Genomic DNA, 288,358 nt, shown 5'->3' with positions numbered 1-288,358 from the left:
TCAGAGATGCAATTATCTGGTTTTCAACCAGCAGGTAGCATGTGAAAATAGATACCTATAAATATAAGGCTGAAGAGCCAGTCTCAGGTTTAGTCCAGCTAGGTCCAACCCTGTTGAGGGCTTTCAAGCCAGTAATGGCAATTTAAAGTCAATTTGCCTCTTTATAGGTACCCAATGTAAAGAATAAAGGGTAGACATGATATAGGCATGATAGTTCAGAGCAATGAGCACTGCCCTGGCACCTAAAGTCCTACATGATGGAATTACAAAGATAGAGCCAGAAAGTCATGCAGTGTTATAACAAGATCATTCAAGACACAACCAGCACAAATGGGAACAAATAACCCTGTCATAGAATGGAAAGAATTTGTGCAAACAGACCCACAGATTCTTAACCTGCCTCCCTGGCTCCAATTGAAAACCTTCCAGCCCCATTGCTGGTACGTACACTCCCTGCCAATGTCTAATCAAACTGCTCTGAGCAGCTAGAGAAAATTCAGGGGAACGGTGCTGTGGGCCATGCCCACATCTCTCCCCATACTGATCATCAGTGACAGCTGGAGGAGCTAACCTCAGGTTGATCTGAATGCTTGCAGGCATAAGGAAACAATTATATAACAGCTGAGACTGGCAGGCTGAGCCGTGCATCACATGAAAAGGCCAGGAACAAATTAAGTGACCTGTAAAGCCAAACGTTTGTGTTGCTTTTATTGAAAGAGAGTAGGATCCTAATGGTCTTGAATGGAATACAATGCTTTGCCCAAAGTCACTGAAAAGTCAGCAGAGTTATCATTTATTGTTGTGGTCTACAACTCTGCGGAAAAAGAACAGGAGTACTTGTGGCACCTTAGAGACTAACAAATTTATTTGAGCATAAGCTTTCGTGGGCTAAAACCCACTTCATCGGATGCATGCAGTGGAAAATACAGTGCATCCAATGAAGTTGGATTTTAGCCCAAGAAAGCTTATGCTCAAATAAATTTGTTAGTCTCTAAGGTGGCACAAGTACTCCTGTTCTTTTTCCGCAGAGTTGTAGACCACAACAATAAATGATAACTCTGCTGACTTTTCAGTGACTTTGGGCAAAGCGTTGTATTCCATTCAAGACCATTAGGATCCTACACTCTTTCAGTAAAAGCAACACAAACGTTTGGCTTTACAGGTCACTTAATTTGTTCCTGGCCTTTTCATGTGAGGCACGGTTCTTTTTGCGGATACAGACTAATACGGCTGCTACCCTGAAACTCTGCGGAAGTGTCTCTGCATTTGTATGAGGTGACCCTGTGATCTTCTCAAATGGAACTACTTCAGGAATAAAGAGGTTAATTTGAAATAAAGAGAATGAACAATCATTCCTGAAAAGCAAAGGTGAACATAGAGCCTAGTTCAGGAAAGCATTCCTAATAAGTTCAGTGCTTAAATGCAAACTTGACTTTAAGTATCTGATTAAGTCCTGTCAAGGTTCCTCCCCCACTCTGAACTCTAGGGTACAGATGTGGGGACCTGCATGAAAAACCTCCTAAGCTTATCTTTACCAGCTTAGGTCAAAACTTCCCCAAGGTACAAAATATTCCACCCGTTGTCCTTGGACTGGCCGCTACCACCACCAAACTAATACTGGTTACTGGGGAAGAGCTGTTTGGACGCGTCCTTCCCCCCAAAATACTTCCCAAAACCTTGCACCCCACTTCCTGGACAAGGTTTGGTAAAAAGCCTCACCAATTTGCCTAGGTGACTACAGACCCAGACCCTTGGATCTTAAGAACAATGAACAATCCTCCCAACACTTGCACCCCCCCTTTCCTGGGAAATGTTGGATAAAAAGCCTCACCAATTTGCATAGGTGACCACAGACCCAAACCCTTGGATCTGAGAACAATGAAAAAGCATTCAGTTTCTTACAAGAAGACTTTTAATAAAAATAGAAGTAAATAGAAATGAAGAAATCCCCCCTGTAAAATCAGGATGGTAGATATCTTACAGGGTAATTAGATTATATTTATGACACGCCCCCCAAATCTCAGCTAGGGTGAAACACTGGCTGGGATTTCTTCCTGGAGCTCTAGGAAAAACAGAGTTAATAAGACACATGCATCTCTAAATATACTACCAAGTACATAAAGACTAACAATATTTTCCACATCTCAAGGACGATTTTAACCAGTTGATTCTGGGAAACTTTCACGGGAGAGTGCATCAGCCACTTTGTTAGAAGCTCCTGAGATGTGTTGGATGTCAAAATCAAAATCTTGGAGAGCTAAACTCCACCGAAGAAGTTTTTTGTTAGTTTCCTTGACGGTGTGAAGCCACTTCAGTGCAGCATGGTCGGTTTGCAGGTGGAAACGCCGTCCCCAAACATATGGGCGTAGCTTTTCCAGAGCGTAGACAATGGCATAACATTCTTTTTCAGTGACTGACCAGTTGCTTTCCCTCTCAGACAGTTTTTTGCTGAGAAACACTACAGGGTGGAATTCTTGATCAGGTCCTTTCTGCATTAAAACTGCTCCCACACCACGCTCGGATGCATCTGTGGTTACTAGGAACGGTTTGTCAAAGTCTGGGGCCCTTCGTACAGGGTCAGACATGAGTGTTGCTTTAAGCTTGTTAAAGGCCTTCTGACACTTTTCGGTCCACTGAACAGCATTTGGCTGTTTCTTTTTGGTTAGGTCTGTCAGTGGGGCGGCGATTTGGCTGTAGTGCGGTACAAATCGTCTGTAATAACCGGCCAAGCCTAAGAAGGATTGAACCTGTTTCTTTGACTTTGGGACAGGCCACTTTTGGATAGCATCCACTTTGGCCTGTAGGGGGCTGATAGTTCCTTGACCCACCTGGTGTCCAAGGTAAGTCACTCTGTTTAGGCCTATTTGACACTTCTTAGCCTTAACAGTTAGTCCTGCCTCCCTTATGCGCTCAAGGACTTTTTGTAGATGTTCCAGGTGGTCTGCCCAGGAATCCGAAAATATGGCCACATCGTCAAGGTAGGCGACTGCATATTCTCCTAATCCTGCTTGGAGACCATCTACAAGTCTTTGGAAAGTGGCGGGTGCATTTCGCAGCCCGAAAGGGAGTACATTAAATTCATACAGCCCGAGATGTGTGGTGAAGGCTGACCTTTCCTTGACAGATTCATCTAGCGGTACCTGCCAGTACCCCTTGGTTAAGTCCAAGGTAGAGATGAACTGGGCCTGTCCCAGTTTCTCTAATAGTTCATCTGTGCGTGGCATTGGATAGTTGTCTGGGCGAGTTACAGCATTTAGTTTACGGTAGTCCACGCAAAAACGTATTTCCCTATCTGGTTTGGGAACTAGAACCACTGGAGATGCCCATGCACTTTCAGAGGGGCGGATTACACCCATCTGTAACATATCCTGGATCTCCCGTTCTATAGCAGTTTTAGCTTGAGGAGACACCCGGTAAGGTTGGACCCTAATTGGGTGAGCATTACCTGTGTCAATGGAGTGGTTGCCCGTTCAGTCAGTCCTGGGGTGGCTGAGAACGTTGGCGCGTAGCTAGTGCACAGCTCCTGGATCTGCTGTTGCTGCATACGCCCAAGGGTCATGGAGAGGTTCACCTCTTCCACACCACCAGCACATTTCCCTTCGTAGTAGACACCTTCAGGCCACTCAGCGTCGTCTCCTCCCTCGGCTGTAAACTGACAAACCTTTAATTCTCTGGAATAAAAGGGCTTTAGAGAATTAATATGGTACACCTTAGGCTTTCGGTTGGAGGTGGGGAATGCTATGAGATAATTAACAGCTCCCAGGCGCTCCTGGACCGTGAATGGCCCTTCCCACGATGCTTCCATTTTATGGGCCTGGAGCGCCTTTAAGACCATGACCTGGTCTCCTACTTTGAAGGAACGCTCTCTGGTATGTTTATCATACCAGGCTTTTTGCTCTTTTTGAGCATCCTGTAAGTTTTCTCTAGCAAGGGCTAAAGAGGTTCGGAAGGTGTTTTGTAGGTTGGTTACAAAGTCCAGAATGTTAGTTCCTGGAGAAGGTGTAAATCCCTCCCATTGCTGCTTCACCAACTGCAATGGCCCCTTAACCTCACGGCCATATACAAGTTCAAATGGGGAAAACCCTAAACTGGGATGTGGTACAGCTCTGTAGGCAAAGAGCAATTGCTGCAACACTAGGTCCCAATCATTGGAGTGCTCATTTACGAATTTACGTATCATGGCCCCCAAAGTTCCATTAAACTTCTCCACCATGCCATTTGTTTGATGGTGGTAAGGAGTGGCAACCAAGTGATTTACCCCATGAGCTTCCCAAAGGTTTTTCATAGTTCCTGCCAGAAATTAGTCCCTGCATCTGTGAGGATGTCGGAGGGCCAACCTACCCTGGCAAAAATGTCTGCTAGTGCCTGGCACACACTTTTAGCCCTGGTGTTGCTTAGAGCTACTGCTTCCGGCCATCGGGTGGCAAAATCCATGAAAGTCAGTATGTACTGTTTTCCTCTGGGTGTCTTTTTCGGAAAAGGACCCAGAATATCCACAGCTACTCGCTGAAATGGAACTTCAATGATGGGGAGTGGCTGGAGAGGGGCTTTGACCTGGTCTTGGGGTTTTCCCACTCTTTGGCACACCTCACAAGACTGGACATAGGTAGAAACATCCTTGCCCATTCCCTCCCAGTGGAATGACCCCCCCAAACGGTCTTTGGTCCTGTTCACCCCAGCATGGCCACTAGGGTGATCGTGGGCTAAGCTCAAGAGCTTGGCCCGGTATTTAGTTGGGACTACCAACTGTCTCTGAGGATGCCAGTCTTCCTGGTGTCCCCCAGAAAGAGTTTCCTTGTATAAAAGTCCTCTTTCTACAACAAACCTGGATCGATTAGAAGAGCTGAGAGGCGGTGGGTTGCTCCGTGCCGCCGTCCAAGCTCTCTGGAGGCTTTCATCTGCTTCCTGTTTGGTCTGGAACTGTTCCCTTGATGCTGGAGACATCAGTCCCTCATTGGATTGTGGACCTAGGCTTGGTCCCTCTGGAAGCGATATAGGGGATGGAGCTGTTTCTGTTGACGGTGAACCGCTCTCCGCTGGTGCACTATGTTGGGATTCAGGCTCCGGCTGAGCCTCTTGTGTAGGGTTATTGGCTGCTGCCAGTTCAGGTTCGGTGGGGCCCTCTGGTGTTGAGGTTGCAAGTACTGGATTCAGTGCTGACACGGGGTCTGGTGTTGGTTGTTCGGCCGGTTCCGGTTCTGGGACTGGTTCCGTCTGGGTCTCTGGGACTGGATCCACTACTGCTGTTGCAGACATTGGCCTGGGGTCCGGGTCCATCACCTCTGACCGGGTCCTGATAGAAGTTTCCGGAACAGAGCTAGGCCTCACGGCTTGTTTAGCCTGGCTGCGGGTGACCGTTCCCACCCTCTTGGCCTGCTTCACATGATTGGCCAAGTCTTCCCCCAACAGCATGGGGATGGGATAATCATCATAGACTGCAAAAGTCCACATTCCTGACCAGCCCTTGTACTGGACAGGCAACTTGGCTGTAGGCAAATTGAAAGAGTTGGACTTGAAGGGTTGAATCGTCACTTGGATCTCTGGGTTGATTAAATTGGGGTCCACTAAGGAAGCATGGATAGCTGACACTTGTGCTCCGGTGTCCCTCCACGCGGTGACCTTCTTCCCGCCCACACTCACAGTTTCCCTCCGCTCCAAGGGTATCTGGGAGGTATCTGGGCCTGTGGACCTCTGGTGTGATTCCGGTGCAATGAACTGTAATCTGTTGGGGTTCTTGGGGCAGTTGGCCTTTACATGCCCCAGCTCATTACATTTAAAACATCGTCCAGCTGACGGGTCACTGGGGCGAGGAGGGTTGCTGGAGAACGGGGTGGCGGGACGGTAAGGGGTCTGGAGGGTTCTTTGGGAGGTAAGTGGGGCCTTGGGCGGCCCCCGGTAATAGGGTGTGGTCTGGGGTGGTCCCTTCTGGTCTCCGCTCCAACTGCGACCAGTTTTCTTCTTCTCTGCCACCTCCACCCATCTGGCTCCAATCTCTCCTGCCTCGATTACAGTTTTGGGCTTCCCATCTAGGATGTATCTTTCTATTTCCTCAGGAACACCCTCTAAGAATTGTTCCATTTGCATTAGGAAGGGCAAATTTTCTGGAGATTCAACACTTGCTCCTGATATCCAGGCATCCCAATGTTTCACAATGTGGTAGGCATGTCGGGTAAATGACATGTCTGGTTTCCACCTTAGGGCTCTGAACCTCCAACGAGAATGCTCGGGTGTTATCCCCATTCTGACTCTCGCCTTGGATTTAAACAGTTCATATTTGTTCATGTGTTCTTTAGGCATTTCAGCTGCCACCTCAGCTAAGGGTCCACTGAGCTGCGGCCTCAGCTCTACCATGTATTGGTCAGTAGAGATGTTGTACCCAAGGCAGGCCCTTTCGAAGTTTTCTAAGAAGGCCTCAGTATCATCACCTGCCTTGTAGGTGGGGAACTTTCTGGGATGGGAAGTGGTACCTGGAGAAGGATTGCTAGGGTTTGTTGGTATAGTCTGCCGGGCCTTTATCCTCTCCACCTTCTCCACATGCTTCCTCTCTTTTTCCTTCTCCTCCTCCACATGCTTCCTCTCTTCTTCCTTCTCCTCCTTCTTCAGCCGCATGAGTTCTGTCTTTCATGTTCCCTTTGTTTTTCCTCAGCCTGAAATTTGGCTAATTCCAGCTGTAGTCGAGCTGCGGATTTGGTCATTCTAACCTCTCTGTTTTTAACTAACTTTACACCCGAGGTTTAGAAATAAACAAACAAAACTTGGCTGTAAAATTTTGCTGTGCTGGAATAGAATACCTATTCTCTGATAGTGATTGTCAGCCTACAGAAAAAGACAATTCCCTTGTCTCTGCTCTGGGCCCAAATTAAAGCAAAAAACCTCCAACTACTTGGAAACCTGCTTACCCAGCCCAAAGAAAAAGCAAATGGGTAGAACACACACCCCCTATTTACTTTTAGGAAGAAAAGAAAAAAAAAACTCTGGGTTGGAAGACTGTGAATTTCCCTGCAGGAGTTAAGTACCCTGCCTCCAGGCAAAGAAAACCTGCAATTCACAAGATAATCCCCTTTTGTCTCTGCTTGGCCACAAAGCAGAGAAAAACAAGCTGCTTTCAGTTTCAGCTGCTTTCTGGACTTCCTTTCCAAAGGAAAAAAAATTCCTTTTTAAAATCTGTATTTCTAGTTCAAAAAATCTCAACTGGATCTCAAAATGATTTCAGGTTAATCCCACCACTATGCCACCATGTCAAGGTTCCTCCCCCACTCTGAACTCTAGGGTACAGATGTGGGGACCTGCATGAAAAACCTCCTAAGCTTATCTTTACCAGCTTAGGTCAAAACTTCCCCAAGGTACAAAATATTCCACCCGTTGTCCTTGGACTGGCCGCTACCACCACCAAACTAATACTGGTTACTGGGGAAGAGCTGTTTGGACGCATCCTTCCCCCCAAAATACTTCCCAAAACCTTGCACCCCACTTCCTGGACAAAGTTTGGTAAAAAGCCTCACCAATTTGCCTAGGTGACTACAGACCCAGACCCTTGGATCTTAAGAACAATGAACAATCCTCCCAACACTTGCACCCCCCCTTTCCTGGGAAATGTTGGATAAAAAGCCTCACCAATTTGCATAGGTGACCACAGACCCAAACCCTTGGATCTGAGAACAATGAAAAAGCATTCAGTTTCTTACAAGAAGACTTTTAATAAAAATAGAAGTAAATAGAAATGAAGAAATCCCCCCTGTAAAATCAGGATGGTAGATATTTTACAGGGTAATTAGATTCAAAAACATAGAGAACCCCTCTAGGCAAAACCTTAAGTTACAAAAAAGATACACAGACAGAAATAGTTATTCTATTCAGCACAATTCTTTTGTCAGCCATTTAAAGAAATCATAATCTAACACATACCTAGCTAGATTACTTACTAAAAGTTCTAAGACTCCATTCCTGGTCTATCCCCGACAAAGACCAGCATATAGACAGACACAGACCCTTTGTTTCTCTCCCTCCTCCCAGCTTTTGAAAGTATCTTGTCTCCTCATTTCAGAGTAACAGCCGTGTTAGTCTGTATTCGCAAAAAGAAAAGGAGTACTTGTGGCACCTTAGAGACTAACCAATTTATTTGAGCATGAGCTACAGCTCACTTCATCGGATGCATACCGTGGAAACTGCAGCAGACTTTATATACACACAGAGAATATGAAACAATACCTCCTCCCACCCCACTGTCCTGCTGGTAATAGCTTATCTAAAGTGATCATCAGGTTGGGCCATTTCCAGCACAAATCCAGGTTTTCTCACCCTCCACCCCCCCCACACAAATTTACTCTCCTGCTGGTGATAGCCCATCCAAAGTGACAACTCTTTACACAATGTGCATGATAATCAAGTTGGGCCATTTCCTGCACAAATCCAGGTTCTCTCACCCCCTCACCCCCCTCCCAAAAACCACACACACAAACTCACTATCCTGCTGGTAATAGCTCATCCAAAGTGACCACTCTCCCTACAATGTGCATGATAATCAAGGTGGGCCATTTCCAGCACAAATCCAGGTTTTCTCACACCCCCCCCCCACCCCATACACACACAAACTCACTCTCCTGCTGGTAATAGCTCATCCAAACTGACCACTCTCCAAGTTTAAATCCAAGTTAAACCAGAACATCGGGGGGGGGGGAGGGTAGGAAAAAACAAGGGGAAATAGTCTACCTTGCATAATGACTTAGCCACTCCCAGTCTCGATTTAAGCCTAAATTAATAGTATCCAATTTGCAAATGAATTCCAATTCAGCAGTTTCTCGCTGGAGTCTGGATTTGAAGTTTTTTTGTTTTAAGATAGCGACCTTCATGTCTGTGATTGCGTGACCAGAGAGATTGAAGTGTTCTCCGACTGGTTTATGAATGTTATAATTCTTGACATCTGATTTGTGTCCATTTATTCTTTTACGTAGAGACTGTCCAGTTTGACCAATGTACATGGCAGAGGGGCATTGCTGGCACATGATGGCATATATCACATTGGTGGATGTGCAGGTGAACGAGCCTCTGATAGTGTGGCTGATGTTATTAGGCCCTGTGATGGTGTCCCCTGAATAGATATGTGGGCACAATTGGCAACGGGCTTTGTTGCAAGGATAAGTTCCTGGGTTAGTGGTTCTGTTGTGTGGTATGTGGTTGTTGGTGAGTATTTGCTTCAGGTTGCGGGGCTGTCTGTAGGCAAGGACTGGCCTGTCTCCCAAGATTTGTGAGAGTGTTGGGTCATCCTTTATGATAGGTTGTAGATCCTTAATAATGCGTTGGAGGGGTTTTAGTTGGGGGCTGAAGGTGACGGCTAGTGGCGTTCTGTTATTTTCTTTGTTAGGCCTGTCCTGTAGTAGGTAACTTCTGGGAACTCTTATGGCTCTATCAATCTGTTTCTTTACTTCCGCAGGTGGGTATTTAGCTTCTTAACCCTTTACAGGTGAGAGGAGCCTTCCCCTGGCCAGGAGGGATTTCAAAGGGGTTTACCCTTCCCTTTATATTTATGACAAGTCCCATTGAAGCTGATGGAACTTAATCTTATGCTTAACTGTTGTCCTGAATAGGTCTGTATTTAAATGTGTGTTTGAGTGCAGTCCTGAATTAGGGTCTTGGTTAACAATAGTAGATGTTACATTTATCTTGACAAACTCCATTGCCAAACGGCAGGATCTCACCCAGAGCCCCAGATTCAGACACTCCTGTGCACTGGGACTGTTAGCAATCCAAACCTGATCCAAATCTGAATTTTGGGACATTCGCTTTTTCCTGAACCAGCGCCTCAGGCACTGTAAATTGGTGGAGCTGTGTTTATTTCAATGGAGCTAAAATGATTTACAGTAGCTGAATAACTAATTGTTAGTTCTGTCATGGTATCATACTGAACCATGTGTCTACTTTGACTGAATTATTGCACTAATCTCTAAAGTTGGTTAATTCTTCTTCTGAATTTATTTCTTAAATAATAAAGACCGATAATATGCAAGAGAGAAAACTTCACCTGTCGACGAAAAATGGACTGCAATTTTATACATATGTCCTCCACTCTCACAAATTTCGCACCTAGCAACTCTCCAGTTTGCATATATAAGTGGTATTTACTTGCACATTTTCAGTAATAATTACACCTCTAGCTGCTGATGTGCTTATGCAAGTCATGTTTGCCAGTGCAAATTTCTCCAGAGGAAAATATGGAGCCTCACTGGATATTTTACATGAAGAGACTGATTAGGGCCATACAGTTCATAAAAGTAGTATTCCTTGGCATTTGGAGATGTAAAGAGATAACTGCTGAGCATAATTTTGACTTTATGTAGAGCCCTGGAAGAACAAGACCATTATGTCTGTGTAGTTATTTATGCATGGGTCTACTCAGTTTGTGTAAAGTCATATCCTACAGGCATGTTCATAACAGCACTGACTTATTGTTCAAAAGGAAAAGTTGAACAAGGAAGTGTCATTCCAGATTGTACCACTGAGGGGAGCTGCTAATTGTGGGTTTCTCTTGCATACAGCAACATTGGTTTGGATGAGAGAAGGTGGGGCTGGAAGGCTGATCTGGAAAGAAAAAAGAAGGGAGTGGCAGAGGCTGGTGAGGTTGTAGGAGAGAGGACAGTTGTGCCATATGACTGGGCTTGGCAGAATTCTTTTTTTTTTTAAATAATTTCAGTGGATGACATCAGTGTTTATATTTAAGCATTTTTTTTATTTTGATCTATTGAAATTTTCACAGTTGCTGGAAATTTCGTGGTGTGTGACAGAGAATGGGAGGGGTCAGCCAACAATTCATGACAGCAGACGTTGAGAATCAAAAACTTAAAGTTTTATAACCATTAAACCACAAATTATCAGCATCACATGTCAAAATAGACAAAGTAAACGCCCTGGAATCAAACTCTATTAACCTCTCCAGCTCCATTTGTTTTTCTTGCTTTGCCGATCTGTAATATTCCATCATCATCGATGGAAATATTTTTTCAATCGTTTTGTGTGTACAGTGAAATCAACAGTTACCAATAAAAATCTAATCCTTCCAAGCCGTCATATGCCTACGATGAGAATGCTGGGATTGGGACTAACCATGGGAGAAGAAAGGGAAGCACTCTTGGTGGAGCCAGAAGCAGGAATATACGGAGTTATGGCTTCCAAAGTACCCTTATCTTTCCTTTGTGTGTTTCCTTTGTGTGCTGCAACACATCGACTTTCCCATCAGAGTAACCTAAACATAAGGCCGTTCTGTACATTTAGGTTGGGCAATTTGTTCTTAAAACACGCTGAGTCATGGTGGATGCAAGATTTCCAAACTAAGGGCCAAATCCCAAGTCCTTACTCACTTTTGACTCAGTCTTTGACTTGCACAGGAATTTGCCTTCGTAAGAACTGAACTGGGATCCAGATATGGACGCAAACCAGAATCCAAGCACTTCCCAAACTTTAGGAACGTTTATGTTCCAATCTGGTGTTCGTGGCTTAGGCTAAAATGAACCTAAGAAATCTTTGTGTTCAGAAGAGCAGATGTACCTATTTGTAAGTCTTAATAGCAGCTGTTTTAACCAGGGAGGACAGTCCTTGGAATAGAATCTATCTTACTGTGGGAACGATGAATGAATGTAAACCTTTTAGGGGGTCTAATTCAGGAAGCATGATTTATTTAACTCTTTTGGCACAGCTGAACCAGAATTTTCCTCTGGATTCACAAACCCACTACTGCAAACAATCGTTAAATGCTCATTTCACTCATGTAGGCTAAGCATATGCATGGCTGTATGTAAGGAGTCATCCAAGTTACATAAAAAAGTCACAGAACAGTATGTCAACATCTGGCCTAAACAAACTTTTTATATAAATACAGATGGTTTGTTTTAATAAAAAAAAGTGCAAATAACTATGTAAAGTTTTGATGACACATTAAGCCTGTTTTTGTTTCCAGGTTTTTTTCCCCATACTCAGTACATTGTGTTCCATTGCTATGGCATTTAATTACATTTATATAATAAACCATTATTGGGAAATGGAAATAGAATTTGAGATAGCTTTTGGTTTTGCAAAATTTCATTGCTTGAGTTTGCAAATGATCCAAAGCCCCAAAGTTGAGGAATTAAAAGAACTGGCTCTATTTCCAGCCCAGCTCGGATTAGAATTTATATATGACAAATGCTAATCCATACTGCTTAATATGCTTCTGGAAGATGCACAGATACTTGGGTGATGAGTTTGGACTAAGAACCTGAATACAATAGAATAGACTAGAATTCACCTACTGGTCAGATCCTGAACTCCTTTAACTCTGGGCTTGACTCTGCAGGGATGAACACCTGTTTTCAAGTGTTGAACATCACAGCTCCCATTTGCCTAGAGACTGATTTCTTTGTGTTGGACAGCTCTTCTCTCAAAACAAACAGTCCTGTGGATTTCAATGAGATTACTTGTGAGAGTAAGGGTCTACTCAGTGTGTATAAAGGTATTAGTAATGAGTCCTTAAATGAGAGTTGATATATACTGTACCTTGAAGGACGAGGCTGTCAGATTTTAAGATTTCTTACCCAGACAATGGGAATTTTGGCAGAATAAAACAGAGTGCCAGGTTCAGAACTGGCACAATAATATGGCATTCTCCACTTGAAAGTTCACACATTAGCAAGGGAGGTCAGAATTTTCTAAGAGAACTGAACAATACATTTTACATAAATGGCCCAAATTCTGTCAAATTCACGATGGCAATTTGGACCAACCTAATAGAGGCATCTCCAAGATTAACTGATGATTTGGGTTAAAAAAATAATCTACCAACACAGCTTATTTTGGCTGACAAAAACACAAAAAATGACTAGTTCTTCAGCATAACTTCAAGATGTCTGCATAATGTATCCCTCAAGCCTGACACTTGCAATGACTTTTGATCACACCCATCTTGCAAACATCCTATCATGAAAACTCCATGCTCCAGGGCTAATAATCCAATAAGCCCAGATCTTTGCATTGCTTCCTGTTTTGCTAGGCTTTTGCATCTCTCTCTCGCTCGCTCGCTCACTTTTCTTCTTTGTAAATAAATCAGAGGGATTCATTCGCCAGATGAAACACACCTTGTCAGAAAGCTCTTGGTGCCAACATCACTACAATACTCTAAATGAGAAAGTAATAAAAAGTATAGAAGCTAAATATGAAAAATAGAGTTATGCCCATTGTTATCTGGAGAGGCAGGGAAAAATACATTCCTTGGCTGGGAATTAACAGAATGTTTACAGCCGCGGAACAAATAGTGGGAATTAATTTCTTTGGTTTCCCTCTCGAAATAAGTCATGGACTGGGAAGATTATTATTTTGGTGTTAACTTTACCATGAAAGCAAAACTGAGCACTTCTTTAGTCTTCGACAATCAGCGTCAGCTATGCTTTGTTACGATTTTTTTCTTTAGATCACTTAACCTGAACTTTGCAGAAAATAGACCCGCTACTAATGTCCTAGCTCATTTCTGGGCAGCTTCAAGGAAATTTGCATTCATGTTATGCACCCAGAATGGTACGATGCCCATTTTGTACTTGGTCCAATGTAGCGATGATGCTTCCAGACCTGCAGCCTTTCCGCCATTGAGTGCACTGGTTTGGTGCTATCGGCGCAGTACCAGTGTTGCCCTATCCAGTGGGGCTTCTGTGCTGCCTTTTCGGGATGCTGCAGCAAAAAACTGCTACTACCTTTTCTCCAGTTGTACATTTTCTCTGAATAATTAGTTCCAGATACGATGGCACAATCAAGTTGTATCTCAAGGCCAAAACCGCTCTGTCTATTATGAGGATACAGAAATGAAGGATTTTGCTTTCCAACTTTCAGTTTGAGCTGCACACAAAGTGCTCACGCACTCTCTCCCCCTTTTCCTATATCATTTTTTCTACACTAACCTTAATGAATACAAACATAATTAAATAATCCTAAATAAGATTCAAACAGCACTAAACTAGCAACATAAAGTGCTCCCATTCGTCCATTGTGTAGGCTAATTTATTCTGACACCATCTCCTAGAGCATACGTACCAGTCTTATATGTTATGAAAGGAGACTATGAGCCTGATTGAGATCAATGGATTTGGCCTCCATGGTCCAGATCCCATATTTACTGTGTTGTGATAAAGGGTGGATGTCATTGCATTCCTCTCCCTGGGCACCCCCTAGAGGTAGGACAGGGTCTTTGTACTCAGCTAGCTGCTGGTCCATGACGTCCAAGAATCTTGTTCCCTGGAATTATCACCTGTTGAAATTAGAGATGGGTGAAAACAATAAGCTTGAATCTTAGCCCAGTCAGATCTTATTTTAGAGATGGGTTACTGGAGGTTTAAATCTGTATCCTTGGATCCAACCCCAACTGCTCTGAGGGTTTGGTTCTTTAGTCTAGTCCAGATACAGCTGACAGGTCATAAGGTCTATCTAAATAACCTGAAAGTGCAGTTCAGCTACTTCCTAGCTAGCTAATTATTAAGTTTTGGAAGACAGCAAAGGATATACCATAATGCAACACTGGTCTCTGGGGCTACTGACTCTCCAAATGAAACTAGCTGACTGATGCTAACAGGGTCTACTGCAGTATCTCTCTGTTTATTTTGATCTTTCTAATGAATCATAGAATATCAGGGTTGGAAGGGACCTCAGGAGATCATCTAGTCCAACCCCCTGCTCAAAGCAGGACCAATCCCCTGGGTTTAGCAGGCCAATGCTCAAACCACTGAGCTATCCTTTCCCCCCCCCCCCCCGCCCCCATCATCATAGTATCTGTGTCTTAATGTGCAGCTGCCATCTTGGCTGACTCAGGAGATTGAACTGGGGCCGCTTCTGAGATGAGAGCTAATGACATCTTGAGCTAAAGAGCCAGAGACTGTAGTTTGAGGCTGTACAGACTCACATCCTGCACAGATCAGGCACAGAAGGGTGTGTATAACACACAATGATCTGTGGCCTAAAGTAACAATCTGAAGCAGAGCAACCATCAGATGGCACTAATCTCATGAGACCGGATGATCATGTGAGAATTTAGTCCTTTTTGGCCAAAATTTCACAAAACCAGTTAATGAGATTTTTGATGCTGTGAAATGCAAACTTAAACTGATCCTGCTCCAGCCTTATTCTAACCCTGCTCTTGGTGGCTGATTCCTGCTCTGACCCTCAGCCCAACCACTACGTATGACCACCACTGCTCCAACTACAAGCCCTGACCAATGCTCCCTCAACCACTAGAGGCCTGACCATCCATGTCTCTGTTGACCACGCTGTACAAACACAGCTCACAAAGACGGTCCCTGCCCCAAAGAGCATATAATCTCTATATAAGGCAGGAGACAACAAACAGCTACGAAGAGTTGGGGGAGCACAAGGAAACAATATTGGTCAGCATGACAAGGCAGCAGCCTCTGCAAACCGGCAGCCTAAACATTGTCAAGGTGTTTGTAGGCATCACGCCACAGGAGAGATCCAAGGAGGGATTTGAAGGTGGACGATGAGATGGCTTTACAGATGTTTAGGAGGGGCCCCTCTGGGGCAGCATGGGAGACAAAGGTGTTCTTTGAAAACAAGTGGGCAGTGGAGTCTGGCGTGATGGGCCAGTTGGAGGTGAGTATTGACAGCACAATCACGATTGACAGCTGATGGTAGGGTGGGAATTTAAAATTCACCTTTGTGCAGATGGCATGCTGAGGCCTATGTTCCATTTAGATCCCACGTTAGCCCTCAGAATAGTGGGATTTGAGAATTTCAGGCCCTAAGACTGTTGATTCTGTCCTCCAAAGCTCCCGTACTTTGCAGGATCAGAATTCTTGTACCAGATGATACAAAGAGCAACTCTTATTAAGAAACAAGGAGAAAGGTATGCATTTGACATACAGAAAAAGTTTTTCAAGCTAAAAAATGTCGCCACATGTAGAACAGAAAAGATGAATAGTTAAATACTTAGGAAATAATTGCCCATGTCCAGGTTTTTAGTCAGATAATGACCAATTAGAAGACTTAAGGGTCTAAGGTGAAGATAAAGACGGAAAAATTGAATAAAATAAAAATCCTTCCATTTCTTTCTCCTCTCTATGCCACCACTTTCAAGTTTCCTTCCAATGTCTTCTCTGATTGCCGACTTTTTCTGTTGTGGAAATCTGATCTTTTAATGGTTTCTTGCAATTCTGCAGCACAAAAGTTGCCTTTAAAAATAGTAAAAAGAAATATTTTCCTCTTTGTTCTTTTGTAGACATTGCAAATGTAAGTTGTTTGTGTAACATCTATGCTGCTTTCTGAAAATGTACAAGCCAATTATAATGCACTGGTAACTAGGGAAGATCAGATAAATAAGAACTCAGCACAGACTAAAATAAAGTAAGTAACTTTTTCCCATACTTCTTATATTTTCCTGGGCCTCTTGCTGTTTTTTGCTTCTAGCTGGGGCAGGAAGTAGTGAAATACTTGTTTTTTCTTTTGATATTTTAAATCCAACTAGAGGCTGGAAGTACAGAAATCTCATGTAAAAGTTTGTTCTCTTGTAGGAAACAGATTGCAGCTCCCTTACTCACCTTGAGTAGCAGCCTATATTCTGCTAGTAGTTGTGTTGATTTCAATAGGATTGGTTGTGTAGCTACATACTATTCAAGGCGAGTCAAGGATTATTATTTGACATTTCACGCCAGACGAATTTTGTAGGCCTGAAAGTTAATAAAACCCATCCACAGTTTGGTGTTTTTCATTGAACGACTAAACCTCTTGAAATGACCCATTAATGAAGAACTCTGTTTGTTGAACAAGGCTGGACTTCTCCGGAATGCCTCATCCCTGGAGCAAACTCCAGAGTGGGGAATTTTATCAACAGTATCTGATGATAGGTAGAACTGAGCCTGCTAAATCTGTAAAGCCTGTCCTAAAATGAACATTTTGCATAGCATGATCCAGTGTGAGATGACCTAAAGGGGTGAGCTCCAATAGTTTTAGTTCATATTATACGTGCAGAGGAAAATTATTCATAACTGAGTTTTCCAATAATTCTATTTATAGAATTCACATATACCTGTTCATATACCTGAATGGAGTGAGTTTATATCTTCACGTATCACCTTATTGTTGGCATTCACTGTCTCAAATATTCAAACCCAGTACAAAGAGATTATCTGTCTCCCTATCTTTTTTTTATTGTTATATATTTTTTAAAATAGATATTTATTTATTACCAATTTTTAGAGACTGGATTGACAAATCAGAACATGTTGTATCTCTGAAATCTGTTCCAGTTATTATTTTGATGAGTGTGAGTGAGGCTGCACATTTTGTTACACTTATTTTTTTAAAAGTATCAACAAGTACGAATTCTTTTCTTTAACATTGCACAAGGGTAAGGGCAGTTTGTTATTGGACCAATTTTATTAAGCAACCCTGCTTTATTTGCTTAATTAGGAACAGGGTTGGGGTTGGTTTTTTTTTTCCTTGTTCTTCCCTTTGGTGTGTCAGTGGGTCTTTTGCTGAAATAGATTTACAAAATATTTGGTTTAAACTTTGCAAAGCGTGAAATATAGCAGAGGGCAAAGCACCAACTGGCATAAATTTGCTTCTTTTGGAATGTTGTCCCTTCTCTGACATTTCCAGACTAATGTTGTTGTATGTAGTGGAGTTGTAGCAGTGTCAGTCCCGGGATGCTAGAGAGTCAGGGTGGGTGAGGTAATACCTTTTATGGGACCAACTTCTGCTGGTGAGAGAGACGAGCTTTCAAGCCACACAGAGCTCTTCTTCAGGTATCTTTCCCAGACCTGGAGAAGAGCTCTGTGTGACTTGAAAGCTCATCTCTCTCACCAACAGAAGTTGGTCCAATAAAAGATATCACCTCACCCACCTTGTCTCTCTACTTTGTAAACTAAAGCAGACTCACTTGAAGGTCTGGTCATCAAGCAGTCTCAAACTGGTGCCTTACCTTATTCTAAGGGGTAGCATTGCTCCTTTCTGTTTGTTTTTGCAGGAGCTCTTCATGGGAATACTTTTGCCAGGAGCTCATAGGGTCTTTGAATTTCAGTTGCTTTGTGAGGTATTTGGCGGCATTAATAAGGGTGGTTGGGTGAGTGGTTGGACAACAACACTAACAATGGGCGTGATCCTCTTGTCAGGGGTTTATTTGTAGCAATTTATTAATTTTCTTTCACAACTTGGCATTAAAGCAAAACAAACACCATAAAAGTCCTCTTCAGTTGCATCCAATCGACCCATGGGTATCTGAGTAATGGGATAAACACATTTGTCCTGAAAATTTTGCCTATCTAGTTTTTTTACCATAGATCATACTCTGGGCAAGACCTTATAATTTCCTTATACAATAACAACCATCTCTTTTCAGTTTTATTACATTCCTGTATCAGTGCAACCAGCATCCTGTTTGCCTTCCTCATTGCAGCTGCACGTGGAGTTGAAAGCTTTTGGAACTTTTCCTACAATATCTCCTAGATTTCATGTCCAACTGGCTGGCTGCAGCACCTCCCATCTGGAACTAGGGATATCTTGCTTCAGGTAACATTGCCCCAGGCAGGTATGGGTTGTACAATGAAATCTTGACTATATGAATCCCATTTAACAGAAACTCGGCTATCCTAAGGTTGGGTATGACCCGCCCGGTTTGACAGAAGCTCCACAAGACCAAGCTTCTTGTACCCTGGGGGCAGAGTGTGGATGTTTGGCTGGCTGTTTGGGGAGGCACAGCCTCCCCTACCCACCGCCCATGAGTGTCTGGTCATGTATGTTTGAAAGAAAAGACACTGTGCTTCCAGCAGTTAGGTTCTATACTGGTGACCCTGACTACAAAGCATGGTAGTACGGCCTAGTGGCTGGAGTCAATAAAGTGGCCCTTCCTTACAAGGATGCATTGGTCTAATAGCCGGAGTCACTAAAGTCACCCTCCTCCATGGGGCTGTTGGCCAGAGTCCCCCTATTGGCCAAAGTCAATAAAGCTGCCCACCTCTGTGGGGCTGCACAGTCTTATTGGCCAGAGTCACTAAAGTTGCCCTCCTCCACGGGACTGTGAGGCTTATTGGCCCATCAGGGAAGTGGGACACCACCTGGGGGTGTGTGGCATCCAGGGAAGAGGGACTCTGACTCCCAGGACCCAAGAGCTCCAGCCCAGGACCCTGGCAGTGGTGAGGGGTGCTCACCACTGAGTCAGCAAAGATCCCCCCGAAATATGCTGACCTGTTCTCCGGTTCTACAACCAGAGCAATGTCTAAGTGCCCTAGAATGCTTCCTACCCAGCCTTCCACTGCAGTGGTCCACAGTTCCCGTGGGTCTCTGGCCAGGGCAGCTCCTGACAGCTCAGTCCCCTCTCTGGCAGCCTGGGATCCGTCTGGGGCTCGGCGCACCTTGGCTCTGTGGTCAGGGCCTGTAGCAGCTCCTGGGCAAGAGCTTGCAACCTGCACCCTTCCCCTTCAGCAGCCTGCCCAGGCTGATCTGGACTGGGTCCTTTTATATCCTGTCTCCAGGCTGAGCGTGCCAAGCAGGGGCGAAGGGGTATGGCTTCATCAGCCTGCAATGTGCACTTAACCCTTTCTGGGCCAGGGCATGGTAGGTACACTCCATCACACCCACCCACCTGAGGGAAAAAAAAATGGTGTCTCAGTTTTTCACAGTTGCTATCTGGTCACTTTAAACCACCACCTTCTCCATTTTCTTGTGATAAATAGCTTAGGCACCAATCTCCAAGAGAGGGTTCATGGCTGAGAATCCCATTGTGCTTCCCTTCAGCCCGGACTTGGGCACCTTTGAGAGGCAGGCTTAGGCCACACCCCTCCCCTTGGCATTTCCTACTGGCTAGCTTAGGTGGCTCCCTGCTCAGTGTGCTGGCTTTGAGGATCCCATTCTGAGGTGCCGAACTCTCCCTGTGCATTATACGTAAGGCCTAACTTGGGGCTGTGGATTCCATTGAGTGGCAAGGTGCCAAAAAATTAGGCCTTGCAATGCCTAAGTCCCTTCGTGGATCTAGCCCTGAGACCTGCCCCTCCCCCTCATCATGAAGCTCCATTGCTATTCCACTGCCTGGAGAGGTGTGGGGTTTGTAAGCGTAGGTAGGAGAGAAGGATTCTAGCATTATCTGCACCTCCAGACCTCCCCTGGATATAAACCATATCCTTGTGCTGGGATATGATGTGGCCCTATGGCCAACGGCTTAAAGTTAAGGATGTGCTTTTGCTGTGTATAGATCCAAGGGGCAGATGCACAAAGCATGGTACGTTTACACAAGCCTTATGAAATGTTTGCTCCATTGTACAATTGAACCATTACACACCAAGTTCCAGGAAAAAGCAACTGTTGGCATTTTACCACTGAAATAAGGCTGTATGTCTTCCCAGTTCTGTTTCTCATTCTCCAACCTAATTGTTATCCTTAATGTGATTATTCCCCCAAAGCCTGTTTTATAACAAAGTAGTTTGACCTTCGGATACCATTTATTGTGACCTTACTTGAATGGCTTATTCGGACTTAATTTATAAACATCTGTTTCTTGTGATCGGCCAATAACCCAGACCTGCAATAAATCATAAGCATCGTCCAGACATTAGCTTTATCAAATCATTATCAGCTTCTAAAAGCCCAGTCACTTTCAATTCTTCCTTGCATTCAGATGGTCATAACACTCCGTAAGACGAGTATAGCATAGCATGCCATAGACCAGCATAGCACGACAGCACCCAAATATATGATAGACGAGCTAGGCTATGGGAGAGAAAAACTCGGATGAGGAGACAACTTGAATGAAAAACAAGCCCAGAATCGAGTAGGTATGGTGTCTCAAACTCCAAGGGCTTGATCTTCCAATACACCAAAATCCTATTGACTTCAGGGAGAATTCCCCTCGTGGGACAAGGGAAGTAAGAGCATCACCACCTGAATCATCAGCAAACACCGGCTCTTCCAATCATGGAGAATCCTAAGGTTGGAGTCACTTAGATCAGCTTCACAGAGTACTTCCCACTCACGGAGACATATCTGCACTAGCTCTGAGCTGGCATGCTAAAATAGAATGTAGCTATGATGGTGCAAGTGGTGGGGAGGAGAAGGGGATGGCCAACCTGAGGAGTGCATCAGGGCCACAGCCTCTTTGACAAACACCCACCAGAACCTTATGAAATTGTCTCATGGAAGGCAGCTCGGGCTCACAAGATTACAGGCAGCTAATAACCTGTCCCCTATGTCTCTAAATATAAAAGATTGTTGTTTGTTCTGTAAAACACTTTGGGCCAAGTGCTTTGCTGATGGGAACTGCTGTGTCTCACCACTGAAGTGGAGGGTCTGGTCCCTTATGTTTGTCGATTTCCAGATATTTAGGCAAGCAGCCATTTCTGCCGAGCCACAGCTGAGAAGTGATGTGTACATAATGCCTTATATCCCGAGGCACTGAATACTCTATCCCTCCTGGAGTGAGTGGGAAGCATTCAACACCTTGAAAGGTCAACGCTTTAGGTTCAGCTTCTGCCACACACAATGAATTCACAGAGATTACCAGAGAAATATCGCACAACCGGACTTCCAAATCCTTGGATGTGCCATTGCTGAAAAAGCTGTTGCTCTTCAAACAACTTGGGTATCCTAGAATAAGAAAAACACGTAACAGAGAGGTCAGTTGGCGGCATTCCTTGGTTCATATTTCAAAGGGGAAATTAAAAACACTCTGAATGGGTGCAGCCATTTATCACGGGAAGGATGTTCTTATAAACAAACTAATGCAAAACATATTTGGGTCCTGCTGTTCTTGAGCTATTCCATATCTTCCAGCCTATCACTAACTAGTAAAACATCGGCATAAAGAGGGGAGTTTGGAGTGTTTTCCATTAAGTTTTGGAATTAAAAAAGAGAGAGAGAATGAAGAATAGCACTGCTGTAGCAGTTTTCCTTAGCTTTTCACATATAAGAGCAATGAGATGTGAAACAGACATTTCCCATCAGTAACAGGTGCTTAAGAGAGTCAATACAAAAACTATATCTAGTGGCATGACTGGAAATCTGATGAGCCAAGAAAAGATTATTTCATTTAATGGGCAATTAAATATTGATCATCTTTAAACCATCTTCATGGAAATTCAGCTCCAAAGATAGATTGTTAACAATAAAGTAGAAGTCATTTGTAACAATGCCAATATCTCCATTTTTCTTGTTAATTGCTGGCATCCTCATAATTTTTTACTTTGCTTAATATCATTAATATCACATTAATATCTCCATCCTCTGTTTACTGAGCACAGAATCTAAACAAACTTATGAGCCAGATTCTCCACTGTCTTATTCCAATTTTCAATGAGTGTCAAATTCGAGTAAGAGGTGAATAGGACCTGTTGTCTCCATTTTCCTAAGGGTCTTCCCTGGGTTTTGGATCAGACACTTAATTATTTTCGCTTAGAATCCGACTAAAGCAAAACTATCTAAACGTGAACTAAACAGGCTATTTCTGTTTCTGCTTTTGTTTAACCCTAGATGGAAATGAGTGCCCCACCCCCCACACTTCCAAAAGATAAGATAACAGGGCTCCTTGCCCATGTGTTTAAGAAACAAGATGGAGAGGGCATCTTAGGGGTCAGTAGAGTGGATCCAACATAGATGCAATAGACTGATGGGCTGGTGTACATGTTACAAAGAATATTAACTCCCAGCCTCAAAACTAAGGAACCATCAGGCACAGAAATGGAGATACCCCAGGGAATGACCACTCCAGTTCCTGTTGAGGACACATGGGTGGTAGGAATGGCCTGGACAAAGATCTCACTGTATCTGTTGAATTTGTTGTGTGTAGAACTTCAGACTCCAGAGTAGCCCATTCTGAAGCTTTCACAAACACTTATTCATTAAAAAAATGTATGCCCCAGCTCAATCACAGGTTATTGGGTTCAGTGCAGGAAATAAGAGATGAAATTCTATGGTCTCCTGTATGCATAAAGGCCCTTTCTGGCCTTAAAACCTATACATAAAAAATATCCAAATGCAAACTTCAGTACTCTTCTCCCTCTACCCCATAGAAGAATTTCAATGAGCAGAAGCTTGGATGGATTTTTCTTTACTGTAAGATAAGAGGTATTGGCTGGCTTTAAGAAAAGCTGTGCTATAGAAAAGAAGTGAGAAGCTTATTTATTTAAAATACCCAGAGACAAATTGTATTTTTATCACTTAACATCTGTACAACAGCTGGACTTATCCTGTGCTTCATCCACCCCCTGTATCATGTTACTGGACTGCCTGTTATTTGTAATAAGCATGATAACTAAAATCAAGAAAACAAATGGGGTTGGGGGGGAGGGAGATGTATTTGCTGACATTGATCTGTCCGTGATTTGGCCACCGTTATACTTTGCACCCCATGGGAGCCAAAAGGCAATTAGTAAAAGCCATTTCCTGGAGTTGCCATGTTAAGTTTATTTCTGTTTCCATTCCCATTAGATTCCATGCTGTAGAGACTTTGATGTGATTCTGGTTGCTTCTTCCCAGGCTTTCCAACTGGAACAGAAAAACATCCAACAAAATTTACATAATTCATGTTATTCCTCCAGGTTCGTGCACTGGACTCTACCTAGGGACAAGACAGCTTTTATTCTAACCACTCTCGGAAACAGGGTTTGGGTTGTTGTGCACAACATTCGACATCATCTTTTGTTAGTGCCTGCAATGTGTTTTTCAAGCACTCATGCTGGAGGAAAAACACTTGGGGCCAAATTCCCAGCTGAGGTAAACTGATGTAGGATCACTGACTTACAGGAAGCTACATCAATTTATCCCAGCTGAGAAGCTGGCCACATTTATTTACATTATTGTACAATAAAAATTTAGTATCCCATTCAAATGCTGAAAATTGCACTTATGTGTTTGATCACCTGGAAAATTTACAGAAATAAATCCTTTCTATAGAATGTATTCAGGTGATCCCCCAGCCAAAACATAATCTTATTAACTGTTTTTCAGCAGGAAAAATCCTATTAAGGTGAAGGTTTCATTTTAAATGGTTACCTCGCCAAGTTAGCTCAAGGACTACAATATTCCTGCCATTTTTACTTAACTGATCTACAGGACTAATTATACAGGTTCACCTAGACACTGAAACAAGACAAAAAAGTTCATAGGATCATCAGTGAGATCATGAAAAATAGTTATATACGTATACCTAGAATTATTATTCTCAAATCCTGAAAAAGCCTATGTGTGACCATTTTCAGAGTCCAGTGCAAGGCCCACCTCTTCTCAAAAGCCAGACTCCAATAACAACAGCTGAAGAACAGCTGACATCATTACTCCTAGATAAATCATGATGAAAAGGAGGGGGTAACAGGTACACGGGCAAAAGAGAAGAAAAAGGCTGAAATGAGAGCAGCTGAAACATATTGCGAAGAAGTGTAGAGTCCATGTTGGACAATTTCCATGCCATTCTTAATTTTGTGTCTGATGCTACGATAGTGTGGTGAGTGCATTAGAAATGACTGAAATAGATGAGACAAGAAAGAGGGAAAGAAAAAGACTGGAGCTGGCTGAAAAACTGAGGCATTTCCAGAGAAAATGTTGACGAAAAGTTATCGTCTTCATCAAAATTTTAATACCAAAAAAATGTGGAGAGGGGAGGTAGTGAATCATGGGAATTTTAGTCCAGCCAGGAAGCCCAGGTCATTGAGGAGAATGAGGTCATGAGGCAACTGACCGACAACTCCCATGCAACACTACCACTGCATTTCCAAATTGAAATATTTTGGTTTTCAGATGACATGTTCTGGGTTTTGATGTTCAGATTTTCTGATGGAAAAATCAAATTTGCCTTGAAAGCAGATACTTTTCACCTAAAACTTTTCCAGTAAAATGAATTTTAATCATCCTGTTGACAGAGTAGGCATAAAGGCCATACAAGGGATATCATATTTCTCAGTATTCCTTTATCTGTTGGATACTCCATGCTCTGCTGTATATTGACCAAACTTCAATTGTTTGCCTCAGGCTGATGGTTCATGTGCAGAAGAGAATCATAAGCTACATTTGCTTGGGCTGTGTAAGGGGGTGGTCCCAGCCTATCACATTTAAGGAAGTGTTAACAGGAAATTTGATCTTATTTCCTAAAATAGGAAGTACAATAGGTCAATACTGACTGATACTGTGTAACAAAACCCAATAGGAAAAAAATAGTATACAAAACAGTTAAGGTCAAATATGCAATACATAATTCTTTATCATTTTCATCACGTTGTATCTATGCACATGTTTTTGCCATCAGCTTACTTTTACAAAGTATGGAAAGTTTCAATCAGAACAAAGGAATTTAAAAGAAGAGCTTGAGAATCTGTCATGCTTGTTTGGTTATCAATGTAAGTGGTGGGTTAATTACGAAAGTGCTCTATCTCACACTCCTGACCAAGCTGTGATTCAAGATCCACTTCTTTGGCCCAGCTGGAGTTGAGCACAAGTCAAGTCAGTAAGAAGCGATGAACAGGGTCCAGGATTTGGCTGGCTTTCGCATGCACATTAAAGAATAGTTTGGTTTCTTTCTTTGACTAAAATTGCCCATATTTTAGGCTGGGCTCACACACATGTGAGGGACTCTGACTTTTTATTTGAAGGTATTGCCATCAGATGTCTCAGATCATGAAAACTGTGTTGGAGACAATGTAAAAGAAAATATTCTAACAATTTTCTTCACCCATCTTTCTTATGTTCCTCCTCCTGGATCTTTGCACCCACAACTTGAACTTGGCACACTTAGTTAAGAAACAGGAAATTTTTGTGTCTCTGCACTCAGGTTAGCACAGTCAGAGTAAGGACTTGCTATCTTTAACCCCCTTGCTTTCCTGTGAACAAGAAGCATCTGTAGAGTAATGCTAGTCCACACGGGCAGATGGCACTGCTAGGCAGTTTTCCGTGCAGCAATAAAGCTCAGTAGGCTTCTATAAACTCTTGAAAAGGCAAAAGTGTCATGAAATGCGGAGGTTGCAGTCCGTCTGTTTCTATGGCATGTTACTTTAATCAAATATGTTTTTCCGACACATATTCATTCTTTGTAAATAATCTCCTTATGCTCCCTTCTATTGTTACCCACAGTCCTCATCGTAGATATCTGTATACTTATATATCTCAACTACAGTCTCTGACCAGCACCTGCAGTGGAAATGGGCTAACACATTGTACTGTCTGGAGACTGTGCCAATGATCAGACTAGTTTGTTTTCATGCCTTATACCTAGCAGCCAAGTAACACTTCTTAGGTCATCCTATCATTCACTTTCAATCAGAGAACATCCCTCCCCCTATACCTCCATTCTTGATTCAGAGTAATAAATATCCAGCTGCTATTTCATGTAATGATCCAGGATACGTATGACACTGATGGTTAAAATGCTGAGAGATTTTTCATGGTATCCAGCTACTAAGCACCAGAATTTCTGCTTATGAAGCAGTCATATCACTCTGTTGACTCAGTTTCATGAGCCCAGATCCCTAACCACCTCACCATAGTCACAGCATGTGGATTTAGTTAGGAATTAATGCAATTAGAAGGAGGCACCAGTGTGGCCACATGGGAAGGATACATACTAGACATTCAGTCCAAATCCTGGGTGACTCAGGACCTGATTCTGTACCAGTTAAGTCAATGAGAGTTTTGTCAATGCCAGTAATGGAGAGGCTCAAATTGGAAACCCAGCCAAACCAGTGAGTACCTGAGAGCCAAAGATACTGAAGGTTTAGTAAGTGGCTACTATAAAGGTGGCATATAAATCACAAGAAGGAGATTTTTAAAGGCACAGTTATGAGTTAGAACTCCTATGGACTTTCAATACCATGTTACTGCCCTCTTCTAAGTCCTCCATTTGGGATGACTGTGACAATGGTGCTTAGTCAATTTCTCCCACTCCTTTTCTTTCCTTCCCTGCTTCTTCCGTACTGGAAATAAGTTATTCACACCCACACCATAGTCTTAATCCTGTAAACTGTTTAAGCATGCAAATGGTTTCCTGGACTTCCATTGCCTTGCTCCCTACAGGAAAAATGCCAGGAAGAACAACTGAAAAAATCAGTTAATTAATTAATTTAATTAATTAATTAAACATAGAACCCCAAACATGAGGTGGACACTAGTTCCACATCAAAATTCAGAAATGAAACCAGAACAGGCTCTGGAGTTAAACAGGATTAAAGGTGCCCCCTAAAGGACAGAGGAATGCAGAGTAGCAAGCAAAGCAGTTACAAGTGTGCTGGAAATTCTTGTTTCTAACCTATTGGGTGAAGTGGGGAGTCAAGTATGATATTGTCCGTACTAAGTAGTTGCTAACAAATATCGGTCACTTATCAAAGAGACCAGGTAAGAAAAACAAAAGAGTGGTCAGCTTGTAATGCCACCAAGGAAGCCCAGAGGACTGGCCCACTGGACTCCTGGGTATGTAAGGGGCACAGATTTTTTTTTCAAAAAAGTGCAAGTGATTCCAAAAACTGAACGTGATATGTTTAGATTTTCTAATATTTATGTGTATAAGGGACTCCCCCCATGCCACTCTCCTGTCCCCTCTAAAAGCTCCAGAATCCCAAGGATACCAAGACCCAGCAGTAGCCTGTACTGGGGAGGGAAGAAGCAACTATTTTTTGTAAGTTGTTCACCAATTTATTATTTGATTTTTCACATACCGGGTGAGAGACAATGTTTTGGGTCACACAAGGGGGTAGGGGGGCGAAGACTGAGGACTACGGGTTGGAGAAACCTAGCAGGTAACCATTACATATATGATCTCCAGACTTGATTTGACCTGTTACCAGCATACGCTTCAACTGCCCAAGGGACTGGAACAAGCAAGCCTTTTGGAAGGAATCCATTAATGGCAAAGTTAGCCACTATTTCAATTTCTCATTGGCTTCCCAGATATCTAGATCATTTTCACTTGCTAGGTCAGAAACTGTGAGGAGGAACCATAACATGGTTGTTCACCCCTGGGCTATGCTGCTCATACTTTAAACCATTTAATGCATGCTGATTGTGGTAGGGATCCCGCCTTGCTGGTAGTTCATTCCATACTCCCACCCATTGCCTTGGGGCAAAGATCACTCTTACAGACTTTGGGGAGGCAGAAATCGCTCCAACATCTTCACCTGTAACCAAACAATCAGCTTGCAGGGCACCTGCAATCCCAATCCACCATAGAATCTAAAACCGGCCAGGGCAGCTGCAAAAATAGACACAGCTGACCAGAGGAAGGGCATGGCCAGGTTGCCTGGATGATGCACTGAAGCAGGCATAACCCAGGTAGCCTCCTCTAGCTTCCTATGGCATCAAAGCCACACCTTTAAGCTTAAATGTCACCAGTAGGCAATGAATTCTTGCTGAGGTGCAACAACCTATTTTGTTACAGAAGATGAAAGTTGGCTCTCCCTGCTTCAACTGGGATGTATAAAGGCCATAGCGTTTGGGGGCTATTATTGTAGCATACTGTTACACAGCTTTATGGTGCCCTCTAAATGTTCAGCAATTTTGCACACTAGTTTTTTCAGGCACAAAACTTGGATTTGTGCTGGCAATTGCATTTGTGCATGAAAGCCAGGGTGTTAGGCATCTGGACTGCGGGAGCAAAAACTGAGCATGCAACCTTGGGGCACAAGTGTAAAGGTTGCCTTGAGGCAAGTTTGAAAATGTATCCCCATAAGATGGATCAATACTAAATCTTTACTGCATTTCTTTGCTAAGGGATAGATGTAGTTGTAACGTTTTCAGTTCTGATCCTGGGTTCAGCTGGGTTTGGTCACAGAAACCCCCTTTGGACTGCCAACTGAGACTACCTATGAGCCAGTTTTCCCTGGCAGCTTGGGACTTCAGAACCCTGCCTGGTTGTGCCAGACACGCTTGCCTGCTACAAACACAGCCCGAGGTCTGAACAACATCCCCACAAAAGCTGCAGGCTTAACTGAAAACAGCTTAAGAAGCGTTCCTGTCTCCAACACTCAGATGCCCAGCTCCCAGTGGGGTCCAAACCCCAAATAAATCCCTTTTACCCTATATAAAGCTTATACAGGGTAAGCTCATAAATTGTTCACCCTCTACAACACTGATAGAGAGATCTACACAGCTGTTTGCCTACCCCCCCCCCCACCAGGTATTAATACATACTCTGGGTTAATTAATAAGTAAAAAGTGATTGTATTAAATACAAAAGTAGGATTTAAGTGGTCTCAAGTAATAACAGACAGAACAAAATGAATTACCAAGCAAAATAAAATAAAACACACAAGTCTACACCTAATATAGTAAGAAAGTGATTACGATGAAATCTCACCCTCAGAGATATTCCGGTAAGCTTCTTTTACAGACTAGACTCCTTCTAGTCTGGGTCCAGCAATCACTCACACCCCTGTGGTTACTGTCCTTTGATCCAGTTTCTTCCAGGTATCCTTTGGGGGTGGACAGGCTATCTCTTGAGCCAGCTGAAGACAAAATGGAGGGGTCTCCCAGGGGCTTAAATAGACTTTCTCTTGTGGGTGGAGACCCCCTTCTCTCTCCTATGCAGAATCCAGCTCCAAGATGGAGTTTTGGTGTCACATGGGCAAGTCAAATGTCCATGCATGACTGAGTTCCTTATCAGCCAGGCCACATTCCCGGGAAAGTTTAGATGTGGATTGGCGTCTCCAAGTTCATTGCTAGCTTAAGTGTTCCTTGATTGGACACTTACTGAGAATAGTCTTTTCTCAGGAAGCTGACCAACTGCTTCACCGAGGCTACTTAAAATTAAACAAGAACATAGCCAATATGCATAACTTTGAATACAAAAATGATACATGCATAGAAATAGGATGAATATATCCAGTATATCATAACCTTTGCAGAGATATGTTACATGCCATATCTAGCCTAAAACATATTCCAGTTATGTCATATTTACTTTCATAAGCATATTTCCATAAAGCATTTTGGGGTGCAACGTCACACATGCATCAATCAGAACACCTGTGAGAAGCAATGGGACTTTTCAGTGCACTATGCACTCTCATTAAAGAAGAAAGCCAAGATTTTTGGTTTTTTGCTTCCTTCTCCCCTAGTTTTCCTGGAGCCCCATTCATCACTCTCTCTGGCAATCACATATTACATTTTCAGGTCATAGCAGAGATCACAAGAGACAAACATGTCAACAGCCTTCAGCTTCCCCACTAGAAGTAATTAAGGAAAAAAACCATTCCTGTACCCTATAATCTAGCATTGGGGTGGGGCGAAATGTGTATTCTTCGGGAATTACAGATTGGTTTGGAAGAAAAAAAAGAAAAGTTTTACTCTCCAGCAGGTAAACATAAAATTAAAGGAGAGAACCTACAAATTCATGCTGTCCCCTGCCTCCGCTGCAGAATCTATAAATGAATTCCTTGGGAATTAGAATGGAAGCAGATGGAGACAGCTGCTTTTAAACACAGATGTTTTTGTTTGACTCTTGTAAAGCAGTGGTGCCTGTAAGCATGACATGCCCCCGAGACAGCCTGCAAACACACTGGCAACAAAGTCTATTAATTTGTGAAAACCAGTTGATTACTGCTGTGCCGTTCTACACCCAGAGCCTGGTCACTACCATTCAGCTCAGGGTGGGGGGAGGATGCATGCAAAGCAGGAAGTGTGTAAGTTGGAAGTAGGGAGACCAGATAGCAAGTGTGAAAAATTGGGACTGGGGGTGGGGGGTAATAGGCACCTATATAAAACAAAGCCCCAACTATCAGGACTGTCCCTCTAAAATATGGACATCTGGTCATCCTAGTTGCAAGGCATCCACTGTTGTTTTTAATTAAAGGCCAAGATTACAAAAGGCTGGAAGGGCAGGTGGCATTAATAAGAAGGGAAGGAGGAATCATCATCCCAGAGTGTTTTTCAATTTCGCTCCTTGAGGCTTGGATGAAAACTCAGCATCTGCCGAGATTTTGGCGCCCCGAGGAGAGAGAATAGTTCTTGCCCTTCCTCCCTGCTACCCACCAGCAGCACCACCTCGGGACTTGCAGCCCATCTGTTTCATTTTGCGAGCAACTCCCACCAGCACTGCTCGGCTGTAGGCTTTCCAAGGCCTTTGTATATCAGAGAAACATCCCCATACGGATATGTTTGTCTCCTGCTGTGAAATAACCCATTTATGCAGAGCATGCAGAAAAGTCAGTGTAGCAGAGATGGTGCTCTCCTTTCTGTGCACGGCAGCTTGAAGGGTCAGGAGCTGCTCTGCTCAGCCGCTGGGTCGGTTTGGGAGTCCATGCAGGTGTGAGTAACCCACACTGTGCTCTCTCTCACTCACACATCAATGTATATCTTTTTTCTTTATTGTTGTTTTCCTGAACCTCAAATTAAAGCCAGCCAGCCAGCATGGACATTTTGCTCTTTGAATATGGAAATAAGAACAGTTTGCATTCCTTGGGGCAGGAGAGAAGCCCTGGTCCTTAGAAAGGGGGTTCTGACTCCCTCCCAGTCAGATGGAGATGTGGATTTGTTTCCCGTGACAGGAGGCATGAGCTTAAGAGCCCACCTGAACCTGGACAAGGAAGTATACACACATACACCACACACCCATGCAATTGACTATGTGCCCAATCCATTGGAGAGACTTCTCCAGGGAGGAATTGCCTTTGAATGCCCATTTCACTTGAGACCAGCAATAGGAAATTCACAGTTTATAGCAGATGATGTTCACGGTGAAAGGCAGGGTTGCCTCTAGCCCCTCTTTCTCATACTGTTTCAGGGAAGAAGAGTCAAGCTCTGCCTGGGGAGCCTCAGCTAATTCCCAGCATAAACAACATGCCCCCCCAGAGCCACAAAAGGAGAGCGGACAGAGTGGGTGTGGGAGAAGCAGCCTTAGGGCTTGTCTGCAGCCATAGGGGTGTAATTTCTGAAGTGCACGAATGTGTTGCTCATTAATTGCTCCATGTCGACCCTGCTCGTGAACACTAAAAGCTCCGTCGTGCACCTTTAACTCCGTGCTGTTTCAGCACTATACTAAAGCACACTAGTGAACTTTTAGTGCACCCATCAGAGTCTGCGAGGACCAACGTGCAACCCATCAGTGCGCTTTAGAAATCACGTCGCTGTACAGTGCTTTACCACAGGTGTAGACAAGCCCTTATTTTCCCCCTCCTTGAGATGCCCAGGTTCGGTGGTGTGAGAGCAGGTCAGCTCCATACACACTTGCTAGCATCCTGTGCCAACACAGCTCCTGGCTCTGTTAGGAATGAATATTTATCCTCGAGCTCACAGTATGGCTTTTCTCTGCACGCTGGAAAGAATCCAAAGACGGAAAGAAGAAATCTGTAGAGTGACTATCAATCCCCAGTTCCTGGAAAGAGGCCTCTACCTGACCTGCTTCTCTAAACCAAAAAATAAAATTCAAAGTTTCAGACCTAAAGCCTCGTATGCTAATTATTTAATCAAATGCTGGGAGCTAAATGTTTTCCCCTGCAAATGGAGGCCTCATTAACGCTTGGGTATGGCTGGAGGGATGAGGAGCAAGCTGGATAACAATGGACAAAAAGCAATATAGGACCAGTGAAGCAGCAGCAGGGAGTCCTGCTCCCTGCCTACTTCTGGCACGGTTAGATACTCAGCCAGCTAGAGAAAGAGAGGGAGAGATCTAAAGCCAGTAGTAAAGGGAGGAGTACAATAGCCCCTGGCGATGAGACTCAGTCTTTAATAACAGGGGGGAAGTAAAGGTCACTTCTCTTTGGGAGAAACTGGAAGTTGGGTTTCTGATGGGACAAAGCATCATGATCCATCCCTTTCCTCAAACAACCCCACTGGCTTTTGGGGACTGGCTTCCCCTTCATTTCAGTGTCCATTTCAATGTTTTCACAAACCTCCTTGGACTTACTCCAGCCTTCTTTATGATCTTCATTTCTCAGCGAGCCCAAGTTGCCTCTTTCATAGATTCTGGTCCCGCTGATACAAGAGTGTCTCCTCCACTGCTCTTGCTGCCTGGAATCATCTTCCTTTTTCACTGACTCTCCCCCTCCTCCTCCTTTCTAGTCCTAGCAGAAAACTTTTTCCCCTCCTTGCCTATACTGTACCCACTCCTCTGCCATTAATCATTATTTAGGTCTGACACTTAGAGCTGGTAATAGATATATTTTCCATGGGGCATTTCAAAAATTTTCCAATGTAAATTTTTCTGCATTTCCATTAAAATCTGAAAGCCAAAACATTTCACTTTTTGACAACTGCTTTGAGTAAAAATTAAAAGAAAAAAAATCAAAAACAAAACCTGGAAATGTTGACCAAACTGGGGGGAAAGTTGGTTGAAAAGCCATTTTTCATCCAACAAAAATGTTTTGATGGAATAATTAAGACCACCTGTCCTGTCAGTGTGTTACTTAACTCTGTAACAGTGCTATGGAGATCCAGGGTTTGCATGAAAACCTATAGTTGTGAAAAAGAAGGGGTCAGTTGCTCATCTATCTGCAGAGCAGTACATTGGGTTCCCAAGAGCGCCCCACCACTAACCTTCAAACTGACCTGGACTGACCAAGGCAAGTCGGCCTCCAGTCCTTGCTGCTCTGTGTACAATGCTTTTCTTTAGCAGAGCCGGCTTAGCTGTGCCAAAGTCAGCTGAATCTGACATAGTTTTCCTCCAGCGAAGACTGTTGTCCCCTAGGGACTGCATTGAGCCAAAGCAACTTATTTGACCTGAGACATCGGGTCAGATCCCCAACTCGAAATACTGGAACCTACAAGACAAAATGAGTGGAAGAAGGAACACATGTACCTCTCTGTATTATTGCATATGAAAAGACCGGCCTTAAAAATCCCACCAATATTTATATTTCCAGTATATGAATTACTAACATTTAGCTTTTGGAATCATGAATCTGTGACTCACTCATATTTACTTTAGAAAGTCTTTTTATAGAGTTTGTTCTCCCTGCTGGAGGAGCTAATGGAGACGCCTGTCATCAAAGAGCTAGGGAACCCTCCCTGAGCAAACTTTTTTGGTTACAATTTAAACTGGGCTGCTGGATTCTTTTATACCCCCTGAACCTCTAATGCTGCGGCCCTTAGACTGGCAAGATTCTCTCCCAATAGCTCTGCTGAGGCAACTAATTTTAAATCTGGCTCTCTGAGCAAATTTTTTTTTTTTTTTAAACTGGCAAATCTGTCAGAGCTACAGTCTGCATTCAGACCACAGGAGTAGACTGCAAATTGGACACACAATTTCTTTATTAGGGACTTAGCATTGATTTCACCTGAGCTCATATATTATCTAACATGTGGGTGTGCATGAATTTTGACCTTATCAATACAAAATGTTCTGATAATTTCTCATCAAAAATTTGACACAATCGACATGCTCTTGCAAAACAATTGGATTTGGTCACATCAGCGTTTCCAATAGAAAATGCTTCTGTTGGAAAATTTCCCACCAGTTCTACTTATAAATCACTTCTCTTTGGAATAGCCCATCTGTCCTACCAGACCCGTTTAGCCCAGCTTTATCTCACATTTTCATCTTGAAAGGAAAACACATCCTGGTTCCCCAGCTGGGTCTTTGATGCCAAGATTGTTTTATAACCCTGCTGAGGAGAAAATAGATCTCCCTGGTGTCTAGCAAAAGTTTGTCCTCAATTCCATTCGGACAGTGTTAACTTCCTGACGCGCTCAGCATCCTCTGCCAAGCTACAGACACCACATTCTTGGATGGCTGTGATTAATGCATAGGCGGACAGCTGTTAGAAAGTGGTCCCACCCAGAGGCATGTACCTCGTTCTGTGACATCTCTTACAATGATACCAGCCTACATTGCCCATTTGTTAACATTTCAAACAAGTAAACCTCAGGCTTCTTCCCAGGCTGCCCCCTCATGCATGGCAAGAGCTCCCTGGAACCATCCAAAACATCATGTTCCTCCTTAAAATTCTCCTTTGCCATGCCTACAATGGCTAGACCACTGGTGTGCAGAGATCACTGCTTCCCATATCGACTCGTTTCTTTGTGCTTCCCTTGTGTGTCCTCGTCTGTTGTCTCTCATCTCATACTTAGATTGTAAACTCTTTGGGGGGCAAGGACCATCTTTTTAGACTGTTTCTGTACAGAACCCAGCACACTGGGGTCCAGATCCATGACTGGGGCCCTTCGGTGTTACCAGAATACAAATAATAATTTTTTAATCTGGCTTCATCCCTCCTTTGGCACTTAACTAATAAGGACTCAATCCTTGCCCCACCCCTGTGAGGTGGGTATTCACCTTAGTTTACAAAGGTGAGCCAAAGAGATAGGCCACTTGCCCAAGGCCACAGGTTCGTCAATGTTAGAACTAGGAGGGTCCCTCAGGAATTTCTAGCTCTCTGCTCAGAGTGCACTTGCTCCCTCAGGGCCAGATTTTTGAAAGGGTGCCAGCTCTCACAATTGCTCTAAATGGAAATGCCTGGATGCTGAACTCTTTTGAAAATCTGCTCCTCTATCTTCTTGGTGTAGTATGCAAGTGGGGTGCGAGAGTAACACAGTAGTTCGCTTCGTTATCTTACGGTGTATCATGCTCACCAAGAGAAGGACTTATAGAAAGCTGCTGAAATAAGAACCTCAAGGTGCTTTAGGCCACCACTTCTCTTAGCAATATATTCTGAGTGTTTGTCTACTGTATTCTCACAGGGTGACTGATCTCCCACAGCTGTTTACAAGAGGGGTCCTCTAGGTCTATGATGGACTGTGCTTTCATGATATTTGCAAAGCATTCCTAAGGACTCAGTTGGTTTTGTGAGCTTGGACCTCGATCATCTTTAGCTCATAGCTATAATGTTCTTTGTGTACCCTGAGTTTGAACCCCACTGTAAATAGGCTTATATTTAAGTCTGACACTTAATAGCACTAAGATGTGCTTGGCTCTGAAGGAGCGGGGAGATGAGGGAAATTGCATACAGCATTTGACTGTACACACAGTACAGCTGGTGGTGAGTAAACGCTCCAGAAGGGGTTTGCATTAGGGATCCCTTGTCTGTTGATTCAACTCAGCAATCCTATTTTAACCACAGCCGGGAAGATATAGGGGCTGGTTTCCATTTACACTTTTGCACTGCTCCTGCTATACCCTAAAGTAGCACAAATGTAATTTAAGTGTCTTAAAGAGAGCCTTTAGCATAAATGAGACTCAGGCCCATAGCTGGCATAGGTGCCTGAAAACCTTGCCGAGCTGCATTTGACAAATCATGGCAGGGCTCAGAAAGAACGTGCCCACATACCAGGCATGGTGCTTTGTATTTATAGCCTCAGATTATTTCAACCCATTATTAAAAAGAATGTATGTGAGGAATTGTATGGCTCAGAGACACTGTAATGTGCCAGGGAGCCTTTTGCAGGTTCGCATCAAGCCCATGTGAGAAACATTTCTACCAAGGAGTCAGACTCCCTACGACTGCAACATAGTCAGAAATCTCAGGTGAAGAGATGTCCAGGTCAAAGAAAGAAAAGTATCCTCTTGCCCCACAGAAAGGGGTTGTGACATTTCACGGTGCAATCCCGACCAGTGAGGGATTATGTCCCTCCCTGTCCTGCAAATTTAGGTGCCTCACAATGCTTTGCTGTTTAACTTCCAACCTGACCCGCTTACAAATACTCTACCAGCCTGCAGGGCACACCTAAGTGTCTGTGTATAGCTTCAGCCCTGGTCCAGCAACTCTGACCCCAGCAGCCTGTCAGCAACATTAGCTTCCACCAGCCTGGGTTACTATTTGCAGGGTGACCCCAACACACTCCCAGTCCTCAATTTCACCCAAAAGGGGTGTTCTGCCCTGTCCAGCCCTTTCCTGCAAAGTGCAGCTATTAAAGGTCTGTTGCCCCTGTAAAGGGTCAATATTCAACAGTTTGCTACTTTAACTGGAGTTACCAAATAGTTCAGTTTAAACTCAGTGCTGGATTGGTTTAAGAATAAAAAATGAAACAAGTTTATTAACAAAAGAAGAAAGGATTTTAAGCGAATTCAAGTCTCAGTAATGGTTACAAGAGAAATTAAGATAAAACACTTTCTAGTAGCCAACACTTAACAAGCTAGACTTGGTTCATGGTAAAATCCTTACCCCATGTTCCCAATAACAGGGCTGACCAAATTCTCAGGTTGGGATCCCCCCCATTTCAAAAGGCTGGTTTCTTTGTTATATTAGGTGTGAGAGAGAGAACCTGGGGTATTTTCCCCAGGGCTGTAACCAGGGCAGAGCAAGCGGAAAAGGTGGAACCAAGGTGCAAAGCCAACAAGATGGAAAAATTGGGCTAAAAAACTGTAGAGGAGCACAAATATGCTTTTTCTTATTCTCTCCTATTTTTTTTTTGACCAATGGGTTTTGCCCTGGGCCTTTGCACATCTGGCTCATACTTACAGCCCTAATAGGCAATAGCAGTATAGGTTGCAGATAGCTCATGCTATGAATAGCTTTTGTGGGCAGGTGCATGGTAGAACATGTTGCTTAAGAAGAGATAAGACAAAGGGGCAGATGCTCTGCTGGTATCAGCTGTCATAGCTCCACTGAAGTTAATGGCAACTGACACCAGTGGAGGTTCTGGTCAGAGATATCAGTGAGAGAGTAATAAGACTGTGGACAAGGCCCTAGGTTCCCCCTCTGGCAAGCTAGACCTCAGTTTTGCAGCAAGGGCCCTGGGTGTTTTGCAGCACCCTGGTGCAGAAGACCAGAAATTCTACAGGAGTTTTGTTTAAGATGACACAGAGGGTTTTTAATTAATTAAATGTGGAAACGACTATTACAATCCACATGGCGGCCCCTGTGTATTTATTTTGCTATTACATTCAATTTATATGACCCTGCCCACATTTCCAATGGGCCACCGGTTTTTGCATTGATTGTGAGTTTGGGGAACTGAGTAGGGGGACTGTTAGGGGCTTTTGCATCTGGGAGGTGGAGGAGGCAGTTTGGGATTGTGGAATAAGCACATTAGCTACCAGAAGTGCTTTGCTAAAATAATGAGCAGTGAAATAGTTAATGCTGTTGCCATTTATGGGGGTCATCTTTTTTAATGTTAATAACCCATAAAGGTGATTGGGCAGTTCATACTCCTCAGAGCTATTGTGTCAGTCTGGCTGCAGGCTAAGAAGACAAACTTCACTATGGGATTGTCTACACAGGGCACTCAGGAAAAGTAATCCAAATTAACTAACAGTGTGAATTTAAAGTGGACTAGTTAAACTGCATTAAACCCCTGCGTGGAAGCTCTTTGGGTATGCCTACATTGCAGCAGCTAGAGGGGCTGTGTGTGACAGTAAGCATCCCACACATTACTGTAATCTTTGTACAAAATATACTGTGTAAAGTATCATTTGAAAACTAATAACTCACTGATCATTTATATTCCTGTGTGATGTATGTACACAGTGAGTATTAAGAGTTATAGATATAGGCTAAAACTCTGACTAAAGTTTGTTTAAACAAGGCATGTCCAGGGAAGTTGGTAAACAAGTCTGCCCTAGACAAAGGAATGTGTTTTTGATTCTCTGACCAACCTGATCTTCAGCCAAAAAATGGTCCATTTTTACATATTAGGTAAACAAAGCTATTAAGCTAGCAAGTGGGGGAAGAAACAGCATGGAGCTTCCTTTACCACCAGACTTCTTGTCACCTTCCCCACAGCTTGAACAGTAACCTTCAGACAAATCCATTGCAAAGCTTCACCAGTCTATAAAGACAGGGAATCTGAACCTCAAGTGATAAGCAATTGAATCAACTGATTGTATACAATACTACTGCATTATAAGAGTTAGGTATTTTCTGAAAGCTAATGAAACTGGTGATTAATATCATCATGAAATGTATGTGAGGAAATATGGATACTTAATGCTATTATGTTTTAAAGTCTATGGCCAAACAGGGAAAAATAGTTTCCCTCCCCGATAGGAGAGAAGACAGCTTTCTGGATGCTAGAATGCTAGATTGTTACCAGTCAGTAGGAAGTCATTTTGGAGTTGGAAAATCCAGAGGAGAAGCCATTGTCATGCAAGTGTGCAGGGGCATTAACTGTCTCCTGCTATGCAGGACTCTGACTCTCAGCAATGTACAGGACATAGTGGATGGCTTTGCAGCAATGGGGTTCCTGAACTGCGGTGGGGCAATAGACGGCACACATGTCCTACTTTGACACCAGCCCACCTTGCCACAGAGTACATCAGCAGGAAAGGGCTACTTTTCTACAGTTATGAAAGACTTGGTGGATCGCCAGAGACACTTCCCTGATATCAATGTGGACTTGTCAGGTAAAGGGCACAATGCTCAGATCTTTCAGAACACAGGACTGTTCAGAAAATTGCAGGCAGGGACATTCTGTTCTGACCAGCAGGTTACCATTGGCAATATCAAAATGCCTGTAGCGATTCCGAGGGACCCAGCCTACCCCTTGCTCCTGTGGCTCATGAAGCTGTACGCTTGTTATGTTGACAGGACCAAGGAAAGATTCAGGTACCAGCTCAGCAGATGCAGAATGACTGTCCAATGTGCTTTTGAAAGATTTAAGGGAAGCTAGCAGCGTTTACTCACTAGATTGGATCTCACTGAGAAAAATATCCCAATGGTTGTAGCTGCCTGTTGCGTCCCATATAATAGCTGTGAGGCAAAGGAAGAAAAGCTGCCCCCAGGGTGGACGACGGAGGTGGAGCGGCTGTCTGCTGACTCTGCACAGCTGGACACAAAGGCCATTGCAAAAGCTTGAAGAAGTCTGTGAAAGGCACTTTGACATTCAGCCACAGTAACGTTCTGTGCTGGGCTGTTCTCTCAGCCTGAAGTGTTGGGTGCTGTTAGGAATTGTGTAGCCCTCGCTGTACATTTATAAATACAGCTGGGTATTTTCTTGAACCCAGGAGGGCTTCCTTTGTTGCTCTACATTTACAAGTTACTGGGTGCTTTGAGTACCACTGTTCATTCTTCAATATGTGTTGTGAGCTATCATTTTATTTTCAAAAAATAGAAAGGTATTGAGTTGCAAAAACCTGTGCAGAAAAACAACGCCCAACTTTGCACTACAAACTTTTGACACAGATTAATGGGATGGGACTTTGAAAGTGGAAAGGCAGCAAAATTTCTGTCCATTTCAGTGCACATACATTGTCCATTGTGGCTCTCACAGGTCAGCGTCTCCCTGTCCTCAGCCCCGCAGCCGGAGAGCCAGCATGGCAGGCACAGCTGCTCCCAAGCAGCCAGAGGGGGCAGCAAGCTGCACAGGTCCCAGGCTGCTGTTGCTGATGCTCTGCCAGACCAGCAGGGTGCAGAAGTGTGCTGGCAAATGGTTACTGTCACAACGAGGGACGGCGCTCTGTACTGAGCCGCAGGAAACTGGAGTTCTTTTGGTTTTTATCTTAATTTTTATTAAAAGAATACGTATCTATCCGCCCAGGCCCTTTTAAATCGCCAGGCCCGTGGGCAATTAACCCCTTGGCCCCCTCTCCCATTGGCATGCCTGGATACAAGGGATATCCCTGTGTACATAAATGAACAGCTCTGCATGCCCAACAGCCAAACCCAACAGGGGAATGTAAAGCAGATAACAATTCTGCCTCCTCTTATAGGATGAGTAAAACAATGAAGAGTAGATACCTGTGTCATACCTTGGGGACAGGATGGGAGCCATCTTTAAATATAAACACTTTAAGGGAAAATGCACGCACACTATCAGCCGAGGTCCCTTCCCTTCATTGGGCTTGGCTTGCTAGACTGTGGAGGAGTCTCGAAAGGTCCTGCTCTGTGACTTGGCTGGACCCAACCCCCTTCTTCCCCACCTCCTCCTCCTCACGGTTCATGGCAGGGGTCTCTGTCTCAGGCACCTTTAAGGTGTTCACAGTGGTTTGTGGGGTGCTGGTGGGTCTCCATCAAGCATGGCATGCAGCTTGTGGTAAAAGAGACAGGTCTGCAGCTCAGCCTCAGATTGATTGTTGGCCTCCCTGGCCTCATGATATGCCTTCCACAGTTCCTTCACTTTCATGTGACACGGCTGCAGATCCCTGTCCTACTGCTTTGCCTGAGACTCCTGTGCAATCTTTCTGTAGATGTCCACATTTCTACAGCTGGTCCATAGCTGACCTTACACAGCCTTTTCTCTCCCATAGGATCACGCGAACCAATTCCTCCTGTCTACTCCAGGCATGAATGGGTCGAGCAAATGGAGCTCGCATGGTCTCTTGTGCAGAACAAGGGAGTGCGGCTCGGTGTGCTCCACCAAGGTAGGCAATCAGGAAAAGACATTTCCAAAACACTTGGGAGATTTTAAAGGAATTGTGTGGCTTCCAGTCTCCATAACTCATGAGTAGTGCGGTTTACAACTGTGGCCAGAGCAATCACTGTCACAGGGATTAGGACACTGTGGGACCTGAGCTGTTGGAGAACTGTTAGGGATGGCACAGGTCGTGCAGTGTCTACACTCACATTATGTTGACTTAGGTAGCTCGATGAGGGCTCCACACGGTTCGGGAAGGTGGTTTTACTGTGTCGTTGTAATGGGGCACTTATGTCAGATGGAGTGTAGACATGAGTCAACCTAATTTTGTAGGGTAGACCAGGCCTATATATAACCTACTGTTCAGTGTCTATTGTAGATTCATAGATTCCAAGGCCAGAATGGACCACTGTGATCTAGTTTGACCTCCTGTATATCATAGGCCATAGAACTTCCCCAAAATAATAGATTCCCCTCTGTGCCCGATCGACAGAAGATGTGAGTTTGTTACAACCCGAGCTACAGAGCTTGGCCTCTCAGTTAAAGATTTACGCTTTCAGCTTTGGAAGTCCCTGATTCAATCCGCGGTACGTCGGCCAAGATGGTAGCTGTCCCATTTGCACAGCACCGAGCACCTCGGGATCTTAATTGAGGTGCCCAGGTGCTAGTGTGCTATAAATAAATAAAAATAGGTAGCCCAGGCCAGCCTCCTAAATAAAGCCATTGAAAAATTAAACATTAAAAACAAGGGGTTGGCATCTGTTTTTGGTATGGGTTTTATTTCACAATTCAGAAAACAAAACAAAGATATTTAACAGTTTTGTATTTAGAAAAATTATTGTTTTATAAACAAAAAGACAGCCCCGTAAAGATCATGCAAAGGCAAAACCCATTTACACTAAACTTTTGTACACAGGAAGTAGTAAAAACAAAAAACCCGTTTTTCATAGAAAAAAAGCAAATACATAAACTGCAGGCTGAGGCAGCCTACGGTCAATAGCTATTCAACTCAATAGCTGCTTCAAAGCCAGGTAAGAGCAACAGAAATGCAGTTACTAGGGAGGGGTTTCAAATGATTTAATTCCCAACATCAATTGCCTTAAAATTTTAGTGTGACACTAAAATAAAAACCAAAGTGACTTCTTATATTTTAGTGGGGTTTTTCCCCTCTTTGCTGTTCTCCTGTATCCACACTCCGCATAATGAAAAAATCAAAATAGGAGCCAAATTCTGGCACACAAACTCCTGCTCAGTAGCACCTTACTGTGTTAATGGTCCCATTGACTTCAGGTACTCTGCCCTAGATTGCTTCCAATGCACATTAACTCCAGTGGGACTACTCGTGGGGCCCTGATTCAGGAAAGCACTGCAGTAACTCTGCAAAGTTTCCCAACGAAACTTGTTATGTTCTCTGGAAATCCAGCGTGTGGAACCAGATTCTTTTCAGTGGCAATTGTGTGACATGATGTTTCTGGTTGATTATATTGGTGTTGAAATGAAACTTACTCGCCAGCAATGAAAGCCTATGAGGCCTCAATTCAGCGAGGTGCTTAACTACTGGATCCCTTAGGCCCAGATTTTCCAAGGTATTTAGGTGCCTAATGCCTGTTGAGCTCAGTGGTAGGCACCTAAAGACCTTTAAAAATATGACCCCCTTGACATCAGTGAGGCTACTCACATGCCTAAAGTGAGGCACATTCTTAAGAACCTTGCTGAATCAGGGCATTTGATAATATAAAGACAAGGGGACACTGCCCCTAGAAACTCTATTGAAACATATTAGATTGAAAAATGCTTGGAAAGACGGATGTAAAATCAGTATATATTTGGCTAAAAACAGAGCCTGTTCCTCCTAAATATGGGCAGCTGGTATATACAATTGAACACAACTAAAGATATGCCTTAATAATGCCAGGCAGGATGTGACCCTTCCTAAATACGATAGAGATATTATTTAACTAATAGCACCCAGAACCTCAAAGAATGGTTGCTCCTCAAATTCCTGATTTATCTGTTGAACAGCACCTATAAAACTAACCAGAGACACAGACTTACGCTAATACCAGTTTCTGAAAATCCAAATTGTTTGGCTGTAGATAATTCAAGGTATAGAATGAGGATATCATTTATTTTATATTCACAACTTCACTTTTTATGTTTTTCACCTTCCTCTTTTGTAAGAAAGATAAATTCTTGGTCAATTGAATTTGTACATATGCTTCTTGGTGATTCTCAGATTTTCCTGTTATTCCAGTCCAGATTTCTTTCCCTCCTTCTACAAGATGACTGATTCTCACAGACAGGGTAATGGAGCAGTGATGTTCTACTTTGACTGGGATGTACAATAGAACTAAACATGAGCCCAATCCAACACCCATGAATTCAATGGAAAGGCTGCCACTGACTTCAGTGGACAATTGATTGATCCTTATTACATTTTTCCAGTTCTATCCTCAGCTATTGAAGGTGTAACTCCTATTTGGCCTGTGGAGGCCACAGATTCATACTTCAAAATGTGGTGGGATTAAACTAGCCTGTTTCCAATGTTATCATTCATAATAGGCAAAACAAGGAACCTGACTTAACTCACTGCCAAGATTTCAGTCATTTCCTAACAGGCACTTTTTAAAGACACATTCCAGCTATTTGTCACATAAATTTACCTTGAAAATGTAAATGGTTTTCCTTACTATAAAGCAAACACAACATACCTTAGAAGACCACATTAAATAAATAAAGACTAGGTGTTTACCAGAGCCATTCCAAAAATAGGTTTGCTGTGTGTAACTTCTCGAAAACGAGCAAACCTGCTCAGTTATGAAAGGTCTCTTTTTAAACTCAGATTTCACAAGGAAAGGAAACCTCAGTTATGAAACAAAGGGACTGACAAATGTAATTTCCGTGCTGATTTCATGGAGTTTAAAAATTAAATAAAATAAGTGCTTATCCATATAATGCTATTGGTCTACATTTTGGAATAGGTTTATAGCTGGTTTTCCTATCCCTCTTTAATTTAATTTAAACATAGCCTGGACATTGGAAGGCTATGGAAAGCCATGAAACATCTGCCAGATAGAGTGGCTAAATAATTGTAACAGTAAGTGAAATATTCCTCATATGTTACATACTAAAATCGAGTTACTGAGTGAAGGGATATCTTTTTACATCAACCAAAGAGATAAAGATTATGTTGCCTTGTAATGTAATGTAAGTTACTGTATGTCTGACCATTAAGGGAAAAATAGTTTTGTGCTTAGACCAATTCTAATAACCCCCTAAAAGTTGTGAACAAATTAGCTTCAGCCATAAATCACAAGATTGCTATCTTATCTTACAGGGCAGTTTCATACTAGGCTGATTTTGTGGCTAGTTTTAATTCCTTCTAAACCATTCTATGCAATGTATTTAAACAGCTGTTCGGAGCAGTGTGACTCAAATTATTAAATATAAATTCAATAGAAGACCTATAAGTTTTAAAAACACAACACTTTTGATTCCAGATGCTCTCAGACACAGAAATCATGTTGGAAGCTAAGATCACTATATGCTATCGATTGTATGCAAGCAAACAATCCAACCCCATGCCGTATATTTAAATCCTCAGAACTGTACAAAAAATCTTCATAAAGATAAAGTGAACATACTTTATATAGTTGCACCCATTTCTAACAAAAATAAGATTAACTTTTTATCACTGCTTAACTACTACAGACAAAACCAGCACTGCTGTATACAACAATAAATTGCATTTAACTGTAAATAAAAAAAAAACCGGTGTGTAGCATAATACAGAGATGTGCCAGGACAGGAGCGCTAATTCCACAACTTCTCATAGGAAACCCAAATTCCTAACTAACTGCTAATGTTTGGCCAGCAAACACCAACACCCCATTTTTGGTTGGCTGGGGTCCTTGTTTCTCAGGGGTGGGGATTGTCATCACCTTTTCTTATTTTCACCACATTTTTCAGACAACCTCATCTCCAAGAGTCCTTCAGGCAGCCACGGACATCCGACCTCATGTTACATCATGACACCACTTGACCTAATGCAATATGCCACAGATCTGACTCAACGTTTCCTATGCACATGTGAGCTGATTAGGTAAACACGAAGGTTTTGCTTTTAAAACAGAAAAGCCAACCCTGCCATACAAACAGTTCCAAAGAAGTCGTATGCCCCACCCCACAAAAGGAGCAGCTTTAAAACTATGTTTTAAAGGGCCCCCCATCCACACAATATTTCACTATGTATTCCACCTTGCCAACCATGTGTTGATACTTCCATTGGGGCAGGTACTTCAAGACCTAAAACACTATCTGTGGACCAGCCAGGGGTTCCGATGTTTGTTGTAAATGAATCCACACTCAAGCTGTTCAGCACACCGCTTTTGGAATTTGAAGTTACAACAGTCTGAATGCCCTAGAGTTTACAAAAAACAAAACGCTGAACTGGTGCAGATGTGACGTGGACAGTTGAGTCAGAATCTTTCTTCCCTGAAAGAAATCGGCAAGGAGAATGTGTTCAGAGCAGATGCCATCAAATGAACTTTGCTGTCCCTCAAGATCAGTGGATTGTTCTCCAGAAGAAACTTGCACCTTCCCGGGGAATTTACTGCTTCACGGAAAAAATTCGGAAAGCCATCCCTTCACTGGGACTCTTCAAGCTGAAAAAGAACAATCATTATGAACCTTAGGGAGATGCAGCAGCTCCCCACATAGTCACTTCAGTAAGGAGATCAGTGGCTTCAATTATTCATTTGATTTGAATGCATGTTTATTTGCACATCTGCATTCTGAATTTCTGAAGCACTTGAGCTTCCATTACTCCCAGTTCAGGAGTTTCCATTACCACACTGAGCCCTGAGGCATGTATTTTTCACAGAAAGGCACGCATTCATAGCTGGTGAAACTTAAGAGTGCACTGAAAAGCTGCTACCTACATGACCACCTCCCACAAGATTCAATACGGGAGACCGGTGAGCCGTCACCACGACAAGGGAGTCAGTGCAAGTGGCAAGGAGGCCATGAGTACCACACCAAAAGCAAAAGTGTAAAGGTTGAGGGCCATCCATAAGCACGGACTCCATGGGTGCTCAAGGGCTCAACCACCCATGGGAAAAAAATAAAGGGTGCTCAGCACCCACAAGCCACAGCTGTTTGGCAGCAGCGCCAATCAGCTGTTTGTAGGGGCCACCGATCAGCTGTTTGGATGCTGGCAGGAGATGCTCGGGTGAGAGCGGAGAGCAGTAAGCGGCAGGAGGGGGACCTCAGGGGATGGGGTGGAGTGGGGACGGGGCGAGGGCAGGGCCTTGGGGGGGGCGGAACGGGGGCAGGAAGAGATAGAGCAAGGGTGGGGCCTTGGGGGAAGGGACGGAGCCTCGGGGTGGGAGCGGAGCACCCACGGGAAAAAATAAAAGCAGCTGGGTCTCTGGAGACAGTCTCAGCTCTAGAGATCTCTCTTTTCACTAATTCCTGATGTAAACTGTCTTGGGAAATATTTCTCAGTCCAGCACCCCTGGGGGAAGTGAGGGCGAGAGAGAGAAAGAAAGAAATCTGGACACTGCGTTTCCTCCTAATCATTTCTGCTGACAGGACTGAGCAACAGACACTTCTCCTGCTGGACTGGTGGAATTAACCCAATAAATTCTTCCTTGTATGTTAATTACACTGTGTGTTCCAAGGAACTGTTAGGAAGAACATAACAGTGGCAGTTTCCAGTCCACTGCCAATTGCAATTTAAAAAAAAAAAGAGGGTTTTTTTCCTGGTAAATGCACTTTGCATCCCACACATACTAGTGATGGCAACCCTACAGATTTCCCATCAGCACAATTCCCAAACGCTACGGACTAACCACAGGCAGCTTCTCTGAGTCTCATTCTCCCCTCTCCTTGAGCCGAACTGTGACCGTTTTCACACTTTGCATTTAAGTGAGATTATTAAATCTGTTAGGTTGCATTTTCAGAGTGCTGCACGTGCAAAATGTGTGCCTAAATTCAAGTGTGTTTCACATACAACTGCACCAATGATACATTCCACAGACCGGCCAGGCACATAATTGGGCATTAAAGCCTGCACTTCCTTGCTCCATCAGAGTAAAAGGACAATGTAGGTCTGCAGAAAAGCAAGATCCGAAAATCTGGGCCTTTTTGAATCTAGTTCCTCTTTTGTGTGTTAAGGATTTAATGTATTCACCATTGACAAGTGGCTGAGCAAACATCTTGAGGGGGCGTGTTCATGTACAAACTGAAACAAACAAAACGTTTGCACAGTGTAACTGCAAAAAATTTGATGCAGAACAACAACTGTATCCAAACTGACCCCCGGATAGCTCACCGGCCTTGTTTTAAGAAGATGCCAGCTTTATTCCATGCATGTCCTCCACTACTCTGTAATAGATTTGAAGGCATGAACGTCTGCAGCATGGGCTAAAGGACCCATGGGTCTGACCCAGCATGGCCATTCTCATGTTCTTATGCTATTAAATATATTAGACTTCCCAGAACTCAGTAGTGGAATACCCAAGTGAAAGCCACAAAGCTGACTGTACGATGAAAGATGCAGACCACGTGTTTATCTTTTCAGTGGTGTTAATTTGCCAGAATGTTTGAGGATAAAACTCATGTGAAACTGCTCCCCCAACATTAATAATGACTTTGCTAAAAACCAGAGTAAATTTTAAAGTGCTGTATACCCAGTGAAATTTATTAACAGTGTATTCATATTTTGACTAGTTTAAACTAATTTGTAAACTAAGGAGACGCTTAATAGTATTACATCCTTAATATACGGAGTCCAAGAGTAATGCATTCAGCTGCAAAAGGCAAAGAAGGGATGACACACTGTTTTGTTCGTTTGCTTCTCTGAGTTTACACTGACATGTTAGAATCACTTACCTTGTATATTCAATTCCCATCAGCCACATTTTCACAAACTGATCGCAAAAAAGAAAAGTGACCCTACCTCTCAGATTGGATGCCATTCTTCAAGGAGCCAGTGTAATTTTTCTTCTTGTCCACAGGCATTACATCCACGTAACCGCCAATCTCATCTTTAACGACTCCAGCGTGCACGGCCGTTTTGCAGATACTGGAACTCTGAAAGATCATAAAGTAAATTAATTTAGCTGGGGTTCCAAGACCTTTTTCTGACGACTAGGAAAATAAGGAAGAACGAAGGGAGACTTATGGGAACGTTGTTTGTCTTCCAGCCTGAGCAGTGAGAAAGGACTCTACAGATCACAGAATCATAGAGACGTAGGGCTAGAAGGGACCTTGAGAAGTCATCTAGCCCAGCCTCCTGTGCTGAGGCAGGACCAAATAAACCTAGATGAGCTCTTGCAGATGACACATGGCCCCTGCTACTAATTGCAAAGGGTGAGAATTCAGCATGGCTGGCACAGGGAGGTGTAGTGACCGCCCTATGGAGGGTAAGCAGTATTTCTACTACTTCTCTCAACAGGCTGGTCAAACAGCCCATTGGTCTCAACAGGAACTCTGCTAAGGGGAGATTATCCAGAGAATGACAGGTTTCAGAGTAACAGCCGTGTTAGTCTGTATTCGCAAAAAGAAAAGGAGGACTTGTGGCACCTTAGAGACTAACCAATTTATTTGAGCATAAGCTTTCGTGAGCTACAGCATCCGATGAAGTGAGCTGTAGCTCACGAAAGCTTATGCTCAAATAAATTGGTTAGTCTCTAAGGTGCCACAAGTCCCCCTTTTCTTTCAGAGAATGACTGAATCAATGGATTTACCAGTCAGCTAGGCCCTGTCTACTAGTCCATGAGCCCTCTTTTGGGGCTGCAATGGCACTTCTTGACCTCTTCAACCCTGCCTTTGTCCACATGAGAGGGTGTGGCCACTTTGCATTGTCAGAGGTTTTGCAACTGTTTGCTGGTGTGAAACAGCAGAGATCCTTGGTGAATTTGGCCTAAAAAAATAACTTGAGAAGCGTTAGATCCCATCTTTAACTTGAGACGCGTTAGGTCCCATCTTCCCAAAAGCTAAAATGAGCTTTTCATCATTGTCTGGTTTTTAGAGGTGCTGAGAACCCACAGCTCCCACTGACTACACCAAGCATAGCAGGCAATCATGAAAATGAGGCCTGCAATCTCTGTATTGCACACTGCTTCTGTTTTTTATTTTATTTTGTTTTGTTTGCTGCAAGAACAGAACCTACCAGCAACTGATGACTAACCTACAAAAACATCCAGGAAATAGAGTGATAGCAGAGAAGGCTCACTATGAACTTGGACGTGAACCTTCTAAAAAGATTATACACTGCTAGGGAGCAGAACAAAAATCAGCTCTAGTACTGAGGATCGGAACAGGTGAAAATTCAAAATCCACAAACTTCTTGATCTTTAAAAATCAAACTTTCACTGCAGAACCTGCAAAGCAATATTCCAGCGGCATCTGCATACTATAGATCATGCTCGCTCGCTCTCCAAGGCCTTAAAAGGCAGGTTTGCCCTCATTCCCTATATATTTATCACTTTGGATTGCCTATCTCTTGGCAGCTTTCGCAGTTTTAATTGCCAGTTTGGTTTTGCTTCTATATATGGGCAAGACAGCACAGGAACACTTTGTTTGGAAGATATGCTTTGAATTTGCTCTAGTATGCAATGGGAAATCTGTAAATCTAAAATTGGCTCATTAAATTAAACTGTCCTGAATAAACTGTCCAAGGCGATTTGTAACACTCTCCACGGGGACACATCCTTAACGGTGTTCTTTCCAAGGCATTCCTTTCTTCCAGAACTTGCTGTTCCTCTGCTTGTTCATTCTTTGGCCATTCTGTTTTTTACATACCGCTTCCCCTATCAGCCAATTGGGTTCCTATCTTCTATCTTGCCAATGAGTCTTTATCTTAATGAGTTGTTGGAAAAGTGCTCTGAAGATGGGAAGCACTAGGAGGATGGAGGAGTTTTCTCCCAAAAGGAAGGGCACTGGGGCCTCAGGGATCGCACAGCAAAAGATACCACATAGCAGGTTCTCTGCTTCTGCCTCAGCCCCACTTTCTTGGGATGGATCCTAGTATCTCTGGAATCCTGCAGAATTGGGATCTCCGGGGAGCCCTGTCTGGCACCAGCTGCATCAAACTATTAGCAATGAACAGGCCTATGAACTAAGGCCTAGTCTACACTAAAAATGAGGTTGACCCAGCTAGGTCACTCAGGGGTGTGAAAAATCCACAGCCTGAGCAGCTTCGTTAAGCTGACCTGACCCCCACTGTAGACAGCGCTGGGGCAACGGAAGATTTCTTCTGTTGACTAGCTTCTGCCTCTCGGAGAGGTGGATTGCCTACGCCAACAGGAGAACCCATCCCACTGGCATAGGCAGTGTCTACACTGAAGTTGTGCCGCTGTAGCATCTCAAGAGTAGAGAAGCCGTAAGTCACCCATCAAGTCCCCATTTAGTGTGACTAGCCTGAAAACAAAGATGTCCTCCTCCTCGGGGGCTCGGCAACATGCTGTGGTTTCCACTGGTGATAAAAATCGGCCTCGTTATGCAGGCTTCCTTCTTAAGGAAATCTCTCCGCAGCTAATTGCCTCACAAATGAGACAGCTGGAGACTAAGCTACCTTTATCTCACAACAGCAGAGAGAGAGTCTCTCTCTCTCATCTCCTCAGGGTTCCTGAACATGAATGGGACACACATTTCCCTTTCAAGTGCAAGTCTCACCATGAACCAAGAAAGAAGGCTGCACGATTCGTTATGTATACATTTCCCAGTGCTCCTGTGTTTCATAAAAGCTTAAAAACTCTCACATAGCTTTGATAAAGATCCCTGCTTGATACACAGCCCACAGCCCCAGAGACATTCCTTTCGGCATTAGCAACCGTTGAATTTTTCTTCGCTGAATAAACGAAGGTGCAGACGGGAACAGGCCAACCTTTTATTTTAACCGCTACAAAGAACCAGGCCAACATTTTCAAACCTGGCTCTTACATTTAAGATCCAACAACCACATTTAGGTGCCTAAAACAGAAGCAACCTGATTTCCAGCACCACCAAGCACCTGTAGCTCTCATTAACTTCAGTGAGAAATGGCTGCCTGCAAAACCAGAAGTGAAACTGCAGATTTTTGTAAGGCAAAAACAAATAAGGGGAGGGAAAAATCCCTGTGGGGCCCCTTTATCTACCATAAAGAAACAAATCCCTCTTAAAAACAATCCTTTGCGGCTTCACCTTGCAACTTATGTATAGCATGTCCATCACCACAGAATATAGGCCAGCAATCTTTCCATTCTCCTCCACCACAGCTAGCATTAATATTACTCTCCTCTCTTTGTCCCTCCATACAGTCTAGCCAATCGTTAGTGCAAGAGCCTTCTCCCTTGCACATTCTGCTGCCTGGAACAGTCTGCTTCCCTCTGCCTCATTTCAGATCTCAGCTGAAACACCTCCCTTCTGTGCTGTATTGAAACCTGTGTTAAAATTACAAGCTATCACTTTAAGTTGTAAAGGGGTTCCTGGTTCTGCTTCCAGGCAAGGGGGCTGTGTCGGGAAGCCTGATATATGGCTCTTTCAGCAGTCAGTCTGAAAAAGAGCCAGCCTGGAGCAAGTGGGTTGAGTACTGCCTCTCTGCCTTAGGGGGCAGCCTGCTTTCTCTCTGTTTCTGGTTGTTGCTGTGTTAGGTTTCTGGATTCTAAGAAATAAAGTAGTGTTACCTTGCAAACCTCTAGGAACAGTATAAATGAAAGGGGGGGGGTTCCTAACTCTCTACGCATATGCCATGAACATAACACCCTCCTCTTTGGCTGTGCCAGTTCATTTCCTTCTCCCACCAATATTATTTATCTCTGCATTTCAACTGCCTAACTCCGCAAGGCCTTTCGGGGTACAGTTTGTTTGGAAGCCAGCCCCATTCAAAAAGGAAGCACCGATGGAAACTGGAACTAATTGGAATGGGAAATAAGTGACGTTATTGCTGATAAAGAATGAAAAATCATCCATATTTTGGTTGATTTGGCTAAACCAGTCAGAGAGTTTAAGGTCAGAAGGAACCACCAGATCATCTAGCCTGACCTCCTGTATATCAAGGCCACCAACCGCACTCAGCATCCGCACACTAAACCCAACAACCAAAAGTAGATCTCGGTATAGCAGCTTGCAGGTGCCCCTCACAGCAAAGTCATTTTGTGGGGCGCGGATGGAGGGCTAAGTTAGCTTCGGTAGAAACTGAGGCCATGTTTCTGTCTCAGCCCATAACAATCCCCGTCCTAAACTTTTAACAGCAAACTTGGCTACCCAATCCGGTTTTAATCCAAACAGTTATTTGGCTTCTCTCTAAGACGTGGAAAGAGTCAACGACATCCATTTATTCTATTTCACTGGACAGTGATGTGTGCATTTCACTTGTGATCTTTCCAAGATGAGAATGTGACCATTGCTTATCCCAGCTTCAGTATCCAAGATGCCCAGCCATATGCCCTCCAAAACAGCAAAACTGTTAGACACAGCAGAAACTGATGGATTTTTTGAAGCAATGCAAGATGGAGTTTGTTGGCCACATGGTTCCTGCCGAAAGGGTATTGGCAGTTGTTCCGCCATGTCCCGTGTATACCACTTGACTCTGGAAATCTAGTGTAAAGAAGCTCTGACTTTTCTTAACCCTTCTATTGCTTGGAAACGGGATTCTTTTGGAGATGGGCCTGAGCTGTGAAGTTTGGAGCCAGATCTAAACTTTTCCCTACAGCATGTGCTCTAATGCTCTGTCCACTTCGGTTTTAAATGTCCAAATATACTAAGGTTTCCATTTTATCTCTGGAGGAACCATTCCATCATTCTGCTGAATCACCATGAAGAATTTCACCCTGGTTTTGTTATTAACACAATGCTGGCTATTTACATGTAATCCACCAGAGATGGTCAGAAGATAGCACCATTGCTTTGTAAAATATGCCAGCCTTTACATCTGTCTTGCATTTGTGGGAGGCCCTCAATGGAAATTTTTTCCAAAGTCTGTAACGGGAGCCAGGATTGGTCCATCCAGGCTGCCTATTGCCCATAAAAGATAGGGGTGAGAGAGCTTGGTTACACCTCTGCGGAGCTAAATCTCTCATATTGGAAAGACCGAAACCAAACTTGCAAGTCTAACAAAATGCATTATTAAAGTTAATGATGGGGCCCTTACAAATGCACCTGTTCCTGCTTTTGGAGCTTCATCCATTTAATGCACATGGCCATGTAATAAGGTGCATCAATGCATGGGCCCAACAAATCATTTTATGCTTGAAGCCAGGGAGGGGAGAGTTGTGCATGTGCTTTCATTTGTCTGTTTTTAACCACAATCAGTGTCCTGCTTTCCTCAAGGTCATGGAACATCTTTTTCTACACTGGAAATAACTTTTAGCAGAACTGCAGAACATCTGGATTTGATGACCTGCATTTGCCGCCTCCTCCTCCTTACTGTTCGCTTCCACAATTTATTGTGCACGTTTTAAGGCTCTAGCAATTACACTTCAGCAACACATTAGAGGTCTTACTATTTTCTCATTGATCATGAGTACCTTGGCTTCTTTGTCCCTGGTTGGTTTCCAAAACGACATTGACCTCACTTCCTATAAACATATGTTTCCCAAGCCCTTGACATCACGCAACCTAAAATAGCATCCTTATTTCTATGAGAAGAAAACAGAATCTTCTTTAAAGCTGTTAAAATCCCATGCTGCAGAGGTTAGTTGCTCCTGGGGCTATGGACTAACCCAAGTAGAACCAAGTACAGCCAAAATCCTTTCTTCCTGATGCTGGAGCTTTGTTCTCTGTGGTAAAACAAACTTTCACATGCATCCTGGGATCATGTAAACATTGAAGCTCTCCAAGGCGGATCAGAAGGTTACAAGCTCATTGAATTGGATTCTGGTACCTACTTAGTAGTGACTTTATGATGCTAATGCCCACAGATTAGCAGGTTATTGCCCCGTTAACTCCTCTGCTGCCAAACCATTTTGCAGGTCAGGGTTTTGTGCTGCTGACATGACAGAGAGTGCGAGAGCACAAACTCAATGGGGAAAAATACTTTTTGTTTTCTTTAGTTAAGCTATTAAAAAGAACAGAGTCTGTGACATATATACACAAGTCCCAAGAAGGTGCCACTTTATGGATGGGAATCCACAGGGCCTATGAGAAGACTAGCATTTGTCTAGTTTTGTTTGTTGTCGGTTTTAATTTTTCTTCTGATTTGTGGCTTATGCTACGTCATTGCATGCCTTCTTGCAGAGCATTCCACACACACAGTACCCTCTGTGGGAAAGGCTTCGGACTAAATTCTCATTGCACTGAATGTTTGCTTATTTTGTCAGCCTTCCAGTCCTCGGATTTATTGTTAATGCAAAGAACTTTCCTATTTGTACCCCTCACTGTGCTTACAATCTTCTGCCACAGCTTCCTCAAGCCCCTTCTTCTCTATCAAGTCTACTCCTGTCTTTTCCTGCCATTCTGCTAACGCTCCTAAACTCTTCAACACATGCCTTGTTAGACCCATCATCTCTGACGCCCTGGCCATACTAGTTTAACGGAGATCTATCAAATCCTTGACAGAGCAGTATTTTTTCCCCCAAATCATATTCCATGCCCCCATTTATATAATCCCAAACTCAGAGATTCACAAGAAGTGGAGCTTGTGAACCAGGACACTAGTGCCTTTGAGTCAGTATAAATCATAAAATTATGCAGGACTGAGATGGTGGTATTTAATTAGTGCCTCAGGGACATCTTAGCAGCTATGGAGTTTTTTCAGATCAGATGCAAAATTGAGGTCTTGAGTGCTTGTCACCTTCAAAGATCTTATGATAGTCTTCACCACTCCTCCTGCTGCAGATCTAGTGTGGATAGCCACATTCTTCCCACTAGAATCATAGAATATTAGGATAGGAAGGGACCTCAGGAAGTCATCTAGTCCAAACCCCTGCTCAAAGCAGGACCAATCCCCAACTAAATCATCCCAACCAGGGCTTTGTCAAACCTGACCTTAAAAATCTCTAAGGAAGGAGATTCCACCACCTCACTAGGTAACCCATTCCAGTGCTTCACCGCCACTAAAACTTTCCCGGCTGTTTCTACTGGATAGTATTCTTCTCTACTTCCTGTGCTTATACAGTACACACACACAGAGCGCATGCTATGGTTCCCAGCAAGGGTGGCTGTTTTTCAGAGATATCTGAAATCTTTCCTGCGTATATATTTTGGAAAGAGCTTTGGGGGAAAGGCGTTCTAGAAACGTAACATTTTATTATCACAATTATATGCCAATTTTTGGCTTATTATGTATCTAAACAGGCAACGGAATCATTGCCCTAATAGATGATTAGAGTAAACAGAAAACTGGCATGTGATTATAATGCAACTTTATTCATATAGCTTTATAAAAATATCAACTGAAATAGTTGCATGAGGTTCTTCTGATCAGTTAATTACCTGATCATTTGCCCAATGAAATTGTTATTCTTGGGACCTTGCAGGGACAAACTTATTTAACCATGTGCCAGTTCTGAGGCCAAACCACAACTGGCACCAATTTCAAATTCCTCTGTGTTTTTCCTAATTCTGCCTGTGACTACAAAGGTAAAAAAGAAACAACTCCGCTAACTAACATCAACAAAACAACAGGCAATTCTCCACCAAGGCCCACAAACTCCAGAACAAATCTCTAATGCCCGTTTTCTTTCTTTATTGATCTGGACATCTATAACAAACAAAAATGGAACCAAGACCTGCCCTCCCTCTCCAATGGAGCACTCTTTTTCCAGGTGGAAGTTTAGGCAGAGTTGATTCAACCAAATATGGAATGGTTCCAGCAATACCAAGCGTATTATTTCGTATACTCCCATGATCCTGCTAGGAATATTTTCCAATATGTTTGCACCTCCCCCATGTGGAGATGATCCATAAGAGCAATGAGAAGCTATACTAAGCCTGTTTTGTCAGTGGATTTTAGACACATGCTCTCTCTAAGTGGTGACCAAAAAAAAATAAAATAAAAAGTTCCTTTGCATATCTGTCCATTTATTTTTTGCCATTTAACCTCTGTCCATCCACATCAACTCGACAGCTGTTCACAGAGCTACAAAAAAAAACCAAAACCCCACCCCCATACTTCATTTCCACAACAACTGCTCACAAATCATATTCTACTTACAGATAAGAAGGGGGGGAATCTATTTTTACAAGCTATGTCGAGTAATAATATAACGTTTGTACCAATCAAAGCTATTCGCTTTTCATCTGTACACCTCAAGAGACTTCACGATGGTGGACAAGCATCAACCCCATTTTACAGACAAAAACCCAGAGAGGTTAAGTGACTTTCCCAAGGCTGCAGAGCAAATCAGTGCCAGAAAAGGGAGTGCAACCCCTGACGCCCTATCCACTGCACTATAATGCTGACTCTGAAGTACAACACTAGATACATTTAATCAATGTGTCCAACTAATTCAAGGGACATTTCTATCCCATGTGCTGGCAGGGTATTTCCTTGTTGTTTATAGGGACTCTATGTAATTCTGACCTTTCTAATTCATGGAATGTGAATCTCTTAAATGACCATGGGGATCCACTCATTTCAATACAGTCACCTTGTTATTTGGAGAGACATAGGAAAGTGGAATACTCACATCTGCATAAACCTTGGTGCCAAAGACTGGTGCCCAGTATGCTGGCTCAGCTTTACAGTGGGCTGGACAGTAAGCCCTGAAAAACAATTTATTCATATTTATTCGCTACATCAAGGAGTAAGAGAAAAAACAGTTGTATTCTTGAGCTCTTGGAAGGAAGCCTTCAAGGGCCGGCATCTGGTTTGCAGGTGGCAGCAGCTGACTGGTTCTTTTTTCCCCCTTTCAGCTGAAACTCGATAGTGTCTACACAGCTGCAAATGAGACTCCTTTAGGCCAGTGAAACAGGAGATAATGAAGGCCATTGGGCCAAATTCTCCAAGCGTAGCTTCCGACCTTGTGCCTGGCCCCGCACACACAATTGTTTGCAGGTAGAGTTTTTTGCCCGTCGTCATTCATGCATGCACCTGATGGAATTTCCATGAGCAACGCTCGTTCGCATGCCAGCATCAAGAGGAAGAAGGTTTTGTGTGTGTACATTTTATCATTTGGGTGTACAAGTGATAGCGTCCCAAAACACCACATGCACGTGACTGAACAAAGTGTGCAAAGTTGTACATGCACATATTGAGGCCAATTTGAGGTGGTCTTCTATTCGGACCCTCTTATATTGCTGAAGCAGGTAAAAAACTCAGTAATAAACCCACAAAAATATGGATTTTAAATCCTGGAACTTGTTTGTATGCCAGCATTGAGAGTATGCTCAGATCACAAACATGTTTGTGAAAGCAGGCAATTTTATTCATATAGTATGTTGTTTTGGATATGGAAAAAGCTTCCTCGTTTAACCTTTACCCCAGTTAATCTGACATAATCTATATCTTTAATTTATCAGCTTCAAATCGGAAGAGTTCAATATCTCCATCCAATCCTTCAGCTTCTGTTTCCCTTACCCTAGTACAGGTCTAGCTTCAAAGGAAATAGCATCATATTTGAGATATGCAGCTTACCTTGGACAATGAGTTGCTGGCTTTTTGAAAGGACACAGTTCAGCTACGGTGGTGTAACAATCCAGTGTCTGCACTGTGGAAATCAATATAGAGAGATGAATTACAAAGCCAAATAGCTGGTGCTCCTGAAGTAAACAGAAGCATTAGTTATGCATCACATCTGACAGGATGCATGTCCAGCAGATGCAGCCAAAAGAATAATTTCAATGTCTTCATTAGAAACAGCTTCCATCGAAGAGATATTTTTATTAGGATTCATGCTGGAGATCTACTAAATTGCTAGAAAATCCTTCTCCAAGGACCATGGCTTTTTAAAGAAAAGAATATCTGAGAAATGGAGTAGTGTGATTTTGTTACAGATTTTTTTGAATACGGAGGGGGTTCCCGGGCAGGTTTTGGGTCTAATTCTGAGTCTAAATGACAGTGTTGCTTTTAACTTTCTAGTTGCCAGTGCCAGAGGCTTCACCCTAAAGCAGCTCAAGGTAACACGAGCCAAAATATTGGTTGTATTTAAGCTGAGCAGTAGGGTGACCATACGTCCTGTTTTGGCTGGGACTGTCCCTTTTTTAAGCCCTGTTCCAGCTGTCCCAACTTGTGTGGCAAAAGTGGGCATTTGTCCCATTTGCTCTTGCAACTTTTGATTAGTTGGCGAGAGCAAACGGGACAAATGCCCACTTTTGTCACAAAGTAGGGTGTAGAGGAACATGGGGGAAGGGGGTGTGAGTGAAAATGCCAGCTCTGCATGTGGGGAAGCGGGGGGTCCTCAGTAAAAGGAGGCTCGGGTGGGGGGGCAGGCAGGGCTTGGGCAAGCAGCAATGCAAGCCCCCACCTTTGGTAAATATGGTCACCCTAACGAGTATGTGCATCACTGCTCACTCGAGCCTTGCCTGAGGGAGAGCTCAGATGGGGGGGAAGGGGAGAGGGCGAGCGGCTTGGGCCAGCCCCCGCTGGGAGGATGGGGAGGACTCGGGCCAGCCCCATGCAGTGTCCCATTTTCCCTTTGGGAAATATGGTCACGCTAGGCCGAGGCATTATTCAAATGGGTTCTAAAATGGGGCAGGGGCAGGAAATGTTTTGAAAAATGCCACTTTTGTTTTTCCTGACATGCTCTAATCACAAATAGGAAGAGTCGCTTGACTACAAAGAGTTTTGCCCATTTAAGATTCATAAAAGAACATGGCTCTGGAATGATGATGTCAATATATTACAATAAACTCAAGCACCATTGATTTCTTCTCAACGTTATAATGACAAAAGGGGCATTTAAAAACTTACCTGTGACTTTGGAAACCATGAATGAATTTGAAGGTTTATATTTACTGCAAAGCAAAACAAGAAATGTGTGTACATATTTCATTGACCTTTAACAAATAAATGCACTACAGTTGCTTTAAGATCTACTCTCTGTTGCTTGTAAACAGTGACAAATGTGGAACGATTTATTGTACAAGTCATGGCCCTCCAGACGTAGAGATCTGGTTTCTGAGGGAAGCATTACCTTAAAGATTCAATGCCATTTCTTGTTGACTTGACAAAAAGGGGTGATCTCCCTTTCCTAGTGATGTCAACCAGACCTCCTTTATCATCTATGACGCCATAATGAATTGCAGCGCGACATATACTGGATGCCTGGAAATCACATCACAAATAGCATGTTAATACCAATGTTTCCTAAATAGTTCTAAGCCATTTAATAAACAAGTATGTAAAAGAAATACTTAAAGACCAGCTGAAGTTTACGCAGACTTTACATTTACTGAGCAAATGTTGCATCGTTTCAGCCTGCTGGATTTTACTGTTATAACACACATGCATTTATTTTTATTCGAAGACTTACTTGATTTAAGGACAAACATGGATTTTTTTAAATAAAAAATATAGTATTTAAATGTAAATTATAAGGAGAGCTGGTTGGAAAATGTTTCATTCCCCCCCCCAAAAGGAAAATTTTGAGCTTTCAACAAAAATGTCAAATCTGAAATATTTCAGCTGAAAACCCCTTGGTGAGGGGAGGTGGTGCATCATGGCAGCTGTCCAGCCATGATGCATCATGGGAGATGCAGTCTAGAGGGAAAACCAGCCCATAGAGAAGAACAGGAGCACAAAGCAACTGAACTACAACTCCCATGAGCCATCTGCAGCAGAATTTCAGCTTCAATATATTTGGGGCATTTTTTTTTTTAGTAATAAAATCAAAATTTTCATTGGAAAGCAGGCACATTTTGTAAAAACCAAATTGTTTAACCAAACCCCCAGTTTTCCATCAAAATCAGTCTTGACAGGAAATTGTTGACCTGCCCTAATTATAAACTATTTTGACAATTTAAGATTCAATGAGCCATCCTAAAAATAAAAATCCATCATCCTGTGAACCATCTTGAGAAGCAATTCTAATATAAAGTTTCTCTTCCATCCCAATAGCTCACTGCACTGAGGGATAGATCCTGAAAGATGCCATGCACTCCTGTGAAGTACAGGAGGGCACTCAACTTCTGTTGAACTTAGTGGGCCTAGAGGACACTCAGAACCAAAATCAAACCCTTAGTAGATACTCTTTTCAGCACTGATTTTATCATATAGATGAGGAAATGCAGATTACCTTTGTTATATAAGTTAATACAGTTTACAGTAAGACAGTTTACAGCACCAACATAGGAGGGCAGAAAATTTATGTTACATTAGAACTGCCAGCATTTTCCATTTCTATTACTACCATTAAAACCCCAATAAATGTCATCTATCAGCCATAACAAAGTACGTACAGTCTCATAATAGAATGTTCCAAAGATTTTTGCCTTGCTGTTAACGCAGCCAGCTGGGCACAGATACCTAGTTAAAGAGAGAGATATATATATCTGTGGTGAGTGTGAAATGTGAGTCAGACTTTTATTACAGTTAATTTAATAGTGATCCCATTAGTGTCATTTAACTACTCCATTTAAAACCAGCATTGCAAAACAGCCACATTTTCAAATACCTTTTCCCTTAAGAATGAGATCAATATTTAGATTCTGTGGGTTTGTTTTTTTCCAAGGAATAAACTTTAGTGTACCTTACTGGGATCTTAACCAGGGCTCCTAGGTGGGGACAAGCTCTGAATTGATGGTCTAACGTTGGATGGAAATGTAACACAAGAGGAGTGCAAAATGATTGTGCCAAGCTTTACTAAATGGGGCTGACCACCTGGGAGCTGTGGTTTATCATGGCCGTTCACCATTTCGAGCATGAAGTAAATTGAGTCACCTTACTGCTAAACTTGGCCAAACCATTTGTATTAAGAGGAATGAAAGACTTTTTTTCATAGGGATTTAGACAGCATTTGGATTCTAGTCACAATAAATAGAACCCAGCCTGCTCCATGTTTGCAAAAGCCAGCCAGGTTTAAGGTTGCCATTTCAATGACACTGGGGCAGAAGTCAATAAAACGCTACCTGTTGCATGTTGATCCTTTGCATTTGTCCCTCATTTTGGTGTCGCACTTAATGACCTGTGCTAGAAAAAAAAAGAGGAGGGGAGGGGGGCGGGAGGAAGACATAAGAGACAAGAATGCAAGGAAAAAATTGCCCAGAGATAAATGGTCGACAGCATTATAGTGATAACTCAGGTACATGACATGGTCTCCAGGAGATCTTCTGTGTGGGAAGATTGAATTCTTATCACAGAATAACTGGGCAGTAGTGAACTTCTAACTCAGAACAATAAGCCTGAAGCAGTTTTACATCAGTCACTTTATTGCCACTTTAGCCGTTCCTTTTATCACACAGGTGTCTTTGTAAATATTAACTTGGAGGAAACGCTTGACACCAGAAGACTTCAATTTATAGCCTAAAGACCCTGCTCAGCACTCCTATCATCCACTTAATTATAGGCTACCGACATTCCAGTAGATAGACTTGAGAAAGATATGCTCACTCCCCTCAGCTCACTTGCCGTAGATCACTCTTTAAATTACAGTGATTAGAAAAACCTTTAAAGAGATACTATCAATTCCATGAATATTTCAGCAGACCTTGCCAAGCAGAGCTGGACCCCCTTTTCCCTCTGGACAAAATCCAGAAAGGATGTCAAGGTGGTGAACACTGAGTTCAGAATAGTTCAAATGAGTAAAATAGTAAATCAAGGACAAATAAAATGCCTCCATATGAATATCATCGAGTGATCCTGGCCAAGATTTTCTAAAGGTGATCAGATATTATGACAACGAGTGTGATAGAAGAACCAGAATAGACTAGACTAGACCAACTAATGATTTTGAGTGCCCCAATTCTTGGGCATCCAGCCCAAGATGCTCTAAAAGGGCCTACTTTTCAGGGTTGTCTGAACAATCAGGCCTCAAGTTGGACACAAAATATTGCTTCCAAATAAATTGGCCAAAAAAAAAAAAAAATCCAATGATTTTAACTGGTCCTCAACACAGGTTTGCACTGGAGGCCTCTTGGCATCTCATTCCACATCCACACACACATGCACACACACTTCTACAGAGATATTTAAAAGTTTATAGGATGTGGAAGACAAAGAAGCTCTCTTACTCATGAAACTGTCCACGGTTGTGGTGATTTTCTTGATCTTGGTTGATTTGGTGGGTTTGGTCACCTGTTCTTGCACCCACACGTGTTTTTCCTCTATGATTTGTGGGACCTCCACTTCGTTAGTCTCATCCCGCTCAGGCTTTTGTGCGTAGTGGTCATCTTTTTGGGTGGGGAGAGGTAAAACAGTATCCTTGCATTAATAATAAAGTCACACAAGCTGCAGGAGGACTGATATTTCATGGAAGATTCTGTTTGGTTCGACAAAGATCTATTTCTAAACAGCTGGAAACTCAACAAAATGCAAGTTAAATACAGAATGGGCCAGACTCAAAGTACCAGGGAAAGAGGCCTGGGTTTATACCATTCATTTACTCAGCATCTAAAGCACTGTTTAAAGAACTACGGTGTACCTGGCTGAAGTGATCTGTCACTTCAAATGCTGATGCATGTGTGTGAATGTCTTACTATTATTTATCATGCTATTTACCAATACAGCTTTTACTCAGTAGAGGAAAAGGTCAGTCCTCTAAGATAGTCAGGCATATTCACTGGAGACTGTCAAGAAAGGATCCTAACCAGTTAAATGGTCAGGTGGCTAAGTTACACAGCATGCACTACTCATTTCTCCTTACTGTGCTGCAAAGTTAATGTTCTTGTGCCCTCTGAGGATAGATCTACACTGCAGGTAGATGCCCGCGGCTGGCCTGTGCCAGCTGACCCAGGCTTGTGGGGCTTGGGCTCTGGGAGGCTGTTTCACTGCAGTGCCAACTTCCGAGCCCAGGCTCTAGGAGGTGGGATGGTCCCAAAGTTTGGGCTATAGCCCAAGCCCGGAAGTCTACACCCCAATGAAACAGCCCCACAGCCCGAGCCCTGCAAGCTGCGGGTTTTTAACTGCAGTGTAGACATACCCCAAAGTCCATAGTTAGGGGGAAAAAGGCTCCAAAGTGGTGCTGGTTAAATCCACTTCCCTTCACTTGTCCTAGCTGAAACCTCACTTTGCTTACATCCCCAGCAATGGAGAGGGGAATGATACCAACAAACCGATGACTGATCTCGCAGAGGAATTTCTCCCCTCCAGCCAGTGGTCTCATTCCATTCTCTCTTTTCTCTTCCATATGGAAATACATTGCATACCTACACTGTGTTTGCTTCCTCATTGCTCAATCAATTTAGGTGCTCAGGCGACTAAAAATCAAGCACCTAAATTGATTTTGGCCCAAAATCTTTGCTTTGAACAAGTCTCCAGTGAGTTGGTCTGCATCTATGAAAACAGGCTCACTCCTTCACAGAGGAAAAGGCTTATGTAGGTAAAGAAAGAAGATACCATCAACACATAACTCCAGTGCATTCTCTATTTTAAATGATATGAGCAATTTCACTGATGGTTTCAGAATTAATAACTGTTTTCATTTACTAAACAGAGCACCATTTATAGAACAAACCAAATGAGGGTGGTGTTGCTTGTACCTACAAAACACACAAGCCTAAATTCACTGGGCCAAACTGATCTGTGTTACACCAGGGTAACACAGAGAAACTTCCTTGAACTAATGGAGTTGCTCTGGATTTATACCAGTGCCTACAAGCCAAATTTGATCTCTAGGTTTTAGTTACTTGGCATTTCTGCTTCAGACATTCTCATATAGTACTTGCTTCACCTTATTCTGTATGTTTCAGAGTTAACGGTGGGGAATTAAAAGCACACAAATCTGTAACTGCTTTTAATGAAAAGTTTCCAGAGACATTTCTTTTCCAGTTTCTCCATATCACACAGCAAGGACCTAGGTGAGATCATTTGCGTTTCCCCATGATGCATTGAGCTGAGAGAAATAGCTTATTGATCACCTACCTTTGTAACAGAGGTTGTTCTGGCAGCTTCCTCCATAGCTAGGTGGGCATTCAGAGCAGGGCCTGCCATTTTTATAAGGAGCTTCTCCAATCCAGTTCCCTCTGAAAAAAGCATGTGAGAAATGTTTTTCTGTTAAATAGCTTCTATACTACACTCACAATTCCATTACTTCGCTTTCAGGCCCTGTGCCCGAGTCCTGCAGCCCTGAGCCTCAAGGCACTGAGGAATTGTGGAAAAAGAATGTTTCCACTGTAATTCTATGTTGCTCGATTGCTGTAAATATGGGAAAGGACCGCCAGTCTCTGATCTTTCCATGAACATACAACTTGCAGCGTTCTCACGATCACTGAGCAAACTAAGTAAACGCAGCACAGTACAGTAGTTTCCCTTCTGCTTCACAACTGGTTAGTCAGAGACTGGTATTTGCCTTGAGCTCTCTCATGTGTGTTCATCGCGGTCATCAGAGCCACAAGTCTACCACCATTTCTTTGCTCTCCAGATCATTCCAGCAGCTACACAGGCCAGCCTGGAACGCAGCTCATCTCCATTTAAAAGCTGTTCCATTTTCCAACCTGATGTCAGATTTGTGTCCATTTATTCTTTTGTGTAGAGACTGTCCAGTTTGGCCAATGTACATGGCAGAGGGGCGTTGCTGGCACATGATGGCATATATCACATTGGTAGATCTGCAGGTGAACGAGCCCGATGGCGTGGCTAATGTGATTAGGTCTTATGATGGTGTCACTTGAATAAATATGTGGATGAGTTGGCTTCGGGCTTTGTTGCAAAGATAGGTTCCTGGGTTAGTGTTTTTGTTGTGTGGTGTGTGCTGATGTCTCTAGACAACTTGTCTGGGAACATTTATCCTTGCACCCCATTTTCTAATGACTCAAAACCCCCTCAGTTTTGCCTCTGACACCACAGCAGCATTCTCCACTGTTGTGGTAATCACTACAGACTGACTGAATGTTCGGCAGCTGTCTCACATAAACTTGAAAGGGTTGCCACTGCAAGCCTGTTACTTTCAGACAAAGGCTTCATCTCATTTCATTTCTAAAAGGCCTGTTTCAGAAGAGTGCATGCATGTATATATATTATAATATTACATTAAACTTTTACATTAAAATCCTACATAGATACTGCATTCATTCAGCATGCAAGCAGAAACTCCAGAAGAGCCTTATAATTTGAGTATTTGTCCATTCAGCAGTCCTGAACTGATGATATGCAAAGCAGTTCAACCTTCTCCTGAGAGGACACACATGGTACAATCCTGCATGACAACGAGTTTCCTCAAATTGCACTCCATTTTGTAGGAGCTAAAGGTGCTCAGTATCTCATGGGCAGGGAGGGCTTATTGTTGGATGATAAACCCATAAGATTCCCAACAGTTTTCATCACCACAAACTGTGATGACTGTGTTCCCCCCACCTTAACGCTCAGCAGAACTCAATGGCGTCTGCAATCAGAGTGCCTTCATGTATATATTGACTTCTTTCTCCAGATCTTTCAGTGTTGTGTTGCCTTTCTATAACTGTATTCTAAACAGGGGCAGCTTTGATATTTGTGTCTTTTGCTGCACAGGGCAGATTTCTAAGGCCTACTAATTAAATATGAAACAATATTAACATCAATATCAATTTGCAGTCCTTTTCAGAAGCTGGCTCTGTGACCCAGGCCAAATCCCTTACTCAAATCTTGCCACAGATGCATTCATTCGAAGATTTTAAATGCAACTTCCACTTCTAGAAGACGCCCAACCCAGGACTGGCTCAATCCTGAACGCTTGAGTTATGTAACTGTAAGCTCTCTGGGGCAGAGATTGTCACTTGCTACTTGTCTGTGTAGCACTTAGCACAACGGGACCCCAACTTTGTTGGCATTTATGTATTACCATAATTTAAATGTTTAAAAAACTGTAACCACCCACACCTGATTGAAATCTCTGCACCAGATTCTATATTTGTTAAGCAACTGACAGCATGCAGTTTTAAGAGTTGCGGGGGGTAGGAAGGGAGGGGGGAAGAAACCTATTGTGTCTTCCTTACTTGGGAGAATAGTTGCAGACCAGGTAGACGGCATTCTCCCAGATTTCTCCCCAAACACTCATTTGTTTGCAGACGTTTACAGCACAGCCAACCTTGGTTGTTGTGGCCCAAACGATCTGAAAGCATAACACAGGCATTTTAAAAAACAGAATGCCACAAAAGGCACATTCGTTCAAGTTTCCTGAGTATTTTCATAATGACTAGCATTTATATCTCCTCCCACCCCCACAGACAGGCTGGGATACAACTTTTATAATAAATTACGCTGATGCCACTATACTTAATGCATATTCAGCCGAGGTTTCTCCCTTCTTCCTTATTTGTATTTCCTCACCCTACTAATGTTGTATACTATAGATTAGTATATTAATTGTCTTAATTTATTATCATATACATCAATACATTGCCATGGCACTCTTGTGGTCAGACATCTGCAGAGGTTCTATCCAAAAGCTGGTGTTAGCTCACGTTCCTGTGGCTGGCTGGTGTCGTTATGGACAAAATTCCCCCAACACACACTATTTCCAATTCCCCGAAATGTAGGGGGTGACCGTTAGGTCGTTTATCTGTGCCAAAGAGCATAAGGCTTGAGGCCTGTGAAAACGGCTGAAGCCAACGTCATACAGGATGCAGGCCTGTAGGTGCCTTGCATTACTGCTGAATGAAATGAATGCTAATGTAATGCCAACAGACCCTGGTCGTCGGTGGGCGGGATCGAACCTGAGACCTCCAGGGCTAAATACATAAGCCTCTACTGCATGAGCTAAAAGCCATGCAGCTGTTAGCTAAGGCTGTAGAGCAAATGCAATCTCTCTAAGTGGTCTTGGTGGGTGGGACTAGATGGGACAGAACACCGCACCCATGAGGCGTGTGGGTTACACAGGCTCTATGGGCTACGCGGGGTATGAGGGAACGCACCAAGTTCAGACACAAGACTCCATGTTTCCTTCCTCTTCCTTACCTGGGTATAGTGTGTGCACATTGCTCCAGAGCATCTTTCTGGACACCAAGGGTCACATTCGTGGGGATATGGGTAAGTATAATCTTTAACTTCGTCGTACCAAGATTGGACATGGAAGGCTGGAGAACGATACCTGAAAGACCAAAGATACATGATGAGCTGGATCGCTAACTAGAATTGTGAGTTTTCAACCCAACCTCAGCACGCCCGGGTCCTCTTTTGTTAATATGAAATTCCCAATAATTCGGTACAGGATAATTGTAAAGTGAGTTCACAGTGCAACATGGTGTCATCTTGGTACGGACCTGCGACTTTAACAAATGGAGGGACCAGAGGAAATTGTAGAAAAAGCCACCATAATATTTTGACCAATGACAAATCTCTGGTGTTTTACACACGGGCAGGTATTAGGGACTGTTTCTTTAAAATCCATGACCCAATAGGAGATTCTGTAGTATTTATAGGTTTAACTTTCTCTTCAAAAGCCGTTGACCTGAAACGTCCCCTTGGCTTTTCCACTCAGTTACAAAAGACTTCTAGTTTGGCAGAAGGCTGTATTTTGAAAGTAAACATCAGCTAGAGGTTGCCAAACATATTAAACAGAAAGTCATGTACCTATTTTACCACTAGACAATTCGTTACATCTGGAAGTACACTCTTATCCTCAGCAGCCGGGCAGCAGGCACGTGCAGTATGTGGTTTGGGCATGCAGTGCACTTGTAAATGCTGTTTGTGGCACAGTTGTGCTGTGATCCGTGCTTCTGGAGTTGGAACGTGAATGTCAGCATAATCATCTAGACAGACACTCATACACACAGTGCATGCTGCACAGGATGGGCCCAGGTAGCCTTTCACCAACTGTAACTAGCAGTACATCAAGTTGAGATGTAGCAATCCACCCAGGATGTAAATGAGCAGATGACTAGAATCACAGATGTCACTATCAAGGATACTTTGCACTTCCATCGTAATCTTTGTCTGATTACCTCAACATGCTTTAAAACCATTAATGAATTCTGTGTCACAGTATGTCATGCGGTAGGTACTATTGGCCCCATTTTACAGATGAGGAAACTGAGGCAGAGGGTTTATGGACCCAATCCTTCATACACTGAAATCAATGGCAGTTTTCTCACTGATTTCAATGGGAGCAAGATTGGGACCTACAGTACATGATTAGCCCAAGGTCACTCAGGAAGTCTGTAGTGGAGCCAAGGTTAGAACTACAACAAAGAAACAGATTGCCATTTGATGCATCTCCTCAGTGGAAAGCACCAGCAGGGTTCTTCTCACCAGGAGCTGGCAAAGCAATCCATGTGGATGCAGAAACACCATTTCCAAAGCTCCAGGGTTTTTTCCGGGGAGTATAAAACAAACTGTTTGCTCACCTAGAATTACATGGCCATCTGCAAGCAAATACAAAGTGGTTGCAGTAAAGATAAAGTGGGAAGTGAAAAGGAAATGTGGTGCAACGCACTTAGAGGATTTTTAACAGTGTTCAGACCTAGTGGGAGTGGCCAAAAATGGTTCCTGAGAAACTTCTTTTCTGAATAAGAGAGAGCAAAGCTGCATGAAACAGGGGACTTGGGGGTCAGGGTCCTAGATTCTGATGCCAACTCTACCACTAAGACTCTGTGTGACCTTGAGCAAGTCCCTTCACCTCTCTGTGCCTCACAGGCAAACCCACCACACAGTGAGGCTTAGTTAACATTTCCTAAACATATTGGGAACTGCTGGCTAAAGGCCCAATAGATGGTATTGCTGTATCTGTTTCACAGAAGCAACAAGAAAACATTAAGCGCTCTCCCTTCCCCAGCTCCTTTTTTCCAGCTAGTCAAGTTCTTTTTACTAAATATTGACAAGACAAACCTCCCAAACTGCCGAACAGGGCGAGACCCACAATGTCACTGTCAACAGATATGATACATTAGACACTCAGCGTTCCATCTCTTACCTGCCCCAGTGAACAGCCAAATTCTGACCAATGGACATAATGAGGCTGGCAGGTCCATGATCCCAGATGCACTCATGGGCCCAAGCCTCAGCAGATCTTTCCAGCTCATCATCCCAGGTCTGCGTGAGAATCAAAGGAACAGATCCATTGACAAATACTCTCAGTGTGAAAACGTCTTACATTAGACTTAGGTCAAGCCTACGCTACACAGCTCTGGCCGCACGCAGGCTACATGTAGCTACGTGCCGCAGTGAAAAGAAATGATGTGTATGATGTGTAGCTACACGTATCCATGAAAGACTCCAGCAGTGGGACGCTACATTGCTAAAAACAGCAGTGTAGACAGGGAGGCATCGCTCAGATGAGTAGAGAGCCATGTAGGATATGTACTCGGGTACATACCCACCGCCTTCAGGTGTGTCTTTACTTGCCCCAGCCATGCCTCATGGTCTGCACTGCTATGTATACCCTCGTTGGGGGGCTACCCATGTCCGTATTCTCTATGCTGCTCAAAGAAGCATGCAGCGTAGACATACCTTAAGAACCAAGAGACGGGACCAGCAGAACCTATGAGAGTTAAGACTTAGACGTGGTCCCCAGCCCAGCCTTTCAGACCTAGTATTATGCAATGCAACGGGGCCCTGACCTGGGAGTGAATTCCCCATTTAATAAAATGGAAATGCATGGATGCAGCACAAAATAGTCCCACTTTTCAACGTCTGGCATTGCACTTCTTGGGAGATACCGCATATGATCATGTCTAGTTCTGAGCTCCTGATTCTTCGGTGAAATGGCGCAGATGTGGGATGAGTGTCCAAACTTAACGTCCGCGTATTCCTCTTAACTACCCTTTTGTGTGCAACTTCAATGTGGAGTGTGTTGTTCTCGGAGCTGATTGCAGTCTATCATGAACAAATCTGGAGACTTTTCTGAAAGATGGATTTTTGAACATAGTAGATAGTGGTGTGTCGATGAACTGCAATGCGTTTTTGTGTTTAATTATTGATAGCCCTACTGACCACAAAGGTACTGATGGGAAATTTTATTGGGATTGAAATGTTGCTGCATGTGTCCATAAATAAAATAAAGCATAGGATCCAGAGGCAGAAAAGACCTAGTAGTTCACACCTAGTCCACCCAGGCCAACATAAGATTGTTCCCTGTTGAACATTTACCATGTTTTGGACTGCACAGGCTATGAATGAAAACGTTACTTTTTCCCTAATGTACCAGGAAGAAGATGGAAGGATCTTCTATCTTCACCAAGACAGGCAGCCACTGGGCCCAAACCTGTGAGGTGCTTTGCTCCCACAACTCTTGCAAAGGTCTATGGAAGCTGAGGGCACTCAGGATCCAGCAGATACACAACTATGATGGCATATGAGCAACTGAACATTTAGGGGCAGAGTCTGGCAGTTACACTGAGGGCCATGAAGGGTCACACAATGCTGAGCATGAGAGAAATGCCATGTCTCCTGGAGCTTACCTCACATACAGAGGGAATATGACCACTATGCGCTCCCTATTCCAGCCATCCAGCTCCACTGGCCAATGAGGAGCGAGTAGGGGGCCATGGCCCTGGTAATCCCTGCCCCTTTTTGGGTGACTTGTTGACTCAGAGAAGAGACTACAACTATGGTTGGCCTTTGTACATGGACACAAGTCTCCTTGTGGTCTGCCACTTTGTGCACCATATAAACTCCAGCCATTATCTGACTCTCTTCAAATCCAGTCTAAAGCCACGGAAGCGCTCACAAGATCCTAATGTTCCTAGTATTTCAGAGCTTTCCACCAGAGCCCTCCAAAGTGCAGCCTCAAAGGCAGTTGCTTTCCAAGTCTCCTAATTTAATGCAGAGACCATATGACATGAGCAATAGACCACTACATGGAAATTGACATGAACATATGTGCTACATCTTCCACTGGTGTCTATGGATAAAACAAACCAATACAGGCAAGAGACACTCAATGACAGACTGGGAATGAGCTAGGGATTTGTGTGTGGATTCACGCTTGATTAGGAGATGCTTGGTTCTGCCGGCATCCCATTACAAAACCACGTTATTTAAATTAGAGCTTCCATTTGCTTCTCTTTCAACATATGAATGCCTTCAGGACACTGGAATGATTCCATATGCAATAAATATATCAGCAAAATAGATTTCAGACTGTCCTCTGCTCTCTGAAGACCCCTTAATGCCAAATACTCAAATCAATATCTAAAATCAACATTAAAGCCGGAACTGCAGTAACCACCTACGCTCACTTTGACTAATTTAAATTCACTCTTTGGCAATCTGGAAGCGCCTGAGTCTAGCAATTTGCAGGGCAAGATGCAAGTCACATTAATTCAGGGGTTCTCAAACTGGTAGTCGGGACCCCTAAGGGGGTCACATGGTTATTACACGGGTAGTTGCGAGCTGTCAGCCTCCACACCAAACCCCGCTTTGCCTCCAGCATTTATAATGGTGTTAAATACATAAAAAAGTGTTTTTAATTTATAAGTGGGGTCGCACTCAGAGACTCGCTATGTGAAAGGGGTCACCAGTACAAAAGTTTGAGAACCACTGCATTAATTGGTTTCAAGTGTCAGCTTAAATTGTTGGGTTTTTTTCTTGTGTTCAGATTGACTGTAACCTAACTGCCATAGCAATAGGTAGCTGTAACCCAGAGAAAGTAAATACATATCGTATATTGGCGAATGTGACTGCCCGAGTCTTCACTGTGGTGGATAATCTCCAGGAAACGATTTAAAACGTGCTGGCGGTGAACATGATTCAAAATGGTTTCGTACACGTTTTACTTCTGGAGACTTGGGATAGTTTTTGAATGAAGTTAAGGACATAATTATGTACACAAAACACATGCATAGTTTACACTAACAATAGGAGCATGCACAATTAGGCATGCATGTGCTCACCTGTCCGGTTGGTAAATGTGACACTCGGGTTGGAACGCTATTTTAAGCTCACACAAGTAATTGGCTAATCTCAACCAACTCCACTGCCGTGTCAGGACTGGCACTCTACTCTCATGAGTGGCGTGGAACTGGAAAAGCAGATATTCTACAAGGTGGATTGAGGTGCGTTGGCAGAACCTTGGACCAGCTTGCTTGTACCGCCAAGTAATATGATCCCCTCCACATCCATGATTAGTAATTTCACTACTTTTAATCACGTAGAGGAAGGACAGGTTAACTCCACATGCAAGGGAACCAAGATACTTTCCTTCTAGGAATATGTGTAGCCCATCAATCATTTGTAGCCTGTTAATTTGTTGGAAAAATCCATTGAGAACTGAGAGACAATACACAAGTCATCCAGACCCTCTGGGCAAGGTAAGGTTTTTGATGTTCATTGCTTCTGACTAAGCCAACCTAAAGGTCACTGGTCTCTTAGAAGTTGCTGCTTATTTTTCAAGGGTTATTATAAACATGGAGCTTGTTTTGTTTTGGCCGTAAGCCATCACCATTACTACTGTTCTATAATAAAAACATACAGTGAAAGTCTATGTACTAAAGTTGCAAGGTGGTTAGGGTAATTTTATTTCTGGCCAGCTTCATCTGGAAGAATGTACACTGTTCACATCTGGCCTAGAACAAAGCCTGCCAAAAGGGAGCCATGGAACTCATTTTCCATTAACACTGAATACCACTGCTAACCTTGAACTCCATTACCCTAACACAGTCAAGCAAAACAGCTTGCATTGCACTAGGTTACGGCTTTATTGAATTTCTATTCTCTCTCCACTCTACTGTTACCCCACCCTCAGACATTTTTTCCCTTTGCTTGAATCATTCTCTTGCTTCAGTTAGATGTATAACTGCTCTCAGACGATAAAGGGAATATGTTGTTCAGCATACATGTATGTTATTGAACTGGCTACATCATTTAGTTTTGGTATATGTTGGATAATAAGAGATAATGACACAGCAGATTAATATCTCCATTTCCTGGAAAACATTAGCTCTCTGTGCAGCTTTAGGTCATAGAATCATAGACTATCAGGGTTGGAAGGGACCTCAGGAGGTCATCTAGTCCAACCCCCTGCTCAAAGCAGGACCAATCCCCAATTTTTGCCCCAGAGCCCTAAATGGCCCCCTCAAGGATTGAACTCACAACCCTGGGTTTAGCAGGCCAATGCTCAAACCACTGAGAAGTGTTCTGTTAAAACAAAGGATTAAAGTTAACTTAGCATTCAGAATGCGTGCAAGGATTCCCGAGGAATATTAGGTAAACATGAACACATGAAAGGCTGATTATAGTCTTTCCAAGAAGCACCAATTTATACCCAGCTTCTTTCTTCACAGCATACAAGGCTCTTTCATTTGTATAAAGTCTCCCATAAAACCACTAGAAAAGCACACTGAGCTAAGACAAACATAAAACAGTAACCATCCTGGACGAGTAAATAGAAGTCAGCCAGTGAACACTACACAGTTGAAGCACTTTTAAATCCCCAAAGCCAATGAAAATACATTTGGCTTTCTTGCATTGCTTTGTGTTTACTTTCTTGGAATCAATCAAGCCACATCTTCCCTTGCAGTATCTTACAGGCAGCCCGCAGAATATCGCCGTCTTCTGAACAACAGTGATACAGTAAAACAATTCTTAGGAGGGACTGTAACTCTCTCTCACTGACAAAGCAGCAATGACTAATAGCAAGGAACCTGGCACTCTGAAGGCTTATCTAAAGAGCTGATGCAATATTACATCTGTCTTTACTTCTACCTCTTCTCCCTTACTCTTCCTCGCTGTTCTCTTAAGACAGAGTTTTACATTTTTGGCATCCAGTTAAATGGCAAAAGGTATTATTAATAAAAGATGCCTTTTATATCACATAAATCCTTTCTGTACACGGTCTCCATTACCAGCTCACTGAATCAATCCAGAGACCGACAGACTGTCAAATTGGTGCTATTTTTGCAGTAACAATATTTGCAGGAGAGATAAATGCACAAAAATTATTACCCTCTGTCGTTCTCTGATTCCACAATATTTTGAAGACACCCCAGAAATAGCCTGTATAGAAAGCTCTATGGTGAAAATGTAGTCATCTTAATTGCTGCTGCTGGTAAAGACACATGTAACACTTAGACTTTTCAAGGGCTCTCTCTGAAGTGAGAGTACACATTGACCAAAATTGTATTTTGGTTCCTTGAGCTCAGGGGGGAAAAAACCAACAAATACCACCAATCCATCTACCACTGACCTCAGTGGGAGTCTTTCTAAAGATTTTAACAGATTGGGCCTATATTGCAGATGGAGAAATCCTGATCCTCCCAAGGTGCTGAGCATCTTCAACTCCCACTGAAGTCAATGAGAATTGGCGGTGTTAGCATATCACCAGAGGCACTGGGACATAACTGCGGCAATCCAAAGAACCCCAGGCAAAGGCGTGATTCCTGTAGGTGAGTAAATGCTTCTCAGAGATGGCTGGTGTGGCTTCTCTGTGCAGACAGTGGCATCCCACAATGCCAGAGTCTTAATCGGCTGAAGCTTCAACCGGGAGAATGGAGGTTAAATGTAAGGGAAAATGGGGTACTTTGATGACATTTAAGTATGGAATAAGCTGCTAAGGGAGGTTGTGGAATTGCCATCAATGGAGGCATTCAGGGCTAGACTAGACAGTATTGAGGATGTTTTATGAATAATGAAATCAGTCCTGAAACTATGCAATGGGATGGACTAGCTGACTCACTAATGGACCCTTCAAACAAAAACAATTCAGTGGCATAAGATGGCACCAGGAAACCACTAGCAGAATTTGTTACCGTCCTCTGGCCAGAAAAACTGCAGTGGTCACACAAATTTCAGTACCAGTAGTTGAACTCACCATATATTCCATGTTGGAGGCTGAAGGGTAGACTTCACCTCTCAGCTTGTTATGAAGCATCAAAATCTCCTCTTTGTCTGACCTTGGAATGGCTCTCTTGGCTCTGGAGTGATATCTGCTCAAAATGCTCTCGAACTGCGTGCCATTGGGCAAGAAAAAGCCTTGCGCTTCGTGCATCAAAACCAGTAAACATCCAAGAGGGAGGAACAAAGACAGGGCAGGACTCATGGTCATTCTCTACTCAATGGAAGTCGAGATGAAGAAGATGGAAGCACTCTGGTTTTCTCAAAGGCAGCTCTACTGCTCCGTACAGATCTGAAATTCAGGCGGGAAACAAACAGTCACTTAACCTACCACTAAAGAAGATCGACATCCCATAGAATTTCCAAAGAGGCAAGAGGCCTTGGATTCTGGTTTTTGCACAATAAAGGAGCGATGTAAATTTGAAAGTTAAATGAATTATTTTCACTCCTACACAGCAGTGATGAACCTCAATGTTTACCACGTCACAGATAGGATGTTCTGTCCTATTTCCTTCTTAAATTAGGCATTATCTAGATCTCATGCTGAATACTCTCTTTTTCCACATCTATCCTCTTCCACATACCATTACTCAATTTGCACATACAATCATTGGGGTTATATGAACTAATTAGATATGCCGTTGCACATGAATTTTGCAAGGCCAATCTTTTTGCCTGCACCTACTTCCAGCATGCCCACCCTGGAGGGAAAAGAGAGTTGCACCAATGTTATGTGCTCATAACCTCTTTGCAGCCCATTCCACATGCAGAATCTAGAGGGACCCAATGTAGCTCCAAAAATGGGTGGGACTGTGTGGGGGCGGAGCATTGCCCGGACAGCCATGGAACGCCCATAAAGATGGGGAAAATTGAATTTTCCTTTGGAGTATATATAGATTCCCCTTTGAGCTGTAATTTGTATCCATCAGGGTGAATCAATCCCCAGGCCCTTAAACCATCACATAATCCAAACTGTGCCTTTTCACGTATGCAGGGTGAGCAATGACACATTATTTCTTCCAAGTGTCGTCCTTAAAGGAGAACAGATCCTAACAAAAGGGAAAGCAAACTTCCCCAGCAGCCAAGTCACAGAGGTCAGACATGAACTACAGCTATTTCAGAGGCCTCCGCCTGCCAATAGACTCAGGCAGAGCCAGCTGCCAGCTCCCAGAATCTCTGTATGTTTATGTGAAAATGTCATCGTAATATCAAAGCAATCAAAATTCCTGTCTGCAAGTGACGCACTGGGGTGTTCTCACTGACGCTGTTACTGCACTTAGCTGGAGACAGATGTGCAGCCAGTTATATGAATTATTACAGATTAGGAGAGGAGCTGGAGTAGATTTCCCTTCCTCCTCTTAAACAGGAACCACTTCTGCACTGCTCGGTTGCCATGAGTCAGCCTGCCTTTAATGGGGAGGGTTAACCAGAGAGGAATGGCTGGCCCTAAATTTAAATGTGCTGACTTGATGATGGTTTGAATCTCCAGCCTTAATCATCCATGTCCTCAATTGCAAGGCCCCCTCTCTGTCCCTTCCTTCAGACGCACCTGTAATCTTCAAGCAAATTCTCCACCCTGATTCTCCTCATTAATAGTCCACACTTACTCCCTCACCTGAGGGCCATTTATCTTGGCTTATATAGATACTATGCTGTCTCTTACTAGAGGTTTGTCCAGTTTGCTGTGATCTCAAGTGGGACCGGTAATAGCTACCATCATAGGAATAATACATAATAGGGTTTAAACATTCACACTGCACATCCAACAGTGGAACTATCCAGTCTCCTCTTCATAAAACCAAAGTGGTGAATAAAGGACTTCCAGTGTTATTCCATGAGGCTTGCAATCTGGGAACCACCATGCCAACGGGAACAACTGTATGTCAGGGCAGCTCTACAAAGAGGGAATATTCCAAGAGATGAGTCTTTCCCTCGTCAAAACTATCCCTAATGCTGTCATTTTAAACAGCCTTTTGTGTGATAGCAGTTAGAGCCCCTTCCTGAATAGGCCCGCAAATATTTTCTTTAAGTGACAGTTCTGCAGATTTTACTGTTTAAATTTACAGCATAGCAAATTACCGCTACATCTTCCCCCACTGGGTGTTCTGAAGCAGGGGCATTCATGGCTTGATAGCGTTAAATGTGTTTGGAAGAGGTGGTTCATTTTCTTTCTTGCAGAGTGTTATGTCTTTAAGGGGACAGCAGAACTGCTTTTAATGGTGGAAAAACATAAATCAGAGCATGCTCTATATTTAAATCTAGAAATATTTTGCTTCCAATCTAATGGAAATGCAGCCAGGTGTCAACAACAGCTTTTTAGGCAGGGGTGCAGACCCAGCACGCAATTATTTTGATGAGGACAATGCTCAGAATGCAAAACGTAAAGGGTTTAATTTTCTGAGGTGCTGAGCTCCCAAGACTCTAGTTGAAGTCAAGGGGAGCGTCAACCCCCTAAAAATCGAGCCCAGGGCCTATGTTGTCCCAGCATGTGTCTAGCGCAATGTAGCCCAAATCCCTGACTGAGTCTCCTAGGTGCTACTGTGGCACAAATAAACAACCAACCACTAATACTTTTTCCTAAGCAAAGTGTTAAGCAGTTGAGCTGGGCTTTCCTAAAGCAATGGCGATCACGATAATGCCATGCAAAGAAAATGTCTTAATTACTTCACTAGAATACTTCCTTGCTTTATAGAGGCAGTGTAACATGCAAGCGTCATCCCCATTCAGTGTTTCATTGGTTAAATAGAGGTTGAATTAGGCCAGTAAGATCCTTAAAGGCACACAATTTCCATTTTTTTAAAAGATAAATATTGTTTTAACCTCGTTCTCTTCTCGGCATTGTTTGCTGGCACAAACCCCTCCATAAATGAAGCCTAACTGGCTAGGTGGGAAATGAGCTGTTACTTTTGTAGACCATCTGGCCCAAGACAGGGAACAATTCCTACTTTCAGATACTTCCCTAAGAGGTTTTAAATAAAGATGATCTGCCGTGGCTATTTATTATGAGGAATTTTAAATGCAGCCTGCTTCTTAGGGTATGGCGGAGAGAAGCAGACAGCTGGCATAGCTATACCTACTGACCTAGATTTACTCCCTTTTCTAACCAGGGGCCCCGTCCGCCACACAGTGCAGGTACAAGAAATTGTAACTTGAGAATCAGCTGAATCATCTGACAGCCCAGAGACATACCAAACTTGTTACTACGTGATGAAGTCAACATGTCAAGTCCTCAACAGACCCTTGGCTACTTTGTTCAAGCCCTTCAGCTGCTAATCAACACAGTGTAACAGATGGTGCATTATTCTCTGAGTCCTCTCCTCTGCTTGTGAATTAACAGCATGATCCCTTCTCCCCAACTGGGCTGCCTTGAAACCTAGTTTTAATGTTCGTGGACTAAGTATTCAGTCCCTGCTTCAAGTACTTGACTTTCAGGTAGGGGGGAAGTATCATTTCCAGCACTCTGTGCTTTTAGACCAGACAAATCACCCATTGCATCCTCTGTGAATGTGCATCCATAGGATCACTGATTTCAATTAGAAATCAAGGAAAGGTTTGACATTAATTTCAATGGGGCTAGAACTTGGCCCAAAGACATTCAGTTGCACCAGTTTCCCAGGTGAAGGGAATTATCTGAACAAATAACTCTCCAGCATACCAAAGAGGGTATGGAACGATGAGTGAAATGGAGGGAGTGCCATTGGGTGGGGGGGAATAAACATGCCAGTATAGTAGGTAGTTACCCTATTTATAAGATGGCAAGGGTCCATCTTGTCTAGTAGCCTGTCACTGACAGCGACCAGATCACTGGCATCCCAATGGTGGAAACTCTTTGGACGCACGTGGTGTGCGAGTTGGAAGTTTGATAGCTTCCTCAACCACTGTCCCAGCTGACTAAACTTTGCTTTATTCAGGGGACGGGGAGAAAGCATTTCTATGACCTCTTTTCAAGCGCATCAGGCTCATGGTATCGATGCCATGGTAACATCTGGGACTGATCAGAAACCAGTGAATCGGCAGAAACTGTCTCCAGAACGTTCAGACGTGAAGGCATCTCACCGGCCAAATATACAGGAACTCCTCACTTAACGTTGTCCCGGTTAAGGTTGTTTTGTTGCTGATCTATTAGGGAACACGCTCGTTGAAAGTTGTGCCATGCTCCCTTATCACGTCCTTTGGCAGCCACCTGCTTTGTCCACTGTTTGTAGGATTCTCTGGAAGAGCAGCCCTTTCTTGTGGGGATTAGAACCAGGAGGGCCAGCAGCCCCCCTACCCCATCGGCTCCCCTAAATTCCCTGTAAGGTATGTGGCTCAGCAGCTGCTCATCAGCAGTTCAGGTGACCACGCAGCTCCTGCCCTGCCCTCTGCCTTGGAGCTTCTCCCTGGAGCTCCCTGCTTGCTGGGGGAAGGGGAGAAGAAGGGTGCTGATATCAGGATGTCCCCCTGCTCCATACCCCCTCTCCACAAAGAGGTGGAGGGGGACAGGGCTCGGGGACAGAAAGGAGGGAGCTTGCTGGAAGCTGTTGCTTCTTGTCTGAACTGGCTGATCTGCTTAAAAGGGCAACATACTTGAAGTGCAGTCAGCAGACTTAAAGGGGTAATGCACCTCTCTCTCTCACTCCAGCACTTTGGAAAGTCAGCACTTGTGCAGCCGTCCATGTGCCGTCAGGAGGAGGGAGTGGTGCACTCCAGCTGGATCACGTGGGCTTATTACCATGTCAGTTTTTGCAGGGAAGTGTTTGCAGTGACTGACCTGCATCTATTGTGTTTCCTCCCTCCTGCCTCAGTCCACGCTGCCTTGTAGAGTGTGAGGCTACATTAACAACAGTGTGTTAACCCTTGAGGGCTCAGCCAAGTGCTAGTTCATCATTTAGCAGCAAGGCATTCCCTGGGAAATATCCCACCCTCTGACTCCATCACCTCAACCAAGCTTCGCAATCATTCATTGCTGTGGACAGTATTAAATTGTTTAAAGCTTATACTATATATGTATACAATGTCTTTTCTCTGGTGAAAAAAAATTTCCCTGGAACCTAACCCCCCCACATTTACATTAATTCTTATGGGGAAATTGGATTCGCTTAACATCATTTTGCATAAAGTGGCATTTTTCAGGAACATAGTTACAATGTTAAGCAAGGAGTTACTGTATTTCAACTGGGGACAAAGGAAGAAGTATTTTCTGAGATCTGAAGAGGTCATATTTAAATGGGCTTTGAAAAGACCGTTGACAAAAAGTTACTTCCTAGACTAATGGATAGCTTGTGATCTCAGACAGTAGAAGCACGGGTAACCTCTAGAAGCTGCCATGCAAAACTCCCTACTCAACCCACAGGCAAACAGACAAAGTCAGCCTCAGTGTGGTGTCCTCACCAGACCTTAAAATGCTTTATTGTTATTGATCTCTAAAATGCCCCCTAGTTAAATATTAAAATGGTTGGATTATTCTCCTGATTATACATGCTATTACTGCAAATATTTGCAGTGCCACGGGATATTATACACAGAGAAGGCAGAGGAAATGGGCAAATGCAAGAGTTAACATAGGATGCCAGCAACAACTCAAAACCAGCAAAGCAGAGCCCGTGGTGGATCAGATTTTCACTCACATACATAAACTCAAGATTCAAGCACTATGCCCACTGTATATTTTGTGTATGCAGCCTTGTCTTTTTAGCCAACATGCACATATTTGAGGCTTTACAAAGTTGTTGGGTTTTTCTGCAAACATAATCCCAGCAGAATATTCAGAGTGAAATTACAAATGCTGTGACTTAGAACACGTTGTCATCTTTACCGCCTAAAACTGTAAAATCTATGTTTTCAAGGTCAGAGGTAAAATGTCTGGATCTACCATCATCCACTCTAGTGTAATACAAGAGGGTGAGTTTCTACCTGAAGCTATACTAAAAGTTGTTTTTTTTAAACTGTTAACAGAAGTTACCTCGTTCTACTAGTATTTGAAGGTTTAGTCACAGACCCAGTTTAGATTCATAAATGTAATAAATAACTTATATTTAATAGTTTATATAAATAGTTTATAAAAGTTTAAGAAACACTCAGTAGATGTTTTAATAAATGGTCAGTCAATTATTAGAGGTTATAGCATCCAACAGGTCTACTGGTTGATTACAATTATCAATGACACTTTCCACTTATGTGCTTAGAATGTCTATAACCCTAGTAATGCTATTTATGTAACAACATCTATTACTTTGTTAACCTCTTATGAACTATTTATAAATGGAACTTTACTATTAAAGTGCAATTTGGCATCACACACAATCTTTTGGAGACGTTATTAAACGTCTACGTCTGTAACACTGAGATTTTTGTTACACACAACCAAAGGTTTAAAACAAGTGTCAAAAATCTGGTGTTAAAATTTAACACTTACCTCTCAAAATCTGCAAGTCCACCAGAAGCCAAAACTCCTCAAAAACCTGCTTGTGGAAAATAAATTATATATTTTAAATATGAAAACAGGGAGGGAGGGAGGGAAGTGACAACTGTCTCTAGATGCAATGAATGCTAAGGTCTCAGCACAGCTGGTAGTGATGAATGCTGTTCTCACAGAACTTCGCCACCAATATTTATACTCTCCAGGGTTATGATCATTTCTTGGCCCTCTATGATCTTGGCAACTGCTCTTTATTTTCTGAGAAAAGGAAAAAATAGAGGGGTGTCATCAAATCTCTCAGGGCAGCCGGGAGATACCATCTAGCCCAAGAAAACTGAGAATCGCCCTACCAAATGGAGTAATATAACAGAGAGAGAGAGGAAAAAAAAAACCTGGGGGCGAGGGGAGGAGACAGAGACGGGGAGAGGAGGGACCAATAATTAAAACCAAATGATAATTTATAAGTTTTCCATGAAACCAGCTACACGGATGGGGCCAGAGAGACAGGGCTCTGGACTCAGATTTAATTCACCAGTGAAATCCAAAGAGATCACTTAGCTGCAGCCCTTGAAGTAAAAAAGAGCCCAAAAACAAAACCCCAAACCACTAACTCGTAATTTTCCAAGGATCAGTCGAGTCGAAGCTGCGGCTCCGCCTGTTCCGAAGTTTCTGGCTGCGAAGGAGAGATGGGAAATGCGATCCCCAGCTAAGCAAGAGCCTCCTGCCCGCAGCAGAAAAGGATGGGGGGGAGAGAAATCAAAGGAAAGGCTTTAACTGCAAAACAAACCAATTTAGATTCAAAGGCAGGGAGGAAAGGGGGGGGGGGGTGGTGCAGCGTAAAGCCCTGCAACCAAATTGCCTTATGAACCAAGCCAAACGAGAGACCGGCGAGGTGACAGCGTGTGCTTGGGAGGAAGGAGAGGTGGGGAACCGCTGCAAGAAGGAAAATCGCAATTCAATGGCTGCAAACGTCAGTTCATCTCCCAAGGCTTTGCTGTCACTTTGCAAAGCTTTCTTCTCTCCCCTCGCCATGCCGCTCGTCCGCGTGCTGAGAGGGACGCCAGGGGGCGCTGCTCCGCAGTTGCCGAGAAGCCATTGCCCGTCTGAACCTGACTCCTGGCGGGCGGGGCGGGTCAGCGTTCAGGGCAGGGGCGAGCGGAGCCGGACCGCGCTTGCAGACTGCAGCCGGGATGTTCCCGAATCGCCTGTGTACTTAGCTCCGCAGAGAGGCGCTGCCAGTCCCGGCTCCCTTTCATTAAAAACAGAAGAAACAACAAAATAACTGTGACTGATGGCTAAGAAGCCACCCTGTGGATTTTAGAGCAACGCATTGATTCCAACAGGGTTTTGGTGGCTGTCAAAGGGAGTGCTTTGGGCAGAAGAGAATTTGAATGTAAAAGGCTAGGGAAATAAACCAGTGAAACCAATACTCTGCAATCCATTGGTTGAATGAGAATCCCTTAGTTACTCTCTCTAGGGGCATTCAAGAAAGATGGAGGCAGAAATGTTGGTATGTGTACACACAAATACACACACGAGAAACCACCAAGGTCTTTTTAAAACAGTCTGGATCATTTTCTCTTTTAAACTGCTGCCCAATGTCTTTCCAACAGTCAATAGCTTATCCCATCAATCCTTGTCTGAAGACTGCGACTCTCAGAGTATTCTTCAAAGAAGGATATATTTAAAACACAGCAAAGCTTGCAAATCAAAAATAGATTTATCTTACTTGATTTACAGATTATTAGAAACACCATCTTCATTAAATAAGAAACAAGGCCCGCTCTCTCCAGTACAGTGGGCAATTTACCAGTGGGGGGAACCCCCTCTCTCAAATGTTGACCCCTATAGATGTCTTTGCTTAATCACTCTTGGCTTTTCACCATTTTTCAGAGCTAAGCTTTTTCTGAGAAGTGATATCTTGTTTTCAGAATCCAATCTGTCTGGATATCTGTTCTCCTTACAGAAATCCCCTAGCATGGCGTCCAGTCTGCACAGCTTTTTAAATAATTAGATCCACTGGCAAGTATTATCAATATCTTTCTTTAGAACAACATGAGTGCAAAACACCTAGTCTCCTTAAGAACAATCTAAGATGAAGATCACAATATATCTACAATATTATCCACTCTGTCAGGTCAATCCTTTTCTATTTGTATTTGGATGACATTTTGGTTTATTTTAAAGGAGTTCCACATGTGAAACAATGGCATATGGCCCGTTATCTGTAGCCCACAGCTCTACCTTGCTTATAGAAATTCAGTGGAATTTGCATATGTTAGCCTTAGCCCAAAATGAGTTGATGCTCTGATGCTGCGATGAACAGGACACTAGACAGACTGGAGTGGCAGATAGATAGCCATAGTTACTTTGAAGTCATAGATAGGACTGTATTTTTCTTGAATTAATTTTCTTGCTCCACAGTTTCTTCCAGGACTGATGGTTTTGCTAAATTCACAGACTAACCTTTTTTCCACCAACTCAACAGCATTAGGCCCATTGACCTCTTTTTAGTTCACCCCTCCAATGGCAATCACTGAGAATCATCCAAATCCAGAGACATGACAAGGCTCCAGTTCCCAAGACAGTCTGAGCACTAGTCTAAGTGGTACAAACCACACACTGCTCTGGCGCAGTGAATCATCTGCCTCTTAAAGATGCTGCATTAGTATTACCAGAAAGTCGATTAATTCATTTAACCACCATATACAAATTTCAAATAATTTCCAGATCCAGGGGGAATTTGTGATTTTGTAATTCCCACACATTCCTGCTGTGAATTAACCCTTTCCAGTGAGTCAGTCTGAACAGAATTACCCATCTCCCTATTATCATAGAATCATAGAATATCAGGGTTGGAAGGGACCCCAGAAGGTCATCTAGTCCAACCCCCTGCTCAAAGCAGGACCAATTCCCAGTTAAATCATCCCAGCCAGGGCTTTGTCAAGCCTGACCTTAAAAACCTCTAAGGAAGGTTTTTCCACCACCACCTCCCTAGGTAACGCATTCCAGTGTTTCACCACCCTCTTAGTGAAAAAGTTTTTCCTAATATCCAACCTAAACCTCCCCCACTGCAACTTGAGACCATTACTCCTCGTTCTGTCATCTGCTACCATTGAGAACAGCAGCTATCAAATCCCCCCTCATTCTTCTCTTCTGCAGGCTAAACAATCCCAGCTCCCTCAGCCTCTCCTCATAACTCATGTGTTCCAGTCCCCTAATCATTTTTGTTGCCCTTCGCTGGACTCTCTCCAATTTATCCACAATTTATTCTTGATGCTTTAAGGCAGTGATTCTCAAACTTTTATACTGGTGACCCCTTCCACATAGCAAGCCTCTAAGTCTGACCCCCCTTATAAATTAAAAACACTTAAATATATTTAACACCATTATAAATGCTGGAAGCAAAGCGGGGTTTGGGGTTGAGGCTGACAGCTCGTGAGCCCCCACATAGCCACCTCACGACCCCCAGTTTGAGAACCCCTGCTTTAAGGGATGTATTCCTTTGATATGTACATTAGCTCCATCACTCAAGCCCAGACACTGTATCCAGTTGTATTATGGACTAGGATGAGTCCGCTAAACTTCTCATCACTTGTGAGCTAGGGCTCATTTCAATTGAAGTATGAAGAGGTGGAACATTATGTTGTCTACATATTTTTACTACTTATCTCCACTGGGATTCTGTTGGATATTTTTGAGCTATACAAATTCAGTGGATGAAATTTGTCCCTGCTGTAAGCTCACTGAAGTCAATGGACTTAAATACATGAATTTGGTCCACTTTGTGTTTCCATGGAACTGGAACATGATAATACGTTTATTGTGAAGGATCAAAGAGAAGGCAGTTGCCTAGATTGCATCATGTTCTGCAAGTATTTTCCCAAGAGTCCAAAATATGCAAGTCTCTTTCATGGCTACTGTTAAACGACTAAAATAGGCTGGATTTCCATAATGTGGACAGATATTCAAACATATCTGATTCTGAAAACAAACGTGCCAGAAACAAGACTCTTCCTATCTGATGCAAATCTTGATTACTTTGTCCCATATGCTGTTGCTAAGCCTTGACTCACTTCAGAGTAATACGTAATTGTTGTGACCGTGGGAGGAGTTGGAAGCTACATGTTTTAGACAAAACCAACACTTCACATTACGTTTAAATTTTCATTTTGTCTTCATTCAGCTGTTTCAAGTCCTACATTCAGTCAATGCCAAAACAAATCAGAAGTTACTTTTAACCATTCACTTCATAGTTATTATGGTCTTGATTATAACTTCTCTGGTTCATATGTGGGAAAAGCCACATAAATGGATTGAATTTATAAGAAAAACCTTTTTATGTAACAGCCAACAAACAGAAACAAAGACAGATTTCAGTTATTTCACTATTTAACATGCAGACTGCATGCCTTGATTTTAGACAAACAGAATCACACTCCATTTCTAATCCAAATATATGCTCACGTAAGAGGCACATGTTAGTGTACCGAGACAGGTTATTGATTCAAGTCAGTCCATTTCTGTTATGACAGTGTGGCTAGGGACCCCAATCAGAAAATCAAGACCCCTTTGTGCTAAGTGCCGTACAAACAAAGACAATTCCTTCCTCATCAAGCTTATAATTTCTGGGCCACAATATATGTATTAAGCATTCTCAAACATAAATGGAGGTCCCAATATACTCTCCCCCTCTTCTGATCAATTTGGAAGACAGTGATCATGAGCAGAAATAGCATGGGGGATGCTTCTAAATCAGCGTAATCCCCTCTGGACTAACCTGCAAGAAAGCCTATTTTTGTGAATTTCCATTGCAAGTTTGCAGATGCAAGAAATTGGTAGAAGCTTCCCCGACTCTCTCTCTTTAGAGATTTTGCCCAAAGAAGGAAAAAAAGTTAATTATAAATTTGCTCTGATATAAACCACCATAATCTCCTTCTGCTGTCATCAATATCATAAAGCTAACAAAATAAAATGCACAATTACCCATAGATTTCTCTGCAACATATAATGCAAATAATTTTTTAAAAAGCGAGGTTCTATTGAAAATGAAAATAAGTGCTTAAGATTTCTTATGGCAAGAAGTTTGTGAGACCAGCTATTGTTTTCCAACAGTTAAGTGGATTAGAAATTTTCTGCAGTAGTTTAGAACTTTAGTAATAAATCGTTCAGTGTGTGTACCACTGCACTCTACTGGATAGACTCAGACCTTCACCGCTGTAAACCATGGGCCATATACTGCTTACTCGATAGACTCAGATCTACACCACTGTAAACCATGGGCCGTATACTACTAACAGCTGTTAGTAGTATACGGCCCATTGTCTCCAGAGGTATGCAATTTTGGAGCAGGAAGTTCTGTTCCAATAGTCTCCATGACATTCCAAATGGCCATGGTGTGTGAAGTCCTAGGTTGCAACAGTTTAATGAATGACACAGTGAAATGAACACAACCCAAATCCATTTAAAACTGCAGATGTTTGGCAACTGGAATAGGATTAGCCCACTTGGCTACAACTTCAGAGCTAGCACCCCTGCTCTTGAGAAGGGTGTCAAGGGATTTTTAATGGCCAGGAGTGGTTAAGGTCAGGCTTGGTGTTTTTGTTTTGTTTTTTTAAAATAGGAATGATCACTGCTTTAGCAACACAGTGTTCTTATTACCATGCTGAGGCATTGGTCAGGACAGATTCACATGGCCAACTCATCAGAACTACTTCAGCATCCTGGATTTCCCATGGTAGCCTCCCATTAGAGAAATGAAAAGGCCCAAACAAACCATGCTTAGCAAGAGTCTGAAGAGCATGAGCTATATGGTAAGGCAGAATCCATTCAAAATTGCTCTATATGAATATTTCTCTTAGGTCAATAAAAATCATTACCAGTAGTTTTCCATCAGTGATTTAAAAGGTTTTGCACAAATGGATTTACAACTGACAAATTACAAATTCAAGAGCAAATCTTCGAAACCAGCAGAAGGTTCTTTCAGTGAATTAACTAGGATGGAGGGGAAAGTATTTCCATTTGTTTCTGGTTTTCGAACTACAGGCTAATACCTGTGTACCCAAAGCAATATACTACTCACTGACTTTCTGCAGTTTCCATGGTACAAATCCCTTCCAACAATAAAAACATAAAATATTCACTATTGGTATTAGCTGTATGGATTAAAGAGAGAGTCACTTAACCTCTGCCCCTCTATCTGCAAATTGGGAGAGAACAGTAATGACAGACAGCAAAAGACCAGTCTGGAACTAAATTCATGAAAGACTAGCCTTGGATGGATGGCCCTATAGGAGAGTGAAATATTGTAATTAAAGCACAACCAAGATGCTGCCCAAAGACTGTCTGAAATAAAAAGACTTTCAAACATGCTTCATAAAAGGACTAATTCTGTGGTTTTCCATGGTGCTCCTCCAGTACCTTAAAAATCCTGGGCTGAGGCATAATGATATATTGGTAGCCAGCCTATGGGGGTGGCTAAGTATTTCACAAAGCAATGATACAATGAAATGCTATGTCAACTGTTATGAAAACACATACTTATCACATAGCGCTTATCTGAACTGTTCTTGATTTTCTTTAATCAATACTCTGATATGCTGGACTTTTTGACTAATTCACTAGGGGTGGAATTTTCCAAATGTGACAGTCTCCTGAAAAATCCCACCTTCCGTTTGTAGGTCACTATAGCTCTTCTGAAAAATCACCCCTGAGACAGCCTGTTTCAGTATGAACTTCTGGCATGCTCTGGTTGCTATACTTAGAGCAAGATTTTTCAAGTATAGGATTCAGGATCCCTATTTTCAGGCTTCTGTTTTTGAAAATCTTGGCTTTTTTTGCATTCAAGACAGTTTTTTCCTCAGGTTAAAATCTGCTTTAAGAACATCACTAAATAATTATAACACTTAGCTCTGATGCATTTGACATTATCAGTTACAGATAGAAATCAAGAACATACACACTTTGTACAAAAACAAGAAGAACAGGTTAACAGAAAATAAAAATTGTGGTTGTGTAATGACAGATGTTGCTACATGCTTTTCACTGACTTCTTTGAGTAACTCACTGCACTGGTTTCATCAACAATTGCATGTCCAACATCCTTAGTGCAAATTAAATTTTAAAAATCCCTACGCAACAGTTTATTTGGTACCAAAAGACATTGCAATACTTGTTTTTACACCTGAAATTAATCGCTGCCAGTTCCTAAAAAACAAACAAGAGACACTTCTACTGCATCTCTCATTTTAGTTTAGCAAGAAAATTATAAAGATGGCATGAAGATGCAGAATCATAGTGACTACTGTATTTCACTTTTACATTGTGCTTGTAATAGAATTTCCTCTTTCACAATATTTTCAAAACCATCATTATCACTTGACGTGGTCCCTAGTAAACCTAGCTAAAGGAGCTCATATTCTTTTGCAAGACTGATTTAGAGTGTAGTTTTTGTGAAAAGTCTCTTATGAGTAGCCATAGCCTTGGTTTTATATAATAGCCTACATTTACTAGAAACAGTCTATATATACATACAAAAAATATCAACTAGATATTTAAAGTAATAAGAATCCCTACTATCATCAGAAAAAGGAATGTAAACTTACATGTCTGTTTCACATTTCAACTTCCTATTTGACATAGGAAAAGCTCAGTGCAGGTTTGTGAGATTAAAGTGTATGTTAATTACAAGTGTGATTACAAAACATTTTTAGTGCTGGTAACATGGTCTAATCATGAACCATTGACATCAATGGGAATTATAACATCAATTTCAAAAGGAGGACGGGGAGGGACATAATGTGTGAAAGCTTATATATGTATTTAATGTTATAATGGATGGATTAATATGATGGTGGTATGCTGTTGTCTTTAAGCCTGTGAATAGTCTCTTTGCTTTGCTGGATCAGGTTTTAAGTGAAGAAATAAGATTATTTTCTCACTGTGTGTCCAGTTCTAATAACTCCACACTAGGATTACTAGTGTCGGCACAAGAAACTTTGTAATTGCAGAATTAATAGTTCAGCTTTTTTTTTTTAAATATCACTATAATTAACTTCTACAGAAACTATAAAGAGTAGAAATCTTAAAAAACTATGGAATATTTTGTTTCACAAAATCTGAAAGTCTCATCACATACAGAGAAGTCACATTTGCTAGTGACCATGGTTCAACAACTTAACAAGTGATTTTTGTTCAAAATTTGCAAATTTCTCCATCAAACAAGAATGTTCTCTGCCCATCTCTAGGAGCCTGGGCTCTGGGGCAGTCTGCCAGGTACATGAACTGGCAGGAAACCTACCTGGCAGGTCAGGTTCCACAAGAACCCTGCTTGGTTTTCAGTGGAATTTTGTCAAAATCAAACTGTCTTCACGAAGTGCTTAGGTTTTGATTCAGCAAATTCCGAAGGAAAAGTTTCATTGGAACTTTTCCAACCAGCTCTAACAAACATCTGTATAGCAACTTACATCCAAACCACACTCAGTGTATAATACAAACTATATAGAGGGACTGTTAAATGCCCCCACCTCTGGGATGGGAGACACCAGCAGTTGAACAATGCACAGCAATTCCTCCCAACAATTAAATGAAGTGAAGAATCCAACTAAAGCAAGAGTGCAAACTTCAGTAGGGAGAATGTGGTTGTCCAACTTGAATTTGGCCAAATCATGGGGAACATCGTTACTTCTTTCTTAAAATCTTAGTCAAGATTTGATTTTATAGCATCCAAAATAAGGTTTTCTTCCAGTTTCACTGAATAGTTATATAGCTAATGAAAGATTTGTAATAGACACTTGCAGCTAAGGAAGTATAATTTTTACTTCTTTTTAACGTTTTAATAGAAGAAATACATTAAAGACTGAGGATCACGGTTCAGCATACAATGTGTGTTCATTCTTTTTAAGTCACTTTCAATCTCTCCTATTCAACATCAGTTTTCTCAGTATCAGGGAGACTTAAATGAAGTTCTACTGAGAGAGGCAGCCAATATTTTCTCAAAGCTAAAGTGTAAAGTTTTACTGCTCCTCATTGAATGACTGTGTAGACATAAGGGCCTGATTAACTTCCATGAAAATTGAAGGTGCAGGGCACCTCTTCGGATCAGCCCTGGATGAAGAGATTCTGAAAGCTGAAGCTGTGGATTAACACTTTCCCACCACTCCTCCTTTATGGCGTGGTGACCAAAGCCCCTTCTTCTTCTTAACAACTTGTATTATTGTAGTGCATAGGAGCCCAGTCCTGGACCAGAACCACATTGCGTGAGGTGCTGTACAAATACACGGTTAATTGCCTTTTAACGAAAAAGCCAAACAGATAGCACAAAAAGGGTGACCAGATACTATATTAATAGGTGGGCTATGAACACCTTAGAGGTACTAAAAAGGCAAATTGTACAGTTCTTTCAACAAACAGTAAAAAGCAGCACAATCACAGAGAAGTTAGATGGAAAGAAACTGTCCTGCCTGTGCCAGACAAAGAGATAAAAAGTGAAGAGAGAGATCTAGGCAGCTTAAGGAAATGCTACAGAAATTTTCTGGAACATAAAGCAGCTACTTCATTTTGAAAACATGAAGGGAAAACAGTGGAGAAAATAACTTTTTCCTGCAATTTGCTTTTTTTTCTTTTTTTAAATGCAAAACTCATTTGACTTAGTAGGCATGGTTTTTTTAAAATCAGGTAATGATTATGCTTTCATGAGTATCATAGCACCCCTGAGGGGAGGGAGCCTGCACTTAAATCCTCAAAATAAGGCCTACATGATACATAGGTCTTCTGGTGCCCTCTGCACCAGGGTGAATTTTATCCTGCTAAATAGCATTATTTCAAATTAGAAAATGCATAGTAACTCTAGACTAGAGTTTCCACAACTGAAATTTACACTCAAAGTCAAAGAAACACAACCCCACAACTTTAAACCAACTTTGTGACTTTTATTGATGGGCGACAACTTTATACTCCTAGATATCACTAAACTGTGTACAATTAGGAACTCAACATTATAGGAGAGCAGACAGCAAAATTAAACAAAGCAGACTTAAAGAAATATCAATCTTCATTATTTTGCCCATTTTTTAAAATCTTGTGTACACAGAAGCATAAATGCAGTTTGAAATCTCTTAATAGCAATAAAGTTACAATCACCCATCTACATAGACTAACATTTTAACTCCAAATATTTGATCTGCAATGTGTACTTAAGCAGTTTCTCATCGCACAATTATTAAAATGTGGTTTTTTTCCTGTTAGGAACCAGCAACTCTGCATTTTGTACTTTTGTACATTGTTTTGAAGCACAGAACCATTGTCTCCTGATACACACTGGCTCATGTTTTATCATTTATCAAAAACTACTGGGGGAGTAGAGAGGGTTTTTTTTTTTTTTTTAGTTTTTTTTATTTAAGTAAAGATAAAACTTATTTTCACAGAAATCTACAAGTTTTGTTGCTGGTGCAGGGTTTTCTTCTACTATGCAATTAGAAAGTGGGAATCAAATGCAAACCCCCTTTATCATCTTAGGATTCAGCATTAACTCAGAAATATTTTATCTTTTTGTGATTCGTGAGACTGAGTCTTTCAACCTAATGACTTCATTCTGCAAAGTCAAGTCAACACACAAACCATGTTGTGCACAACCCCCAAGGTAGATTCCTTTTTCACTCTATCCCATAGTTGCAGGGGGAAAAAGGATTCACTCAAAAGAGCATTTAAAGGAGGAAAAAAGTTAGTGATAGTTGGCGTTCTACAAAGCAGGTATCTTGCACACACAGCATAAAGAGGGAAGTTTCACAGCAGGTCAACTCGGCGATAGTACAGGAGGTAGGCTGTGCGTTCAGCAGACGGCTTCACCACCTGGTACTGATTTATCACTTTGACTGCCTGGTCATCAATGCGTAACCAGCCATTAAGACCAATTTGGAAGACGTCTGTAGTGTAATGGCCACCAGTTGCACTGTTTCCATGATGATAGACAACTGCAAAGAGAAGTTAATGTTTATACTTCCACTGGAAACAAAACAGGAATAGAAATTTACTAAGATGTTCCTCTGTTTAAGTTCATAATTCAAACAAACTTCCCAACTCACATGAAATCAAGAACATATTTTTTAAAGAGTTTAACTACATGTTGACTGGCATGTTTACATGCTATCCTGTACTGAAGTTATGCTTATACAGTATTTGCCACTAAAACCTTTAGAAATGCCTTTGCAAATACTTAAAGTTATACCAGCATTATCTATACGATAGCAAATACTGTCATAATTTTATGCACTTACAAAGGAACAAACCTATTGTGATGCTAGTGATTTTTCACTGGCAGCACAAAAACTCAGGATTCTAAAGAAGTGAAAAATATATTCTTAAGATCAAGTGTCCCAAAGGTCTAAGATAGATATTTTTCATTTACTACACGGCTTTCAGGGAAGGATTACTTCACAGGAAAAGACCAATGGGATTGACAGACCATCTTCCTGCAACAATTCAACATAGCTTCAGAAAATTCAGTTAGTGCTGACAAACTTAGTAAATAGTTGAGAACAAACATAACTGCTTGAAATCTCCTACATGTCCAGTTTGTTGCTGTTTGTCATTTCAAGTCAAAACGATCTTCACCAAGTTAACTGTTCGCAGATCAAAGTAGGTATTTTACAATATTTAGTTTCAGACATCTCTGTGACTTAAACCAAAAGCCTGAGTCAACCTTCATTCATATCTAATCATAAAACCTCAAGTCTTCATGTACAAGAGAACATTATGAAACTTTACAATATCAGAACTCTCTGTTCAAAAGTCTTTATTACAAACATAAGATACTCCCCATCTAACCCATTTAATTTTGCTTAAATTATGGTTCCACCCTACAAAAGTGATTCCATAAGAATCACTCTATACTAAGCACTTGAATGTGCATAGTTTGTTTGTTAGTTTTGTGAGTGCCAATCCTGCAATCTCAACATGGAACCAAGTTTGATTCTTTACTTTGAGAATGTCACCACCTGTAATATGTTCTGCAGCAAAATTAGGTCCATTTGATCCTGTGCAAACTACACCTGGGGATTTTTACTGCCTTCACTGGGGTTGTACAGGTGTAACTGTTTGGAATTATACTGGTATATAATTTTGGTAATAATGCACAAGGAAGAACAGAATCCAGCTCATTCTGTTAGCTATGTTTCTCTCTGCAATGCTAAGAGGAGTAAACAAAGCAGTAAAAACAAGTAGCAGTAGGAAAGTGTCATTTTCACAGTCTACCTTTCAGAGCTGAACCACACTTTAAATTTACTCTGATTTTGTTTACACTTCTATGAAGACAAATACATATTATGAGTACTTTAAGTTAAACAAAGTAGACAGGCATGATTTATGGTACACAGTATACACATTCTAAATTATTGGTATATTTCAAGAGTTCTTTAGGATAGAAATTACCCTATAAGATTTTCTAGGATGCAGTTTGTATTTTATCTTACTGCAGAGTAATATTTAGGCAAACCTCTTGTTATATTTTTAATTAGAAATATCTTTAATTCTAAAAAACCCTCTTTTCAGACATTAAAATTTTGTACAAGTTGTGCATGCCGTGTGTGTAAAGTTCTGGACTAACAATAATGGACTGGAGACTGAAATGGTGTGTGTGTCTACAGAACAGTCACAAAAGATGAGGCAGTAGCAATGCAAATTTCCTCATACTGTTTTATCCAAGCTCTCCAACCCTGTCTTGGGAAGCTCACCCCAGAGGTGAGAATTGTTCCACTAAAGTAACTGCTGCCCTCCGCTGAGATTGCCAGTCTTGATGGTACCTTCTGTAACCTGGTTATACCACCTAAACAGAACTGGATCCAAACTACCTCATCACACAAGCCCACCAGGGCTGGAACTAAACTGGTGACCCAGAAGTGAAAAGCTCCAGCCCCCTGAGCTTTTTCTTCTGATGCTAATCCAAATAAGCAGGTGCAAATCTTACTAATCTATGTATAGTTTTTAAAAACTGTGGAAATTAATGTTTTGTTTATTAATAAAATGCTTCTGAATATTTACACCAGTTTCCATTCTTTAATACCAACAACAGTCTTTCATTTGCTACTTCAATATATTCCTACCATAAAAATGTCACTATGTAACAGTCAACTCAGTGGCACCTCCCTAGTCATACAATATGCTATTCATACACTGCAAGAAGAACTCATCTTGAAAGTGTTTAGAACGATGCAATGAATCAACATCAAACTGGCAATTTTAAAAGACATCTGAAAAGTTACCCTACAAATCAGTGGTATGTGTCAAATATAGCGAAATTAAAGTTGTAGATGTTCTTCTGGCTACACAAGATGTATTTACCATTCGAGTCGCATGTCACTAACACCAATTCATCATCAATAACAGTTATGCTCTACAATTTGTGTTAAGTGTCATCATAAATGAATAATACTCACGGAAGAGTAGATACTTAATATTTAACCTCATTGAGAAAAAATGAATATTGATGTACACCACTTGAGACAGAGCAGACCTATATGCATCTTAATAGAGGCTTTGCAGTCTGCATTCTTTCATTGAAAAGCAAGTATCTATATACCCTGTGCAGGATGGATCTGGTACAGAACTGTGATCCTATGTTACTTAGGCAGAAGCTGAAACAATGTGACAGGAATCACATAATCGGAATATTCAGTACTTATGCGTCACTTTACACTAGAACTTACTACCCCTGCAAGTTACATCACTAATTTAAAGTAAACATTTTATAATCCTAGTCAGCAGTAACTACAACATTTCCACAACCAGAATTCCTGTAAGTAATGCAATATTTTGGGATAGAGTGACATAAACGGCTAAATACCTGCAAAGAGCCGGTAGGTTCTTTGGCCTTTAAAAATCTTGCTTTTCACACCCGGAGATAGTAGCTCTGAAAAAGCAAAACCCAACACTTTTAACAAGATAAACACTTTTGTGTTAACTGATGTCGGGTGAACATTTACTTCCAAGTAAGAATCAAATAGTTTTTCATCTGAAGGTTCCTACATCAAAGAAATGGCTGAAACCTCAGCACGCTGACACTGTAGACACTGAAGTCTTTTCTGTGGTGGGAGACAAGGGGGTCAACTTCTAGTTTCTTATGGCCAGAGCACCAGCCTTTGCATATGGGATTTCAAGCAAGAGTAGCATTCAAAGCTACCCCAGGGATACAGAGGAGAGGCGGAAAAGGGCCAAGACATAGTTATCTCCCCTGCCATGCCTCTTGTGGGAGGATGAGAGGGCCAGCCTGTAAACTGCAGAGATTGTAAAGAATATAGCAGTTGCCTGTCTTGCTTGACCAAAGCAACCTGTAACACGTGCTTTACAGATTTCAACCTCCCCAGTATGTCTTAAAAACAAACAAACCCCAAGATCAAACTATACTATCTGGCAAAGTAAACACATCATTTATAATGTATCCCTACATAATTAGCCTTGCAATTTCCAGGTAGCTTGGAACATATTGCAGACAGCATAAAAATATTGGTCAATCTGAACTAATGGTTGACTGAACAGTCAATGTCAGAATAAAAAGATTCGATGCAGCAAGGTACATATATTATTCTGGTGTTTACATATAACACACACACTTTATAAAAAGGAATAGATCTTAAAATTTAAAAACTGAAGAAACTTTATAATGCATTAACACTTGAAATCTGACCTACCTATTTGATTGCTTTGATGTTTATAGTTTGGTCTTAAAAAAAGTTTCTCATTTCTCCTCTCCAGCCCGATCAATGGTTTTTATTATGGTGCTTTTACCACCTCTTTGGATGGATTCCAAGCTGAAGAATTTTTATTCATTATTTATACCTTGTCCAGGGTACTCTAATCAGTTGAGGGAGGGCACTGTACGAACACATGGTACACAGTCATCCCTCAGCCCTGAACAGCTTACAGTCTTAGGCCCCAATTCTACAAGTTCCACTCAGCTGGACGCTGGAACTGCATGAGCCCTCACTGAAGTCAATGGAGCCTGATAAATGTTCCAGGGTTTGCCTATGTGGAGTTCTTTGAAGGACTGAGATCTAAATTAAGACAGTACAGGCAGCAAGTGCTGTAAAATAAAGCCTGAGCACATCAGCTTGGAGCATCACTGGACTGGATTCCCCTAATCCACAGCTAGCACAGACACAAAATAAGGCACACGAGATAATAAAGATTTCATTTAGATTAGAAGAGTTTTCGCATGTATACAACCCAACAGAAAAAAATCAAGTCTCTCCTACACTGAGCTTGCAAAAATTCACTATTATCCTTTGGAAATCGTAGAACATTCTCTTTTCCTCAAAACAAAAAAAGTTTTATTTCAGAGCTTCACCTTTACTAATTTCCAGGTCAACGGGATACTCAATATTCTTGATAAGCTTCTGGCATCCACCAGTTTTCTCATATACAAATCTTTTGAGGTGTAACACAAGAACGGGAGGGAGCTCTTCTAGGGTCACCCTTCGACTGATCTCCACCTAATACAGAGAACACAAAAATGCTTTAAAATTAGATCTTAATTTTAGGATCAGTGTATCTTGAAGTTCACAACCCTTTTGAAAACAAAAAGCAAGGGAGCATGACTAATGTGTGTAGAACACGAATTTTACCTAAGTATGCCACTTGAAAGTACTGTGTTATTTTTATGTCTGTATTGTGTTAGTTTTATGACAAATATCCCATTGTTTGTGTACTTTAAGCCTCTAAAGCGCATTGGATTTTCCCACTGAAGTGTTACCTTCAAGCAAAAAGTATTACAATTTAATATAATGTCCATGTGTGGTTCTTTCAGTGGGGGTTCTTTAATCTAGGGACTAACTATATATTTATGAAACAGAAAAAAAAGCTGGTGGAAATGATGGAGTGCAACATTACGATTCAGAAATACATTTTTCCATGGATTAGTTTTGTTCTTGCAGGATTACTTAACACAGTGTGATTTAGTTGGGGATGGGTCCTGCTTTGAGCAGGGGGTTGGACTAGATGACCTCCTGAGGTCCCTTCCAACCCTGATATTCTATGATTCTATGAAGTGCTGGAAATACTGGTACCAATGTAAGTACATATCACACACAGACCAGTTGCATATTATGTCACAGCACTGTATGTAGATAAGCACACAAGGATCATGACTAATGGATGAAACCGGAGTCACTGATCTAGTCAAAGGAGGTCGGGACTGATGACTATAACATAATATAGGAACAGAAAAGCCACTGAACGTTTTTCTGGTGCCTCCTTTATGCTACAAGACTCTTACTTCAAAGTACCCAGCACTGACAAACAAGTTATGAACAGCTAGAATTTACAGATGGCAGACTTTGACTTTCATCATGACTACATGTTTAAGTATTACTATACTAGGATAACGTAAATACCTAGAAGCTCCGCAACACCCTAAACCAGTGGTTCTCAACCTATTTATACATATGTGGCCCACAAGGTGTTATGTGGGCCACATCCAATATTATCTGTATGGTCCTGAGGATGTAAAATGGCTGCAGCTCTGTGCTGATTGGGCCGCAAGCAGGCCGCGGGTTGAGAACCACTGCCCTAAACACAAAGGGCTTAGAGTAATATTTCAGTCTTCACTTTTTGTCTTTAATTTTGTTTTATTAATGGACACATCTTTTTCATACCTCAAAAATGGTTGTTTCTTCTTTTTTTTAAAGAAAGCCTTAGGCTGAGATTAAACACCAACATTTTAACTTCAAAGGGAAAAAAACTTTCGTGATTCTTAAGCGGAGTGAAAATAGGGAATCAGAAGGGCAAGCTATATTTACAGTGCCTGGTTATCACTCCTAAACCTGAGAAACCACAAAAAGTGTAGCTTAAAATCTTGAGAATCTGAGGCAGTTAATGATGCTCTCACATTAAAGTTAAAGATCATATTTCAACGCAGAATATTGCATAAAAATTTAAAACTAAACATAAAAAAGAAGAGCAACACCATTGTAGAATCTTTCAACCTGACAATTACTTTAGCATCCCCACCTGCTACAGAATGAGGACTAAAGCTTTACTTAGCTAATAATACTTTAAGTTTTTTGTTTTTTTTTTTTTGGGGGGGGGGGCCGCAATCCACGAAAAGTTATAAATATAGGACATGGATCCAAGAACTCTTGAGCACTAACTCTAACATTGATACTCTTTCTGGTGTTATTTAAATATCTTGGTTTTTTCCCATCTCAAATGTGTAGATGAAATACCTACCTGCCTTCTCCACAATGATGTTTTGAGAATTAACACACACTATAAACCACTAGGTATGCACTAAAAATTATTGAAGTTCAATATTTTCACAACATGTAATACAAAAACTGCTATTTTTTCCTGAATATCCTTTGAAAAAGAAAGATCTAAAAGGCGTTTTTGGATGCTTTTATTTCCACTCAAACACTAAACTAGACCAAATCACTAGCTCCTAAACTGAACACCCATTTCTTCCAAAACCCATAACTGAACACTGGGTTGTCCTTAAAGAGGTTAAAACCGTCTGCAGCAAAAACCAAAAAGAAGTGACTAGTAAAACAAAATCCTTGTGATAAATTATGATGAGCTTGCATTGCAAATGTTCCTTCCACATGGGAAGAAATCCCTAAAATATTTTCGCACTTCCACTCCTATTAGAGGACTGGATACATAATCCTGAAAAAAGATGTCTGTCTACCTATAACTTTTCAAGGAAAATAGTTTTCCATCCATTCTCCAGTCACAATTATATTCTGAATGTTTAGATAAACAGTGAGGTAGGTAAGATATATGGAAACAATGCCTTCTGTGAAGAATGACCATATGTTCAAAGGCCCCCTTTGCTTTCTTGTCTGTTTAAGGTAATTAAGAACACACTATACATGAGATTTTAATCTGAGCCCCTTCTGCTGACCAGGCACAGATGCGACTAGGTAGATTTTAATTCTTTACTGACACACAGTAAATAGACCATAAGATCAGCCAGCTAGAGAAAAAGATGAGAATAGTGTGAGGAAACTCAAAGCAAAATATAATATATCCCATCATTCAAGACCAGAAATTGCCAAACTGCAATGCACAGAGAGCTGGCTGGGTAAACAGTGCTTTCCCAAAATAGTTTTAGCATGAAAACAATTGTTGTAGTTTTCATATGGATATTATGCTATTGTAGTTAAATGAGGCCCATAGTACAAAAAGAAGTTTGAGAACTTCTCTTACGGATGGTCTCCACGCTGTTCCTTCTAACCCAAGAACAGAAAGCAACAGAGGTCAGTGTTCTGAGTCATGAGACTGTTATAAATATCTACTTCAAAAGCCAGGAAATACTCTGAACCCACCAACATTTTGAAGCACATCGGTCTTATTAGGAGTGTCTGGCAACGCCCAGGTCACCTGAGTTTCTGTGCTTTAAAATTAGGGAAAAATTATTTTCCTTATGACAGTACATACTACCACTTCTCAAACAGTGAATTTAATTTATATGCCTCTCTGTCCCCACCCACAAAATCCCAAACCAACTATTACACCAGTTCTGCAAATACACTGATTTACTGTCAATAATTTCATTTATCAGAATTAGTGTCTCATCTTGTTTGAGTGACCTTGACTGTACATGTTAAATACGTAGTACACTTATAGTATACCTTGCAATGTTAGCACCTCTTAACATGAGGTTTAATGTTCAAGCAACTAGTGAAAAACCAACAGCTGTATGAAAAGCGCTTAAAATTCAATGTTTGACTATAAAAAGGTCCAGCAGACAAGACCAGAACACACCTCCTGTTTGGTTTTTGTGGTGTAACCCTGGACAGACTCTCTTGCCACCAAGCTTTCCAATGCATCCTGGACTGTGCGTATCTTGTCAGACTGGATATCCAGTTGTAGAGTGAAAAATGGCTGCAGAGTGGCAGACTCCTTAGAACTCTGCTGGTAAACCACAGATCTACAGAAATAGGAGACAAAGTTGAATATTAGATTTACAGTAGAATCTCAGAGATACGAACACCAGAGTTATGTACTGGCTGGTCAACCAGACACCATGTGAAACCAGAAGTAACCAATCAGGTAGCAGCAGAGACCAAAAAAAAAAAAAAAAAAAGGCAAATATTGTAGGGTACCTACATTGCATCTTAAAGGTAAGCACATCTGGGCTGCCTGTCCCCACCCCCACCTGACACTTACAGCAAAATGCTGGGGCTGCCAGCCCAAGACAGCCAGAGCCAGCAGGGCAGAAGCAGTGCTGGGGTCTGCGCCACTTTCACCCCCACCCTCCACCAGGAGGGGGACATGCTGTTTACACACACACACACACACACCCCTCCACCCCACAGGGAGGGGAACAAGCTTGCAAACTCATGCCAGCACTGAGTAGGGCATTCAGCTGCTGCTGAAGCCTGGCCTGGAGTGTCTGGTGCTAGGCCCGTAGCCCAAACTGTGCTTTACTCAGAGTTATGGACAACCTCCATTCCCAAGATGTCCATAACTCTGAGGTTCTACTGTATTGTCATCCTTCAAAATTTAACAGTGGAAAAGCTACTAGTCAGGGTGACTAAAAATTGATTTTGGGGAAAAATAAAAGATTTTTCAAATTTAAATTTTTTTTAATTGTTATTTAAATCATATTAAGTTTTCCTTTTTAAAATCAATCCACCTGCTACTAGAAAGAGGACACTGAAATGCAGCTATGAATCCACCCACATGTTCTTTACCTTAGACCTTAGTCCATCCCTTGCTTTGCTGCACATTGGGCTACCAAAATCAATACGAATATCAAGGTTAAGCATCAATTTCAGTAACCTGATTTCACTTTAATGCAATTTCAAGTACAATTATTTTGTTTAATATTTGTTAACATGTATAATTGGTTAGCATATTTAAATGCGTGTATTTACGCATGGCTTATTTGGCAAGACATCATACACTTGGAGGAGCATATGATCACTCTGTTTTCATTTTTCTTTTAAAGAACTTCAGTTGGGGTTACTGTGATGCCAACAAAAGCCGGGGGTACTGTGGAATCATAGAATCATAAAATATCAGAGTTGGAAGGAACCTCAGGAGGTCATCTAGTCCAACCCTCTGCTCTAAGCAGGACCAATCCCCAATTTTTGCCCCAGATCTCTAAATGGCCCCCTCAAAGATTGAACTCAACCCTGGGTTTAGCAGGCCAATGCTCAAACCACTGAGCTATCCCTCCCCGCTAAATCATCCAATGTGATGGGGCGGGGGGGAATCTTTGACAACTAAGCAAAAAAGAAACTGATTTTGAAGTATTGTGTTTTACAATTAATTATGTTTAAATCTACTAATCTTCTGTTAGTTTGGGGTCTTCAAAATAATTAGTCATTTTTCTTTACAAATTTTGTAGTATATTCACCTACTTCTATCCACAGTGTAAGAGAGTAACAGCTTGATTTATCAAAAACCTCACACATTGGGGAACAGTTACGCAGAAAGTGAAATTTACATTGAAGATATAAGTACCTACAATACAAAATCAAGTCTGTCATATAGGTTTTTCCAACACTGTTTCCCAAGCTGTCTAATAGAAGCTTGAAAATAAAATTACATTATCTTCTCCACTTGGCAAATGTCATATCTTCGCTATGATGACAACTACAAAAGAGCCAAAATAGCTCAGTTTTGTTCGCTTCTGTGGAACATGGACAGTTCTGGGAAAGGTGTTTGGAAATTAATTGTTGCTGCAGAGAAGCATATGGTGCTCATGCAGAAACTCAAAATGGTAACATTAACATTTTAATTTCTCAATCATGATGCTGGATTTTTGAAACATTACATGTTTTAGAACAGATATTTAGAATTGACAAGTACTAACGGTTATCTAGTCATTTTGTAATGTTGCTGTGAAAATTAACTGAGTTCAGGTTCTCTAATCATAATATTTTAAAATTTAAAATCTTTACATGGTTTCTAACAATATATTCCAGAATTGCTTTACGATTTGTTTTTTCCCCACAGTCAGATTTTGCAGCCAGGCTTTGTTCACTTATTGGTTTGTCTTGAATAAAAACTGGAGTCTTTTAATCTTTATGTGTTAAAGTAACAGAACTAGCTTCCTATTTATATTTGGAAATTTAAATCCATTTCAGCCTTCATATGAAAACTGGAATATATGGTTTGATAATAGTTTAATTGTTTGCCAAAGACACTGTAACAAAAGGAGATTTTTTAACTGATTTTCAGCTGTCTTGAATCTTGGTTGCAAATATATCTAATCACCCTTTGTTTTGAAGATGGTACTTAAAAGCACAATCAGTAATGTCTTTACAGCTAAATAAGTTATTGTTTGGCATGTTACAGTCCTTCAGAAAACTTTGATACAGCAAGTCTTAAAATAAACTACAATTCAACTCACACTGTTGAACTCTCAGAATTGTCTGTTAAATATTAGCATAGAAGTTTAATGCTTGCACTGCAAGCTTGTATTAAAAACAGCTCCACTGATTCAGGCACAGGCCCGAAGCACCACAGAAGGTCAATCCATCTTTATATGGCTACGTATAGTCCTCAGAGTGAAAGGACTCTACCAAAGACAGTGGCATCTTTATTTCAGGTGACCATTGCCTTCATGGCTTATATTTAAGGACAAAACCTTCAACACATGTGAAGGTTGATGTTTTCAAAAAAACAGATTCTCCACTGTTGAGAGTTGTGCTGTTTTGAGACACCTTCCCGTTCCCCCGCTAACCTGATTATTTAATGTAATAATTTACTGCAAAATATTGCAAACAAAGTACAGTACACAAACGCCAACCAGTTAAAACCAACAAACAGAAGATGAGATTAATCTAAAAATAAAGCTAATATTCCAAAATTTAATTTCCAGTGATAAATTTTTTTTAAAAAACAGAATTAGAAATACAAGTATAGCATTTTTGCAAAAGTACATAAAAGTACTGCCTTTGATAGCAACAATATTGCTGGACTTTAGGTTTGCATAACATTTAATATACAGAGCATTTTCTTTTGCAGAAACTACAGCAAAAGTTAGTCACAAGGGAAAAATGCAGCATTTTAAACAAAATACAGGATTTTTCAACCATAAGTTATCGGAAGGAGTTGAACAATAGTATGATATAGACATTTCTCATAAAATTTCTTTTGAAAATGTGTGTTGTTCATAATTTCCTTGCTACTGTAGTAGCATTAACAGTGTTTACTGATACTAAGTGGATGCAGCTAGTGTATAAAAAACAGCTTTTAAATTTCTTCAAAGCAAAGCTCTTCCCATGCATAAGCACACACCTGATTTCTTCATCACAAAGTATCTGAGAGAAACGTCAGTGCATCTTGTGAGCAACATTTTTGCCAGGCCTCTGACTTACATGTAAGCCAAATTTGCATGAAAAATTGAAATTTGAACAAGTTATAAATGTAAAAGCACTCTGTCAATGCACAAAATCAGAAGCCTGATGAAAATGTGGACCTACAGATTTATGTTTAAGTGTTTATAGCCATCTACTTTTTTCTTCACAAAAAAATTATTTATAGAAATGATGCCTAAGTAGGAATGCAACAAATCAATTAAACAAATGTAGATGGCAGGCTAAAATCTATCTAAGCAGAATGGTGCCAATTCAACCATGTTTTCTTAGCGGTCTTTTCCATTTGATTTTTCTATTTCTGATGCTTTTATTTGGTGGACTACTACCGGCAATTTTGCCTTTAAATCCTCCCTATTTCCACCCTCAGCCTTAGCAGAGGAAGCTTTCCAACATCTCAAGATCGGATACTGTTTCTGCGGTCTACTGTGTGACCTAGTTTGTAGGCAGAATGAGATGGGTGGGGTGAAAGTAGACAACAGATGTGGAAATGGACGTTGTGGTTCTGCTGCTCAGTGCAAATTTATTCTCTTTTTAAGTAATCCCTCAAATTTCGTATTTTCTGTGGATTTCAACAGGGGACATAGTGTTCCCCCCAATATCCTTAATTTCATTTTAACTAATTTATGAAACAATCATACCGAGGTCTAAACTGCCCTGGCCATGACAAATACACACTTCCAATATATATATATAAGGGTATTTGACAAAGGATATGTGCACATGCCATCAACAGGGAAATTTTCCAGTAAGTACAGACATCTGTCTGCCAATTCTACGGAAAACGTCTTTTTATTTGCCAGCTGTCTGACTCAAATCTCTGAAGAATAATTTCAGTGTTTTGCATATGGAAGGAACCAACCAGCATTATTCTTATTTCTAGACTGCATACCTGGCAACACAAGGAGTGCAAAACTAGCAATTAAATGTCCGCCCTCCATTTTAAACATAATTCTTCATACTCGAACATTAGTTGTTTTGGAATATGTTTTCTTTAAGTATTTACTCTGCCTTTATATTCTAAACCATTTATTTTTAAATAATGCTTTTAAACGATTTTTTTCACATCCCCTTTTTGTCTTCCTGTACTCATATCTGGGCCTTTGCCCCACATCACTGCAAGCTGTTGCAGGAATTAATAATTGAATTCAAAAAAGATTTCTTTGGGTGTGACTTTTTTTTTTTTTTTTTTTTTTTATAAAAACCTAGCGTAAGGCTAGGGCTCCATTGGAGAGCTTACAGCCGTGCCGCGGTAGCACTGCTAATGCAGAGACGAAGCCGACGGGAGAAAGCTCTCCTGCTGGCTTCGTTACTCAGCCCCCATGAGCAGCCGGAGCAGCTCTCCCACAGACAAGCTCTACCCACACCGGCGCTTACGTTGGTGTGATTTACGTCACTCTGGAGGGTCGTTTATTCACAGTGACATAAGTTATGCTGACATAAACCGTAGCGCAGAAATAACCTTAGTCTTTCTTGCTTCTGGGAAGCAGTGTTGTCTAAAGAACTGACAGTCAGTGTTCCCTCTAATTTTTCCCAAGGATGCGTGGAATGAATTTTGTTATGTGCACCAATATGGAGGTGAGGTGACACACATCACCTCCATATTGGTGCACATAACAAAATTCATGTGGTGGGGGTGGGGCTCAGTGTGTGGGAGGGGTTCAAGGTGAGGCCGAGGGTTGGGGGGGGTGAGGATTCCAGCTGGGGGTGTGGGCTCTGGAGCAGGGCTGAGGGGTTTGGGTGCAGGCTGCCCCAGGTTACGGCAGGGAAAGAGGACTCCCACAGCTCTCCCCCCCGCAGCACCTGGGCTAGGAGGGAGAGGCGCTTCTCCCTGCTGCGGCAGGGCTGGGGCCGCGGGATAGGTGTCTCTCCCCTGGCCACAGCAAGACCAGGCCAGGGTTGAGTTGGGGCCATGGCAAAGGCACCTCTCCCCCCAGCCACGGAAGGTCTGGGGTTGGGCTGGGGCACCTCTCCTCTGGCTGTGGCAGGTCTGGGGCTGGGCTGGGGGAGGAGCACCTCTCCCCCTGGCCACGGCAGGTCCAGAGCTGGGAGAGAGGCATCTCACCTGCCACCCTAGAGCGTCTGCGCGGCACTTAATAAGCTGCTGCACACCTGCAAAGCTTAGACAGAATTTAGCTGACAGTCACGTCTTTTGAGTTCTATTCCCATTTTTCTCTACTCACTGGCTTTGTGAATTACACAAAACACTCACTATGTCTCAGTTAATCCATATATAAAAAGGGCTAGCATGTCACAAGACATCTCTAAACCTGAACTATTTAATTACTGTAAAGTCCTTCAGATCCTTGCATGAAAGTAACTATATATATGCAAAGTATATGTATTTTTTCATCTTCTTATTCATAAACAATTGTTGTAGGTATCTGTTCTTCAAGCCAACCTTTGCTCTGTAAAACATGTCACAAGATGCACCTATTATGTGACACGGATCACAAACTGATTTTTGGGAACTAACCTACACAACGACATGAAATCTTTTGAACCCTCTCTTCTGGAAGACTGTTTCATGATTAGGATGTTATGCTCCCCTAGCCTTTGTGGACTAGACACATTTCCTTTTTTAACCACAGAAAACTGGTCATGGAATAATTGTGCAGTCTCCGGTGGCTGTGTATCTTCTCAGTTGCAAAGCAATGGAAAAATTTATGGGGGAAGGCAATGCAGACCATGCCTCCACACAGCTGCAAAACAAGTATAATTTATTGTATTAAAAATAGACTAATAAAAGGTACCATACCTTATGTGACCACCAAAAATATCGGTAATAGGAGTCTGAACAAAGTCAGCCTGTCGAGTAACTGATGATTTGTTGCGGGGCCCTACTTGTTCCCATTCATCCTCACTACCTTCTCCTTGTTCATCCTGATCCTCCTCTTCGTTTATAGATTGCATCTCAGGACCATTGGAAACAAAGATTTCTTAAGGAGAAGAAGAAAAGTGTGTAGATATTGATTTATACAAATAATATAATCCCCAACTTTTCCTTAAAAGGGGGAGAGAGCTGGTAAACAACAGAATTATCTTTACTGATTAGTAATAGGTCCCTATAGGACATGTCTGGAGTTGCAATGAGAGGTATAGCTTTAAAAACACACTATCAAAAGTTTTGATTCAGAATTTATATGATGTCATTTCAAGTTTCTTATCCTCTTTATAGGAATAATAATCAGAAGATTAGACGGCTTTCATATTTTACTTAAAAAAAACTTGTGAAAAGTCAACTTTCAGACAATATTCTGCACCATTCCTTGAGCATTTTGCAACTGGGAATACTTAAGTGTTTAACAGAATGTAGTTTATCTACATAACTGCATACAAACCACACATGAAAAAACACATAAGTTCAATGTAACTTTAGATAATTAACCTTTGCGGCTGTACTTTAGAAAGTTAAGGGATGTTCTGGAAAATTAAAACCTTGGCTTCTCCAAGACACCGTTGTTACCTGGATATTTTACAGTGCACACAAAGTCTAGCAAATATTTGTATGGGTGCCAAACAAAGAAAGTTATGTACTTAATGTAGCTAGAGAATATGAAATGATAGTGCTACATCACAGAGAATTTACCCAGTTAAATAGATTGGATACCAAACCTTAAAAAAAAAAAAATTCATAATGACAAGACTGTACTACTGTAGTAGTAATGTTTTATTTTTAAATTGGGAAACCATCAAACACAAAAATAAAACAGTTGCCATAAGACAAAGCTCCATTTTTAAGTTCACTGTAAATCCTGTCAGTTCTTTCAGGCTAAGATGTGGAGTTTTCAGTTTGTATTTTTTGCACTTCAGCAACAAAGCATTAGTAAAACCAGTTAATATGTTCTCTTATAAATGGATACAAAATTATTAAAAATTCTTTGTCTAGGAAGCTTGCAGTGCAGAAAACAACAAGAGCTTAACCAACGGTTGATCAGAGGTCACTGACATAAACTACACAAGTGGTGGTGAACATGCGGGCCGCATGCAGCCCATCAGGGTAATCCGCTGGTGGGCCGCCAGACCGTTTGTTTACATTTATACTGCCGCCCGCAGCTCCCAGTGGCATCGGTTCGCCGTTCTCGGCCAATAGGAGTTGCGGGAAGCAGCGGGCCCTTGGGCCGCAGGTTGTCCACCGCTGCGCTACACTGTCTCAATCAGGTAGAAAAAGCAATTTTAAAACCATAATTTAGATACTGTGAATAGTTGGAAACCACAGCTATAACTGGTAGACAAAATCTGTTTTAAAGTAAATCATCCGGAGTTTTGATCATTCTCTCACTTGAGTTAGGTACACTTACAATACAGAAGCCAGCAGCTAAGGAAGGGAGTTCATACCTTCAACAAGAAGCTACTTTATTATCAGATCAAGTCCAATATGACTATATGACCAACCTAACTGGGGAAACACCTCATTTGTTCAGTAGCTTTCATTATAACACCTTGTATCTTTGCCCAAAAAAAAAAAAAAAAATGCTCTCCACAATTAAATTTGGCATGTATGGTCCCATTCTATCTATTTACTGATTTTCACAATGAAAACCTGTTAAAAAAAAAAAAAGCTATAGATTTCTGTCTTTTGTGTAAGCTCCCTCTGGAGCTATATCATAACTGGCATCTTCCCCACACGTTCAAACCACTCTCCTAGAGTTAACTCATCCTCCCTCCTTTCACCCTTCCAAAAAAGAAAACCATTTTTACAATAAGTATTTGAAAATGAATTCAGCTTGGTACAAAAGAGCTTACTTTCATTGTGTGGGGAAAGAAGTTTCTTTAGGGTCAGCATTTCCTCATGTAGCCCATTTAGGATAAATCCCAGATATTCTTCAGCATCTTCTTGTCTGCCCTGAATACAAGATTAATTTTTAAAATTATTATATCGCTGTATGGTGTCTACAATTTTAAGTAGATTCAGGACATTGTCTCCTTAATTTTCAGATACTTTAGTGAAACTGCAAGGTATTTTGTATCAAACAGCACTATCAGTTATGACAGAACTCAGAGCCTAGGAGGGAAAAACTAACTTTAACTGTGAAATATAGTTTTTGTGTGAAACACACAGGACTGATTTTATGGCTTTTATTTTGTTAAGAAAAATAATATTATGAATACTGGCTGCTTTGAAATGCAATTTACTTTATGTACACCGTTAGAGACACGCACTTTAAAGATTTTTAAACAGCACCTTTTCTGACAGGCTTGACTTGATAACTGTCAGGAGCCTATAGATGTATGTTGGTTCAAAGGCAGCTCCAGGCCGGATGTCTCTCGCAATTTTATCACCTAAAGCTGCAAGACAAATGGAATGACATAATATCAAAATAATCAATATTGAGAAAGCATGAAGTGGAAAGATTAAGAGGAAAGCTTGACTCACTGCTTCAACAAATAGTTATATGACCAAGCAGCTGAAATAAACCATACTCAAATGACATGTTATGAACTGTTTGACCAAAGGAAGACTGACTGTATTAAGATTTAATTTTTTATGTTTTCCAGAGAAACTATTAAAGTGTATTAATGACTAACAAGTTCAATGTCAAAAAATGTTTCAAGAACTTATATTTTCCCCCTTTATAAGAACATTCACCGCTCTAGCATAAATGCATTAATTTTACTCCACAAAACCTGCCCAAACAAAAAGAACATCTTCATCCTCTAACTTAACAAATGGTGTGTGGTGTTTATTTTTTTTAAACAGGCATATTTTAGTATAGCATTGTATTAGCTACTATCAGCATTCACATAAAGTGTCACCTGCATCTCTCACTATTTCATCCAGTTAGAGCACTTTATCTAACAGTGTTAAGAACTGTACCCCACATACCCTTTTTTCTGTTTTACGCCTGTTACACAGGCTTCAGAGATCTTAAGTGGTTTTGGAATCCAGAACTGATTTTAAAATAGTATTTTACCAACTAAGATTCTCTTAAGAATCTCTACAATATGGCCTTTTCTTCTGCAACTTTCCTTAAGCATCATGTGTCTACTTGAATATGTAGATGGTCCAGAAAAAGCTAACACCAAGTCAGTATTTTAAAAGATGTTAGTCTCTTACACTTTACCAAATGGAGCTGACCAGAACATATGAGAAAATGAATGAATTTACAATTCTGGAATTTGGGTTTTTTCCGTGTGTCTACGTTGTACTCATAGAAAAACCTATTCTTAAGTTTATGTTCCTATTACTAATGGGTCACTTGTTACATTATATATCAACTAAGGAAAAACCCATTTATTTATCTAGCATGTGCATAGTTGTGTAGCCAAGCGATGGCATCTTCACTGGCATGATGCAGTTCTTCTAGGCCACCGCTGAATCTAGTCAGCAGGCATTCATTGACAATGTGCGTCATCGTCTGCGTTGCACCGCAGCTGCACAAAAGGCTGTCACAAAGGCCCCAGCGATACTGGTTGGCTGCACAGAGACCTTGCCCGGTCCGGAACCTGTTCAACAGGGACCACTGGCAACGAGGCAGGTCAAAATCAGGCGGGCAAATTGTGGGGTTGGGAAAAACCCATAAAAATTATTGACACTGAATGTTCAAACTAATGAAGACATCTGGCCTCAGAAACTATGCTGACAAATTACCATGTGTCGTTAAAATGACCCCAAAAATTAATCACATAAGATTGATTTGTTTCACAGAGGCAAAAACTAAAAGACAAACCAAAGAAATGTCTCACCTGTTTGGAAATCATTGGAACTGATGACTCATTTCCGTAGTGTCTTTTTGTAGTAAGAAACACTACCATTAATTATCTAACCCAGAATAGTATAACAAATGCACATAAATTCCTCAAGTAAAACTATTTTTTTTGTAAATGCATAATACAATGGATTAGTCTGAGATAAAATGAAACCCATGAGACAGCTTAATTACAAAGAAAAATGCTCTTTCTTACCTTATGTATGTGATGGATCCTTTTCAGGTACAGCACAAGTCATATTTGGAAAATTATGTATATTGCAGTAGTGCTTATGAACTCCAAACCCATTATATCAGGCACTACCCAAAACACACAATAAGGAGAGGATCCTGCCCTCAAAGAGCTTATACCATTTGATGTTTAGCAATCTATTTTGAAGACTCTTTCCCCACTCACCTTGTTTTGCTTTAGGAGGTACTGGCATATTAGTGAACTCGTTCATGAGACGAACACTGAAATAGAAAGGAAACAACTGGGCATCACCAGCATGTTAACTAAATATTATTTATTAATACAGGATCGATTTCCATGCAAATCAGTTAAAATATTAGATCAAAGTGGGTCCTGGCAGGCCAAAATCAAGCTAAGAACATACTATAATAAAGTGAGTAATATTAGGTTCAAATATGTGAAAATTAACATGGTCACTGCTAAGGTAAAAATGGATAATTTAGGTCTTGGAGCTTTATTACAATCTACTGTTGCAGATTCACTGCACTTTGATATATCTAAAGTGATGTTCCTGAACTGTTCCTGAGCAAAGATTAAATAAATACTCTCCTCCCTTCACTGTCTACCATAATTAAAACCACAAGCTGACTACAAAAGCCAAGTGTCATTAAACAAACCAAAACCCATAGCCTACTGAATGTAATTATGTATCAAGTTTCGTCAACTGCAATACTACAATGGTTTGTTAGACCTCTGTGTTCAACTATTTAAAACTATGAAACTAAATACTAAGGTTTTCCAACAAATTACTTACAAACTGTCTATCATTGGTGTTGAGGTGCATGGCCGCTGTGATTTTGAATACACTGGAATTGACTTCATTAGGTGATACATCGGAGGGCAAGCAACCAAAGCCTGCAGTGTCTGTCCATTGTATTAAGGAGCTATTCAGAAAATATAGTATATACATTAAATATCCAAAGACAAACTTTGTGCAGTGCAGGAAGTAAAATCCTTTATGTGCATACAAAGGACCAATGCAACAATCACAATTAAATTAATGAAAGGATTTTCCCCATCCTGTTAAAAGATAATGCTCCTACTTTCAATTCACAAGAGTCACTTGAAAATAAACCTACAATATCGCATGATATAATTTAATTCTAGTCACATATTTTAACTAGGGCTGTCAAGCGATTAAAAAAATTAACTGCAATTAATCATGCTGTTAAACAATAATAGAATATTATTTGTATAAATTTATATAAATATTTTTGGATGTTTTCCACATTCTCAAATATATTGATTTCAATTACAACACAGAATAGAAAGTATACAGTGCTCACATTATATTTTTTTATTATAAATATTCTCGCTCTATTTTACAATTCACTTAATACAAGTACTGTAGTGCAATCTATCATGAAAGTTGAACTTACAAATGTTGAATTATGTACAAAAAATAATGGCATTCAAAAATAAAACAAAGTCCACTTAGTTCTACTTCTTGTTCATCCAATCACTCAGACAAACAAGTTTGTTTATATTTACGGGAGATAATGCTGCCCACTTCTCATTTACAATGTCACCTGAAAGTGAGAACAGGCGTTCACATGGCACTGTTGTAGCCGGTGTTGCAAGATATTTACGTGCCTGATGCACTAAAGATTCATTATGTCCCTCACGCTTCAACCAGCATTCCAAAGGACATGCATCCATGCTGATGGTGGGTTCTGCACGATAACGATCCAAAGCAGTGCAGACCCACGCATGTTCATCATCTGATTCATATGCCACCAGCAGAAGGTTGATTTTCTTTTTTGGCGGTTTGGGTTCTGTAGTTTCCGCACTAGCGCCTTGCTCCACACCCTATTCCAATCAGATTTTGGAAGGCACTTCAGATTCTTAAATCTTTGGTCGAGTGCCATAGCTATCTTTAGAAATCTCACATTGGTACCTTCTTTGGGTTTTGTTAAATCTGCAGTGAAAGTGTTCTTAAAACGAACAACATGCTGGTGATGGGTCATCGTCCGAGACCGCTATAACATAAAATATATGGCAGAATGCGGGTAAAACACAGAGCAGGAGGTATACAATTCTCCCTCAAGGAGTTCAGTCACAAATTTAATTAACACATTTTTTTAACATGCATCATCAGCATGGAAGCATATCCTCTGGAATGGTGGCCAAAGCATGAAGAGGCATATGAATGTTTAGCAGAGCTGGCATGTAAATATCTTGCAATGCCAGTTACAGAAGTCCCATGCGAACATCTGTTCTCACTTTCAGGTGACATGGTAAATAAGAAGTAGGCAGCAATATCTCCCGTAAATATAAACAAATTTGTTTCTCTTAGCAATTGGCTGAACAAGTAGTAGGACTGAGTGGACTTGCAGACTCTAAAGTTTTATATTGTTTTGTTTTTGAGTGCAATTACGTAAACTAATTTGTAAGTTGTGCTTTCACGGCAAAGAGATTGCACTATGGTACTTGTATGCGGTGAACTGAAAAAATACTATTTCGTTTATCATTTTTACAGTGCAAATATTTGTAATAAAAATAATATAAACTGAGGACTGTACACGTTGTATTGTGTTGTAATTGAAATCAATATATTTGAACATGTAGTAAAACATCCAAAATATTTAATACATTTCAATTGGTATTCTATTGTTTAACAGTACAATTAAAACCGTGATTAATCACAATTAATTTTTTAAATTGCAATTAATTTTTTTGAGTTAATCGTGTGAGTTAACTGTGATTGACAGCCCTAACTTTTAATTTTAACATTTCAAATAAAGGTAAGTGTGCTATATAGTTTAGGAAAAGGAGAGAACTTCCGTAAAACTTCCCTCTGACTGTTCCCAACAATATAAAACTACATGTGATAGTCTGAAAGATCCTATCTGAAAAACTATTGCAGAGAGAAGCCACAAGACAAAGCAAGATGGCATTTGTCTCTTGTTTGTCAGGCCTCACACAGTATGAAAAAATCCCAAATAAATGAACAAAAAATCCCATGTCAACAATAAAACCAAATACTCATATCTGAGTATGCCTATTTAATCATGTCTTAGGACAGATAGCTTCTCATGAATGAATGAATGGAATGAAGCAGACATATTTTTGAGGGTATGATATAGAAGACTAGTAAGTCTTGTATTTCTCTCTTTTTTTTTAGTTCACCTGAAAAGAGGTTACTCACCCTGTGCAGTAAATGAGGTTCTTCGAGATGGTGTCCTTGTGGGTGCTCAATTGCAGGTGTTGGTGCACCCCTGAGCCTTTGATTGGAGAATTTTAGCAGCAGTACTTGTCTGAGTTGCGCATGCACTCTCCCCGTCTCACACCATTGTTGGAGCCTATCAAGAACCATGCAACCAGACCACCCTCAGTTCCTTCTTCACCCCGAGTCCACAGATTGAACTCTGAAGTAGAGAGGAGAAGGGTGGGTAGTGGAGCACTCACAGGGACACCATCTCAAACGAACTTTTTATTTCAATTTCGGAACTATCTGAAGGTTCTGCCATTTCCAAGCAGAAGCTGTCCAAATGGATTTCTGGATACATTCACCTGTGCTACCAACAGCATGACATACAACCCCCACCGAAGACCTGAACCCACTCTGCCAGGCCATTATCAATCTTAGTAGCTTTTCTCAATAGCGTGCCAATCATGAACATATATAAAGCTGGGCATCCGTGCACACCTTTACAAAACACTATGCGATAGATCAGAGCTCAAGATTGGATGCATTGGTAGGACTTAAGAGTATTATCAATTACTCATACAACTCCAAAGCCCCTTCCATCCACCATGGGGCACTGTTCGACAGTCACCTGAAGTGGAGCACCCACAGGGACACTCCTCAAAGAAAAGAAGGTTACTCATCTTATGCAGTAACTGAGGTTTTAGTGACTTTCTGAAGGTCTTGCTTCTCTCAGGGTGGAACACTAAGGCGTGTGTGACATCCAGGGTGTGTAATATTGAGTCCCGTTTGCTCCCATAAGGTTTGGGGAAGAATGAGGGAAGATGGATTGGTTGGCTCAGGTGGAAAGAGAATGGCACTTTATGTAAAAATTTAGGGTGAGGTCTTAGGGTGACCTTATCTTTGAAGAAGATAGTATAAGATGGGTGTGCCATGAGGGCTCCTAACTCTGCCACTCATTGGCAGACGTAATAGTGACTAAGAATGCAGGCAACGTTGTCTATCATTACCCATATAGTCTCATTCCTCATCAATGGTAGAAAATGCAAGCACGAACTGTGAAGTGAGATTTATGTGTAACAGTGTTTACACAGGAAACCACCTGCCCTGAATTGTGTGACGTTGTAGGCGAGCCACCCAACCTGTGAGAATCAATGAAGGTGCAGTCTGTGTGAAAGGAACTCCCACGCACACACTGTTGGGTTATGTCCACCAGTGTAGTGAGTCTGACACTGAATGGCATTATGAGTCATCCGTTTAGGCTGTGTCTGTGTGATATGCAGACGGTTCTATCACAGCACTATCGTCCAGTTAGGGAAAAACCATCACTCCATCTGTGGAGTTTGTGGAGGTATGCCACCACTACCACGAGCACTTTGGCAAAAACCCAAAGTCTTGCTGACAGGCCAAATGGCAGAACTTTGTATTGATAACATTCTGTGTCCAGAGTAAACTTGAGGAACCTCCTGTGCGCGAGATATATGGTTACATGAAAATAGGCATCTTGGAAGTCGAGGGCTGAAAACCAGTCCCCCCCATTCCAGTGCTGGTATTATTGTTGCTAATGTGACCATCCTGAACCATTGGACCCTTACTAATTTGCTGAGTTTTCTGAAGTCTAAGCTAGGCCTCCATCTTCCGTTCTCTTGCTGGGTTAAGTAGTAGTGGGACTAAAAGCCCTTCCCCTTCTGTGTTGTGATGGTATGTGTTCCAGAGTACCCAGATGTAGGAAGTGGTTTACTTCTTACTGTAGAAAGTGTTCTTGAGAGAGGTCCCTGAAGAGGGATAAGGAGGGAGGATGGGTGGAGGAGATGGAGATGAATGGTATTGTATAGCCTGAATGGATTATCTCCAGAACCCATTTGTCCGCAGTGATGGATTGCCATGCTGGATAGAAAGGGATCAACCGGTATCCGAAATGGGGGATGGTTAATGATGGCATCAGCACAGAAGAATGGGGAAGATCTTTTAGGCCCTCAACCAAACCCTCAAAATTGTTGTTTTGCAGAGAGCTGGTGGGATGTCGATGATTGAGCTGGAGGTTGGTGATGCTTTGGACACTTCTGTCTTTGCCTTTACATATCATAGTGCCTCTGTAGTGAGGTGCATGGGACAGACCCTGCGTGCTGTATAGGGTAGTATTTACCCAGTTTTCTTTTTGACGTAGGGGGTGTATATACCCAGGGAGTGGAGCGTCACCCTTGAGTCTTTCAGGGTATGAAGTGACTCATCAGTTTTTGCCACCAACGGCTTCTGGCCATCCAATGGGAGGTCCTTGACAGTGGATTGTACCTCCCTTGGGAAGCCAGTCTGGTGGAGTCGTGAAACTTGATACATAACTATGGCAGTGGCCGTGGAACGCACTGCTGTACTGGCTGCATCTAAAGGCGGTTCTGGATAGGCGCTGGCCCTCTGAAATTATGGACTTAAACTGGGTCTCATTCTCCAGTATGACGTAAATAAATTCAGCAAGTTTGGAATAATTTGTGTGGTTGTATTTTGCCATCAGGGCAGCATAACTGGCAATCCAGAACTGATGAGTGGCATATGAATACGCCCTACAACCAAAAAGATCCAAACATTTCCACTCTTTGTTGTATGGAGTGGATCTAGGTTGCTGTTGTCTGTCTCGTTGGTTGACAGCATCAACCACTACTGAATTTGGTGTGGGCTGAGAAAATAAGAACCCTAGTCCTGTAGGGGAATGTAGTACTTCTTATCTAGTCACTTGCAGGTGGGCAGTATCATAGCTGGGATTTGCCATATGTTTTTGGCTGGCTCCATGAATGTGTCATTTATGGGAAGTGCAATTTTAGATGAGGAGGATATATGGAGAATGTCCAGTCATTTGTATCAGTGATTCTTTTAAAGAATTCTTGAAAGTGTTTAAGATCATCTGCAAATGTAGGCGGCAGCGGCATTATGGCCTCATCTGGGGACAAGGAAGAAATGTTGGTGATGTATCCTGTTCCCAGACTCTCTCCTGTTCTTCAACGCTTTCCTCAGGAGACTCTGAGGGTGCAGCAACTGAGGGTGGTGGGGGAGATCTAATCCTCTCCTGGTATCGACTTGGGAGTCTGGAGTACTGTCTCCCCTATGTGATCCAGGGTTCCCAGTAGGGCCATTGAGTGGGGAATGGCATAACCGGTGGCATCCATGGGTGGCCATACCTGAACGTCAGCCCTCTGATGAATTTTAAGATTGCACAGGTGGACCCAGAGCTGCAGTAGATTGAATGGGAGAGGAGCGCTGAGATGAGAAGGCACACTCCTCTTCAGTATCTACTTCCTCACTAGAGGATGGAGGAGCCAGCAGTGAAGTGGATATATAAATGGGGAAAAGAATATAAATGGGGGACAAGAGATAAGTAAACCTAACTAGGGTACTAAAAAGACTACTCTAAACTATTCTAAATTCTAAGTATAGCTATCAGTCTTAACACTGCTGGGAGCTCCATCTCAGGCCTAGGACGGTTGAGAAAGAACTGAGGAGGGTCAGGTCACATGGCACTAGATTGGTGCCGACAGCAGCACGAGATGGGGAAAGTGCATGTGCAACCCAGATGAGCACTGCTGCTGAAATTCTCCGATCAAAGGCAGGGGATGCACCAACACCCGCAATGGAGCACCCACAGGGACACTCCTCAAAGAAGAACCCACTATTTCTTTTGGTATACAACTGAAAGGACTTTTGAAACATAAAATAATCATTGCTGAAGTGTACAAATATTTTTTAATTGTATGCAAAACTGATAATTCAGACAGTTAATGCAGCTAATTAGAACCACTGTCAATCTAATGCTGCAGGTCTATTGTGTATTCTAGATAACACTGACAATTACCATACCATACAAATTAATGCATTTAAATTAGATTTCATTTCCCCAAGGTAAGGATACAGCGTTGATATAGCACCAGTTTCCTTTATTGATCAGCCCTCGTGGTTGCAAAGATACTGGTTTATGTATTAATTTTACATTCTCCAGTAATTCTGTAGAATTAAAAATAGTAAGTTTAGCATCAAAGAAATGTACAAGGTAACTAGCAAACACCAAGTTAATTCAACTATACAATGCAAGTCACTCCTCTAAATTCCTAACAACAAATTTTTCTGCCTCAAAGCCTGTTTTTGGCTAAATTTAAAGTACTGTTGCCCCTTTTTGATCCACACAGCCAGTCAAAGTTTAGGACCCTATGGATGTTCCAGTTGGATGTAGAAATTAATGGAGTCTGGTACTTTCTCAGATGCAATCTTGTTTATTTGCAAGTAATGTACATGTCCCGCTTCTCTGAATGCGGAATGAATGAAGAACAAAAGAAGCAGTTTCTTAGCTTACAGCTCCAATCCTCTTTAGCCAACAGACACAAAAGCTCTCTCTCAAGGATCACACTGTGCTCACCAGCTACTGCTTGGCTTTCTTGCTTTTTTTACCTTTGCCTTCCCTCACACACACACCAATACTCAAAAAAAGCCCTCCATCCACTTAATCCAAATTCCAGAGCAGGTTCACAAACCCCTTATCTCTTAGGTTGGTGGCTTCTGATTAATTCATTCTGAAAGTTATATTAATTAAAGGGTGTGTTCACATCCAGCCTCAAAGATGCAGTCCGCAGTACTCCTCAGCATATCAGATACATCCTTTTCAGTGAAAGATTATCTCCAATTTGGGTGAGGGTTAATATCAAATCTTTAATAATATTCCTACTCCTATGATCTTATAAAAACCATGACAAGACTGCGGTGTGCATAGGTTTTTTTTTTAAAAAAAATATAAATCTTCGTTAGTTGTAATCCCCTGCAACCAATTTTACTGAAAATTTAGCAAACTTCTCTCTTGGTTTGAATGGAACTGAAATTGACAGCTGTTTCAGTTTACACAATTTTGTATCCAAAATATCTTTGTGCACCAGCACGGACTGATGTTAACATAATGTATGTTAGTTACTGGCTGTTTCAGAGCAACAAAGGAAGCATAACTCACTGATTTACATAAATACCCATCTGTGTCTCTTGTCCCGTTTTAAAAATGTGGCCAAGATCTTCAAAAGTGCTTACCATCCATTGTTAGGGCAACCTTTCCAAAACTGCTCAGCTCCCATTTAGGCTTCAAAATAAGGCGATCAGATTTGCAAAAGTGAGAAAAACAGGGGATGAGCAGTTTTGTAAATATAGCCATTTATTTGAGAACCTACATAGGAACCATTAGATGTGGGGCTCGTTTCAAAATCTGATGAGATGTTTAGAACCTGCACAGCACTCCACAACACATTTACAAGATAGGTGAAATGTGGAGCTTAGGGAAATAGTGTACCTTTATAACAAGAGTGGATTATTATTACTACTTTTATTACAGTAGCATCTGGGCCCTAATGAGACGGGGCCACACTGTGCTAGGTTCTGTATAAACACAACAAGAGACTGACAGTTGTTTACACTTGAAATGCTGCAGCTGCGACACTGCAGAAGTTCAGAGCAGATGCTACCTAGGCCAATGGGAGAGGTTCTCCCGTTAGCATAGGTAATCTACCTCCACAAGAGGCAGTAGCTAGGTCAAAATTTTTCCATCAACCAAACGCTGTGTACAACAGGAACAATTATATCGCTATGGGTTGCGCATTTTTCACATCCCTGAGTGACATAGCTGAGTCGAACCTAACTTTTTAATGTAGATCAGACTTAACATGTTCACAGCAGGCATATCTAAATAGACGAGAGACACAAAACGGTGGGAGGAGAAATGAAAGCACAAAGAGGTGAAGTGACTTGCCCAAAATCACACAACAGGTAAGTGGCAGAACCACAAATAAAATAAAGTTTTGTTTGTTTTTCTTACAGTCAGATGTAAACTGAAGAAACAACCAGTAATGCTAGGATCTTTATCATCCTCTATCCTTTATCATCAGTCCATGGGGCCGGATGCGTTGCATCCGAGAGTGCTAAAGGAGTTGGCAGCTGTGATTGCAGAGCCATTGGCCATTATCTTTGAAAACTCATGGTGATCGGGGGAAGTCCCGGACGACTGGAAAAAGGCTAATGTAGTGCCCATCTTTAAAAAAGGGAAGGAGGATCCCGGGAGCTACAGGCCAGTCAACCTCATCTCAGTCCCTGGAAAAATCATGGAGCAGGTCCTCAAGGAATCAATCCTGAAGCACTTACATGAGAGGAAAGTGATCAGGAACAGTCAGCATGGATTCACCAAGGGAAGATCATGCCTGACTAATCTAATCGCCTTCTATGATGAGATTACTGGTTCTGTGGATGAAGGGAAAGCAGTGGATGTATTGTTTCTTGACTTTAGCAAAGCTTTTGACACTGTCTCCCACAGTATTCTTGCCAGCAAGTTAAAGAAGTATGGGCTGGATGAATGGACGATAAGGTGGGTAGAAAGTTGGCTAGATTGTCGGGCTCAATGGGTAGTGATCAATGGCTCCATGTCTAGTTGGCAGCTGGTATCAAGTGGAGAGCCCCAGGGGTCGATCCTGGGGCCGGTTTTGTTCAATATCTTCATAAATGATCTGGAGGATGGTGTGGATTGCACCCTCAGCAAATTTGCAGATGATACTAAACTAGGAAGAGCGTTGATATGGTGGCAGGTAGGGATAGGATACAGAGGGACCTAGACAAATTGGAGGATTGGGCCAAAAGAAATCTGATGAGGTTCAACAAGGATAAGTGCAGGGTCCTGCACTTAGGACGGAAGAATCCAATGCACCGCTACAGACTAGGGACCGAATGGCTAGGCAGCAGTTCTGCGGAAAAGGACCTAGGGGTGACAGTGGACGAGAAGCTGGATATGAGTCAACAGTGTGCCCTTGTTGCCAAGAAGGCCAATGGCATTTTGGGATATATAAGTAGGGGCACTGCCAGCAGATCGAGGGACGTGATTTTTCCCCTCTATTCGACATTGGTGAGGCCTCATCTGGAGTACTGTGTCCAGTTTTGGGCCCCACGTTACAAGAAGGATGTGGAAAAATTGGAGAGAGTCCAGCGAAAGGCAACAAAAATGATTAGGGGTCTGGAACACATGACTTATGAGGAGAGGCTGAGGGAACTGGGATTAGTTTAGTCTGCAGAAGAGAAGAATGAGAGGGGATTTGATAGCTGCTTTCAACTACCTGAGAGGTGGTTCCAAAGAGGATGGTTCTAGACTATTCTCAGTGGTAGAAGATGACAGGACAAGGAGTAATGGTCTCAAGTTGCAGTGCGGGAGGTTTAGGTTGGATATTAGGAAAAACTTTTTCACTAGGAGAGTGGCGAAACACTGGAATGCGTTACCTAGGGAGGTGGTAGAATCTCCTTCCTTAGAAGTTCTTAAGGTCAGGCTTGACAAAGCCCTGGCTGGGATGATTTAATTGGGGATTGGTCCTGCTTTGAGCAAGGGGTTGGACTAGATGATCTCCTGAGGTCCCTTCCAACCCTGATATTCTATGATTCTCTTGTGGCCACAAAGTTGGTTTGGGAAACAATGTTTAGATCTAAAACATCTCCAGGAAATGAGTTTTCAAAAACTTTTAAAAGCATTTTGTTTAATTTCATTTGACCTCACATTGTCATAACTTGTTTCCTGCAGTTATACAGATTCACTTAAAAGCTATTTCAATATAGTCATGCACATATAAACAATTAAAAAACACTCTGCTTTAGCCTGACGGAGATGGGGCCAGGGAGAAGTGGGTTTACAAACACTCTCTTCCCCTTTGTTTATGACTAAATAGGTGGGAGATTACTGACAATTTTTATGTTCTAACATAGGGTCATGGCATTAAAAAAATTGAGAACCACTGATCTAGACAAATACTCTCAAACACAAGTGTAATTTATGTTTTAAAAACATGTTGTTTTGAGGATCTTTTTATGATTTCAATCCAATTGCTGGAAAATTTATCAATTCTCCCTAATCAATACCATCCTTTAAATAAGAGGTCAAGTTCAAAGCTTAACATACTAGTAAAAGAGAAGAAATAGACACTTTCAGAGTGGATATCCTCTATCCATCCAAAACAAGTTAATAGACCCTACCTAGTTAGAGTTAGCATTCCATTTTTAAATTTTAAAAAACATACTAAATATTGATTTTACAACATCTCCTTATGATTAACTATAACCCTGAGCTGAAGAACATTGAAAGTTTCAATGGCAAATACTATTGAGGTGGACAGGCAAACATTAAGAGTCCTAGCAGGACCGCAATCATGAGCAACCCTAAAATTAAACCAGTGTCTACAAGGTATGGTGTGATAAGAAAACACATTTCAATTTCATATTTCCAAGGCATCCCAATGACCTAACTCTGCCATGCTTCATTTCTAGTTCTGAGTCTTGTGTCCCTAGGCTGGCAGTAGCTGTGTCCGTGTCAGCCCTTGGAGCAAAATTCATTACTTCACTCAACAAGCGGCATGTTTGAGCTTTACAGAACGTTCTTCTAGAAGGCAGAGGGTTAAAATCACAAAGGTCCTAAAAGATTATGCAATTATTCTTTGGCACTACTACAGCACCTTCTATCTGAGGTACAAATACTTTACAAACTTTAAGTTAGACCTCACAGGTAACTTGTGAGGTTAAGTCCCCATTTAACAGTTGGTGAAACTGAGGCACAAAAAAGTGATCTGACCAAGGTCACACACGTATCTAGGATAATGTCAGAAACAGAACCCACATTTCCTCATTCCTAGTCCTATGTTTGAACCACAAGATGGGAGGAGGAGGGTGTTTTCAGAGCTTCCTGGGGAACTCGGACAACAAGACAGAAATAAACGTTTGACAGAATGAGTATACAGTTATGGTCCACCTAGGGAGAAGAGAATCAGGACCTGAAATGGAGCACAGCAGAGTTAGGCAAAGGGGATGAATTCAAAACAATAAAATGAAATTCTTTTCATATTTTACACACATTTGTATGTACTTATACAACCCCCCTACCAGCACCTTAATGTATTTCACATCCAAAGTTTTTAAATGTTTTCTGGCACTTACAGCCAATGATCAATATTAGTACTTATCTTTTCCCATAAGATCAGAAAACCACAGTGATTACAAGTTTTAATGGGGTATTTAGATTCTCAGTTGAATGGCCAGTATTCACACACAAGCTCTCTATATTGCAACAATCACTTTATTACAAGTAAGCCAGCTGTTACTAAAGGCAGTCTCCTTTTGACTGGAGAATGATTTCTACTGTGAACTCTTCCCTTTGAAAACCAGTTATCAAAATCCAAGCTGCTAAAGAAAACTGAGTATAATCATATTGTTATTTTGTTATATTACAAACACCTCCATTATGAAATGTGTCTCTGCTCCCACCTGGTGGAAGAATAGTAGTACAGATTTATTAAAAATCTTCTTGCAGTAATTTTGAACAAAAATGAAATAATTTTTGGATAATTTAAGAATGGGGATTTTAGTCTCACAATGCCTATAAATAAACTATTATAACAGTATTCTAATGATATTCAGTCTGCATTAAGCTAGATTTTAATGTAAGTTCACTTATGATACAGCAATATAAGTTATTTGACTTAGCTGTTTTGGTCAAGAAAATAAATCTTGCCAAAAGTAATGGAATGAAAGTTTTGACAGAAAATTAACCTACAAGTCTATGTTCCCACATTTCTTCTGATATCAGGAAAGGTGGTAAGAGGCCAGTCAGAAGATAAAGGCGTCTGTGGAAGAACTGATCCCCAAGGAGCACAATAACCATACCTATTACGTGTTCATTAAGACCATTACCAGCTTGAGACCAACATATTTTGTTGATGTAAGCAACAGAGGTGCTGGAAGTTAAAAGTGACTGGTAAGACAACAACTGGTAATGCCTTTTATCTAGGGCTGTCAAGAGATAGAAAAAATTAATCACGATTAGAATACCATATATTTAAATAATTTTGGATGCTTTCTACATTTTCAAATATATTGATTTATATTACAACAAAGACTACAAAGTGTACAGTGCTCACTTTATATTTATTTTTGATTGCAAGTATATGCACTGTAAAAAACAAAAGAAATGGTATTTTTCAATTCATCTAATACAAGTACTGTAGTACAATCTCTTTATCATGAAAGTTGAACTTACAAATGTAGAATTATGTACAAAAAAACTGCATTCAAAAATAAAACAATGTACAATGTTAGAGCTTGCAAGTCCACTCTGTCCTACTTCTTGTCCAGCTAATCACTAAGACAAACAAGTTTGTTTACATTTACAGGAGATAATGCTGCCCTGTTCTTATTTACAATGTCACCAGCAAGTGAGAACAGGCATTTGCATGGCAGTTATGTAATAACAACAACAATCTACATTTGTAAGTTGCACTTTCATGACAAAGAGTGCTTCTATGAGGTGAATTGAAAAATACTATTTCGTTTAACATTTTTACAGTGCAAATACTTGTAATAAAAAATATTATACACTTTGATTTCAATTACAACAAAGAATACAATATATATGAAAATGTAGAAGAACATCCAAAATATTTAATAAATTTCAATTGGTATTCTGTTGTTTAGCTGCGATTAATCGCGATTAATTTTTTTGAGTTAATCACGTAAATTAACTGCAAATAATCAACAGCCCTTGTTCTAACTGATACAAAATGGCTTAATAGCTAATTATTCACTATTGCATGATGGACAAGACACTAGGTGGCTCGTGTACACATGCATGGCACAATTTGACTAATATTATATGAACCGAGTTGGTTATACACAACTAAGCCATCACTGCATGCACATATGATGTGGATCCAATCAACACAGAGACTGAACTATCCTCTCTCCTCTCAACATAGTCCCTCCAGATTAGGGTTGATACTGAGAGACATAAGATCAACACACCAAGTTGCAGTCAGTCATACATTTTATAAGAAGTCTCGTGATTTTAAATTACTTTTAAAATACTATTAAATGATTCCTACTCTCCACTCTATGCAATATCCCCTCAAAAGAAAAAAAGATATGTTTGCCTATTAATTTTGGGTGGGTTATTTAAAAATGTTTGTTCCAGAGACGACGACGAGAGAGAGAGAGAAAGAGAGAGAGAGTGTGTGTGTGTGTACGTATGTACGTACGTACTATCATTGATAAAAGGATTTTTAGAAAGTTTTTTTTTTTTTAAAACAGAACAATGCATTGTTTTGATAATAGGTATATAGAATCTAATGTAAATTCCCTATGGTACGATAATTTTAAAGTCAGTCAGATTTTTCGTTAAATTGCACAACGCTGCTACTTGAAATCACTTAAAATGTAACATGCCAAAACGCTAACGGGCCCAATTGGATGAAGTGATAAGCTGATAAATGCTCTTACCTTCCCATAAAGCCAGAACTCACCACCATGCCAGACTGGACCAAAACCATTAAAGCCTAATACAAATATTAGAATCGAATGATAACCACTAAGCTCAAAGCATGTGAAGTACTCTGTTAGTTTTAGAATGCTTGCATGACAGATTTAAAGGTATGCTATCAGATCAATTTAGGCCCCAAATTCAGATTTATGTTTTTAAAACATTAGAGACCCTAAAAATCAATAGAAAATTTAGTATTTTAACATTAAAAATATTTAATTTTTTAGTGACATTAGGTTTTTTAAAGTTTTTGGTACATATATTTTGATATATTTATTTGTATTAACGAATTACAAAAAGTTAAACGTGTGTATATGTATGTATATGATAAACACACATACCTCACCACCTATTTGGCTACATTCTATGGTCTGGCTGATCAGGTACATACAGGTGGCTTTGTTTTATTGCAGCTCTATGTAGAGCGGATCCACAGAACAGATGGAGAAACCCCAAGACTGCTCTAACTTACTCCAGCTGCTAACAGCTGAAAATAAGGGAATTTGTTTTTAAAAAATGTTTTTTTAACTCAGCTATCCTTTTAAAGTACTCAACACGCAATTTGAAAAAAATCACATCTTAAAGTTAAAAACTCAGTTTCACAAAATATATATGTTAAATCTCACTATTTTACGACACAATTTTTTTTATGAACTTTTAACAAAATACATTTTTTCTCTTTTTTAAATAATGAGAGCTTAATGCTCATCTGCTGGCGGTGACCCTAAAGCCACAGTATTTGTAAAACCTTTCAAAAACAATTAACTGCAAACCTGAAAATGAACATATATATTTTCCAATGGCCCTTTAACTCAAAGGGATAAAAGGTAAAGTCAAATTGTTCTTCACCATTTTCCTATAGCAATAACCTTCATAATTTTTAAACTTGTTACCCATAGTGCAGTTTATAACATTTTAAAGCTAACAGGGTAAGAAAACTCAAATAATATATAACAAAAGTATACGTGCATCTTGTGATAAAATAAATACAGGAACAACAATTTTGGTATTGAGACAATTGCTGGATGCTTTACATCTAGTCAATGTAATCTAATCATTTAAAAAAATTAAAATTAATTTCAAGGACTATACCTGTTTAAGTCCCCTTTGCCAACTTTGCAGTTTTATAATAATTTTCAAAAAAATACATTTTTCTCTCCTCTTACGTGGGTGAAAGATACATATAAGGAGGGGAAAAAATAGTATCTGGCTATACAGAGAAAACAGTGAAAATAACAAAACATGAAGTGCTTTCAAACATAAACAACAGAACAGTTCCTGTAATTTCTTTCACTTATAATATTTTAGGTGTTACAACTTTAGAGAAAAAATTAGACTATAGTGTAATTTTAAAGTTGACAGTTTCTCATTAAACAGCCATTTCTGTGCTACTCTGACTGTATCTGATCTCATCTAGTTTAAAAGCAAAGCAGAACTGGGCTAGGTCAGTACACTGATCATCTTATGTGAGTAGTTCCGCATAAGCAAATAAGACTACATGTGTGAATAAGTCAGTAGGATTTGCCCCCGCCCCAAGGCAAAATTACAGAACATAAGTATCTTTAGTGAATGAGCCTACTACTTACAAGCCTCATAGAGAACCACTACTGACAGGGGGAAAATAGACTATTTACCTCCACAAGTAGTCCTGCTGGTTTGGGATAGAAAGCCCCAGGTCAATTTCTGGTTAGAGTAGAAAACTCCCAAATACAGATAATCTTTCATTAGAAATTGTCCACACATTAGTTTCCAATTTACTTATAGATTAGTTAATGGCATATCAACAGGATTTTGTGCAAGCATTTTTACATAAGGCATTCTACTTTGCAGATTCATATGACAACATTTTTGGAAGAGTAAATACCCATGGACTGAGTCTCTTGAAGGACAATTAATTAGGTTCATTTACATATTGTGCAAATTTTTATTCAATTTTACCAGAATGTACATTTTAGCTATGGATATGATGGCACTTCTGGCCAAAGTCCCTATTTTTTACAATTTATAACTTTATCCACAAAGTATCATTGGGCTGAGGTTTCTTATGCTTTTGCTCAGGCCTGTTCAGTGGCTAAAAGTAAGAGGTGACTTTTTTTTAATTTTATAATGTTTAAAGAAAGCCTCTCCAGATGTGGGGGATGACATATTCACACAAATGCAGCTAGGGTTTTTTTTGACTGCGTACTGAAACACACGAAATTTTCTATTCTTTAGGGCTGTCAAGTGATTAAAGAAATTAATCTCGATTAATTGCACAATTAAAAAAATTGATCGTGATTAATTGTGCTCTTAAACAATAGAGTACCATTTATTTTAAATATTTTTGGATGTTCACTACATTTTCAGATATACGAATTTCAATCACAACACACAATACAAAATGTACAGTGCTCACTTTACATTTATTTTTTATTACAAATATTTGCACTGTAAAAAAAATGTATTTTTCAATTCACCTCATAAAGAGATTGCACTACAGTACTTGTATCATGGAAGTTGAACTTAGAAATGTAGAATTATGTACAAAAAAACTGCATTCAAAAATAACACAACGTAAAACTTTAGAGCCTACAAAGTCCACTCAGTCCTACTTCTTGGTCAGTCAATCGCTCAGACAAACAAGGTTGCTTACAATTTGCAGGAGATAATGTTGCCTGCTTCTTGTTTACAATGTCACCTGAAAGTGAGAACAGGCGTTCGCATAGCACTGTTGTAGCTGGCATTGCAAGATAGTTACATGCCAGATATGCTAAAGATTCATATGTCCCTTCATGCTTCAAGCACCATTCCAGAGGACATGCTTCCATGCTGATGAGCGGTTCCGCTTGATAACGCATATTCATTTTCATCATCATGAGTCAGATGCCACCAGCAGAAGGTTGATTTTCTTTTTTGGTGTTTTGGGTTCTGTAGTTTCCGCACTGGAGTATAGCTCTTTTAAGACTTCTAAAAGCATGCTCCACACCTCGTTCCTCTCAGATTTTGGACGGCACTTCAAATTCTTAAACCTTGGGTTGATTACTGTTGCTATTTTTAGAAATCTCACATCTGTACCTTTTTTGCATTTTCTCAAATCTGCTGTGAAAGTGTTTTTAAAACGAACTTGTGCTGGGTCATCCTCTGAGACTGCTATAACATGAAATATATGCAGAATGTGAGTAAAACAGGGCAGGAGACATACAATTCTCACCCGGAGGAGTACAGTCACAAGTTTAATTGACGCATAATTTTTTTTTAACAAGCATCAGCAGCAAGTCCTCTGGAATGGTGGCCGAAGCCTGGAAGGAACATACAAATGTTTAGCATATCTGGCATGTAAATACCTTGCAATGCCGGCTACAAAAGTGCCATATGAACGCCTGTTCTCACTTTCAGATGTCACTGTAAATAAGAGGCAGGCAGCAGTACCTCCCATCAATGTAAACAAACTTGTTTGTCTCAGTGATTGGCTGAACAAGAAATAGAACTGAGTGGACTTGTAGGCTCTAAAGTTTTACACTGTTTTGTTTTTGAGTGCAGTTATGTAACCAAAAAAAAAATCTGCATTTGTAAATTGCACTTTCACGATACAGAGATTTCACTTACCTACTTGTAGGAGGTGAACTGAAAAATACTATTTCTTTTATCATTTTTACACTGCAAATATTTGTAAACAAAATAATTTAAATTCAACACTGTACACTTTTTCTGAGTTGTAACTGTAATCAATTTGAAACTGTAGAAAACATCCAAAAAGATTTAATTAAATGGTATTCTATTATGATTTAGTAGTGTGATTAAAACTGCAATTAATTGCAATACATTTTTTAACCATTTGACTGCCCTAAAAAGGATGAAACAAAATCTAAGAATTATGTTAATGAAATGTTATAGCTGATTAACATTAACTGCATTTCTTAACTCTAACATAAGCAATCTGAACACTCTTCCCTTGAATATATGCATTATAACAGGATCACAAACACTGGTCAATGAGACATACTATTTAGCAAATACAGTTCAACAGAAAGCAAACACTTTTTTCTAAACTGCTCCTCCAGTAAGACTGTTAAATTAAACTCTGTGCTGTTAAATTTAAACCATGCCTCGTGTAGCTTTAAATGCTTATATGTAGCATTTATATTACTGTATTTTTGTTTTAGGATCATATGAGATTATTGCAATGTTTATTCAAAGGACAGAGTTGAAATAAGAAAAGGAGTACTTGTGGCACCTTAGAGACTAACACATTTATTTGAGCATAAGCTTTCATGAGCTACAGCTCACTTCATCGGATGCATGCAGTGGAAAATACAGTGGGGAGATTTTATATACACAGAGAACATAAAACAATGGGTGTTACCATACACACTGTAATGAGAGTGATCAGGTAAACTATTACCAGCAGGAGAGGAAAAAAACCTTTTGTAGTGATAATCAAGGTGGGCCACTTCCAGCAGTTGACAAGAACGTGTGAGGAACAGTGGGGGTGTGTGTGTGTGAAATAAACATGGGGAAATAGTTTTACTTTGTGTAACGACATATCCACTCCCAGTCTTTATTCAAGCCTAATGTAACGTTGTCCAGTTTGCAAATTAATTCCAATTCGGCAGTCTCCCGTTGGGAGTCTGTTTTTGAAGTTTTTTTGTTGAAGAATTGCGACTTTTAGGTCTGTAATCAAGTGACCAGAGAGACTGAAGTGTTCTCCGACTGGTTTTTGAATGTTATAATTCTTGATGTCTGATTTGTATCCATTTAATTTGCAAACTGGACAACATTACATTAGGTTTGAATAAATACTGGGAGTGGATGTGTCATTACACAAAGTAAAACTATTTCCCCATGTTTTTTTTCCCCCTACTGTTCCTCAGATGTTCTTGTCAACTGCTGGAAGTGGCCCACCTTGATTATCACTACAAAAGGCTTTTTTTTTGCTCTCCTGCTGGTAATAGCTTACCTGATCACTCTCGTTACAATGTGTATGGTAAAACCCATTGTTTCATGTTCTCTGTGTATATAAAATCTCCCCACTGTATTTTCCACTGCATGCATCCGATAAAGTGAGCTATAGCTCACGAAAGCTTATGCGCAAATAAATTTGTTAGTCTCTAAGGTGCCACAAGTACTCCTTTTCTTTTTGTGGTTACAGACTAACATGGCTGCTACTGTGAAACCTGAAAGCTGAAATAGTTACCCACTTTATAACTATATTAGTTTTCTGAATTGTGTAATTAAAATCAAACTCAATCTTGCATTAAGGTAAGTGTCTCTTCTCTCTTTCAATACTGTACACTTTTGTTTTAGGCAAAATGTGTTACTCTTCTACCAGAACATCCACTCTAGTGTCTGTTAACTATACCTGCAATCTTTATGGCTACAGGATCCTCTGAAACTGGAACAGGTCCCTCTTTGACTTCAACCTGTTTTTCAGGGACCAGAGTAGATGTGGCAGGAGGGGTACACTTAGTCTCAACATAGGCCACAGGTGTGGAAGCAGAGGGCTTGGAATTGTGAAAAAGACTAGCCCACGATTTTGCAGGCTGATTAACAGGGACTGATCCTGAAACCGGGGCTGTTGCCTCAGTAGTAGGTGAAACATCCTCGAGTTTAGCTTGGTCTGAGTCAGTGCTTTCCATAGTGTGCAATTCTACCCCATTGGCAGCTGTGCCCTCACCAGAGGATTCAAGTGTTTGTCCATTAGTAACACCAAGATTTTCAGTAGTATCAGTACCATCATAAGGTTCTACAACAGCTGTCCTTAAAGGGCTCTCTCTGCCAGCCTCTGAGGGGATGCAGAATTGTTCAGAATTGGTAACACTGCATATTTCAGGCTGCCCTGCAGTCCTGGTATTGTCTAATACACTAGAAACAGAATCATCAGACACAGCTTCACTAATGAAGTCCACAGAATTTTCAGGGCTGTTACAAGTCCTTGGTGAGACTGATGATGGTATGTCTCCTGTAAGTTCCGTATCTTCTGTGCTTATACTATTCAGTCCTGATGAATTTGCATGGCCATTTACAAGAGCCTCTGCAGGAACAATGCCATCACTGACATCTTCCAAATAACTATAGTATCCAGGTGGTCTTTTTTTCTTCTTTTTACGCTCCCGTTGTCCAAGGCCCCCAGATAAGCTATCACTTTCAGGATTAGAACCGCTATCCAAAGCAAGGGCAGGATCAGTGAACTGGCAGTCTATGGAGTTGTAGTTAGTTTCATTAAGAATGTCATCATGGGTTTTCTGAGTTGATGCACAACCAAGGATAAATTCTGGAGCCTGAGGATTCAGAGTGCTTGAAATACTGTAGTCAGTGTTATTCAGCACAGATGACTCTGTCTCAATAACTTCATTAACACCAAATTCAATTCTCCGATAATCCTCCCCTGGACAAAATAAATTAAAAACGTCTGTTAGTGAAGTCCAGTCACAAAGATACAAAATTAGTAACAGACAAGTCTGTTTTCCTGAAATGTAAGTATAAATGACATTCCTCATACAAACAAAAAACATCCTCAATGTCCATTTGTATCTTGAAAAAGGATGGTTTTTAAATATTTTAAAATGAAATGAGGATGAAAAAAGTATCAAAGTTTTCCTGTAACACAGAGTAGGACTTCAGTTTAAGAAAATATGGGCACAGATCCTGCAAGAAACACAGTTGTACCCTTTCAGCCATATGGAGTCTCAATGACTTCACCGGTAGTCTGCCGGGATCCAACTGCAGGACGAGGAACATAGAGTGTGATGAAAAGAACCATCTTTTTCATACTACCGCACATCTTTAAAGAAGGTCTTATTTTCTATGACAAAAAGAAAAGGAGTACTTGTGGCACCGTAGAGACTAACCAATTTATCCGATGAAGTGAGCTGTAGCTCACGAAAGCTTATGCTCAAATAAATTGGTTAGTCTCTATGGTGCCACAAGTACTCCTTTTCTTTTTGCGAATACAGACTAACACGGCTGCTACTCTGAAACCTGTCATTTTCTATAACAGTAAGTCTATAAACTGCATTTTTCCAAAGTAAAGTAAAATCTACCTTTGCAACTGATAAGATTTTTTAATTAAGAATATTTAAGACACATCACAAATGGCAGAATGATATTTTACATTCTACTCAACTGGAAATGTTTCAGGTTTTGGAAATCCAAAATTATCAGCAGCTTAATAATAAAAAGATATGATATTCATTTTATGTGTCACAAGAAATACAACTAATGTGACTGGATCAAAGCCAGACACAACATTACATTTAAAATATAAACTGATTGAAAGTGAGTATATGAACAATGAGAAATAATTTACCTCGATAATTTCATAACTTTCAAGAAATGCTAAGAATTTTTCTCATAACAGACTGAAATATATCGAAATGCTGTCATAGTCATGTTTTTTTAAATGTAAAACCCTAACTAAATTCCTGTTTATACATATATCAAAGAACCGTATGTTGCACGTGTATGGAACTTAAGTAACCACCTCATGTATATTTTATCAATAGATTACAAAACTAGAAACACTACATGCCTCAGGCTGCCTTGACATTTAAAGTGTATTAACTATGACAGAAATTTTCATTAATACCAAACAGGGGTATAATGTACCGTACATACTTGTTCATTAGCCCATTTGTTTATAAGCTGACCCCCCAAGATGGATAGGTAAAAAGAGTAAAAACTGTATGACCCTTTCATAAGCCAACCCTATATTTCAGGGGTTGGCAAACTTTGGCTCCCGGCCCATCAGGGTAAGCCGCTGGCGGGTTGGGACATTTTGTTTATCTGTAGCGTCTGCAGGTATGGAGCCCCTCAGTTCCCTGTGGCCGAGGTTCGCCGCTCCCATTGGCTGGGAACGGCGAACTGCGGCCAAAGGAACTGAGGGGCTCCATGCCTGCAGATGCTCCAGGTAAACAAAACGACAATGTATTAGATATTCAATTCAATGATTTAATAGAGTTTAAAATCATCAAATTTTGGTGTAGACTCGTTTATAAGCCGACCCCCGCTCTATGATGCGTCACTTTTTTACCAAAAATATTTGGCTTATGACAGAGTATATAAGGTAATTAAGATTATAAAATTCATGCTGTTTTTTTAATTTTGAATTTTAGTGGTTCCCAGGACAAATTTTCATTAATATTTAATCAGAAAACAATTTTGTGTGATTTTCTATGGTACATATATTACTGCTTCCATGAGCTTGAAAACATTTGTTTTCTGTTTTGCAAAAGGAACAAAAAAAAAGTGTTGCTAAAAAGTGAGTTTCAGATCATCCTTTTCCTACAAAGGATTCCTGTTCAAACAACACTGGTCACTATTTCAAAATAAATACTTATAATATGGTGCACTAATCTCTACATCTACAGATTCAACTAGTTTACCTATACATTTGCTAACAGGATAACACGATTTTGTGCAATTTATTTGTGCACACGGCATTTCAACATATCCACGTTAATGAGTGTATCAGTGTCATGAACACTTGTTTTTATGCAACAGAGCATAACAAAGTTGATGCCAATCACAATGTTTTTAAGTTTTAGGAATAAATTGTGTATTTTTCTTAATACCTGTTGAAATCTTCCTATCCCTTCCAATCCCTAATTAAAACTTATTAAAATTTGAAACCAATCAAGCATAGGATTTTTCCTAAATTCTTATTAGAAAAAATTGCTTTTGGACTAAGACTTGGTATGCGATTTTATAGTCTGGAGCAAAATTGCACATGCTATTAATCCCACAAACAGGGGATTATTAGCAAAGGAATTTAAGTCTATTACCTATAGCCAAACTGCAGTAAGAAAAAATACTTACTTTATAATAACCGTAAAGTGGATAAAATCAACCAAAAAGGAGTTAAGACTTTTACTCCTTTTTTAAATCAAACCCCTGAAATACCTCTTATTTACAGGAACTGTGAAGGTTGGGTCATAACACTCATTTCCACACTGCCACTAGTTATGACAAAATCTTATTTGTTTTAACATTGTATTTAGTGCCTTTTTAAAGAAAAATATGAAAGAGACCAACTTTCTTTTATGGTTATTTTTGTACCTTCCACTTTGCTTCCAGCCACCTTTGTTTCAATCCATTCCGTGGTGTTTCGAGGATCTATTGTTGCATGGATTGAAATGGATGCACCTGAAGGTATGAAGAATACTGCACATTGACAAGATACCCTTTGAAGATGTTACAATGTATCATGTCAATGCATTATAATGAAAGCTGTGAATGCGTATTAAGAATTAGTATGCACTCTCTATCATGCAGTTTTTTAGCCAAATGCAATTATTCATAATATGCATCAACAGCTCCTCCAGCCATTCACTGTAGATATCATTACACCATAAAAACAGTAACATTTTATACTATGGTTATGTGATCAATGGGTAATCTCAACGTTACTAACAAGACTTTGCCTGAGTAATTTTTTCCATTTTAGTTTCAACTGCTTCTTATGCAGCCATAACTATGATACTATGCAGGCATTATAGTGCATGTTTGTTAAGTAGGACACATTTTTGAGGCAAAGTTTGATTTGCCATCATTAACCAATCTCAGGGGAGGGAGGGAGTATTTATGGTCTGGGCAGGATCTGAAAAACGTTTGCAGAAACCAGCTTTCTATATAGCCTGTGCTAAACCATACAGAAAGCCATTTGGGTAATCACCCCTATTTCAAACTTAGGCGTTTAAAGTCAGGCACCTAAATCCATATTTAGGCACCTGGATTTTTTTTTTTTTCTCCAGATTTCCAAAGGTGCTAAGCACTCACAACTTCCACTGACTTTAGATGGAGTTGTTGCTCAGCACCACTGAAAAGATTAGTTAGGTACCCTGAATCTTTGTTTAGGCATGTATGTTTAGTCACCAAAATTTGAAAATTATGGCCAATGACTTTTATCTTTATGTTTATGTTTTCCCTAATGTTACCTTGTGCATTTTGTTCTTCTATAAAATTTTAATGGCTATTCCAAATGCCGCGCTAATGACCAGCCAAATTTAAAACAAAAATCAAGTATATTTTTAGCTAAAGGAGATCTGGATTCTATTCCCAGTTTTGTCACTAGCTTCCCAGATACCTTTGGACAAGTCTCAACTTCTCTACAATTACGTTAACTCAGCTCTAAAAAGAGAATACTTATCTACTTTGTAAAAGTATTATGCAGACTATTATAAAGAACTGAAATCCTCAGATGGAAGGTGCTATGTAAATATGAAATATTATCTCATTATGAAACCAGGCAGGGGTTTGGTTTTTTTCCTTTTTAAGGTGTGGAGAAAAGGTGTGCATGTGGGGAGAAAATAGTGATCATTACTGCTTTAAATCAGAGCTCGGTAATACATTTTTACATTGCGAGTCATACTTTCTCTCTCTCTCTCTCTCACTCTCCAAAAAAGGATTTTCCAGAAAAACAGCTGAGCCACATAGAAACAGAATGTCATGCTGAACACTAAGCAGAACACTGCTCTCAGAGTCATCTTCAGGCTGCAACTGCCAAAGAATACTCTGTGTTGAGACTTTTACAGAGGGGGCACTAAAAGTCCACAGATGGTTAAGTGTTATCCAAGCTATTTATTTTAGTCACTCCTTGATTAAGAACTCCATACTAAGCAATTGCCCTAAGCAATTTTTTCAACTGAATTCTAAAAGCTTCCACAAGAAGTTTTTAACGGAATTGTTACAGCACAAACTGCCACAGCGAAGTAGCGAGCATACTTACTACAGTTAGCTACAGAAAAACGTTAAAACAACATTCTCAAACATTCTTGTCGATTTCAATGGGCTAGCAAGTGTTGAAAAAGCAGCCTGACAGATACATGCGCATACACATGCTAATCAACCTGAACTGGACTAATTTAAAGACAATCTGTACTGTATCAGGACACTACGGGGAGAGCCCAACAACCTGAAGAAAAAATTAAGAAAAAAAAGGAATGATTTATTACCATCATGACGCTCACCTGTGGACTTAATACCACAAGGAACTGTTTCATTGTATGGAGGAAGCTGCAAAGAAAAGAAAATAAGATTTAATGACAGGCAAAACAGCTCTTTAAAAACAACATTTTATGTTAATTTAATTAAAAATACCTTGATCATTTAAAAATAACTCTTTATATCCAATTGTCCAAAACGTGGTCTTGGACTTATATTTCTATATATATACACTCAGCCCGACATTGTAGTTTGACACTCTACAGAGACTAATTTACTATAATCAGAGATGAGAGATAAAGACTACCATCACCTCGAGTTACAAACTCTAGAACAGGGGTGGGCAAACTTTTTGGCCCAAGAGCCTGATCTGGGAATAGAAATTGTATGGCGGGCCATGAATGCTCACAAAATTGGGATTGGGGACTGGGGGGTGAGGGCTCCGGCTGGGGGTGCGAGCTCTGGGGTGGGGATGGGAATGAGGAGTTTGGGGTGCAGGAGGATGCTCCGGGCTGGGACCGAGGGATTCAGAGGGCAGGAGGGGGATTAGGGCTGGGTCAGGGGGTTGGGGTGTGGGAAGGAGTGCAGGCTGTGGCTGGGGTGTGGGCTATGGCTGGGGATAAGAGGTTTGGGGTGCAGGAAAATGCTCTAGGCTGGGATCAAGGAGTTTGGAGGGCAGAGGAGGATCAGCGCTGCGGCAAGGAGTTGGGCTGGGGGGTAGGGGGGAGGCTCAGGGGTGCAGGCTCGGGATGGTGCTTACCTCAAGCGGCTCCCAGAAGCAGCGCATGCCCTTCTCCAGCTCCTATATGGAGGCGCAGCCAAGCAGTCTGCATGCTGCCCTGTCCGCAGGCATCGCCCTCACAGCTCCCATTGGCCACGGTTCCTGGCCAATGAAAGCTGCGGGGCAGTGCTTGGGGCTGGGGTAGCATGCAGAGCAGAGCCCCCTAGCTGTCCCTACATATAGGAGCTGGAGGAGGCCCATGTCGCTGCTTCTGAGAGCTGCGTGGAGCAACCCCCGACCCTGCTCCCCGGCTGGAGTGCCAGAGTGGGGCAAGCCCCAGACCCAGAATCTGGCCCATGGGCCGTAGTTTGCCCACCCCTGCTCTAGAATCATAAGCTGTCCTCCAGTTCACTTCAGGATTCTCCTAGGCTAGCAAAAACATACCAAGAATTAAAGGATGGAAGGACAGAGAGATTAAATAGCTTGCTAAAGTTCACAACAAAAGCCTGTGGCAGAGTCATAACAGAACCCAGGCCTTTTGACTCCATGCCCTCTGTTTTATCCACAAGTAGTATTGCCTTTGAAGAGTTTTAAACCCTCTGCTTAAAAATACAGCAAAATTTAAAGCAGCTATTCTTGATCATCTTATCCTGTTCATGATAGCAAAATGAAGACTATTAACTTTGCACTACCCGTTTAAATAGTGCCACCATAGTACATGGTCACTATCTGGATGGAGAATCAAGCACTTTGGTATAAAATGCAGGATCCATTACCTGGAGCTAGTGAACTAATGTAACTCTTTCACTACTTACATGAAAAAAAAAGAGTATATTGCCTATATATTGGTTTGCCTCAAGTATGCTGAAATTAAAGGATAAATAAATTCCATGATAATTATTTCACATGAAAAAGTAAAATATCCTGGAGCTTTGCACCTATAGTACATTCCATGAGGTGTTAAATTTAACACTGCTCTTTAGCTTCTTCCACAAAGCTTGCCTGGTGGTCTGTAGACACATAACGTGTCACTGCACAGGGCACTCAACTGAGTTGCAAACGTATAGGCATACATTGATCTTGAAACCCGCTTCAAGAAATCTTAGGATTTTCTACAGCACCCATAATCGTATTATACATGTGCTTTCAAGCTAAGATCTGCATAGAAAGTTCCTTGGTGGAGCCTCATGAAGTCTTCCATTCTTCTCTTTTTCTGGTTATAGGAGGCTCTGGGTGGAGATATATACCTTAAAAATAAAATAATTTTGATTATACTGGGAAAGCTTTCTTGACCAGAAAGCTTTTGCTATGTACTCTGAGGGTGGCCAACTTTAGACCCCTCTGGAAGTTCATTCCACAGCTGAATATCTTAATCTGCTCTCATATATTCTGCCCTGGGCATTATACACTGCCTTGTTCCATGGAAGAACAGCTGTCTTGAAGGCTCATGAAAGGAGATTTGGTTGATAACATACAGGGTCTCGCTTTGAAGGTCAGGCTCATTGGTCTTGATTTGGCAATGGAAGCAGACTGGGAATCAGTGACAGCTCACTGAGAAGGAAAGTAGAAACTCTGCATCACTTTCATCTTTGGCCCCTGATACAGCAATCCAGATTGGAGATAATGAAAGGATCACGATGGCCAGATCTTTTTTCTGGGAAGAAGGGCTGAAATTTATAGCAAGCTGAAAGTGGAAGGCATTTTCCATAATGATGCTCCCTTGTTCATCTAGACTTAGTGAGGAACTAACAGGATCATGTGGTTTTACACCACTCTGATAAATGGGTCCAGACACCTTTAATGGGAGATGTACTGCTGGGTGTCCTCAGTGCGCTACCGGCAGCACTGCCATGAAATCTTACCTCTCCCTGTGGTCTCAAACAGATATTGAAGAAGAGGGAGGACAGAATAGATCACTGGAGGACGAAGCTTCTGAAGCATCTTCTAGTTCTGGGAGGAACTTGCTGAAACTTAAGGAGTTTGTGCCAGAAAGGAGAAAGAGATAAGTGGGTGGAATCCCTAAGGAGCCAATGAGATGTTGGGGGAGTAAGGAAGAAAGAAAAACTCAACTGTCAGAAACTGACCCTGAAATTGATAAAATAAAAGAATTACTAAGTAAAGTAATCTGTGTCATGGAATCTATGGGTGATGGCTCATCTTTGAACATTTAGCCTCAGCAATATCTAAATGGTAGAAGGGAAAATAAATCCTTGTTTAGGTAAAAAAAAATTTTGTAAAAGTCTATTTTACTAGAAAACTTTCTTTGGTGATGGGCTAGCTGGGATAATGTAAAAAAAAAAAATTCTTTTTGTAGGACTGGGGAATCTATTCTTTGCTGCGTGGATTTTCATTTAATTATTTGTACACATGGTTCCCTGAATCGTCCCTGTGAAGGTTCAAACTGCTCGGCTGCAAAAGCAAAGCAAATCTGAACTATTCAAACAAGCAGATATATGTCTTCTTTTATTTGAACCAGTGTTTGCTGTGTAGACTGGCTGTCTCATGCTTCCCAGCCTCTCCCCATGTTCTCTCCCCTCTGAATAAAAGCAATCAAAGCCTTCAAGTTTGCCACTGAAAACACAGGACAAGCTGCTATGCAGATAACTGGTACCATTGTCCTAAATGCTAATAGATCACAAACCATTTCTCCATTGAATCTGATCCTTTCTATTCTCTTTAAACAATAACTATTTTTATTTTAAAAAATAAAATACTTTCTTGTATACCATAATGTAAAATTATTTTAGGTACAGTAACAGAATAAAAGTATTGAGAAGACATCTGTATTCCTAATAATCTACTCATATTTTAGACATTTTTTAACTATATAAACATCATCCCTTCTTGGATGGAAGCGAGAATGAATGGGTGGAGAAAGGGGAAGATAAAGAGAGTAAAGTAGAAAACAGAATGTAGCTTAACAAAAGAGAAAAAAATATACGCACTCTTTCTAGATCTTTGAGTAACTACAGGGCTTGGTGACAGAACAAAGACAAATGGACAAAGCTTGACAGATGTTCAAATTCTATTCCGCAGTCAAATACAAGAGTAAACAATGTCTCACTCACATTAAAAATATTAAACTCAAGTCAAAATATCTGATGTAGTTACTCTTTCAAGGCAATATCCATGTTGTTCAAGCTATTATGAAGGTTTTAGTAAAGTAACCTCTATGCCTAAATCTTCAAACTTACATGCCTAAAATATATGTAAGTGCCTAATTTTAGGCTCCCAAGTGTTGATTTAAGTATCTGAATCTGCACTTAGATTTGTAATGACAGATTTAAGTACTTACCTGTACGCACCCAAGTTTGAAAATTCATCTTTTGTATTACCAAAAGAATCCAAGATGATTCAGGGTTATAAAGTCATAATTCTCAATGAAGTGCCGAAAGATTTCAGTTTTACTGAAAATTCACCCATGCTCAGCCCACATTCCTTCCATGGTCAAGGCAAAACAGATTTGCTTTCCAAAAGTCTATGTTCAGTTGTGATTTACAATAAGGTTTATGATTAATGCTTTTATCTTCTTTGTCATTAATTTTACAAGTGGCTTAAGAAAATGCAACACTTTATTTGGAAAGAGAGAAGATAAAATGTGGGTTGTTTTTTTTAAATTATGAAATCCATTCTAAATTATTCCTAACACTTTGTTTCCCTCACTGCACACTATCAGTAGTTTGAAATGATTCACTACCACCCAGAGTAAATCTATATACAACAGGAAATTATGCCATGACTCAAATACTTTACTAGAATATACACACATTCTTTATTTCTATGAGGGTGACCTGATTTTCAATGAATTAGGGTTCCTCAAAATTGGGATACCTTAGTTAATTTCCTGGAATGAGTGGGGAAGGAATACAGTGGTGTGCAGGAGAGAAGTGGCACAATGGAGGGTTGAAGGCAACTGACAAAGGACATATCACTGATTGGAGTTACTCACACATATAGACCCCACATGTAAGCTTCTTCAGGACTGCCCCATTGGGCCTCTCTAACCATCAGTTTCCTCTATCCTAACAGAATGTGTTTTGCTTATCACTCCAAGTGATGGTGAGCACACTGACGAAATCACAGTTCCAACATCAGTGAGTCAGCTAAATCTTGCAAACCACAGAGAGATCAGTGCACTAAGGCTTCTGATACTTTACCAGGAGCCCTGATGATCATTTCTGCTCCTTCTTTAGCTAGAGTCCTTAGAAGATACTCCCATACTTTTTCAGTAAACTTAAGCATGAAAAGGCAGCTTTGAGGGAGAGTTTTAAAGGGCCAAATTTGGAGCACGAGGGTGGGGTTATGTTTTGCACAGTTCAACTTCAGGACAATATAAAAAGGCCTGATTTAAGACATTAGCAACCCATAAGAACTATCAAGGACTCAAAATGAAAGCAGAGGAGAGTGCCTATTTTTTCTTACCCCTTTGGAGGAGCTCTCACCTCCAGCCAAGAAGCTTGATGAGAGACGCAAGAAGGTCCTGGTAACTTGCTCTTTTTTTCTTTTTTTTTTTTGGAGCAGAGTTTGTTGGGTGTACCAATCATGTGCGTAAATCAACTTCATAACTAGCTTGTAGCAAAAGGCACCATATGTTTCCCTTTATTCTTTCTATCCACCTACTGCCAAGGACATAGGAATATTGCTCCTGCTAGCATGCTCTAAGGTGGAGGAAGTAGTAGATTAGACCAAAAAGAACTGGACAGTCACAAACATTTTGTACTCCTGCCCAGTCTTCACAGAGGAGACAGTCATCCATCACTCCAGGCTGGTGTCCTCCAATACTGTGGAAACTATATTTTAATCTAAAACTTGTTTTTGTGGTAAAAGGACAAACTCTTTGGTGTTTGTGAATCCAGCAAATGCATTAAGTTTCTCCAGTCTGTTGACAGGAGAAACATTTGTATATAGCTTTAGCTTACTCACAAACACAGAAAGTCACTACCTACCTGTTAAGTTCTCTTCATGCTGCCTCGCCTCCCCTTTTTTTCTTTCCTCCCCCTTCCCTTTGCATGTCTTCTTCCAACCTATTTTTCCTCATCCTCTTCTTCTAGTATCCTTCACATTCCTTCATGCAACCAGTCTGAGAAGCTACCAAGGGTTGTTAGCTATACACCCATGAACTTGAAAAGCAATGTGGTACTGAATTTCTGTATGCCACAAAGAACTTGAAAATCAAATTACTACAGTAGAACCTTAGTAAAACACATTAATGACAGACAACAGAGCTTACTTTATAAATATATTCATTCTGAGGGGGGAAATTTTCCTCCCATATACATACAGTTGAGGGTTTGTTTTATGTTGGGGGGGAAGAAGAGGGTCAGAGGAGGGAAGTGAAAATTTAAAGTATTTACCACTTCCTCAGTTTTGTTCCTCATCACCTTTACCTTTAGGCCAGGTTTGGGATATGGGATCCTGGAGGTTCTTGGTCCTTCCTATAGGACCCAATGGATACCTCCTTCCACTCTCCAGTGCTACCCGCAGTATGAGTCCAAAGAGTACAAAACCTGGGATCTACTCCAGATAACAGCTACCAGGAGGCAGAAAGCCACATCAGGTACTGTAGTGAGAGCTCTACTCTTCCTCTTTGGCTCAAGAAATCTGGGATCTCACCTACAAACAGGAATGTTGCTGTGAAAGTTGCTACTACGTCCATCACTGAAAAGTTAAATAAGGAAAGCTGCTGGTTCCATTGAGCAGGTCTTTCCTTTCCAACTCCTACATGCAATCACTACAATTGCAGATATTCCAGCAATGAGGAAGGAGAAAGAAGAAGCCAGGATCCTTCTCTCCACATTTCACACACTGACTCAAGAGTTGAGTAAGGATAGAACAAGAGACCACTGCTTAACAGGGACTATAGCTGCCATATATCTGGACAGGAAAAGAACTGCAGGAGTGAGCAACTAGTGTGCGATCAACATAAATACAAATTGAAATTTTATTCCAGGGAGCTCTACGGTGAACAACTTTGTTAATTCACAAGTGAACAATAAAAACAACATTGATTATTGTATTTTTAATTATATACTAATAAACCTACTACATTTGTGTAAAACAATATGCATCACATCTTCAGATAAAACACTGAAACGTAGTTCTTACCTCAACAGAGCATCGAGGAGTCACAAAGAATTGATTAAATTCATCAGGGCTGAACTCCCCAAAGATATACTAAAAAGAAAAAGAAAAAAACAAAAAAAACCCACATTGTTATATAAGGATTTACACTTTGTCTCATTAGCAAACTCAAGGTAAAATGATTTATTTTTAAAAGAGCTGCAACATTTTAAAGGTTTGTGTGTGGCAACGGGAACTAAAACTATCATCTTTGCATCCCTACTCTCTTTCAGATTCCTTTCTCTTGCCCTGAGCAAGTTACTTAATTTTTTATAGCCTTGTCTACAACAAGCTTTCTCTTAAAATTCCCACTAGCAGTAACTGGAGCTCCAGTGTACACTGACAGTTTTAAAGAAGGCCCCCATCACTACAGGTATTAATGTTAAAAAAGGATAGTAAATTACACGAAATCTCCATGGGACTGTCTAACAATTTGGGTTTTATAAGGCTCAGTGCTGGGTCCAATCCTATTTAGAGACTTAGGACCTGTCTACACTTGCAGTGTTACAGCTGTGTCACTGTAGCGCTTAGTGAAGACACTATCTATGCCAATGGGAGAGCTTCTCCTGTTGGCTTAGGTCTTCCACCTCCCGAGAGACAGTATCTATGTCAACGGGAGACATAGTGCTATCTACACAGGGGTTAGATCCACACCCCTGAACGACATAGTTATATCGACATAAGTTGGTAATGTAGACCATGGCTTAGGATGGGGTAGGCAAACTTTTTGGCCCAAGGGCCACATCTGTGTATGGAAATTGTATGGCGGGCCATGAATGCTCATGAAATTGGGGGTTGGAGTGAGGGCGAAGACTAGGGATGCAGGCTCTGAAGCGTGGCCAGAAATGAAGAGTTCAAGGTGTGGGAAGGGGCTCTGGGCTGGGGCAGTGAGTTGGGATGCAGAGGGAGGGGATGAAGGCTCCAGCTGGAGATGCGTCTCTGGGGTGGGACTGGGAATGAGGGGTTGGGCATGCAGGAGGGTGCTCCAGGCTGGGACTGAGGGGTTCAGAGGGTGGGGGGAGGATCAGGGCTGGAACAGGGGGTTGGGGCGCAGGAGGGGGTCGGGGTGCAGGCTCTGGGCGGTGCATACCTCAAGCAGCTCCCAGAAGCAGTGGCATGTCCCCACTCTGGCTCCTACACGGAGGTACGGCCAGGCGGCTTTGCGCACTGCCCTGTCCGCACGCACCGCCCCTGAAGCTTCCATTGGCCACGTTTCCTGGCCAATGGGAGCTGCGGGGGCAGCGCTTGGGGTGGGGGAAGCGTGCGGAGCCCCCTGGTTGCCCCTGCACGTAGAAGCCAGAGGGGGACATGCTGCTGCTTCTGGGAGCCGCGCGGAGTGGGGCGAGCCCCTGACCCTGCTTCCCGACTGAAGTGGGGCAAGCCCCGAGGGCCAGATTAAAATGTCTGGAGGGCTGGATGCAGCCCCCAGGCCATAGTTTGCCCCTGGCTTAGGAAGTGGAACTAGTTGAATTGTGTCCAAATATACTGATGATGCAAAGTAAGGTCGTTGGCACAGTGTATATTATTAAAAGATAGACTGAGAATTTGAATAAACTGAAGAAATAGGTAGATGACTGGAAGAGACTAGTTTTCAATGTCTAGAAATATAAGAGGATACAATGCATCAGACAAAGTAGCCACAGAAATTGTTGATGAGAACCAGAGAAGCCCAAAAAAAAAAAAAAAGGGTGGTCTTGCCACAAAAAATATGACTAGCTGCTTTTCCTCAGCAACTTTCAATGGCAACAGTGAAACTCTCACACATCATCCATGCCTCCCTCAGAAAACCCAGCTGAATAATAATGATACCAACGCCTACCCTTGCTCATGATAAATCCTCTTGGCCATACGGACATGCACATTTCCAAGTCTGGAGTTGTGTTACATAAAGAGTTATCAGAGTTGAAAATGTGAGTGGCTGTTTCATCTATAAAATCAAAGGTTGGGTTGTGGTAGGTTTTATACCCCTATTGCATTTTATATTTTTTACTCAGTTTCCTTTCCTTAAAGAAATAATAGGTGGATATACTAGCAATTAAAAAAGAAAGTTTAAGCTACAGCTCCAAGAAACTGCAAAAATATGCATAAGATTTAACATTTTTGAACTTGGAGTCTTACAAGAACCTGATTTAAAGTATTTCTAAACATAAAACTGATATACAAACAAATGTCTTCAGTTCTCAATACTTCACACAAAGGCCATACATAAGACCTATTGTTCTCAAGACCAAAACAACCATAAGATCATGAACTACATACATAAAGTAATTTAGCTGCTTGAATTAAAGATCAACATATGAGACCATGAAAACATTAAGTCCTTTAAGGATTCTTTAAGCAGCTGCTATATATCAGCTATTCAATACCCAAAAGCATCACTTAACCCCTGAAGAACAGAACCCTTAAGACATATTTCAGGGAATTGCCCCATAGCTCTTAGGGTAAGCCTACACTTAAAATACTGCATTTAACGTCTCCCAAAAATGTTCCTAACAAAAACATTTGCTGAATCATAATTTCTGTTTTATGAGATTTTTTAGGTGCACTCATGCAAAAAGCAAAACAAAAAATCTGACAATACAGTTTAAAAAGCTGCACTTCAAATTACACAATCATCTTCATATACAATCCAGTCTTCTCTCCCCTCCTGGGAGGGGGTGGTCAGGGGTCAAGGAGCAGGGGGTTTGGATGGGTCGGGGGTGGATAGGGGACAGGCTGTTTGGGGAGGCACAGCCTTCCCTACCTGGAGCTCCATACAGTTGTGCAACCCCGACGTGGCCCTCAGGCCAAAAAGTTTGCCAACCCCTGAGCTAATCCAATCACCTATGTGAGTGTTGTTTTGAAGTATGGTCACACTCACTCCAGCTAGGCGAACAGTGCAGATAGTACAGTACAATTAACTGCTGTGAAGACACTTCCCACTGCTCAGATACCCCCTTACAGGTTGGGTCTGAAAAGAACACACTACCACTGACTGAACTCTGAGGCAAAGGACTGGTCTACACTACAAAGTTAGGTCAATGTAAGGTGCCTTGTGTCCAAATAGTTGTGCATGCGTCTACACTTAAATTTGTCTCCCTCAGATGTAAGTGGCCCTGTTACAACGGCACAGCAACACCTCCCTGAGTACTGCTGAGTCACAGTTGATGTACTGAGGTTGACGCAACAGGAGTATAGAAAATGCATAACTTACATTGACCCAAACAGTCCTCCAAGCAGCTGTCTCAGTGCCAGACACTGACCCCCTGGTCACACTTGTGAAATCCACAGAACAATGGTCATGGAAACTAGAAGCCCCCCACCTCCTCCTACAAGCCTTGCAAATTTTTGAAATGCCTTTTCCTGATTGTCCATCTTGGTGAGCACACCTAGCAGCTCTTCACTGTTGTATGCAACTGCCCAGCTGACCATGCCAACTACATGATCCATATCTGGTCCAGCTTGGAGTAGACAGGAGATACTGGATCTCCTGAGCCTGTGGGGAGAAAAAGCTGTGCAAGCACAGCTACGGACAAGCTACAGAAAAGTGGACATCTCTAAGCAGATTGCAAGGGGGATGCAGGAGAAGGGGTACAACAGGGACTAGCAGCAGCGCCGCATGAAAGAGAAGGAACTGTGTTAGCATGTCAGAAGGCCAGGGAGGCCAACAGTTGATCCGGTACCAAAACTTAGACCTGCAGCTTTTACAAAGAGCTGCATGCCATACTTGACAGAGACCCCACTACCACCCTGCAGACCACCATGGATACCTCCAAGGAAGCTGAGTCACAGGATCCTGGCATGAACAGCAAGGATGAGGAGGTGGAGGAGGATAATAGGGGGACATCTGACTGGGGTGTCCAGCTATGCTGCAAGCCAGAACCTGTTTCAGACTCTCCTGCCGTCCAGTTGGTCCTGGCAGTCGAGCATGGGCGAACCCAATACAGCGGAAGAACCTCGGGTAAGTGTGTAATTGTACTTCCCATAACAATGATGTACTGATGGTGCCCCCAATTTAATAAGACACAGCTATCAACTTTTCATTAATTTACTCATACCAGAAGAGCTAGCGGTACAACAAAGAGAAGTAGTGTTCTCTGCTTTTCGTTTCCCTCTAGAGTTATGCACAGGAGGCTACATAGAGCAGTTTATGTATACAGGGATATCCCTTGAATCCTTCTGAGATCTCAATTAAACTTTCATGGAGGTACCCTGCAATCCTCTCCCAAAGATCAAGAGGACTGGTACAAGGACCCAGTGGTAGAAGAGCAGACTGGATTGGGAGGAGACTGGTTGGACAGGATGGGGCAGATGTGGTGCTTCGGAGGGAACAGGCAGAAGAGAGTCTGTGACTACTAGAGAAAACTCTCCCCTCCAGAGACTAGGATGGAACCAAGATTCCTGAATCTCACCATTCCTCTACTGTCAGTAAATATTGTGAAACCCTCCGGCAAACAGCACCTCTGCCTACATCCCCTTCAGTACTAGTCCACACAGAAAATGACAACTTACTAACAGCCATAATTCAAAAGGCAAAGGTCTGCCCACTGAATCTTACTTTGGGGATGAATCAGGTCTGCGTCATAAAGGAAGCAGCCCTGCTTCATCTGTAGCAGATGCTGGAAGGCGTCTAGGGAAGGAGGCAGGGGATTGCAGAAAGACAAAGATACAGTCTGATAGTTAAGGAAGCTGAATGCTGTCCTGGAGAACTGGATTCTGTCCCTTCCTCTGCCACATTGTTGGGTAATCAACTTGATATCCTGGGGTCTGATTTACAGAAGTGCACCATATTCACAGCAGTAACTCAAAGTACAGTTCCCACTGATTTCAACAAATGAAGCACTATATGAATGCTAAGTTATCAGGTCCTAGATATTTCAAATTGGGCATTCTGAATTAATGGAAATTTCGACCTTCGTTTCTGTGCCTCAGTTCTTTCTCTGCAAAATGGACATAATGCCACTCTCTCATCTCACCAGGGTGTTTAGAAAATAAATTAATGTTTGTGAAGTACCCAGAAACTATAGTGTTGAGGACCATAAAAAAAACCCATGAGGCAATTAATGTCCCCAGAGCAGGGTCTGAATAGTGTACAGTGAATAAGGCATGGAGCCACACACTGAACAATGAGGATAATACAAAATATTGCATACACTGCTCATTAAGTGAGCACCACAGCATCTCTGCTCTGAAAAAGGAAGCAGTTCTGTGGGGGGAAAAATAGTACATGACCATGTAATTAAACATCACCATAATGTATACGCACCAAGGGGCAAATATAGGTTGCACAGGCAATTTTTCAAATCCCAATTTTAATACAATGCATCTTTCTTTTTAAAAATAAACCTATTTAAAATTAAATTTGATATTATGACAGCCTATGTTGAGGTCTAACATTACTATAACCTATTAATTTAAATTAAGTAAAAATATTCAAACCGTATCTGTTTGCTCTGCTGAAGTTTTAAAGGAAGTCAAACCACTGAATTGGTAAAAAGAAAAGGAGTAATTGGGGCACCTTAGAAACTAACAAATTTATTTGAGCATAAGCTTTTGTGAGCTACAGCTCACTTCATCGGATGCATTCAGTGGAAAATACAGTGTGGAGATTTATATACACAGAGGACATAAAACAAGGAGTGTTATCATACACACTGTAAGGAGAGTGATCACTTAAGATGAGCTAATACCAGCAGAAGAGCGGGGGGGAGGGGGAGTGGGAGGGGGAAGAGAGAAAACCTTTTGTAGTGATAATCAAGGTGGGCCATTTCCAGCAGTCGACAAGAACGTCTGAGGAACAGTGGGAGATGGGGGTGGGGAAACAATTTTACTTTGTGTAATGACCCATCCACTCCCAGTCTTTATTCAAGCCTAAGTTAATTGTATCCAGTTTGCAAATTAATTCCAATTCAGCAGTCTCTCGCTGGAGTCTGTTTTTGTTTTTGTTGTAATATTGCGACTTTTAGGTCTGCAATTGAGTGACCAGAGAGATTGAAGTGTTCTCCAACTGGTTTATGAATGTTCTAATTCTTGACATCTGATTTGTGTCCATTTATTCTTTTACGTAGAGACTGTCCAGTTTGACCAATGTACATGGCAGAGGGACATTGCTGGCACATGTTGACATATATCACATTGGTAGACGTGTAGGTGAACGAGCTTCTGATAGCGTGGCTGATGTGATTAGGCCCTGTGATGGTGTCCCCTGAATAGATATGTGGACACAGCTGGCAACGGGCTTTGTTGCAAGGATAGGTTCCTGGGTTAGTAGTTCTGTTGTGTGGCATGTGGTTGCTGGTGAGTATTTGCTTCAGGTTGGGGGACTGTCTGTAAGCAAGGACTGGCCTGTCTCCCAAGATCTGAGAGAGTGATGGGTTGTCCTTCAGGATAGGTTGTAGATCCTTGATGATGAGTTGGAGAGGTTTTAGTTGGGGGCTGAAGGTGATGGCTAGTGGCGTTTTGTTATTTTCTTTGTTGGGCCTGTCCTGTAGTAGGTGACTTCTGGGTACTCTTCTGGCTCTGTTTCTTCACTTCAGCAGGTGGGTACTGTAGTTGTAAGAATGCTTCATAGAGATCTTGTAGGTGTTTGTCTCTGTCTGAGGAGTTGGAGCAAATGCGGTTGTATCGTAGAGCTTGGCTGTAGACAATGGATCGTGTGGTGCGATCTGGGTGAAAGCTGGAGGCATGTAGGTAGGAATAGCGGTCAGTAGGTTTCCGGTATAGGGTGGTGTTTATGTGACCATCGCTTATTAGTATCGTAGTGTCCAGGAAGTGGATCTCTTGTGTGGACAGGTCCAGACTGAGATTGATGGTGGGATGGAAATTGTTGAAATCATGGTGGAATTCCTCAAGGGCTTCTTTTCCATGGGTCCAGATGATGAAGATGTCATCAATATAGCACAAGTAGAGTAGGGGCATTAGGGGAAGAGAGCTGAGGAAGTGCTATTCTAAGTCAGCCATAAAAATGTTGGATTACTGTGGGGCCATGCGGGTACCCATAGCAGTGTTGCTGGTTTGAAGGTATACATTGTCCCTAAATGTGAAATAGTTATGGGTGAGGACAAAGTCACAACGTTCAGCCACCAGGTTAGCCGTGACATTATCGGGGATACTGCTCCTGACGGCTTGTAGTCCATCTTTGTGTGGAATGTTGGTATAGAGGGCTTCTATATCCATAGTGGCCAGGACGGTGTTTTCAGGAAGATCACCGATGGATTGTAGTTTCCTCAGGAAGTCAGTGGTGTCTCGAAGATAGCTGGGAGTGCTGGTAGCGTAGGGCCTGAGGAGGGAGTCTACATAACCAGACAATCCTGCTGTCTGGGTGCCAATGCCTGAGATGATGGGGCGCCCAGGATTTCCAGGTTTATGGATCTTGGGTAGTAGATAGAATACCCCAGGTCGGGGTTCCAGGGGTGTGTCTGTGCAGATTTGTTCTTGTGCTTTTTCAGGGAGTTTCTTGAGCAAATGCTGTAGTTTCTTTTGGTAACCCTCAGTGGGATCAGAGGGTAATGGCTTGTAGAAAGTGGTGTTGGAGAGCTGCCTAGCAGTTCATATTCTGACCTATTCATGACGACAGCAGCACCCACTTTGTCAGCCTTTTTGAGTATGATGTCAGAGTTGTTTCTAAGGCTGTGGATAGCATTGTGTTCTGCACGGCTGAGGTTATGGGGCAAGTGATGCTGCTTTTCCACAATTTCAGCCCGTGCACGTCGGCGGAAGCATTCTATGTAGAAGTCCAGTCTGTTGTTTTGACCTTTAGGAGGAGTCCACCCAGAAACCTTCTTTTTGTAGTGTTGGTAGAAAGGTCTCTGTGGATTAGTATGTTGTTCAGAGGTGTGTTGGAAATATTCCTTGAGTCGGAGATGTCGAAAATAGGATTCTAGGTTACCACAGAACTGTACCATGTTTGTGGGGGTGGAGGGGCAGGAGACCCTCCGAGACAGGACAGATTCTTCTGCTGGGCTAAGGGTATAGTTGGATAGATTAACAATATTGCTGGGTGGGTTAAGGGAACCATTGCTGCAGCCCCTTGTGGCATGTAGTAGTTTAGATAGTTTAGTGTCCTTTTCCTTTTGTAGAGAAGCAAAGTGTGTGTTGTAAATGGCTTGTCTAGTTTTTGTAAAGTCCAGCCACGAGGAAGTTTGTGTGGAAGGCTGGTTTTTTATGAGAGTATCCAGTTTTGAGAGCTCATTCTTAATCTTTCCCTGTTTGCTGTTGAGGATGTTGATCAGGTGGTTCTGCAGTTTCTTTGAGAGCGTGTGGCACAAGCTGTCAGCATAGTGTGGTATGTAGATTGTAATGGATTGTAATTGGTGGAAGTCACTGGCAAAGCACCTAGAATCAGACTTTGTGGAAATGCTAAACCATCTTTTGATTATAGTAGCCTGCTCTGCAGGTACAGAGAGATTATTTTCCTCATTTCAGTTTATTCAGTTAGTTCAGTTCAACAACTAGTTCACTCAAAACTGAAAAACCAAATGGGAGTTGAAAAAGCAGGAAAGCTTATTTTTCTTCAACCTATTCATCCTATGAATAAAAATGAAGGGTAAGAAGATGAGCTCTACCAATTCTAAAATCCTGAAGGATGTGGTGAATAGAAACACCAGTGCAATTCAGTAATTACACATACTACTTCCTTTATTTAACTACCTACTTTAGTGAGTTTTAAATGCAAACATGTTTTGATAAACTTGTTTTTCTCTTACGTACCTAGCACTTTCTAGGTAGTTTTATGGAACTAATAAAAACAACTTTAAAATGGAATTTTGTGCATTTTTAATTGAATCTCAACTTCCACTCAAATGCAGCTTGACACAAATCATAAGTAAGAATTTAATCTAGTAAATAAGAAATGCATCATTCATAATTTTCTAATAAAAAATAAGAATCTAAATAAATGTATGTTAAGCTATATAATTGTTTAAATAAAATGTGTAGATATAACCTCCCTGGTCTGCAACAAGTAATACCAAATTATACCACCCAATAGGAATCAACATCTCTTTTCGAAAATAACAAATGCAAAACAAGATTAAAATTTATTATTTAAATTGAGGTTTCCTGCTTGTGATTTAAATCAATCCACGGGGGCAATTCCTAACTTTTTGAGTGCTTGACTTTGCAACCTTAATGTTCTTATCACATAGTTTGTAGTTTGTGTGGGTGTAATTCTATGTAGGTTCTTACACTGCTCTTATCACCACAGTATCCAAGCATCTTCCAGTGATGCATTAAGCAACATGACCAACATCTATCATGAGATGTTGATTCTCATCCTCTCTCTCCAAGGGGAAGAACTGTTTGCAGTGTAGTATTTTGCTTTGGAAGTATTTTGCTTTTTAAGGGATATACTGCTATGGATCTATTAATACAAAAGTGGGATTTACTCTTTCACTAACTTTGTTTACACTCCTAATTCTAGGATGAGATACCTGGCCTGAAAAATTGGAGGGGAGTCTGGCAATGCAAACAGCACTTTGATTATCAGAGAACCCTTATATTCTTCCTTATCTTGATCCTGTATGGAGCTTGACTAAAGTTAGCGATGGCTTAAATAATTATTAAATTTCTTATCTTATGGTCAGTGCAGTATCTTTATCTACTGCACGTTTACTAATGTGCATTCACAAAAGCTTTCTCTATTTTAAATGGCCCGAACCATAGGGGTTTTACTACTTCCCTTGGGAGAAAATTCCATAGTCTAATAGCAGATCTGGGATTCTTTCTCCCCTAAACATGTAGTGAATGCCTATTTGTTAAACACTGACAGTGCCAACAAGAGATTCAACAATGTTTCAAGTTACAAGAGGATAATATAAAGTTACTAACATATTCAGGGTTTATCAGTAAAAAACATGGCAGTCTGTTTTTTAAAAAAAAGTGTGTTTGTATTGGGGGGGTCTACCTTAACAGTTTATGAAAGACCCCTACTAAGTAAGTTTTACGGGCTTTAAATCTAATTTTCTAAGGCCATGTCTACACTACAAATTTTGGTCGATGCAATTTATGTTGCCATATAGACGCCAAAGTTTATGTATTGCTCAGGTGCATGCATACTTGGCTGCTTGCACTGGAGCTGCACATAATCACCAGGAGTGCTTGTGTTGATGTAAAGTGCCATGTACCACAGGTAGGTAACGCAGTATGGCAAGCGCTGACATCCAGTACAATGCCTTTTGAGATATTTTGCAATGTTTTATGGGATAGCAATGACTTGCCCAGGGATCTCTGGGAGCTAGTGGTAAAGTTTCCAGCATTTTACTTATTCCACCCCACAATTCCATCCATATCCAATAATTTTCTCACCTTTTTTTTTTAATAGAAGTCCTACAAATCTGCAAAACACTTTTTGGTCTCTGTCATCCCTGACAAGCATGGATCCCACAGAGCTCTGGGCTATCATCATAAATGTTGCAAATACAGGACACACAATTCTCCTGTGTTTGCAGACCACCAGGAAGTATTTTAACAACTTGGGCTATGAGGATTTCTTCTAGGACAGTTTGCTGAGGGACACAGTGAAAAACGATTTAAGGTTGTTGGTGGCATTCTTGCACAGCTACAAATGGTGAAATGCCACTTCTGGGCCCGAGAAATGAGCACTGACTGGTGGGATTGCATCATAATGTATGTTTGGGATGACAAGAAGTAGCTGCATAAATTCTGAATGTGAAAGGCCAAATGCCTGAATCAGTGCCCCAAGTTCACCCCAGCCCTTCAGCACACGGACATCTTAATAAGAGCTGCATTGAAAGTGGAGAAGTGAGTGACAATCACACTCTGGAAGCTTGAAACATCAAATTGCTACCAGTCAGTGGGAAATCATTTTGGAGTTGGAAAATTCAATTTAGGGTCCATTGTCATGTGATTAGTTAGCAGGAGACGATTAACATGGCTATGCAGGATTGTGACTCTCAGCAATGTGCAAGACACAGTGGATGGATTTGAGCACTGGGGTTCCAAAACTATGGTAAGGCAACAGATGGCATGCATATCCCTAATTTTGGCACCAGCCCAACTTGCCCCAGAGTACATCAACAGCAAATGATCCCCCAATGTTTGCATAACCATAGAAAAGTAGCATCAGGGAAGCTTCACTGATATTAATGCGGGCTGCTGAGGGAAAGTAGATGATGCATGCATCTTTAAAAATACAGGACTGTTCAGAAAGCAGCAAGCAGGGATACACTTCCCAACCGCCAAATTACCACTGGCAATAATCAAATGCCAATAGTAACTCTGGGAGAGCCAGCCTGCCCCTTGCTCATGAAGCCCTACATTGATCATCTCGAAAGTACCAAGGAAAGATTCAACTATTGGCTCGAGCAGCTGCTGAATGACTGTTCCATGTGCTTTTGTTAAACTGAAGGGACGCTAATAGTGTTTACTCACTAGACTGGATCTCAGGGAGAAAAACAGACCAATGATTATAGCTACATGTTGCCTCCTGGAAAATGTGCGAGACAAAAGAGGGAAAGCTGTCACTAGGGTGGAAGTGGAGAAGCTGCCTGTTGACTTGGAACAGCCAGACATAAGGGGCATTACAAGAGCTGAACATGGAGCTATGCAGTTGACAGAGGCTTTGGAAGAGCACTTTAACTGTCAGCTACAGTAGTGTTCTATGCTGGAGTGTTTTCTGAACCTGGAGCTTGGAGTGCTGCTATGAATTCTGGGGTGCTTGCTGTACATTTACAAAACATGGCTGGGTGCTTCAGTGAAGCTATGAAGTCTGCGGTGCTCAATGTGTATTTACTGTTTGGTTTGATGACTGCTATGCATTCTGCAATATTTGTTGTGAATAAAGATAATTTGAGTCTCCAAAAACAGAACTTTATAGAGTGGAAAAAAGGGCAGAAAAATCAATGTTTAAAAAAAATCCACAGCCAATGTTATACAAGTTTTTAATATAACTGAACAGAGTGAAAATTTAAAATTAGAAAATTTAAAATTGTGTTCATTTGAGTACACAAAGGTAGTCCATTGTGGCTACACGTGCACCAGTTGTGGTTCTCACAGGTCAGTGTATGGGAAGCTGTGGCTTTCTTTGATGTCCTCCGGAGTGGAGTGGTAGGGATAAGAATGCACCCCATGATCCCACGTTACGTTGAGTGGTGTAGGGAGCAGCAACCATGGAGTACCCCAAGGATAGCAAAAGGTGGAAAGTCCAGGATTTTTGGATCTGCAGGCCAAGCAGTGTCTGCAGCAGTTGGGTTTGCTACCTGAGAAGCCCCATTATGTCCTGGTGCATCTCCCTCTCCTTTTCCTGCTGGGGCTTCTAGGACTTTTTCCTGTCCTGTCTTTGTCCATACTGTCAGTCATACTGGCCCTCCAAGTCCTTAGTTTACAGTTCGATGCAGCACTGGCTTTCAGAATCTCACAGAACACGTCCTCCCTAGTCCTCTTCTTTCTCATCCTCAGGGCTAGGCGTTCTGCAGGCATGGGGGGGCACCCCTCAAGGCAGCCATGCCAGAAGCTGCTGATAAAAAAAACAGACATACGTACCATTGGATTTAAAGTCACAAGGGAAAGGGGAATGTTTCAAAACTCCTTTCCCTTATTTCCATAAACAAGTTTAATAAGAAATGCTTATTGACACTTCAGTTTTGGAGCAACTCAACACAGTATTGCTCTCCAGCCCCAGCCATGATGAGTATGTCTCCCAACGGCAAGGAAAGGGTGCAGAAGGATTTTCTATTGCATGAAGCTATATAATTTTGGTCCCTATCGCATGGGTATGAATACAGGTCAATGGCACTGAATACTGGCACTGTTTTTCATTGGAGGTGGTGATTTTAGTTGATCTCCCACTCCCGAGGGTCACAAAGGAACATAGAACACAGCTGCTACTGGCATCCCAAAGCTGCCAGGCCCCATATGCTGCTAGCCTGTTTACTGCAATGTTGCCAGCCAAACTCATTGCAGAGATGTGTGGGAAACTATCCTATTAGGAGGAAGAAATAAGATAGACATTCCTAGTACCCTTTGGGAAAAGACTGCAGCGCATCCCCATGAAAGTTTAATCAAGATCTCTCAAGAGATCTTTTATCCCTCTGTACGTAAACAGCTTCACATTTTGTCTTGTCAACATGTGGATAGGCTGGGCACCATCTTTACATTTAAATACTATAAGGAAAATTGCATGCACAGAATTACCAGAGTTCCTTTCTCCTTCATCAGGTTCATTTGCACTTTCCTGGCGGGACTGGCTAAACTGTGGAGGCGTCTCAAACAGGTCTTGGATCGTTGCATGGCTGGAGTTCCCTGCCACATCTCCTCCCACCCAGCCCTGGCTGTTCATGGCAGGAGTCTCTGTCTCAGTCTTCCAACATATCCATGGTGCTCTGCAGGATGCTGGTGGGGTCTCTGCCAAGTATGGCATGCAGTTCCTTATAGAAGTGATAGGTCTGCAGCACAGCACAAGATCTACGTGGTATTGTGACAAAATTCCTTCGCCTTCACACAACATTTCTGCTGATCCTTGTCATACCCCTCCGCCTGCATCCCCCATACAACCTGCTGATAGATGTCAATGTTTCTATGGCTGGGCTGTAGCTGTGCGTGGCACAGCCTCTTTTCCTCACAGGTCCAGGAGATCCAATACTTCCTGTCTAATCCAGGCAAGAATGTGTCTAGTACCTCTCTTAGGGCTTGTTTTCACTACTGTGCTAAATCGGTGCCACTGTAATCAATGCTGCAGCGTCAATTTAGCAGGTCTGGTGAAGATGCAATAAGTCGATGGGAGAGCGCCTTCCACTGACACAGCACTAAGGCGATGTAAGTTACATCGCTCGGGGAGAGGAGGTTAAACCCCTGAGCAATGTAACTTATACTGACTTAAGCAGTAGTGTAGACAAGGCCTGAGAGCATGGTTGGGCAACTGCACACAACAAAGGTGAGCTACTAGGTGTGCTCAACAAGGTGAACAATCGTGGGGAAAAAATTTCAAAAACACAAGGAATTTAAAGAAGGAACAGTTTCCAGTCTCTAGCCCCTGGGCAGCCAAGTTTAAAAATGTGACCAGAGTGATCACTGTCGCATGGAACTGGGCATGGTGGAACATCTGTTGGTGGACAGGTAGAGTTGACAAGTCATGCAGCATCTATACTTCCACTGTGTCAACCTCAGTAGGTTGACCATGGCTCTATGCCATTCAGGAAGGTGGTTTTACTGCCTTGCTGTAAAAGGCTGCATACATCAGCTGGAGACAAATGTGAGTGTAGATACATGCACAAATAGACTGACACAAAGTGACTTACACCTACCTAACATTGTAGTGTAGAAAGCCTAACTATTTTAATGTATACAAACTGTGTCCACTTTTGTAACTTTCTGGCATATTAAACTCTTCCTTTATGTTTTTCTTATAGGAATTTATTTGTCTTGAGATCTTTCTAGTCCCTTTTGCACATTCCAATAAGAATGTAAGAATGGAGAGGACTAGATTTTGGAAATGTCAGACAACTCAATTTATCATCTTTAACAAGTTTAACTTCTCTTCCACTGAATGCATTCAATGAAGTGAGCTGTAGCTCACGAAAGCTTATGCTCAAATAAATTTGTTAGTCTCTAAGGTGCCACAAGTACGCCTTTTCTTTTTACTAAGATAGTGATATCTAAAATGCTATTAGTGGTAAAACAGCCACAATGCTTCAAAACTATAATTCAGATTTCTGGATATTTTAATCTTACTACTGTGAAGTCAGCATAGTCCTTTTCTCCTGTGGTTTCAAATCCACTTTTAAAAAGACCTCCTAGCAAGATCTACAGTTATTTCATAAACAGCAGTACAAGAATCACTAACATTGTTACTTACACAACACTAGTTCAAGTAGTTGGAGGATACTAACTAAACTAATAAGGCTTCGGTGAATAAGAACTTTTTTTCTGATTTCATGCTTGCCAACCATCAGTATGTACAACTTTTGATTGCTCCTGAAGTATATGGGGTGTACTGAGCCTTGTGCTTAAACTGATTTTAGAAGAGTTATTTTCTGGCCTTCATTAGATGAGAAAATGCCTACAATTAATAACATTTTAAACAGTGGCTATCATGTAAAAAGTCATTATGAAGCACTGTCAAATAATATACAAAGCATGGTGTGCAAAGTCTTGCTTAAACACTTGTGGCTCCAAACTGTCACTGCAGCAACTTGTGCAGTAAGTTGATCACATTGAAGTCTTCCCAACACAATCAAGATAGTCCAAAGCTGGGGTCTGTGGAGCACTTGCTGGTGGCCCACAGAAAGCCAAGTGACATATACTGCTGGCTCCTCCATATTTCCAGCTGTTAAACTGGCACAAGATACAGCTTCAAACAGGATATACTTTCCTAATAATACTTTTCCATGTAGGCAACTGCTGTAGCCACCACCAGATATTATGCCATCATGAACCAAAGGGGATGTCATCCACAGTAATGTAAAGGAACAGGAGATCAATGAGACTATCTTTGTATTAAAACGTGAGCCACACAAGCAAAGAGTCTGGCAACCTCGGCTCTGATCATAAAACTGTTGTTCCTGGTGACACTTGGGTTGGGAGAGAGATAGATAAGGCAAGCTGGCTGACTGGAAAATTGGATTTTGTAGTGTCGATAACACACACTCTCCATTCTGATTGCTAGTCCACTCAGAGGTGATATGAAAAATGAAACCTCAGTGTGCCTTAAATTGTATTTGTGCACTGCTTAAGAAAGGTTTAGAATATGAAAAAAAAGTAATAGGCAATGTGACAGCTACAGCCCAAAGAAGGCTTTTGATAGAAACTACATGAAGTGAAAAATCAACTGAAAGAATACTTTCAGAATAACTTAATTAGCACTCTGCACTACACTGCTTTCATGGTTGATATCAGTAACAATTCTGTGGAACAGTTTATTCTGAGGATAACAACAAACCCCAGCAATGACACTAATCACCCTTAATGGCCTCTATATAACAACCACAGGTACTAATCATGATAACATGTTCATTATCTTTGCCCTAACAAAGCAAACTTGGGGGAGTGGGCTCCTGGCAACATTACGGTATCTCAGGCACCTTAAGGTAAGCTCTTCTTTCGGAGGTGCCTTAAACCAATTTTGCTAGGGAGCTGTCTATCTAAGTAGCAGAGGGGACCACCAGAATCCAGTTTTGTTTGTGAATAAAAGACAAACTTGCCAAGACAGACTGGAACTTGGGTGACTAAGCAAATTTTACTCTTACAGTTTTACTTTTTATATTCTAAAACTGGACTATTCCTCTTCACTCTTGTATGGTTTTATTATGTACTTTATTTTTGTTGTGGCTTGTAATCCCAAGAAGTTGTCAGTAAAATCAGTTCTCCCCTACTACAATACAAAAATGTTTAAATTATTGTGTAAATGTTAATTTATATTTATTTTCTGTCTTAAGCTCTTTCAGTTGATGGTGGATGGGCACATAACTAATTTAAATAATTCTTTTAAAAGATTTATAACTTTAATTTGATTTTCCAATACAGCTTACATTAGGATTTTACTTCAGTGAATAGTAACAGATCACACACCAGAAATTCAAACAGCAGTGGTTTACATTTTTTTTTTTGGAGGAGACAAGGGATGAGAGGGAGTGAGGATTTCCATTCTACAGGGTCATTATTTCTCACTTTCTTTTATTACCAGTCCAATCAGACACCACTACTACAGGCAGCATGGTCCAGTGGATAGTGCACTGGACTGGGACTCAAGAGATCCAGAGTCTACCCCCCAATTCAGCCACTAACCTGCTGTACTACAAGTCACTTTACTGCTATATGCCTTTGTTTCCCCCTCCCTTTGTCCAGCTCATCTATTCAGACTGTAATTTTTTAAAGTTGGGCACTGTCTTTTACTGTGTCTCGCTACAGTGCCTCTCTTGGTTGAAGCCTATAAGTGCTGCTGTAAACCAAATACCATTAGGCAGGCTGCTGAAACAAATCCAACCTCCACCTTAAAATTAAGCAATTAATTTTCCCTCTCTCTCTTCACTCCACCCCATTCCCTTTCTAGAATAATTTGGTACTTTTACACCACGCAAAAATTTACAAACACCTCACTTCCCTGTGTTTGCGTTCTGCTCCCATTACCTCCTGCCTCGCAAGACCGGAAGTGTGGCTGACTCTGAATCTGTTCCTTTATTTCAGACCTGTACTGGGCTAGGCAACTGGCCAAAAAACAATTGAGGGCAGAGTAAAAGAGTGCATGTGCAGCAAAATTTCAATCCTGCAGTGCAGGATCTATGCCTTGGGGGCAAAAGAAAATGCAGTAGCTTTAAAAACAAAAGTGTAAGTTTCTGGTGACCACATACTGCATTTGAAGACTTGAATAAGTTTGTATTAGTATTTTGTTAAACTGTTAAAAATAAAAGCATGATGTGGATAAACAATCTTTAAGTTTCACAATATGTAAAGATCAATGCTCTGCCTATGGCAAAACAGTAAAATACACATCACGATAACAATGGCCTTTTTTCACTAGGTACTGCTTTGGATTAAAAATTGTTTTGATGTCTGCAGAGAAACAACCACAAGGAGTTTTCAATGCCGTGATTTTCACCACAAATAAAATTCTCTGTGACGGATGTACAGCTTCTTTACTCTAATATGGATTGTAATAATACTGGTAAATCCATGACAAATATGTAGCTTTCAATGGGAAAAGAACTGTGAGTTAAGAGGAGATGCCCCAACTTTGTGAAATTACTGCAGTAAATTTTAAATGATGTATGAAATGAAAAATCCTTTCCACTGTACTCAGGGAATACAGATCGCACTGCACTATTGTTGTGATTCTAGGATATTTAGCCCAGTTCCAACAAAACAATACCCTAAAAAGCATCTACCATGCACACTGTTATTGGAGGGAACTCAATCTTTTCATAATTTTTTTTTAAAATGTTTCCCCACACATTACCTTTAGAGGAAGTTTGAAAACTAGAATTTTTTATACAGAGAGCTTTCCTATAAAATTCTTCTCCTCCCTCTTTTTGAAGGCCTCCAGATCCTCTTCCCCACTTTAAAAGTATTTAAATAAACTTTTAGTACTTTTTTTCCCTTTTCCGAAGTGATAATGTTGCCCTAGCTTCATGATGTGCTGTACAGGAAGATCACAACATTCCATTCAAATGAATTACCCAAATATTCAAACTAATGGCAGCAGAGAGAGGTGCACAGGTAACAAGATACAATAGTGAACTGCAGACTGGCAATCCTTTTGAAGTTTATTATCTGAATTCCAAAATAGTTGGGCCAATCCCCAACACTTATCAAAATAAAACATAGCTACAGAATAGAAAATTATTGATTCTCGGTTAATTAAATTTTAACATATATTATGAAATTGATTCCACAACCACATCCTCCTTAGATTTACATCACTGCTTACATGATTAATAACTACAACCAGTGTCACTTTCACAAAGTGTTATTAAACATTTATTTCCATTTCTCCTATACTACAAAATAAAAATCCACAGTAGGCTCGACAATCTTTTAAAAATGCATTCCTGAACACACAACAGAATTTTAATAAGCCCCTCCAAGACAATCTCCCAAGGATCACCCAGCCTTACCCATCTCCGTTTAAGCAAGGGAGGAAAAGAGGCCTTGCAGCATGCTCTGAAGGTTAACTAATTTGGGCTATTTCAAGCCCCAGTGAAGTAGAGAACTCCAGAATACAATGGTGATGTTAGGATGTTCCAAATAAACTAGGTATTAAGACTGCTGTACCTAATAATCAAACACACACTGCTGTGCTCACTGGCACAATAACTCAACTAATTTTAACAAACAAATCTACATATTAGCAATAACTTTGATTTGTACAAAGTTATATCTTTTAGGTAATTTAAAACAGTATAATCCTATTATACTATTTAGACAAAATGGGAAAATAAAAGGTTCTACCCCTTGTCCCCTTCCTTCGCCCACCCCAGAAAACACTGACCCACCACTGGTAATATCACCCAAAAGGTCTGTACAGTCCTATTCACTAAAATAAGAAACTAGTAATTAAACAGGAATATGGATTTCTAATCCCAATTTTAAAATGTATCTAAATATACCATGAGGGTTTTCTACTATGAAGTACCTTTGTTCTGTACAATGTTCCTTAATCCTAAATTATATGTTGAATGGTCACAAATAAAGCACTTCCACTAAGAAGAAAAACTGCAGTTCTAGCATGTGTAATTCTTTGTAAATGAACATCTACATTGCTGAAATGGCATTAAAGTGACAAATGACTATAATCCAATGGCCCAAGGCCAGCAAGTTCTATTACAAACAGATGTCTGTTTTGTATGACACAGCATGCTGCACATGTATCATAACAAATAGAAACTGAACAGCATACTTTATCTATATGCAAAAGCATTACTTCCCCCCCCTTCAACTTTAGAATTACTTCTAATAGTTACATGATGGAGGTAGCAGTGTGTCTAAGCAACAAACAGGCTCCGTAAACTGACACTACAAAAGTCAGTAAATAAGCAAATTGCAGTAGCAATTGTAAAAAAAGGTCTCTGAACCAGTACTGTAGTCTAGACTTTTTTTTTTTTTTTGGAAGGGGGGCAGCAAACGGAAAAAGTTACAAATTTCCTTCTAGTTACTTCTATGGCACTAAATTAATCTTGTCAAAGAACAAGCAAGCAAGCAATGATTCATCCCACTTTTGTATCCCTTTCCCCATTTAATTTGTTTTCACAAGGTTTATGCATGAAGTTTGTCATACAACTAATTCCACCTAAAAAGATAAAGAAAACAAACAGAAATAGGAGCTGTTCCAAGCATTCATGACTAGCACTGTGTATTAATACTGCCAATAAAGAAACTTCTAACATTTGCTGAAGAATGAAATTTATTTTAAGAGTAGGATTTTTTAAACTCTCTTAATGTAATATAGTTTCAAACACAGCTAACGTTAAAACAAAGCTTAATACCGGTAATAGTATACAGGACTCCAGCAGTGATGCAACAGGTTTATTTCAAGTTCTGTCTTTGAAGAGAGAAAAAAAAAAATCTAACAGATTTTAAATGTGCTCAGAAGTACACGCCCATAAACACTCCTGTCACTCTACTATACTTAAGTGTTTGATTAAAATGATTATGAAATAGCTTGATTAAATAAAAAAGCCAAAAGTGACAAGTATATTTGAATTATATTGGGATATTCTGAAATGCATTTTGTACAGCACATTGTCAAAACTGTCATTTCAAGATACTCCTTTAAAAATGTCATGTACTATCACTTTAACAGAAATAAAAATATAGTAAACATGGAATTAAAGCCCAGTGTATACACTTTCTCCATTCCATTAAAGTTCAACTCTCTGGATGATGACATTGCTCTGCTGAAAACAGACTGCATGTTTCATGGTTCCCAAAACAGTCAGAGAATCAGAAGAACTTTTCCTTGGAGACAAATATTTCTCAAACAAATTTAGTTCATAGTCACATGGAAAAATAAATGCTTTATACCTTTACTGGGTCTCTTCATGATGGTATGCACATAATGTGTTAATAAATCATCAATGTAGACTCATACTAACAGACAAGTCATATCAAAACATACTCTCACTAAAAAAACCATCACATCTACATCTAAAATTGCATTTCCACACACACCCCACCCCACGAGTATGTAAAGAACTTTTTCTCTTCAGGATCTCCTTTTGGAAAGAGCAGTCCTGAGGATAAACTCAAATTTATTTTCTCCCAAATAATATTCTCTTCCTACTTTAACATTTAAAGCATGCTATCCTAAAATACTATCACTTGCACCTACAGTGATGCCAAAATAAAAACAATATGCAAAACTGGATTATAACAATACATGCTCATAAGAGTTTTAAGCAAACATTTAAAAAACTAGCAAAAAGAAAAGGAGTACTTGTGGCACCTTAGAGACTAACCAATTTATTTGAGCATGAGCTTTCGTGAGCTACAGCTCACTTCATCGGATGCTGTAGCTCACGAAAGCTCATGCTCAAATAAATTGGTTAGTCTCTAAGGTGCCACAAGTACTCCTTTTCTTTTTGCGAATACAGACTAACACGGCTGTTACTCTGAAACCTTAAAAAACTAGAGTATCTTCAGAAGTAATGAGTGACAGTGAATAAACAAATATCAGCAGATGAAAATTGTAAAGTGCCAAGATGATTGATTTAAAAAAAAAATAAAAATCTGCAAGTTCATTTTCCGAAGGATACACAAACTTCAGTCCTGATCCTGCAAAGACTTACATGCTTCAGTTTATACAGAATAGTCACACTAACAATAGTGCTACCCACAGTTGGTTAAGTGGCCTGGAAGATACTCACTGTGAAAAGTGTATATTGGAAAAAGAGCAAAGCTGCATGTATAATCCACTTTAACTGCTACAATATAAAGGTAAATTATCAGTTGTGTGCTTTTTCTTTGCATTAAAAAAAGAGAGAGACTTAATGAACTAAGCATCAATGCAAAAAATGTCTCATTCGCCATCAAGAAAATCTGAACTTCTGTCTTTTGCACTGCACCTGCTTATTTTACTCACTTGGGGATGGGGTAGAAGGGAGTCCAAAAATCTTTAAAGCTTAACTTTGAGTTTCTCTCGATTTTCATTATGGTATATGTTGTATTCTGTTTGTTCAATATCATATACTGATCAATCACATGAAAAACAAAATTATATTAATTCCCATAGACTGCTTACAGACGAAATTAAAGGTAAGAAACTTTGTAACCATTATGTTTTATTATAAATATTAAAACCAGATAAACAGGCCACACAGACCAATTGCCTCCAGCACTCAAGTATAAACAAAAACAGCCATCTCAAAAATCAAGATTGACAAGAAGTATATTCTTGGCTTTAAAAAAAAAAGCACAGCCATCACCATTAATTCACTACTTTTACTACACAAACTCTTTGATGAATGACTTTCAGAAAAATATGCCACACAACTAATGCATTATCACGTTGCACTAAACACTTTCATTTTCTTAAAATATTTTTTCAAGAAGTAAAACAGCATATTATTATTATTTGTATTATGCTTAATCTGATCAAGCATAAAACTTCGTTTTTTAAAATACACATCTGCCAATACAGCATATTGATTCCCCAAAACTTTGATTGGGGACAAAACTTGCACACGCAAAGCGATGAATGTTCAACTTGTCCCATACAATCATTTGCTTTTTTTTTTTTACGCCTTAGAGATTGGACCAAAGAATCAAGCCTCATGTGCTAACTTTCCTTCAAGTGCTAACTTTCCTAGCTAAACTAAGGATTTTTCTTTCCTAGCTAAGCTAAGGATTTTTATTCCCTGCATAGATATTTTGGCTGGTTTATTACACACACATCCCAAATGCAGGATTTTTATTCCCTGCACTGATACCTTGCTTGGTTTAACACACACACACGGGGATTTTCGCACACATCGCAGCCCATGTTAATCTCGTTACTCAGCCCTTTGCAGCATATGCACTACGGTTTGTTTGGGAAGAGGGGAAAACCCAAATTAAACCCCAAACTCCTTATTCCCTGTCCATTATAGAATCACTTCCCCTCCCCGCAAAAAGCCCATTAGCCTCCTTCCCCCCCCCCCCCGCGCCCCCACCCAGGCTTGGAGGGAGAAGGAATCTCAACATCTCGCAAAGGACACCTAGGAGGCCGCCCCTTCCCCGCACCAACCCGCAGTGAAACGCCTGCGATTAAGGGCCAGGGTCCCTTCTCCCCATCAGAGCGGGCGGGCGGCCACCCCGCCCCGCCCCGGGGGGATTCAGGGCCCGCCACTCCCCTGAGGAGATTCAATGAGGCTGCAGAATCACCCTGGGCCTAGTCCCGGGCAGCATGCTTCCCCTGGGCCGGCGGGGCCAAAGAGCCCCGCCGGGCCGGGCCAGGCTCCCCCGCCACCCCCCGCCCGGCGGGCCCCGGGGCTAGGCACTACCTGGGCGCTGTTTAAGGCCATGGCGCCCCCGCTTCAATGGGGAGCTCGGCGTCCGCTCGGCTCCTCACGCTGCTGCCCCCGCCGCCGCCATCTTCTCTCTCGCGCACACACACACCGCCGGGCGGGCAGGCGGTCACCAGGGCGCCTGCGCGCAGCTCGCCCCGCCGGCAGGGGAAGGGCTCTGCGCCTGCGCGCCGGCCGGGAAGGGGGGGTGAGAGGGGTGGGGCCTGGAGAGTAGCTGAGCCGGCGGGGGGGGGGGAGAGATGGGGGCGGGGAGCGATGGGGCCGGCCGGGGGGCTTCGGGCCTCTCTGCGGCCCAGAGGCCTAGGCGGCCGTTGATGGCAAGGGGTCCAGCCTGATCTCTCTCCCTGTGAGGGGAGCAGGATGACTACACAGGGAGCCCCCCCCCCCGCCTTCCTTCTGGGCGTGAAATTGGGCTGCAGCAAAGACAGCCTCAAAAACACCCGCCATTCCAAGTGCACGTCAGTGCCAACCAGGCTGATGCGCTGCCCTTTAAGCGTCACACCTGTCAGCCATTGGGCTGCCCTGAGGCACAGGTGCACAGTCCCAGCTCGCCCCTGGAGATCTGTCCCTCCCTGTAGGTAGGGTGGCCAGATGTCCCGATTTTATAGGGACAGTCCAGATTTGGGGGGCTCTTTCTTGTATTGGCGTCTGTTACTCCCCACCACCATCCCGATTTTTTACACTTGCTGTCTGGTCACCCTACGTGTAGTTGCCACATGTTCCACTGCCGGGAGAATTCGGCTTCGGTCAGGCTGACTCTGCCTTCTGCAAGGTTGCTGGCAGTGGCAAGATGTTTGTGGGTCTTAAGTTCTAGCTCAGGTCCCAGGAAGTGGCACCTCACGGCAGCCACCTTTCATTCAGTTGTATGATGGGAGCGGTTTGCCCCGCTGGAAAAACTCAGAAAGATGATGTTTCTATTAACCGCAGACTACCAATGTAGACAAGCCATTTATACACGGTATAAAATCAGTTCCTTGGTGGAGGCAATATATCTTCAACGTGTTAATAAAGAACACACACCATGTGCGTTCATAATGGCAGTACAACCAAAAGGTTGCCTCCAAGAAATTGAAGTCTTTATACTTTGGTATGTGACCAGTACTGCAATCTGCTGCAGTCTACCAATGTTTTTAGCTTTGACTTTACTGGTCAGACAATTCATTTCTAAAACTTCCCCACCCGTACTCCAAATACAAAATGTCTTTTAAAATGTTTCAGAAGGAGTCACATCATCTACTTCACTTCTCAATGTTTTCCATGCCAGGACCCTCTGCTAATTTTACTAAAATTTTACATGGGACAGGCAGAGCGATCACAACCTCCACTATTGCCAACACTTCAGTTTTATTGAAAATCTTTTGCTTAAAGACCCCGCTAATAGAATCATTTTTATTATCATTTTATTACTTGAAAATCTCAGCTTTGTTAATGAAATAAAAAGAAAGGTAAGTTTCTAAACGTCATGTCTCAGAGAAAAGTTTGAAAATATGAGACCCTAAAGCCTCAAACATCAGAAAGCAAATTAAAACAACTCAAAATTTGTATATGACAAAAAACTCAAATATTTAAGACAATCTCATGATGTCAAGGGAGCTGATTCATGCTTTTCTAATGCTTGAGGTTGGCAATACTTCAACCTCCAGGCTGAGAATCCACAGTATACTTCACTAATTAGCCCATCCGTATGATATGTTTCTTTTGCTCTATATTTGTTCTTTTAAAAAAATCTTACTGTATCCTACAAAGCTGGAGTTAGAGTCTGATGGTCAAAGAAACTATTAATGTCTTGCTATGATCAAACTTATGATTGTTTTTCAGAGAAAAGGCCATGGAGATTTTTTTTTTTTTTTTGGAGAGCAGTTGAGGGGAGGGCTAAGAAAAATATAGGGGGTGTAGTGAAGGAAAAGGAGACATTCATGTTGGGCTTTTCTTCTTCCTACAGATTGTGAATTTTGAGTGAGCTCACCCAATTCTCTTCCAGCTGAAATTTAAAAAAAAATCCCAATCAAAAAATAACTCTGCACTTTTTTACCGGAATAAAAGTCTGTATCACATGTAATGAGACAGATTCCAACTAGTTGGGATGAAATAAAATATCAAGCATGGAAATATCTGACTCTTAGGAATGTTTGTGATTTTGGTTTAAGCTCAAGCTGCAAATGAAAAGTGTTCCTCACCCACTTTGCTTTTGGTAACAGGGTTTACCCCAGTCTATTTAAGGTGAAGTTGCACTCAAGGCATTTTCTAACATATTGGCATTTGCAATATGAGGAAATCTCACAGCTTAATTTCTTGCCATGTCTACATTAGCAAACGTACAGCAGCCCAGCTCTGTAAGATCACTTTTGTAGCCACTCTATGCCAATAAAAGAGAGCTCTCCTGTCGACATAATAAAACCACCTAAACAAGCGGCGGTAGCTATGTCAGCGGGAGAAGCTCTCCTCCCGACATAGTACTGGGCACATGAGCGCTTATGCCGACAAAACTTATGTCACTCATGGGGGTGTTTTTTCACACCCCTGAGCGACATAAGTTTGCCAGCACAAATGGCAGTGTAGACATGGCCTTAGTGAATAATTGTTCTGGTTCTTTGGGTTTTTTTCTGTATCCTTTTTCTTGACACACACCCTGTCTCCACCACTCTCACTCTTGTTTCTGGGAAGTGTAGCTCTTCTTTCCCAAAGTGAGAGAAGCAGAAGTATTAAAATCTTAACAAAATAGCTGTTATTGTTTTGGGCATTACATATGATAAAATAAAACACCACTGGCTGTTTAGTTTACAAAGAGAATTATGGACCACAATGCACAGGAAACTCATCTAGTTGAAGGCAGGATTCACTTCAACATAGAGCACTGCCCCTGGTAAACTGTAGTGTTGGTTAAAAAAGGCTGAATGTATAGATGGGAGTTCTACAGCAGGGTGCCACCCACATGAACTTTGGAGTATGAATTAAAAGCAGTTGTTGATGGGAGAAAACTGGGGTATGGCTAAAAAAAGTGAGGCAAGATGCAAAGGAGTCCGTCAGGCTGAGACTGATGAGAGAAAACTCCCAGAACTGAACTCAGGCCTTTAAAACACTAATAAGCTGATTTTGTGGGATATTTATAACAAAAGTAATGTCTGTAACTAGAGACACTCCTGCAGTGTTGTAGAATTGTGCAGTTCAAAACCTTGTGAAACCATAGTCCGAGGTTAAATCTTACAGCAAGAGTACAGAAGATTACTTTGACTGATTCCAATTCCTGGTAGGTTAGTGGAGCCCAAGTCTAACCATTCGCTAATTCAGAATGCCCATGTTGGGTGGGATCCAGAAAGGTACTTAGGTGTTGCAATACTGAACCTCACAGAGCCTAACATTTAGGCACCTAGAACATCATAGGAACAACACAGAGATCCAGAATACCAAATTAGGTGCCTAACCTCCCTATACAATGAATGAGGATAGGGGAGAAATAGGTGCCTAAGAATGCAATCCACAAAAAGCCAGTGTGGTAGGCACAGAGTCACCTAAGCTAGCCAAAGGGTCTTGGAGATGCCCACCAGAGGGTGTGTGCTATGTTTCACCCCTCTCTCTGAGATAGATGCCTAAGGGCAGGTCTACTCTTAAGTCAATCTAACTTACATCGCTCAGGGGTATGAAAAAGACACCCACCCTGAGTGACCCAAGTTACAGAGACCCAAGCGCTGTCCACACCAGCCCTATGTCAGCATGAGGTGCTCTCCCACCGACATAGATTCCTCCTCTCGTGGAGGTGGAGTAATGATGCAGATGGGAGAGCACTCCCTAGAGATGGCAGATGGGAGAGCACGGCCTAGAGCATCTTCAGCAGATGCGCGACAGCGGTCTGCAGCACCTTCTAGTGTAGACCTGCCCTGAACTTAGTGGTCCACCCATGAATGGAAACCAGCCACTTGGAGTCAGACGGGCTTAGGCACCTAAGGTTTTCTTGCAGGAATGAGTTAGGAGCCACACAAAACAGCAAGAGGAGGAGGTGATATTACTGGCACCCACCTTATACCTTTCAGCCCAGCGGTGAGCGTACTTACCTGGCAAGACCCAGATTCAATTCCCCCCTCTCTGCCAGAGGGGGAGAAAGGATTTGAATAGGGGTCTCTCCCACCTCTCAGGAGGATTCTTTAATCACTGGGCTATGTGATATTCTAATGTGGGGTTCCCTTGATCTTCCTGTTAAAGCTATTCCACTGTGGATCAATAATGGAAGAGGGACTGGAGCAGGGGAACTGGACCCAAGGTGTCCCGTCTACCAGCCCTAGCCCATGGACTACAGTCATTCTCCCTCACTCTCTTTGTCTCTGGCCCAATGACTCTTCCACTGTCAATAAATACTTAAATATAAAAGAAGTACTAGTGGTACCTTAGAGACTAACCAATTTATTTGAGCATAAGCTTTCGTGAGCCTCTAGTACTCCTTTTCTTTTTGCGAATAAAGACTAACAGGGCTGTTACTCTGAAACCAATAAATACTTGGGGCTTCTCTCTACTTGAGTGTACCTATGCTGACAGCAGGGGTTTGCCCGCCAACAGGAGGGGTCCCCGAGAGGCAGTAGCTAGGTTGACAGAAAAATCCTTCTGTCAATCTAGTGCTGTCTACAGAGGGGATTAGGCAGTTTAACTACCTGTGGATTTTTCACACCCCCAAGGAAGGTAGCTGGGTTGACCTAACTTTTTAGACTACACCTAAGTCAGGCCGGTCCCCCTGTTCCAATCCCTCTTTCATTATTAAGCCACAGTGGGACAGCTTCAACAGGAAGATTGAGGGAGCCGCCCCCTCCCCCAAGAATATCCCATAGTTCAGTGATAGAGAATCTTCCCAGGAGGTGGGAGACTCCCTGCTCAAATCCTTGTTTCCCCCCTCTGGCAGAGAGGTGGGAATTGAACCTGAATCTCCCACATCCCACACACGTGCTCTAACCACTGGGGTAAAAGAAGTCATAAAGGTAGGTGGCCAGATTGTGAATGGGACCCAATCCAATAGAAAGCCTCTGAGCATGCGGACTGGATTGAGTCCTGCACTCCACTTATGCAGATGGACGCCTATCTTCCCCCTGAAGAAGAGCTATGTGTAAGCCTAAAAGCATGTCTCTCTCACCAACAGAAGTTGACTCAATGACAGATATTTCCTCACCACCTTCTCTCTCTATCTTCCCCCAGTTCGTGAATTGCTCTGGGGCTCAGATGGGAAATAAGCATCAGGATGCCTAGAGGGAGGGATTGGTGTGCATGCCCAGAGGCAGGAACAGAGGTGCCTATATATTTTGGTGAAGTTTTGTGGATCGCAATGGTGCCAAAACTGGGATTTAGGTGCTTAAGTCTGAGTTTTAAGCATCTAAATACCTTTGTGGCTCTCAGCCATTATGCTTATGATAGTCTTTGGTTCTAAAGCATCTTATAATGATCATCACCATAACTCTTAACTGTCATTTCAGACCCATGTGAAGTTGGTTAGGTAAGCAATAGTTAGTATTATTTCACGAGGTATACAATATATATGTCAGAGTACTGATCAGTTTCCTGTCATTACAGTCCAAAATGAATATTTTTGGTAAATGTATTCTCCTTTATGTTGTTGTAGAATTAAAGATATTTTCAAAGCTTTTTAAAATAGTAAAACAAATATTCACTGTTTACAAACACAATTTTTCTTCTGTAATAAAGAATGTAATTCATCTCCTGTCATATCTTATCTCCTTTATAGTTACAGAAATAAGAAACTGCGGTTTTTAGACACTTATAAATATTACCTGAGCTAAGAGAGATTTGTTATGTAATAGTCGATTGGAAAAAAAAACCCAGACAATTGTCAAACTGTTCTTATGTTGTTACACAAGATGAAACGATGAAAAATTAGAAAGCCCCATATAATATCTCCTGAAGTAACTGAGTATTGGTTAGTTTCTATAAAGATACAGTAACTGCAACCATTAATAATACCTTCAGTTTTAGAATGTCTTAAATCAGTGCAGGTTTTATTTTAGAGACCATGTAACTGAGTTCTTTAGAATTGCAACAGCATTTTATTTGAATCTTGCTTTGGAGATGAACGTGGGTAATTGCATTTAGAATTGTTGCATGTTCTCAGTTTTAGCACCCTTAGCTCACGAAAGCTTATGCTCAAATAAATTGGTTAGTCTCTAAGATGCCACAAGTACTCCTTTTCTTTTCGCGAATACAGACTAACACGGCTGTTACTCTGAAACCTTTGGAAAAAAGAAACATTCAATGGCTGGAAGAAAGTCTCTGCCTTTAATTCTGCTTATCCTCCATTTTTATCTGTTTGAAATAGTTAATGCAAAAAATCCACTGACCCTGTGCTTGTTATGCTCATTAACATTCAGCATGAAGACTTCCAAATAGTACAAACAATGGATCCATTTTCATCAGCAAGACCTAGCTCCACTCCCATGCTTTAACAATTGTACAGCCTCAGTACAACTTCTCTTCCCTATACTCCTCTAATTCTTTTTTGTAGACATTGATTAGTAGCTCGTGTAGATGTTTGTGTCACTTTATTCCATGTTTTAATTCTCTGTAAAGAATTCCTGATTACATTCCTTTAGTATCTCAACCTACCTTAGCTTAAATTCAAGCCCCCTCTTCTTGTGCAAAACAGTCTATTTTAGCATTGTCACAATCTCAAAGGAACTCCTAGCCTCTGTTGCACGTCTCAATTCCCTTCATTATTAGGCCCACCATAATCTTAAAAAGGGGGGGGCAGGTACGTCAGCATTTGCATTCTGTGAGTTTACTTTTCTACCCCCTGAAGTCCTGTCCAGCTACAGATTGCCAGCTCAATGAGATGCTGCAACATTCACCTGACAACGTCAAAGCCACCGTGGAATGCTGGAAACTGCATCTGTTCTACAGGATAAATGAAGCCCTTACACAGTGTGTGGACTGCTAATTTTTGATCAAAGTGGTAGGAAAAGAATGGACTGAAGTAGGCAGAAGGCAGAAGATTATTGTCCTTGATTTCAGTTTCTGCTTCACCCGCTGGTCCCCTTTAGTCTTGCTCTAGCTGCTTATATGAGAACACTTTATCAAAAGAGCAACCACTGCTGCATGTAGGGGGTGTGACACTGTAAAAGAAAGGTGACCATGTTTACACTGGTTTCAGAGTAGCGGCCGTGTTAGTCTGTATTCGCAAAAAGAAAAGGAGGACTTGTGGCACCTTAGAGACTAACCAATTTATTTGAGCATGAGCTTTCGTGAGCTACAGCATCCGATGAAGTGAGCTGTAGCTCACGAAAGCTTATGCTCAAATAAATTGGTTAGTCTCTAAGGTGCCACAAGTACATGTTTGCACTAATGTGTCACTACTGTTGCACAGTTCTTGTACAAAGTATGACTTGTAAGGTATGAATGGAAAAGTTATAGACTGCTAAGTATTGTTCTATTTAAATCTATATGTGTAGATGAAGTTATTAATATTTGCTATGTGTTGTACCTCAAACATGTTTTCTTAGGTGATGCCCCAAGATAGATTTGCCAGCTAGCCTGCTTGATGTCTCATTAAGGACACTCAGCTTGCCCAGTGAACCCCTCCTGGAGACATTTAAGAGAAAATTGAGGCATTGGCTGCCAGAGGATGCAATGAGATATGTGATCTAAGACTCCCTCTTTTTGCCAGTAACTTTACAGGCACATGGTCTGAAAGTATAAAAGAGGAGACTGTGACATCACATCTTTGGCTTCCATTCTGCTCCACTTCTCTGGACTGTGATTTCTAACAACAAGGAAGCTTTGAACAAAGGACTGATGACCCCTCATCTTTTGGGTGATCCAGAGAGACTTACTGCAAGCCAGCAGACTTACCCTGCCCTACAGATTGTGAAATCAATTGTAAAGTATAGGATTCCTTTAACCATTCAATAACTCTCTTCTTTTATTAAAAACACTTTAGTTTAGTTACTAAAGGAATTGGCTGGAGCATGATTTTGGGGTAAGATCTAAAGCATATAGTGACCTGGGGTGATTTGTGTAACTTTTCCTCAGGGTGCCCCCACATTTTTGTTACCACTAATGAAGTTACCGATGTTAATTCCTTGACATGGTAATGCCAGGGTGTATTTGTATGGGAAAGAAAGGAAGAGAGCATTTTAATAGTTGGCTTGAATAAAAATCTTGAACTTCTATAGCACTTTGTATTAGGTGCCTTCTCAAAATGAGATAAGAAATAGTTACTTATCCCCATGGGGGGCAGGGAACCGAGGCAAGGAGAAGTTATGTGATTTGCAAAGATCACAAATTAAGTCTGTGAAAGCGATGGGCACAGAAGGTTTCTGACAACACAATGTTCTACCTTCCACATCTCCACTCTCCTTCTGATCCTCAACCAACCTTTTCTGGTTGATTGGCAAAATACCCATCTGGTTTACGAAAACACACAAAAAAAGTATGAATTCACTGGGTCCCAGGACATCATAGAGTGAGAGTCTTATCACAAAGTATTTCAGTATGGAGAAGCTGTGTTTACAAGTCACTTTAAAATGCAATGTGCCATAGTTCAATAATCCTCCTAATATGTATTTAATGAGGCCAAGTAGGCCATACAAATAAGTAGACAGATACCAATTTCATTAGGAGTATTGACCCCCATTAGGGACTGTAGCTATAAATAGTAATAATCTATTCTTTTGACAGGTGTAAATTATTTATGTAAATAATGCATAGTGCACCCCCAAAATATTCTGTAATAGCATCTGATGCTGCAAGGACTCTCTTGAGTAGCCCCTGACTTCCATGGTGCTATGTGAATAAGGGTTACTCCCCGCACTAAGAGTTTGTAGTACTGGGCTTATATTTTGCATAACCAATTAAGTTTTGTACTATGGATTCACTAGGGCTTGATCCAACTCAGTGAAATATTCTTTTTGACTCCATTGGAAACTGAACTGGGTCCTCTACGTTTCGGCTATCAAATGCTTTGCTGAGAAGGGGGGCAAGATCAACTGTTTTTTGGTGTGTTTGGAGTCGCCAGATACAAATTAGTGTGCTTCTACTCCCTCAAAAATGTAATTAATTGAGCCACAGTAGGACTAGCTATACCTTGTCCAATTTAAAAAGTTTGTGCTCACACTATTGAGACCACCTCTGAAATAGTTACAAAAAGAATTGCTTCCTTTCAGGTGATCAATAAAGAGAAAAAACAGTTAGGGTGTAAAACAATTCACACGAAGAGGAATAAAGTCTGAAATTCTTAACATGTTTTATTTTTCAAATTGTAAACACATCAAGAATGTAACACACAAGCATATATAATTAAAACAAAAACCAAAAAATATTAAAAGCAGCCAATTATTAGAAACAAAGAAGCGTCTTGGGGCACCTTTGTTGTGTATTTACACATGAAAAGGGTTGTACAAAGATGAAGTAGGAGTTGCCAGTCAACAAACAAGTTTGCAGATACCTAAATCAGCTATTCGGTTTGTTCTAACTAAAACGTTCCCTTATCTCTTTTTAGGAACAATTAAAAATAACTATTTCCTCATGCAAAGTAAAAGGTATCATTACTGCACACAGAGGACTTTTTGTAACTTGTTAAATGTAATAGTTTCTATTGTTTAAGAAAAACACCCAAAGATATCCAGAGGGTTTTTACACCTTATATACCTCAAGCCAATTTTCTTCAATCTTTTTGTGTCACAAGGCATCATTTGTTTCCTTTCTTTCACTCCAGCTATTCACAAGGTGCCACTTTCAATACAAAAAAAAAAAAAAAAAAATTAAATTGGATTCCTATCAACGGATAAAGAGGACCCAAAATTCCCCAAACTCCAAATGATGTTGAAAATGATTTTTCTTTTATAGTGCAAACAACATTTTCTGAGAAGAATTTTCACATTAATGAGGCAAATACACCCCAGTAGCAAAAAGTAGGCAGGACATCCCTTATACTTGGGATAAAGGGAAAAAGGCAGATCTGAAGTACACAGTTATGTTGCACACTGATGGAGTTGTGGATGGAGGGGTACTTGGAAGGAATTTAGAGAAAATGGATCAATAGCACCAAAGCAGAACTTTAAATCAAGGCTCTTGAAATCCACTCAGTGGATCACCGAATGACAATAAAAGAGCGTTTATCAGCATGTCTGACTATCTGAACTGCCAGTCAAAGCCTTACAATAGTCACAATTATAGACCTGACAATGCTGAGAATGTAAATGCTGCTTTAACAGCTGCATTGCATCACAACTGACTATACACAAAGCCTGAAAGAGCCAACAAATTATGAGTTCCTGACTATAACAATAGGACCACAATTCTAGGGCAGGAACTTCAATAGTAAACAACATAATATGGCAAACTAGAGACTAGGTATTAGCAAAATGTGTTATAAAAGTACAAAAGTTTCAAAAATTTCTAAAAAATTGCTTTGTGTTGGGATGAGAAATAGTAATCTGTGGCACGGAATTATTATTAATTGTTGTTATAAAAATTACAGAGACTGTATGAGATGGCTGGTTCTTAACTTCTTGCAAATCAAACAAAAGGCCCATTTGTAAACTGTTCTGGAGTGAATGCTTGAAGGGTGGCCAGACAGTTGGCAAATTTAAAATACTTGCAGTAGACACAACCCTGCCAGTGGGAGAAGGAATGACAGAAGGATTGTACACGGTGGGTAATGCACTCTACAGGGATCAGAGTAGCAGCCGTGTTAGTCTGTATTCACAAAAAGAAAAGGAGGACTTGTGGCACCTTAGAGACTAAGGTGCCACAAGGACTCTTTTTCTTTCTACAGGGATGTGATTTCTAAACCGCACAAACATGTTGTGCATTAATTAGTCTGTGTTAATCTTGCTGGTGAACTTTAACCCTGTGCCGTTTTAAACAGTCTTGTGTGAAAGTGCACTGGCAGGGTCTACAATCAAAATTTCTTCAGTGTGATGGGCATAAGTCAGATTCCCTTGATATTACTCCAATATATGATTCTCCTACCAGTTCAGTCATCTGTGCCCCAAACGGCATCCCAAGAATCCACCACAACTTTTCCCCATGCTAAGCCCATTCTTCCAAGAGGAACAGTGTTGCAGCCACCTGACCAAGTACTGTGGGGTTAGATTCTCATCCAGAGTCTGTTAATGGCCCCTTGTGCTGACTGGTAGAGGTCATCACTGCTAGACCCATGCTAAATTCAGCAGTTCCCAGCTCCTGCAAACTTTTTTTCCCCCATCCCATTGCCCTTTGTAGGATGGGTTTGCTGTTTATCTCAAGTTCATTTTGAGCTTTTGATTTCAACACCTTCACTTCCCCACCCCCAATAACTCATAGGGAAGTCTACTTGTCTCACCTGGTTTAAAGTAAGGAGCAAGTTCTATGTAACTTCTGCCTAAAATCCATTCAGATTCTCTGAAAGGTTTAAAAAGCCTGGTCCTGAACTAGGAGAAATCAACAAAACCAAACTTGGTATTGGGTTTTGTCATGAAAGTTTTGCACAGTTCTAGTCATTAACAAGTGACGTAAACGTTATGTCACCTCCCCTGCATCTTGTAGACCATTGCACCACTGGAAAGACTGGTGGAGCTCACAAACTGAGCACAGATCAGTTACATGGCCATGTCTGGACCAGAGCACTCACACTTTGGTCACTTAATAATATCCTCTGAAACTTAAGAGTACAGAAGTGTCATTTGCTTACCAAGATGCCTTGGTATATGTATACTTTGAATGGTTACTCATGCATACCAGAAATCTGATACTCACAACTCTAGAACGTATTGTAAATTAAAATTTAATGAAAAAAAAAAATCAGGATTTACAACAAGATCCATATCCGTTTTCAACAGCAACTGCTTCTAGACTTCTCTTTGTAACTTCAAACCGATGTTTGGTCCTCTTTTCCCTCCCCATCATTTAATTTTCTAAGCCAAAAGAAGTTTTCAATTTTTTTAAGTTTTTACCTTTATTACTATTAGTGTGTAAAAGCGAAGAACCAAAGAAGTAACAGACTACACCTAAATGTATGGGATGGGTGGCATAGCACCCTTTGCAACCTCACCACCATTTAGTAGTAGTAGTAACCTTCACGTGACCCTCACCCAAAGATGTTCGACCACATGTTCTCTAAGGTTTCAGAAACGGTTTTCTTTTTTTTCCTTTTCTTAAAAAAAATGAAGATTAGAAAGAGATGATTAGTTACAAGGTTCCCAAGCTGTGTCATCTTCCTCGATCCTGATGCTTCTTCGTTTTTGTCTTTTTCTTTTTGTCCTCCTTTCTGGGTTTCAATGCACAGACGCCCGCAGACACACCAGCAATAGCTTTGGGAAGGTCAGTTCCTCTGTACCACTTGTTTTTCTCCTTGTCATACACCTGGACGGTTTTGGAGAAGACAGTGTCTTCCCAGCTATAACCTCCAAGAATATAAATCTTGCCTTCCCAGACTGCCACTCCAGATTCACTGTTTGCTTGAAACAAGGGAGAGACTCTGGTCCACTGGTTACACTGAGGGCTGTAAGACTCCACGCTCAGAATGTCAAAGCGTGCCATGGTTTCTATGTTGTCATCACTACCGCCAATGGAATAGATATTGTCCTCCAAGGTGCACATGCTGTGCCACCCTCGAGCAGTGATCATTGGCCGCTTTTCCTCCCAGACATCTGTGCGGTAATCATAGCAAAGGAGATTTTTTCTATAGGGACCGATTTGGTAATCGTGGCCCCCTGAGATATAAACAAATTCCTTGTAGACTGTGCCAGCGTGCCCATAGGTAAACCTAGGATAGGCAAACAACAACAACTTAGTGGTTTTGCAGACTAGTGCAAATATTTAACAGTGATTGTTAAATATCAGTGCAGCCCATACAGTGAAAAGGCGAGTTATTTCATATCTGTTACATTTAAAAGTGATATTTAAAATTGAACTAAATTATAATAAAAGTTAGTTAGTTATTCAACAGGGGTCCACTAAAGAGTAGTTTGGGCATATGCTTTTGTGGGTAAAAAACCCACTTCTTCAGATGCATGGAGTGAAAATTACAGATGCAGGCATTAATATACTGACACATGAAGTCAGTATATTTATGCCTGCAGCTGTAATTTTCACTCCATTTATCTGAGGAAGTGGGGCTTTTTACCCACAAAAGCTTATGCCCAAATAAATCTGTGTTAGTCTTTAAGGTGCCACTGGACTCCTCGTTGTTTTTGTGGATACAGACTAACACGGTTACCCCCTCTGATACTAAAGAGTAGTGTTTGTTCAACTTTCTCAGCAGCCTGAAAAAGCTTCAGGCAACAGCAGAAGTAGCATTGCTCTCGCTCGTATTATTAAGTAAGTAAAGTAAAGTGTTTGGGTCTATTAAAGTCCCAAGGAAAGTGTGGAGGGAAAATAAGAAAGGAAGATTTGCTGGGCAAGGAGTAGTTATTAAGGTTTTATGGGAGCAGTGGTATCATCTGAGAGTGTCGTTCCTTTGGCTTCCAGGAGATGGAGTGTAACTCATGGAGAGTCTAGCCTGTGCTAAATTTAGGATTGGTAAAGTGGCGTTATATGAAAATAAAGACAACTCACTAACTGAGTGGTTTTGAAAATCCCACAATCAGCTTTGAATTAACTTGACTTCCATTGACATCAACTCCCATTGACTTCAACAGAAGCAGAGTTAGACCACGATGAGCGTTTTTGAAAATCTCACCCTAAATCTCTATGCCAGAGAGGACTTGCTAACCATAGCATGGGCCAGGTAACATCATCATCCATAGAAAAACAACTCCAAACAACGCCTTAAACTGCTTTATCGCCCTTTTTAAAAAAGGGGATTGGATTCTGACAGAAGCCAGTCACCTCAGAGAGAAGTACCCACAACCGCAAACAACAACTGTAACTTTTTTCTGGGGATTTTTGGTTAGTTTGAGAGTCCTCGATGATAGTCCACAAACTCAATCCTCAGAACTCCCATTCCCAAAATTTAGAAAAACATTGGTTTAGATTTGCCAATCAGAGAAATATTCAAGTTTAAGATCAATCGGGGGGCGGGGGGGGGGGGGGGTTTGTAAGGTTACAGAATAGTTGCAACTAAATAGTGGGTTAAATAAAAAACTGAACTGAAGATGGATAGAAGTATCAGATTATTAGAATTCTCTCACTCACCACCCCCTAAAAAGACAAAACAACCCCCCTACACACACACACACCCCTGCATGCATCTAGTTCAGAAGCAGCTAATTCTTAGACAGTTATATTTCCCCCCATTCTTGCCATATAAGAATTCAACATTTCTATAAGTTCTGCTATAGCAGAAATAGATGATAGTTAAAAACACTTCCCTCCTACCAGAAATCTGGGATTGCCATAAAGGAATTGGCAGAGGATGCGATGATTAGCTCTCTCTACTCTCTCATTTGAGCCCAACATATATCTCTGTAACAAAGACATGGACAGCTGGTAAACTCAGTCTAAAACCAGAAGCGCATGCTTCTTTCTACAGGGTGACGTGCACCCCTCCAGTCCCATCTATTCTTGTAATACAGCCATTAAAAACCATCATTCCTGAAGCAGTTATTTTAGTTATTTTAAACAGTGTTTTATTAGTTATTTTAAACAGTGTTAGGCCTAACCCTATCACAGCTGAATCCATACTAAATCAGTTTAGCGTGAAATGATTTAAAACCATGCTTAAACATGCTCAGGACTCAATATGGACAGAACCTAAGAGTTGTTTTTATTTCACACAGCAAGATTCTCTCTCAGCTACAGACTGCAAACTCTTTGGGCCCACTACCTTGGCACTATACAGATGTGGAAGAAGCTAAGACCAAAGAAACCACGTCCTCTCTACACATGTCCCCCCCTCACAAAACTAACTGACGATGCTGAGCATCCGCTGCCCTCATTTAATACAACGGGAGCTGGAGGTGCTCAGTAGCTTTGAAAAGGAAAACAAAACAAAACAAACCCCATACAGGCCAAATGAGCTGCCCTTACACCCAGTGTTGCATTCTGTGGTTCTGCTGACGTGGACAGGATCAACAATGATCAGCGCCCATCACAGCAAATCAGTCCACCATGGTTTTTTGATTGTTTTTAAGAGACCATTCTACTGACACTGAGTGAACTCAGCTGACTTTTACCTAAACCAACATGTTGGATCATGTTAAAGAAGTTCTATATTAAAATCACAAATGAGTGATTCCCCATAGTTTAAATTCCAAGGTATTACTAATTAAGAGGTCTCTTGGTTTTTGGTGCTGTTTCTCTCCCCCTATGTGTGAAACTTGCAAGCTGCTAATTATGTTAGTACATTCGAAGACAGAGTCTGTTCTCAAAGCAATTCTTTGTAACAACAACTACTCACAGAGAGAGAGGCTCAAAGCAATGCTCTGTAACAAAAGAAACAGCACCCAGAGATTCCCTGTCCTTTTGTTGTATTCATCTCGCTTTGTTAACAATCGTGATTAAAATAGAGATAGAGGATGTATGTGGATGGATGCTTGGTGTGGATAATAACTGAATGATCAGGGAGGTGCCAGCCTAAGAATCCAGTGTCCATCGGCTGAAGAAAGCGTCAAGTGGAAATAACCAGAGGACACCCCCCCCGCCCCCCTGGAGGGCAGACTGGAATCCACCCAACAGCCTCAAGAATAGGAGAACAAAAGAACAAGATAACATCTGGCAGCACGGAGCCGTCAGGAATGTGACATCTGCTGATCGATATAGCAACAGCATGATGAAGCAATTCCCATAGACTGGCATAGGAAGAAATTCCAATAAAAATGGACTCTAGAAAGTGAGAACTTTGGGGTCTGATTCTGGAAACCAACTTCCAGGAGCATCAGATGAGCATCTGACAAGGCCCTGCTCCCTCCTCACGTCCTCTAAGGCTGGTAAGTATGATAACAACCTTGCAGAACATGTGTGTGTGTGTGTGTGAGAATATGAAATTGAATGGAATGTTATAGCTATAACTAACTGCTTACTAGGATTCTTTCTGAATTCACAATAAATGTGGCATTTTGCCTTTTCCCCTTTAATAAGACCCTGCTGGTTTTTATTTCATTGGTATAACAAACAGGACAGCAGAGCTTAGTAATGGCTGAGCAAGGAACCACATTTGACAGCCCCCTTCAGTCACAGCTGGAAAATCTAGCATAGACACAGCCATGGAAAACGCCCTGAGATTTCTCCTTTCTGCCTTCTGACTGCTGAACAACTTCACTGGATAGCATGAGTTCTACTGTAGGCAGATTCCTGTGAAGCATCAAGTTGTCCATCACATCATTACCTTCCAACACAGCAGACAATCTGCCGAAACAGTCTAGTCACGTTTCAGCTAACCTGACTTAAACTGTGCTTGTCCACAGTCACACAAACCAAGCAGACTTTGAAATCATAGCAAATGGCTCAAAACATAGTGTGCACACACTTAGCTTTTGTCACCTTGAATTCTGCGCAAACACCATTGCTTAAGCCTTTGAAACGGACGTGGGGTACAACAGGACTGCAGCTGTTTTAGCAGAACAGGCCCAGTCATGCTCCCACTGAAGGCACCAGGCATTTTGCCATACAGTGTCTAAGGGAATGTGGTCAGACCTGCTGAGCAGAGGTGTTAAGGAGGAAACGGTTTCAAGCCACACTGTCAATCAGAGATGCCATGCCAGTTTCAAAGAACCTTCTCCTGATGCAATGCAGCATGAATTACAGCTTCTACTGCAGTAGAGCCATCTAGCGACTCCGAGAAAACCTCAGGATTTCTCTTAAAAAAAAAAAAAATAATAATAACAGGAAGAGCAGCACACTCTTCACTTGATTTTCTGAGGGCACACAACTCCAAGTCAATGGCAGCTGCAGGTGCTCATTATTCAATGTTAGACGGTGCAGGTCCTGCAAAAATATTCCTGATATTATTAAGGTGGCCTGACACTTCCCATTATAAGATCCTGTTTTCAGCTGCTTATAATTTTGCCAAACTTTAACAATTTGGGCCGAAATTTTCCATGCCAAGTGTCTGCCTCAGGTGAAATTTAAAAATCAGGCAAAAAGGTTTAGCCATTTTCAAGTACCAGGCTGAGGTTTTGTTTTGCTCATGTCAAAAATTCTAGCAACCTTTTCTTTCAACAGCGTGAGCACAACCATACTTTAGATCTGGGACCTAAAATATGGCGGGGGGGAGGGAAGTAGGCCTTTGTATCAAGGTTTCGCAGTATCTAGGAAAATCTTTCCAAATTTGGCAAAAATGTAATATAATTTGCACCTGTCCAGGAGACACTTCTTCAATTTCAGCAGCTATAATCTTCAATGATTCTGCCTCGCTGAGCATGCTCCAAGCCCTCACAGCTCCTACTGCTGATCAGACCACGCATGTGCCACCCACACCGAGTGACTGAGCATGGGCCCTCTAATAGAGGCCTACAGGGGTGAAGCTTTCCTTGCAATTACTGCTCCAGTCCAAGGTGGGGCCAGGCTGGAGGGGGTGTGGGAAACTGACAGAGCAGGAGGGTGTGTGCAAAAATTGAAACTGGCTGAACACGGATACTGGGATTAGGAACCAGGGGAGTATGGGACAGGGGAGACTGGGACTGGTTGGGCAAAGAAACTGGGAGCTAGTCTGTTGTGGGGATGGGTGGGAACAGGACACAGATTGGTGAGGAGCTGGGGGAGAGACTGGAACTGGCTGACAAGAAGACTGGAAGTAAGAACCAGTGTGTGTGTGCTGGGGGAGAAATGGGGCTTGGAGGACGGGAAACCGATCTGACAAAGAAACAGGGAGAACTACCACTGAGTCAGTAAAGAAACAGAGAAGGAACTGGGGGTGGAGGTTGGAGACTGAGTGGGGAGGGAGCGGAGAGACAAATCGGACAAGGAACGTGGAGGAGGAAAACTAGAACTGGCTGGGCAAGGGCAATGGGACTGGTACAAGGAGCCGGAAAGGCAAAGAGAGGACTGGGACAGGGTCAGATTGGAGGGGATGGGACAGACAGGGTCATGGTTGGGGGGGTGGGAGTGGGAGAGGAGATGCAATGATCTGTAACTACTAGAAAACACTCCCCTCCAGAGCCTATAATGGAACTCAAGATTACAGATCCTCACCATTCCTCTGCTGTCAGCAAATAGCTGTGAATCCCACTGGCAAAGCGTGCGTCTGATCCCCCTCTAGTGTTGGTACAAAGAGGATGACGACCTACTACTGCTATCAGTTACTCCTTTAGCTCAAGTGGCAGAAGTCTGTGCAGAAGATCTAAAGGTTCAAATCCTGCTGATGAGCCCATGCGGGTGTCAATATGATGCCACATAATGCAATTTCTATTTTTTTCAGTTTACTTTAAAAACACCCCACAAACCAGGAAATTATACACACAAAAAAACATGTGATCAAATAGTACGTGGACATGTAATTAGCTACTATCATAATGAATATCCACAAGGGGGCCAAATTAAGGCTGAATGAACCCACACATTTGCTAACTTTTGAGTGCTTGACGAGGCTATCTTAATAATGTTCTTTCAATGTAGTGTTTGTGCATGTCTGCAAAATGCTATCCAGTCCCTATTAGTAACTTCTTATCTGAAGGACAAGTTCTCACACGGTGGAGAGAAAGCCAGCTGGTTGAAAGCAGGTGACTCCTCTTCCTTATTCCTAGGCTAGGCAGAATTCAATTTTTGTTTTTGGCCGTTTCAATGATTAATATAGGATTTCTTTTATTTTAAGTTTTACAGTTGTGGGAAAATAAGAGTGGGGGAAGAGTTAAGGTGGCGATGACAGCAAGGCTGCAAGGGGCTCCCTGCACAGCTGTGGGGCCCAGAATATCCAGCTGCAAGGTGTGGGGAAGGCTGTGGTCCTGACCCAGCCGTGTGGAGACCCCCGGCTTGGACTGTGAGGAGGACGACAAGCCCTCAGTGATGAGGCAGACCACCCCACTGCTGAATGGCTCCATCCCCAGGCAGGAGCCATTCAACAGCAGGGTGACTTCCCCTACAGCTGGAGGCTCCTCCTCCTCCTCCTCACAGCCCTAGCCGCCAGTCTCTGCCCTGCCCCACCAGGACCGCAGTCTTCCCCTCATCTTGTGCTTACAGGGATCCAGTTTCACCAGCCCCAAGGCTGTACATGGAGCCGTCTGTAAGCACAAGGTGCAGGGCAAGGAAAGGGGTGGGAGGCTTCACTCAGGCTGACTGTTACTGATGGATTTTTGTTGATTTCAGCACCAGCTGAAATCAAGGTTTACCAACAGCCATTGATTTATATTGAATCCTGCCAGACCTCCTTATTTTCCAGCTGCTAAATTTCCATTAAGACACAGATACAAATATATTGTTCTGAGCTGGATGGAACCTTGTTATGGGTTGAGTTAAAACCCTCCCATAAGGCAAAAACTGCATGGGAACCTGTCCAGGAGCTTTTGGCTGAGTATTGTTTTGGGTGTGGGGGGGAGTGTGGGAAGTCAGAACAGAAAAACTGGGAAAGACAGAGGGAAGGAGAGAGAGCGCGCTCACCTAAAAAGCAGCTGAGAGCCTAGTGGGTGACCCTGAGGAAAGGTTTTCTGGGCCAGAGGGGCAGACTAAAAAGAGCGCTCTTGGTGCTGAGCAAAAGAAGCTGTTTCCTGCTATTTGTTTCCTTCTGCATTCAGAGAGACCTCACTTTGTTCATTCTTTTTGTAATGTAACAAAACCGCAAAGAAAACACCAGACTCCACCAATTTCTACTTCCACCTGGAACATTCCCAAGCCTGCAAAACTTTGACTAGCCACTCAGGTCAAAAAGAGACAGCAATATTAACGTACTTGCAGAACGTCACTTACACATAACAGTAATTGCTGTTGTTGCCACAGGAACATTATTTGACCGTAAAGGGGAGGGTGTGGGTAGGACTGTCCACAACTGTATTAAAATGTCATCCACATGTGCTCTAGGGGGTGGCTTTCCATAGCACAAATGGCAGTTAGGCCGTTAACTCTCACTTGTGCAGAAACCTCTCCCCCATACCCAGGAGGCTGGGGGATTTGATGGTGTTTAATCTCAATGGCCAGACCCGCATACACGTGCAGAAGAATCTCTGCCTCTTCCTTCTCAGGAGCACTGAGCCCTGTGGTTGGTCCAGGTTATATTCACATAGCTACACTTATTCACATATTTACTTATTTACATATTCACATGTCCCACACAGAACTGGAAAAAGGAGTCCTCTCTGCCATCCATGTCCACACTAGCTGTCTAGGACTCTGAAATTTGGCTGAACGGTTAGCATCAGAGAATAAGAAACACACCACGAATTCTAGGCAAAGTAGACTCTGAAGCGTTCTATTGGAGATACCACCTAACAACCACCAAGCAAACGTGACCGCTGCAATCACAGGCTGCTGTGTCCTCTGGTAGCACAACATGAGCAGCAGCTACCTTTACGAACCTCAAAGACTCATGCAGTATCATGACAACATCTGAACGGGCATTTGCCAACGCATATCCAAATGAACGGCCACCACACCAGTGGGAAAGATCTCACTACCACCGCCTCCAAAAGGTCACCACCCTGAAGTTCTAGGTATCGGTTTGGGATATAAGTAAAAGCGAGTGTTAATGGTGCTTACGGTACAATTAAAGCATCCTCGAAAGTGAAACAGCTAAGTTTTAACTTGGACTGCACACCTGTGGCACATCATCTATGCCTGGATCTCTCCATATTGGTACGTGTCCAAGCAGCCGGCATAAAAATACCTGCAAGGAAGAGCAGGTGGCAAAAAGCCCAAAATAGAGGACACAAAATACATGGTGCTAAAGGTACCCACACAAATAACGCCTTGCACAAAGATCTAAACAATCTGAAGGGATTCCACTGAGACCAACCTCAGGAAAGAGTCTACAAACACAGAACATGAAAGGAGAAGGCCCTTTTCCTTGCCCTGTTACAGCAGTAACCTCAAGCTGGAGGCCAAAGACAACCCCAGTGGATCTCAAATTCATGGCCTTGAGGAGACAGCTGCTTGGATATCATGGGCTAAGATTATTCCTCTTTTTCCCCTCCCAGGATACTCACATATAGGACTGAACACAGTGGATCTTGGAGAGTTCTTTTCTTTAAGGAAAACATGGTTTTCTAAACAGACCATTGTTACCTTGGCAAACCTGCTATATAAGACCAGGTGTCTTTTTGAGGGCTATAGGTCTCAGCTGAAGAAAGAGCCCCATTTTCATTCCTCCCACCAACAGCTACCAGCATATCTGCAATGGCTGCAAGGTAGAAATCTACTCGTCGTTGTCTCATGGAGGCAACCTGCAAAATAAAATAAAATAAAATACCGACATCCTCAAACAATCAGTAAGTAAGTTTGAGAAGATTTGTTTCCTCCAATGAGTTTTAAAAAGGGCTGCTATTTGTGTTTGCCATACATATTAAGACAACAATAAAACTTTGCTCTTCTGAGGCACGATACATTAGCATTGAAGTTAAAGGTCACAGAGGGATAATGGAAAGCATCTAAAGCTGTAGCTACCCTTGGAGCTAAGGGTGCGATTCCCAGCTTGCGTAGACATACTCACGCTAGCTCTCTTCGAGCTTGCATGCTAAAAATAGTAGCATAGCTGTGGCAGCACGGGCAACGGCATGGCCTAGCTGCCTTGGGTGCAAACCCACCTGGACTGCATGGATGTGCACTTGGGGCAACTAGTTGCTGCCCGTGCTACTGCGGCTACACGACTATTTTTAGCTAGCTTGATAAAAGCTAGCACAAGTATGTCTACGCAAGCTGGAAATCACACCCCTAGCTCCAAGTGCAGATAAGCCAAAGAGACAAACCACTCTATACCTTAGTGACACACGGCTCATCTCGCAATAGCCTGTGCGCCCAGAGATCAGCTCAAACTGCGATCAGCTCAAACACTGAACCCCAGGGGGTTCTGAGTATACAAAGAATGGGAAGATCAGTCCAAAATGTAGTATCGGTTTAATATTGGGAGGGAGGGGGTTCTCTACTCAGACATGGAAGGGGAAAGACTCGATCCAATAGATGTTTTCCATCTTTAATTATTCTGATCCCTGTATGGCATTAAAATCTTGCATAGTGGTCCTTGCACAGCACTTTGGGCCAGATTTTCATAGGTGCTTTGGCACCTAAAGATGTGGATGGGTGCCAAATGAAATTTTCAAAAGGGTCTAAGCAGGTTAGGTGTGGAAAATCTGGCCCCCCCATCCCTACCAATTTTTGAAATGTCATAATCTTTCACTACCGGTGTAACTACAATATTCACAGCAGTTATCCAATTAGCTGTTTCTACTGAGAGGGGTGTTTGACGATTTCAAACATAAATATGGGGGTATATTTTAGTGCCCACCACGAGTGTTCTTCCACCAACAAAGATAAAAATAAACATTAAGAACTTTAAAAGAATGAGATGTAATACAGCTTGAGTCTCACCTTTATCCACTGGTTACAGCGGGGATCATACCTATATAGAAGATTTGAAGCTGCATCCCCTCCATTGTCTCTTGAAAAGCTGCCTCCAGCTATGAAGATGAAACCTCCCAGCACTGCAACACAGTGATGACTTCGCCTGGCTGGGAGTGGCGTTTCTGTTATCCATTGCCCCTTGTTGGTGTCCAGGAAGCAGGTATCATCACTTAACTCCAGGCACCGTTCCGAAACCTCCCCACCCACAAAGAGGAGCCTCTCTTCGTTTGTACGCAAAGCCGTCCGCTTGTTCTGGAGCACTGGCTGGGCTGTGACGTTGTTATGATAGTTCACCGCTTCTTCTATAAACCCCTCACAGTTTGCTTCCTTTGGGAGAAGAGAGCAGACAGCAGGCTTGACTCGATGGAGGAGGTCACTCTTCGGTATCAAGGGAAAATGAATGTTGTCCAGTACCTGGTAAGCCTCGTTTTCTCTTTCCGGGTATTGTGTCAGCCACTGCAAGGCAGCCTGCAGCAAGTCATGCTCACATTCCTGCTGCACGTTGCTGCTCCCCAGATACTGGCAGAGTTTTTGAATGGAAATGTTCTGCAGGAAGTTAGGCGTGAAAGAGAGCGTGCCAAAGTTCTGCAGGATAAAAGAGTCGATGTAGGAGTCCAGGCGTTTCAGGTTGTAAATAGAGGCCAGCTCTTGAAGGTACAGGTAGTTCTCCTCGCTGACCTCATTTTCGAGATACTCACAACAGAAGTCAACCACCTTCCAGATCTGCAGCAGGTGAGCTGTTTCCAGCACATAATCAATGTTGCCACCATCTAAGGACAGCTCACTTCCATATAGGAAATCCACCACAGCTTTGAGACCAATGTAAGAGGCTCCAAATAGTTCAACCTCTTTTTGATAGGCCTCTCGCATGCCAATGGTGAACATGGAATTGAAGTAGTCACTGCAAACAGCCAGAAGATTCCGGTGGGCAGGGACTCTTTGTTCATCCACCACCAGAATAATATCACAGAAAAGTCCTTGGTGTCTCTGCTCATTCAGACTCTGAAGGACTAGACTAGAGTGGTCAGCCCATCTGTACACCTGAAATAAAGAATTTCACTATATAAATCCATGTAGGCTCACACCTTGAATACTGCATGCAGTTCTGGCCATCCTATCTCAAAAAAGATGTATTAGAAATGGAAAAGGTCAGAGAAGGGCAACAAATGATTAGGGGTATAGAACAGCTTCCATCTGAGGAGAGATTAAAAAGACTAGGACTGTTCATCTTAGAAAAGAGATGAGTGTGGGGGGTGTAATAGAGGTCTATAAAATCATAAACGGTGTGGAGAAAGTGAAAAAGGAAGTCTTATTTACCCCTTCACATAAACGAATGATGGGTCACTCAATGAGATTAATAGGCAGCAGCTTTAAAACAAACATAAGTACTTCATACAATGCACGGTCAGCCTGTGGTGCTGATTACTAGGGGATGCTGTGAAGGCCAAAATTATCACTGGGTTAAAAAAAAAAAAAAATTAGAAAAGTTCATGGCGGATAGGTCCATCAATGGCTATTAGCCAAGATGGTCAGGGATACGACCCCATGCTCCAGGTGTCCCTAAACCTCAAACTGCCAGAAGCTGGGACTGCATGACAGAAGACAGATCACTTGATAATTGCACTGTTCTGTTCAGTCCATCTGAAGCACCGGTCATTGGCTATTGCCAGAAGACAGGATACTGGGCTATATGGACCATTTGTCTGATGCTATATGGCCATTCTTATGTCCTTAGAAATGATATCAGACAGCAGCTTCCTTCAGTAGATGAAGTGTTCATCCTCACAGAAGAGCAGATACTCTTTCACCAGGTATAGTATATAAGGAAAGAAAACATTTTTTTACTCTGGGTTCAATTTACATGCCAATTTGGCGTAGTCAGCCCTGGCAAAAAACGTGAACTTGAAGCACAAGCTTCTTCTTACTTTCAAGAAACTACATAACTTCACCTTTTCCTACGGTACATTTCTGCCATCATTTCCTCCTACTCGGCCAATGCTGTATCTAAACCTTCTTCTTGAATGAAACATTTATAGGGCCAGGTTCCCATTACTGGTACAACTATACCAGAAAAGTACTCTTATAGTATACCAACAGAACACTACTCATGTGGACAGCTTACTCCAGCCACCCCGAGTGAAATACGCTGAATTGCTGGTATAACTGTGTCTACACTAAGCACATTTACCAGCACAGTTCTGTTAGTCACAAATCGCATCTCATCATACCCTGACCAACAGATCTATGCTGGCAAAAGTCTGTAGTATAGACCCGGCCTAACTGACTCCCACTCTGCTCTTCCCACTTTCTTCCAAACATCTGCTTATGTCTGGAACCCCCCCCTCCTGATTCGTGCCCCAAAGTAACCTACGAGGTATATAATATATATTGGGAGTAGACAATGTTCATACAGCAATGCCTGCAGTTGGTCATTCAACCCATGTATAATAATTGTCATGCTGGGTTTGTGTCCGATTTCAGCAGTCACCTGCCAAGACTTACGTAAAGCTATTGCTATGGTAAATCTTGGCAGGATGGCTCATTTGTAAACTCCTTGAGGCACCGATTGTGTCTTCCTCTCCATACAGGTCCAACGCACACCATCTGCACTCAAATAATAATACTGTTCATCCATGTTTAGAGTCACCTAGCATGATGGTAACCCATTCCCAACTGACTGTTGCGATCATCCAGAAGCTAAGGTAGTTTTCATTTTTAATTGTTCCATATTATATATCAGAAGTCTAGAATGTGGTACATGGTCTGTCAAATGCTAGACCAATATAAACCATTATAGATGTAGAGACGGTTACATCAAGGTTGTGAAAGCTTCTATGGATGGGATTCTGCCCCGTGACCATGCCCCTACCTACACTGTAGCACTATATCGGAGATGGAACTGTGCTGCAACGGATTAGAGAAAATTCAAATAAGCATCCCTAAATTGGGGAAGTTTTACCAGTTATATTGATAAGTTTATAGCTATAAACTTGTCATGTGGACACACATTTTCTGGTGTAAGAGTGGCTTTTTTAGGTTTATCTTCAAACCTTTCTTAGGCAACATAAAAAAATACACTGTTCTATTGGAATAAGAGTGTTCACACAGGGAATGAGGGGATTATACCAATAGAACCCTGTCGGTTTAAATTTGCATCTTAAATTATTAAAATTGTCCCCCATGTAGACATGGTCTACGAATTTAAGTTCCTCGGGGCAGGAATTATGTGTTTGCACAGGACCCAGCATCATGGGGCCCTGATCTCAGTCAAGGTCTTCAGGCACTACTATAATACCAGTAATAAATAACAAAAATAGCACTGAAAGGGTCTCATTAATGATAGAAATGTTAAAATGCTGTCAGCAGACTTCAAGGTTAACCCCCAATGACAAATGGAATGTATTTAAAACTTTAAGAAGTTTTTATCTTTGTTAAAGATAATGAGATGTTAAGAGTAACAAGAAGGGTTTCTTCAGGTATGTTAGCAACAAGAAGACAATCAAGGAAAGTGTGGGCCCCTTACTGAATGAGGGAGGCAACCTAGTGACAGAGGATATGGAAAAAGCTAATGTACTCAATGCTTTTTTTGCCTCTGTCTTCACGAACAAGGTCAGCTCCCAGACTACTGCACTGGGCAGCATAGCATGGAGAGGAGGTGAACAGCCCTCTGTGGAGAAAGAAGTGGTTTGGGACTATTTAGAAAAGCTGGATGTGCACAAGTCCATGGGGCCGGATGCGTTGCATCCGAGAGTGCTAAAGGAGTTGGCGGATGTGATTGCAGAGCCATTGGCCATTATCTTTGAAAACTCATGGTGATCGGGGGAAGTCCCGGACGACTGGAAAAAGGCTAATGTAGTGCCCATCTTTAAAAAAAGGGGAGAAGGAGGATCCTGGGAACTACAGGCCAGTCAGCTTCACCTCAGTCGCTGGAAAAATCATGGAGCAGGTCCTCAAGGAATCAATCCTGAAGCACTTAGAGGAGAGGAAAGTGATCAGGAACAGTCAGCATGGATTCACCAAGAGCAAGTCATGCCTGACTAATCTAATTGCCTTCTATGACGAGATAACTGGTTCTGTGGATGAAGGGAAAGCAGTGGACGTGTTGTTCCTTGACTTTAGCAAAGCTTTTGACACTGTCTCCCACAGTATTCTTGCCAGCAAGTTAAAGAAGTATGGGCTGGATGAATGGACGATAAGGTGGATAGAAAGCTGGCTAGATTGTCAGGCTCAACGGGTAGTGATCAATGGCTCCATGTCTAGTTGGCAGCTGGTATCAAGCGGAGTGCCCCAAGGGTCGGTCCTGGGGCCGGTTTTGTTCAATATCTTCATAAATGATCTGGAGGATGGTGTGGATTGCACCCTCAGCAAATTTGCTGATGACACTAAACTGGGAGGAGAGGTAGATACACTGGAGGGTAGGGATAGGATATAGAGGGACCTAGACAAATTGGAGGATTGGGCCAAAAGAAATCTGATGAGGTTCAACAAGGACAAGTGCAGAATCCTGTACTTAGGGTGGAAGAATCCAATGCACCGCTACAGACTAGGGACCGAATGGCTCAGCAGCAGTTCTGCAGAAAAGGACCTAGAATCATAGAATCATAGAATATCAGGGTTGGAAGGGACCTCTGAAGGTCATCTAGTCCAACCCCCTGCTCGAAGCAGGACCAATTCCCAGTTAAATCATCCCAGCCAGGGCTTTGTCAAGCCTGACCTTAAAAACCTCTAAGGAAGGAGATTCTACCACCTCCCTAGGTAACGCATTCCAGTGTTTCACCACCCTCTTAGTGAAAAAGTTTTTCCTAATATCCAACCTAAACCTCCCCCACTGCAACTTGAGACCATTACTCCTCGTTCTGTCATCTGCTACCATTGAGAACAGTCTAGAGCCATCCTCTTTGGAACCCCCTTTCAGGTAGTTGAAAGCAGCTATCAAATCCCCCCTCATTCTTCTCTTCTGCAGGCTAAACAATGCCAGCTCCCTCAGCCTCTCCTCATAACTCATGTGTTCCAGTAACCTAGGGGTTACAGTGGACGAGAAACTGGATATGAGTCAACAGTGTGCCCTTGTTGTCAAGAAGGCCAATGGCATTTTGGGATGTATAAGTAGGGGCATTGCCAGCAGATTGAGGGACGTGATCGTTCCCCTCTATTCGACACTGGTGAGGCCTCATCTGGAGTACTGTGTCCAGTTTTGGGCCCCATACTACAAGAAGGATGTGGAAAAATTGGAAAGAGTCCAGCGGAGGGCAACAAAAATGGTTAGGGGTCTGGAACACATGACTTATGAGGAGAGGCTGAGGGAACTGGGGATGTTTAGTCTACGGAAGAGAAGAATGAGGGGGGATTTGATAGCTGCTTTCAACTACCTGAAAGGGGGTTCCAAAGAGGATGGATCTAGACTGTTCTCCGTGGTAGCAGATGACAGAACGAGGAGTAATGGTCTCAAGTTGCAGTGCGGGAGATTTAGGTTGGATATTAGGAAAAACTTTTTCACTAGGAGGGTGGTGAAACACTGGAATGCGTTACCTAGGGAGGTGGTGGAATCTCCTTCCTTCGAAGTTTTTAAGGTCAGGCTTGACAAAGCCCTGGCTGGGATGATTTAATTGGGGATAGGTCCTGCTTTGAGCAGGGGGTTGGACTAGATGACCTCCTGAGGTCCCTTCCAACCCTGATATTCTATGATTCTATGAAAGCATTTTTCAAAAGCAGACATAAGTAATGTCAAATAAATAAGAGAGCATGCAATGACACGAGTGTGCTATATGGAGTCTCCAAAAGGTAAACCAGTAATTTTGGGCTGGTTCTGCAAGACAAACTTTCATTAGACAACGACCAGATAATAGCAGACAGCTTGTAACACCCTATTCTGAAGTCCTCAGACGTATAGATATTGGATTAAACTAAAAATAATATATGCTCTCTTCCCTTTGTAACGGGAGTATCATCTCTCTCTCTCTAATGTTCTTTAATACCATCGTCTTGCATAAGGAGATTACAGCAGAATTTACAAATTACCAAAGGCTCCTATTTATTGAACATGCTGCAGAGTCATCCGGTAATCCGGAATGCCACTTATGACAATTTGTATTCCCTGACTTCTTGTCTCAGTGGAGAAGTTCTGCCACTTTGAACACTGAGCATAAACTGAGCACACACACGGGACTATGCAGTAATGACGCAGAGTATGTTAATACACTTCACCCGCTTACCAAGGCAGCTAGTCACTCTTAGACCACTGAGAAAAATGGATAGCTGCAAAAGTCAAGACCAAGATGACTTTGACATTAAAAATTAACAGTTTACCCATGCTATTTATATTCTGTATAAGAGGTTTAATATTAACTAGTAATTCTAAAGTTAACAAACAATAATAGCAACGGCATACGCAAAAAGACAAAACAATGCTGTTGAGATTATAGATTTGTAAAGCAATTATTATGCTACAGTTTTTAAATGCTACATGCGATCTGTGCAGTGGTAAAGGGACAAGATTGAAAGTCATGTATTTTAAAAATATTTATCTGTTTCTCAACACTTGTAGTTATTATAGTTGAGAAAAGTTTAAAGATCCATTTTACTCTGGACTATTATTAATGCTTTACTCTTTGGTTTTCATTCAACTTTGACAACAAAGATATTGAAACTGACGAATTTAGCTTTTCTGGCTCCCTTGTACTAGTATAAGGGCATAGTGTTCAGATTGCAAAAACCGCAGAGCAATATTGAAATACAACCCTCCCCCATTTTCACGAAGATTAAATAAAATTAATGGAATCATTGACAACATTATGGATTTACAACATTTAGTCTCCATTTCTGCATCAGAATCTACTAGTATGGACTACCGTGGGATCCCAACTGAAGTCAGTGCAGCCGCGCATAGGTGCAGAAACAGATCCCAACAGTACCCTTAGCCCTTACACAGAAAGTGAACGTTATGCAGGCGAGCAGTCCCACTGAGTTCACAGAGAGTGCTCACACATGTAAGCATTTGCAGGATCAGGGTTCGAGTTCATACAAAACCTAAGCCTGCGCGTAAAATTTAACTTGTCTCTTTAACAAGTCTTAACAAATTTCAATCCAGCAACAAAATTAAATACACCCTCTTTGAATTACTGGAGAAAGACCTCTAGATACAGAGAAGGATTACGTGTTGCCAGTATGTGCCAGTTTTAAAAATCATGAGTCACTCTGAGCAGATGGCCTATTTGCTGCAGGTATTTTTAAATTGGAGACAATGGAACAAACTTGCATTTTAAAATCAGCTTGTTACATGCTACAGTATATACCTAGGAACTAAATATCCAGTTGTTTCATCACCGTTATCTCATCCCCCCCCCCGCCTTTCAAAGTAATCATAATTTTAATTACAAGTTTTAGCCAGCAATGTAGAATTCACTAACCTTGGAGGATTCGCTTATCTTGTGCGGCCGAGAAATTCTCGTTTGTCTGGTTGCCTCCATTATAGGCTGATTTGTGATACTTCTAGAACAGAAAACAGAAAATAAGTTCTCAGCATATGAGCCTAACATCAGCCCCTCAGTGATGGGGTCACATAGTGATAAAAACAGTCACATAGTGATAAAAATAGACAATAGGAACACTTACATATACCTGTATATATTGATCTATACGTTAAAAAGAGTTCAGTGTTGAAAATAGATTCGCTAACCCCCTCTATTGGTCTTATTTTGTCGTTTAGCCAACAATTTGTTTTGCCAAGTTTTATTGATAACTTCAGTGTACATTAATGTATTATCAGAGCTCACCACGACACTTTTAGTTATGTGCCAGTATTATCGATGTCATCGCACCTCTGAAAAGATTGCTTATTGGTTGACTGCTAGTCCCTACCACACCATGAGAAGTCTGAACAGTAATAGGATACAGAGCTTTCCTCTAGGTTGCTGGTTCCAATCCAGCCCAGGGCAGTAGCCCAAGATAGCTGAAGGGAGTCTGGTGGGTTTCAGTCTAGTTTTTATTAGGACTGTGACTATATCACCCAAATCACCACCACAACTAGTTCCCTTATTAGCAGAGAGACGGAGGGCTGCACAAGCCAGAGAAACTGATCTACCAGATTACACCTACAGATGGTCCTTGAGGCACATTGGCAGCGTAGTGTGAAGGAATAAATAGATTACTTCATTTTCTAGTGCTATTAATACAGCATCTTTCACTAGCACTAAAGTCACTTTAAGAGTAAAGAAAAAAATAACCAAAAAACACTGTCTTGGGGTTCTCGTCCCCCGCCCCAGAAGGGGCAGACTGAGTTTGAGCTGACACACTTCGTGTCCATTGATTTATTTTAGGAGCTTGTATGACACAAAAGAGCGTCTCCGACACTTCTAAAGCTACATCGCAGGTTGGAGTCAAAAATCCGAGAGAGAATCCCTCTGAACTATTTAGCTATTACAGGCAGATTCGGCCACAGGGATGGGGTGGGGGCATGGGCTCAAATAGCAATGTGCAGCTACGTCAAACAGTATTTTTGAGCCCAGCAACAGATCAACACACACATCCCATTAAAGACATTTTGTCTCACCACTGACTGGTAGAAATTCACCTGTAGCTGCACAGGTCTGCCTGTCTGAGAACAGGTTAAGTCCTGGAAAGCAATGGAGAGAGGTCACTCACCTCCACTGAGACCTACACCTGCTACCCTGAGCAGAGCTGTCATTTGAAAGAGAGTTGTGGGTCTGGTCCTCTCTATAATAATGAGGCTGAGGAACCACCACATCATTTGGCTCAGGATTTCTTCTACAACAGATATTCACACAGACTCAGATACATGGACAGAGGGACAGTGTCTGAGGGAATCAGCTCTGGTGAAAGGTAAGAGATTCCTCTTCAGTTTTAATTCAAAGATATTGCCTCACCCACCTTGGCTCAGTTTTTCCACACGCATTTCTAATCTGTAGAGCCTGTAAAGAGATCAGGTTCTGCAGGGGTTGGGGGTACGTACGCACACATACACGCCCCCCTCCCCAAGTTAGCTATAGCCAAGCGAGAATCTGGCATGATGCACTGAAGCCCTGAAAGCACAGATAAAAGGGGGGGAGCAGCAGTCTGGATCACTCGAATTGTTCATTGCATTTTATTGCAATGCCTCAGATCACTATTTGGGGGGAGGGGGCCAGGAAGGAAAAGGAACAGAGTTGCCCTGACTAAAGCGGGGGGAGGTTAACTAATGACTCTCAGGCTTTGCTGTGCTCCACTTGGCTCAGTGCTGCAGCATGAGGCATGTTCCTGTTGTTCAGTGCAATTGGGACGCCTGAAAGGCTGGGACCCAATACCATCTAGGTACTAAGAAAAGGAGAGTTTACCACTGTGCAGCGTCCCTACAGTCTCCAGGCCGGAGTGCCAGCTGCCCCAATGGGACTCAGCGCCGCAGGCTGGTGCTGAGGCTGTTCTGGCCGCTGCTGGTGTCTCTCCCTCCTCTCCCTCTGCAGCCATGTCTCATCCAGGAAATGCTGGCTGGATTGAAAGGGGAAGGAGCCAATAGGGAGAGAGGAGCTGTGCTGTTTGGAGGGGAGGAGAAGGGGATAATAAATGGGGTGGGATTAGGAAAGGCTGCTTGACATCAGGCCAAATCACTGCAAACAAACAACAAGCAGCCCCCAAGACAGGCAGCTGCTGCTCTGGCAGCCTGACGCTCAGTGCGTGGGAATTAATATTCCGCTCAGGCAGGACTCTGATTCCTCTCTGCCTTGCTCAGGGAAAAGGTGCAACCTTGGTTTGCAGAAGGCAGGAGGAGAGGGGAAGGGACAGGTCACTGCGGCCTCCTGCTCCCAGTCTTAGCTGGCACACTTCCCCCTGCTCTCAGGGCAACTCCTGGTCACGCTCTTAGGGCCCCGGCCTCTCATTACCTGACCCCCAAAGTCAGTGGAGTTACTCCCCTACAGAAAGTTACCGGCCTGCATTCATTTTTGCATGACCAGGGCTTTATATTGTTCAGTTATCTCCTGCAGGAGGAGATGAGTTAATGACTTTTAAGCTCTTCTAACCTGACCTGCCTCTCTTCTCACCTGCTGCAGGTTGGCCAACGCTCAGGCTCTGGGCTAAGGGCCAGGACTGCTGAAGGGTTGAACCTGGCTGCTGGACTCCCATTTCCAAAAAGATCTCAGCACCCCCTTTCTGGCCAGGCCCCAGCAAGGGATGGGAGTGGAGGGAGGCAGCTCTAAGATGCTGAATATCTCTTGACTTTCCTGGGAGTGGAGGGTTCTCAAATCTTGCAGGATTGGGCCCTGAAGGAGACGTAGACTCCCACCCAGGGCATTTTGAAAGTAGATCCTGGCAGGAGGCAAGCTCGAATAAGCCTTTGTGCTCAGCAGACAGCCGGACGCTTCCTTTAAAATGACTAACTATTATTTTATTATCCTAGAGCACTGGTTCTCAACCAGAGGCCCAGGGGCCCCTGGGGGGACCATGAGCAGGTTTCGCAGGGGCGGGGGGACGCCAAGCAGGGCCAGCATTAAACTCGCTGGGGCCCAGGGCAGAAAGGCAAAGCCCCACTGCATGGGGCTGAAGCCCAGGGCCCTGAGCCCCACCACCTGGGGTTGACGCCGAAGTCTGCGAAATGTAGCTTTGTGGGAGCCCCTGTAGCATGGGGCCCCAGGCAATTGCCCTGCTGGCTACCCTAATGCCAGCCCTGGCTTAATATGCAGAAAACCAATTATTGTGGCACAGGTGGGCTGTGGAGTTTTTATAGCTTGTGTGTGGGGGGGGAGGGTTGGGGGGGGCTCAGAAAGAAAAAGGTTGAAACCCCCTGTCCTAGAGGGTGCCCATTTTTTGAGTAACTCTCCATACCAAATCCCTACCACTTAAAAAGTTATTCCTTGGTAACGGGTTGTATGGCAAATATCTAAACACAGGCAAAACTAATACATCCTGTTAAGTTTTCCTAGCACTTCTTACATGTGATATTTGCAACTATTGTTATAATTCCATGTTTGTTTTGGGGGTTAGCAGCAGTAGGTGTGTAATGCAAATAAGGTAACTGTTGCAAATATTTGAATCAGGACAATCACTATAAGAGACTATACTATTACTTAGGTGATGTGATTACTTAGGTTCAATTTAACATTGTGATTTTAAAAATCTCTGTAAAGGGGTGTGCGCGTACTTAACACGTAGCCAAGCCATCAAAAAGTGTTCATAACAACCCCAGTAACCAGATGGTCTTTTTATTTATCTGGATATGAAACTATATGTCCTCAGGAAAATACAACGAGGACAAAATGCAACAGCACACCTCTTCAGCAACATGGGTTGCCGTCAGCACGCACACCCGTGGTGGCCACAATATCCACCACCCCTGCGTGCACGCACTGACGTATACACACAAGATTTGCAGCCTGACCAGCAGCAATTCCTGGACAGATTTGTGTTTGTATGCACCTGAGGGTGCACAGAGCAGCCATACCACATGCCTTCATTCTCCTAGCCCCTGGCTGCACTGTGCAGAGCAAGCAGGGGTCCTGGTGGAGCCTGGGAGGGAGCAGAGAGAATGCAGCAGACCCACTGCTTCCCCCACCCCACACTATGGGTTCCACCCCTCTTGGGGGTGGGGGATTTTTCCCCTCTGTCCGTGGCCCAGTGTGTGCACCATCATAGCAGGGTCACTTCCTGAAGGGAGGTGCTGCTCTCCCAACAACTCATGCTGAGCTAGAAACAAAAGATGGCCCAGCAGAGTGGTATGGTAGAAATAGCTAGAAAAGAAAGGGCAGTAAAGGAGCAAAGGTGTGATGGATGAGTGGTGAAGGAGCAGGGGCAAGCTGCTAATGATCCATTTTAACTTATAGGTTTCAGAGTAGCAGCCGTGTTAGTCTGTATTCGCAAAAAGAAAAGGAGGACTTGTGGCACCTTAGAGACTAACCAATTTATTTGAGCATGAGCTTTCGTGAGCTACAGCTCACTGCATCCGACGAAAGCTCATGCTCAAATAAATTGGTTAGTCTCTAAGGTGCCACTAGTACTCCTTTTCTTTTTGTTTTAACTTACAGTCTCCCGTGGCCAAAAAGCCTCTGGGAGCCTCAATAGAAATCCCATTAATCATGCAGTATTCCGTCCTCCCACCTCTCCCTCTGGTCCAATGACTGTTCTACTGTGGATAAATCCTTACACCGTCATTGAGTCAGGGAGTGAGTGTGAGTGAGAAGGACTCTGTAGTCCAGTGGTTAGGGCATCCTGGTGGGAGACCCTGGGCCCAGTCCTCCATCTCCAATTACTCTTTCATTATTTATCCCCCATGGAACAGCTTCAGCAGGAGAGAATGAGGGAGCCCCACATCAGACTATCCCATTGCTCAATGGTTAGAGCATCCTCCTGAGAGGTCCTGTCTCCTCTACTGGAGAGAGGGCAATTGAACGTGGATCTCCCATGCAAGCGCTCTAACCACTGGGAAAAACTTATAAGGTGGGCAGTGTTGGCGACACTTGAATGGGACCTGATTCAGTCATCAGCCTTTCAGCACACCTAATGGATTGGGCCCTGCATGCAATGCCTGTCTTCCCCTGGTTTGTGAATTGCTTTCCTGCTTAGGCGGAAGTCAGGCATCTGGATGCTTAGTGTGCAGCAACAGTGGCAGAAACTTAAGAGCCTACTGGTTTTGGTGGATGGTAGTGCAGCCACAAGCGGAGAATATCATCGCTGAAGAACAGGCTGGCTTTCGTGCTGGAAGAAGTACCACAGAGCAGATTTTCAACCTTCGCGTTCTATGTGAGAAGTTCTGGCAACACCAGCAGGACATCAACCACGTCTTTGTTGACTTCAAGAAGGCGTTTGACAGAGTATGGCACGAAGCTCTCTGGGAACCAAGAAGAAGTACAATGTTGGTGATAAGCTTATTCTTACCATTTAACAACTGTGTGCCAAGGCCAGCAGTGCCGTTCTCATCAATGGCACAATAGGAGAGTGGTTTCGCACCACTGTTGGAGTCCGGCAAGGCTGCCTTCTTTCGCCCACACTGTTCAACATCTACTTGGAGCGCATAATGACTGATACCCTAGAAGATCACATATGCACAGTCAGCACTGGGGGGAGAACAATCTCAAATCTTCGGTTCGCTCATGACGTTGACGGCCTGGCAGGCAGCGAAGATGAACTTGCCAACCGTGTGAAACAACTGGATGAAACCTCCTCAAAATACGGCATGGAAATCAGTGCAGAGAAAACCAAGCTGATGACAAACAAACGTGATGGGATCAGCTCAGATATCACTGTGAGTGGACAAGAGCTGGAGACAGTGAAACTGTTCAAGTATTTGGGAACAGTCATCACTGATGAAGGATCAAAGGCAGAAATTCTGGTGAGAACTGTGCAAACAACAGTGGCAAAGCTAAAGCCAAATTGGAGGAATAAGAACATCTCCCTGGAATCCAAACCGAAACTGCTGCACGCACTGGTCATCTCCATTTTTCTGTATGTGTGTGAGACATGGACCCTTATGGCAGAACTTGAAAGGAAAATAAAGGTAGCAGAGATGAGATACTTCTGTAAAATCCTGGGCATCTCCTACTTTGACCACGTCACTAATGAAGAGATCCGCATCACCCAACATGCTAGGTCATATGAAGACCTCCTGAGAACCGTGAAGAAGCGCAAACTGAAGTGGTAGGGCCATGTAACAAGATCATCTGGCCTATCCGAGAGCATCCTCCAAGGGACAGTACAGGGGAAAAGAAGAAGAGGTAGACAGAAGAAGAGATGGACTGACAACATAAAAGAGTGGACAGGAATGGACTTCGCGGAGACTCAAGTACTAACACACAGTTGTCAAGGGTGGAGACAATTGGTTGATTGCTCATCAATGATGGTGCCCCAACGACCAATGCGATTATGGGAGTGATGATGATGGATGAGTGCAGCCAAAATTGGGACTTAGGTGGGTCTGTGTGGATCTGGGTCTGTGTCTTGGCCACACAACATGGTCTGGAGCTATATTATCTTTCCAGTAGCATCTCTGCATCCTTTCCAAATCCATCAAGTTCTCCACTCACATCGCTGGAGCTGCAGCCAGCCTGCCGGGAAAGAGGCAAATGCTGCTGCATATGCAGCTGGCTAGAACTCCCCCTCACCCACCACCATCACCACCCCATGGGAGGAGAAGATCCATGCACAGAGGGGGAGGTGATTGGCCCCAGAATTACCATTAAAAAAGACAATGCCCCAAAATCTCCTTTCAGTTACACAGGTGCAAATTTGGTGCCAACTACCAAAGCAGATAAAGTGGTTACTTTCCTGCCCCCCATTCCAAATTCCCAGGGGTACATCTGAGAGCAGTGTTTCATCCTACATGCCTGTAAAAAAAGGCAGAGAGGGGAAGGAAGGAAAGCGTGTCAGTTAAAAGGCAGGATGCGGTCACATGGTGAGGGCATGAATTTCCAGGACTGACATAATGTTCAGGGATTACTGGCAGTCTAAATATGAACACTGAGGTTCCTGATTCATTGTTCTATCTATGTTAATGTCCCACTTCCCTCGGGGCTTCAAACATTCCAACTACAGAAGAGCAGGGAAGTGTACAATTAAATTGTGGATGGTTGAGACTTGATCAAGCTTGGACTTTTTTCTTTCCAATTATAGTGATATCTGACATCACCTACCTCTCATCTGTGTGACCTCAGTAGCTCAGGAACTAGAAAATGATGAGAATGGTGGACTAGAAAAGTGTTTTGTATATGAGCAATTATCTGTTAAGTAAAATGGACCTCACTCAGGCTTTCAAACAGGTCCGTAAGGAATGGATGGAAAGTTAGCCCTATTGAAGTGTGTGACCACACTGCCACCTAGTGGCTGGAGCCTACCAGAATGTAGGACCTGATCCTCCCAGATGCTGGGTGCCCTCAACTCCCATTGACTTTAATGCAGATTTATCTCTACTCCCACTGACTTTAACTTTACCTAAATCATTGAGATTCACTGCTGGGATTAGCCTGATTCACTGTGATTTGCTCAATCATCTGCTTACAGGGATCTTCTTGCAGGATCAGGGCTCCCAACTGTACAGTGGTAAGCCACATGCTTTATAATTAACACATCAATTGGTGATCTCACCCCCCTTTCCTTTCTCAGCAAATATTTAATAAATGAATGCTGTGGTGGGGCCTTCTACTATGTGATGGGGTGTACTGGTCCCACACCAGAGCAGAAGGGGTTAAGGCAGTGCTCTTAGCAGCAGAAGCCACGGCCCCTCGACCCTGCTGGGCATGCCTCAGCTGTTGGTGCAGTATAAATGGGAGCAGCTCAGTGGGTGTGGACTGCTGAGGAAGAAGGACGTGCCTTGCTGGCTTCAGCTGAGAAGCAGCCAGGCACCTGGACTGAAGGAGCAGGAGACGTCAAGGCCCAGACAGGCACCTTGGCATCGGCAGATGCCCTAGAGCAGTGCTTCTCAAGCTATCTGATGTGGGGGACGGGCAGTTTTTTTTCCAATGTGCGCGCAGACCGGCGGCTGATGGCTCATCTGCGGACCACCACTTTGAGTAGCACTGCCCTAGAGAAACTGACATTGCCACCCGAGGCACCCTGACCCCGAAGGCACTCTGACTTCAGCGACAGGAGACATGTCAGGAAGCAGCCCACGGAGGGACTAGCCAGTGTCCCTGCAGCAGTTAGTGTGTTGCGGGTGACCCACCAAATCCCCCATGGACTCTGGTGATTGGGGTTCTGTTGACTCTGGCCATTGGACTATGCAGCCCTGTGGCTGAGTGCAACCATATTGACTTAACCCTGGGGCAACCACACCCTTACCCCTCCCCTAGGGTGACGGGGGGGGGGGGGGACAGGACATGGAACAAACTACTAAAACTTCATCACTTTTACAAAATATACAATAGTGTATTCTACTACTAGTAATTAATGTATATGTAGTGTTGTTGTAGCCAGGTTGGTCCCTTGAAACATGTTTTAACTATTTATGCTAAACAATCACTTCTACTTTGTAGCTGTGCTACTGAGTAAATTTCCCAGACCTGAGGAAGAGCTCTGTGTAAGCTCCAAAGCTCATCTGTTTTGCCAACAGAAGTTGGTCCAATAAAAGAGATTCCCCCACCCACCTTGTCTCACTAATCTAAAACAATGTATAGTTGTCAAGGGAAATGAACAAAGTATGGTGTATACAATCTGATGGAGTAGGCTCTTTTTATTGTGGTTGTTCATTTATTTGAAAAATTCAGTCATTCACAAGGAGTCTCCAAATCTTCAAGAATCAGTGAGCTGTAGCTCACGAAAGCTTAGGCTCAAATAAATGTGTTAGTCTCTAAGGTGTCACAAATCCTCCTGTTCTTTTTTTGCGATTCTACTGTCACTGTCTAGTTTTCAAAACTCTGGTTTTCTTCACTATTAATTACAACCTCTGATTAGCGGGGACACTTTTTCAGGGAGTTTCAGGAGCAGGTATACATCTCCACTGTTGTGAGTGCAGAAAGGCAGGTTCAAATTTTACAGCTGCAAATTCACCTCTTATTCTCTCGCTCTGTGAATCTAGGTCCCAAGTGCCAACATATGCACTGTTCTGGGCTAACACTAGTCTGTCTCTGTAATTTTCAGACCAAGAGGGGGAGCTAGCTGCCTCTGAAACACAGGGGAAAACCTGCCCACAACGCCGAAAGAGCTGGCGCGGCCCCAGTCACAAATTGAGAGCTGGGGTAATCCCGACGGACGGAAATGCGAAATCACCCACACCCAGAGTTCAAGATCTTTAATCTTCCTGCCGTGGTCAAAAGCTTTTGGCGGGCTTCCTTTCTTTCCTGCCAATTTTGTGTGCAGCGCATTATTTTCGCCTTACCATACTTAAAAACAAAAAACCAAAAAACAAAACAAACTTGCATCAGCAGAATCGCCTATTTATTGCATTTATGGCACATTCTCCGGGGGTTTGCTCATGCTCTGGCTCTGGCCCCCCCTTCCCTGTCGTCACCCTCCAGGATCCAGTCCCTGTCTTCCACAGCTCCTACCTGCACCAGCTTGCTCCTTGTCAGGTGTCCTCCCGCTGGGCTACCTCTCGATCTTCTGGAAGCTCTCCTTGACCCCGGGGAGTAACAAGGGGCCGTGTCATCTTGCACAAGGTTTGTCCCTGTTTCCTGACCCCGTGTGTGAGCGACTGTGTAATGCATCACTTTCTGTTCGAGCCCGGGGGGCGGTGAGCCTAACGCATCCCGCCGAAGAGTCTCTCTAGGAGAATCCTCTTCATCGCCCCCAGGCAACACTGACGCCCTGACAGATCTCTGGCAAGATGATTATTATATTTGGGGGGGTCAGTTTCATGGGCTTCCCGCACCCTCTCGCTAAAGCTATTACATCATCGCATTGCAATCCCAGTAATGCTTTGCAGAGGGGAAGGGGGGAAGGGGGGGGGTTGAAAAAAAAAAGCCGTGGGAGGGAGGGGGTGGTAAGGAAACACCACTGTGCGGCAAAGCGGAGGGGTGTTCCTGCCCTGCTTTCCGTTTGGATGGGCAGAAATGAGTGAGCAGAGGAGGCAAGCTCCCCCTGCCAGCCCCTGAGTTGGGACCAGCAGCCCCAGTGAGGCAGAGCTCTCCGCTCCCGTAGCGAGGCAGGGAAGGGGTTAAGAGCCGCCGGGCCCGAGCATTCAGTCGGGCTCCGAGCAATACCGTGGGACTTCTCAGCGCAAAGCTCCCGCATCATTTCCTTGCGCAGGCTGCAGCTCGTCTGTTGGATCTTTACCAAAGCCTGCACGGGTCCCAGCCCTGGCCTTACAAAGGCTTCCTCTCCGCTGAGTCGTGTGGTGCTTGGAGGGAGAGGGGGGCGCGGGCACGTTCATTCATCTGAAATTCCCTCCTGACTCCAGTTCTCAAGCAAATGGCCACTAAAATCGACAAGGAGGCGTGCAGAGAAGCCTACAACCTCGTGAGGGACGATGGCACGAATATTAACTGGTAAGTTTCCGCGCCCGGTGTTCTTCGTACCCTTCTGGCACCCGCTTCCTCTGAGCCCAGCCTGTAATGAGAGGCAGCCCCGCCGCACTGCCCCGGCCAGCTGACGGATGCGGATTTGTACAGTAAGTGATCATAGAATCATAGAATATCAGGGTTGGAAGGGACCTCAGGAGGTCATCTAGTCCAACCCCCTGCTCAAAGCAGGATCAATCCCCAATTTTTGTCCCAAATGGCCCCCTCCAGGATTGAACTCACAACCCTGGGTTTAGCAAGACAATGCTCAAACCACTGAGTATCCCTGTGTTTTCAATGTGCTCCCAAGTGAATTTTAAATACTGGGCAGAATTTGCTTGTCGTCTTATTAACAATGACCAGCTACATACAATACACAACTGGGATTGTATTTGTAGTCTGACCCTGCTGGAATCCCTCTAATTTACTCCAGTCTCCATTTGACTATTATTAAATGTCTTAACGCTCTTAAAGAGTCTTCCCCATACAAGCATTAATATTTTATTATTTACCTCCCTTTCCCCTTCCCAAAGGGTGACTTTTAAATATGATGGCTCTACAATAGTCCCCGGAGACCAAGGAACAGACTACGAAGAGTTTACAAGGGAATGCAAAGGTAAGGCCAGTCTCCTTGCTTGTGTAGATGACAGACGACTGCGGCTGCTCCCTGCTTAATAAAAGGGAGAAAAGAATTGGAGTAAACTTGTGTAGGGTGGAATGTGTCCCTGCTTGCTTCCAGAGTTTACTGTCTCATCCTGTCCAGAATGATTGGATTTTCATACTACTACAGAGTATCATGAGCCCAATGCAGTCAAACTCTTTAATACTTCCTTTGTTTTGCCCACATATTTAAATATGTGCCGCTTTTTTTTTCCTTTTGCACAATGGATGAGTTTTGAGTCCCTTCCAGTTTCCCTCTAAACGGGAGGAAACTCTTAGCTCAGATCTTATTGTTTAACCCTAACATTTAAAGGGTGAAATCTCTTAACTGAAGAGAGAGAAATACCCATTTAAGTTATTATGGCTAATACAGCCATAGTATTAAAAAAATAAATCTTTGCTTTATAGAAACCTTCCACAATAAATTATTTGAATAGCACTAATTATGCAGTAAAAACAATAATTTAAAATCACAAAACTTAAGAACTACTAGAATGAGAAATTATATAGGAGACTTGTTTGAACAAATAGAGTGTTGAAAAGAAATTAGTTATGTGACACTGCAAAAGCAGTTGCAGTTCAAGGTTTAAATGTGGCAGCTGTGTGTTGACCTGTGTCACAGAAGTAGAGTGCTAAAGGACTGATGGAAAGTGGTAATGGAATGGTGGAAAGCCAGGAAATAGTTAACTACTACTGACATTAAGACATGCAGCGTTTGCAAAAACTGTCTTTATTACTTTCAAACTAGGCCCATGGGGATATTTTGTATGTGTACTCCGCTTCCCCATGCTCTTGTTGGCTATGTGTCATTTAATTCATATGGTGATGTGCCAGGCTTGAAGTATTTATTGCTAATTGTTCACGTTTAGCCTGGATTCATTTCAAAATGTTGGTCTGTAATTCTGGCAAAGCCTTCCTAGTTTATCTATCCCAGCTATGACTTTCAATTGCCTGTAATATTAATTATCTGTCTCATGGAAGATGAACAAGGTCTGTTCCTCAAGGAGTAATGTAACAGTCCCTGGCCTGCTAAAATGCTAATAACAACTGTGAAGGGGCCTCTCTGTCCAGAATGGGCCCAGGCATGGAACCAGCTAGGGTCAGGTTCTCTCACATCAAATTCAATGCCAAAACTTCCATTGAACTTAAATGCGGGAGGACTGGGACTCTAATCAGTACGTAGCTGTTGGCAGGGAAAGATATTAAATTCCCAGAGGCTAGAAATATGTGTAGTCATTGAATCAAGATGCCTTAATTGCCCTATTCAAACCATTGCTGGAGAATGCTGTCAGGATTGCCTGGATACCTCTTAAAAGAGCAATAGTCCCCAGCTGATCTCATTTACTTTGCAGAGAATCTTAAATTCATGTAGCTCCTATCAGAAGAGTTGGATTCATGGTACCTGGAAGAGAGGACTCTCTCTCTCTCTTTTTTTTTTTTTTTTTTCTATCATTCTGTGACCTTATAAGAAGGTGGGTGGGAGGAGTTAGCAGGCCAAAGGAGACGTTTTAAGAGAGAGGAAAAGGTATTTGTCCTAAGAGAAAAGGAGTACTAGTGGCACCTTAGAGACTAACCAATTTATTTGAGCATAAGCTTTCGTGAGCTACAGCTCACTTCATCGGGTGCTGTAGCTCACGAAAGCTCATGCTCAAATAAATTGGTTAGTCTCTAAGGTGCCACAAGTCCTCCTTTTCTTTTTGCGAATACAGACTAACACGGCTGCTACTCTGAAACCTGTCCTAAGAGAGGTGCCAGAAAAATCCATTTTGAAAGAAGGACACACGTCCAGATGGGGAAGACCAACACAGAGGTGCTGAGCTCCTGCAGCTCCCATTGACATCAGTTGTGTTTCTGTGCACTCAGCTCTTCTGAAATTCAGGCCCACATTGCCTAAGAGCAGGTCAGCCACAGGGCTCTGGGTTGAACAAGGGCGATTACTAGCTGAGACTGCTGAATGCCTTCCATATTTCTCTCCCCAGCCAGTGACTAAGGCAGTCAAACAGCTTCCCAGGCTGGAACCCTTCCACACTTATTTTCTCTACCATTTATTTTTAAAGCTTAAATCTCTTGTTTTGTCTGGCTTGACTCTAACTGCTCTGTCTGGGATGATACTGACTGTGTCTCTTCCTGACCGAGTGCTTCTTACCTGTCATCTCTTCCTTACCTGTTATCCCCTCTGTAACGAGCATCTGGAGCAGAGAGCTGGAGAGAAGAGGCTCTGTCAGAGGCAGCTGACCCCCAGAATTTGTCCCGGGCAGGCTGTAGAGCAGTAGCCACTGGAGTCATGACCTCTTGGGATCATCATCCAATTTCAGTTCCTTGCCAGCAATTTTGTGCATCAAACCCTTACTACAAGCAAGGCACTAAAAGGGACATAGACCAAAGCAGAATTCACCCCACCTCTTCTGCCAGTGAATTTCTCAGTGCAGAGCCGACCCCACTAGCCTTGCAGTTCCTCCAACCTCTTCCAGCTCTATGAAGTGCAGACTATAAAAGGGAGGTTTCATATAAAAGGTGTGGCCAGGGTAGACCTGGGCTCTTGTATTAGCCCATGCTAGGGGCTAGACAGGCCCCTCAATAGGCCTTGACTAAAACAAGGCAAGAGCAGATTAACCCTTGACAATAAAATATCTCTGAAGCACATGTGCTTGAAGCTTTAATAAACCATAGGAAGTGAAGAGGTACCGGGTATACAGACTCGGCCAAGTGTCAGACAGCTAATTCCTCCACCCACAAACTAACGGATGTTACACGAGTTGGGGAAGGAAGATATGCTAGTTTTAGTGACTCTATCTGTGCAACCAGCCTGAGCTGGACCACTAGACATCGGTCAGGAAACTGGATTGGTGCCAGCTGTGAAGACAGCGCTTTCCTTACCATCTGGAGGAAAGGTGACAACTCTTAGTACACCGTAGAGCTGGTTGGAAAACTTCCGCTGAAACAAAAATTCAATGGAAAAATGTGGATTAAAACAAATGCCAGTGGCTTCAAAGTAAACTTTTTTCCTTGTTTTGGATTCCTATTGTCTGAACAATACAGACTTGAAAGACCCTCTTTCTCCTGCCCCCCCCCCCCCCCCCAAGTGCAGCTGCCTTTTGTAAAGCCTCCTATGATTAAGTGGTTGAAGATACAAGTGGGAGCTGGAATACAAAACCTCAGCTCACCAAGCGTAGGCTGAGGCACCTCAGTGCAAATTCGCTCTGCTCTGCTTACCAGGCCATCTGTTACAATATGCGCTCAAACAGAAAGCATCTGTGTCTCCTGTTTTCTCTAATGGCCATTCTTATTAAAAGCACCTTTGGTGTGGTGTGCATATTGCTTCCCTCCTGGGCATTAGATTAGAGGGAAGGCGGAGTCAGTGGGTGCTAATTCACTTGGCTCAAAGATACAGGAAGTTCTTTTGTTCACGCCCCTATGGGGTTGCTTTTTGCACTTCCTGCATTGTGCTAGGAGTTCTCAGTAGTGTTGCCTGCCGCTTAATACAGAGAGTGTCTGTCTCATAGACATCTCCATTCCGAATACCACTGGTGATCCCCGAATGTCTCTGCTGCAACCACAGCAATAGCCTCCATGAGGAAAATCAGGAAATTATGTCGTGGTGTATTTTTGGCTTCTTTTAATTTGACTTACCGTAATGCTGACAGACCCTGGTCGCCGGCGGGCAGGATCGAACCGGGGACCCCTGGAGCTTATTAGTGCATGAGCCTCTACCGCATGAACTGTCTGTTAGCTAAGGCTGTAGAGCAGACTCATTTTATCTCTCTAAGTGGTCTCTGTGCCACTAGATGGGACAGAACGCCACACCTAAAGGTGTGTGGGTTACATTAGCAACTGGCAAAGATACCATGTGACCAGCCAGCTCTCCAGACACTCTGGACTGCCACTTAATAAATATATTAAAGATTAAGTGTTCAGATACAATGGTAAAGGGGATCGTATAAGTCCCATGGATCACAATTTGAGCACTGCTGCACCCAATGTATCTTGTGAGGATTTATTCCTCTGTATATTGTGGATGTACAAGTCCATTCTACCCCAGAGCTTTGCCTTTGATGGCCCTGCACATAGGACCTGTTCCTGAGCCTTCTACCAACCATGGGGTTATCTGCAGAAAAGCATAGCAGTGAAATATGCAATAAACTTCCCATTTTACCCCTTCCCCTTTATTCTGGGACACTGAAACTATATGGGTGACATTTTTAAATAGGAAGAGGAAAACTGGGTGGGAAACTGACACTTACTGCACATGTGTCATTTCCTTTAAGCATAGACCCAGGGCTGTTTTACTGCATTCGCGAATATCTCTGGGGTTCCCCTCCATTAAATGAGGATTTCATTCAAGGCTTTTGATCTGCTTCTTTTTCCAGAGATCGCTCTCCCTTGTGCTTCTGCCGGTGGCATGGATCCAACCAACCACGGCATGAATTTGGCATTAAACACTTCATGCCGTCAATACAGTTTTAGACAAAAAGCTGAGTTGTTGGATTCAGAGCCAGAAAGATAGATGAAGGTTTGGGGTTTTTTTACAACAGAGTGGGAAGGAAAATGTGTGTTTATTTCAAACCCTAATAATGGGGGCTGTGAATGCATGGCTGAGAAGAGTGGAGTGACCTTACCTGGGATCTTGGACTTAAAATAATCCCAGTCAGAAATACAGAGTTAAGGGTTTTGTAAATGTCAGTGATGCCAGACTAACCAATAGCTGAACTTATTTTGCTTTCCCCGATATTATTAAAGGAACAGAGTGGAACAGTCCCTATTTGCAATTTTTTTTTTATGGCTACGCTGCAGTTTAATAGCGTGATGCTTACAAGTTTCTCCGTCCCATTGAGAACCAAATGTTTACAACCATGACAAAAGAACTAACTTAGGCTGCTGTTAGGAAAGTTCCAGTACAGATAAATACCTGTACTGGGACAGCATGAGATGGAAGAGCTATTCATGTGTCTGTAAAGAGCAGACAAAAGGTACTGTGCAGTCCACATTCGGAGGAATTAAAACTCTTGGAATGGAATAGATACAGCATAAGGCATTTCTGGTTAGCATCGGGGAGTGGGGGGGAAAATGGAACCAGCCCCTAAGATTGTGTCCTAGTGCAATGCTCCCTGTATATAGGTGGATTGCAATCAGTAAGGAATAGAATTCAGTAGTTTAAAAACTTAGTCCCAAATTTTTAAAGGTGTTTTGGTGCCTAAAGATGCAGGTAGGTGCCTGGGGAGACTTAGCAATGCACCAAAGCAGCTAAGGTGCCTAACTCACTTAGGTGCTTTTTATAAATCCCAGTCGGTGTCGATTTGCATCTTTATGCACCAAAATACCTTTGTAATTTTGGACTTTACAGGATATTGTTGAGTCTTTCTCGTGCTCATCACCTTCCTTTGCCCGCTTTCCCCTTTAACATATATTTGAAGGGCAAACCTGTGAAAACTGATGATCCGTCCTTTATGGTAATTATTTTTGGGAATTTCACATTGACTGTGCATTCCTGGCTGCAAAGCCTTCCCCCCCTCCCCCACCCCTGCACTGCTGTGTAAAGCATAGCTCCTTGGAGGAGCAGTTAAAGTGGCATCTGTTTGCCAACCACTTCCTTATGGTCATCTGGAACTTTGTCTGCTTCCACCATTCCTGTGTTGAACGGGGTTAAGTCCCCTTTACACTCACTGTATTCTGGAGCCTGTCAGAGGTCTGTCTGGTCCTTGGCATCAGAGCTGCCTCAGGACTGCTCTAATTTAAACTCTGTTTCCAATAAGCTCAAAAAGTAGCCATAGCCTGGGTCCACTCCCAGTCCCTACGTCATCATAATAGCCTGTTTCTACACCTGTCATCTGTAGATCTCCAAGTATTTCAAAATCCCTAATGTATTTATTCTCACAATGCTTCTGTGAGGTAAGAAAATGGTATCCCCTTTTTCCAGATAGGAAACTGAGGCCCAGAGAGGCTAAGTGACTTGGCCATGGTTATACAGGAAGTCCGTGCTGGAGCAGGGAATTAAACCCAGGTCTCCCCTGTCCTAGCTAATGCTCTACCATTGGACCATCCTTCCCCTTACACTAGGAGAGAAGCCAATAGAGGGCCACTATGGCTGGTGGGGGTATTCCCCAAAGTCATTTATATCCCTTAAAGGCCCCTCAACCCTTTAATGCAACAGAAAATCAACCTCAGTATTTGTTTCAATGGGATGTATCAACTCAAGATGCTAATAATGGAACAGCATATGGATTTTTTGTGGAGGTTGTGGGAGGGGGAAGAGTCCACTGCTCACCATCTTGCAGGAGTTTGAAACTTTCTTGACTTTGGGAGACTGCTAGGCATCACTTCCATGAAAACTTATCTGGAGTTGTGCCCTCAGTCAGGCATGTAATAACTATAAGAAACAAAGAGGTTAGCTGTGATACTGCTGGACTCTAGCTTATGCTACTGACAACCCATCTGTGAACAAGTCATGAACACTTTGGCCTTCTTGTCTCTGGACCACATCCTGTCTGTACTGAGGCTTGAGAGCATTTTGGTATTGACTTCAGTGAGACAAGTACTTAGCCCTTTCTTCACTGATGGGTGAGCGCAAAGGAACTCTGCTGTGGCTGATGGCTCATCAATCTCATGAGCTCATGTCCTGGACCTAGCACACTGGATACGTGTTGGATGGACATTAGAATGGATTATTGGCCTTGGTTTTGTCTTGTGTTTATAATCATGATGCTAAACATCAGTCTTTCTTTTAAAGAAGATTATAGGGCCAAAGCCCATTGAAGTTGACTTCAGTGAGCTTTTGATAAAGTTCCAAAGGCCTAACCCTTACCAGGGACTAAGTACTGCACGGGGGCTGGGCCCTCACCAGTGTGGTGATGGGGATAGCTGTTCGAGGAGCATCTCCTCCCAGGTGACTCAGAGCATTGGTGTCTGCATATTGAGGTTTAAGGGGTGAAGAACTGCAACCAAAGCCAGGTGTTCAAAAGAGAAAGCAGGTGTTGGGCTTTTTCCCCCTGCCAAACTGGGCCCATGTCCCTTCCTTCCCCAGTGTCTCCTACACAGTCATGCTTCTCTTAGACAGCCTCAGTTCTGATAGTTTCCTTATAGTAAAAATTTAAAATGTCAGCTTGAACAGTCTTTCTTCCTGTTTGGTTAACCTTAGCTTAACATTCTAGCTTGCATCACGGAGGGTCAAGAGGGGACAGAGTTTGCGTCATGTTAGCAGGAAACCAAGTGGTCTGACACTAAACAACTAGAGGGCCCATGATCTTTACCATGTGGCTCATTTTTTCTTACAGCTTACTCATGACAGGCAGTAGATATCAGTTAACACTGACCAGGCATCTGGCACAAAATGGGTATCCAAGGCCATGAGATGGCGACTTCTGAGTTTGCAGTTTAATGCTACATAATGTTCATATGCAACCCAATGTTCATTGGGACTAGAACCAGTATCTAGCTGCAAGACTACTCAAAATTGGCACCGTGCAAACTAAACTCCCTTTGGTTTCATTGCAAGACAGCCATACTGTTACTTAGGATTATATACACAATTCTTCCCCCAAAGGTTTCTAAAACATTTGCAGATGTATCTTGTTATGCATGCAAAGAGCTGCATCCCAGAAAAGTGGTATATCACTGGAATTAACCTCCTACATATTGTCATGTTTGGGAGCTTCATTTTATTTTCTCCCAGTGTACTTGGGTTGCTATGGTAGGAAAAGTGGTGAGCTTTTTCTAGTTTTGTGTTTTTGGGGTGTGTGTGTTTTTTTTTGTTTTTTTTTTTTTACCCTCAGCAAATTAATCCAAATACAAAATATGTACATCAAATGAGTATCATTTAAGGGGGCGGGAGCTACAATTCTTGCTTCCTGTTTGGAGTAGAGGGGAAAACTCTGGTGTCCCAAAATGTTGGCAAGTATTTGTCAGTGGTAGGCTTTGTGGAAAACACACAGAGGTAGAACTTCAGTGGTTGTAGCTCAACAGTTCACACCATCTGAGGATCTTGCCCCATAATATTCACAGCCTGAAGAGCAGAACTTGAGTTGTACAGTTCTCATTAATATCCTACGTGGCCATATCCGTTAACAGTATGTTAAAAATACGTCCTTGGAGGTTTTTAAAGGTGGTTTTAATTAGCTATAAAAGTGGAGTAGATTTCCTCAGAGCATTTAGAAGAAAAAATTCCTGAGTTAAGAGCAGCTTTCGTTCCTTTTAAACTCACTCCTCGCCCTTTTTACTTGGTGCAACCACGGGAGTATACTCACATTGTGTTGTCGTGGTAAAATGTAGTAAGATGGTATGGCTGCTACAAAAAGTATAGGAAAAGGAACCTGTTCATCCAAGATTCAACTGAACACATAATGAAGAATTTTAACTTTCTCCACACATGCCTCTTTCTTTGAGGATATTAAGTAAGCCAATGTTTTCCAAGTAAAATATGAATAAAGCCAGATGAAAAGCAATAAGAACCAGGATACTTTTGAGGAAATCTGCCACGTTTTCTCTATAACTAGCTCTGTAGGGGCAAGGTATTCATAACACATGGTATGTAAGGACAAAGCGTTCTGTCAGACTTTTCCTTGCAGTCCCTAGGTACAGTAATACTGGGTGAGTAAAGCTAGCAGTGGTGACCTTATCTAAGAATATGATTGGTTTTGCCAGTTTGTTTGAGCAATGGGACTAATGTTATACCTTTCTTGATTCTAGTCAGTGTGAAATGTTGCAGCTTTGTAGTCTGGTGGGGAAACTTTTTTGATTCAATTGTATTAAAATACTTGGGTGGATCAGAATAGGTCCTGTCATCAAGCAAAACCACTGGCAGGGTGGGGAGAGGGAAACACTAACTACTGATAAACAAGGAACAAACACCTGTTACTGTTAAGGTGTTCATTGTATTATTACTTCATTAGTTACGTAGCATCTACCCCACCCTTGGCATGTACAACTGCAAACATCAACGTCCATCTTCTAAAGCCAGTTTAAAGTGTTCTTGGAGAGGCAGAGGAGGAAATTAAAGTGTCTTGGGCTTTTTCAGTTGGGGAGGGGGAGAGGACCAGAGTTCACTAAGGCACTGACTACTTCTATATAAGAACAGCCATACTGCATCAGAGCACTGGTCCACCCAGCCCAGTATCCGGTCTCCTGACCATGGCCAGTGCCATACACTTCAGAGGGAATGAACAGACCAGCACAATTTCAAGTGATCCTTCCCCCTGTTGTCCAGTCCCAGCTTCTGGCAATTGGAGGTTTAGGGACACCTGGGGCATGGGGCTGTATCCCTGACCATCTTGGCTAATAGCTAGTGATAGGTCTATCGCCCACAAATTTATCTAATTATTTTTGAAACCAGTTACACTTTTGGCCTTCACAACATCTCCTGGCAATGAGTTCCACAGGTTGACCGTGCATTGTGTGAAGTACTGCTTCCTTTTGTTTGCTCTAATGCAGAGAAACAATTTGGCAGGATAGCACTGGTTAACTCTGGAAGAGGAAATCCGTGAATATACAGGAACTTAAGCTTGGATCCTGTTTCACTGAATTTGTCACTGTGAACATGCTTCAGACTATTTGTGAAACTCGGCCAGTTCTGCTCGGGGATTCTGACTGCTCTCTCTGAACTCTGCCGGAAAGATCTGCTTCTCTTGTTGGTGAACTGTTAGCAATTATACCAGCTGTTTCTTTTCTGTCTAACCTTTGCACTTGTTAAACACAATGGGTATATCTACGCAGCAATTAAACACCCACGGCTGGCTTGGGTCAGCTGGCTTGCACTGCAGGGCTGTAAAACTGCAGTGTGGACGTCCAGGCTAGGACTGGAGTCTGGGCTCTCGAACTCTGTGGGGGGGGGGAGGGTCCCGTCTGAGCCCACAGCAGCTGATGTGCACCAGCTGTGGGTGTTCAGCTGTGGGTGTAGACCTACCCAGAGGTGGATTATCTCCTGGGGCCCTGGGCTACAGCAAGTGAGAGGGCCCAGGCATCGGAACCGTGGCCCCACCCCATCTCTTCCGCCTGCAGCCCTGCGCCTATTCTGACCATGGTCCTGCCCCATTCCACCTCCTCCACTGCGGCCCCAAGGGGCCGCAGCAGGGAGTGAGAGCTCCTCCAGTCTGGGGGCCTCAGCTGGGGTCCAGATGCTCGGGCTTCCCCCGCCTGCCTGGCACTTCTGCTGGGGGGTCGGGGCGCTGGGGTTTCCCCTGCCCGCCCCACAGCTTCTGCCAGGACTCTGGGCTTTTGCTGCCCCATGGCGGATTTCTGCTGGGGAGCCCATTTTTCTGCGGGCCCCCAATTGGCCAGGGCCCCTGGGCATGGGCCCCATTGGATAATCTGCCACTGGACATACCTATGAAGACGTAAGATGATATAACAATTGGTGTACTAACAGGATAGTGAGTTGCCTAGTGGGTCATAACTCCACTTTGAGTTGCATTTTGTTAGCTTCAGCATTCATATTAACACAGCTGCTTTCAGAGAGAGATTAAGCGCCTTTCCTTCTGCTGTTCTTCCACTGAGAATCAAGATTGCCCCAGCATCTGTGGCTCTGTGGGTCACAGGTCAAACTGAAGTTCACTCTGTCAGATGGCTTGACTCTTTTTCAAAATGGACCAAGCTTTGTAGGCTCCTCTAGGAACAGGTGCTTAGCAAAATGTGGCTCCCTATGTCTGTGCCTCATATATGTAGTAGAGTTGATATTCACAGTCTGATCTATGTCTGACGAAGCAGGGTTTGTTTTAATTTTTGGTTTGGTTTTGGGTGGTTTTGTTTTGTTTTTTCAATAGCCTCCTTCAAGCCTATATTGAAAGTCACAATGGGGGGTTTGTGCTCACTCTTCACCATAATGTTTATTGTCCATTTCTCCCCACTCTCCACACGCCCTCTTAGGCTTAATCTGTTATTGACTTGAAGATGATTTTCTGGCTGGAATTGGAATTTCTTACTACAGGTTCATCATACCAGCCAGAAATAAAGCCTCTTGAAGAGGCAGGGAAACTCTGCTTGCACATAGTTCTCATAGACATGGCTCTTCTGGTTTGGGTCCTCTTTCAGAAGAGCCAATCAAACTCTTTGGAATGAAAAATATTTTGCTAGAAATTTTGTTTTTTCAAATTCCAAAATTTCCAACATTTGTGGGCATTTCTTTTCTTTTCTTTTTTTTTTTTCCTATTTTGACAAAACTGGAAAACAACTTTTTTGTTTTTGTTTTTTGTTCTTTCTCTTCCCCATAACTCTGCACTTGCTCAGTGGCAATGTACAAAACATGGAGATGAAAAAGGAAAACTAAAGAAATTAAACCTTTATGGGGGAAAATGTGGTAAGAATGTTTTTGCAAAAAATATTGAATAAACCAAAAATTTTTCCTTTTCTGACTCGGACTTTATCAACAAAGAAGTTTCCATGTTTCCAACCAGCTCTAGCTTTGAGGTGACATTTGTTGGCTTTCAAAGGCTTCTTGTGGTGTTTTCTGTGGAACAGGGGCAGGGGAAATGGTACAGAGCCTTTTACGTTTCTATGGGGCTCCTTTTGTGATGCAATATATATGGTATACAGAGAAATTTTATTATGGATCTAGATGAGGATGGTGTGAATTGGCATCCTGGATGTCTCACATGGTGGTAGTTGGGACAGCATAGGAATAAAACATGCTGAATTGGTTACAGTAAACTTAAGTTGGACCAAGTGTAATGGGCTCCTTTTCCAAAAAGCAAGTGCTCTGATTCATGGTTCTTTTATGTGTCATCTTGTTGCACTAAAAGGACACCAAGTGACCTATTAAATCGATGGAGCAGCTGTGATAGGTATATTCTGTGCTCCCTTGACTGTCCATCTGCTCTGCTTCTCTGGAAGATCAGGGCTGATGTAGGTTTCAGTATCTTGTGCACTCACAAGAAAAGACTGGAAAGGGGTGGCACTATGTATGTGCCTGTGATTGCAAATGCACCCAACAGCTTGGGTTGGTGAATCACCCTGCAGAGAAGGAACACAGAATCTGTCAGACTCCAGAGATGAGATGCTTGTATGCAGATGGTCACTAAATAAATAACCTTAGTTTGGCCTAACAGAGCAGAAGCCAGGCCCTGAAACAAGGATTATGGTGATCTTAAAATCAAAGGGCCTGATGTTCCTGCTCTCTTCTGTCGGTGGAGGGGAATGAAAGAAGGCACATCCTGGAAATGAATGCAGAAATGCCTTTGCTGCTGGCTATCCCTTCTTAGTGGCTGTGTGCATTGGGTGAGTCACAGGTGGTGGTGGGAAGTTAGCTGGGTGGGGGTGGAGCACCCATGCCCTGTGGCATGCTCCCTTCCTGACTCAGTGGACCTTCATGAGGAACTCCCAGGGATCGCTAATACAACGAAACTACGCCTCAGTGGCCCTGTTGTGCTGCTACAGGGGTTTATGCTTGGGCAGTATGACACGCTGCTGTGGAGAGGAGAGCAAGCTGTCCTAGATTCCAGGATGGATCCATACGCATGGTGTCCGTTTTCCCCATACATCGCAGGCTCCGAAGGTCGTGCCCATTCTTTCAGGCTGCAAACCCCTTCCCCCTTGGGCAGAGACCATGTGCATACCAATCCTTTCAATCGGGAGTTAGGGAAGGTTCTAGAACTGGGTGTTCTCAAATTGGGAGTCGGGACCACTCAGGGGGTTGTGAGGTTATTACATGGGGGCGGGGGGTGGGGGTCGCAAGCTGGCAACCTCCACCCCAAACCCCGCTTTGCCTCTAGCATTTATAATTGTGTTTTATAAATTAAAAACCCTTTTTTATATATCTAAGGGGGGGTCGCACTCAGAGACTTGCTATGTGAAAGGGGTCACCAGTTAAAATTTTGAGAGCCACTGTTCTAGAAGCTCTCCAGGGAAGCAGAGAGATTTCTCGCGTGATTTCCACACCTCCTTCTCCTCCCCCCACCCCAACTACCCCCATGAGTCTTGCAATACTCATGGTGTGTCTTCTCCAAGCCCCAGCATCTGGAATTGTGAGAGTTGCAGCTGTAATTAATAAAGAAAATTAAATTTCTAGTCTTTGTGGCTGCAGAGAAAAGCTGGAGAACGTGACGCCTAAAGGCTCTCAAACGAGAAGGTAAAAATGGACTCAATTTACTGTTTAGAAATCATGATTTTTAACCCAGTTGTGACTTTTGGGTGGCCTGACTGTTCATTTTTGAACACTTGTTTGCCTTTTTCCAGAAAAAGGGCCTTGTTCCATATCGTGGGGAGGAGAAGTATCTCTTTCTGTGATTCTTTGCCATGGCCAAGTGAAGGAGCAGAGGAAACAAAGGCATTTCTATGAGACGCCTTTTGAAGTTCTTCGCCTCCTGTGGGTTTTTCAGCAGGAGGGAGTGATCTGTCTGCAGGTCATGCAGATCACACACTTAACTGGAACATCCAGAGGTCTCTGACTTCTTGAATTACTCTCAACCGGGCAGCGACTTTGTAGATTAGCCTAATTTGTTATGTGGATCTGCAGGAGTCTCAGGGACAGTAGGGAAGAGTAATAAAGAGTTTGAGAGCTCTCAGTCGAGAGCACTGGTGGTCTAAAGGTATCCAGCACACGCTTTTCAACATGAGGTACTGTGATAGGGCACAAGGGTAATCGCTAACCCAGACCTTAAAGGATTAATGCAGCCACCAATTAACCCTGACCCATTAATGGGAGCAGGGGAAATATGAAGGGTTGCCTGGGAACATCTCTGTGCGAGTTGGAGCCCTGTCCACAGGTCTGTGTGTGGAGGCTGGTGGTTGTAGTTGCCATTTTTGTCTTGTTTCGGCTGTGTGTGTTGTTGTTCTGTTTGGACTCTTTATAAGTCCCCCCTGGGAAGAAGAGATCACAACTGACTGAAGGCTGCCTAACTGTCTTATTTTGTGGGCTGGGAAACCGATGCGTCTAGCCCTCAGCAACTACTGGTCTTGGTTTTTGATCAGTGAGCTGTTTTCTTGGTCTATATGGTATGGTTCTTTTGGTTGCTGTGCAGTTCTGTTACATAACTTGTGGTCTTGACTAGTCTTTGTCATTGCTTATCCAATCAGGCTTGGGGGTGCATCTGGTCTTAGGTCTCCTCTCCTGCAAAGTGCCTTGCACAGGTGGATTCCTACCTTCCCAGAGCAGCTTGTGGCATAGGGGCCAGTGATCAATGTCTTCCCTTTCCTGCATGCTGAAGACTAAATGCATCATCCAGGTCAGCTGCGTAGACCTGAAAGACCTGGCCAACTGTGAGTGTGTTCCTCACTTCCAAACTTAACAACATAGCAGCTGGCATGGTACAGCTGTGCCAGCCAGGGAACTCCTAGGCCGTGAGAGTGCAATAGCAAAAGGTAGATCCAATATGGGAAGATCCTCTATTCTAACAGCGTTTACATTTGTATAAGTGTTAGTCGATTCTGAGCATCGCCAGGTGGTCCCCTGATCTGAATTACCAAGACATTCTTTAGTGAGGTAATATTTTGGTCTCCCGTCTAATGATAATGATTTCTCCTTTTTTTTTTTTTTTTGTTTCTTTGTTTTCAAAGATGATATCAGGTTGTTTGGATTTGTCCGATTTACCACTGGGGATGCCATGAGCAAGCGAGTCAAGTTTGCCCTCATCACGTGGATCGGGGAGAGCGTTAGCGGCCTGCAGAGAGCCAAAACTGGGACTGACAAGACTCTGGTCAAAGAAGTAGTGCAGGTAACACCACCTTTCTGCCCTGCTTCTAGCCTTTGAGAGCATGGGGTGGGGGAGGGAAACTGGCTCATCCTTAGAAAACTCTTCTGTTTCTAAAGCTTTAACTTTTCACCCTCCTTCCTGTCACCAAGACCCAATCTGCCCTTCGCGCGCTGCGTTAAAATGAGCGCCTTTTGGACTGTCAGCTGCCACCAAAGCTTGTGGCTGTACGGAGAGCAAGAAAAGTACACAATCCGGTCCTCGCCTGGGTAAATATCTCTTAGCCCCTGTTCCTTCTCTGCCTGATATAAGAACCGCTTAGGGTTAGCCTACACTGGCAAGGCCAAAGCACAGCCGCGGCCGCGCTTTAACATGCCTTGTGTGGTCGCGGCGCTGGGAGAGTGCCCTTAAAAAGCCGCTTCCACGCGGGGCGTAGCCCCCAGCACTGGTGCGCAGTCTGCTCGGGAAGCTTGTTTTTACACATCTCTGAAAGTTGCAGCGCTGTAAATTGCCAGTGTAGACAAGCCCTTAATATTGAGGCATGTATAGCCGTGCGCTGGTAGTTATATTGGATAAAGGTGATAAGGAAATACACTACCACGCTTATCGGTGGTTTTTATTTTAGACCGTCAGAAGGCTCCAGGTTATCCCACTGTGCAGAGACAATAGACTGCAAGGCTGGGCTTGCAGTCGGTATTAATTAACTAACCACTTTTAATAGTTAACTAGATTTGAATAGTTTCCTGTTTGGGATTGGGTGTAACAGGAACATGGAGATGTGTGTACTAAGCACACATCTTGGAAAGTTTCCCCAGTGGAATTTGTCTGTCCAAGCACAAAGTGTAATTTAACCATTTAGAGCATGCGTAGGGCATTCTGATGCAGCATTGTGTTCCCACAAAATTCAAGTTCAATGGACCTTAGTAGACTTAAATCGAGGAGGAGGGGAACTTCAGCTGTTAGCATTCCACAATGCAGTTTTCTGTGAATAAAATATCCAATCCTCTCTTCTAAAATAGAAGCGTAGAGGACACTAGTTTAGGATTTAGGAGACTGGGGTTCTATTCCTGGCTCTTCCAGTTGCCTGCAGAGTAACCTTGGGCAACTCATGTCCCTGCTCCATGCCTCAGTTTCCCCATCTGTAAAATGGGAATAATGATACTGACCCCCTTAGTAAAGGGCTTTGAAATCTATTGCTGAAAGCACTGTCAGAACTAGGTGTTAAAACAGTCTTAGAGTTTAAGGCAAGAAGGGACCACCAAAATGTTCTTATCGCTGTTGTAAGCAAGGGTATACTAGCCACCAGCAGCACAACTATGACTGACTAGATTTACAGTTCAGCATATGCTTCCTCTGAAGAAACGTTTATGGTGGGACCCATTTGATAAACAAGTTCCCTAAATGTACTGCTTCTTTCTGGTGCCTGAGAATATCCTTTCTTGTTGAGCTGTCAGAACAGGCTGAATATTGAAAATCATAGAGGAGATTGGAAGGGACCTCAACAGGTCATCTAGTCCAGTCCTCTGCACTCAGGGCAGAACTAAGTAATAACTAGACCATTCCTGACAGGTGTTTGTCCAACCTGTTCTTAAAAACCTCCAATGGCTGAGATTCCACAACTTCCCTAAGCAATTTGTTCCAGGGCTTAACTACCCTGACAGTTAGGAAGTTTTTTAGCTGGAAGATCAAGGCTTTACTTCAAAGCCAAGAGTGGTTAACACTCAATAGCCTATTAAATCAAATTGCCTATTAAACAGGCAACCACTCAAGTTTCAAATGACATGTAACAGGAAGTTATGGACTATTGTATGGGTCAGTTGTCCACATTATAATTTTTCCTAATGTCCAATCTAAACTGCCCTTGCTGTAATTTAAGCCCATTGCTTATTGTCCTATCCTCGGAGGTTAACAAAAACAGTTTTTCCTCCTCCTCCTTAGTATTTGTCTACATTAAGAAATCTCTTTGAGAGGGGAGTGTGCAGGATGAAAATGAAGGTCCCTTAAATGTACAGTTTAATGTTTGTTTTAATGATTTTAGCCTAAAATAATTCAAAAATGTGACATTCAAACTCCTTCCTAGGAAATACCCATTTGTGCCACACCTCCCAACATGGAAACTACACTTAAGGACTCATGCTGAAACGGAAGATTTACCACTATACATGGTAGTGATGAAGCAAAGCTTTATTAATATGCAGTAGCTGAAACTGTATAATTGTAGTTGAAGCAGAAATTATATAATGCTGACAACTGACCCATACAACAATCTGTAACTTCCTGTTACATGTCATTTGAAACTTGAGTGGTTGCTTGTTTAATAGCTTATTTGATTTGATAGGCTATTGGCATGTTAACCACTCTTGGCTTTGACATAAAGCCTTAAGCTTCTAGTTAATCAATATATACCCAGTAAAAGCTCCGAACCTGAAATATTAACACTATGGAAATTTGTGCTATAAACCAACGTTATTAGGCAAATCCATCTCTTTTGAGATCATCCCCGAAGTATCTCCAAATATATTGACAATTCTCATCCACCTTCTTTAGAAAATTACCTCCATTAAGCAAACTATTTCAAGGGGTCACTTTTAAGGCAATTTGAACTGTAGTTTTGTGCTCTTCTTCCCTTCCCCCCTCCCCCCCGTGGAAGTCATAACTGAATGCCAAAGAATGTAACCCATATCATGGGGGGCGTGTGGGTATGTTCCATTGAATTGATGCATAATGCCAAACAGGCATGTATACATAGGCTTAACTTTGAGATAAACCCCACAGAATCCACAGTGACCTGGAGAAGTAGCCAACTGCAGGACCAAAGGATGCAAGACAGAGGCATAATGCATGGTAGCCCCCAGGTGGATAATCAAGTTGTTAGAGGGCTTCCCCTTCACCCTCCCACTTCCATGGTTTTTGTCACGCAGGCAGCAAAAGACCAGAAATCCGAAGTGCAGACAAAGCGATGTTTATTGGGGTTAGTTTCCAAGCAAGCATATTCCAAAGCCCTTCACACCAGTCAGGCTTAACTCTATAAACCGATAGTCTGTTCCCAGCTCTAATGCTGCAGAGCCTTGCTTTTGTCCCTGATCTCCATTCCCCTCAAGTAGTCCAGTACGATGGCAATGAGGACCACTAAAGGCATGTCTACATTGCAGTGTAAACCTGGTCTCAGACTCAGGTTTGAACCCAACCCCCCACTTCTGTCCACACATGAATCTAGCTGGCTCAGATCACCAGGCACTCAGGACCCAGGTCCCAGGACCCACCCATCTGGTGGGTCTGAGCCCAAGTCCCACTGAGACTTGGGTCCAACCTCTGTCATTTTGCAGTGTGGACACAGCTTAATCTGCAGACCCAAGGCAAAAAGTCTGCATAGTGCAGCATGGACATATTAGCATGGCTGTGAGACCCAGGTCCAGCTATTGTAAGCCCAGATTTACAGTGTAGTGTGGATGCTCAAGCACTGGCTTGTACACACCAAATCCACAAGCCCGGATCCCACACACCCAGGTTTACAGTTCAGTGTACACATACCCTAAGTACTGAGACACAAAGAATCCCATGCACCCACTTCTCAGTGCTAAGCTACATCCTAGCCTATGAAATAACTCAGTTTTATAGTTGTTTTGCAAACTACCTTTTTTATGTTTCTAGATAAATGTGGCTGATTTCCATTGAATGGTTCAGCTACCTGTAGATGTGGACACATTTTTCCCCTCCTCCCTCTTTCAATATCTGTGATTATAGCCAGAGAAAGAAGGGCGAAAAGGGCATTAACGCGGCAAGATTTTTTGTTTTGTTTTTTAAACACAACATACTGATGCTTATTTTCAACTGTTGGGACAATGAATGGACAAACTTCCAGCATGCAATACAAAGCTCTAAGAAATATGGAACTAAATATCTTGCGAACAAGGGGCCACACTTTGCTGCTAGTTTCATTGGTGCAAATCCAGTGTCAACCCGATTGACTTAAGCTCTAGTGGAATGCAAGCAGAAATATTAATCTATTTATTTTGGGTTTTTTTGCCAAGAAAGCACAGGTTTTACACAGTTTTGGTTCATTGGGTGGGGTAACAGGAGCTCTAGAAAGAGAAATAACATTTAAAAAAACCCAGCTGTGAGCTTCTCACTATTTTGTGGCCTCTCTTGCAGCCCAGCCCTTATGTTCACTGAGTTGTGTATTCTACCCATACTTAACATAGGGATGCCTTCAGAATTAGCAGTATGGCACAAGGTGTTTTTTGTATGGCAGATAACAGCTTTGAGCTTTAAATGATAAGAACAAGTCTCTGGGTTTCAAACAGTCCGTGGACCCTGGAGTAAAACGTTAAGGGCATTTGCTGTGGTATAATATTTGTGACAGTCCACCTTTCTCTCTTTAAGACCCAAGTTCCAATGAGAAGGAGTCCTGCTTGGGTATTCTCTGATAGGTAGCAGGGGGGTTAGACTAGATGACCCTGGCCGTACCTTCTAATCCTATGATTAACAGAGGCATAGCATGCAAGTCATGAGAGGTGATATAGTACTGCTCTACTCAGTGCTGGTTAGCCCTCAGCTGGAGTACTATGTCCAATTTTGGTAACCAATATATAGAAAGGATGTAGAGAAACTGGAAAGGATCCAGAGGTGAGCGACAAAGATGATCCAAGGGATGGAATGTAAGCCATATGAGCAAAAGCTGAAGGAACTGGATATGTTTAGTTTGGAAAAGAGGAGATTGAGGGGACATGATAGAGGTCTTCAAATACTTGAAATGCCGCCATAAAAAAGATGGAGAAAAGTTGTTCTCTTTTGCCACAGAGGGCAGGACAAGAGGCAATGGGTTCAAACTACAGCATAGCAGATTTCAATCTCTGGAAAAACTCCCTAACTGTAAGAACAGGAGGACAATGGAACAGACTTCTTGGGAGGTTTTCAAGAGGAGGCTGGATTGCCATCTGTCTTGGATACTTTAGACACAACACATCCTGCATCTTGGCAGGGGCTTAGACTAGATGACCCTTGCGGTCCCTCCTAACCCTATGGTTCTATGATGCACTGTAGACGCATTTACAAGCGGGCTGAGCACTGTTCAAAAGCTGAACAAATGCCAGTAGGCGCTGTACCTCTGCCGAGATCCTGAAAGCTCGTGGAACCCAGCTCGAGGTGATACTTCAAGAATTGTAAAATTACTGGGCCAGATCCTCAGCTGGTGTAAATCAGTGCAGTTGCATTGACTTCAGTGGAGCTGAATTCCCTTATCTTAAACTATGGCAAAAAGTCCAGACACTCTGTGCTTATTTATACTGGAGGAGTTCAAGTAAACCTTGGGTGGGTCCCTTGTCAGGCTATTCAATTTCCACCCCTATCCCTCTACCACAGCTGGAAGGCCACCATTCAGGTGTGTGACGTGCCCCAAACCCTCTGCAATGTCAGCTGAGGATGGGTTTGGAGTAGGGGTGGATGGCATGCAGACACACACCCAGAATGGGCGCCTTTTAAGGTGATATTAAGAGGCTAGTGGATGGAGACTTCCTGCAATATAGCTTCTTGGAATTCAAATGAACTTGATGGAGCTCTGTCAGTATACTCCATCTCATGCTGCATACCTTGTGGTGTGGGAATGTAACAACGCCTTTGGCTGGGTAATTCGTGGGGACTTCTGACTCTAAAAGCATAAATCTCTAGCGCTTAAGCTGGCAGACCAAGTCCATTCAATTAGCAGCAGTAACAGCCTCAAACCTGTGTACATAGTCCAACCACGAGAGGGGGGACAAAGATTTACACTGGACTAGTGTGGATTACATAGTCCCCTGGCTGAAGGGGCTCATCCCGAGTTTCAGAGATTCATTGCAGTTCAAATCCTATTCTAGGCCACCATTTATAATAGCAAAGATCGAACGCAGGACGTTTGGTGCTTTTTCGATGCAAAGGTCCCAATGATAAAGCAGACCCAGGCTGGGTAGATCTGTGGCTGCAGGTTTGGCAGTCTGGTTGAGTAGGCCCCACTTGTTCACTTAAAATTATATACTAGTGGTACACTTTAAGCTTTTCGTGTCGCTTAAAAAGCCAAGCCCTCTCCTAGATTTTTACCTGCTTTTATAATTGAGTTCCATCTCTTGGTGCTTAAAATACACATCCAGCCTCTTGGCTGTCTCCATTTCTGTAGCTATTGTTTTGACCTGCCTTGCTCGGGAGCACCCAGGAGATGTGGAAAGGTACAGCGTACGCTGGGGTAGCTAAGGCTGCTCGTGTTACCATTATGAACCTCTGAGGGCCACAAGTCTTCCCTCCGATTCCTGCACGATGAAACTTGGCATACATGGCCTTAGCACAGGAGGGCTGTCTTTACCTTTTTAAAAAAAAAAAAGGCTCCATTTGGGTTTTAAAGGGGACAACTCTGCTGATGCCTAATGACCACCCTGCGCACTGCGGTCCTAACAGTGCCTTGCCCCACACCTTTGGAAGCCAGGCTGTCCTATGCTACCATGCTGATTTTACACCCACTCTGCACTCGCCTTTGAGCTGCTCTAGAGGACTCCATGAGATGCAGGGCCGTGAAGGATCAGGTCCAGCCTCTCTCTGATGTGCTACTTGCCTTCTCTTGCCTATCTGCTCTTGTTTGCAAAAGGGGTGTCAAAGAGAGCAGGTGGCTGGTAGTACCAGCATTTTTCTCTGTGGCCTACTCCCTTTCTGCAGATTGTAGAGATTCATTTAAAGAAAAGTCTTAGTTCTCCTTGCGGCAGGGAAACTCCTTTTTTCTCTTCCTTCATCTGTGTCATTCTCATCTTAAATTAGGGTTTTAAGCTCCTCAGAGTAGGAAATCTTTGTAAACACCAAGCTCTTCCATGGCTCTGTATAAATAAAGGGATTCCCAGGCCCTGGTTGGATGCGTGTAACTCTTTTTGAAATCGGGTGCCTGGTACGAATGCTCACATTTGCTAGTTCAGCATTTACCTTCTGGAAACCTTGACTATTCAGTTTCCTCCAGCATTCCTGCCCAGAAGGTCATATGATCTGTTGTCTGTCTAAAGTAAATTTGGGTGAAAAACTGCTCGATTTTTACAGAATTCCTTTGGATGAGGAAATTGCCGGAGTTTGAAGACAAACTTGAAGTGCGGGGGGGGAAGAAGCCTGGCTTCTCATTTGCACTGAGGCTACTCTGCACTGCACCAACTGTGCAGAGCATCCTGACAAGCTGGTGGAATGGCCACTACCGGGTCACTTCCACTCAAGGTCTTCATCTGTGCTATACTGACTGCTGGAAGATCACATAGGGTGATCAACCGCTGGCATAGAGCCACTGTTGCTCCATATCTATTGCCCAGGGGTGGCATAGAGGATGTTGCTGGATAAGAGGATCCACTGATCCCTTAGTTGCTCTGTTGCCTACCTGGAGCTGTTGACAGCTGACACAAGTGAAGGTAACCTTCAGGCAGCTTTCACTTACGTTGTGTGGCCAGAGCTGGCCCAGAACTGGGGCAGTACAAAGGTGCCTTAAGGACACTTTTTTTTTTTTTTTTTTTTTACTCACACACTTCCTTGTGCTGTGTCCTCCTGGGCTGCAACCCCAGAGGATCTGGGCCTAAATGTTCACTGCCCTCCTGGGTATGAATAATTCATCATCTCTTCGTTGCTTCTACTGTTGGGGAACTAAAGTGGCTAAAATACTGAAAACAAGATCTGAGGCCACTCTCTCTAAATTTCAAATGAAGCTGTCTTTAGATCAGACCATATCTTCTGCAAAGGTGGAGGTGCGGGGTGATGAAAACGCACTTATGTGGTAAGTGAAGAAAAGCTGCTGACTGTAATTTACCATGATTCATAGAACTAAGTATCCTGAGAGAGGAGCTGCAGGCTTAGCAGATCAACCCATTCAATATTACCAGGCTGAAACCTTATTTCAACGCCACTGAAAACGGCAAGACAAATTACCCTTTTTTTATAGGGGCTGAGGCCGCCTGTCACCATGCAGACTCAGTGAGACTGGGAGGATAGTCTGTTAACTCAAACAATAGTTCTGCTTCTGTCTTAACACGACAATTTTTAATCCTTTTTTCTCTGCTGGTGTTTTAACATAATAGCTATAACAAATGGCTCCACCTCATAGTCCTGGTCTAATAAGGATAGTTCAGGGTCTAATGTTCTCAACCCAGAATAAACAATATTCAGTAATCCAGTCTTTGACACAACTTTTCCTATCTAAGACCTTTTGTAAGAAGTTAGAGATCAGATCAGCTACAGTTGCCATTGGTGGGGTCCACATTTCCTAGAGGATGGTACTGACTTCTCCCTACAGTCAGAATGGGTGGATGCCAAGGTTGGCAAATGTTGCATTTGAAATGGTTTCACCTGTATGGTAGGGCCAGTGCCTTTTGTGGGTGTGGCACTGGCTACAATGCAATAACTCACCTCTATTATTCTAGTGCCTAGAAACCCCATTCAAGATCAAGGCTCCGTTATGCAGGGCACCGCACACAGACATGGTGAGAGATGGTCTTTACCCCAAGCTGCTGGCAAACTAAACAGACAAGACAAAGGGTGAGAGGAAGGAAGTATTCGATCCCCTTTGTACAGATAGGGACTTGAGGCACAGAGAGAGTATATAACTTGCCTGAGGTCACCCAGAACATGTCTCTTCTAGATTGCATCTGAACTGGACATAAACCAGCAGCTGCCTCCAGTAGACGTCAGGGGTGGAATTCTGTACTGTGCTTCTAAGAAGGATTCTGAGCTGCTGTGGGGCCCACTGCAAGCCACCTGGCATAATTTTAAAGCCGCTAGGAGCTGCTATAACTTCTCCCCAGCTGCTTTGCAGCAGTACTGTCCGCGTAGCTGTATGCCAGTGGTTCCCAGACTTGTTCTGCCGCTTGTTCAGGGAAAGCCCCTGGCGGGCCGGGCCGGTTTGTTTACCTGCCGCGTCTGCAGGTTCGGCCGATCGTGGCTCCCAGTGGCCGCGGTTCGCTGCTCCAGGCCAATGGGAGCCGCTGGAAGCGGTGGCCAATATGTCCCTCGGCCCGCGCCACTTTCAGCAGCTCCCGTTGGCCTGGAGCGGTGAACCGCGGCCACTGGGAGCCACGATCGGCTGAACCTGCGGACGCGCCAGGTAAACAAACCGGCCCGGCCTGGCAGGGGCTTTCCCCACACAAGTGACGGAACAAGTTTAGGAACCACTGCTGTATGTGATACAACTTTCCTTCTGCCCTTTATGCCAGGATTTATAAGGGGGCCTGTGCAAGGCAACCTAATCTTACACAATACCTGCACCAAGCAAATTCTGCCTTGGTTGGCTAAGGAGCTTTTATGGCCCCTGTATTAGAGCAGTCAGGGGCCATATGAGAGGGAGAATCCTTTGCAAAGTTTCTTCCATACAGATGTTTAATAGAGGAGAGAAGGTCAGAAATGTCACATAAATCCCTTGCGCCTAAGTGGGAGATACAGGCCCCAGTCCTGCAATCTGACCAGATGGGTGGACCCTTGCCTCCATGTAGAGTCCTGAGGAGGTCAGTGGGGCTCCAGGCAGGCAGAAGGGCCTGCCTGCATGGATCAGCTTGCAGGATCTGGGCCTTGGTCTCTATTGCTTTCCCCTCTGCTAAGCACTCAAAAGGCAGAGCAGAGCGTACAATGCATTCCCATATTGTGGTACACTGTGTACACTTTATTTTGTGTATTGTGTAAAATGATTCAAGAGGCAAAGCAAAGATGCTCCGGTTATTGCCGAGTCCTGCTGTCCACGGACATAACAGCCACATTGTTTTCCTTGTCTGTAGGGTCACTGGCTCTGGAGTGAATACAAAAGCTGCAATTCACTCTAAAGGCTCTGCTGATGTTGTGTCTAAAAAAAAAACTTTGTGTGTGGAGGCAAATCAAGAGATTTGCGAACAGCCCCAGGATCCAAGAGTCAGTTCTGCTTTGTGCCTGCATCAGCTATATCTATTCTGATATTTATTTGAAAGGAATTCGAAAACTGGGCATGTACAGAGAGGGAGGACTTTCCTTCCTGTTTCTCGTAGCCCCCTTCTCTTCTTCCCACTACACCCTCTTAGTCTCTTGAAACACATACCGAATTACTCTAGGCCACTCTGCACTGAAGCAGGGCTGCTATAACCAAGCACCGTTCACCATAGGAGTCAGTTTGCTTATTGCCAAATTATTTGAAACAACAAGTAAGTCTCATCCACAATGAGCTGCCTTAAGCCAAGCAAAGATCACTCCTAGGCTATACCAAGAAGGACCATCCTGTATCCTCTCTACAGTCAGGATGGTGAATTCCAGAGGGGGAGAGCCCTCAACTGGGGAAGTCCTGCTGTTGGTCTAATCCCAGGAACTGACAGATCTTCATTGGCATGAAGGAAGATAGGGCAGGAGGTGGTGTCAGCTATATCTGAGATACTTGTATGGCCCCATTGTTGTAATGTGTGAGCATCTCACAATCTAATGTATTTATTCTCTTCTCCCCTCACCCTTGTGGGGAAGGTGGTGTTCCTATTTTACAGAGGGATTAAGGGCCAGATTTTTAAAGGTATTTAGGTGCCTGACTCAACCTTGCCCTAAATGGCATGTACAAGGTCACACAGGACATCTTTAATAGCAGGAAGTTGAACTCAGGTCTCCAGATTCCCAGGCAATCACCCAAACCACTGAACCACACTTCCTCTCTGTCACCTGTGTGCCAGTCTATTCAGGCCTTTAAAGATGTTCCCCAGCAACTAGACTTGCACCTGGAAGTGAACAGGAAGTCAGCACAAAGAACCGTGCACACCCCAGACAGTGTCTGCAAACAGAAAGGTACAAAGTAAAGACTTTAGTATGGCAGTGACCCAGATCGCACTTCTAGGGTAAACGAGCCAACACAGGAGGCATCTCAGCCATTTAATAGGATAGCAATAGCTAAGAAGCACAGAATAAATTGAGGGTGTAAACCTGCCTCGGCAAGTTATATCCTACCCTGATAACTCATGGGAACTCATTCTAACCCTGCATGTTGTGTCTTGTGCATCTGCTCAAACTCTGTCCGATTACAACAAAACATTTCCCTTGTATCTTTTGGGCAGCTGTTTAATGGAGAAACATCATGTGTCCCTCTAACTGCTGCAGATGGGGTCTCATTTATTTTTCTGCTTAGCTTGGTGTAGTTTTTTTTAGAGCAGGTCTAAAAGGAAATACAATTATTCTTTGTTTTATCATGTCCCTTTTCCTCCCGGTTTTTGCTGAAATTTGGGCAAAAAAGGGTCAGTTGAAACTGAGAACATTTTGACCAGCTCCACTTACTGTCTTGGTTGCATTATGCTTTGGGTTTTACTCCACTCTGGTTAATCTTTTTCTTCTCTCACCTTCCCTACCCTTCTCCTATCCCATTCTGTTAAATTCTTTTCAGTCATTGACAACTGACAAAGAGCTGAAATAACTTGTGGTATTCTATATCCTTTAGCACTAATTCTGTCCCAGCTGTGGTTCATAGGTAATGCCTCAGAAGCAACATAACTGCCCCTACTGTATAATACACATCATTTGGCTCATGGTTCCTGATGATGATGCATAAAGCAGGAAAGAACCCAATGTGAATTTCAGAACTTGCAGAACTGGCTGTTTGAGGGAAAGTCTCATTAAGGGACTGGACTAGATGACCCAGTGAGGTCCCTTCCAGTCCTACATTTTTATGATTCTGTGCTTCATTTGCACATTTTGCATGGAGGCATAGTTTAAAAAAAAAAAGGCATTATAGGCCAGCTACAATGCTCATTAAAGTCTATGTAAAGACTTTTAATGTAACACTAGCAAGCTTTTGTGTTGGAGAGGGGGAAGGTTTACTAACCCAGTGGGGAAACAGACTGAAACTGCTAAACTCACAAGGGGGTGTGGTAATACTTGCACAGTGAACAGCAACTTGATAGGACTCAGTTTGCTTGCGATTAACAAAAGCTGAGCCCCTCTACAGAGCTTCACGCAGAATAATTAGAAGTACAATAGCTCTTTGGGTTTCTTAGAAGGGTAAGTGTCATGGAACTTGAATACCTTAAAATAGTCCCTTCCCCCTTCTGTAATCCAGCCATGCTCAGCAGTCTGGAATAAGTGCTTCTGGGTTTCTCCCTTTTCAACACAAAACACCTAATTTTAAATAGTCACAATCCGTCAGTTACTTTCTGGGAATGTAGTGTTGGCCTGTCCTGTACCAGAAAGGATCTGCTTATGGGGGTAAGGGGGACTGGTTTGATCTGGGAGCCTGAAGGGCTGCCAAATCATTGTCATTTTCCAGAATTCCTTCTGACCGCGATTTAAACTAAAGCAGAGCAGACCAGGCTTCACTTAACTGCTAGAAGCTTTTTTCCTTTTAAGTATCTTTTAAATATCGAGAGTTTCCTGCAGTGAGAAACAGGATCAGTCGCAGCCTGAATGCCTTCCTTTTCCATTGCATGAAAAAAGTGGCAAATCTTTTCCAAACTGACCTTTTCCTCTCCCTTCCCCCACAGTACAATTTGAGACTCTTGAGAAACTGCCAAAATGAAAGCTCTCCATTTGGTGTAGAATTTGATGTCAATATAAAACCCACTTCTTCCCTACACATATACAGAGAGTCTTGGATGGTCTGTTCCAGAACAGTTTACACCCAGACGAGATGACTGCTTCCCCATGAAAGCCTTGCCTAGTTCTGCCAGACTTCCTGTTTTGGGCTTTCATTAATTAGGAATCCTGGCTCTGCTGACTTCTTGATGTGGTCCAGCTGGGAGATCAGGCTTTTTGTCAGCAGTGCTGCTGCTATTAAACATCCACGGCCACACAGAGGACAAGGGAACATACCCTTTTTGTTTAATTGTCTGATAGATGTCAGTGTCCGAAATGGGGAAAGGGTAAATGAAATGTTTCCGGCTGTGGGAAGTGGTTAGGGTTAGGGAGTGAAGGGAAAACGCGAAGCAGGAGGGGGTGGGTGGGTGGGTGGGTGTGCACACCCAACCCCTGCAGAAGTACATTTCACCAGTGATCTGAAAATGCTGAGTCTGCACCAGTAGACTTGTTTCAGTACCGTAGCAATAGTTCCCAGGAGGCGCTGAGGAGCGTCTTTCATAGTCTGCTCTCTCTCTCTCTCTTGCACAAAACCCACCTCGGCGTGCCGTGTTAGAGCTTCACAGCTGACCTTCTTGTGAGCTATCTGTGCCTCTGCAGCTCTTCTGAATCTCTGTGCTGCGGCGCCCACGGCCAGTGGCCCAAAGAATAGTTTATATTGAGTTCACCTTCAGTAGAGAGACTGTAGAACATTTGGGAATTGTCAGGCCGGATCAGACCCGAGGTCCCTTTAGTCCAGTGTCCGATCTCCTTCAGTGACTGATACTAGATGCTTCAGAGGACGGTTCAAGACGTCCGCTTATCTATTAGATGCTCATAGGGCCCCCACTGCTGTGGCAACTGAGCACCTCACCGATTAATCGATTTATCCTCACAACACCTGTGTGAGGTAGGGCAGTTCTGTTATCCCTATTGTCTCAGTTCCCCCGTCTGTACACAAAGGCTAAGTGATTTGCCCAACATCACACAGGATGTCGGTGGCAGAGCAGGGAATTGATCCTAGTCTCTCAAGTCCAAGGCTAGTGCCCTGGCCACTGGGACAGCCTTCCTCAGCCCAGCAGTCTGCTGGATCGAATGGCAGTAATTCCTGCTCTCCATAACTAATCTGCAGAATGTCTTTGGAACAGCTTTTCTCTTGCATTGGCCAAGCCCAGCCTGGGACGAGTAGAACGATGACAGCAGTTGTTTAAAGTAGCCATGGTGACACTGAGCCAGTGTAAGATCCCAATATCTGATTGTAAAGCAATTAAAAAGTGGGGGAGGGAGGAGGGTTAACTGTCAGTGGATGTGATTTTTTTTTTTTATTCATATCCCAGCAATATGGAAATTAGCCTCCCACACAGAACATGAAATGATTTTTCTGATCAGGATGGCCTCTCGCTAAAAGGTCTCAGAAATACCAATTAAAAACTTCACTTTCAAATTCACATTCACATTTATTCGTGATGACAAAGTATTTCTGATACCTTCAATTTTCAAACAGCCGGTCTTAGCAAAACCGGCCAGCTGTTCTTGCCACGAAGGTTCTGGGGGCAGGGTGATGGGGGTGGGACACCCTGGGAGAGAATGGCAACAAAAATATCTGCAAGAGGTTCGTTCTGCAGGGAACCTAATCATGTTCTGTCTTCAGTCGTACTGGCTTTCCTGCATCGATTGGCCGCATCATTGGACAATCTTATTAATTTATAGATATGATTATGCCGTGTCCAAGATGCTATTAATAGCTTCAATGAAAAAATCTTACCTGTGCATCATTTGGGGTAAGAACTAGTCTTTTTTTCAAAGTCCCATATCTCTAAAAAGGCCTTTCCATCTGTATTACAGTAGCACTTAAAAGCACCAAGCAAGATTGGGACTCCCATTATGCACAGGCATGGTAAGAGATAGTCCAGAGGTGGGCAAACTGTGAGCCCTCAGACCTTTTAATCTGGTCCCTGAGGAGCGGGGTCGGGGGCTTGCCCCGCTCCGGCACTCCCCTGTGCTCAGGACCTGCGTGAGGGCATGCGTGTTACTGCGACTGCAGCACCCAAACGTGCCTCAGATGCTATCAGAGCCTGGAACGTGCAAGCTCACATGCCTGCTACTTGTTGGCTTAGGTTTCAGAGTAACAGCCGTGTTAGTCTGTATTCGCAAAAAGAAAAGGAGTACTTGTGGCACCTTAGAGACTAACCAATTTATTTGAGCATGAGCTTTCGTGAGCTACAGCTCACTTCATCGGATGCATGCCGTGGAAACTGCAGAAGACATTATATACACACAGAGACCATGAAACAATACCTCCTCCCACCCCACTGTCCAGCTGGTAATAGCTGATCTAAAGTGATCACCAGGTGGGCCATTTCCAGCACAAATCCAGGTTTTCTGTGGGGGAGATGTGAGAAAACCTGGATTTGTGCTGGAAATGGCCCACCTTAATTATGCACATTGTAGGGAGAATGGTCACTTTGGATGAGCTATTACCAGCAGGATAGTGAGTTTGTGTGTGTGGTTTTTGGGAGGGGGGTGAGGGGGTGAGAGAACCTGGATTTGTGCAGGAAATGGCCCAACTTTATTATCATGCACATTGTGTAAAGAGTTGTCACTTTGGATGGGCTATCACCAGCAGCAGAGTGAATCTGTGTGGGGGGTGGAGGGTGAGAAAACCTTGATTTGTGCTGGAAATGGCCCACCTGGTGATCACTTTAGATAAGCTATTACCAGCTGGACAGTGGGGTGGGAGGAGGTATTTTTTCATATTCTCTGTGTATATATAAAGTCTGCTACAGTTTCCACGGCATGCATCCGATGAAGTGAGCTGTAGCTCACGAAAGCTCATGCTCAAATAAATTGGTTAGTCTCTAAGGTGCCACAAGTACTCCTTTTCTTTTTGTTGGCTTAGGTGACGCTGCTGTTTTAGTAGTGTTAATTTTCCATTGTTGAGGACAAAACAAAGAGTAGGTGGCCAGGAAGTGCCAGCTGCATTGCTCACATGAATCAAAGAGGGCGTGGAAAGGGGTTAAGTTCGGGAATAGGTTGTTTTGTATGTATATTTATAATAGTAAGTAAGGTTTAATGTTTTTTTCCACTAAAATGTATCTTTATTAAATAAAGATACATTTGAATGTCTCTGAATTGTTAATTTCATGAGCATTCATGGCCCGCCATACGATTTCCATACCCAGATGTGGCCCTGAGGCCAAAAAGTTTGTCCACCCCTCAGATAGTCCTTACGCCAAAGAGCTTGCAGGCTAAATAGGCAAAGCGTGGGAGAAAAAGTTGCAATCTGCATCTACCTTAACCTGAGGTGTCCTGGGCCAAAGGAGGTTCCAATGGAAACAGCCTCCCAGTGTTTACACAGCTGAACAGGTTCTGGTCCCCAGGTAATTAACGTCATTACCCTTTTCTCTATCTCTCTTAGAACTTTGCCAAAGAATTTGTGATCAGCGACCACAAAGAGCTGGAGGAGGAGTACATCAAGAATGAGCTGAAGAAAGCAGGGGGTGCTAATTATGATGCCCAGAATGAGTAAATGCACTAGCCACGTGGTACCATCTGCCTGGATCAGGAAGGGAGGGGCAAAGCACAACCACCCAACTAAATTCTGGTGAGGCGAACGAGAGAAGACCCAGCTTATTTGTGTGCACCTAAGAAGTCCCTTCCCTTCTCCCAAAATGGACTTTTTATTTTCCATTCCACTTCCCTCTTCCATATGAGCTGTTCTTATTTTTTACATAAGTTGCACAAGTAACTCAGTCCCCAAACAGATGCTGATGCTTTCTATAGTATGTTGGTTTACCTTTCTGTTTGGCCCCGCACTTGTCATAGTCAACCTTGCTGGTCTTACAGGCCTGCCATGATATCCATTTTTATTTCTATTTTTTTGGTATGTGTTCACATTTGAATGGGGTTCAGAGTAGGCTCAGGTTACCCCCAGGGGAAAAATCTCTAGGAATTGTGCACATACGGCATTTTCTAAAGTTCCTGATGGTATTCTTGGGACTACATAATTTTCCTTCCTCGATATTCAGATCTACTTGAGTTGACTCCACTTAAATTTGATTAAATTACCTGAGCTTAGCTGTCCAATGGCGATAATGATGCTTAGCTGTTTTAAAAAAAAATAAAAATCTCGTTTTCAACTCTTAATCAATGGGAAGAAGTAAATTTTGCCTTAAAAATTGCTTGATGGTTGCTGTGCTGCACCTCCACCTTCCCCCTTCTGTAAAATTTGATCCAACGTGCTTTGAATGTTTTCAAGTTATCATGGCAACAGTAAACTGGAGAAAAAAAAAAAAAAAGTAAAATGTCTGGACATTTGTTCACTATTTTGTACCCAGCGATCTCTGGGGTTATTTTTTAAACAACTGCAAAAACAACAACTGCTGCATCCAAGCAGCCTTTTTTATTTCCCCCCCCTTGCAAAGGTCAGTTTAAAACGACGTCTTGAGTCATCTGGGGGGCCTTCAGGCAGCTCAGTGATGTTCTAGCTTCATAACCCGAGAGATGGAGCAGAACAGACCTGTCCATTCGGAACAGAACGTTCAACAGCAGTCGGTCAATGCTGAACATTCAGGGATTAATCAAATAACATTGGCACAGTTTTAGTTACCAAACAAAGATCTTTTCTGTATTTTTTCTTTTCTTTCCTTTTCCCCCCCCCCCCCATTTATGATGAGTGTCCCCGGAATTAAGTTTAGGGAAAACTGTGTATTGGGGAAAAGAAAAGGAGTACTTGTGGCACCTTAGAGACTAACCAATTTATTTGAGCATAAGCTTTCGTGAGCTATAGCTCACTTCACTGGATGTAGCTCACGAAAGCTTATGCTCAAATAAATTGGTTGTCTCTAAGATGCCACAAGTACTCCTTTTCTTTTTGTGAATACAGACTAACACGGCTGTTACTCTGAAACCTGTGTATTGGGGGTTTGTGAGTTGGCGCTAATAAAAACCAGTAAAGAAATGTTTTTCAAAATAGTGTCCATGACTGTTTAGTTCTTTTAATACAACCTGTTTGGGTTTGGTGGCTCTCTTTATTCTGGGTGTTTGTAGTGGGTGAAGGGAGGTAGGGTGCGGAACAGGCAGCCTCGGTGCTCATTAGTAGAGCATAGCACTGGTTTAAATTCATTTAAGTGTATACCGACCCTGTCTGCACTTCCCCTTCTTGTAAGTGAGAGCTGACCATAGTCAGCTGACACACGCTGTAAAGCTTTGTTCAGGAGCTCTGTGTCTGAATTTCCAGCACTGCAGATACCAGCTGGGAATTGTAATTAGGTCGTAGCATGTTTCACTCTCTCCCAGCAGATGCAGGAAGGTCAGAAACAGATTTCTGAGCGAGGAATGCATTTTTGGAGCAGGCTGCACAGATTTCCATTAATGACTTGTGCCGTGTGTTACCATGCTGGACTACCTGTAGTAAAAACTTACCTAAAAGGTAAATGAAATGGACATTTGTTGACAAGTTAAGATACAACAAAGAGGGCACAGAATGGAGTCTTGACTTTTAGCTCATCAATTCAAATGCAGCCCAGGTCAGTAAGCATTTAAACGCTGTTACGGCCTGAGTGAAATGACTGAGTCAGGTTACAGTCTAGGAACGAGACTGCATCAGAGATTGCACCACATCCAGCTTTGAAGCCTTGTTAGTCGTTACACGGTGACCAAGGGCTGTGTTGGCAAAGCGAACAAGCTGCCCCCTCCCTTGTAGAGCTGCTCCCGTTTGGTCTGCTTTAAGGCACGTCGGCAAGACGGTATGGAGAAGCTAGCGTTACAGCTGCCTGCGCAGTACCTGCTTGATGGCTAGAAGAATTAAAGGCCACGTTCTGGCCACTGCTTTGCTCTGGTCCATGAACACAAGACCACCAGAGCCTTTTTAATCTGCTCCCACAGGCCTGGAGACGGGGGTGGCATAGTACTAGGATAGCAAGCACTAGGCCTTTCCGCCCCGGCACAGGAAGTATCAGGGGTGTGGCTAGAGAAAGTGGGTGTGGTCAGAGTGCCACTGTTCTCCAATGATCCCTCGCTGCCAGACCTGCCCACTGAGACTGCTCTAATTTGCACCCAGTTGAGAGTGAACTTTTAGAGATAAAAGTGATGAACAACCACTTTCTGCCCCTTCACGCTCAGGTCTTGTGCTGCTGTCTCCACACAAAGATCTTCCCTTCAGTGTTCAGAAATGTTAATCCAGCACCTTTCAACCCTAACTCCACTTGAAGAAAATGGGAAGGTAAAGAAATTTATTTATGCCACCTACCAACTCAGGACTAGCTAGCCCTTTGGATCTTTTTGAAACCATTTCGCACCCAGGCTAGAATTCACCAGAATAGAATTAAATGAGTGGAACTGTATAAACAATAGCTATGGCTCAGATTTTCTTAAGCACTGTGTTGACCTTTCTCTGACTTTAGTTTCTACAGTTCTACTCTTTTAATAACAGTGTAACAGAAAATTTAAGGTATCACTGAGCATCAAGTCAATGATTGTCTCCCTCTTAAAATGTAAGGTTTGCTTTATCTCAAAGAAATTTTTCAGTCCACACCCTTTTCTGCCTATACTTCAAGCTGTTGAATGTAACGTTCCAGATGGTGACTTATAAGTCACATGAGGCAAGCTCTTCTTCAGGAATTAAGTCTTTCCCTTGGCCCCTCCCAGCCCCATTTCAATGTAAACTTAATTAAAATTAGAAATTAAAACCTGTACATTTTTAACAGGTTGATTTATACCCCCAACAAAGCAACCTCTTTTTCTAATTTATATCGGTTTCCGAGTTTATTGATAGGAAGCCGAATGCTCCTCCCTTTACTTGTATGATCACTTCCACCAAAGTCGCTGGGGCTCCCTGCGAACACCATTGTTCATAAAATAATGGATGTTATCTCCTCTGCAGACTAAAGCCTCTTTCTGGGGTGTTTGCTGTGCCCTGTCTGGAAGAGCATTCAGCCGGTGTTCTGTGCGTGAGTTCTATTAAACACGTTTCCTCGCTTGATCAGTATAATAGTCAGCCCTAGCTCTTAGAGAACACTTTTCAGCAGGAGATCGCAAAGGGCACGGTATGGGCCACGCCGGGATAGCCTTTCTCACTTTGAATAGGACCTCACACCACACACAGTCCCACTAGGTCAGTGGGGCAACTTGAAAAGTAAAACGGCACTGTGAGTTAGGGCATTCCAGTCTGGCCCTGTGTGTTAGCCTTCTAACGTGTGTGTTCTTCGCATAGTGAGAGCTGTGACCGATTCATACCCCAGTCTGGGGTACATTTTAATGAGTGCAGTGGCGATGTTCAGAGGGTGTGCTTTTTACAAATGCAAGAGTCCTATTCCCCCCACCACCACCACTTTGCATCTGTAGTCCCGGTCTTTCTGCCCTCCCCCCACCTCATACTGGCTTTCATTATGCTTTTGAAGTACTATCTCTGCAGAGAAGTTTCTGGTGCCTTGTTACGATGGCACTTAAGTCTTTAAAGCACCTTCATTACCACAGCATCGCTCATGCTGCGCAGACTTTGTGGGGGTGGAGTTCTCTGCTGAGGATCCCCTCACCCCTCCGTTGAAGCCCAGGAGCGAATTAGCTGGAGTGACAAATTGTTGGGGGCTGCGTTTGGCACCGAACAGACTGAAACTGCTCCATGTTACTTTTACGTTTGGGGTTCCTAAAATCCTCAAAATTACCAGTGCAGCAGATGTAAAAGCAGCAGGAAAACCGCAACGGGGCTCATCATGCCTGGTCGCCAAAGTGCTGAACTAACGTACGTTTTTGTAAGAGAGCACCTCTGACCGCTGTATAATAGCAACCCCTCACTCTGAGTCAGTCTCTCTCGTAAATGACTGGTTCTGTTGCAGGCAAATTCTCACTATGACCCTGAGCAGTGTCCTCCTGAGAACAGAAACTAGCTGCACAAGATGATCCTTGCTGCAAAGACTGGAGCTCACAAGCTGGGGGTAAATAATCAGTGCTGTTTGTATCGTTTTTATGTACCACCGAGCCAAACAGCACATGATGCCAGATCCCTGGCTGGTGTTAAGTAGGCCACATTGTATGGAACCCTGTGGTGAGGTCCTAATCTTGGCAGCACTAAGTGTTGTGGGCATTTAATGCCAGGGCACCAGAGGAGCTGGAGACAAAGGAGAAGAAGAGCTGCAAGATTCCTTGTGAATTACAGACCGGTATGCGTTAATACCCCATACGTATTGTGTCATTGGAGCCAAGACCAGGCCTGCTAATGGATTATTTAGTCCATGATTTCTCTTTGTGAATTGTCCATGTTTGGTGCTTGAATTTCTCAAATTTATTGGGTTTTTCAGACTGATTCACTGGACAAGTTATGCAAATATATTTTTGGTCTGTAGGTTTTGATTGGAAACACATGGGTAGAGCCTCAGCTGCACCAGAGCAGTGATTGGCACACCTGTGGGGACAAGGCTTAAGTAGCTTGACATCACTTTTCCAGCCCCGTGATGGCAGGGGCTGCTGGGGACCAAATTGGCCGATGGTATGAAGTCAGAGCAACTTCACGGCTGCTCTAAGTTGCATCAGCAGATAATGACCCTCAAGGGCTCTCTGTGCCAGCTATCCTAACTGGAGCTCATTGCTCTCTGGCCCCACTGCCTCCCAACGCTGACATGCATAGGGAAACTCCTGGTAATAGACCTTCTGCAGGCAGTGCCAAGGATCTTGTTGGATGGTCTGACAGTGTGGGGATGAGGTATCTCATGCAGAAGACTCCCCCTTACCTCTGGAAGATCCCCCGGGACTAGATCTCATGAGATGCGGGTGGAACTTCCATGTCATGGGGGAAACCACAGAAGGAAAGACTAGAACTGCAAACCTATGCAATCTCCACTCCCATACATGGGTAATTCCTCCTACAGGGGAGCATAAGGAGCTTGGGAGTTCTCAAACAGGAGTGTCATTTCAGAAAAATTCAGGGGAAGGGGCAAAGCCATGTCAGCATATAGACCATCGGATACGATTATCTTATATCCTGCAAAGTCTGGGGTGTGTGTGAGCGGAGCACATAGATCTATGAAAAGTCTGATGGGAAGCAAAGCCAAGCCTAGGGGGAACAACTGCCCCCCTTGACCCACAGCAGATGAGGCCTCCTGTTCTCAAAGGGGCTGATAACCATCACGGATTAGTGACTCAGGTAATGATGGGGGTGAAACAACCTTGGGGGAATGCAAAGTGGCTCAGAATCAGGCAACCGCAGCAGCTATAAAACAAAACAAAGCAGCCTGGAAAAAAGTTCAGAGGGGCCTGCTGGTGCAGGAATGAAAGCTATTGCTGGTGGGCCCCTCTTGGGAAGTGTCACAGTATCTGTTATAGGCCCAACCTAAGAGTTCCAGTGTAAGGCACTGGGCCAGACAGCCGATCAGAGTGTGAGGCAATGGTATTTTTACAACATGATAAACTCTTGTGCTGCTTTGTAGGAGTTAGTGCAATGAAAAGCCATTCACACCCTTCTCGGTCCTACATTGCTGCACAGCTCTGTCATGTTCCCTGCTTTCCTTTGCATACACTACGTAAAAGGATAAATGGACACAAATCAGATATTAGGAATGGCAATATACAAAAGCCTGTAGGAGAACACTTCAACCTCGCTGGACACACAATAGCAGATTTAAAGGTAGTCATCCTGCAGCAAAAAAGATTTCAGGACCAGACTTCAAAGGGAAACTGCCGAGCTTCAGTTCATTTGCAAATTTGCATCATTTGCATCAGCTCAGGATTAAACACAGACTGTGACTGGCTCGCCAACGATAAAAGCAGTTTCTCCTTCCTTGGTGTTCACACCTCAACTGCTAGAAGAGGGCCTCATCCTCCCTGATTTAACTAACCTCCTTATCCCTAGCCTGATTCTTGCTTGCATATTTATACCTGCCTCTGGGAATTTCCACTGCATGCATCTGACGAAGTGGGTATTCACCCACGAAAGCTCATGCTCCAATACGTCTGTTAGTCTATAAGGTGCCACAGGACTCTTTGCCGCTTTTACAGATCCAGACTGACACGGCTACCCCTCTGAAGCTTTGCATACACTCTAGAGGCAACCCAGATGTTCCAAAGACAACCTCTTCAGCTTTCACGTATGGGCCTTAAACTAGCCCTGTTCACCTCACTTGTGTAGGTTTACTGCTGTCATGAAACAAATTGAAACGTATGAGGCTAGTTCACATTTTTTCAATCAGACTGTCCAGTGAGGCTTTTCATTAACCTTAACACTTCTCTAGAATGAGAGCGCCTTTCTATTTCAATACAGCGGACAGAGAATGGATGGCATCTGTTCGGCGCATATGACACTCGGGCACTAGATTAATAGACTTATCTCCTTTACCACGATTGGCCACATTTTTGCCTTGTAATTTGGCCTATCTCTCAGCAAAAACCATAAGCAGGATGTAATGCATCCTATTGGCAAATGACAGCAATGCAGCTGCTCAAAGTGCAGCTGAACCGTTCAACAGTTCCAACGTGGTTTTATTAAGAAGCAAGCGAGATACCCAGGCGAGGTTCCAATAAGCAAAGCAGTTAAATGCTCTAAAAATAATCAGGGTGAAATCTTGGCCCCATGGGAGTCAGTTTTGCCATTAGCAAAAAAAATGAGACGTACTTGTGGCACCTTAGAGACTAACAAATGTATTGCCATCGACTTCCATGGGGCTAGGATCTCATCCTTTGTTGCAAAGCTCTCGTTGACTTCAATGACAGTCCCGTATGGAAGCAGGTGTGTGGTTAAGACAGTCCCTTACAACAGTTGGTGTGTATACTTAAATACAGGTATTGGTCGCTGGGTTCTAGCACAGTTGTCTTTGACTCATGTGCACAAGGATTTTTTTTATGATCGCAGTGTGTTTGTGTGTGTGTGTGTGTGTGTGTGTTTGTGCATAAGTCATGGTTATAAAACCGGGCAGTAGATAACCTGAGGATCAACGTCTGTAGCTGTGTGCTTACCACTGTTTTACCTGTCAAGGAATCCATAGGGACCCTTTCTACCAATAATAACCATGTTAAAGAGTGGATGTAACTAGTATAGTTCAGATCTAAGTGTAGATTTCAATCTCCTAGATCCCTATGGACACTAATGTAATAGATTCATAGATTTTTAAGGGACCACTAGATCATCTAATCCAGTGAAACTCAGACTGAGGCTCGGGAGCTGCAAGTGGTTCTTTAATGTGTCTCCTGTGGCTCTTTGCAGCACATGATCTTAAAAGACTGTGTGATTTAATTAGTAACCCATCTAAGTTATTAACTAATCAGGATGCTTTTATTGTGTTACTAAGCAGTTGTAGAATACTTGGTCAATCATTTTGCTGTGATAATTATATATATTTATAAATAGTCTATATAAATAATAAATCTATCTAAAAAGTAATTGAAATAATGAATTAACATGACTGTGGCTCTTTTAGGTAATGCTGATCGTTAATTTGGCTTCTGAACCAGTGAGGTCTGAGTACCACTGATCTAGTCTGACCTCCTGCATAAGACAGGCCAGAGATTTTCACCCCATTATACCTGCATTGAGCCCCATACTTGTGTTTGACTGAAGCATTTCTATACCTGGCTATACGTACAAGTGCCCCAAAAAGAGTTAAAACATGAACAGTGGCATGATTTGTAATCTGACTGTGGTCCCAGCTCCTCCATAAACATGAGTGGGCTTTTAATCATGTCAAGGGATTTAGTACGTTGTGATTGGATCCCTCAATACAGGTGAAATTGTGGAGCAGATGAGATAGGCATGTGGTTGATCAACACACACGCATGCATGTGTAACACCAAGAGACCCTGGTCATCATCGAACCTGGGGCCTCTGGAGCTTAATGGATGAGCTTCTACTTCATGAGCTAAAAGCCACATGGCCCTTAGCTAAGGCTGTAGAGCAGACTCATTAATCTCTCTCTAAGTGGTCTCGGTGCCAGTAGATGGAACAGAACACCACACTCACGAGGTGTGTGAGTTACATCCTCTCCCCTAGCTCAGGAAGCACATCCCAAGCTTCAGAGACTTCCCAGTTGAAATCTTGGATGAGCCCCTACTTGTAACACAGGCAGGATCGAACCTGGGGTTTCTGGAGTTTAATGCATGAGCTAAAAGCCATATCGCCCTTAGGTAAGGCTGCAGAGCAAACTCATTAATCTCTCTCTCTAAGACAGAGTTGGGCAAACTGCGGCCCACAGGCCAGACCCTCCTACCCAGCCCCTGAGCGACTGGCCCGGGAGGCTAGCCCCTGGCCCCTCCCCCGTTGTCCCCACACCCCCGCAGCCTCAGCGCACCATGCCGCCGGCGCAAGGCTCTGGGCAGCCGGACAGCGCAGTGGCAGAGCCGCGGCCCGCCCCGGTGCTCTGGGCGGCCTGGCTGCAGCGCCACCAGCCACCAATGCTCCAGGCAGCGCGGTAAGGGGTCAGGGGGCATTGGATAGAGGGCAGAGGAGTTCGGGGGGGGGGTCAGGGGTGGATAGGGGTCGGGGCGGTCAGAAGGCAGGGAACAGGGGGGGTTGGATGGGGCAGGGGTCCCGGGGGGGCAGTCAGGAAGGGGCAGGGGGTTGGATGGGGCAGCAGGGGGCAGTCAGGAGTGGGGGTCCGGGGGTGGTCAGGGGACAGGGAGCAGGGGGTGGTGGATGGGGCAGGAGTCCCAGGGGAGCTGACAGGGAATGGGGAAGGGGGTTGATGGGGTAGGAGTCCCGGGGGAGCCGTCAGGGGATAGGGAACAGGGGGGTTTGGATGGAACAGGAGTCCCGGGGGAGCCGTCAGGGGGCGAGAAGTTGGGGGGTCTGATAGGAGGCAGGGACCGGGCCACGCCTGGCTGTTTCATAGAATCATAGAATCATAGAATATCAGGGTTGGAAGGGACCCCAGAAGGTCATCTAGTCCAACCCCCTGCTCAAAGCAGGACCAATTCCCAGTTAAAACACAGCCTCCCCTAACCGTCCCTCCATACAATTTTGTTAACCCGATGCGGCCCTCAGGCCAAAAAGTTTGCCCATCCCTGCTCTAAGAGGTCTTGGTGCCACTGGCTGGGACAGAGCACCACACTCAGGGGTGTCTGGGTTACATGTGCACACTCCCACACCTTGTAAAATCAGAAATCAGCACTTTACCTCTTCCTTCAAACCGCCCTTTCTGCACATCCTTCAGGAACTGCCTTTCCTGTTCTAATACACTTCAGACAAACTATCGGGCGTTTTTTGCTTGGAGAGCTTCATTGCTGCTGGGTTAATTTGGCTACATTTATGAAATGATTTGCTAGAAGATCTCAGTTGTGACCTTGCAGTTTACATCAGAGCCATACATCACTATCACTATAAAAGTTTAGTGTCCTCATCTTCCATCGTTGAAAGCGAGCAACCTGTCAGACAAAAGTAAATCTCTCAGAGCGCCCTTTTGCGGCTGACTACCTCGTTAACATTCCAGATTGTGAATCTGAAAACTCTCCCTCAACATTTTCACTGTCTTCTCTTGCTGATATTTAGCTCCTCAAGTGCTGGAGAAGGGAACCACTGTCTCCAAACAGTGCCTTCCTCCTGCTAACTCTATCTGAGGATTGTTACATGGAGCGAAGGAACGAATGATATATTAGCATGGACATGTGTGCCTAATCGAGAAGGTGTTTTACTTACAGCTTTTGGGATGGTCTACTCCAGGCAGGGAGATGAAATGGGAAGCAGGAAGGGATTCAATAAATGAATGCAAGTGTTGAACAAATCCGCTCTGTTTTAAAGTATAACAACTCTAAGGTGGTTTTAGAGTAGCAGCCGTGTTAGTCTGTATTCGCAAAAAGAAAAGGAGGACTTGTGGCACCTTAGAGACTAACCAATTTATTTGAGCATAAGCTTTCGTGAGCCACAGCTCACTTCATCGGATCTAAGGTGTGCTGCTGTAGCATTTCAGTGTAGATACTACCAATGCTGACGGGAGGGGTTCTCCTGTCGAGGTAGCTAATCCACCTTCCTGAGATGCAGAAGCTAGGCTGACAGAAGAACTTGTCTGTTGACCTAGTGCTGTCTACACCAGGGCTTAGGTAGGTATAGCTATGCCAACGTAAGTTCCCAGTGTAGACCAGGCCAAAGTCAAGCTCCCTGAAGACAGGGAGGGACCAATATATCCTGAGCATCTTGCAATGCACTACAGGACCAGCACAACAGGAGCCAATGGCTGGAAATTGACACCAGATGTCTTCAAATTAGAAATGAAAGAAACATTTTTAAGAGTGAGGGGGGATTAACCACTGGAACAAACTACCAAAGGAAGTGATAGATTCTCCATCTCTTGATGGCTTACAAGACCGGATGCTTTTCTGGAAGATGTACTTTGGTCCAACACAAGGCATTGGACTTCATATAGGGGTAATAGTTTAATGGCCTGTGATATACAGGTCAGACTGGATGATCTCGTGGTCCCTTCTGGCCTAAAACCAGGTAGCACCTCACTGCACTGTCCCAGGGCACAACAGGGATCGAGTTGTGCCTGAAAGTCAGAATTTGATCTCTTGCTTCCCCTGAATGTAAACTGAGCCAGCCCATTCACAGAGCTGATGTCTCCGTAATGCTTCCACGAAGACCAGAGCAGAGCCTGTCCGCACCCAGGGGTGGTGGAACTGAAGAGAGAACAGGGCTCTGTAATGAAAATATTGGGAGGGCCTCAGCCTGTGTAAACTCATGCATGCCTGGGATGGGGGCAGAGGCAAGAGTGGGACCCAGAGGGACTGGAGCAGCTGCCTTGGGGCCCAGGTTTGGGCTGGGGAGACGGGAGCAAAACCCAGAAGGTCAAGAACAGGCCCAAGACAAGTAGGAACTCCCATGATCCAGCTCTCCAGATGGCTGCACCCCCTCTCTCCCATTGAGTCTGAGAACCTCCCCTCACACTATCTCCTATCCCTTCGCCCCCATCCCCAATTGCAGGGAGCTTCTGCTCACCTCCACCCCATCTGCACCTATGTCTCTCTTGTAGCTATAGAAACACTGGAACATGTGTTTGAAATCCTGCTTTCTTTTATTTCCAGCAACATTGTTATTAGAGTAAAGGGCTGAAGGAGGGTGGATGTTTTAAGACAAATGCTACTTTGAGCGCAGCCTTAAAAGCTGAAGCCATCCAGTGTGAAAAGAATGTAGGAATTGACGTAGAATTAAATTCAGTCAGTAAAAGTTCATCCTCTTAAATCTGAAGGGCACGACCCCAAGAGAGTTTGATTTTAAATATATTCAACCACCTTTTAAAAGCACAGCATTTCAGTGAAGCAGCGTGACCTAGTGGACTGAGCACTAGCCTGGATCTCAGAAGACCTCAGTTCTATTCCCAGCTCTGTTGTTAGCCTGCTGTGTAACTCTGGGCCAATCGCTTCCCCCTCTGTGCCTCAGTTTCCCCATTAATAAAATGGGGGTAATGATGCTGACATCCTTTATAACCTGCTTTGAGACCTACTAATGAAGAGTGCTGTATAAGAGAGGAGAATATTATTACTTTACATCAGGTCAGCAATTCTTCCCATGGAGCTCCATGGCATTGATGGGCTAACAGAACATCTATTTACCTCAAACCTTCATAGAACAAAAAGATAAAAACGTAGGGCCTGATTTGCAACCTACCCTTCACCAGGCTGCTTTCTCCCCTTCCTTTTTGTCTGAAGGAAGGGGAGAAAGGAGGTAGTTAGATTTTGTAATGCTGCCACTTAAAACCCCCATCATCAATCAGCATCCAGTGAACAAATGAGAATGTAGCAAAATAATGCAGAGAAACATAAAAAACAAACCCCAAAACTGTAGGATCTTCAGGTTTTTTCCTGCATCAATGATTTTTTCCTCTCCCTGACGTTAAAGCAGGCGTTTTAGAAGATTGTACCGTGTGTGTCTCACTGATACATTTACCTCATCAAACGCAGCAATTTAACAAATTGTTCAGTGCAAACTGGACCCTCCAAGGCTTTGGGGGTGTTCCTGCTCCATGTGATAATCTCTCTTGCTCGAGGAACCATTACTAGGTTGTCTGAGTGAGTAGAAGTGATGTGAATGTGATGGGAATTATCTTTGTGTTTTTCTCCTTTTCTTTGGACCTCGCTGCTCTGCTAACAAGAAAGGAAACAGTGAATGTTGTGTTATGCTTCTGTCTTTTCCATTTCAATATCTAAACTGCCACTAACATCTAGACAGCAAAAAAAAGTACAGTAGCAGACTAAGTCACACACAACTGCCACTTACAAAAGATGCTAAAATGAAGGGGGATGTGGATGTGGGTAGTCACTATACATCTTGCATTCTGTATCCTGTGCAGAGTGACAAAAACTAGTTTCAAAGTTAAAATTCAGACAAATCCTATAGAGGCTACCACCTACATCCCACATTTTACAGCTTTACAATCTATGAAAGACTTCTAAAATGTTGTAAGCAAAAGTAATTCACACTTTGCTTTCCACAGTCTAAAACCACCACATATAGTCCAAAATTCTCCTGAAGCTTGGCGCTTTTTTAAAATTTAAATTACAATAACAAAAATCAAACTTCAGCATAAACTTTCTCTCCAAGCTTGGCTATCCTCACTGTTTCCCAGGAATCCCTTCTCTGTCCTAGTCATTAGTTCCCTCTCTTTTATACTAGATGGAGCTAGCAAGCTCCACCTGCAAGTGTGAGTCAGCAATAATTACTCTGCATCTTTATGCTGGCTTTTGCTCCTGAGCTCAGTATGCCTCAAAAGTCCTGCTAGAAATTGTCATCCTGTTAGAAAGGATCGTCGAGAATATATGTAAACATCATTTTTATTTTGAATTCATGCTTTATTGCAAACTTTGACATCTAGAGAGTCACAAAAAAGAACACACACACACACACACACACACATATATATATATAATGGAAAACTGGTATTGAGTTCATTTTTGGGAAAAAAATTTTTTAGTAAAATCCATGTTGCTGGCAGGAATAATTTCAAAGCCACTGGTTCTGGCATGTTACATGTTGAAACTAAAGAAGTTTCTTTGACAGAAATGCCACATACCTAGAGGGACAAAATATCTTTTTGTATGTGTGTGAAAGTTGGCTCGTTACTGGATCAAGCACTCCAAACTAGCAAACAAGGAAATCTGAACCAGCAATAGACCATTTGGGGACTTTTTACAATAGAGTTTTCTAATATCATTCATAGCAGTAATTTTTTGAATTCTTGGCTTTTAAAAGGTTCTTTGTGAGGAAAATGTGGTTTAGATTGAATTAGGGATATGGGAGTTGGACTGAAACACAGTCCACTATTCCCATTAAATAGAAGACTTTTCACATTAGATGGAAGTGGGAATGAATCAGAGATGAATCAGAGATAGGCCTGATTTACAAAGTTTGGATACAAAGCCAGATCTGAACTTCCCCTCTATTCTACGTCTGGGGCAGAGAAAAGAGAGTCATATCTAGGGGTTTGGTTCCAGTCCAACTCTTCAGGGAATCAATTATAGCCACACATGGATAGGTTGATCATACTGGCATTCACATCTTTACTTACTGGTGATGGTGATGCCATGTGAGCTAAATAAACCTGTGCCAACATTTGCATCTTGAATCACTGATTGAAATTAAATTCATTTCAAATCGCCAGGGGAACTGACTCCAACTAATTTAAACGGCGAAGGAATTTTTCAAAGGGAAAGATGCCAACATCTTAGAGCCAAACATAAGCTACAGCTGCCCGGGGGAATGCGTAGTAGCATGTGCTAATAGCTGTAAATGTTCCCAGGTAAGATGCTGTTTTCCATACATGCAGACCCCTTTGCCTGTGCACGTTAGGCAGCTTCCTTTGAAAATTTGGCCTTTAATGGCCCACTGTCAAAAATGTTCATGGTTTTGTATATTGTACATCAACATTCACCATCCAAAAACCTGCCCACAGTTCAACAATCAGCCTGACGACTAGAGCTAGAAAAACAAATGTCACTATATTTCCACACTCCCCCCAATCCCAAATATCAATTCCATGGAAATGTTCTGTGTCGCTCCACTGACAAAACATCCAGACAGATTCTGTTCTGTAACAGTTCTCTGGGTAATCAATGCCCATATGGTCAGGGTTTAGCTGATCGCCATATTTGGGGTCGGGAAGGAATTTTCCTCCAGGGCAGATTGGAAGAGGCCCTGGGGGTTTTTCGCCTTCCTCTGTAGCATGGGACACAGGTCACTTGCTGGAGGATTCTCTGCTCCTTGAAGTCTTTAAACCACGATTTGAGGACTTCAATAGCTCAGACGTAGGTGAGGTTTTTCACAGGAGTGGGTGGGTGAGATTCTGTAGCCTGCGTTGTGCAGGAGGTCAGACTAGATGATCATAATGGTCCCTTCTGACCTTAGTATCTATGAATCTGTGAATGCCCAGTCACAAAAAACTGAATTCCTGCACCTCTTCTGCCACAGAACATCAGAATGTTGACTTTCCCAGCACTTCTGAATCATTAGGAACATTGTGCTATAAATATTACAAAAATATGGCAGTAAGAACAAGATACCGAAGGAAGGGCAGTTGGATACCAGGCAACCCTCACACTGGATGGGGCTGAGGCTACGTAGTTAAAGAATGAAGAGATGGGAGAGATCTGTTCCTGTAGGTCACCTAATCCATCCCAGTACCAGTGCAAGATTGTTCCCTATTGTGAGGAGAAAAGTGGTCTCCAACAGGTGCCCAGTTATGTGTGTTTATAGTCTCATATCGAATTTCATTGCATGAATTAGGACTGAACTCAGGATCTGTTAAAGAATGCTAGCTGGGAGTCCAATCCTGTGAGGTACTGTGCTCCCTCAGTGCCACTGAAGTCAATGGGATTTTTATAACTGATTTTCATAGGAACAGCCACTCAGCTATCACTATGATGGGTGTTTAGGTAGACAGACAGACAATGACCCTGTGTCAATGAAAGCTGAACTTGCTCAGCTCCTAGCAGGATTGAGTGCTTACTTAGGTTAATAAAAAGAAAAAGGAAAAACAATTTAATTCTCAGGAGACAAGTTATCCATACCTGTTCTTTCATGCCGGAAGATAAGTTTGGTTTCATCAACATAAAATTTTCCCGTTAATATGTTTCTCCCTGGGCCTGGAGAGCTCAAAATTTCATTTCTCTAGACTAGTAGAAACAAGATGAGATCAACCCAGACAACAGCTCCCAGGTGCACTAAGTTAGTTTTTGAGCAGTGAGCCCTACAGAAAAGGCTGCTGGACTTTGGAGCCATACTGGGCAGATGCCAGAATTAAGTGGTACTTCTCAGCCGGATCCTCAAGGAAATACAAGCTGAGACATTCTTCTCCACCAGCGCAGGAAGAAAGGATGACAAAGAGAATGTATTATAGTGCTTCAGGTCTGACGACTTTGTCAGACATCCAGAGATGCACTGGAGCTGAGTTGCATCTTTGCCCTTTTCTTCAGTGTGATGGGTTGATATTCATTTAGGGAGAAGCTTAATGTTGACACTGGCTCAAGTCCATCAATGTTATTTTTACATTAGCCATCATCTTTCTACTTGACACTGTTCCCCTTAGCATATTCCACATGCTGAAGCAGTAAGGCGGTACAGGCCGGTACGGCAAACCGATAAAAAGTGGCCACCAGTACCAGCCCATACCCAGCTGACTTTAAAGTGCTGTTGCGGCAAAGGACCTTGCTTAAAGCACTGCTGTGGCAGTGCTTTAATGTCGTTGCCCCTTTTGCGCCCCCCATCGGCGGGGGAGGGGGGGCGCAAAAGGAGCAGCTGCCCTGGGGTTGGCGATTTAAAAGGGCCCGGGGCTCCGGCCGCCGGAGTCCCAGGCCCTTTAAATCACCACTGGAGCCCTGGGCTATGCGGGCCAGGCAACGTGGAAGGGCTGGCTGGGGAACGCTGACCCCACCAGCCCCGACCCTTCTGCCTGAGGCCCCGCCCTTTCCAGGGGGGGGCTGGAGCTGGCCCCCATACCGGTAAGTCTTCGCCTTTACTTTTGCCCCTGGATATCCAGCAGATAGAGCAGTGTTGCTCAAAGTAATCAACTTTGGCTGGTGTTGGGTTACAAATCACTTTAGTACTGAATGCAGAGGTAGTAAAATGCTGTTACCAATGTTGTTGTCATGAATAAAGAACTGTGCTTAACCTGTCCCAAATGAGGGGCTCCCCTTCCGCTGAAAGGAACTTGGTAAGCCAGGGGCTCGAATGCCAGCACCCTATGAAATTAAGAGAGGTGGGGACAGGTGTCCCAGCCAGAAGGTATGGACACTCCCAAGGGTCCCTGGTCTGGTTTAACCTTTTCCTCCCCACTATTTAAAGAAAGAGCTAAATAGGCTTCATTAGGAGCCTCTTATTTTAAATGCTCAATCAGAGCTGAAAACACTTGTGGTTGTACTGTGTTTCTGCCCAGCCTGCTAAGAGCTAACAATGACAGAAACTGACCTGCAGAGAGTCAGCAGAAGGTGACTGATGGGCGGCTGACTGGAGCAGCTAGTGGGAGCAGCGAGCAGGTGGTTGGAGGGAGCCTGGCTGGTGGGATCTTTGAGCAGGCAGCCAGCAGGAGCAGCCAGCCAGAGCAAGTGCTCAGATGGTGGAGTAAACAAGGTGCCTTCTTCTCCAGGTGGGAGGTGAACTCACACAGATGAACTTCTGAATCCCAGGTCTTCACTGACCAAGGACAACCACTGTGAGTGGGGTATGGTGAGGGAGCAGAGGGGGACACAGTAAAGAAACTTTTCGTTGTAGAACTCAAGAACATGAGGCAGAAGGCACTGCCCCATGCACTCCGGGTCGGTGTCCTGCTCATAATTTTGTTAATGAATCCTGCTTGTGGCACTTTCCCTAATAAATGTCAGGAGATTTCTCTTCTTTCATTAAAAGTTTCTTTTCTACACTCAGACTCTGTGCTTGCGAGAGGGGACGTATTGCTTCTCAGAGGCGCCCAGGTATGGTGTGGAATTTTCCCAGGTGGGGGCTTGAGCTGGTTTTGTGTTGCATTGTTGAAAAGCAACCCCTAGGTATTGAACCCAGCCCTGGTTGCTCCTGGCTCCCCCTGGCAGAAGGGTTACATATGCTAGTAAACCTAAATCAGTACAGGACTCTTTTACATATGTAATCACAGTTCTGAGACAGAAAACTGGGAGCTTGAACTTTAGGTATCCTTATGGATTGAGTGGCTTAGTGGAGGATCACATGACACCGATTCAAATGCTTCAGGAGGCAGATAAAGAATAAACTCCCAGTCAAAATGCATCATAGATGAATAACGACTCCTGTTTCAGGAGTGATGAGTAAGACACACTTAAATCAGAGGCTTGAGTTACCTCATGTCCTGAGGGAACAAGAAGTTCTGGGTCAGGGCTGCATAATTAGCAGGATAGAATGGGAAGACCTTGGCTGCTACTTACTCGGTGGTGCTCTTGTTAATCCCTTTATACCTGCACTGCAGGGTGTGTATAGAGATGAATGTCAATGCTGGGAGCTGCTGGATATGTTAATATTCACTCAGAACATTTGAAGAGATTGACCCCCCCCTCCATGCACCCGCACTGCCAGAAGGCACTCCTCACCACCACCATCCCCATCAGAGTGTTGCTGAAGTTGCTCACTTGGTACGATCTGTCCAATATATAGATTGAAAACCTCCCTGTCTTGACTATCCTCAAAATAACCATATCAAGAATTCTATCTATTCAATAGATTTGAGATAGGCTCATAGGAGCTTTGTTTTGACAGAGGAACTTCCATCTGACCTTGGGTGGAGGTAGAAGCAGGGGCTGCGTAGTGTGCCAGTATATAAAAAAGTTAGACAATTTTCTACTATTTGCCTATTGTCTCATAATTTCCATAATTTTTCCACCTGTTGTTTCTTGTCTTTTACTTAGCTTGTCAGCTCTTTGACGCAAAAGCGTTGACGCAAAACCTGGTTCCTGGTTCTTTTTGTTCTGTGTTTGTACAGCGCCTAGCACAACGGGGTCCTGGGCCAGGACTGGGGCTACTACATGCTACAGCAAAACAAATAATAAATCATCATAACTGCTGGCCAGAGCAATAGCCACATGAGGCCAGATTGACAAAGTCATTGGAAAGGGTAAGAGAAATTCAGGGTAAGATGAGGGTGGACCATGAGTGAAACATACTAAGGGAAAACAATTCCCCTGGGAAGTGTCTCTGAAAATCCACCAGCACTCCCGTGGGTGACGAGAAGGATGATATCCAAGAGAACTTGAAAGTCCTCACGAGACCACCACATGGGGGGAATGCTGCTGAAGCACAAATCCATATCAAAGAACTTTTGACCCCAGGTGTAGGATTTTTAAAGATTAAGTTAGTCCACCAGGGAGATTTCCTCATGTTCCCAGCACTCAAGCAAAATACCTGTTGTTGCCATTTATGAAAAGGAAATTTAAATATTGCATAACATGGCTTCGCCGTCACCAGAGCGTTTTTCCTGGTTCTATTTTCAGAGGACTCTGGACTCTCAGATAATACGGCTGTATAATTCAGTACTGCTGCCATAAAGCTAGTCAGTAAGATTTCTTTCAGCTATATTTTTTCTGCAAAGGGGAAAACGTAGATATGGACCATGATATAGTTCAAAAGAAATAGGATCATAGGAGTCAGAGATGGAAAAACCCTATTAGATCAGCCAGCTCCTCTCTCACCTACTGTAGAATATAGGGCCAATTCCTGCTGACAGACTAAAACACAGGCGGTAGAGGCAAAGGTGGTGGAAATCTCATTACGTTACATCCCTGAGCCTCAGGCTGCTGTGTGCAGGGCCATTCTCATTGTGACTGCTTAGAGCAGCCTGATGGTTACTTCAAATGTTGGCTCCTAATGGACCCAAGAGACCATAACCCAGCTGGGGATTGGTACAGGATAGAGGTATCCCAGCCATGTCCTCTTTCCTCCACCGATGTCCCCTCTGATAGCAGCAGGGGAGAGCGGCACAGGAGCTTGTACATCAGCTCTATATCAATGAAGGATCACCCTCCAAAGTCTGAATATACCAATTTTGAGACAAAGCACCCGGTCCCCAGTCAGACTAGCAGGTTAGTCTGTTTTATTCAGAGACAGACAATTCTTCATGGACATGTGTCACTTCACAAACAGGAAAATTGACAGGGTAATTAGCCTATACTTCACAGTATACTTCATACTTCATGTACAGTGCAACAGGAAGCCTTAGTCACACATGCCTAGAAAAGGAAACTGAAGAGCCTTTCAGTTTACTGATCAACCCCACCCCAATGTGAGAGAAGAATCTTGTTCATATATTTGAGTCTATTTTGTCTGTATTCCAAATAACGGAGAGCCCTTTAGCTAAGTGATTTTCATGTGATTTTTGCACAGCTAAAACTCCAGGCAATGCTATCTAAACCTAATTATTTAATCAACTCCTCCTATTATTATTATTATTTACTATTTGTATTGCTTTAGTGCCTAAGTGGTCCAGTCATGGGCCAGGGCTCCATTGAGCAAGGTGCTGTACAAACACAGATAAAAAAGAAACTCCCTTACCCAAGAAAGAAAGAGAACCAAGTAGCATTTATTAACACAATATAATTTCCCACAGATCCTGTTAGGTCTTACTCCTTACTTCCTTGCACAATGTCATACAGATTACAAGTGACTGTGACATTTTCTTTTTACCAGGTTATACATTTACAGGTCTGAGATATGGAAAGTGCCTACTGTTTCTTGTCATTGCTGGTGGTTTTACATGGATAATTGGTAACCCTAGAGCCTTTTCTTGACATCATCTCTTAAACTGAGTACACTTTGAAAAGCTCACACCTGAAAGAACAAGCAGCTTGCCAGGCTGATTTGAACTCAGCATTTTTAAGTTGTTTTTTTAAAGTGTAAAACGATGACTTGTTTATGAAAAATGTACAGCGTATTTAGCTTTCATACGAATAAGACATTTTGCTTCCCTGATATATGGCCAAGTGATTAGTAAACTAGCAAAAGACACTGTCATAAATATAAAGGGAAGGGTAACCACCTTTCTGTATAGAGTGCTATAAAATCCCTCCTGTCCAGAGGCAACATCCTGTTACCTGTGAAGGGTTAAGAAGCTCAGCTAACCTGGCTGGCACCTGACCCAAAGGACCAGTAAGGGGACTTTCAAATCTTGGAGGAAGGGAGGCTTTTGTTGTGCTCTTTGTTTACATGGTGGTTCTCTCTTGGGACTGAGAGAGGCCAGACAGAAATCCATCTTCTCCAACCCATCCTAATCCAAGTCTCCAATATTGCAACCACTATAGGTAAACCAGGCAAGGTGGATTAGTTTATCTTGTTTTATGTGAATTTTCCCTGTGTTAAGAGGGAGGTTCATTCCTGTTTTCTGTAACTTTAAGGTTTTGCCCAGAGGGGGATCCTCTGTGTTTTGAATCTGAATATCCTGTAAAGTATTTTCCATCCTGATTTTACAGGGGTGATTCTTTTAACTTTTCTTTAATTAAAATTCTTCTTTTAAGAATCTGACTGATTTTTCATTGTTCTTAAGATCCAAGGGTTTGGTCTGTGTTCACCTGTACAAATTGGTGAGGATTATTATCAAGCCTTCCCCAGGAGAGGGGGGTGTAAGGCTTGGGGGATATTTTGGGGGAAGACGTCTTCAAGTGGTCTCTTTCCCTGTTCTTTGTTTAAAACGCTTGGTGGTGGCAGCATACTGTTCAAGGACAAGACAAAGTTTGTACCTTGGGGAAGTTTTTAACCTAAGCTGGTAAGAATAAGTTTAGGGGATCTTTCATGCGGGTCCCCACATCTGTACCCTAGAGTTCAGAGTGAGGGAGGAACCCTGACAGACACAGTCCCTTTTGTGCATTAAGAGGTTGGAAGGCAAAATGTACCCTTTTTTTTTTGTCTTTGTGCACCCCTGCACAGCCTGGTACAACCCAAGCCTACCTGCCCACACTGGATATATCAGTTCTGGCCAGCTACCACCCATTCCTAAGCAAGCTCATAGAGAATATAACTAACGGCCAACTTCATGCTCTTTTAATTGAAGTTAATATCCTAGAAGAGGCACAGATTGTGTTCAGGCCAGGACACGGAACTGAAACCGCTTTAGTGGTACTCATGGATGATTTTCTGCTGCCGATGTATAAAAGACAGACATCCATTCACATCCCTCTGGATCTCTCTGAAGCATTCGGTACTGTCAGCCATGAGACACTTCTCTCTCACCTGAGAGAGGGGGAGAGGGAGAAGTCTATGGTGATGTGCTAAAATGGTTTGAGTCCATCCTGGAAGGATGCATCCAATGAGTAATAATAGGAAACTGCCCCCCACCACCAGACCTCTCACTGGTGGAGTCCCACAAAGATCAATTCTCTCTCTGGTCCTGGAGCCATTGATTCAACTGGTCAGATGACATGAACTCAGGTGTCCGCAGCAATATGCAGATGGCACATAGCTCTATGTATAGTTCACCACATATGACACCACTACCACTGAGATGGCCCGCTGCTTGGATAGGTCAGCTCATGGTTGAAAACAGTTGGTTGAAGCTGAACTTGAATAAGATAGAGCTGATGCTGATGGGTTGAGAAAAGCATTTTGAGGAGTTTGCAGTCATCACTACAGTTTTCTTCGGTTGAAGGCACACACCCATAATTGTGCAATTTTGTCTGTAGTTTAGGAGTGCTCCTGGATCCTTCACTGATACTAAACTCTCACATGGCAGCATCCATTAATAACTTTCTACCATCTCCATTTGCCTAGGGGACTCTATCCCATCCTGGTGGATGATGATCGGGCCTGTTATTCATGTCTCTATCACCTCCTGTCTGCAAAACATGGATAGGCAGGCACAAAGCAATGGATTAAAATAGACCTCTCTGCTTGTACAGTTCATAGAATTTATTGGAACAATAAGCCTGATTAGAGGGAATGGTAAATTGAGTACTTGTATTGATCCCAGCACATACTGTGCTTAGACCAGGACTGCCTGTTTGATATGCATAATTGCACAAGTTCACCAAACTGTGGGAGTTTTCAGTAGGGAAAAAAGATAGTTTGCCTTTTGTAAAAGAAACAAATAACAGCTGTTCTCTTGGTTTCCCTTTATCTTGTGACTTCTCTGTACCACTCAGTGTTTTCCAGTGCCAATATTCAGTGGGCTCAGACTCATTGCTACTAAAGACAACTTAATCCTGATCCTCAGCTGGTGTACACTGGGGTAGATCCATTGAAGTCAAAGGAACTAATCCAATTAACACTAGCCAAGGCTCTGCCCCAATGATTCCTAATTCAGTTATTTCCATTTCCATCTATATCTCCAATTTCCTTTCAAAAAACTTTCTCTTAATACCAACCAGTTTCATAGAGGGAATCTTCGAGAAACCTGGTAGCCAGACTCATGCATTTACTTTTCTCTACTTTTCATTGTTCTCATCACATTGCAGCTCTTAGGGTCTGATTTGGCACTTCCTGGCATTCTGTGGAATCATTTACACCCGGCAAAAAGGGACGTTAAGACCACCAGATCAGAATGGCAGCATTTTATACCCACTTGGCACAGGTGCAAATGACCACACCAGGTGCTGGGCACTGAAGAATCAGGCCCACAACCCTTTTGGTGCACATGACAACGTGAAACTTGGGTGCATTGATTGAGGAGGTTGTTTAGCATGCACACAAATCAATGCTTACAAAGTACTTAATCAGGCATACTGTATTACGTTCGCGTAGGGTGAGATGAGTAGCCTTTAAAAGCAGCATTTCCAGTCCCTGCTGCAGAAATACATCTCTGTAGCGTAATGAGTCTTGTAGCTCACGAAAGCTTATGCTCAAATAAATTGGTTAGTCTCTAAGGTGCCACAAGTCCTCCTTTTCTTTTTGCGAATACAGACTAACACGGCTGCTACTCTGAAACCTGTTATACAATAGTGTGTGCTGAGCAACCTACTCTGCTTTTTCTACTGTTTGCCACTATGATTATAGTGGGATTTCAGAGTAATGTACTACATACTTTTAAATATGGGTTATTAACAAATCCTGTGGGTGCTGTGTGCTTCTGACAAAGTGCTGCACATCCCCAATTCCAAGCAGTCTTTAGGTAATTGGAGGGTGCTCAGACCCTCACAAGGTTTGTCACACAGTCCCCTTGCTTTATGTAACTTGGAAGACATCTTTGTGGTGCCTTCCTGTTACTGACACCAATCACCTCTTTAAATGGCACCATTTTCCAACTGAACACAGTGCTAAGAAACTAGGGCAAAATCCTCCTTTCAGATCTTCACAGAGGATCTTGACTCCAAAATCCTACTCTTCCTCCACATGCAAAACTGATTGGCTCAGAAATCTGATGCTATGGTTGCTAACCCTCCAGGATTGGCCTGGAGTCTCCAGGAATTCAAGACTGATCTTTAATTAAAGATAATGTCATGTGATGAAATCTCCAGGAATACATCCAACCAAAATTGGCAACCTTATCTGATGCAAGTATAAGAGCAAGATTTTGTCCTACAATATTTTGCACTAGTTCAGAGGTACCCAAACTGAGGGCATGCCCCCCCCAGGGGGGCACGGAGTAACGTTCGGAGGGGCCAGCCCCCAGGCCAGCACCCATTGGGGCATTGAGAAAGCAGAACCCAGCTCTGCTCCTGACCCCGGCTGCCAACCCTGAGTGCGGGGCTCCGTTCTCTGTGCCCAGGGCCCCAGCTGCTGCCTTCAACCCCAGCTGTGGACCCAGCCTCAGCCCCCTTATCTCTGTCTGCTTCCCTGCTTCCCAGAGCCGCGGCCCCGCAGACAGTGGTAAGGGGGGATGCGAGGTAAAAAGTTTGGGGACCACTGCACTAGTGTTTGGGGCCAAAGTAGGATGTTCTGTGTCTTCTGAACATGAGCTGCATTCAGGAATTGCTGACTCATATCGAGAGATCAACTCCATCTCCCTGAAATAAGTAATTGAAGAGCTGCTATCAGATCTAATCCCAGCTAAAGGTTCTGTTACATGGAATTGGAGTGAAAAGTTTTCTATGCCCATAAATAGCCACACATTCCTTCACACAAGTAAATCCTTCGTGAAATACTTTGTCTTCTGTTCCTGAGGTGAGGATTATAAACACGTATTGTTAATGAAGAATGGTGAAAAGAGAAGCTGAAGAATGTGGGTTCACCACCAGGTAAACAGCTTGATTTGGGCTCTCTGCTATCTTGCCTTTTGTGGGTGCAATGTGGTAAATATTATCCACTATGCTGTGGGGTGAGTATTTCATAGACAGTGGTCCTATGTGCAAAGCAACTCAATCTGGTATTGTATCTGTTTGCCCCCTCATTGCAACAGCCTGACTTCACGTACCCTTCAGCATTGGCTGACTGGGCTTAAGAACAACACTGGATGCATGAATGTGAACTCTGAAGTGATTGGTGTTTAGGACTGGTACTTTCAGCAGGAATTCCTCCATGCTTATCATGTTCCTGTTCAAGTTCTTGACATGATGTTCCAGTGCTGTTAAATGTATTCATAAATGATCTTGGAAAAGGGATAAACAATGAGGTGGCAAAGTTTGCAGATAATACAAAATTACTCATGATAGTTAAGTCCAAAGCTGACTGCGAAGAGTTACAAAGGGATCCCACCAAACTGGATGAATGGTCAACAAAACGGCAGATGAAATTCAATGTTGCTAAATGCAAAGTAATGCACATTGAAAAACATAATCCAAGCCATACATACAAAATGATGGCATCTAAATAACCACTCCAGAAAGAGATCTTGGAGTCATTGTGGACAGTTCTCTGAAAACATCTGCTCAATGTGCAGTGGCAATTGAAAACGCCAAAAGAATTATAGGAACCATTGGGAAAGGGATAGATATTAAAACATAAAATATCACAACGCCACTACAGAAATCCATGGTATACCCACACCTTGAATACTGCATGCAGTTCTGTTCACCCCATCTCCAAAAAGATATGTTAGAATTGGAAAAATGTACAGAGAAAGGCAACAAAAATGATGAAGGGGATGAAACAGCTTCTATAAGAGGAGAGGTGAAAAAAGACTGGGACTGTTCAGGTTAGATAAGAGACGACTAAGGGGGGACATGAGAGAGGTCTATAAAATCATGACTGGTGTGGAGACAGTGAATCAGGAAGTGTTATTTATCCCTTCACATGAGACAAGAACCAGGGATCTCCCGATTAAATAGGCAGCATGTTTAAAACAAACATATGGAAGTACTTCTTCACACAATGTACAGTCAACCTGTGGAACTCTTCGCAGTTGGATGTTGTGAAGGGCAAAAGTATAAGTGGGTTCAAAAAATAATTAGATACTTTCATGGAAGATGGGTCCATCAATAGCTATTAGCCAAGATGGTCAGGGATGCAACCCCATGCTCTGGGTGTCCCTAAACCTCTGACTGCCAGACGTTTGGACTGGATGACAGAGGATGGATCACTCAATAAATTGCCCTGTTCTATTCATTCCCTCTGAAGCATCTGGCACCAGCCACTGTCAGAAGACAGGATACCGGGCTTGATGGACCACTGGTCTGATCCAGTATGGCCATTCTTATGTTCTTATGATTCTGTTCTGTGGACTGAGTATTCTGCCCAGCAAATATCTTTGTGTTACTAATATTGGACTTCATTGGCTTTGCTAGGTAAGCATGCTCTTTGATATAAGATTGGGTAGAAGTAAAAACCTTCTTCATGAATTTGTCCATTATGGACTTGATCTTAAAGGTGCTGAGTACCTTCAGGTCCCTTTGAAGTCAGTTGGAATTGAGGACATTTAACACCAAACAGAAGTGCAGAGATCCTTGCAGAATCAAGCTCTATTTCTTTTTCCACTTGCATCTACCAGAGCATGTAGACATCTAATATGCTAAATTATACATTCATTCAGTGTCTGAGCAAGCTCTGTTTATTATATTTACTCTATTCCCTGTATTGGAACCAGAATTTCCCTTTCTGGGGACTTTATTGGGAAATTCCACAATTTCAAAACTCAATTCCAAATTGGAATAAAAAGAAATAATTTTGAAATTTCCCATGAAATTAAATTTCTGCAAAAAAATTCATTTTAGGTTAATTAAACTTTTCATTTCTTTTTTGATTTTTAAAAATTATGATATAAAATAGAAACTTTTGAAATGAAAAGTCATTCTGAAACAAAAAACTGAAAACATTCCTATCACGGAGTCCCCTGGCCATGCTCTGGAACTGGTCCCTACAAAGCCAGTCAGGACTCTGGTGAAGTCTCCTCTCTGTGAGCAGACTGTTTTCAGGACAAAAAGCTCACACAGCTTCCACCTTCCTGGGTCTCACCTGGGAGCATTCAGCATCCTCTGCCCCTCCGTGCGCTTCCCACAGTGAGTCCGCCCAGGCGGGGTCCTGGGGAAACCAGAGGGTCCTGCACCCCAACTTCGCAGTCAGACATGACTCTTAGCCAGCCAGTAAAACAGAGGTTTATTAGATGACAGGAACATGGTCTAAAACAGAGCTTGTAGGTACAGAGAACAGGACCCTCAGCTAGGTCCATTTTTGGGGGCAGTGAGCCGACAACCACGTCTGCACGTCACTCCTCGTCCCCGGCCCACCCCAAACTGACTCAACCTCCAGCCCCTCCTCCTCTGGGCTTTGTCCCTTTCCCGGGCAAGGAGGTCACCTGATTCCTTTGTTCTCCAACCCTTTCGCTATCACCTTGCAGGGGGGAAAGGCCCAGGCCATCAGTTGCCAGGAGACAGAGTGTCGGCCATTTATGTAGACTGGCCCTTTGCTCTGCAACAGTTATACCCCCTTATCCCACCACCTAGAGACTTACGAAATGCATAGGGGAAACTGAGGCACACCTACAGTATTCAGAGGAAACATGAAGAAAATCCCACTTCGTCACAATTCCATTCCCAAAAAATGTCAAAACTGAACGTTTTGAAACTTATCGTAACACTTTTTTTATTCCCCCCCCCCCAGCCCCAATGAAATTTTGTCAAAATTGACATGTTCTCCTGGGAAGTTCTGGTTTTGACAAAATGGTATTTTTGATGGGAAAACATTCCATCGGAACATTTGCAACCATCTCTACCCTGTTTTTTTGTTTCACATTGAAAAGGCTTTAATTTTGATCTGTACAGTATTACTTGCTGTTGTTCATACATATTTCCAACAGGCACAATCACTTACATATGAGGGGTCTGTTAATAACTGGGACTCCAACCCCACATCCAATGTTTTCCCTTACTCATAGCACATTGTAAGATGGGAGAACTGGCATTTTGGACATACTGCTGGCATGAATACAAATGTCTCTCAGACATTAGGTACTGTTGAATTGCTATGGTAACGGTTGTCAAGGAGATTTCTAAAATATTGATTCATTGGGTGCAATGATAATCAGAAAATGTTTTGCTGTAATATGTGTTTCTCAGGGGCTTTGGGCTTCAAACGAAGTGGAATTAACTTGTGTGTTATTTTGATCCTACATTCCTTAGCTGTTGCGGAGAACTTGGCAAAACGTAGTTCATTATCATTCACTTTCACCATCTTCATCCACCGTGAAATTTTTCAACTATCGCATTTGCTTTACTTAGCACAAACTGGCAAGAAATGGCATGGTCCTTAATTTCTGCAGTTGCTGGTTCCTTTGTATGCTAATAGACTGGTGTAAATATTCAAAAAGACTAGAGGCAACAGAATTTATAAGGATTCCCACTGGACACTTTTGCTGTTAAACATTTGACTTGTGCACGTCTCTCTTCTTCTCTTCCACAGTGACAGATGATGGTCTATTTGATGATGATCAAGTAGGAGAAGAAGAGTGGATAGGGCACTGGAGTAGGAGTAAGGAGATGTGGATTCTATTCTTGGCTCTGCCACTAAGCTGCTGTGTGACCACAAACAAATCACTTCACCTCTCTGTCTCTCTTCCCCTTCTTAACCTCTTCCTGTCTTGTCAGTTTGAGTGTAAGCTGTTTGGGGGCAGGGACTGTCTCTATGTATTTGTACAGTGCCTAGAATAATGGGAACTCACTCTGAATAGGAGCCGCTAGTGCTCTCATAATATCAATACAATATAACAATTCCATTTCTTTGTATCATGTATAGAAACTGATCAGTTGCTTGCATCTGAGAGAGAGAGAGAATATTTTGGATGATGTTTATTTTCTACGCCTAGAAACTGTTCTTCTTTTCATGTTCTACAATTATGAATGTGTGTCAGGAATTTTCCAATTCCAAGAGAGCGGTTCCAGTCATTTTGTGGAGTGGGAGGACTTCAAGTCTTGGCTTTGAGTTAATGGAATTTGTTGCATGGGTTTTTCCTTACAAAATTCTATTGCATTTGCCTACAGCTTTGGAGAGAACCATTGTTATAAAGCAAACAGGAGAGCAAGAATAACTGTGGTTTGACTCTAGAATTTGTTTCCCAGTATAATTAAAGACCATATAAATTCCAGTGCGTTATTATGCTAGTCTGTGACAGACCAAAGCTCTTTCTCTTTGGGTTGTTGGAGGCTCATACACTGGGACGTGTAAGGTGTCTGGGTAAGTACTTAATGATCCATTGCATTCACAAGCTTTATTGGCTTGCAAGAACATCACAGGTATTAGCAATAACCTCATTGAAACAGGGTGGCATGGCCCTTAAGGGCTGGGGCTAGCCAACCCTGATTAGAAAATGAGCTGTACCTGAGAAAGATCAACGGGGAGAAAGGCTCAGAGATTAGAGAGATGTAGGTATGAGTAGACTCCAGCAGAAAGTACTGGGAGTTAGGACTGAGACTTCAGCCAAGTAGGGTCTGCCAAAGTGGGAAAGGCTCAAGGGAGGAGGAAGAGAAACCTTTGTTTTATGTGGAATTTTGGATGGACTTGAAAACTTTATTTTGAATGTTTGTTAGTTTAATAAAGCAGAACTGGAGAAGGGCTGAAAATAGACAAAAGTGGTTGAGTTTATTGAACTGTCCAAGAGGGGAAACTGAGGCAGGCCACATGTAGCATGACACGAGATCACAAGGGGGCACGCAGGAGGCAGCCAGACCAGTTACACTCATCAAGCAGTTGATTATTTTTGCCTTTTTATTCTCTCTGCAATTATTTATAGCAGCTAAAGGGAGAAGGAGAAACACAGGGAAGCATGAATGTTGTCAAGGTGCAGATGAAAGACTTTGTTTGGCCCCCAGCTATTGAGATCACTGTCATTCAAAGCAATGAGTTTCATGAGATAAACAGTTATGGTTGGTTTCAGAGTAGCAGCCGTGTTAGTCTGTATCCGTAAAAAGAAAAGAAGGACTTGTGGCACCTTAGAGACGAACAAATTTATTAGAGCATAAGTTTTCGTGAGCGACAGCTCACTTCATTAGAGCATAAGCTTTCGTAGCTCACGAAAGCTTATGCTCTAATAAATTTGTTCGTCTCTAAGGTGCCACAATTCCTCCTATTCTTTTTACAGCTATGGCTGTTACTGATCATGAGTACCCTATCTGAGTATTCACACAAGACTCACTAAACTCTCAGTCCTGTCCCAGCATGAACTGGGCTCTCTGTAAAACCTGGCATGAATTCTTTGCAGGAAGACTCTGCTTTGGTTGTTCCAGGCTCCTTGCCATCTGGAAGAGATACACATTAGAAATGTGCTAACTTTTTGTGTACAGTAACCTAAGATTTCTATATTGTTATTACCAATGCAGCATTTATTAGCGTGGTTTGCCCTTGTTCAAGGACACTAATGACATGGAAAGGTCCCCAGTAAAGACAATATATTCCTAGATTGTCTATGCAGCGGAGTGTGGAGCCACTAACTACCATTCAATGAAAAATAGTTCCTTAAGGTTCGAAAATAGCTTTGCTATATGGGTGTTTACTACAGAGATACCTCCTGATTAGAACTGCAGCTACAATTAGAAGCCATGGCTAATTTCTCAATTACACGTTTCTTAAGAAAAAGGGAGATGCATCAAAACGTTGTATTTCATTGTAAGCAAATGTAACAAATACTTCAAGCTATAAAAAAAAGCAGACACGCTTAAGAAAATTTGCAAGCAGGGACCAATCATTTTATTATTAGAAACACAATCTTTCTATGCTAGGCGCTCTGAGTGAAAATGTATTGTATTTGATTAAAATCAGATGCCATTAGCAAAGGAGTCGGACAAATTGTACTAATTGTTTTGTGCAGCCTCTCCCTACTGACTCAGCTAAAATTTATTTAAATCTCTTTCAGCTGTGATTGCTTTAACCCTTTGCAAGGATTCTGGAGCTGCTAGAGAACACTCCACAGAAGCATTTTAGATCTTCATTGTAATGCAATGATTATAAACCGTTCTGATCCAGCCACTGCTCTGGTGTTTCAAAGCTTCTTTGTGGCTTTGTAACATCTCATCACACTTCTCAATCTTTCCACCATTTTTTCAGTGTCCTTTGAAGTGATCTGCATGTGGCCAATATAAAAATCAGAATTACAGCTGGCGTTCTTCCTGCTGAAAGGATTAAGTTCTAATGGCATTGCTACCCTGTACCTGTCCACATTTCCTGTAAGAACATAAAAATAGTAAATAACACATTTCAGGCCTCCCTTTTTGCCGGAAGGACTCGGGGATTTGTAATAGAGATGAGCCTAAACCAAGCCCCAAAGATCCAGTGACAATGGGGAAGGGAGGTGTGTGAGTGGAGATCCTGGCCTCATTGAAGACAATGGCAAAACTCTTCTTGGCTACAATGGAGTCAGGAATTACCCTGAGCTTTGGGTTTAGATCCCAATATGTGTCCAGCCCTTATCTCAATAACTGTGCCTAAGCAAAGCCCTGGATCTGAATAGCCCTGAGCGATGGTGAAGTTACAGCAGAACTTCATGAGTTGGGTCGCTCTCTCATTTGCAATATTTTCTCTACCCTGGGACAGCCTTCCACTTCTGGACAAGAGGAGTTTCCTACACTCTCGTTGTGACTTGTTCGTACATCTGATAGTTGCTGTAGTAAGTTCAAGTGGATGTGATTTTAGTTGCAAATTCCAGATCAATTCAAATCAGAACAAAGACAGATCTACATGTATAGCAAATCCTCCATTACTAAATTTTCAGAACTACTTAACCATAAGAGACTCTGACCTTAGATTCTTTTTATGTTCCTTTGATTAAGGCAGCAATTTTCTTTCAAGCCAGATATGCTTTTTTTCCCACCAAATGAATTGCTATAGAACGGTACATTGCACAGATTCAAAGACAGGTTGATTACAGAATACAATTCAAAAAGGTTCTTGCCTTCATGAATGAGTATGACATAAACAAATGGTCTCGTTTAAAAACAGGGTTGATACTTTCTCTATTCAACATCATAAAGAATTTCCAAATCACAATATTTTGTTTTCCAGACAATATATTTCTGTTTCGGATGTTCCATTTTTGGGCAAAAAAAAAAAAAAATTAAAAAATCAACATTTTTCATGGAAAGCGGACACTTGGTGAAAATTTTCATTTAATTGAAAATCCAGTTGTCCATTAAAAACCAGTTTTGATGGAAAATTTTCAACCAGGCCTCATGATAATTGGCCTTGTGCAGAGGCCCACTGACTTGTGGTTCTGCCTACTCACAAGTTACAGGACCGGGTACTTCATTTGCTCTTGTTTAGAACCCTGTACAGCTCTGGAGGTCCTTTTAAATCTCGGCTTCCACTGCATGAGCATTTGATAACGCTGAGGAAATCATCCACAGAAGAGTACATTGATTACAAGCTAATTTTTGCCTGTGTGCTCACGACAGGAAGCAAAACAATTTCCTGGGTCATTTTGTTTCATTTCAGTCCACAGTCCACACAGAGAAAGCTGCAAGGCCTCAAATATGTACCAGTGCATTAAAATCTATATGATGAATATAAAAGTGTCAGCTACATTGCCTGAAATTGCTTGTACAGTACATAGAATTATATAACTACACTTATAATTGGTACCCAAAGAAACATCAGATACTGTGAACAAGGCACATGTGTGCACGTTGCTCCGGCAGTTTTCTTCATCAGTTAACCCGTTGTCATCACAACTCTGCACAGCTTCCCAGCCACACCTTTTAAAGGCAAATATCCATGAAATAAACAGCCCATAAGCATGTAGTATTCCTCCATTGCTCCACATGGTTCAGTTGATTTTGGAAGTGCAGTTAGCTCAAGGTCAAATGAGTCATGTTACTGATAGACAAGGTGGATGAGGTGATATCTTTTATTGGACCAACTTCTGTTGGTGAGAGAGACAAGCTTTTGAGCCACACAGAGCTCTTCTTTAGGTCTGTGGGTGAACACTTTTCACAAATTTCAGAGTAGCAGCCGTGTTAGTCTGTATCCGCAAAAAGAAAAGGAGGATTTGTGGCACCTTAGAGACTAACCAATTTATTTGAGCATGAGCTTTCGTGAGCTACAGCTCACTTCATCGGATGCATTCAGCTGTAGCTCATGAAAGCTTATACTCAAATAAATTGGTTAGTCTCTAAGGTGCCACGAGTCCTCCTTTTCACAAAGCAATCATGCCACATCTGACCCATCAGTCCTCATACTCAAAGGAAACCTGCACAACACCCCCAAAAGACAAGCCTGGGAGCTCAAACTCACAACTCTTTCCTCTGGCTAGAGGAAAGGAAGAGCTCTCACTAAACCCTTTCCTGCAAACCTCTGGATGGAATCTATCTCTGTGGAAGGGCAAGGTATGCATCGGAATGCATCCGATGAAGTGAGCTGTAGCTCAGAAAGCTTATGCTCAGATACATTTGTTAGTCTCTAAGGTGCCACAAGTACTCCTTTTCTTTCAGCTGGAAAAATGCTGGATGTGGAATCTTTATCATCCCTTCTTATAACATCATGGTCTTTCCTTAGAGGTTTTTCACTCATGTATTGACCAGACAGACACAATACTGCTTAGCATTCTAGAGCTGACCTACAAAAGCCATAAACTATGGATGAGGATTTTCATCCAAGGGCCGGTGGCTGTTCAGGTAGAAGTTGAATAGCAGTTTTCAAAGCAAGTACAGAAACAACTCTGGCATCTAGGCCTACGTTCCCAGTCGGAAATAAAACCAAGCACTGACTTAACTGGTGCCAGTCTTCATGTCAGTATGTAAGATATTGCTGTCTATACAATGGCAGCCACGTTTATGTATTCTCTTCACTTGTCACTCCTTTACTACTCTATAATTACATGTTTTGTAATGCTCCTTTGGGACATTTGATTATCTGAACAGTTCCATAGAAATGCAATGTGATGTCATTTTTGTACAGCCATCAAAGCTTGAGCCAGAGTGGAAGCTTAGAAAATAGGGCACTTTAACCTTAATTTGACACACTATTCCATCCTAAAAGCATGAGAACAAAACAGTTAGTGAATGGTTAGTGAATAAGTCTTTTTTCCCCCCATAACCTGCTGACAGTAATCAGTATTCAGTTCACTCTGAGGCAGGAATGCTTCCCATCTTATAATTGTGCTTACCACTCCAGTACCAGTTCCTGAGACTGAATTTCTAGGTGTGTGGAGACCAGTGCAAGGTATTAAAACAAAGGAGTGCATTGAGAACCGGTCTTTGGCTCTTGCTTTTAACCTTCAGTGACCCTGTGCTTTGTTATTCTGTTATTTCTAGGCTCCAAAAAGAGAAATAATTTCACCCTTCTGTTATCCAAAATAACAAAATAGGCCAGGATTCTTTGTGAGAGGTTCTGTGTTGTTTAGTGGACTAAGCATTAAACTGGGAGCCAGTAGCTCCTGGCTGTAATTCTTGCTCTGGCACTGATTTGCTGGGTGGCCTTGGGCAAGTCACTTAAGGTAGGTCTAAGCTTGCAGTGGCATGTAGAGGACAGACACTTCACACCCAATGAGCAAGGATAAAAATAGCAGTGTAGATAGTGAGTAGAGTAGAGTAAGTGTACTTCTATATATCTCTACATCCACAAGCAGTGTCTTGCACATCTACACAGCTATTCTTGGCAGTGCAGTGCCCCTCTGCCTCCTCGCTGCTGGAGACTTTCCCTACTACAGTGAAAGGCCCCAGCAATGGGGAAAGGCCCCGGCAGCTGGGGAGGCAAAGGCAAAGGCTCTGGCGGAGAGAAAAGACTCTGGCAGTGGGGAGGCCATGAGGAAAGGCTGCAGGAGGGAAGAAAGGCTCCCAGCAGTGGGGATGCAGAAAGGAAATGCTGTTACACGGGGGAGGCAACGGGGGAAAGGCTCGGGCAGCAGTTCCCTGCTGCCTCCACCCTACCAGAACCTTTTCCCACTGCAAGAACTTTTCACTGTGGTGTGTAGCCTGTGGCTGTACTATAGCCTTAGGGACGGATCCCAGGCAGGTGAATTTCCATTGCCTTCAATAGTTATTGAATCAGGCCTCCTCTAGGCCTCTGCTTCTCTTAAAAAAAACAAAACGATTTACCAATCTGTCAGAGGTCCTGTGAAAATAAAGAAGTGAATGTCTGTAAAGCACTTGGAAGGGGTAAAAGTAGTTATTATTCTATTTCTAAACTCATCAAAGTCATAATGTTGGTGCCTGCAAATAGTGTGTGGGGGGGGGAAATCCACTGCTGGCTTTTGGGTCCTTCTGAGACTGAGATAGTCTTTGCTTCTGCTTATCTTGCTGTGAAAATAGTGTAGGCAATGTCAGAAAAGCAGGAGCGTCTAATTAGAGCTGCAGTGAGCTTCTGACCAGAGAACAAGCCCTCCTGGGATCACTTGCAAAATTCCTGCTGTGTTGGCAAGCAAATGCAAAAATCACCAAAATATTGAAATGTTGCACATTTGCAATGGGTGAGCAAATTTCGCTTTCCCTTACACTAGCAGTATTAGGTATATTGTTGATGGTGAGTCTCTGTAAAAAGGAAAAATAGCACTGGTCTGACTGTTATGACAGTCAACTATTACTGTACTTTGTGAGTCACTGACGGTGTAACCCCAGTGCAGACAAATGGATTTTAACTAGCACCAAGAGGCACTGCTGTGATGTGACCACTTGGCTTTATCCCTTTCTCCTACCCTTCATACATCTTTCTGCACTGAGCTGTGGGGCAAGGTCCTCCAATGGCTTGTACAATAGGGTCCCGGATCCTGAAGGGGACCCTCTGGGCCTACTGCAATATGAATAAATAATAGTAATGCTGAATCCGCTGACCTGTCCCATCCTTCCAGCATGTTTAAGTGCCTTTGTCTTTTCTTCTTAGAGGTTTCCTATTGACTTCATTGAAGCTTTCCCCTAGACTTGCCATCTTGGAAAGATTTAAATCAAACCAATCTAAACAACAGAGGAGACCCAGCCGAACCTTCATTTCAAGACTATCATCACCACTCTCATGTCTTGCTGACCTTTCAGTGAGTCCATTAACAATGGTCACTGAGACATTTTAATCTCCTCAAGCAATAGAAGAAAATTAATGAGGAAGTGTACTCATCTGGCAGAGTTTCAGAATAAGGTACAGGGGAGTATTAACAGAATTGGGGTGTCTGTGGGTTATCCAGGTGTTGTACTTCACGCTGCGCCACCAAAGACAGATCACAACTGACAGGAGTTTGTCATTCTTCTCCTGCAGGGCTCTGAACTCTTCAGAATAACACACATGCTCCTAGCATGGACCTTACTTGGATGGTGCAACAGCCCTTAGAGTACTTACACTATTTAGACCAGCACTGGGAGGTAGATGGGGTATAGCAACTCTCAGTTATTCACCTATGGTCCGATCCTGCATTTTTGGTCTTCAACGGGAGTTGTGGACATTCATGAACATAGGCTCTGAATAAACTGCTCTAAATGGGGTGATTTGACCAGAGCTCCAGTATTTAAAGTGTGCTCACATGCAGTAGAAAACCGAACCTTGGCAAGAATGTTATAGAATGTTGTGTTAATTGCATGAGTTCTAGAACAGCTACAACTTACAAGCCAAGGAGGTCTTATGTTTAATGCATCATCAGTATGGTAACCCTGCATAACAGAGCACATACTGTATATGCTTGGGGTCCCACTGGATTCCCTTTTGCTCACTGTCTGTGTACTAATTACTTGGGGAGATGGGGATGTGACATTATGCTCCACATTCTTAATAGAAATATGCTTATGATATGAATATGGCATAACTAAGATATACTTTATGCAAGATGGCTCATGTAAGATATCATTGAAAGGTTATGATTTATTGAATGTGATTATTCAATATGTATGCATGTATCATTTCTGTATCTAAAGTTAGAAATATTGACTGTATAAGAATTACAACTGTGTGTGTATTTGAGAGACACCCACCAGACAACAGGCCATCAGCTTTGATGGGCCATTAGGAAGAAATAATAAGACTTTAAAGATACTCTCTCCCTCCTGAGAGGCATCCTGGGACCTAGCTGTGACACTATTAGGTCAGGTGGTCCTGTCACCTGGTACTAAATACTATCTTGGACTTCTAGTAATTTTCCACTAAAGGGAGGGGGAGGGTCAAGACTGGGAAACAAAAGATTCCCGCCTTATGTAAATCTTATTTAAAGCTGGGGAATAAGGCAAACAGGACTCTTCTCCATTGCCTTCCTGCCCAAGAAGAAAGACAGCTGAAAGTACCTGAAGAGACAAAGGAACTGAGCAGTGGGAAAGGCAAGGACTGAGTCCAGACTATGACAGGAATCTAGTCTGTAAAGAAAAATAACTGGAACTCTAAACTACAGAAACTCAGCAACTTGCCTAAAACAACATTTAGGGTGAGAAATTATTTCTTGAAACCAGTCTCTTTGAGATCTTAAGCTTAGTATGCGTGTTTTATTTTATTTGCTTGGTGATCTGCTTTGTTCTGTTTGCTGTCCATTATAATCACTTAAAATCTGTCTTTTGTAGTTAATAAACTTATTTCTTGTTTAAAATATAACGCAGTTTGTGCAATCCATATCTGTGGGGGCAAGAAGCTGTGCATATCTCTCTTCACATTGAGGGAGATGGCAAATTTTTATGAGCTTGCGCTGTGCAGATCTTTCTATACAGCACAAGAGAATATTATCTGGGGTTTATCTCTCCACAGTGGGTGTGCACGTGAGTGCTGGGTGAGTCCTCTCACACAGCTCTGACTGCAGTCTGTGTCTGCAGCTGGGTGTGCTCTTGCCTGGGTGTGTGCTGGAAAGGGGCTTGAGAGCCTGTTACAGCAACCCAGTGCAAGGAAAACCCAGGCTGGCAGGGCTGGAGGGCTGAGTGGGACCCCAGCACATCAGGTGGCATCCCAGAAGGGGGGTCCAACCCGTCACAGGGCAGTTTCAGCCAAAGCTCTTTGAAGTCAATGGGTATCTCCATTGACTTCAGTGGTCTGTAGGTCAGGCCCTAAGTGAGATGTTTTGGCCTGCAGTAGCACCAACGAGGAGATGAGATTCAGATTTATAGCTCTTTTTCATCCAACCTGAACACAGCATGTGCGGTTCTGGGCCTGTGGGGTGGCCAATATCTCCAGGCCACTACCTGGCAGCTGTGATAGGGCTATATGAATTATCTTCACATACACCTGTGGAGATAAATACCACAAGAAGTACCACCTTGGAAGGGTGGAGTGACAGTTTCCCTCATGATCCCTGATTGGCCCAGGCACCCTATTTAAGCCCTAAAGAAGTTTCAGGAAATGTGTGTGCAACTAGATGGACTCTCCAGCCAGCTGTAATGATGAATTTGCCTCTTGACTTACTCCTGCACTTTGACCTGGACGCAGGCCCTTGTCTTCCACCCTTGAACCTTGACTCCGATCCCAACCCCTGGCTTTGTTACTTGAATTCTGATCCTTGTTTTTTGACCCGGGCTTCGGCACTTGAACCCCATCTTAGGCTGTCAAACTCGGACACTGGGACTGACTGCTGGGTCTGACCACCCAAGCCTTGTTCTTGACAGGCAGTTTCTGTGACTTCCCTGGGGGCAGAGGAGAAGGAAGTGGTTGGGAGCAAATTGACAGACTCAATCCAGACAAAACAGAAGCCATGCTAATAGGGAGAGAAACCCTGCTAGGAGGAGGAAGCTAGAGAACTGGCATAGGATGATGAGAGCACTTTCCATTGTGTCCAACCTTTGCCAATAAGGTACATAGCCTGGGGTTCACTGAGGGTTCTTAAAAAGAGAGCAGGAAAGGGAGTGTTGCTAGTCTTCAAGTGGAAAGCCTGATGTATACTGATTTTATAAATGCAAGGCAATCAGGTGGCTCCCATTATAAATCTCTAAATAAATAAAGCCTGTGAGCTAGGTATTTTTATCCCCATTGTACAAAACGGTACATGAGGTACCCAGAAGTTAAATGCATCTATTTTCTCTAACCGCTCCCTTCTGTCAAAATGGACATCGATGTACGCCAGAGGACTGCTGTGAGGTTTCTTTACGTGTGTGAAGCACTTTCAATTCCTCAAATAAAAGACACTAAAGAAAGGCAAAGCCATATTATTATTGCAACTACTATTATTAATCATTATTATCTATAGTGCAGCTACAAAATTGTTCCTATGAAATGGTCCTGCTGCACCTCGCCGTATTGCTTCATATTGGTGTGTATTTTGGATCATATTTTTTTCCTAGCTTAATTGCTCCTTTCCACCTTGAAGGGAGTCTCTTCTCTGTCTCACAACGGAGTTCCTATTTTCGGAAACTACTCTCTGCTGCAAGGTGATTGTGTTATTACAAGTCTGAGCCAACCCAGGGGAAATTCAACCTAGACCATGCCTCCTGGGAGACCAGGCCCCCCCCCCCCGGAGGTTTTTAAAGAGCACACTGGGAAATTAACCCAAAACAAAAGGTAAACAAGGGAATAAAAATGCCCAAACTGAAGAAATCAGCTGAGTTCAAAACAAAGACATTTGCACAGGGGGTTCCGGAGTCTCTTTTTCTCCCCTTACAAGAAACATAACGGAAAGCAATTAACCTGCTTAAAGATATGCTTGTTTAGGACCCTGTGACATCCCATAAACTTCAATGCTAGCAGAATCAGACCCTTATTGTGTAGCCACCTCTTACAGGGATCGTTAAGCACCTGGTGAGTTTTCTTCTCATAACTACATGATTATCCTCTGATAAACTGTCCTTGGCCAGTTCTGCTCTGAATAGAACTGAGCATTTACATACCCGCAATAATAATGGCACAATGAAACGTGTGTACAGGGTCTGTGCTTCTCATAAAACCCCTGGAGTGCCATATCCAAGATATAAAACAATGGGCTAGAATGACAGCTGTGATTATCACAAGTGACTTATCACTAGTGGCCTCAGCTAGCCTCAGTATTAATAATGCATCTTTTCACTACAGTCAGGAAGAAGTAAGTACAATTTGGGCCACGTTCATCCTTGGTTAATACATCAAGGAATGATCTGGCCCATTTTATGCTTCTCAATTTGTTTTACTGTGTAAAAAAAAAAGCAACAGTGCTTGTATCTTAGCAAAAGACCAAGTTTTATATAACCAAACATATATAATTCATGGATTTTACTGCACTAATGAAAATGTAATGGCCTTGTAGCTGTGACCTTACATAAAACCATGCACTTTTACTATTAGTAATGGCAGTTTATTTTAGGAGTTACATGGAAATTAATGATACTGAGAATGTCAAGGCTGCTCAAGTCTGTGAGACTGGGTTTCTGACGGTGCTGGATAATTGATAACTTGCATTCCACAATGGCTTCCCTTCTCCTTCCTCATCAGATTCCAGGTCCTTGCCCTGTCCTTTGGGGCTCTGTCCACAACTCTGATCTCATTTCATCCAAGGAACTTCCCCATTTCCTACCCTCCATCTTCCCACTTTCTCCTCCATATACCCTCCTCAAGCTGTATTGCCGTGTCCATCGGTCGGAGCAGCCCCCTGCTTCCTGTGCCCCAACCATTCTCCCTTTCCTCTTCAATACCCACGCTAAGATGGACTTTCCTCATGAGTCCTTCCTACATCAGTCTTCTCTGTATTTTAGGTACTTGTCTCTGACAAGGTCTTGCCTCTGAACTGTTGGCCTGTGTATGGTTATCCTGTGCCTGATTTCAGTTGTAAGGACATAGGGGAAGGGAGGCTGTGGTTTTGTAAAGCGCCAGGTATCTTGATGGTACTAGAGATCTCATGATTCAGAATTTGTAATGAAGGGGAGATGAGGCCCAAACATAAACTGCAGAACAGTGTGGCAGTAACTTTTGCCTCATTATAATATAAGGCATAATGGACAAAGCAATAGCTAAAAGGAGTGCACGTTTCAGAGCCCTACCACCGTGAAATCAAAGTTTGGAAGAAAGGTTGGCTGGCCAAATTCATCCCTTGTGGAACTCCACTGATGTCCATACAGACACCCCAGGGATAAATGCGGCCCATCCATTTTGTCTGTTTCACCCTTTAACAATTTGCTCAGTACCTTATCTTGTAGTCTTAGCAGTTCAGTAGTGCGGCCCCACTGACTTTAGTCTGCAGCTGGTGGCGTCCTCATGGAAATTCTAGCAGACTCCATCAGAGCATATCTATTTTTCACTGGTATTTCCTGGGGGTCTCTGATGGATTTCTACTGGAGGAGTAGGAGCCCAAAAGAACCATTGGCTGATCTAAGAGCTAGTTGGCCAACTGGAATCAAGAGGAACCAGTTGAAATTTTCCAACTGAAATTTCCACTGGAGAGTGTAAATGAAAAGAGAATTTGGCCAGGTATGTGGTCAAATAGAACAGAGTTCTGTCTCACCAAGATCTCCAAAAGTTCCACAGAAAGTAAAAATGTAGTAATGCATGCAACAGCACCTATAGTGTTCAGAGTATACTGCGTGCATTTGTGCTAATAGGCCTTATATTCCATAGGAATCAAATCACTGACTTATTTGGTATTTGTTTGAAGCAGCATTTTAATAGGTTGTGTTACTAATCCCACTCATAGCGTATTCATCCCAAAGCACTCTGAAAACTTAACAAACGATCTCAGAACTTTACACAGAAGTTGCTTTACTCACACACAAATGTGCAGCCAACTCCAGGGTGGAACATGGCAACTTTTTAACAGTGTGCAGCACTGTTAAATAGGTTAAATACCTATTTAATTCAGCAAACCAAGAACAGTATCCAACTGAAACAGCAGGAGGCATTTAGGACAGCAGAATGTAAGTACCCAAGTTGGAATTTGTCCAGGACACCTGGATTACTACTGCAAAGAGAAGTGCTATGGGACTTTTAATCTGCACAAGTGGTCAAAACCTGTGTTTAGGGGGAAATTTTTAAAGGCACAAGTGGGAGTTAGGTACAAATGCCAATTGACTTGCTCTTTAGTTAGGCATCTAACTGACTTTCGTGCCTTTAGAACAGTCCCCCTTAATGTCTCAAATGGGGACATTCAGTTGTAATTAACTATATTCTAGGTAAAAGTTAGGCTTAATTGTTTTCATAGAATCATAGAATCATAGAATATCAGGGTTGGAAGGGACCTCAGGAGGTCATCTAGTCCGACCCCCTGCTCAAAGCAGGACCAATCCCCAACTAAATCATCCCAGCCAGGGCTTTGTCAAGCCTGACCTTAAAAACTTCTAGGGAAGGAGATTCCACCACCTCCCGAGGTAACGCATTCCAGTGTTTCACCACCCTCATAGTGAAAAAGTTTTTCCTAATATCCAACCTAAATCTCCCCCACTGCAACTTGAGACCATTACTCCTTGTTCTGTCATCTGCTACCACTGAGAACAGTCTAGAGCCATCCTCTTTGGAACCCCCTTTCAGGTAGTTGAAAGCAGCTATCAAATCCCCCCTCATTCTTCTCTTCTGAAGACTAAACATCCCCAGTTCCCTCAGCCTCTCCTCATAAGTCATGTGTTCCAGTCCCCTAATCATTTTTGTTGCCCTCCGCTGCACTCTTTCCAATTTTTCCACATCCTTCTTGTAGTATGGGGCCCAAAACTGGACACAGTACTCCAGATGAGGCCTCACCAATGTCGAATACAGGGGAGCAATCACGTCCCTCAATCTGCTGGCAATGCCCCTACTTATACATCCCAAAATGCCATTGGCCTTCTTGGCAACAAGGGCACACTGTTGACTCATGTCCAACTTCTCGTCCACTGTAACTCCTAGGTCCTTTTCTGCAGAACTGCTGCCTAGCCATTCCGTCCCTAGTCTGTAGCAGTGTATGGGATTCTTCCGTCCCAAGTGCAGGACTCTTACTTGTCCTTGTTGAACCTCATCAGATTTCTTTTCGCTCAATCCTCCAATTTGTCTAGGTCCCTCTGTATCCTATCCCTACCCTCCAGCGTATCTACCACTTCCCCCAGTTTAGTGTCATCTGCAAACTTGCTGAGAGTGCAATCCACACCATCCTCCAGATCATTTATGAAGATATTGAACAAAACCGGCCCCAGGATCGACCCCTGGGGCTCTCCACTTGATACCAGCTGCCAACTAGACATGGAGCCATTGATCACTACCCGTTGAGCCGACAATCTATCCACCTTATCATCCATTCATCCAGCCCATACTTCTTTAACTTGCTGGCAAGAATACTGTGGGAGACCGTGTCAAAAGCTTTGCTAAAGTCAAGGAACAACACGTCCACTGCTTTCCCTTCATCCACAGAACCAGTTATCTCGTCATAGAAGGCAATCAGATTAGTCAGGCATCACTTGCTCTTGGTGAATCCATGCTGACTGTTCCTGATCACTTTCCTCTCCTCTAAGTGCTTCAGGATTGATTCCTTGAGGACCTGCTCCATGATTTTTCCAGGGACTGAGGTTAGGTTGACTGGCCTGTAGTTCCCAGGATCCTCATTCTTCCCTTTTTTAAAGATGGGCACTACATTAGCCTTTTTCCAGTCATCTGGGACCTCCCCCGATTGCCATGAGTTTTCAAAGATAATGGCCAATGCCTCTGCAATCACATCGCCAACTCCTTTAGCACTCTCGGATGCAACACATCCAGCCCCATGGACTCGTGCTTGTCCAGCTTTTCTAAATAGTCCCAAACCACTTCTTTCTCCACAGAGCGCTGGTCACCTTCTCCCCATGCTGTGCTGCCCAGTGCAGTAGTCTGGGAGCTGACCTTGTTCGTGAGGACAGAGGCAAAAAAAGCATTGAGTACATTAGCTTTTTCCACATCCTCTGTCACTAGGCTGCCTCCCTCATTCAGTAAGGGGCCCACACTTTCCTTGACTTTCTTCTTGTTGCTAACATACCTGAAGAAACCCTTCTTGTTACTCTTAACATCTCTTGCTAGCTGCAACTCCAGGTGTGATTTGGCCTTCCTGATTTCACTCCTGCAAGCCGGAGCAATATTTTTATATACTCTTCCCTGGTCATCTGTCCAATATTCCACTTCTTGTAAGCTTCTTTTTTGTATTTAAGAGCAGCAAGGATTTCACTGTTAAGCCAAGCTGGTCGCCTGCCATATTTACTATTCTTTCCACACATCGGGATGGTTTGTCCCTGTAACCTCAATAAGGATTCTTTAAAATAAAGCCAGCTCTCCTGGACTCCTTTCCCCCTCATGTTATTCTCCCAGGGGATCTTGCCCATCAGTTCCCTGAGGGAGTCAAAGTCTGCTTTTCTGAAGTCCAGGGTCTGTATTCTGCTGCTCTCCTTTCTTCCTTGTTTTAGGATCCTGAACTTGACCATTTCATGGTCACTGCCTCCCAGGTTCCCATCCACTTTTGCTTCCCCTACTAATTCTTCCCGGTTTGTGAGCAGCAGTTCAAGAAGAGCTCTGCCCCTAGTTGGTTCCTCCAGCACTTTTGTTAAAGGTTTTCAGTATTTAGCAATTGTTCCCCCTCTCCTTCCCCGCCCCCCCCCCCCATTTTTTCTTTCTAGCTATATAGAGCAGAGTGCAGGGTTAGATTTCAAAAACCCAAAGAAATATATCTCATGATTGACATGCCACAATATGAACGCCCATCTATAATCTGCATAACTACAGAGAAGCTGGGCTGCCACGTTTTCTATGCGGTAAGGTTTTTACATGCACAAAAGTTCCATAGATCTGCAAGTATTTACCTCTCTTTTCTTTTAGAGAGATTCCTGCTTCCTTGGTATGACTCCAATTCTGCAAGGGACTGAGCAAGATCCTGTGAGCATTGACGTGCCTCAGCACTCACCAGGATCAGGCCCTACACACCCTAGGTTGGGATGTCCAGCTCTATGCCTATTGAAAGATAATTTGGTCGCTGAGAACCTGCAGTGTCTGAAAGACCCCTTTACATTTTCTACACAGAACTCAGCTGAGCTGAAGGGATTTCTATATGAAGAGTAGGAGGGAATATTTGGGGGCATTCTTTACACTTTAGGTAAATTTGCAGACTATCCCTACACATATAACCTTTCTGAGTTCATGCCAGTTCAGTCAGGCTTACCCTCTTTACTATTTATAACCTACAACAAACACTTCTCTTTCCTTTCAGTGTACCTGGCTTAGTAGGGAAACCTATCCCTCATTTGTAGAACTATGATTACTGCTGAAGGGAATACAGCCAGACTTGGGCATTTTCAGGGTTGCATAATCCTCATCAAGTTTCTCTCCAGTGCTAACCTGTCCCTTGCAGTTTTCCACGTTTGCTGACTCACAAATCCTTCGATGTGGCTTCAGTAATGTCTTTACCCAATAATCTGAGCATTAACCACTGCTAGGTTCTAAGCTCCTGCTAGGAACACTGAGGTGCAGTGCACACTTGCATGCTATTACATTCTATTCGGCGGGGGCTAAAGTGTATAGAGTTATTATCGGACATCTGTTGTGTAGTATTTTTGATCTGGTTATTTCCAAGGGCTGTTCTACCATGCCAACCAGAAAGGGCATCTAACCCTACCTACCTAGTTTGCCTTGGTGAATCACATTATTCAGCTGGGACTAGCTGTAGTTTTTTATTTTTTGTGCTGTCTCACTGAATGACTTAGTGCAAGGACCCATAGAAGCCAATACCTTTATCTTCTTAATGTCAGAGGTGGGTTTGCCAGCCATTTCTCAGAACATTTTATTAATGATTGATTATTGATTATTAATTATTATTATTTATTTATTACCGGGATAGATCGTGGTGATCACACAATGGGCCCTGAACAAGAGGAAGCCTAGGTAGGAAATTGTGACTCAAAGAGTCGGACACGGGGAGACAGTAAACTGAGCTGAGTCTGTGCCTGGCAAAGTGTATGCTTTCCCATTGCACCAGCACAGCTCCATTACCAGGTGGGTGGAGAACCACAGTCAAGTCTCTGCAACCGGCTTCCTCCTCTACTCCCACTTCCTCCCACCCCCCCTTCACGGTGGCCAGGGGCATGTAATGGTTTTGGAGCTTATTTCCCCTTTCCCATTATACCCCCTATGTCACTGCACGAGCCAGGCCACGATTTAATCATCATTACCGGGCTGGCAACAGCTGTAAGTTGCCCTGGGGCTGGAGTTGGCCCTGAACATCAGAAAGCGAGAACAAGCTCCCTTCACCTGTCCTGCGCTGAGAATCAGCCCTGGTGTCTATGATACAGAGCCACTTTAAAAATCTAAAGACCTCTCTCGGTCTCTCTGATATCCTTCCTGGCAGACCCAGCTGCTGTCTGTCCTTCCCAGAGCTGAGAGGTGGAGAGGTTCCTAATTCTAGTCAGGGCTCTCCCTGGGTCTAGAGCATGTATCAACAAAGATATAGTTTAGCCTGCATCCACCACATGCTGGGCTCTGTGTTCACAGATCTCACAGGTGGGGTTGAACCTCATAGGTACCCTTGGCTGGTGCCCTGGGAAGTGCTGTTCAGATGAGTGATATTCACCTCCAAAGTAGTGCTGGACCAGTGATACTTTGGCTCCTGAATTTCCAACTTTTGGCTGAGACATAAAAGCAATGCCCTCACTCTTTGTGGCATGCAAGGGGATGGTTTTCGAAAGTACAGAAGCCCAACAATCATGGACCTTGTATGTGGGTTAAGTACTGCTACTGTGTTAACAAACTGGGTATTTGCAAAGGCAAATTATCAGTTAGGAGTCCAACTGGGTGCTTGCATATGCAAATATCCAATCCAAACAGTCATGGTAAATGCATGCACAAATTAGACACTCACTTGTGCCCAAAATTTGCATGTGGATCTCATAACTGAAAATCATGCTCTAGCGATCTCTCAGGACTTTCCATAACAATACTGATATTCATCCCTGTGTCTTGAACAAACTCCAATCTGGATAATATTCTGCCTGCCTGACTTTTCCCCCGCGCAGTTTCAAATGGATGCAGTTTTCTTCCTTGTAGCTTGCCCTAAATTATTACACGATGTTGCTGGGAACTGATAAACAGTTGCTGTGTTCCACCCTGGAGCTGCCATAAAAGTGCCATAAAAATATAAGTTCTAATTACGGATTTTTGTAGCAAGTTCTACGCTCCATTGTGCTCCTTCCATTGCCAGCAGAGTTCATCTATACTAGAGAGTATCAGCCTGACAGAACAGATTGATCAAGGCTGCTACTACAATAAAAGGAAAGAAATTCCTCTTGGTGCCAATAAGAGTGTTACTGAACTAACATGTAAAACAGTGATTCTTAATCTGGGGTGCACGCACTCCCTGGACGTGTGAGATGCCCTTTCTGGGGGTGTGAGACAGGCCAGATTTTTTTAGAAGGTAAATCATCAAAAATACAAATTAAGCACAGGCACATAAGTACAACTACTTTGTTTCATAAAACCTATGTATTTATTAACATTATACATTTTTTAACGATTACTGTAATATACAAACAAAAAATATATCCAGGTTTAAAGAACTAACCTACTTCAATGATTTTTGATAAGGGGTGCAAGAACATATTTTGATAAGAGGTGCGAGAACATATTTTGAGACCCAAAGGGGTGCAGGCTGCATTAAAGGTTAAGAACCACTGATCTAAACGATCAGTATTAGTGCAGCAAGACCATGAATAGTCTTATATTTTATTATGTAGAAGTTGCTCAGACTGTCATAGGATAACTTCACAGGTTGCCTTAATTAACCTGCTATTTCCAGGAGAAAACACTATGAGCTGTTCCTCAAACTACTCCTATTGATTTTCTGCTGATTTTCAACTTTTTTTTTTTTTAATTCTTCCTTTCTATTATGTGAAGCAAGTAAGATAGTTACAGCAAGCAGAGTCTGGAAACCAACCAAGGAATGTCTTCTAGACAGAGTCGGAGAGGCTTTTTGGCTGAACTTCTCTATTTGCTGTTTCAGCTGATATGATCAAGAAAAAAATCCCCACCAGTACAGCTGTTTCCCCTTTCAGCAGAAGGCTGCACATGTGCAAGTAGATTGTTTCATCATTTCCAACCACAACACCCATTAGTGTAAATTCCCAGCTGTACCCAGATGAGGTTCCATTTCAGCCAATGGCCAGATCCTCAGCTGATGTAAATCAGTGTAATTCCATTGCCATCTATAGAGTTACATCAACTTATATCAGATCTAGCCCCAAACCTCTGGCAGGTAACAACATGCTGAATGAAGTAGCCATTTAGCTGCTGACAACAAGTCAACATGACCAGAGAAATGGAGGGAGCTATTTTCAGTGGCAGAACAGTAGAAATTCATGATTGCTAAGAAGTGGAATACACCAGTGGAGTTTGTGATGGAGTGGGAGGGAACATGTAGGACTGATGCACCTGTCAGCTTCCAGTTTGGAGGGAGCAGGTAGCCCTGAAGAACACTCAGGGCTGTGAGAAGAGGTGAGGAAAGACTCAGGATGTGTCTCATGACAGACAGAGCTATGTGTGTCCAGCGTTAATTGGATAGGTGTTGTGGACCCAAAATAGGGTGATCAGACAGCAAGTGTGAAAAATTGGGATGGGGGTGGGGGAGTAATAGGAGCCTATATAAGAAAAGACTCCAAAATCGGGACTGTCCCTATAAAATCATGACATCTGGTCACCCTAAACCAAAATAATGAGGTATTGAAAGGTTTCCTTCAATGGGTTGGCCATTATTGTGCACAGATTCTAACTTGTGTGTGTGTGTGAATGTCTAAGATAAGCTCAACAGAATCTCAGAGCCATGATTACATTATCCCAAGCACACATGTGGTTCTCCTCTCCTGAGTTAGAGCAGGAGGGGCAGATGATGGCATTACATATAATCTTGTGTGGTCTGTGACTCCTGCATGGGCTTTATCATCTGTGCTGAGGTTCATATGGCAAAAGGTCAGCATGGGAAGTTTCTTAAGATTCTGGCACCCTCCAAACTCACAGAGAGGTCGTTGACAGGAGTCAAGGAGCAGCCTAATACTCCAGGCATCTGTCAGCAATGACAGACCCCACCCCAGCCAACTACTCCGTTGTCTGAGAGTCCAGGTAGGTGAGGTAACAGGAGAGTAGCCACGGGTGGGCCATGGCCCAACCACTTATCTTCCAGGCCCATCACCCCAGTCCCAGTTCTGCTCCTGCCCCAGCACTAGCCCCACTCAGCCTGTCCGGCGCACCAGCCAGGGAGCAGGGTTGGGATGTGAGGGCTTGCAAGCCCCCGCACCCCACTCCCTGGTTGGAGCGGGGTAAGCCCCAATCCCACTCCTTATCTGGAGCACCAGGCGGAGCGGGGCAAAGTGGCAAGCCCCTGTGCCCTGACTTCGCTCCCTAGTGGGAGCGCCCAACAGATGAAGTGGGGCAAGCCCCCGACCCCACTCCCCAGCTAGAGTGCTGGGTGTGGGGGGATGTGGAGGTGTACATTTTTACAGGGCCCCCCAGTTTTTCTGGCCCCCCGGCCAGAGCATCTATCGCCCCCTGAAGGAGCTGGAGGTGGAGGGTAGAGGCAGCCCCGACTGCTCCTATCCCCACCCTCCTGTCATTGCCCACCCACCCTAAGTCGGAGTTCACCCAAGTGTCCCATCCTGGCTATGCCACTGTGAGGTAATATCTTTTATTGGACCAACTTCTGTTGGTGAGAGAGTCAGGCTTCCTGAGGTGACCAGAGGAAGAGCTCTGTGTAGCATAAAAGCTGATCTCAGTGGGAAAAGTCTGTTGATCACTAGGTGGGAAAACACCTGATACTCTGAGTGACTCTGATAATTTGATTCAATGGGAATGACACTCCCTAGGAGCAGGAAACAAAAGACTCACATGAAGGTTGTTCCTGGCCCGTCTGTTCTGAAGCTATTTCCACCAAGGAGGAAAATAAATAAAGGGGAAAAAAAAAACATTAAACAATTTGTGAACTTATTTGTGTTCGTTGTCTGGGCTTGTAGATGAATCCTTTACCGTTGGCGATAGGGGTTGCCATGGCAATCACTTGGGATTTTTGAATGCGGGTTGATATTAAAAGTAACATACAGTGTGTCAAAGCATGAGATCAGTCTGGCGTCTATGTACGCTTAGCATGCCCATCACCATGGGATTTAGGGACCAGTTAGTTTGTGACATCTCTAAGTAGATGATTCTGCAGTAATGTTAATTGTGAGAGGCTTGCTGCTTTGTCAATTATTAGTGCTAGTGAAGCCTTTTTAACAGGGAATCCTACTTCGGGCCCTGTTTGTGATGAGACATGCTGAGCATTTAGTTTCCCAAATCAGAGGGAATTGAAGTCACTCAGCCCCTAGCAGAATGGGGTCCTGAGAGAAGGTTCTTCAAAGGCTCTATCAAAATGGCCTCCTCAGAGTTTATAAATACAACAAACTTGGGGACTAATCCTGCACCCATTGAAGTCAAAAGAAGTTTTACCAGGAGCAGGATTGGACCCTGGATGAGTGAAATACTAAAAATCTAAAACCTTTAGTAACAAACAGTTGCCAGAGGGCCAAATCGGTTACGTGCTGAGTGCTCTCAACTCCTGTTCACTTCAGTAGAATCTGAGGGTGCTCAGCAGCTCGCAGGAGGCTCTCACCATCCCAGACTTTGTAAAGACTGATCTATGTTATCCTGCAGATGCGTTCTCTGAGGTCAAATACAAAGGAAGCCTGTAGTTCTTGTTGCTATAAAGAGCAAAAGTATCCCATAGCAACTTTTATTCTATGATTTACAGAGAGAAACCTTTACAGCACGGCAACTGAGCGCATTGGAGGTGGCTGTGCAATTACACTCATCATGACATGTTTCTCTGTGGGGTATTTGTGTTTCACTGACATTTCCTGGCTCTAGGAGTTTCAGCTGTTTGCCTGAAAGGTGAGGCCAACCTGGCTGCACCTCCACTGCTGTAAGCAGAAACCTTGTGAATGCTCCAGACTGTTCCAGACTCTGAAGTGCTGTTGAAGTTCCACTGTTCGCTTGTACATCGAAAAAAATATAGGACCAGGGTTTCAGCTAGCAGGGGTAGAATGAGTGCCTGCAAGGGAACTGACTATAGCTCCCTGATTTTGAGGCTGGTTCTTTACTAGTCCTGGACCTGGTGTGGATCAGAACAAAGCAGCCCTAGGGCAGTCCACCAGACAGCAAGAGTTGGAAAGCATGCTGAGGACTGACACGGGGATCCAGGAGAGACTTCTGTCTATGCTGGCGGGGCACTCCTCTCTATTGTTGCTGTCTGAGATCTAGCTACTTTCGAGAGGGGTCAGAGAATGTAGCTCATTTTTTTTTTTAAACTTCAAATATGCCTTTTTATCTTTGCTCTAGAAGATCTGCTTGTGGGTGGCATGGACTTGCATGAGGAGGGTCCAAAATCTGTATGATTTTGGGACTATTTCCTAGAGCAGGTTTCTGAGGTTTCCAAAGAGAGACATGATCAAAAGTGGGACCAGGACTCCTGAGTTCTAATTCCATCTGTGACACAGACTCCCTCTATG

At 42.6% G+C, this 288,358-nt stretch overlaps 4 protein-coding genes across 11 annotated transcripts; 1 reads left to right on the top strand and 3 right to left on the bottom strand.

The window, feature by feature from the left end:
• Positions 1–42,097: 42,097 nt before the first annotated feature.
• Positions 42,098–82,538, bottom strand: CRISPLD2 (cysteine rich secretory protein LCCL domain containing 2). Of its 2 annotated transcripts, XM_073308093.1 has the most exons (16): positions 81,914–82,538; positions 81,300–81,560; positions 74,883–75,197; positions 69,048–69,166; positions 67,094–67,226; positions 66,133–66,248; positions 64,085–64,185; positions 62,236–62,394; positions 61,135–61,195; positions 60,466–60,532; positions 59,202–59,332; positions 58,979–59,022; positions 57,704–57,776; positions 56,757–56,832; positions 48,104–48,237; positions 42,098–45,806 (listed from the first exon to the last, which is right to left on the bottom strand). In XM_073308093.1, the coding sequence occupies exons 3-16, from the start codon at positions 75,114–75,116 to the stop codon at positions 45,752–45,754; spliced, it is 1,503 nt and encodes a 500-aa protein (XP_073164194.1). In that variant the 5' UTR covers positions 75,117–75,197; positions 81,300–81,560; positions 81,914–82,538; the 3' UTR covers positions 42,098–45,751. The 2 variants fall into 2 exon arrangements, with proteins under 2 accessions (XP_073164194.1, XP_073164193.1); XM_073308092.1 differs by lacking the exon at positions 81,914–82,538 and having other exon boundaries at positions 81,300–81,877.
• Positions 82,539–91,210: 8,672 nt separating this feature from the next.
• On the bottom strand, positions 91,211–165,866 carry USP10 (ubiquitin specific peptidase 10). Of its 4 annotated transcripts, none has more exons than XM_073308088.1 (15): positions 165,724–165,866; positions 142,802–142,870; positions 135,987–136,047; positions 134,092–134,178; positions 130,397–131,422; positions 117,610–117,701; positions 111,318–111,427; positions 110,729–110,784; positions 108,807–108,910; positions 108,368–108,467; positions 106,380–106,560; positions 100,056–100,221; positions 96,640–96,784; positions 95,140–95,205; positions 91,211–92,272 (listed from the first exon to the last, which is right to left on the bottom strand). In XM_073308088.1, the coding sequence occupies exons 1-15, from the start codon at positions 165,742–165,744 to the stop codon at positions 92,085–92,087; spliced, it is 2,472 nt and encodes an 823-aa protein (XP_073164189.1). In that variant the 5' UTR covers positions 165,745–165,866; the 3' UTR covers positions 91,211–92,084. The 4 variants fall into 4 exon arrangements, with proteins under 4 accessions (XP_073164189.1, XP_073164190.1, XP_073164191.1 ...); XM_073308089.1 differs by having other exon boundaries at positions 136,002–136,047; XM_073308090.1 differs by lacking the exon at positions 134,092–134,178.
• Positions 165,867–175,009: 9,143 nt separating this feature from the next.
• KLHL36 (kelch like family member 36) lies at positions 175,010–208,991 on the bottom strand. Of its 4 annotated transcripts, XM_073308082.1 has the most exons (6): positions 205,095–205,452; positions 197,466–197,660; positions 195,543–195,624; positions 188,104–189,177; positions 186,805–186,962; positions 175,010–178,480 (listed from the first exon to the last, which is right to left on the bottom strand). In XM_073308082.1, the coding sequence occupies exons 3-6, from the start codon at positions 195,600–195,602 to the stop codon at positions 177,925–177,927; spliced, it is 1,848 nt and encodes a 615-aa protein (XP_073164183.1). In that variant the 5' UTR covers positions 195,603–195,624; positions 197,466–197,660; positions 205,095–205,452; the 3' UTR covers positions 175,010–177,924. The 4 variants fall into 4 exon arrangements, with proteins under 4 accessions (XP_073164183.1, XP_073164186.1, XP_073164184.1 ...); XM_073308085.1 differs by lacking the exons at positions 197,466–197,660; positions 205,095–205,452 and adding an exon at positions 208,870–208,991; XM_073308083.1 differs by lacking the exon at positions 197,466–197,660.
• COTL1 (coactosin like F-actin binding protein 1) lies at positions 205,624–238,805 on the top strand. The gene is made up of 4 exons (XM_073308087.1): positions 205,624–206,033; positions 206,579–206,661; positions 221,181–221,338; positions 237,252–238,805. Exons 1-4 carry the CDS (start codon positions 205,957–205,959, stop codon positions 237,360–237,362), a joined length of 429 nt encoding a protein of 142 aa, XP_073164188.1. The 5' UTR covers positions 205,624–205,956; the 3' UTR covers positions 237,363–238,805.
• Positions 238,806–288,358: the final 49,553 nt, after the last annotated feature.

The sequence above is a fragment of the Lepidochelys kempii genome, chromosome 12, assembly GCF_965140265.1.
Source record: "Lepidochelys kempii isolate rLepKem1 chromosome 12, rLepKem1.hap2, whole genome shotgun sequence".
Taxonomy (NCBI): Eukaryota; Metazoa; Chordata; order Testudines; family Cheloniidae; genus Lepidochelys; species Lepidochelys kempii.
This window is presented reverse-complemented; position numbering and strand designations above follow the sequence as displayed.

Coding starts and splice junctions, on each gene's coding strand:
- CRISPLD2 (XM_073308093.1), bottom strand. CDS start 75,116: ATGACCATGAGTCCTGCCCTGTCTTTGTTCCTCCCTCTTGGATGTTTA. Junction 69,167..74,882: donor CCTCCAACATGGAATATATG/GTGAGTTCAACT, acceptor ATTCTCACGCAG/ACCTGGGATGATGAGCTGGA. Junction 61,196..62,235: donor AACCGTGGACAGTTTCATGA/GTAAGAGAGCTT, acceptor TTTTTTTTCTAG/CACAGGTCATTAAGTGCGAC.
- USP10 (XM_073308088.1), bottom strand. CDS start 165,744: ATGGCCTTAAACAGCGCCCAG. Junction 142,871..165,723: donor TGGCCTTAAACAGCGCCCAG/GTAGTGCCTAGC, acceptor TTTTCTTTTTAG/TATATCTTTGGGGAGTTCAG. Junction 110,785..111,317: donor ACACCAATGATAGACAGTTT/GTAAGTAATTTG, acceptor TTTCTATTTCAG/TGTTCGTCTCATGAACGAGT.
- COTL1 (XM_073308087.1), top strand. CDS start 205,957: ATGGCCACTAAAATCGACAAGGAGGCGTGCAGAGAAGCCTACAACCTC. Junction 206,034..206,578: donor GATGGCACGAATATTAACTG/GTAAGTTTCCGC, acceptor CCCTTCCCAAAG/GGTGACTTTTAAATATGATG. Junction 221,339..237,251: donor TGGTCAAAGAAGTAGTGCAG/GTAACACCACCT, acceptor TATCTCTCTTAG/AACTTTGCCAAAGAATTTGT.
- KLHL36 (XM_073308085.1), bottom strand. CDS start 208,991: ATGACTCCAGTGGCTACTGCTCTACAGCCTGCCCGGGACAAATTCTGG. Junction 195,625..208,869: donor CGTTACAGAGGGGATAACAG/GTAAGGAAGAGA, acceptor TTTCTGTTCTAG/AAGTATCACAAATCAGCCTA. Junction 178,481..186,804: donor TATATAGCAGGTTTGCCAAG/GTAACAATGGTC, acceptor TGCCTATCCTAG/GTTTACCTATGGGCACGCTG.